Source organism: Camelus bactrianus, chromosome 3 (genome assembly GCF_048773025.1).
Source record: "Camelus bactrianus isolate YW-2024 breed Bactrian camel chromosome 3, ASM4877302v1, whole genome shotgun sequence".
Lineage (NCBI taxonomy): Eukaryota > Metazoa > Chordata > Mammalia > Artiodactyla > Camelidae > Camelus > Camelus bactrianus.
In genome coordinates, this window is record NC_133541.1 from 96507386 (window position 1) to 96740928 (window position 233543).

A 233543-nucleotide genomic window follows, 5' to 3' on the forward strand; every position below is an offset into this window, starting at 1 on the left:
GTTGCCCCTCTCCTCTTGTCTGCTTTTGCTGCAACCACATTGTGTTCTCTGGTTCCTCAGGCACGCCCTTTCTCACTCCTTCACTCTTAGAGCACTCCCTGCCCTGTAAGCCTGTCTTTAATATTCAGCTCATGTGCCACCTCTTCAGAGGGCTCTTCTGTGGCCATTCTGTCTAAAGAGCCATCTCCCTACTTTTCACACCACAGCCTCCACACACCCCCACCCCCACCGCCACCTTACATTCTGTCAAATCAGCTCTGTGTTTTCCTTCCATTGGTAGATTCACACCTAAATAAACCCAGACATTTCCAAGTGTGGCAGAGTACAGTGTCATGGAGAAAGGGACCATATCTGTGCATATAATCCTCCTCTCCCAGTGCCTGCGCAGCACTTGTCAGTAGCAAGCAGGCAACATTTGCTAAATGGATGGATGAATGAATAACTAAATAATACTAATAAGCAGGAATAGAATTGACACTGAGAGCTAACACAGGGTAAGGCGGAACATACTTCCCAGGGTTTTGGCTCCCTTTTCCCTTCCAGATGCCCTTCCATGATCAATAAATTTTTTTCTGGGGTAAGTTTTAGCCAGAAGTATTACCCTGAGTGCTGTGGGTTAGAGTGAAAGGGACAGAAAGCAGGGGTGGTTTTGACACCTTTGTCTTAATACTCCTTACCTTAGTCTGCAAGGTAGATCTTATTTTCTGGATGAGAAAACTGAGGCTCAGAGAGACAAAATAGAATGCACAGCTAGCATCAGCTCAGAGAATGAGATTGTCTGGTAATAGGGTTAGCAAACAGTTTTTTCTCTAGTCCAAGAGGACACATAGTCTAAAGGAAGTACAGCCCCACACTTATGGCATGGCAGCCCTTCTCAATGGAGAGACCTTTGCTGGCTGGGATTGGGTGGTGGGCTCATACATTCAGCACACCCTTAAAATCATCTACTGTGTGCCAGGCCCTTCAAACATGAATTCAGCCCTTAAAACCTTACAGCCAAGAGATGTAGTAGACCACTGTTCTGTGGGATGTCAAGTAGTATGTTTGGAGTGTGGACAAGCAGGGCAACCACATATGGCCAGGTTGCGCATAGCTCAGTTCTGGGCACTGCCCTTCAGAATGACCACCGTGTGAACAGCGCTCTCTGGAACTGAGCAGCGCACTCCCTGAGTAAACACGTGCAGCTCCTGGTGGAGATGGGGTAAGTCATCTGGAGTTAGGTGATCAGTCTGATGGGGAGAAGAGAGAATAGATCTCAGGGGAGCCTGCGTATGTAGGAGTCTGTGGACGAAGCAAAAGCCAGAGAGGCAGGAGAAGGACCAGGCTTTTGAAGACATCAACAGAAGAGGAATCAAGATGGGGTGTAGCCGAAGGGCTCCCAAGTGACTGGCAACTAGGAGTTTGTCGGTGACCTGGGCAGGAGTGGTGAGGATGAGAGTCAGATTCATGTTTGTTAGAGGTGAATGGGATGTGGGGACAGAGTGAGGGCATTCAGCTCTTTCTGGAAGTTGGGCTATGAAAGGAGAGAGGGAGCAGGGGTGGTAAGGAACTCCAGCACTGAGGAGAGCTTTGTTTCATTGTTGGTCTTTTAGATGAGAGCCTTGGGCACGTCTTAATGCTGTTGGGAAGGAGGCAGTAGGAAGAAGTTGAAAACTCGCTAGAGAGTATCTTCACCAGGGTAATTCACACAGGAAGGTTCATAGGAGGGAGAGGGGTTAGATTTAGAGTGGACAAAGATTCTAGATGATGGCTAGTCAGAATTCCAGAAGGCTGCGTGGAGGTGGTGTGCCTTAGACCTTGGAAAAAGGTGTCCCTACCCTATGCCTAGTGCTTTCAAGAGCCCTACCTGCAATGCTTTCCACAGGAACCAAAGGGGAATGCATACCCAGAACTTTTCTAGGTCATACTCCAGATAACTGGAATACACAAATCACCTGCCAGAATGGCCCTGAGGGTCTTGCAGGGTCTATGTGCACCTTTTTCTCAGGATATCATCCCATAGCCTACACCCGAGGGGAAGCCAACTCATTTTAATGTCATTAACATTACTCTAATACCACACTAGAAAAACTCATAACAAGAAAACAACAGATTGACATCCCCTATGATCATAGATGTAAAAATCCTAAACAAAATCTTAGAAAATAGAATCCAGTAGTCTGTAAATGGGTTGGTACATCATGACTAAATGGGGTTTATCCCAGAAATGGAAGGTTTATTTAACCTTCATATAGTTGGTTAACTAACGTGTAGTTCACTATATTAATAAATTTTTAAAAATATGTACATATATACACACAGACACACATACACACACACACACATGAAACTACAGCAGTAGATGCAGAAAAGGCATTTAAAAATCCAGAATCCATTCCTGATTTTAGAAATATTCAACAACCTAGAAACAGCAGAGAACTTCCTCAACCTGATATTGAGCGTCTGCAAAATGCCTGCATCCAACATCATACCTAAGTGTGGAAGACTAAATGGCTTTTATCCTCTAAGATGACGAATCAAACAGCGATGTCCACTCTTACCACTTTTACATAATATTAATAAGTCAAGAAAAATAAGTTATCCAGTTCAGAAAGAAAGAAGGGAACCTGTTTTTATTGGCCAGTGACACAATTGGTGTATGTAGAAAATCTGATGGAATCTACAAAAAGCTGCTAAAACTAATAAGTCATTTTAGCAAGGTTGCAGGATACAAGATCAGCATACAAAAATCAATTGTATTTTCATTTATATCAATAAACAACTACAGTTGAAAATTTCAAAAATATCATTTACAATAGCAACAAAATTTATGAAATACTTAAGGCTGAATATAGTAAAATATGCGCACGACCCTAGACTGAAAGCTATAAAACAGTGCTGAGACAAATTAAAGAAAACCTAAATAAATGGAGAAACATATCTTGTTCATGGGTCAGAAGACTCAGTGTTGTTTTCAGTTCTGTCCACATGGTTCTATAGATTCCATACTCTTCCAGTCAGAATCTCAACTGACTTTTTGTTGTTGTTAAAAATTGACAATCTGATTCAATCAGATTTTAAAATTGATATTAAAAAAATTAAAGGAACTAGATTAGCCAAAACAACTTTGAAAAAGAAGAATAAAATCAGAGTGCTAACATTACCCAATTTTAAAACTACATTATCAAGATAGTGCAATACTGGCATGAAGACAGACAAATAAATCATGGAACGGAATAGAGACTCCAAAAATAGACCCAAACATATTTAGGCAACTGATTCTTGACAGAGTTGCAAAGGCAGTTCAGTGGAGAAGGTAGTCTTTTCAACAAATGGGGCTGAAATAATTGGTTTTATCCATATACCAAAAGAAAAATATTTAGTGATTACCCCCACCATATACACAATGGAATTATTATTTTTTAATTAACTAATGATGGATCATAGATCAAATGTAAAATCTAAAAACCATAAAATTTCTAGGAGAAAATATTTCTGACCTTGAGTTAGGCAAAAGTTTCTTAGATATGAGATCAAAAAGCATAATTCATAAAAGAAAAAAAATGATGACTTCCATCAAGATTTAATACTCTGCTCTTTGGAAGACCTAAACAAATATTTCTGCAGTGAAGGCATACAAATGGCTAATAGGCAAATGAAAAAATGCTCAATATTGCTAATTATCAGAGAAATGCAAATCAAAATTACAGTGTGTATCACCTCACACCAGTCAGAATGGCCATCACTAAAAAAGTCCACAAATGATAAATGCTGGAGAGGGTGTGGAGAAAAGGGAACCCTCTCACACTGTTGGTGAGAATGTAGTTTGGTGCAGCCATTATGGAAAACAGTATGGAGATTCCTTAAAAAATTAAAAATAGACTTACCCTATGATTCAGCAATCCCATCCCTGGGTATATATATCCAGAGGAAACTATAAAATGCATAAACAATGGACAAGGTCCTACTTTATAGCACAGGGAACTATATCCAATATCTTATAATAGCCTATAATGAAAAAGAATATGAAAAGGAATATATGTATAACTGAATCACTGTGCTGTACACTAGAAATTAACCCAACATTGTAAACTGACTATACTTCAATAAGCAAAACAAAACAAAAAACTGCTCTTTGAAAGATGCTGTTAAGAGAATAAAAAGACAAGCCATGGACTGAAAGAAAAATCTTTGCATATCATATACCTGATAAAGCACTTGTAAAAGAACCCTTAAAACTCAACAGTGAGAAAATAAGCAGCTCATTTTATTATAAATAGGCCAAAGATTTGGACAGCTCACCCAAGAAGATATATGGCTTGCAAATAAGTTCATGGTAAAATATTCTCAACATCATTAATTTTTAGGGAAATGCAAATTAAAACCACAGTAAGATATCACTACACATTTATTAGAATGGCTAGATGAGAAAGACTAACTATTCCAAGTGTTGGCAAGAATGTGAAGGAACTGCAACGCTCGTGCACTGCTGGTGGGGATATAGAATGGTACAACCACTCTGGCAGGAAAGCAGTGTGGGGGTTTCTGAAACACTAAACATACACATACATGATCCAGGCATTCCACTACTAGCTGTTTACTCAAGAGAAAAACATGTAGAAACAAAATTTTGTACATGAATATTCCAATTTCATAATAATTATGCTTCAGTAGAGAAACCAACGAAAATGGATACATACTATATGGATCCATTTATATAAAACTCTTTAAAAAAGGAAAAAAGCAAATTAATCTGTTTTGACAGAAAGCAGAACAGTAGTTGCCTGAGGATGGTGGGGGTGGCGTGGGAGGTATGGGAGGGTGGAACTATAAAGGGGGGAGATTTTTGGGAGGGTATTAGATGTGTCCACTTCATGATTCTGGTCCCATGGGTGTGTGCATATGTCAAAACCTATCATGTGGAGTTTATTGTGTCAGTAAAACTGTTTTACAGTACAGGCCTGTAGTATATGGACCTCCCTTCACACTCTGCCCTTTGCCTCAAAAGTGTTAGGAGCAAGCTCAATGATAAGTCGTCAGCAGATAAGAGTGAAACATTAAGAAAGGAGTATATGTATGTACATGTATGACTGGAACATTAAGCTGTACACCAGAAATTGGCACAGCATTGTAAACTGATTATGCTTCAATTTAAAAAAAAATTTAAAAAAGAAAAGAAAGGGAGGAGCAAATAGCCTTTTCTAAGTGTATATGCCTCAGTGTGCTATGTGGGTGAGTGACAGAAAGAGAAATGATATGTTTCTCAGTTGCCAAACGCCCAGAGGTTCAAAAAGTGACCAGGTAACATAATCAACAGTACATATTTATTTGGCAACCACCATTGACCCCAGCTCTGAATTAGATTCTTGGCAAATTTATACAGTAGTTCTCTTGCCTTTTGTCCCTCCTACCAAATTTACAGTATTTTGACGGTTTAGAAAACTGAGGCTCAGAGACCTCAAGTCAGCTCTCCAGAGTTGCACAGGAAAGCAGCAGAGCCAGGACCTGTGGGTCCCGCCCGAAATAGCTGGATGGGTTCCCTCTCTGTGAACCCCTCCCTGCAGGCGGTTCCCAGTTGGGCGGTTGCGGTTGTGGCTTCTGGCTGCACGTGGGCGGGTGTTAAGACAATAGGCCAAGCCTGTCCAAGTGTTCAGCCCTCCAAGGTTAACTATTGTGCATGGAGCTATATATAGCCAACTACAGGAAAAAAAGAGAAAATAAGATTTACTTTTTGGAGGCTCAGAGGATTTAGGCAACTTGAAAGATCCTGACAGCTTTTGCAGACCAGGACTGAAAGGTCGTTGGCTAAGCACACTTGGAGTGTGGTTTTTTGGCAAGGGAGGAGGTGTCCTGGGCCAGGGAGGTGTGACACGTCCCTCTGCTCAAAATAGAGGCCAGCCATTTCCCGAGCTAGAGTCAGCGGGGGTGGGAAGGCAGGCCCAGCCCTAAGGCCTCTGATGGTTGGAGGGTCTGGCAGCCCTGGTGGAGAGTGGGAAATGGGGTAAACGTTTACAGCCCCTGAGGGCCTCAGGGTGGGGCTGGGGCTGGGGCTGGGGATAGCCGAGGCTTAGGATGGGGATGATGGCCGAGGGCAGGGAGAGGGAGGCTGTGTTGCAGATGGGGGAGGGGCTGACTCCCACCTCTGCCTGGTATGGGGGGTAGGGAGAGAGGGCAACATGGAGTTATCCTTGGGGACTGGGAAGGGTTTCGGGGGTGGGGGGAGCCAGTCCCTGCACAGTGTGATGGTGGAGGTGTTGTTGAGGCTGCAAGTCACTGGGCGTGGAGGGAGATGATGGTTCCTGTGTGGGTAGTGAACAAAGAAGGGTCGAGAAAAGGAGCCGGAGGCGGGACGCTGGCCCTGGCTGTGGAAGTGAGCTGTGGAGGTGATTTTCTAACTGGGTAAGAATTAGCACTATCCTTGGTTTGGAATCCTCCACAAGATCTAAGTCAGTACCGGCTCCAGGCTGGTGGTGAACTGGCTTGCTACCCTGGGGGTCAAATGTAGAAATACTTCTGAATGGTTTGGTACCTGGCCACTGCCAGAATCCCCTAAAATGACCCCCCACCTTCACAGCCATCCCTGCCCTCCCCCATGCCCTCTGACCCACAGTAGCCTACTCCTTTACTCCCACAAATCCAACTACCAAAAGGTAAAAGTTTAGTGTCTCTCTGACTGGCTGGTACCAGGGTAGTTGAATATTTGAATATCACCTTTGTTGGAGTCAAAAAAAAAAAAAAAAACAGTAGTCAGTTGCTATTTACTATGTGCCAGATACCCAGCATTTTAGATGTTTTACCTGTGTTTACAAGAATAGGTATAACAATAGCTACTACTGTTGTCTATAACAATAGATATCACCTGACACATGTCCAAATGGCTAGCATCAAAAAGAACACAAATTACAGATGTTGGCGAGGAGGTGGAGAAAAGGGAACCCTTGTCACCATTGGTGGGAATGAAAATTGGTGCAGTCACTGTGAAAAACAGCTTGGTGGTTTCTCAAAAAACTGAAAATAGAACTACTATGTGACCCAGCAATTCCACTCCTGGGTATATATCTGAAAAAACAAAACCACTAATTTGAAAAGATAGATGCACCCCAATTTCATAGCAGCATTACTTACAATTGCCAATATTTGAAGGCAACCTAAGTGTACATCAACAGACAAATGTACACACACACACACAGTAGAATACTACTCAGTCATAAAAAGAATGAAATTTTGCCATTTGTAGTAATGTGGATATACTCGGAAAACTAATTGAAATAACTCAGAGAAAGACAAATACTGTATGATATCACTTATATGTGGAATCTAAAAAATATAACAAACTAGTGAATAAAACAGAAAAAAAAGCAGACTCACAGATATAGAGAACACACTAGTGGTTACCGGTGGGGAAAGGAAAGGGAGTAAGAGGAGAAAGGGGGATATTACAGGATTATATGAAATCATGTTGTGAAACTTTTGAAAATTGTAAAGCAGTATAGAATTTAAAGGATCTTTTATTCAATAAAAAAAGATAACAGTAACTCACAATGAGTATGGGGTGCTCATTAGGTGCGAGACATTGTGATAAGTGCTTTGCTTTGACTATGACATTATAATGCCCACTCATGCACCATCACCCTATATGGTAGGTTCTGATATTATCCTCCATTTCAGAAGGAAGAAAATGAAAAACTCCAAGGCCCAGAGGAGTTAAGTAACTTGCTTTGTGTCACATAGCTAGTAAGTAGCAGGACTTGATTCAAACCCAGGTCTCGCTTACTTCAAAGCCCTTGCTCTGACATTACTGTATAGTGTGAGAAGTAAATTTAAAAAAACTTATAAAATGGAAAGCTGTGGTTCTAATATTACAAACACCCCCTTTCCTTCTGATCTGAGAGTCTAATACCTTCATTAGGCATTTCCTCTAACTTTGCTGCATAAATGTTTCAAGTACACCTAAATTTGATAGGTACCTTCTCATTTTGTGAAAACAAATTTGTGCCAGGAGTTTCCCAGTTGATCTGGTTGAACAGTGATCCTGAAACATCCTGTATAGAGGATGCAACTGAGTCCTGGCCAATGTCTGTAAGAGACAAATGGGAATATGGAGCCTTACCCCGGTCCGTTTGCTCTCCAGACTCCAGGGTGTTCCTGGAAACTCTCCTTCCTGATTCTTTTTTTATTGTGCTAAAGTCAGTGCAAAGGCCATTAATCTATGCAGTGTTTCATTGGCAAGCCTTATAAGAGATGCCCTGTTCCTGAAAGCAGGCCTCCTTCTGACTGTGTTCCAGGAACTGTCCAATGTATTAATGGCTGGTCATAAGCTGCACTCATCCATTCAACAGCATCTAAGGAGAGCCAGCCATGGGTCAGGCACTGTTCTAGTTACTGGGGAGAGTGCCCTGAATAAAACAGACCCTGCCACTGCCCTCATGGGGCTTGTAGTCTCTAGAGGAAGAGGTACTAGACACGTGGTTACTGAAGTACAGGTAACTGTATACGTAGGGTTTATGATAAATGCTATGAAAGAAAAGAGTAAAATGAAAGTTGATGTTGATGTTGATGTCAGATCTTAGATTAGCTTGTCCAGGAAGTAGGATGTAGGAAGAAGGAATATCATAAGTAATATTCGAGCTGACACACGAAGAAGCGGCCAAGTGCAGGAAGAAAGTTCCAGGCAGGGGGAACAGCATGGATGAAGGCCTGGGGTCAGGTAAAAGTCTGGTATTTTTGAGGTCATGAGAGGAAAAGACCACCATATCTGGAGTGTAGTGAGCAGGGGGGGAACTGAGAGGCGATGAAGCTGAACAGTGGGAGTGGAGGCAGATTTTCTGTGAACAAATGTTTCTATTTAGGAAGTGCAGATGAGGACTCAGGGCCTGAGGAGGGCAGTGGAGCCGTCCCAAAACAACACCCTTTGGCAGAACAAAGATAATGTTACGAGGAGGAACTCCCCAGATTTTTTTTTTATTCATAAGGAGAGTGAGAATGGCAGTTGCTTTCATTAAAACACATGTGTGTGTATATATATATATCTTGGGCTAAAATCATATTATACTGGCAAAGGAAGGCATTCTTGATTAAAATAAACTCAGAGAGGTTATGTTAGTGAACATGTCCTGAAGTTTTAGGGGCTGGGACATTTCCTTAGTCAGGATTCTTTTAGTTAACAGTGACAGAAACTAACTCAGATTAGCTTAGCTTAAGTTAAAAAAAGAAACGTATCGGAGGGTGAGTATAGCTCAGTGGTAGAGTGCATGCTTAGCATGCACGAGGTCCTGGGTTCAGTCTCCAGTACCTCCATCAAAAAAAAGTCAAAAATAATAATTAATAAAAATTATTTTTTTAAAAAGAAATGTGTTGACTCAAATAACTGGGGAGTCTAAGGAGTAAACTGGCAGGGTAGACAGGTTCAGGATTGTCATCATGGTTTGTCTCTTTTGATCTTCTTAGCTCCCTCTGTTCTCTCATTCTCTCTCCTCACTGATTTACCCCTACCTGGTTTCGTTCTAAAACAGGCAATGATGACTTCATGCTACTTGAGATAAAAGAGGTAGATTGTTATATGCATTCTGAGTCATAAAACCGTATACTCATGGGTCAGATACCCATCCCTGGACCGACTGTCAGCAGGAGAGAGCCATCTGATTGTCCAGGATCAGTAGCACCCAGTCATCACGTGGACCAGGCAGTAGGCATGTGGAATTGGAAGCGTGTTGTCCCCCAAAGAGGAACTCAGACCCAACAGATCCCCAGTACTTAAGGGGTACAAAACTTTTCCTGCCTCCACATGTAGAATTTAATTGTTCCATAATTTTTATGAATTAAAAAAAGAAGTAATGTTACCCATAAACCTACCATCAGTAGTTAATATTTTGCTATAAATCTTAGCAATCATACACACACACTTACTGCACATAGACAGACACACATTTTATCAGCTTGGTTTTCCTCTTTTTTTTTTTTTTGATAGTCATTCTATAGGAGGATTTAACTTCAATGGTATTAACTTTTAATTTTTTCCAAAGAAACTTAAACCTCTATCTCTCTAATCAGTGGTGTCCCAGATGGAAACTTTTGCTGACACTCCTCTCTGTAACCTCTATCAAAAGCTTTTACTCCTTCCCATCTTTCTTAACATTTGACACTGGTATTAAAGGCCCCAGTCCCATTCTCATCATCTGATTTTAGATTCAACCATAAAGGCTACCATGTTCTTGTTCCCAAATGTTTTTTGTTCTTTTTGTCTTACCACAGCGTACAGTCTTTATTTTCCAATTTAAATTTAACCTAGTTAGAGCACTTTCCTTAGTCTTTTCTCGCAGAAACACTAGTGTCCTTTCTGAGTCCTTGTATACCCAGAAAAGTAGTCTTTACACATGAATGGTAAGTTGTCTAGATGTAGGATTCTTGGAATGTAGTCCTTTTCTTTCAAAATCTAGGAGCATTCTTTTACTGTCCTCTGGTTTCCCCTGTCGCAGATGAGAAGTTTTGTACCAATGGGGTTCATTTTCCTTTGTAAGTAAAGATTTCTCTGTGCCTGGAAATGTGTTGGATTTCCTCTTTAACCTCAGATCTGAGAAACTTCACCAGGATATGATTACCTTGGAGGTTTTTGTGTAACCTGAAAGTGGATGAGCCCTTTAGTCCTAAAAATGTAAATTTTTCTATAGCTGAGAGTTTTCCTTCATTATTTCTTTAATTATTATTTTTCTCCTTCTATGCCTTTTTGCCTCAAGAATCTCTTGTTTGCATACAGATCTCCCAGAGCTACCCTTTATGAATCTTACCTTGTACCCATGATTTGCATTTCTTTGGATGGTGGTGGTTTTGTTTGTTTTGCTTCTATGTGTGCTGCTTTCCTCATTGATTTTCTAGAACACAAATTCCATTCTCAGCAGTAATTGGTGTCCTTTTCCAGTTCCTTGGTTAATTTAAAAAATTTTTTAGCAGTTTTCAGGTCATATCTTTAAAGTTTTCAGTATTAGAGATTTATTGTCTTTCTTCCATTAGAACTGCGTCCCCAGGTGCATCAGTGCCTGCTGGGGACTTGGCTCCTCTCCTTTAAATGGCTGTGAATGTTCTTTCCTCAAAACACTGACAGTTTTGCTCCACTGTCTTCTACTGTATAGTATTGTTGAGGAAAATTCTGATACAAGCCTGATTTTTGTTCCTTTGTAAGACACCAATTTTCTTTCTCTTCAGTGGCTAGAAAGCTGCGCCTGTGCTGAGGTTGGTGATGGGGTAACGCCTCTCTCAGTTAGGGAAGGGTACATGAACCATGTGGTGGATCACAGTACGAGCAGTTAGAAGTCCCTCACTTTTTTTTTTTTTTTTTTGCTACCTGTGGCTCCAGCTGTAGGGCTTTATCCAGGTTGTCATTGATGGAGAGTTTTCCTTTGCCCACTAGTCTGGTGTCTAATATTCAAAATAGTTATTTGTCTGTTTGCATGGATAGTTCTGTACAAAGATGGTAGGAGAAATGATTCCAGATAGTAGTTAAGCTTCTTGATTGCTAACAGCGTATACTCCACTCCCTTGTGTTATTTGAAAGCTACTGGGGAGCTCCAAGAATTGATGGATGCATTGGAGAAGCAGGCTTGGAAAATGGGTAGAAACAGACAGAGGTAGCGTTGCTAGGAATGAGACCCAGAATATTCTGGTTTCAACACTGCCAGTTCTGCTCTCCTGGAGACTCATCATGCTGCTAGATTCTTAACCTAGCTACCGCCGCTGTGAATCATTGACTATCCCTGAATCTTTGTGCCACTCATTAGTCTCAAACACAGCAGGCAGGGTATAAACATTCCCCATTTGGGCTTTCACAGTGGAAAAGGGCCTCAGCCTCCCTCCAACAACTATAGAATAAAGAAGTCTCCCCCAAAAGAAATGGGTTTTAAATACTGGCAGCCAATCAGGGGCATGCATCCATCTTAGACATCAGTAGATTTCCAATTTCTTCCACTAAGTAGGAATTTTTAGTTCTGTTGGGGAACTATGACACTTTCTTAGCAGAGAAGAAGCAGATGCTGTCTTTTCCCTGCCTGTACCCTCTTGGCACTCTTCTTTACACAGCACCTGATTCCTCTTAACATCTGCAGCTGTCTGCCTGCTACAGGGATTTACTTAACCTCTACCCAGGACAGGCTGGAAGAGCCAGATACTTAATGCCCTTGGATTCACTTTCAAACAACAACAGGACATGGCCATGATGGATATGTAAACCAGCTTCCATGTTCCATGGTTGGGTATCTCTGAGGTGTATTCTACACTCTTTCCCAGTGTTTCCCAGCAGGATTGAACCCCAGCTGCCATATTCGGGGAGTGCTTGGTAACATACCCTCTGTTGCCTGTCTCACTTCCCCATTCCCCTACTTGTATTTTCTGAGATCACTGATCAAATAAACTACTTGCACTTGAATACTGGTCTTAGGGTCTACTCCCTACCTCAGACCCAAACCCAGACAGTTGGTGAAGCCCTGTTGGGAGTGGGGTCAAGAGAACCTGGAAAGAATGGACAGGGTTGAGGAGTCTTCATCCCTTCATACTTCTCCCTTAGAGTTACTGAAGAAGTATTAGTGCTTTATCCTGAAATCCCACCCTCTATGTTCCCTTTGACTCAGTGCTTTCACTCCTAGTTTTTTATGTGACAGAAGGACTCCCACTTGTGCGCAAAGATCACACGAAACGATGTTTGTCGCAGCTGTGATTGTGATAGAAAACAAAGTGGAAACACTGAAATGTCCATCAATGGGATCAAAAACATTACAGTGCATCCCTCCAATGTAACACCATGCAGTAATGCTACTAATTTCCAGGAGCTGATATGGAAAGATGCCCAAAATATACTGCTGAGAGGAAAAAAATCAAATTGCAGGGGGTGGGGCATAGCTCAGTGGCAAAGTGCATGCTTAGCATGCATGAGGTCCTGGGTTCAATCCCCAGTACTTCCATTAAATAAATAAACAAACAAGCAAATGAATAAACAAATAAACCTAATTACCTCTCTTTCACAAAAAAAAAGAATTAAAAAAAATCAAATTGCAAAAGGACATTGTAGTTTTATTTTGAAAATAGATATTTCAATGAATGTTTATTAAGTGTCTACTGTATTGCCAGGCTTTCATTTGTCCTGTTTTTAAAATTTTCATCTATTTTCTTACCTCAATTGTGTTTTACTTAAAAAAATGGTTTCTTTTCCAAAAGTATTCAAAGTAGATGAGAAAAGGAGGATTCAGGGTACATTTTGAAAACTGTTTAGTTAATAGTTTGAACACCTCGTAGAAGCATTTCCCACCCTTTTTTTTTTTCAGGAAAGACCTGATTTGAAGATAAATATTATATCTGAATATTTGTATATGTACCTGCGTTTCTGACTGTTGTGGAACCTAGATCACCTCTTCCCTTCTGTACTATTTGAATGTGTGACACGTACGCGCACGTGCATTTTTCTAAGTCTCCCTTGTTAGTGACTTCCTGCTCTTTGGAATCGTTGCCCCTTGTTCACTGCCAGATGCTTCTGTGATCGCCTCTGAACTATCTGCCCCACCAGGGCAAAGAGCCACTTTTAGCCGCCCTGACGTGCCTGTTTTCTTTTCCAGTGCCCTGACACTTGTGTCTTCTCTACAGATATTCAAAGAAGATGAGGAAGAGTACAGGGGAGTCTTTTAGAACTGTTTTGAGTTCATAGCTTGACTATTTTAAAGCTTTTTTTTCTGTAAGAGACTTGAGTTGAAGAAAAATATACTGTGTCATATTTTCCTTGACCCCACCCTGTGCATGACTGGCATAGAGCGTTGCTCATTGTAAAGCAATTGGTTATTATGACTCCTTCCGCAAATTAATTTACCTCAGGAAGCCATGTTCCTCCATAAAGCAGGGCAAACAATGGGGTCTTTTACGTTCTCAATAATATGGTGCTCATTAGCTAAATGCTGACTTTGTTGGGCTCTGGAACAGAACAAAATATTCTAAAGCTGGGTCATGGCTGTAGCAAACTGGGAAGAAAGGGGACCCTCACACCTGTGTCTGAGCTCTGGGTGGGGAAGGAGCCGGGTTAGGGAGTCTAGGATGGGAGGCTTGCCACCCTGGGTGGCCCTTCCCCTTGTCCCCCTTGTCCTGGGCCTCAAAGGGGTGATGTAAGAAGGAAAAGGGGGGCATTTAAACCTCAGAGCCAGACATGTCAGAGTATCTTACAGACAAGTGGCCTCCGTGCTATTTTTTCCCCCAATGCTGTTTTTTTGTTTGCTTGTTTTTGCTTTGTTTTGTTTTTTAATTGAAGTATAGTTGATTTTCAATGTTGTATTAGTTTCTGGTATACAGCATAGTGGTTCAGTTATACATATATGTGTATATATTTTGTTTCATATTCTTTTTCATTATAGGTTATTACAAGATATTGCATATGATACATCTCCCCGTGCTATACAGTTTTTATCATAACTACCTCTACTGGTAAAAATGTCTGAGCATATCCTCCCAATATAAATTATAATGATAAATTATTGAATATCTTATAAACTAAGTCAACATTTTAAAGATGAAATTTTAAAGTAAAGAGAAATTTAAATATAATTATAAGACCATTTCTAGAGATGAGTCAGGAGGAGTCAGTTCTATGGTGAATCATGAAACTTGCAACTTTAAATACAAGCAACCAGCCTCATACCAAACCCATCCTCCAAATCCCACCCCAGTATTTGTGAAGGTACAGAAAAGGCCCAAGGCCTACATTGCCTGAATTTGGGAAGGATTTTCACCAAATATAGGGCTAATAGAGAAGGACAAAAGAAAAAAGCGGTGACAAATCTTGCCTCATCCATGAAACAGAGCATCGCTGTTTCCTAGAAAGAAGGCAGAAAGAATCTTCAGCAACCTCTGTTTTCTACCCTTTGGGAGTTCTGCAACAGCCGTGAAATCAGGTGGCATTTTGAACACCAGGAGGCTGCCTGTGAGGAGCTCTGAGGACCATCATTTCCCACACTCACAACACTACATGCTCTGTATCCATCCAAAGACTGCAGATCACAGAAAGGAGGACAGAGAGTTTGGGGGTGGGCAAGAGAGAAAGAGATGGGGGATTTTAAAGGGCTGAGGTCCCAAGGTCAGTGCTTTGACAACAAGGAACAGAGAAGAAATCTTCATAGCAGCTCCTGATAAGGGTTTGCATTTCTCATTTATTCTATCAGTTCAACCTATCGGAGAGCCAGGAACTGAGAAGCAGGAGAAAATCCGCCTTAGGACAAGAAAGCACAAGGCAGAAGTGATATGCTGAGCCTTTATCCCTCACTTAAATCAAGCTTTTATGATTTATAGATTTTTAGATTGGAGTTCCAAGTAAAATCTTTCTGGAAAAAAAAGTACTGCTGAAAATTATAAGTTACTCCTCCTGGGTCATATTGGGTCGTGAGCTATTACAGCCACCTACTCTACTGCCGAACTCGTGACAAGGGGAGCTGGGCAACCTACCCGCTCATGTGCTCCAGTAGTTAAGTTTTCTCTTTGTGCAGAACCACGTGGGGAAGGGGGAGTCTAACAAGGGACAACCAAAACCCTAGTGAAGAGTCACAGGAACAGAAATAACATCTTAAAAATTCAGAGGAAGAATGTAACAATAAATAGGATTTATGGCAAAATCCAGAAGAAAATTTCAGAAAACTGGCACCTTCAATAAACAAAGCTTCTATGAAATAGAGGTAGAAAACCATAAGAAGAAAATGAGATGAAAAGGGATAGACGGAAGGCAAGGAAACTGCTGTATTAATGGTAAGATTAAAATCATCTGAATGGGAGGCAATAAAAAAACAAAATGGCCAGAAAATTAAATCACTGACAGGGAGGATAAACCTTAGCAGTCTTTACAAAATGCAGAGGAAGTGGGAAAAGCAGTAAAGATTATGAGAAAGGAAATGATCTACTTGGAGGATAAATAATAGAGACTAATTCCAAGAAGTGTAGGTTATCCTAAGTAAGAATCAAAAGAAGTGGGTGTAGAACCAATAAAACATAATTGAAGCATTGCAGAGATTTTTTTAAGTATAAGGATGTGACTCAAAAACAAAACCGTAAAATAAGAAAATATAGGTGAATGTTCCTCTGAAGTTAGGAGGGGCAAGAACTATCTAAACGGACAACCAACATCAACAATAGCAAATAAATTTATCAAGATATCAACGAATTTGGACTTTTTTTAATGTTTAAAGAACATCACAAAATAGAGGTGAAATACAAATTTTGAAATATGTCAATGATAGCTATGACAGAAGGTTAATATATTTAATATATAAGGAGATTTTAAAAATAAGTAAAAATACAGACACCCCCCCCCTTAAGAAACTTGGGCAAGGATTATGAATAAAATAATTGAAGACTCAAATATCTGATAAATACTTGAATTTCATGGTTAAAGATACATAAATACAAAACAGTACTGACATGTTAATGTTTGCTTTTTACATTTGTAGATTTTTTTTTTAACGCTATAATACTCAAGCACTCAAGGCGATTCTAATGTAGTTGATTTTTGAAGAGCACAGTTGGATTAGTACTGACCTCCTGTTTAAAGGGTTCTTCTTATTCTTCAGGTCTGAGTTTTATACTCGCTTCCTCCAGCAAGTTTATCCAACCTCCCAGGCACGGTTATGTACTCCTATTATAAAGTTGCATTGCACTTTATACTTCGTGCATTTCTCTCAACCATATTGCGACGATTTGTGTGATTTATTTATTCAGTATCTGGCATCTCATGGAGACTATAATAATAAAGTTGATATTGAGAATTTACTTTGTGCCAGGCAATATCTAAGTGCTATTACATGTTTTATCTCATGTAATCCTCCCGATAACCTTCTTATGCAGAATCTTTAATTGTACTTGTTTTATAGAGGAGGAAGGTAGTGAAGTTCAGAGGGGTTCAGCACGAGGTCCTAGGTGTTGGGGTTGGCACCTGCCTCCACAGACTAGAAGATACAGCTCCTGGTGTGAGAACTGCAGGCACCTTTCTAAACCTTTGTCCATCCATCCTGGTCAAACAGAAGCAAAGCTTCTCTCCCTCTTCCTCCAGGAAGGAACTGGATCTTTCTTTCCTTTTCTGAGGCTGAGGCAGCACCAAAACACCTTCTGAGGCTCCACAAGCAGATCAAGGTTACCTCTCAAAGATATAAAGCAAGTTAGTTTAATTTGAAAAGATTCAAAAGTTGCCCTTATTTTTTTGTTCATTTATAGTGAGCAAACCTTTTCCCCACGACAGTCATCTCAGTATTTCAAGATGTCACATTCCACCATAAAGATACAGAGAAAAGCTGGAGCCACTGAGAAATTCATGATTCAAATGTCCAAATCATCTCTTGGATCCAAAGGAAAATATCTTGCCACTTTCACAGGCTGTTTTGTAAATGCCAAATAGTGAGATAAGCAACATTTTTTTTTGAGTATGCAGGACACATAAAATCATTCAAAGTAGATCAAATGAAGATAGGATTATCTCCCTTTGTTCACAGGGAGTCTCTGGGAGTTTTCAGGAGAGGGTGTGCTGGTGCTAGGGGCTTCAGATGGCGGGGAGGGAGAGGACTGGGCAGCTGGAAGAGACAGAGTTTTCTAATTAACATCTGTAACCAGCAGGGAGCAAGCAGGGAAAGAATTGTTGAAGGCCTGCTGTTTTGTACAATAGTGACACTACTATGAACTTCTAATCTGTCACCACCCCCTTAATACAGGGTTCATGCCAAAAAACAGTGCAGCTCAGGACACTAAGGACCTGAGCTTTGGCGTTAGACAGGTCTGGGTTTGAGTCTGAGCTCCATGGCTTGCCCGTATGTCCATGTGCCCATTTCTTAACCTGTTGAGCCCTACTCTCCTGCACACTTGGGATAATAAAAGGCACTGCTCCATAGGGTTGTAATGAGGGAGGCAGAGGAGATAAGGAAGCGAAGTGCTTAGCAGAGAGCCTGGCATGTCGTAGGCTTTCAGTACATGTTAAGCATTATTATTTCAGAGCGGCAACTTGACCTGCCAGTGAAAATGATCCTTTCTTTATAGTTTCATTATTTTTCTTTCTACCTTAATTATATTTTATGGAAACATGCTAAACTGAAGTACATAATTTTCCAGGCTTATAAAATAGAAAATACTAAGTATAGTGAATGCTTTTGATTGTGCTGGGCTTTTGTTGTGCTTAATATACTTCCCTGTACAAATACAAACAATGCTGGAGTCTATAAAGTTAAAATTGGAAGTCCGCTGGGTCTGCTCCTATTCTCCAGATAAACACTCCTACAGTTTATGATATGTCCTTCCTGACTTTGAGTTTTCTTGAAAGTTCCATCAAATGCCGTGATGCAGGGCTGCTCACATCTACAGCCGTGACAGTATATGGTACAGTTTGTGGTCACACTAACTCATTCCAGCCAGGCAAGCCTTCCAAGCTCCAGGCCTAATTCTCAGTCTCTCTGCTTCTTTTTTTTTTTTTAATTTTTAGTTGAAGTATAGTTGATTTACAATGTTGTGTTAATTTCTGGTGTACAGCATAGTGATTCAGTTTTTTTTAATATGTATAAATATATATATATATATATATATTCCTTTTCATAGTCCCTTTCAATATAGGCTATTATGAGGTACTGAATATAGTTCCCTGTGCTACAGAGTAGGACCTTGCTGTTTATCTATTTTATATAGAGTAGTTAGTATTTGTGAATCCTGAAGTCCCACTTTATCCCAGTACCCTGCGCACCCTGGTAACCGCAAGTTTCTTTTCTAAGTTTCTCTGCCTCTCTCTTGATATGAGCCTCTAGCCTTCTCTCTGTGCTCCTTCTCACACCAGTTTTAGTTTCCAGTTCCCTTTGTTTAGAAGACAAAAAATCAAACTGATGATAAGAGTAGCCTACTAGGATGGCCATCTCAGCTACATCAGATATATGATGTATCTATTGGGCCCGGAGGCCTAATCAAGGCTTCATGAGGGCTCTGAGATGTGGGTTGAATTAGTTCTCTTTTCTGAGCCTGTTTCTTCTTCTGTGAAATGAGGATTCATAGCCCAGCCCTGACCCCCTCTTCCTTCTCCAGGATGGGATGATGGGAATCACATGGAGGACATGGTCCTTTGTAAAATGTGAGGGATTACTGCAGTCGGGGGCACACACCAAGCATCCGGTTATCTGTTTATTTTCCTTCTTTCTCATTTGCACCGTTAATGAAGAATCCAGGGTTGACTCCCAGCATTTGTTATCTGGCAGGACTTTGGATCAGAGCTGTGCAGCTCCTCCTGCGAACATGGAGATGGGCCAAGGGCAAACCTGTAAGGGCCTTGAAGATACTGCTCCCTCCCCGGAAGCCAGGGTGCTTTGAAATGTTTTGTCAAATCTCCATCCCACTCTTGGAAGATTTGAGCCCAAAGAATATAGGGCTGTTGTTTTCACCCACCCCTTCCTCCTGCCCCAGCTGCAGGATTTCTGTCTCATATCCACCCTCCTACTCCCTTTCCTCTCCTCTCGCCCAGACCCACACTTGTAGGGGACCTTTTGCCCCGAGTTTCAGCAGGAAACACAATCAGCAACCAGATGTCTGACTTTTTCACCCCGTTGGCAAACATCAGCCATCTTCCCTGTAAACTTCCGGCCTTTCCTCTCTGTTAGATCTTTCAGCTTCTTCACGCCCCATCTCCTGTAGCTCATACACATGAACACCCTCCGGAGGAGAAACAAAAGGTAGCCTGCAAAGTCCTGCAAACGTGCCGACTATTTATATACCCTCTTCAGGAAGTGAGTGCTGCTGGATGTCGGAGGAGGTGGGGGTGGGGACGGTAGCTGTTCAACTCTTGGAGTCATTTGGTCTATCTCTAAATTCGGATCCAATGAAGACTAGGTGGCCTGGATCAAAGACAGAGATAATTAAATGAATTTTCAACTTAAAATCACATACAGAAGAAAATCAATTACCATCAAAGAGTTTGGGTGTGAAAGAATAATAGGTAAGGCAGCTTTCACAGCTTGCAGGAAAATGAGAGACCCAGATCTTCTTTGATGCAAAGCAGAGGGCTTTGCAACTGGGAGACCTTAGGGAGCTGCTCAGCCAATTCATTCCCTTTACAGGTGGAGAAACTGAGGCTCTGCCCAGTTAGGAAGGACTGGCTCCAGGTCCCTTGGTTGATGGCAGCTCAAAAGGCCCACTTTTGGCTCTTCTGACACCTCTTTTGAGGTGTTTCTGGTAAAGCAGTGGCAGTCAAAGGTCTAGACTTGGTCTGCCTACTCTGTCTGCCTCCTGTCCTCCTGCTCTTGGAATGGTCATATATGTCTCCCACTCTGACCTCCAGCCCCCTGCCATGTTGCAGCAGCAGTCGTAGGGATGGGGCTTTTCTCATCTGTGTCCACCAGCCATCCAATAAACACCTTGAGGGGAAGGAGAAGCAGAAGCCTTTTTTGTTCGTTTATTTACACCCCAAGAAGACTGGTTTTCAAGTCAGCATCCTTGGACTATCTCTACACCATAAGGAGCAAGTGTTTCCCAAAGAAATCCATGAAAAGCAAGCAGGTTATCGCAGGAAGCAAGCCTTTCAAATGGGATTTCAAGGAATTTCCACCCAGTTGCACACAGTCCTGTGCCCCCACTCCACTTTCCCACAGACGTGTGTGTTCACTGGTGCCCATCCCCACCCTCCATCCCTGGGCGTGTGACTCTGGTCAGGTTTGTCCTCTCTATGCCTTAGTTTCTTTACCTGTAAGAGGGGGATAATAGTTCATGTTTTATAGAGTTGCATGGAGGTTATGTGAAATGAAGGCGGTCACACTCAGCATGGGGTAGATGTTTAATAAAATGTAGCTCTCTTCCAGACCGCTTCCTTCCGTAATAGACGTCATGGGTCCCCCCAGGACAGTGGGTGCTTCTTCCGCAAGCCCTATAGCTCTCCGTCTCTTCCCTCGCCTGCATCTTCGTTCCGCCGCTGCAGCTGCCTCCAGCGAGGAGGGCTGATGTGGGCCCTGAAGGATGTGTTCAACCTGTCTAGGTCGCCAGGGGTCCTCATCCCATCTCTCCTGGAGCCCCGACCAAGGGCTCTATTGCTGCTGTTTCTAATTGTTCATTTCACAAAAACTGAAACTTTCTTCTTAAAAAAAGAAAGAAAGAAAGAAACCAGGGCCCCAGCATTAATGTAAACGATCCCAAGGCATGCCTGTTAGCTTTGGGCCCAGAACAATACGTTAATTGAAAGTGGTAATGAGAAAAAGCAGCTGACACTCATAAGCCCATGGGCCAATAAGCAGTTCAATTGCTGGGCAGTGGGTGAGAGCCAGGCTTTCTAGCCAACCAAGATGTCAGTGGCTTCTGAAAATACTTGCCCAAGGAATACCAGGCTGCCAGCAGGGGCCAAGCTTATCTACAGATCCTGTCACCTGGCTGGGAGCCACCTGTGATGGCCAAGTGCCGAGGGCTTCAAGTCCTGAGGAAACTCTGTGCTTTGGCGAAATATCTGAGACCTAAAGATGAACACTCACCAGGGGTGTCAGGTGAGAAACCCCAAAGTCAAGGGACTTGCTTCATGGATTTCTTTGGGCGCATCTCTGGACCTCAGTTTCCCCATCTATCAGATAAGCACATTAATATCTGTCCTCCCAGACTCCCAGCCTTGCTTTGTTTGCACATCAAATGAGATGGTATACTTGGAACATTCTATAAAATGAGAGACGTGATGTGCAGCTAGGTGAGCATGGCAGAGTGAGCTAAGGGATCAGACTGCCTGCTTCACTCAGGTTGGACTCCGAAAATAATTCATACCTCATAAGATTGATAGGAGAATTAAGCTGTGTGTGTGTATGTATATGTGTATGTATATATATATATAATATATGTATTATATATAAGTATATGTAAAACATATATTAAATGTATTTGGAATGGTACTGAATCAATGTGAACTATTGTATGATGTGAATTATTATTTTCAGGGCTCCCTTGTCTTGTAAAGCTTATGGCCAGAGGCCCAGGATGGGCTTATACTTTGCTTCTTTTTCTAATCTTTTCTGGTTACATGGATCAAATACTCATTCTTCCCGCAGCAGCCCTGCATCATACAGAGATGGGTAGGCTGCGTAGACAGAGCAGTGGAGGATTTTAAAGACACAATGGTTCACAAAGCAGCTGATATCTAACCAATCAAGATGCCATTTCTTTCCAGAACCTGACAATCACACTGCACTGCAGGCTCATGGCAAGTTTGTACACTTGCAGAGCCAAACAACAATGTAATAGAATCTTCAGTGAGCCTTGGACCATTTATCTGGATAACTGATTGAGTCCAGGGCACAGGAAACTGGGAATAGTGATTGAGTGTGTGTGTGTTTTGAGCGGGGTGGTGGGGTGCAGAACATCCAGTAAGAAAAAATGGTAAGCATCTTGGATAAGAGAGAGGACACAGGGCTCTCCCTGCCTACCTGTGTGTCTGTCTGTCTTTCTCCATCCTGCCCATGTCTGTCTCTCAGGGTTTCTCAGAAGTTTCCTTGGACATTCTCGTTCCTCGTGTGCAGTCTCACCTGGGGCTTCATGACAGGTGCTGAATGATGTCGCTCATACTGTGCTGAGCACAAATCCCATGGCAAGTTCAGGAACCGGGTCCGTGTAGCTGTGTCTTAGCACATCCTTCAGTAAAGCCAAGGACAACATTAAAGCACAACTGAGTAATTCACACACTGCCAGGAGGAGTGAAAACTGGCACAGCCTTCTGAGAGCACAATTTGGCAGTACTTCAAGACTCAGGATGCACCTACCCTTTAACCGAGCTTTTACTTTGAGAAATCTGTCTTGTGGAGAAACAAGCAGATGCCTGCACAGAGGCAGAGGCACAAAACTGGTGATGCAGCAAGCCAGTTGAGGAAAGGAATCGGAAACAGCCCATGTGCCCATCTCAACTTGCAAAGCTGTGAGGATGCTCACTATACCATGTCTGGAATCACAGAAAAGGGAGAGAGAGAACATGCAAAATCCATTCACAGAAGCTGTTTAAAATATTGAGGTGATTTAGTGTATAGAATAGAGTGGCACAGGAAGGTTCCCACTGTGTATTTAGTAGAAAACTAGATTGTGAAATATTAAATGTAGTGGAGTCCCTTGTGTTAGCATATGCATAGAGACAAGATCTGGATGAATACACCAGGAACTATTAACGGCTGTCACCTTGATGGGGGAGGTGGGGAGAATACAGGAGATTTGCACTTTCTTCACTATTTCTTTCTATAATGTTTGACTCCTTCAAGATGAAGATATATGAATTTTGAATTTAAAAAAAAAAACAGTAAAGATGATTCAGGAAATGCACATCAAAAAACCTGAGGGTAGATAAATCTAAGGGGCCTTGGGGCATTCAGCTAGGTTGGAGGGTTGGTTTGCAGTTTCAAGGATCTGGAGAGGTGGTTTGATTTGGGCTCTTTGGTGAGATCTTTGGCAAGCAGTGATCCAGTTTTCCTAGACCTGGAGCACGGGCAGCTCAAGGATCTGTTCCCTGACTGAGGACAGCAAACGCCGATCATCTTCAGAGCAGAGGAGCAGCTAGTCAGGTCTGGATGCCAGGACAGCCCCCTCCCCTTCCCTCCCATGGGGCTGGCAGGGAGTCTAAGGTCAGAGCCGCCTCCCCCAGGGGGCAGATCTGGGTTGGAGCCAGCCAGGAGGGAAGGGCTTCCTGAGGACCTGATTCATCTCACAGGGTGGGAACTCGGCACAGCAGCTCTTCCCTTCTTCCCTTCTTCTCTTCTTCCCTTCTTCCCTTCTTCCCTTCCTCCCAGAGGCCCAGAAAAACTTTCGTGTTTCCCCTTATGACTCTCTAATTCTTAAAACTTTGGTTCTAGGTGAGCTAGACTAACTGTACAGTGGGGACCGTCAGTTCTGTGAACCAGATGACTGGGCAGGCTCTGCTCGTGGCTCCTCATGTTCTGGGGGTTCTCGCCGCCAAGGGGGCCTCCTCCCCAGCAAAGCATCATTGAAACTCTAGAACTACCACTGCCTGAGCTTGAGGAACAGAGCACATACTTCTCTTGATTCCGTAAGATAACTGGACATATAGAAAAGGTGGCATGTCCTTTGATCTCTGAGAGCTTTCATCATTTTACTATATATTTCTGAAGAAAAGTCAGAACTCTCACATGAGGCTTTTTGACATTAAGATTTATGGAGGTGAGATGGGGAAGTGTGGGTTGTCATGTGAACTACCCTCAAACGTTTAAAAAGTCATCCCACAGAAAAGGGCATTAGATCCTTCTTTGGATTTCCAGAGCATTTGTTTCCCTATCCTAATGGGTGTGAGTCATGGGGAAGGGGAACACATGCTGTGGACCAGTGGGAGCATCCAGGGGTGCTGGTGAACATCAACAGATGTGTCTAACTTCATGGGGCTTACAGACTAACAAGGGAGATGACTGTCAATCAGCACCCTGAGTATATAATAACATAGCAATCACCATCCTGAGTATATTATAGCAAAGGGATGGATGTGCTCTGAAAGAGGAAACAAGTTCTGTGGAAACCTAGAACGAAGGAACCGCTTTAGTCTGGGCTTCAGGAAGGGCTCTCTTAAGGAATTGATGCTGAGATCTGAGAGGTGAGTAAGAGTGGACAAGGGTGGAGGCATTTGGGGATGGAACACTCTGGTAGACCCTCTAGTGGGAGAGGATGGAGAGAATGGAGAGAAGTGGACAGGGCTGGGAAGGGGGCAGTGAGAGAGGGAAAAGAAATGATTTTTATGGAGATACACATGACTACCAGCACCACTACCCCCTACACACACACACACACACTCATGCACGCATACACTCAGGGCCTCTGAATATCTTACTTGGAAATAGATGGAGGATGAACTTTTCAAGACTGAAGTATCTCTCACAGAGCTGGACCCCTCCTTTTACTAACTATCCATTCCTTTACTGAGGGAGAGAGTTAAGAGTTGAATTGACTCAAGTGCCTGCTAATTAAGAAACAATGAGAAAATGGCCTTCATTAAAAAGTTCACAAATGGTAAATTCTGGAGAGAGTGTGGAGAAAAGGGAACCCTCCTACACTGTTGGTAGGAATGTAGTTTGGTTCAGCCACTACGGAAAACAGTATGGATCTAGCAGTCCCACTCCTGGGTATATATCCAAAGGGAATCTTAATTCAGAAATACACATACACCCCAATGTTCATAGCAGCACTATTTACAATAGCCAAGACGTGGAAACAACCTAAATGTCCATTGACAGATGACTGGATAAAGAAGCTGTGGTATATTTATACAATGGAATACTACTCAGCCATTAAAAGAATAAAATAATGCCATTTGCAGCAACATGGATGGGCCTGGAGATCGTCATTCTGCGTGAAGTCAGAAAGAGAAAGAAAAACACTATATGATATCACTCATATGTGGAATCTAAAAAAAAAAAGATACAAATGAACTCATTTATAAAACAGAAACAGACTCACAGATGTAGAAATCTTACAGTTACTAGAGGGTGAAATGGGTAGGAAGGGATAAATTGGGAGTTCAAGATTTGCAGATACTAAATACTGTATATATAATAGATAAACAGCAAGTGTCTTCTGTATAGCACAGGGAACTGTGTTCAATATCCTGTAGTAACCTAAAATGAAAAAGAATATGAAAGGAATATATGTATCTATATGTATGACTGAAACATTGCTGTACACCAGAAACTGACACAATATTAAAAACTGACCATAATTTTTTAAAAAGTGAGAAATCAAGATGAAGAGGCTCTGAAATGAATATGGTAAAAAATATACACTTGACAGTCTAGTTTTAATCTTTGTCCTTTTTACTGGACAGGAACCTGACATGCCAGACTGTCTGGTTCCGTCCTGTGCACTCCTTGTCTGGACTCCTGGGCCTTCTTCCTTCCTCAGGAAATGTGGGCTGTTGCCCATGGGCTCAGTCTCCCAGATCCTTTCCCTCTTGAACCCAAAGAGCTCCCAACTCAAAGCCTCACGGATTTTCTCTCTGCCAACATTCCTCTCACCCTTGCAGACCCTGGTTCCTTTCCTCCTGGTGGACTCTAAACACCCTCTTCCTGACACCACTTGTGCCTGACCTCCACCCTTCTCTGAGCCACAGTGTCCTCCTCACTCTCACCTCCTGAATTCCAAGTCTGCTCTCCCATCACACGGTTCTCCTTCCTGACCCAGTGCTTACTCCACCATTTTATTTTCTTTGTCCCAGATCAAACTCGAAGGCCCCTCTGACCAATTCCCCCCAGACTGTGAGTAACAGGAGGGGAATAGGAAGGACTCTCTCAAGCCCCCTGGGCCTCCACTACCCAGCCTGGCCCTGCCCTCTTTCTCTTCACATCTTCCTCAGTGGCCAACCTCCCATCAGATCCAAAGAGCCACCCAGGCAAGAAAAGGTGCCGTGAGTATCTGAAGACACCTTCATGGAACTGGAGTCTTGGAGCTGTTTGGCCTGAGGAGTGGTACAGCAGAAGGGGGTAGAAAGCGCTTCTCTGTGAGTTCTGCTTCAGAGGAGCCAGTATCTCCCACAGAGACCTTCCAACGCACAGGTAGCTTCCTGGTCTGCCACCTTCATTCATGGTTCATGGACCACCGTGGACCAGCTCTCCCTGTTGGGGTTGTGAGATGATCAGACTGGAATGAGACCATGGGCATGTGGGTTTCTGGAAGATGAAATAAAATACAAGATGTCCATGTGCAAAAGTGCCCAAAGCTCTGCACACAGCATGGGCCCCACCTTGTAGAGAGCCTGGAGAGAGCCCGCACCTCCAGGTGAGCTGCAAGCCAGTGGGCGGGCAGGCCCTTGGGTCCCCTTCCCCAGGCCAGAGAGGATGAGGAAAACTTGACCTCACCAACAGTCCAGTCCTACCCCGGCTGCAGGGAAAGGGCAAGTGAATGTAGTATTTCTTTTTTGGGGACAGCACCATCTCTTAGGGGCCCTTTCACTCTACTGTCATTTCAACTGTGGCAAGAATTCTCCTCCAGGTTCAGAGGTGAGTGAAGCGCCATTTCCAATGCTTTCATAAAGTGAAGGTCTACATAATTCACCCTACGATCTTGAACCAGTCTGTTTACTCCTAGGGCCTTTCTAGATCCCTCAAGAGGAGAGGAACCCCTACACACACATACACACACCAAGAAATCAATATCTACAGTAAAAACTTGTAGAAATGGAATTGTTTTCCCTATTAATTTGGGGTGTCCTGTCTAGATTTTTCCCTCAAGGTAATAAGAGCAAAAATTGCCTTTTGTATATTTTACATTAGGATTCAATTAACAAACATTTACCGTGGGTCGGCTATGCACCACTACATACCAGGCACCGCAGCAAAGAATTGGACAGATGTGTCGCTACCCTTCCCTGGGTAGCCCTGGGACCAGAGTGACTTTATGGCTTGCCATATCCCTTGCCACACTGCATGGCCTGATAGCCTTGCAATATGCTTCCTTTACCATGGGTAGCTCAAGTTCATCCTTCCCTTTCAGTTTTAAGGGGTAAGAACAATCCAAGGGTGTGGATGAGAAATGGGTTTCTCTCTGCGTGTTTGTCCTCATTGTGTGCTGTGTAGATAAAAAAAAAAGGACCTCTTTGGTTCCTCTTTAAGGCTGTTATGAGTCTCTAGAGGTGGCAGCTAGAAACCACTCAGCACGGAAACCTGCGTGTAGCGTCTGTTTGCCTGATACGCTCACGTAGCTGTGGCACATTAGCCTGCTGTTGAAATTGTTCATGCATCCTGGCAGTTTCAGAATCGTTGGGGTCCTTAAGGTGACCTATCCCAGCCAGGTAAAGGCATGGTCTGTTTGTGAGTCAATGGTAATTGCCAGCACCACTGAACCTTTCAGGAGTCAATGCAGGTGTGGGTGCTTGGGAGTCTGGGTGCCTCTGGTTACTCTAGTTTGTTTATGGCTATGTCAAAATTGCAAAAACGACAAAAGCAAGCGAGGAGTGAGTGTACCTATTTCCCTGAGGTTGGTTATAGACCTCAAAGATGAATTCCAGTCATGTGATGCTGAGTAGAGAGAGGAAAAAGATTTTGCAGTTGAAAAGTTTAGCTCAGGCAATGCTGATCAAAAGAATAAAGGGGGTGTTTGGGGTCCATCTTAGTTGGGCAGACTAGAGATGGAGCGATGTACGTCTGTCTTCCTGACTTGACTGCATTCCATGTGAGCAGGGGCCCTGCCTGCTTTTGTGCTCTAAGACATTCCCAGTGTCTAGCCCAAGTCCTGGCACATAGCCAGCCCTCCATAAATGTTAGTTGAGTGAATCAATGAATCAGAAAGGAGGTTTCCATCATGAAGGCAGAGATCAGGATAGACAACTGACTAAAGGAAGAGATAAGAAGGAAGGGTCAAGGAGAGAGGCAAGCGTTGATATATTTATCTCTGAATATCCTTATTTTTCACGAATAAATAGGGCAATGAATGGGATGATTTCCTTACCATTATGGTGCCTGGTGTATAATAGAAACTTATCCAGCAATCATAAGCAAGTAAAATAAATATTTTAACCTATATGACAAACAGACTTCTTTCCTGTGGTCCTAAACACCAGAAGCCCGCCCAGATGGTTTTTGACATCATAGCCAGGACCACATTGGAGCTCGGACATCTTGTTTTTATCAGGGGGCCCCCACTACTTGGTCCATGACACACTCAAGGCAGGCGACTTTGCTGACTTCATACCTCATTTTTAAAAGGTTTTTAGCACATAGTGAACTCTGGTTTTTAGCACATAATGTGACAGTGCTCTTACCAAAACAGGTTTGTGGAGGCAGCACAGATGAGATCAACCCTCTCCTGGGCTGCTTACCACAGCTCCTCTCTGCAGTGGAAACATTAAACGACATGACTTGGGTAGCCAGAGTTGACTTAGAGGAGCTTAACTGATTTGATTCATCAGTTCAGATCACCTTTAATGTGGCACATTAGTAATGCCACCATATTGTAAATGATACAGCCACAGAGGCATTAGTCATTATACAAATAGAATTAATAGGTTTCAGTACACTTCAAGATAAACATGTTGGAACAGTAACTCCATTCACCCAGGGCCTTTTGAGCTTGCTTAGGGCCCTTACCTGACTGTTAGAATAAACACAGAATTTTATGACCTACTTGCTCTGTGTGACTTCACCATCACCAAAGGACACATATTCAGTTTAAAAACTGCAGTTGTGTGCAGCGACATATTCATTTGTTCGTTCTTTCGTTCTTTCTTTCTTTCTTTCTTTCTTTCTTTCTTTCTTTCTTTCTTTCTTTCTTTCTTTCTTTCTTTCTTTCTTTTAGTAACCAGGTTTTTTTCCCAGCTCAGTTCATAGAATACTGTGGTTCCTTGACTATTATCATAGGATTCACAAGAACCGTTTTGTTGGGGTGATGAAAGACTTTAGACTCTTTCAATAAATCAAGTGAGCAGGCAGTATCGCACAGTGGTTAGGAATTTGGGCATCAGACTCGACGGATTTGAATTCTAGTTCCATTACTGACAATCTGTATAAACCCAGGAACTGCTGTCACATCTCTGAGTCTCCATTTCCTTATTGTAAAGTGGCTGTGAAACCCCTTACCTCCCACCATCTCTCCATTGCATATCTCTTCCTTCTTATGTACCTCTCATGGGGCCAAGAATTAAGTAGAGATCGGTGAGGACCAGGCAGGAGAGGCATTTAAGTTGGCCTGAGAGGGAAAGATGGGACAGGCTGCGGGAGGGTCCATTTCCTACAGAGGTTACTGTGACAGCAAAGGTGTGCTGATGGGAATGTGATGGTGAGTTGGGAGGAGCGGGGACAGCAAAGAGACCAGCTTGGTGACTGGGGACACGCGAGTGGCACAGGGGGATAGTAGGAGGAGTTAGAGGGACAGGGTTGTGGAAAGCAGAGAAAGCAAGATGTTACAAAGCATGCAGAATGAGGAATGGGGCCTAGGTACAAAATATTTCAACCAAATTCTGTTATTTCTCTCAACCAGCAGCAAAGCATTTTGCCAATGCCAGTTCTTTAAAAAAAGGCACCCTCCAAGATGGAATTAGAAATATTTCCAGGAGTTGTAACCCCAAGCAGGCTGTAGACACACGTGCCTTCACCACAGCGAGTTCCTTAATGGCTGTGCCTTAGATTCTTCATTTAGAAAAAGGAGGATGATAGTGTTAGTAATAGCAACTACATTGTAAGTTGACTGTGGTGTTTAATAAAATATATAAATCATACTGCTCTGTACTTAGCATAAAGTATGTGTTTGATCAATATTAGCTTTTATCATTATATGTATGAAGAGAGAGACGTCTGGCAAGATGGTCCATCACTTGTTAACCATGGTTATTTCTGTTTGTGTGATTTCAAGTAATTTTTACTCTTTTTGTGCCATGCACTGTTTTTATAAAAACTGTAAAGCTATTTTTTTAAATTCATACTTGGCAATAAAACATTTCAGGAGGTGTAGTTTAGGGGGATCTAACTCTGCCTGAAACTACCTTACAAATGATCAGACTGAATAGTTTAACCCTCTAACACTAAAAGCTCCATTTCAGAAAAGGGTCTTTGTTTCACATCTCCATGATTGAGTGGTCTATGATACGTGGAAGCTTTTTACAAAACAAGGGATCCTCAAAGGTATGAAAAGTCTTCTCCATTGCAAACAGTTGGGCTGACAGCTTTGAAATGACAGATTTTGATTTTCTGGTTTCTGATTCTTCCATCCAGTATGTAAGGATCTTGAAGACAGAAGACAAGCAAACATCTTCCTGGAGACTGTGAGCTTCACCATGGTAAAGAAAATGCCACTCACTTCTGTATTCCCAGTACTTGGCCCAGTGCCAGGGACACAGGAAGTACTACATAAGTATTTAGGTTGAATAAATAAGTGAATGAATGAATGCTAAACCTAGGGGCTGAGTTTTGCTTGCAAAGTGGGAGCAATGACACCCTACTACATATTAAAATTTGACTAGGAATTTTTTAAAAATTAAATGCAAACGAAGGGATTTTTCTAGGAGCAAATGTAAAACCAAAATTGAAGCAGAAAATCTAGTGACTGTTTATTGAAGGCCTACAGCACTCCAGGCCCTCATCTAAGTGTTGAGGATTCAACTATGAAGAAGAGCTTAATTCCAGTGGGGAATATAAACTTTGATCAAGTCATGACATGTGAGAAGAGAGTCCCACATGGGAAAGGGCTGGATGCTTTGGAAGTGTATACTGGGGGGACCCAATCTAGACAGAGTGGAGGGGCAGTTAGAGTGGAGGTAGCAGAGAAAGCTTTTGTAAGGAAGTGACCTTTAAGCTGAGACTTCGGTTGATAAGGAGTGAGACAGGTGAGGAGTGGTGGGCAAGGCCTTTCAGAAGTTACCAAGGTGGAGAGCAAGAACAAGCAGAGGGAACCACAGGCATAAAGCCCTAAGTTGGGGAGTAGCTTGTGGCATGTGAGGAACAGAAAGAAGGCTAGTGTTTGCAAGGTCCATGTGAGAGTGCTGGCCGTGGCAGGGACCGTGTCACCTAGGGCAGGGCCATGATAAAGGCCCAGATTTTATCCCAAATGCAATGGGAAGACCTTGAAGAGCTTTACTTTGAGAGTTACCATAACCTTATTTCCATTTTCAACATGTAATGTCTGTTGGGTGACAAAGAGATAGGAGCAGGGCTGAGTGGAAGCAGACGATAGTCCAGGTGAAAAGTGAACTTGGATGTGGACCTGATTATCCGTGGACAGTAGACGGGGAGAGAAGTGGAGAGAGTTAAGATACAGCTTGCCGGCAGGACTGATCAGACTTGATGCTGGACTGAAAGTGGAAGGACAACCTGATTTAACCCTGACTACTCCGTGCAAACAGCAGCCACTGCTGCTCCTCCTCCCAACACTCTTTCCCCCAAATCCCATTCATGGTGTCCTTTTTCTACCAAGTGCTCATTACCATGTGATGTACTAACTTTTACCCGATTTCATAATTTAACAAATGATCTGTTTACTCTCTCAGAGCTGGGGCTTTTGTCTCTTTTGTTTGTCTTTTTCCCAGTGCCCCAAACTATGTTTGATGCATAATCGGCCTTCAATAAATATCTGTCACATTATTGAGAGATGGAGTTAATAAGTGAATAAATAAATGAGGGTGAGAGATCAGGAGAACTGAAGGATGTTTTAGTTGGCTACTGTAGCATAATAAACAACCCCGGAATCTCAGTTCTCAGTTTGTTGTCCCCACAACAAACATTACTTTTTCTCACTTACGAGTCTGTGAATGCACTTAGGTAGCTGAGCTTCAGGCTGCAGGTCTGTTGAGCGAGGCTCCAGTCTGAGTTGGAATCAGTTCTGCCGTATGTGTGTTTTCATCCTCCTTGGACCAAGGGCTACCTGGGGTCTTTTCTTCTAATGGCAGATGGCTAAAGCACGTAAGACCAAGCCAAATCACTAAGTACATCTGAAGACTGATGCTCATGTCATGTCTGCTGTTCAAAACCAACATGGCCAAAGTCAGTATCAAAGGAGCAAAGATGTTTACTCCACCTTTTCTAAGGGAAGTTACTGCAGAGTCACGTGGCAAAGGGCATGGATGTATAGTGTGTACTCCTTCCACAAGAGGGAGGGAGTGAATATTTAGAACAATAATCCAATCTATCGTAGATGATTGTCAGGTGTGAGCAACTATGTGGACAGAGCTGCCATTCATCAGTATGGTGAAGACTGGAGCAAGACCAGAGTAGGCAGGAAGAATGACAAACAGCAGGGGTTCACAGTTGGACCTGCTAAATCCAGTCAGACTGCCAAGGGCAGATGTTACAAGTGGCAGACACATAACGAACTTAAACTGGAGCTGAATATATAGGCTGATGTAATTGGGAAGTCTAAGGAGAATCTTTAGATCTTCAGGTACAAACAGATCAAGAGATTTGGTCAGGGCACTGTCCTCTATACCTCAGCTCAGCGCCTCTCTTTTGGCTTCATTTTCAAGCAAACTCCCTCTACATGGTGGCAAGATGGCCCCTGGGAGCCTCAGAATCACCCTGAGCTTAGCAATGACAGTAAGAAGGAATACTTTTCTCTCTCAGCATCCATACATCAGTCTAAGAGATGACACACGTTACTTTGCTTGAGTCATATGCCCATCCATGAACCAATCACAGTGGCCTGGCTAGTGGGGAACTATGATAACTTCCTCAGTCATGTACCCGTCTCTGGGTGGGGTGTCTAGTCCTGTGGTTAAATAGAAAAGGAACGTTATCACAAGGAAAGCAGGAGAAAGGGGATTGGAAAGTAGGGCAGACAGACAGACAAAATCCACAACTACTGCAGTCCAGCAGAGACGTTAAGAAGCTAGTTCAAGGGCCTGGAGTTCATTAGCCAAGTCCAAGATGGAAATAGAAATTTGGGAATTGTCTGCATAGATAGTACCAGGGGCCTAAGAGTGGATGAGATGACCTATTAAAGTAAGAAGAGAAGGGAGTCTACTGTCTAGTAAAATGAATACATGTTTTACATAATAAGGGAATTTGCTAGGAATATTTTATGGATTGCTGGAGAAGATGCATGTTTTTAAAACAAACACTTAAATAATCATTTACTATGTGCCAGGCACTGTTCTAAGCGCCTAACAAGTCTCTATTCATTTAATCCTCATAATAATTCTATTAAGTTGATACTACTGTTATCTGCATTTTACAGATGACAAGACCGAGACATAGATTGGCTAAGAAATTTGTGCAAGGTCACATACATGGTAAGCAAGACAGTCTGTATTCAAACCAGGAAGTCTAGCTTCAGAGTTCTCATGACTAAGATTTTATCCAGTTAAAGGGCATCCTGGAGAAGGAGAAGTTTCTGTCTCCTTTCCCTCTCCCCAATTCCATAACACTTCCAGATTTTCACCTGCCGCTCTGGATTTGTGGCAGAGTGCACATGTGGTTTGGTTCATCTGAGACTACATGTCTGAGGATGAAAACTGAGAATGTAGAACTGGGGAGGTCAGCTGAGTTAACTTGGAGGGTGTTTGCCGGCAGGAGGAACAGATGCTGCTTAAGTCAGAAAGAAACGAGCGTTCACTCCAAACCTTGCTTTAGAAAGCCTCTTTGTTTTATGACTCTGGGTGCAAGCAACTCTTTTAATTTTGTGTTTTGGATCACAGCCATAGGAGGCTTTCTTTAATGTAGCAGATGGCTGGAGACAGGCAAGCCCGGTTCCTACGCTCTACATCAAGCAGCTTTCCCTAGAGAGGAATCTCCCAATTATGTTGCTCAGAAAAAAAGAAGAAACAGTCACTTAAAATGGACACATTAAATTTACACCCCGTGTAAAGTAACCATTGCTTTAGACATCCACAAACATTTGGAGGCGAGCAAATCTTTTGAGAGTCTGATGAAAGCTATAAGCTTTTTCTGCAGAAAATTTGTATGTAGGTTATATACAAAAAGATGCATATTAATTCCAGGGGGCTCATGGAGTCTCTGATATGCATCCCTGAAGCTTCAAGGAGTCTCTGGCAGCGAGATTCCTGTGCTTGCAGTGGGGTTAGATGTTATTCCTTTCCTTTCCTTTTCCCTTTTTCAATACATTAAGAGTCTCGAGCTCTGTGTTGTGAACGTAAAGGGCCTGTGGATTATTAAGGGATCAATTTCACACGAGAACACTCAAATTTTATTGGAAAAAAATCCTTTCATATATAGGATAAAGTCACTATAGTGTATTCTCTGGTTGGCACAGAACCTTGGCTCATTCTGTTAGAAACTAACATGAAGTTTCTTTTGAAAATTACGGCATGGTGATTTTTTTTTCTCTCTGGGATCGTGGGGTATGTCTTTGCACATTATTTCTTTGGGACTTTGCTCTTAGAACTTTTCCCTGTTTATCTCTGCCTCTTGCACTGTTTCCAATATTAAGGGTTGGAGGTGGGGCTAGTTTGTCAATTGAGGAACAGAATTTTCAGAACCTGAAACACAGCTTTCTTGTTTCCAGGATACTGTCCAGAGAAGTCACACAAACTTAGACATTTCTTCTTCTGATGTCCACTTGCCATGACTGTGTGAGGAAGGGAGAGGTCTCTGAAGTGGCTACCAGGGTCCCTTGTAGATCTCTGTGATGTCATTCACTAATGCTTTTACACTGGGTGACTCCTTCTAACATCACCACAATCTTCCAGTTAGAACTCCCCGTAGACGGGGAGTGCACTGATTACTTAGGGAAAAATATTCTGAGCTACAGCAAAGGGTGGAATTGAGATATATATTAAATATATTGAAATCAAAACCAATTTGCCTCAATTACCCTATATTTAAAAATATGGAAAGACTGAATTAATTACCCCAGTTCTTCTTGTTCTATATATGGTCCCACATTTCCTATAAATTGCTTCCTTAGTGGATCTGCAAAATTCAACATGGGAATAGGTAATAGATGAAACATTTAAGCTGGTTCTTTACGACAAATGAGTAATTGATCCGGTTATGGAAAACTTTAAAGAAAGGGCTCATTTTCTCCCTAAACATCAACTTAAATCAGATTTTCTGAACCTCAGCACTATTGATATTTTGATTTGGATAATTCTCAGTACAAGGAGGCTGTCCTGTGTATCGTAGAATGTTTAGCAGCATCCCTGGCCTCTACCCAGCAGATATCACTCACACCACCCTCCTAGATGTGACAACCAGGATTGCTCAAAAAGTTGTCAAATGTTCTCTGGGGAACATGGTCACCCCTACTTGAGAAGCACTGGCCTAAATTATCCAGATTAGGTCTGTTGATCAGTAAAATAGAGTATTGAAACTTCTTCTATTTGATCTTTCTGATCAGGTGAATGCTAAACTGAAAAAGCAGTTTGTCTTGTTTGATGCCCCACTGATTATATATACGTACCTGTTCAGATCATCTTGTTCTGCATTTGTTTTTCAATCCCATTTGATTGCCAAAACCAGGGACTTCCTTACTACATTCCTGTGTCTCTGACAGGCCTGTTCATTTGCTGTTTGAGAATCTTTCTGACTATATAGATCTTTCATGATCTGATTTTTGATACCGTTTAAGGTCTGGGTAATGTCTTAGTCCTTTAGGAGGAGTTTCCCTTCCTGTCCTCTATGTTATCATCTCTTCCAATTTAAGACCTAAGCTGAGCTTGCACAGCAACCTGGAGAGGTTGGAGTCTCTGGTTGATTTGATCAGTATTTGAACACATAGTTCAGGAAGCAAAACTGTTGGCTTTGGGATTACACGTGAGATTGTCAGAAGGAATCCTGTAATCACAAATTGTTCTTTACATATGTACAGTGACTGCAAGACAGCAAACAGTTTGTTTTGGGCAGGATTTTACTGGCTGTTTGAAGTGAGGAGTGGCTATAGTGTACAAAATATTTAAACCAAATTGTTATGTCTTATAATGTTCCACAGAGCACGCTGCAAACATCAGTTCTGGAAAAAAGGCATCCTCCAAGGCAGGGTTATGGGCACTTCTGGGAGCTGTAAACTCATGCAGGCTCCAGAAATATGTGCCTTCCAAGGCCTGGAAACTTCTGAATTAACAACAAATAATCAGTGAGTGTGACAAAGAATTAAAGTACACAGACTTTACTTTCACAAAGTTTATGTAGTAGTAAAGGGGTTTAAGACATAGACCTGACATTGCAAACTGATGGCCAGCAGGCTAAATCAGACCATGGATTGTTTTACTTGGCATGTGCAGGGTTGGCCTCCTGAATGTCTCAGAAAGAGAAAAAGAAAGAATGAAAAAAGTTGCTATACATGTAAAATTGAGGTTTTTACATTAAAATCCAGATTCCCAGCTGCATTTGAAAAATCATAAGATCTGCCAACACTAGGTCCTTATTCTCACTTTTCCTCACGGTTGACAGTTGCCTGGAGTGAACTAGTAGCTGCTCCCTTTGATCGGAGCAGGCCCTCTCTGGTTCCCCATCCTGGCTCTCTACACTCCCTCACTCTGTCCACACTTGAGATGACAATCCTTTGTGCAGAGACTTCTGCCACATTTATTATCTGTCTTCACTGTGGAAACACAGTGCTGAATGAAGCCTGGAACAAAATGGCTGCTTCCCATTTGTGTTTCAGGTGAGATGACCCTGGCTTAGGCCATGGTGGTAGCAATAGAAGCCATGAGAAATGGTCAGATTTGGGATATTCTTTGAAAGTAGAGTGATTAAGATTTCGTGATGTTCTGAATTAGGGAATGAGAGAGAGGATTTGAAAAGACTCAAATTTTGATTTTTAGTTGGATTAATTTATTATAAAAGTAAATCTGTAGTGGAATATTGGAAAACCAGTGTCGAACTTTTACAATAAAAACAAAATTATTTAAAAGTTTTTCTTCACTAGTACTCTCCAAAGTGGGTGCACCAGATGGTACCACTATCGTTTTCTGTGAAATGCTGACACTTTGGGGGATGGGGGGGGAAGGGGGAACATTGAGAAGAGCCCCAGTAACTAAGAGAAGAGAGATAGGCTCTTGCCCGGAGAGATGGAGTTAAGGGATCTGTCTGTGGGTGGCCCTTGTGCACCTCAGTGTCCCTACCCATCCAGGACGGTGTATCTTGAACTACTGGGGTTTCATTACATGGACAGTCCTACTTCGGGGAACTCAAAGGTCTGGCACCGCTAGAGGAGCTGGGGGACAGCAGAGGCTCCAAGATTTTCATGTGGGAGGGGTTTTAGGCCTGCACCCACTAAGAAGCTGTAAGATGTTCAGAAGCTTGTTCTGCAGCTACTTTTTTTCACAGAAAGGCTCTCTTCACTCGGATTTATATTTATATTACAAATCGTTAAACGTAGCAAAGTTGTATCTAAAGATGTTTTAATTTCCACTTTAAACAAAACTGAGAAAGTCCTCAACTGTCCATGTAGAGGATTCCTTATAAGATGGGTTGATTTGGTTACTGGAGACTACTAGTGGCTATCGTGTGGTGGGAGCTAGCCGACTGCAACTCCTGGGCCTGGCCATGGACGAGAGAAGCCTCCGGCAGATCGGAAGCTGGAGTTCGCGGGCGCCGAGCCAAGCGCGGAGGCTACCTTCAGCCGCCCCTTTCCTCGGTCCCGCAGCGGTCACTCGGTCGCTAGCGCGCATGCGCCGGCCCCGCGGCGTCCTCCCCGGCTTCGTCCCTCCTTCATCCGGGTCCTGGGCGAGCGGGCGCCGTGCGTGTGTCCCGCGGCCGCGCTGCTAATAAAGTTGCGCTGAGGGGAGCGCAGCAACGGCGCCGGGAGAGCGCGCGCCGCCGGCCCGTGAGTGAATGTGGGGCCCTGGGACGGGCGGGCGAGCAGGACTCGGGGCTGCAGGCTCTGCCCGGACGCGGTTCTGTCCTAGTGGCCGGACTCGGGCCGAGGCGGGGGCGTGCGGCCGCGGCCGGAGCGGAAACCACCCGGGCCTGCGGGGTGGGAGGTAGGCCGAGTCCCGGCCTGCCCGAGTCCAGGCGGGCGGCGGTGGTGCGGCCAGTCCAGCTAAGGAGGCCGGGGCGTCCGGAGGCGGGGCCGAGGCTGGCTCTTGTCCCGGCGCCGCTGTTACCGCCTGGACTGTGGAGGGAGGCGTTCGGGACGCCCTCGAGGGGGATCCCTGGCCCCGCTTCTGTCTGGAGGAGCGGTTTGTTCTCCCTCCTCTAAGCGCCACCGTCGATACACATTCCTGGTAGGATAACCGCGCTCGGCAGAGCAGCCTGGTCGGCTACGCTGCAAAGCCGTCCAGTGGCTTGATGAATCCTTGCCGCCGTCGCTTTGTGTTTCAAAGATAAGAATCCACCCTTATCGGTGGGAATTACACTCTGGGCAGTTGTGACCTGCTGCTGCACTCGGCTGGTAGTTAGACCTGATTTCTGCCACTTGCCATGCCAATTTTCATCATTGTAAAGATTTCGTCTGCTCCATGTAAACTTCTGCCGTAAGAACAACGATAATCAGTATATTTGCCTTCACCGTATTCAACCCCTGCCGGGGTCCTTCACGTCAGTGTCATTACTCAGATTCATATTCCGGTCTGTCCCCCTCCCCCTCTCTCTTTCCTCTCTTCCCCTTTCAGCTGCTGTTATTACGTGGAGTTTGGAGCCTAAGCTTTGAAAACTCCCATGTGGCGCCTGTCTTAAGTCGGAGCATGCTCAGTAGCCAAAACAGATTTTGGTTGGGGAAAAAAAAAAAAAGCTGGGGCCAGGATAGTCGGGTGTTTGGACGTTTGCCCGCTTCCTAACAAAATGTTCCAATTCTGGTTTGGATGGCATTGGAGAGTGGAGCTGTAGGCCAGCCTAGGGGTGAGGAATGCCTGAACACCCGAGGCCAGATCTCAATCTTGATTGCAGAGACATTGTTTCCTGACCAGCTGGAGGTCTAGAGAGAGGGGGGAAAAAAGCATTCCTGGCTGCCAGTGCGTTTACATGGGTGTGGTACTAAGTGTGTCTTGTTTACCTTATCTTTCTTTGGAAAAAGTTTTGAAGTCTGGTTGGGTTTGTCACATCATGCCTGTTGCCTAGCACCACCAAAAGTGTTCTTACCTAGCAACAGAGACTGGATAGGTGGAGGTTGTAGCTTGTCCTCACAGAAGTTGAGAGACGGGGGTACTTAAGTTGCTGTTTTTCAAATTATTTTTTTTAACTGGAGTAGTTAAATTTCCTTAAATTATAGCACCGGAACTGCCCAGCGAGAATCAGTCTTTAATTTTAATTTGAATGCTGAAAGTTTGAAAACCTTAGTCCCAGTAGATTAGTAACATTCCAAGTAGTTTAAAATTTCTGTTAGATACCAATGTTGTGGGGAAAACAATACCTTGACACAGTGTGGGAGTTTCACACTTACTAATCTGAATATTTTATGAAATTAGTGTGTTCCAAATTCTGTAAGTTATTTATAGATCTGACCAAATTATCTTACATTCTTTTTTTTTACTGCTTCTTTGGTAACTCCTCCAAAGTGAATCCTAGATTACAAGAATAAAAAACAAGTCATAAGAGACACATTAACAAAATGTAATCTGCTAAAGGTTGTACATAGTATGTTTCAACTTTTTAAATTTAATTTTTATAATTGATTGCATGATTGTCTCTCTAGCATCCTCCTTTCTTCCCTCCCTGCATTGCTGCTTCCTTAGTGTGACCTTCCTTTTCACATAGCCGCTTTTTTTGCATAAACTTTACCCGTTTATTTTTGTTAATAAAATCCACTCATCATTTATACTTCCATTTCTTTCAGATGATCGCTGAAGTAGGCAATAAAAGTTAGATGAGCCTTCCCAACTGACTTTCCTCTTAGATTTTAAATGCATCCATATGATATGGTCTAGTTAAAAGGAAGAGGGGAATGGTGAACTGGAAAAGAAAAGGCTAAAATATTTTTGTAGATTCTGTACAGACTTGGTGGAATTATCTACTTGTCTGCTTCACTGTGGTAGGCGCCAGAAAAATGGGTAGATTGATATGTGTTGCATTTCTTTCCCCTCTGGCAAAGTCAGTTATTAATTTCAGTGGGAGACCATGGCAGAATGTTGTTGCTAATGAGGTTTGAATCAGATTGTTGTTTACTGGTTATGTAACACGTTGCTGGGAGTATTATTAAAAGTTGCCTTCTGTAGCAAGGTAGAAGCAAGTAAATTCTGCTTACCCTCTTCACTGGGTTTTAATTCTTGGCTGAACCTGAAGGCACATTAGACTATAACCATAATTATACCTGGGCAGCCTGTCTGTTTCCTGTTTTCATCGTGAACCCAAACATTATGATTTGCAGTGATGATCTTTTTTGTCCTTTGCGTTAAACCGAGGCAGTATGTTTTCTCTGAACTCAGATTTGTAACTTGGTCAAATCAGAGATAACTGGCTTCTTAGTGTTTTGAAGACTAGGCAGTAAAACACTAAACAGTTTTTCATTTCTTAGTAACTTAAGTTGGAATACTATCTTAAAAAAATCTATTTCACACATATTGTTTGATTGTTTTATGTAAATTTTAATGTTACTGGTAGTTTTTAGAGTCTTTGAATTAAAAAAGCCCTTTTTGTTTATGACTTATCAGTATTTATTCTTACCAGATGTATATGTTGGTTTAGGCATTGAGCCACACATTTGGGTGCATTTCATAGCTGACTTGAGTACACTTTAGGATATAGCTGCCTTTATTCCCCTGGTTTATGTCTTCTCTGTTCTCTTTACTTCTAGAAGGGTCTATGTCACTTGTCTCTCTTTTTTGTTCTTTGTACTAAGCACAAAGAAGAAACCAAAATAGTTTATTTCTTCAAATATCCAGTGGGATTGCTAGTATACTAATAAGGTCAAAGACATTGGAAAAGATTACTTTTTATAAGGGACAGTCTTATAAAAGGAAATCTTATAAGCAGCCTGAGGGATGATTCTTATCTCCACCAGTCTGGATATTCTGGAGAAAAGATTGTCTAGGAGGATACCCAAGAAGGCTGCACAGAACATTCATAGGATGCTTTCTTCACCAAAGAAGATGATGAATGATCCCACAAAGCCTATCAGTGTCTTTTTACACCTTGTTTTTCCGCTTCCAAAGTTAATAGAATAATAGTAATTGAAATTCTTAGTATTGCATTATCCAGTTCATTGCCATTACCTAGAACTCTGGATCTGAGAAGTATGTTTACTAGTTGGAAGGTTAAGATGTAAAAATTTTTTTGAAGAAATGTTAAAAGCTTGATTATTGTTAGAACCAGCTAGTTTTTCAATCTCAAGGTCACTTATATACTCTAACAGCTTTTGTTGTTCACAACTTTGAACTGATGGGGTAATTACAGAGTTATTAGGTTTTTCATAAATAATCAGCAAGTTCTGGACTCTGTAGCTTTGATATTTTCTTTGCCTTGGGCAGCTAGGCGGGGACATTTTTGGCCCCATTCTAGTGGAGAGAGGGTTTCAGCAACTTTTCTTCCAGCTTTTACTGTATACGTAGCTTGGTTGTGATAATATTTTAGAAGAAAGAAATCCTTATTAGGCAATGCTGTGTGTGCAATACTATAATTGTAATTCACTCTTAAAAGCTAGTTGTTAAAAGTACATTTTGTAAACAAGGTTTGCTCTTGAATTATTTGGTATATCAGTCTCTAACATATATATATAGCTTACAGACTGGTATACTCTGGAATTCTGAAAATGGCGTCATTTGTTGTGAAATTTTAACTGGATTTTTCTTTTTGGTTTCTGTATATATTGTTTTGTTATTACTGAAAATAATAGTAAGAAAAAAAACTAACGTCACCTTCCCACCTTTCTCTGAGAATAGCAGCTGGAGGCCTATGAATAGTCTTAAACTTTTCAGATTTAACTGTGATCTAAGAACATGGCTGGTACTCAAGGCAAGTTTTGCTTTGTTTACTTTTGTTTTCATGATGTGTTAGGATCTGCCTACCATCCTATCTGGTAGGCTGTATAACTTGAGATCTAGTTATTCTGGTTTGTGTGTTCCCAAGAAAAGAGGGAGACTGCAGAAATATTTCAAAGCTAGTCTTTTGTTTTCTTTCCGTTTATTCACATCTTTCTGCCCACTGAGTGTCTACTTAACTCTCTGGCCATTTTCACTCTTTGGAGTTGAAAGTGTAAATTAAATGAATGATGACTAGAGCAAAAACGTACCCAAAGCCATATATATTCCCTTTTCTTCTAAGTAGGTTACTTGACCTCTGGGGTACACATGAGGTATCTGGAGAACATCTTCTTAAAGCATTGGACTATATATTGTGTACACAAGTGTGCTCCATAGACATATTTTGTAACATAGTGATTTCGTATTTGCCCCTGACGATTTTGTAATTTATAGGAAAGCGCTGTAAAGATTGACCGGCTCTGTGTCTATTCCTGTGCCTACAAGCCTATACAAGCATACTCAGACACATCTGGTAGCAATGTCGGAAATCTTGCTGGCTCTGTGGGGGTGAGTGCTACATCTAGATCAGGCTCTGCTTGATTAGAGGACTTAGAGGAGCAGGTGAGGTTTAAAGAGTGATTAAAAACTAGGAAACAAAAGTCTGGATGTGGGAGATAAAAAAGTAGAGACTTGTGTGGGCACAAAGAGACTAGGCAAGAGTATTATACTTGTAAGAAGTGTCAGGGATCATGAGTTCAGCTCTTGAATGGCTTTCAAATCCACTTTGAGAACTTTGGATGTCTTTGGAAATAGGGAGACACAATTGGGGAAAGTGGTGATATAAGTGTTTCTCTAGGAAGATGATTTTGGTATTCATGTGATTGGATTTCCTCTTTTTTTGTAGACGTTTCCATAAAGAATAGGATTTCTGAATCTAGGAGAGCTTTTGGGCAGATTTGCTCTTGGTTTCTTTCTCTTTTCTGCTTGCAATCATGGATGTGGCTTACACTTCGGTAGTAATTGTATACCTGGATCTGGGATTGATTTGACAGTGTCTGAGTGATGAGTGTCTGCTCTTGCTGATACTTGGTGACTATTAATGTTAGAAACATAAGGGTAAGCTATTTTTAAAGCTTTACCTCCACCCACCACAAGAAATTACTTTCTCCCATTGCAGATGGTCCTAAGGGGTTTGGTTCTTAAATCTGCTGTAGGACCTGAGACCTTTGTTAAAAATATGGGAGGTGGGGCCCTATTCTCAAACCTAATGAACTTGAATTTTGTGGGATGGTTATGAGAAATTTGTTTCTTTAAAACCCCCATCTTTTGTGATTCTTTTGTGTAGGATTGGCTGAGATGGTGGTGGGTTGTGACTTGTATGCACATTTATTTGTGTGGGTTGATGTGCTTAGATTTCATTTTGGCTGATAGTGTTGGGTGAAATTTTTGGATTGGTTTGCTTGCCTTTTGTATTGAAGCAATTAGAGATATTGGAGCAATTAGAGATATTGAATTTATTGTCTCCCCATTAGAGATGTTGGAGCAGAAAGTGAAGGAGCTATTTCTATGAATTTACCTCACCTCTGAAGTCTGGGCATGAGCAGTGTGTTGTCTATGTGTCTGTCTCTCTGATTAGGGAAGACTCTTGAGGGAGGCCTGTGTATGTGTTTATGGGAATTGGTCAGGAGGCCCTACTCATGTAGCTTGAAGTAAGAACAGGACTTTTGGTTTGTTGATATTAATATAAGTTCATTTGAATGGAAGCTTGGTGAAGTTTAACAGTATTTTATTCATACATTTAATATATGTAAAATGTAACTCCTGACCTTCCTTTAGCTTCTCTGTCAACCTTCCCCAAATCAGTTGATGACAGGTCCCATTCTTTTCTTTCGATAGCCCAGGCTGACATCTTGGAATCATTATTGCCTCCTCTGTTCTCACATTCCCCATGTCTCTTCCATCAGGAAATTTATTGTCTCCTGAAACATGTGAAATTGTCTTCTTCTTACCATCCCACTGCTGTCACCCTCGTTGAAGCTGTCTTCATCTCTTTCCTAAATTACTGCAACTTTGGACTGGTCTCCTTGCTTTTACCTTTGCTGTGCACCCTACCCCTCCTCCCTGTTTATCCTCAACAAATCAACCAGAGAAATTCTTTAATAATATAAATCAGAAAATGAAATATCTCCACTGAGAACTCTCAAATGTCTGCATTTCACTTATAGTGAAAAACCAAAGCCCTTATCATACCCAGCATACCCAATCTGGAGCTCTTACCTGTTTTCCCCTTCTTCACTTATTCTCAAGCTTCATGGTCTTGCAGTTCCTTAAGTACTCCAGGCATGCTCCCACCTTGGGACATTCACATTTCCTGTTGCCTTTGTCTGTGATAGTTTCCTGCTAGATATCTGTCTGGTTGACTCTTTATTTCCTTGAAGTACTGACTCAGTTGGTGCCTTCTCAGTGGGTCTCAGCCCAACCACCCGATTTAAAATTACACGTCTCCTATAGCACTCCCCATCCAACTTCCTCTGCTTTGCTTTTCTCCATAGCATTTTTCACCTAACAAACTATACTTATCACTTATTTTGTATTTTGTCTGTCCCCTTCCTCTGAAATGTAAGCTACATGAGGACAGAGATTTTGGTCCCTTTTATTCACTTCTTTATTCCCAGCTCCTAGAACACTACCTCAATAAATAGACTTTTGAATGAATAACCTGAATGAATTTAGTAAGTTCTCGGAATATGCTTAGTACTATTTTTCAAAGATTACACTTCTAGTGGGAGAGACAAAAATCAAATAAACCAACAAAGAGTTACAAATTGGTAGTACAGTGAAGGACATGAATATAATGTTGGATTAGAAGTTGGGAAAAACCTATTTTATATAGAGTTATGGGGTGACCAGGTAAGATCTCTGGGACGATAGGTAAAGCCAAAGCCTCAGTAATGAGAGACCTAGAAATTAGTGGTTTGAACTTGAAGAGAGTGGCCCAGGCAGAAAATGGCATTTGTAAAATCTCTGAAGTACAAGAGATATTCCAGTACAGGAAGATAAGTGCTTTTGAAAAATGAATTCTTACTACTATTTATTGGGAGCAGAAAATATTTACCCCTAGTTTTCTTTTGATTTTTCTTAAATTTCAGTCTCCAAATTTGTATTGCCCTAAATATATTGGAGAGAATTCTTTTGGAAAATGAGTGACTCTTATAATACAAATCCTCTATTTAGTAAGAATTTTAGTATGGTTGAGGGACATCTGCACTTTGGTTTTAAAATTGGTTTTTTTCCCTAACTACAAGAAATTCAAATTTAAGAAGTGCAGAACTGTATGAAGCAAAATAGAATAGATTCTAATTGGGTCCTTTTAAAAGAGAAGTTCATTTTCCTTTGGTAGTTTATACATCATTAGGTAGTAGCCAAGCTTCTCCAAAATCAGCACTGAGGAATGTGTAAGAAGCTATGAGGAATGGAGAAAGGGGAAGCAAGAAAGGAGAAGAGTCAAAGGAATGAGAACAAAAGAGAAGAGAGAGCAGTAGATACTGTCGGGAAGTGATGGGAACATCAGAAAAGACTTTGTGAGGAGGAGGAAAGAAAAAGCTGCCTTATTGCTTCTGAGATCTATGTTTTTTTCATCTCATAACATCTCTGAAATTGGAATGTGTCTTACAGCCGATGGCATCTGAATATTGGTTTTGACCAGGTGGCAGTTTTGATGTTGTTTTCGTTCCATGCGCACAAACTCTGCCTTTGCTGTCATTTCTTTCATTTACACCCTCTGGGAAGATCAAGCAAGCACCAGTATCAAAACTTTCAAGGATGGGTTTCAGTGGCTTGAATGACAATCCTAGGGTAATATTGGAACACTCTTCAGACCTACAGTGTTGATGGCAGAAAGATGATATTATGAAGAAAAAATTTAAGTGATAAGAAAGCATGGTATGATAGTTTAATTTGCACCTTTTGCTTCCTTCATGGTTTATAAAATAATGATACCTCTTCAGTAGATGGCTTTGTATATTTGTTGAAATAAAGTTTCAAAAAAATTTCTATTATAACTTATGATGTTGAGCCCATTTTACCATCTAATGACTATTTTGATATCTTTTGTGAAGTGCTTGATCAGATCTTTTGCTTACTCACTAGTGAATTTTTATGATGAACTTTTTTAACTTTGTAAGTTGAGACTTAGGTAACAAGTACTTAGATTACTTGCACATACCATGCAGTTTGGATAGTTATAAATCATTTTTGGAAAGAATCTGTTAAACATGTTTAAAATTTTTGATCATTCCATATTTTAAAAGATGAGTGCAACGTTTGTCCCTGCCCCTTTTCCAGTGCTAGTTTTAAGTCTTGACTCTTCCTTTGAATACTAATGATCATAATTCATGTGTGAATAAAATGTTTCAGTTTATAAAGCATCTATTACATACATGTGTATGTGTGTTTTTAGTACTTCAGATACATTATTTTATTACTTTAACATTTTAATTACTTAGGAACATCATCCCTATTTTACAGAAAAGTAAATAGGCTTAGAAAGAGTGATACTTGGTCATGTCATACACCTAGTAAAGGACAGAATCTGATCTTCTGTTATCATTATAATGCTTGAAAAAATTAAAAATAGTGAATTCTTTCAGCTATGAAATATTTGAACACAGAAAAGTAGAGAAAATAATATATTTGATGATTTGTCAAATTTTCTTCAAATCTAGTTTTAAAAGAAACACTGCTGAGGCTTTTTGATTCTTTCTTCCTTCTTTCATCAGAGGTCATCAGAATCATTATCCTAAGGTTGGTATGTATCATTTCCGTGCACACTTTTATTCTCTCACTGTATATATACATATTCATAAATAACATTTTTTTGTTTTAAATTTTATATACTTGCTCTTACAAAGGTATGTATGTTTTTACAAATTTTTTTTTCTTTTTAATTACTCCCTACTCACTCACTCATTTATTTAACAGATAGGCACTGTTCTAGATCCAAGGGAATATGATGTTGGATAAGGAAGACAGGGCTATCTGCCGTATTACATTTTGGTGGGGAAGACATGTAGTTAATAAATAAAATCGATATAATATCAGATAACTATAAATGCCATGAAAGAAAATTGAGCAGGATCAGGGGATAGAGAATAATGTGGGAGTGGGATGTATGCTATGTAGACTTAAGTGGGCAGGAAAGTCCTTTTTCAGGAGGTGACATTTGAGCAGCTAAATTAATTGAGAGAGTAAGCCATGCATGTTAAGATCTGGGAGGAGAGAATTCCAGGGGAGAGAACATTAAGTGCAAAGGCCTTGAGGTAGAAATGACCTTGGAGCATTTGAGAAATGGGAGACTTCAAGTGTGGTTAAATGCAAAGTTAGCTAGGAGAATGCTAGAGGTGAGTTTGGAGGAGACGCCAAAGGCCAGATCATGTAGGTCCCATAAAGTAATGTTAAAGAATTTGGATATTGAGTGTAATGGGCAGCCACTGTATGATTTTAGAGCAGAGGTATGACATGGTTTGGTGTACTTTTAAGATTACTTTTATACTGGAATTCAGTGTAGTAGAAAAGAATGTGGAAGCTCTTTCTATATAGATATGTAAAGATCTTGGAGATAAATATTGTTTATGCATTTTTCTGTACATAACAGGGATTACCTGTGAGGAGGGGAACTGAAGATGGGAAGAAAAATAGGAAGGAAGTTGACCATTCCACACTTTTTTATGTCAGGAAGATATTTTTAAATTGTAACAGAAAAGCGTACACATGTTAAGTATTTAGCCAGCTCAATTTTCACATACTGAGCTCTGTCATGTAATCACTCAGAGCGAGATGCAGAACTTTACCAGGATGGCAGAAGCTTTCAGGTTCCCTTTTAGTCAGTACCCCAACCCTTCCCTTCAGAGGGTAACCACCATCCTGACTTCTAATAGCATGCATTGGTTTCACCTGCTCTTTGTACCAGCCTTCTTAACTCCGTTCTATTTGTCATAATTTGTCTTAGATTATCTACTATTTTTATTTTAGCATTACACCTTTGTTAAAAGGCTAAAACAATAAAGAAACATATAGAACAAATCACATGGGACCCTTTTCTGTTGTCTGTCCCCTATTCCATGCCTCTCTCCAGAAGTAACTGCAGTGAATAGTTTCGTATGTAGCCTTCTAGTCCTTGTTCTGGGTTTGTATACACAAATAACTTTAATTTTTTTTTCTTATTAGTACATAATATGGTTAGTACTTAATAATAATAGTGATACTAGATTAGTAATTAACATTTATTAAGCACTTTCTAGTGGTTAACCCCTAATCTAGTGTCTGGTTTTCAAGCTCCTCTTCTTTTGTCTCCTTCAAAATATCATTGCTCATTCATGCTCTCTCTCATACGTATGCGCTACCCTGTCTAGCCACTGTTATATTCCAGTGTTACTGAATAAGATCTCAGTCAGCCAGGACTATCTCCTCTATATCCTAGGAAATATTCTTCATATAGTCTGCCTACATGTTTTTTTGTTTGTGCTCCTTTTCTTTTGAAATTTCCCTTCTTGTCTCAACAGCCAAACCATGCCTTTACTTTCTGATACAGATGGCTTTTATCCTACATCCTTAACGTAGCTACAACTGAGGTCAGCCCTTTTTACAGTTTGTTAATTCACAGCACTTTACACTTTCTGGGAATGTGCAGCAAATTCTAGCATTAAGCCTGTTCTGGATTGGGGTGCACCTTCCCAGAAAAGAATACACGTGCTCAGTTAAAACCCCAGTAAACATGAAGTAAAATAAAATAGAGTCCAATTCAACAAATAATTGCTGATTGCTTGTTATGCAGCATGTACTGTGAATAGCCACGATGGTACTTTAAAAAAGTCATACCATAGGTTTCATCTTAAGAGCCAACTGATTCATTCATTCAATATATGCTTACTGAGAGCCTACTAAATGTCAGGCACTGTTTTGGATGCTGATCAACTAGTAGTGACTGTCCTCTTGTCACCATCAACAAGAACTTCTTCAGGCTGCAGAGTGGTGGTCTGCCTGGAGCCGGCTTATTAACTTAACATGCTTAAAATATCAGAGAAGGCAATAGGAATTATAAAATTACAAGCTATCCATTTTGGGGTTAAACTTCGAATTTATACTCTTTAATTGTAGCATTCTTCAGTTTAAAAGTAGATACTTCCCATTTTTTTGGCAAATAAGTATGTTATGATTTATTAGAGGATTTGGTACAGCTTTTGACAACTTTTAATAAAATTTGCTTCTAATAATGTGACTTGAGTAGTACATGACTTTGTGTAAACCTTACAAGTCTGTGAAATGTTTTAAAGAGAGTAATGACCCTAGGGAAGAGCTGGTTTTCTAAGACTTTTGTTCAAATCAGGACAATACCATGTTCAAAACTGACATAGCACCTAACATGGACTTCAGTGAAGAAAAGTACCTCAGAATCAAGCCTTTGATCCGGGGGCTTCTTACCAAAGGAAATAAAGATCTAGAGGTGGTTTTTGTTTCTGCTTTTTTGATAATACATAAAAAGTAGAGCACTCTGTTTTTGCTTTTGGTTATCATTTGGCGTTGCAGGTGAATTATTTGTTCATATTATGAAGAAGAAAGTGACTTCAGAGAAAATTTCTCTTTGTAGACTTAGATTTTTTTGTTTTACTTTGTAATGGTTTTCTGCTCTTATTTAAAAATAATATACTTTTAAATTATGTTGATTTAAGTGTATGTTAATTGCATTAATTTAAATTAGAGATCTCATCCTTTTTCCCTTTCTCTTCCAGGGCTTGAACCAATGAAGGAAGCTTATGGCACTTAAAAAGATAAATGTTACTCTTCCTTTTTAAATTGGAACTTCTGCTTAGTACCTGTATATGACTTTTCACCTGTGATCTGTTCTTTTAGTAGCCGCTGACTTTGAGTTGCAGGAAGGTCTCTGAAGATTTATATCAAATGACGTCAATGGCCAGCTTGTTTTCTTTTACTAGTCCAGCAGTAAAGCGATTATTGGGCTGGAAGCAAGGTGATGAAGAGGAGAAATGGGCAGAAAAGGCAGTCGATGCTTTGGTGAAAAAGCTAAAAAAGAAGAAGGGTGCCATGGAGGAACTGGAGAAAGCCTTGAGCAGTCCAGGACAGCCGAGCAAATGTGTCACTATTCCCAGATCTTTAGACGGACGCCTGCAGGTTTCTCACAGAAAAGGCTTACCCCACGTTATATATTGTCGTGTTTGGCGCTGGCCTGATCTGCAGAGTCATCATGAGCTAAAGCCCTTGGATATTTGTGAATTTCCTTTTGGATCCAAGCAAAAAGAAGTTTGTATTAACCCATACCACTATAAGAGAGTGGAAAGTCCAGGTAGGTTTTAACTCCTCTGGGAAGAATTACAAAAACTTCTCTCTGATTTGCATCTGACTTAATTTAGTAATTAAAAAGTTATTTTAGCCCTGTGTTTCCATCTTAAGGCTTCTAATCTTGGAAGGAATGTTGAATTTTGATTTAGCTTTTTATATATAGTTGCTATAGCTCCCAAGTGGCTTATTCTAATTCATTGTTCACTGTAAGCAGTCAGTCATATGTACTCTCTGTTATTCTTCGTACTAAGGCCTAAGTTCCGTATGTGTACTATATCTCACCCCTTTTTTTATTCAAAGACTTTGTTTCTATAATTATTACTCCTCTTCCCAGTATTATATTTTCCCTCTCTTAGATTTTTTTCTGACAGCGTACAAACATGTCATGATACTGCCCAACCTAAAATACAAGTTAACAAAGAATTCCTACCTCGATCTCATTCTCATGCCCCCACCCCCAATCTACTGTCCTATTTCCTCTAGTCCTTTTATAGGAGTCTCCATCTTTATTATCTCTACATTACTTTCTATTTTTTGACACCCCTCTAGTTAGTCTTTCTTCTCTACCATTTGACTTGTCAAATTCACTGTTGATTGCCTTCTTACAGATAGAGAGGTCATTCATTCTCAGTCCTCATCTTACTTGCCCTGTCAGCATCATTTGGTACAGTTGCTCTCCTTCCCTCCAACTCAAAACTTTTCCATATTGCATTCTGAAAACTACACTCCCCTGGTTCTCTTACCTCACAGGCTGTTTTTGCTTAGACTCTTTGTTGACTTATTTTTCTGTTTTCACAGGACTCAGTCTCTGGACCTTTTCTTCATCTTCATTTTTCCTTTATGTACTTTCATGCTGTCATATGTCTTAAAACCTCTGTAAGCTCATGCTCACATTTTGAAATCCCAAGTCAGCTTCTGCTTTGAGTTTTAGTCTTCCGTATCAACTTGCATACTTAACAGCTTCACTTGAATGTCCAATAAACATCAAATTTAGTATGTCTATAAAAGGACTTTGATTTTTTTTCCCACCAAGTCATTTTTTTCCTCCAGTTTTCCCTATTGAGGTAAATGGCACTAGCATTCTTGTAGCTGTGACCTAGAAGTCATCTTTTATTTCTCTCTCTGAAGTCTTATACTTGAACTATGAGCAAATGCTGTTTGCTGTACCTTCAGAATATATCTTGACAACATCGTCTCTCATCCTCTCTAATACCACTACTCTAGTACAGACCATCATCATCTTTCCCCTTACGTTGTCTCCTGATTGGCATCTCTACCTCTTTGCTTTCCTCCCAACCCATTCTGTTTTCTATGTAGCAGCCAGAGTGATCTTTACAAATATATATAAAATTGTGTCAGTCTCTGCCCAAAAATACTTAAAGGCTTTCTGTCACACTTAGAATAGATTTCTTCCCTACATGACCTATCCTCAAACTTCCTCAGAGGGAGAGGATTACTCAAGGGTGAATACCCAGAGGCAGGAATCATGGTAGCCACCTTGATTCTACTGACCACATTAGATTTCACCTGTAGATAATATAAGCCCAGTATGATAAAAATACCTGTGAAAATAACATTGGATGTGGAGACTAGGGAAAAAATAGCAGTGATGGTGCTGTCAGGGAAAGTTAAGTTTAAGAGATTAAGAGTTGCCAGCTAGTATTTGAGGTGATTTTTAATTTCTTATTGAGTCCAAGGAAGCTGGAGCCTGAGGAGTTGATGAGGAATGGAAGATGTGAGGATTTTAATAGAGAAATGTAGTCTGAAAAATTCCCATGCTTGATTTGCTAGGAGTTGCTGGAAAGAAAGTCTAGGAATTTAGTATATTCTGCCATAGCCAGGGTGTGTCTGACAATCAGCCAGTGGAAATAAAATCTATTTTTCTCAGCTATGATTCATTCTATAGAAAAGACTGAGTTTAGCTCTGATATGCTTAAGTAAGTTAAGCAGCTGTGGCACAGGATGAATCACTATACTATACCAGTAGTATTAATAAGGTAGTAGTAACAGTAACAGTAAGTAATAGTAATGAACATTTATTGAGCACTTATGGACTAGGCACTTTCCTATCCCTGTGAGGTTATTCCTTCATAGGGTTAGAAAGTGAGGCTAACATTTTACAACACTGTAAGTTTACTAATGAGTTTATAGATAAAGAAACCAAAACTTAACAGGGAAGTAACTTACACAAGATCATATAGCTAATATATAATGGAGCCAGAAAGTGTTACAGAATAGTAAAAAAGATGGAAAGTAGTTGGGAAGTGAGAAAGAAAAGAAAAGTTGAGGACCAACCCAGGTGGTCCAATGTTTAATAGGTGGTATTTTGTACTGGTTAAGCCTAAGTTCTGGAGCCAGACTTCCTAGATTTGAATCCTGATTTTACCAGTACTATCAGTGTGATAATTACTTAACCACAGGCAAGTTACTTAACCTTTCTGTGACCGGTAGAATGGGAATAATACCTACCTCAGGTTTGTTATGAGGATTAGATGAATTAGTGCATGAGAAGTGCTTAGATAAAATATTAACTTGTTCAGAATAAGTTTCAAATTAAATATCATTCTAATAAAATAGAGCATTCTAGAAATTGAGCATTGGAGAATATGGCAAAGAGAAAATTATCAAAGAAATACTACTAAAACAATTCCTAGAACTGAACATTGAAAGGGCCCAGTGACTGAGTAACCAAAACAAGGGATAGAAAAAGACCCACGCGTGAAATTTTAATTTATTATGGATAAAAGGAAGATTCTGAAATCTCCCAGAGAGAAGACAAAGGACACATACAGAAGACTGGAAATGAAAATATTAGATTTCTCAATATAGTTTTGGATTCTAGAAGAAAATGAAGTAGTGCCCCCAAAATTCACAGGGAAAAAGTTATCTATTCTGGAATCTGTCTGCAGACCAACATTAGATAAGATATTGTATTATAGGCAGGGACTCAAAATTTATCTTCCTTACATCCTTTCTTAGGAAAGTAATAGAGGATGAGGTCCAGGAAATGGGATCCAACAGGAGAGAAGAGAAGAGGAAGTTCAAGGACTTCGTGTTCATATTTATGGGAGACTTAAGTAGCTGCCAGTCTAGATTGTAGCTAAAGGGTAGAGGGTCCAGGGGAGAAAATGGAATCGACATATTATTGGTTTATTTGTGGCATCTGGAAAATGGTATTGAAAGGAATTTGGTAGACCTGTTAGACTTTTGGAAACTTAGTGGTACATACTTGAGATTAAACAACTGAAGGAACAGGCAGTAATTAACTTTAGTTGAAACACCGTTCAAGAAAAAATAATCATAGTACATACTTTGCTCAGCAATGCATTATATATATATACATATATATATATGTGTATATATATATGTGTATATATATGTATGTATATATATGTATAATATGTAAAATATAATATAGACACTGGATATTGATGTAACCAAAAATTTTTAAGTAACTTTATTATGGGGAAAGGGAATGAGAATAGGATAAAATGATGTAGGAAAGCTACTTAATCTGCCATAGCAGCAAATCTACAAATAATGTCTTAATAAATAGTTAACAGCAATATAAACATATCATTTAGCAAAGCACAAAGTCAATGTTAGAAGAAATGGCTAAGACTTTACATTTGTTGTCTCTAGAAGCAGTTTGGGAAGATACTCAGAAATTGCTCTTGTTTATGATCTTTTGTAGCATGTATCTTTTTAAACTATCCATGTGCTATTTTGAATGAAAATTAATTTTTTAAAAAAATGAAGTGTGTAGATAATATACAAGTAAGAGAGAAGTCAATGATTTTAGTTCTGCTTCAAAAAAAAAAATGAAAGAAATCCTTACTGGATTGAATTCCTAAGTAGTGATTTCACTAAGTCTTTCAGATTGCTAGCCAGCTAAACATAGAAATTCTTACTGTCTCAGGCCCTGCTGTCCAATGGCAGCTGTCCCATCATTCTGTAAGGGAAACAGCAGTTAGTAATACACAGTTGAACAAGAGTTGTAATCAGATATTAACCACATAATTACAACACTAATTCAGTAAAATGAAAAGGTAAAAAACAGTACACATACTTAGTGAGCCTCTGATTCCTCAGGTTTATCCCTACTTCAGTGAGGGGAAGTATGACCTAATTAACTTAAAAGATTGATTTTGTTGCTGCTGACTGATGTCAGATTCAAAGTGAGATTTTAGGGAGTGAAATTACACTGACAGATGAGGAAAGTTGTAAAAGAACTGAATTGGTGTATAGTAAGAGATTAAAGGAATCAGGTATGTTTCAGTTTCCTACAGGGAAAGATAATCATATTTGTATTGTGATTGATCACCTGAGTCTTTAGAGAAGTTGAATATTTGAATAAACTGAATCTTTTAAAAAGTATACTGATTCGAATGTTTGGCTTTCTTGTATATATTTTCATTCTGTCATTTTTAGAAAAATGATTTTGACTAGAAGATTTCTACCTAGGAAATGTTACTGTTTTCAGTAGGGAAAACTTTACTGAAGAACATAAAATGCAAAATCTCTCAAAGAAAGAAAGATGAAATGTTCAAAATTGGAAACATGGTGGCTTTCAGGGCATCTACACAGCTGATCTCAACTTTACTCACTGCATAGGCTCCTTCCTTGAGTCTCTCCATCTCCTTTACATTCTCCACCCCTAACACTTCCGTGTGAAATCCTCAGGTCTAATCAGATGTTATCTTTTCGACAATATTTTGTTTGACTCCTTGTTAGCTGGAAATACCTCTGTTGAACTCTCATTGGATTAAATTCTCTGTATTATGGTTTTTATCTATTTTTTAATTTAAAAAATTTAGTTATATTAATCGACTATTTTATTTCAAATTCATGTGAACATCTTATTTCATTAAAAGCTTAGACAGACTTGAATGGCAAAGCACAAACATGCAAAGAAGCAGTAATGTCATGGAAATGGCTACCCTGGCTGCAAACTAAAGGATGATATTTTTGTGCACACAGTTTAGAATGTGTTCTCAGTTGCATGTAGATTAAAGCAAGACCACCAGCAGTAACATCTATGGAGATGATGAATAATTTACCTCTTTTTTTTGCTGGGGGTGATATAATTGATATATAATATTATATAAGTTTCAGGTGTACAACATATTGATCCACAATTTTTAAAGGTTGTACTCCATTTACAGTTTTTATAAAGTATTGGCTATTTTCCCTATGTTGTAATTATGATTTTTTTTTCTATGTGTTTGATCTATAGAACAGGAGTGATGTTTTTCTCTGAATGTTCTGTCTTCTAGAGTATTTTGTATAGGCTGAATGCTTAGAGAATTTTTAGTTTAGTTATTACTTAGATACAGATTCAAGGTCCTACAAAGCAGTCCTTCCTAAAAGATTGTTTTAATAGATTTATAGTCTTCCCTGCGTCCTTTCTATCTATCTCTTCATGTATATGAGATATTTTGCTTTAGTCATTGCTGACAGATGACTTTTGATTTTTGTCTTTCAGTCTTACCTCCAGTATTAGTGCCTCGTCATAATGAATTCAATCCGCAGCACAGCCTTCTGGTTCAGTTTAGAAACTTGAGTCACAATGAACCACACATGCCACAAAATGCAACGTTTCCAGATTCTTTCCATCAGCCCAACAACACTCCTTTCCCTTTATCTCCAAATAGTCCCTACCCTCCTTCCCCTGCTAGCAGCACATATCCCAACTCCCCAGCAAGTTCTGGACCAGGAAGTCCATTTCAGCTCCCAGGTAAGAATTTATTCTATTGATACAAAAATACAGTATCTGAGAATTATCAATTGTTCTTATACTGGTCATTCTCTAGGTGAACTGTTACATGCCAAGAGCTTACTATTTTTGACTTTTATTCTTTGGTAATTGTTTGATTTCCAGGAGAGTTTTGGATTTTATTTTGCCAAATATTGTATTTTTAAGAAAATGTAAGTAGACATATTTTTCACAGAAATAAAATGAACAGTACTAAAATTTGCATGAAATCATAAAAGACCCTAGATAGCCAAAGCAACTTTGAGGAAGAAGAACAAAGCTGGAGGCATCATGTTCCTGATTTCAGACTATATTACAAAGCTATAATAATCAAAATAATACAGTATTGGCATAAAAACAGTCACATAGGTCAGTGAAACAGAAATAAACTCATGCAAAAATAGTCAACTAATTTATGACAAAGGAGCCAAGAATATACAACGGGGAAAGAATCTTTTCAATAAATGGTGTTGGAAAAACTGGACAGTCACATGCAAAAGAATGAAATTGGATCATTATCTTACACTGTAGACAAAAAATAAAATGGATTAAAGACTTGAATGTGAGACCTGAAATTGTAAAACTCCTAGAAGAAAAAGTAAGTGATAGGCCCCTTAACATAGGTATTGATGATGACTTTTTGAATCTGACACCAAAAACAACAACAAATAAAACTACAGCAAACTAAAAAGTTTCTGCAGAGGGATAAATTGGGAGTTTGGAATTGGCAGATACAAACTACTGTGTACCAAATAGATAAACAACAAGGTCCTACTACATAGCGCAGGGAACTATATTCAGTGGCTTCTAGTAACCAGTAATAAAAAAGAATATGAAATGAATGTGTGTGTGTGTGTGTGTGTGTATGTATATATACATGTACATATATATACACATATACACACACACATACGTATATACATATATATAAAAAACTGAGTCACTATGCTGTATACCAGAAACTAATACAACACTGTAAATCAACTATGCTTCAATTTAAAAATGGAAAAATAATTTCTGCACAGCAAAGGAAATAATCATCAAAATGAAAAGGCAGCCTACCGAATAGAAGAAAATTTTTGTGAATGATATATCTGGTAAGGAACTAATATCCAAAATATTTGAAGAACTCATACAACTCGATAGCAAAAAATCAAACAATTCTATTAAAAAATGAATGGAAGATCTAAATAGATTCTTTTCCAAAGAAGACATATAGTTGACCAACATATACATGAAAGGATGCTCTACATCCTTAATCATCAGGGGAACACAGATCAAAACCACCATAAGACATCACCTCACACCAGTTAGAATGGCTGTTATCAAGAGGACAACAGATAACAAGTGTTAACAAGGATGTGGCGAAAAGGGAACCCTTGTGCACTGTTGATGGGAATGTAAAATTGGTACAGCCACTATGGAAAACAATATGGAGACTACTCAAAAAATTAAAAATAAAAACTACCGTATGATTCTGCAATTCGACTTCTGGATATTTATTCAAAGAAAACAAAAACACTAGCTCAAAAACATCATCTGCACCCTCATGTTCATTGCAGCATTATTTATAGTAGCCAAGAGTTGGAAGCAACCTAAGTGTCCATCGAGGAATGAATGGATAAAGAAGATATCTCACATACACACACGAATATTATCCAGCCATAAAAAAGAATGAAATCTTGCCACTTGTGACAATATGGTTGGACCTTGAGGGCATTATGCTAAGTGAAGTAAGACAAGAGAAAGGCAAATGCCATATGATCTCTTATATGTGGAGTCTAAAAAAATAAATAAACGAAAAATCAAGCTCACAGATTCAGAGAACAGATTGGTGGTTGCCAGAAGTAGGGGGTGGGGGAAATGGGTGAACTTCTTTTTTTTTTTAGTTTAAATAAATTGAATTTTTTTTAAAAAAGTAAACAGTTTTGGGGAGGTTGGAGATGACTCTTTAATGACAATAAAAATAAGATAAAAATGCACTCCTTCCTGCCATCCCACCTTTTTTCTCTCACTGCTTGATTTTTCTTTATAGTATATATTACAATCCAATATAGTATATATTGTCTTCACTTATTTTGCCTCTTTCCCCTCCCCATCTTGACTATAAACTCTATGAAAACAGATTTTATAGCATCTTTTGTTTACTGCCACATCCCTAGTACCTAGATCAGAGTCTGATATACAGTAGATCCTCAATAAATATTTGTTAAATGAATGGAGGAAATTATAGAAACACATAAATACAGTTACTGCTGACTATAGATATACCCACCTGTTAAGTGGTTGCCAGTGTAACTTGAGAGATTGAAGCCAAATGGTGTTAACTAACAGTTTCATAGAGAGGAGTCCTATAAACGTTAAAGGCAGAGTGTACTAACAGCTTATCAAAAACATAAAGATAAAACATCTCTGATGAATATGAAGTAAAGTAGATAATCTGGAAACAAAGTGTTGTTATCAGTTGACCATTTATTGGACCAAATGGCTAAATCCATACATACCGCCAGGCATTAAAATTAAGTACTACAAAAAAAAAAAAAAGAGTAGTTACATTTCACTTAAAGCTAAATATTTTTAAATACTTTTGTATAGTTTATAATACCAAGTGTTATCTATCAAGTGCCTTTTATATAACTGATAGCGTGATGAAAGAGACTGCATTAAATTTAATCTTCAGAACAACCATGTGAGATAGATACTATTCTTGGTTTAAGATGGAAAATGAAACTAGTATTAACCCCAAGAGTTTAAGTACCTTGGTTGAGGTTGCACAGCTAATAACTGGCCAAGGTTCTCTGACTCTATAAAGTCTGTGCTTTTTCATTTGACTGTCCTTTATGATTGGATTACCGCATTCTGTTGATTCTTATTTTGTAGTTGGCTTTATTCCTTTGATAACTAATACAAGTTTAAAAAGCTAAAGCTCTAATCTGTTCTTAGAAACAATAATCAGTACATACATGTAAACAAAAAATGTGCAGTAGTCTGTATATATGTATTTCCATGCGATATAATGTGTATGTGCAGTCAAACTGTAAGAATTCTACCTAATAAAACAAACAAACAAAATAATTCTGTGCTTTTAAAACTTTGCTGCATTGCTTGTCAAATCATTTTATACTTTGGTAGGTTGAAATGAACCCCATTAACTTTACTTAGATAACTGATACACTGATTTGCCTGGAGAAAGATCAGAGTAGATTTTTAAAGTTCCTAAATTTTGTTAATGGCATGCATGTTTTGTATGGATACCTCATTATATCACTGTCAAGAAATACTAGAATGCCTGCTCTTGCAGGCAGAGTCATATGTAAGTATACACTTTGTGATTCCTCTACTGTAGCAAAATATCAATTGATGAAATTTTTTTTCAAAGAAGAATTAAGTATCAACTGTTTAACTTGGTATTAGGTGTTCAAAAACTAATTTTTATACTTTGTCCTAGATTCAGTGCTGATTGTAGCTCTTTCTCAAAATACATCTTATACAGACCTTGAGGTAAAAGACAGATTTATTTAGTATTTATAGTTAATTGAGACAAAGTATATTTTTGTATACTTGTGTATACAGGTAAACAACATGCAAAGTAAAATATCCAAAGAAATACATTTTGCAAAGGTTTTCAAGCACAAGTGTTGAAACTCAAAAGGTTTTCTGGTTCATATTCAGTTTTCTAAGAGAGTTACTTAGCCATTTAATAGGACACAACAGCCATTTTAAGACATTGCAAAAGAATTGCTGTTTGTGTTGTTGGCAAATTTTCAAAGAGAAGATAGTTTTATTTTCCAGTTTTAAATAACATTATTATACAGTATGTGATGATGTTGATAATTCTAAAATGCCTCTGTAGATATATATCTAAACTAGGATAATCAATGGCCTAAGATAAAATTCTTGACCTTGAATTCTATTTTACTGAATTTTAGCTCTGATCTCACATTTCTGGATTGGATCAAATACACGTGGACTTGTAGTAGGTTTTCAGTAGCTAATGAGTGTGTTGTTTTTTCTCCTTTTCCTTTGCGCCAAGATAGCATCCTGTGTTTTTGTGTGTCTATGATATTCAGTAATGAATCCTGCTGGTAATCTTAGGAATTTTCTAATGCTTTTAGATTAACTTTGGGCAGGATGAAGATTTTAACTATTCTTTTGGGATTTTAACTTATCTCATTTTCTTCCTCTTAGCTGATACTCCTCCTCCTGCCTATATGCCACCAGATGATCAGATGGGTCAAGATAATTCCCAGCCCATGGATACAAGCAATAATATGATTCCTCAGATTATGCCCAGTATATCCAGCAGAGGTAAGAAATATAATATTTACTTGGTTGTTTTTTTTTTTTTTTAACTTCTCAGCCACCTTTAGAAAACAACTTTATTGGAGTGTAATTTATATACCATAAAATGGATCCATTTTAAGTGTATGACTCAGTGATTTTTAGTAAATATATAAAGGTTTACACTACCACCACAGTCTAGTTTTGGAACATTTCTATAACCTCTAAATACATCCCTTGTGTCACCCCCACTTCTATCCCTGCCCCAGAAATTTTGTAAGCTGTTTTCTGTGCCTGTAGATTTGCCTTTTCTCAACATTTCATATAAATGGAATCACAGAATGTGTAGTCTTTTGCATCTGGCTTCTTTCACTTAGCATAGTGTTTTCAAGATTCATCCATGTTGCAGCACGTCTCAATAGTTTGTTCTTTTTTATTGCTGAACAAGTATTTCATTGTATGGATGTACCACATTTTGTTTATCCCTCTATCAGCTGATGGGCATTTGAACTGTTTCTAGTTTTGAGCTAGTATGAACAGTGCTGTTAAGAACAGTTGCATGTAAGTCTTTGTGTGGACATTGTTTTTATTTTTCTGGGTTGTATGGTAAATTGGATTATTTAGGAAAAACTGCCAAAGTTCTGTAAAGTGGCAATACTGTTTTTTTTTTTTACCAGTAACATGAGGGTTCCAGTTTTTCCACATCTTTCTAATACTTGTTATCATTTGTCTTTTTGATTATAGACATTTTAGAGGGTGTGAAGTGGCATCTGATTTGTTTTAATTTGCGTTTCCCTAATGAGTAATGATGTTGAACACTTTTTATGTACTAATTAGCCATTCATGTATCTTCTTTGGTGAAATGTTATTTAAATATTTTGCCTGTTTTTTAATTGGGTTGTTTGTCTTATTACTGAGTTGTTAAGAGTTCTTTATATATTCTGAATAGGAGTCCTTTATCGAATATATGATTTACAAATCTTTTCTATCAGTCTGAATTGTCTTTTCATTTTCTTAATCATGTCTTTTGACACACAAAAGTGTTTAGTTTTGATAAAGCCCAGTTTATCAGTTTTTTCTTTCCTGGATTATGATTTTGGTGTTGCATCTAAAAAATCTTTGTCCCAATATCATAAAAATTATTCGCCTCTGTTTACTTCTGAAAGTTGTTTAACTCTTACATTTAGGTGTATGTTTCTTTTTGAGTTTATCTTTTTATACAGTAAAGTTCTAAATTCATCTTTGTGCAAGTAGATACCCAGTTGGTTCTAGCATTGTTTGTTGAAAAGTTAACAGTTTTCCATTGAATTGCCTTAGTATCTTTCAGAAATTATGGTGGTAATCACTAAATGTAAGTTTCAGAACTCTCAATTTTGTTCACTGACTTGTATATGAATACCTCATAGTCTTGATTACTAAAGCTTTTTAGTAAGTTTTAAAAATGAGAAGTATTAGTCTTCCAACTTTGTTCTTTTTCAAAAGTATTTGATAAGTCTGCATTCTTTGCATATTTCCATGCTATTTTAGTATCAGTTTATCAATTTTTGTCCCCTACAAACCCTTCCTTGGATTTTGATAGAGGTCACATTGAATCACTAAATCAATTTGGGGAGATTTGCAATCATCTTCTAGTACATGAACATGAAGTGTCTCTCCATTTATTTAGATCTTCTCAATTTTCAGTGTATAAGTCTTTTACTTTTGCTTTTGTTTTTAAATTTATTCCTAACTGAATAGAATTTTTTAATTTCATGTTTAGATTCTTCATTATTAGTAGGTAGAAATATAGTGGATTGGATTAAGGCAGTCAAAAGGTACAAACTTCTAGTTACAAGATAAGTAAGTTTGAGGAATGTAATGTACAACATGATAAATACAGTTAACACTGCTGTATGTTGTATATGAAAGTAGTTAAGAGAATAAATCCTGAGAGTTGTCATCACAAGGAAAAAATTTTTTTCTATTTCTTTAACTTCGTTTCTATATGAGATGATGGATGTTCACTAAATTGTGATAATCATTTTATGATATGTGTAAGTGAAATCATCATGCTGTACACCTTAAACGTATACAGTTTTGTATGTCAATTATATCTCAATATATATTTATATTTATTTATAGATTTATATATTTATCTCAATATATATTTATTCCAACTTTTAACTGGAAGAAAAAAGGCTATTTTTTTAATTATGAAAAAATACAATTGATTTTTGTATATTAATCTTGTATCCTGAAACTTTGCTAAACTCGCTTATTAGTAGGTTTTTTGCACATGCTTATGTGGATTCCTTAAGGTGTTCTAAATACAGGAGCATGTCATCTATGAATAAATGATGGTATTACTTTTTTCCTATCCAGTATCTGATGCCTTTAACCCCTCTCATTATTATTATTAAAGGGCATCTATGAAAAACCTACAGCTATCATCATAATTAATGGTAAGATACTGAATTACTCTATATCTATAGCTGGAAATGACAAGGATGTCTGCTTTCATTACTTCTATTCAGTATTGTTCTGGAGAGTCTAGCCGATAAATTATGAGTCTCCTCTTCCTAGATTGTTGAGAATTATTACATGAATGGATGTTGGATTTTGTCAAAGGCTTTTTCTACATCTACTGAGATGATTATGTGGGTATTTTGTTCTTTTTTCTAGTGATAAGGTGTTATTATGTGAACTGATTTTCTGATGTTAAACCAGCCTTATATTCCTGGGATAGATCCCATGTGGTTGTGGTATATAATGCTTCTTTATATATTGCTGGGTCAGATTTACTAATGTTTTGTTGAGTATTTTTGCTTGTATATTCGTAAGGGCTATTGATTAACTTTTATATTCATGAGGGATATTGATAGTTTTCTTGTGATGCCTTTGTTTGGTATTGCTGTCAGGTATTAGTGATCTCAGGGAATGAGGTGAGAAGTGTTCCCTCCTATTTTTGGGAGAATTTGTGAAGCATTGGTATTATTTTTTATTTAGATATATGATAGAATTTACCACTGAAGCCATTTGGGCTTGGACTTTTATTTGTAGGAAGATTTTTAATTACTGATTCAGTTTCTTTACTTGTTACGTTAGTCTATTCAGAGTTTGTTTTTTTCTTGAGTCATTTTTATAAATTTGTGACTTTCTAGGAGCTTTTCTGTTTCATCTAAATTGTCTAATTTGTTGGCATAAAGTTTTTCATTGTATCCTTTGTGATCTTTCTAATTTCTGTAAGAGTTGGTAGTGATGTCTTCATTCCTCATTTTGGTAATTTGTGTCTTTTTTTTTTTTTTTTTTCTGGTTTGGTTTAGCTAAAGGATTGCCAGTTTTGCTGATCTTTTTAAAGAACCAGCTGTTTTTCATTGACTTCCACTCTAATCTTTATTTACCTTACTCTTCTTGCTTTGGGTTTGGTTTGCTTTTCTTTTTGTAATTTCTTAAGCTGGAATCCTAGGTTATTAACTCGAGTTGTTTCTTTTTTAACACAGGTGTTCAAAACTATTCACTTCCCTCTAAACATGCCTTTGTGTCCCATAAATTTTGATATGTTTGTTTTCATTTTTATTCAGTTCAGAATATTTTTAAATTTCCCTTATGATTTCTTCTTTGACACATGGATTAATTTAGTAGCATGTTAGTCAGTTTCCAAATATTGCAAGATTTCTCAAATTTCCTTCTGCTGTTGAGTCCTAATTTAATTCTTCTGTGAGCATTGAACACATTTTATGATTTCATTTCTTTTAAATTTATTGAGGATTGTTTTATGCATGTTTTTGTACAGCCTGTGACCTGAGAATGGTTTTTACATTATTAAAGGATTGTTAAAGAAGAAGAAGAATGTATGACAGGAATTGTACATGGTGTGCAAACCTGAAGTATTTGCGTCGCACTTGGTCATGATACATAATCCTTTTCGTATGTTGCTGGATTTGGTGAGCAGAAAAGGTTTGCCAGTCCCTGGCAGACCAGATAGTCTCTTTTAGAGAATATTCCATGTGCTTTTGAAAAAATTGTATATTCTGATGTTGTAGGATGTCATAGGATCTATGGATTTCAGTTAGATGAAATTTGTGTTGCTCAAATCTTCTGTCTTTGCTTATTTTCTTTCTAATTGTTCTGTCAGTTAGTGAGAGTGGAGAGTGAAGTCCCCAGCGATTATTGTTGAATCATTTGTTTCTACTTTCAGTTCTGTTAGTTTTTGCTTTGGGTCCTTCAGTGTACAATTCATTAGCATTAAGTACATCCACAGTATTGTGCAACCTTTGCCACTGTCCATTTCCAGAACTTTTTCATCATCTCAAACAGAACTCTGTACCTATTAAATAATAACTCCCTATTCCCCCTTCCCTTGCCCCCTTGTTAACTACCATTCGGCTGCTCTGCATCTGTGAATTTGCCTGTTCTAGTTACAGCATCTAAGTGGAATCATGTACTATTTGTCCTTTTGTGTCTGGCTTATTTCACTTAGCATTATGTTTTCAAGGTTTATCCATATCATAGCATGTATTAGAATTTCATTCCTTTTTAAGGCTGAAAAAATTCTTTTGTATGTATATATCAGATTTTGTTTATCTGTTTATCAGTTGATGGACATTTGGGTTGTTTACCCCTTTTGGCTATTCTGAACAATGCTGCTATGAACATTGGTGTTTAGGTATCTGAGTCTCTGCTGTTTAATTCATTTGGTATTATAAACCTGGGAGTAGAATTGCTGGATTTTGTGATATTTCTGTTCAACTCTTTGAGGAACTGCCAGATTTTTCCTTAGTGACTGCACCATTGCATTGTCACCAGTAGTGCAGTACGATTCCTATTTCTCCAACTCTTGCCAACACTTGTTAATAACATCCTTATGGGTCTGAAGTGGTGTCTCATTGTGGTTTAAAAGCCACTTTGCTTTGAAACCTTAAACTTCCTAGTTTGTTACAAGTTTAGGGTAAGTAAGACACTGCCATTTTATGTATTTCAACAAAGAATGGTGTCTCAGTGTGTTTTGTTTTTGTTTGTGTTTGTGATGGTATGGAGTAACTGTATGTCCTACTGTGTTTTCCCAGGAGCCCTTATTCCTAAGAATAGTTAAATTTCAGGCCCCTCCCTAATAATCTTGTTAATGTTTAAATAATATCTTTATTTTTTCAGGGTCTAGAATTTATGTAGGAATTTTGTCATACTAAATTGTTGACAATTCAGACTCTACCTTCATTTAGAGCAAAATGTCTCAGAACATGAATTTCTGCATCTCTACTTATTTGCTTTGCAACTTAGGGTAGCCTTAAAAAAATCTCTGAGTCTAAGAATCTCCAATTGTAAAATAAATAGAGAAAATATATACACAGAAATTATTAGTATGTTGATTGAATTAGATGATATCTGTAATGATCTTAACATACAGCATCAGGTAATACCCAATAAATGATGTTATCATCCTCCTTGTGAAAATATGGACTGTATTTACCCCACCTAGCATTTTCCTTTCTTCTTTCGCCTTATCTTCCAGTGATCAGAGAGTACAGTTTAATAGTGTTGTATATTAGGTAGTCCTTGGAATATAATTTATTAGCCAAACAACTGAGTCGCTGTAGAAGAACCTGGCAATCAAGTCTTCTCACCCTTGTAAATGTCTTTTTTCACCAAAATTGTTTCTCATTTCAGTTGTATTTTGGTTTTTTTTTCTGTTTTTAATTTGACAAGTAACAAAAGGGAAATCAAAGTTAAACTGCAATGCCTTGAATGACCAGTTAACAATATTTCCTTTGCCTTGAGCAGAGGCAAAACTTTTCTTTTCCTTCCTAACCAAAATTGTCTTTTTTGTTTAGCTTTTTTTCCCTACAAGCTTCTGCTCATTCTTGGCTTTATTCTTTGCTGAACACTATTCTTATAACTTCCTGCTACTCATCTGTCTGTGTCTTTGCTTATGGGTTTCTCCTTGTTCCATCTTATATATAAATTTTGTTAAAATCTGAACTGTTAGAACTTCTCTCTCTGAGTCCTCACTGGTTTATTTTTTTCTCTTCTTCCCATCTGAAGTCTTTGTGATTGAATAATCAGAATTGAGCTTTAAAAGTTAACTAATTCTTTTGCGGTGCCAACATAGACCATGTCACCACTCTTAAATTTTTCTTAGACTTTAAATTTCTGCCTTTCTTGAAAGAAAATTTGAGAGTCCATGACTTTCTGCCTGATTTCCTCTCCAAGAAAGACACCCTACTAGTGCTGGATGAAGATCTCCATGTGTCCCTCCTATCCATTGTGTCCATTGTGAGTTGTTGACTTTTACACTAATAGAATTTGGCCAATATTTTATATTGTGTACAAACCTTTTTCCTTGGGCAGTTCTGTCACTTAACGTTTAAAATGTATACTACCTTTTACCGAAAGATAATGCTCACTTAGTTGTGTTTTTTTTTTCTTTTCCTTCCTTCTTTCTTTCCTCTCTCTCTTTCTCTCTTTCTTTCAGCAGACTTTATTTTTTAGATCAGTTTCAGGTTACAGCATATTTAAGCAGAAAGTACAGAACTCCCACATACCCCCACTCCCCTAATACGTGTACAAGCCCCCCACCCCAGCATCCTGCACCATAGTGGTACCTTTATTACAGTCGATGAACCTACACTGACACATCATTGTCACCCAAAATCCATATTTATGTTAGGGTTCATTCTTTTTTTTTTTTCAAAGGATTCATTTTTGATGTTGTACATTCTGAGGATTGGCACGAATAATGACATGTATCCATAATTATAGTATCATACAGAATAATTTCACTGCTCTACAAATGCTGTGTGCTCACCTCTTCATCCTTCCCTCTCTCCTAACCTGTGGCAACCACTGATATTTTTACTGTCTCCATAGTTTTGCCTTTTCTAGCATGTCATGTAATTGGAATCTTACAATTGTAGCGTTTTCAGATTGGCTTCTTCTCTTAGTAATGTTCATCTAAATTCTCCCCACCATGTCTTCTCATGGCTTGATAACACATTTCTTTTTAGTGCTGAATAATATTCTGGTTTACAGTGTACCACAGTTTATCTATTCACGTATTTAAGGACATCTTGGTTGCTTCAAATTTTAGCAGTTGCAAATAAATACTGCTGTAAACAAACATCTGTGTGCAATTTTTATATTGACAAAATTTTTTGACTCCATTGGGTAAATACCAAGGAACACATTTGCTGGATTGTATGGTAAGAGTATGTTTAATTTTGTAAGGAACAAGTAAACTGGTCACTGTACCATTTTACATTCCCACCAGCAGTGAATGAAAGTTCTTATTGCTCCACATTCTCACGAGCATTTGGTGTTGTCATTGTTTTGGATTTTGGCCATTCTAATGGGTGTGTTGTAGTATCTCTTTGCTATTTTAATTTGCATTTTCCTGATAACATATGATTTGGAGCATCTTTTCATATGCTTATTTGCCATATGTGTATCTTCTTCATTAAGGTGTCTGTTCATGTCTTTTACTAACTTTTTAAATTTGGTTGTTCGTTCTTGTTGAGTTTTAAGAGTTCTTGGTATATTTTAGATAACAGTCTTTTATCAGATATGTCTTCTGCAAATATTTTCTCCCTTCTGTGGCTTGTGTTCTCATTTTCTTGACAGTGTCTTCTGCAGAGCAGAAATTTTTAATTTTTAATGAAGTCTATCTTATCAGTTATTTCTTTCATGGATTGTGCCTTGGTGTTGTATCTAAAAAGTCAGCACCAGATTCAGGGTCATTTAGGTTTTCTCTTGTGTTATCTCCTAGAGTTCTTTAGTTTTGTATTTTATATTTAGGTCTGTGATCCATTTTGAGGTAATTTTTGTGAAGAGTGTAAGATACTGTGTTTAGGTTCATTTTTTTTTTTTTGCATGTGAATGTCACTTCTTGTATCATTTGTTGAGAAGACTGTCTTTTTCCTATTACTGGAGAAATAATGGAGGTCCTTCAAGGATCAGTTAAGTATTTTTATGTGGATCTATTTCTGGGCTCTCTATTCTGTTACTTTGATCTATCTGTCTATTCTTTTGCCAGTGCTACACTATCTTGATTACTTAATAGCAAGTCTTTAGGTTGGATAGTATTAACCTTCCAGTTTTGTTCTTCAATATTGTGTTGGCTATTCTGGGTCTTTTGCCTCCTCGTGTAAACTTTAGGATCAGTTTTTTGATTTCAACAAGATGATTTGTTGGGATTTTGATTGGAATTTTATTGACTATAGGTCACGTTGGGAAGAACTGGCATGTTGAGAGTTTAGAGGCTTCCTGCTCATGAACATGGTCTAAATTATATCTCCATGTTTATTTAGCTATTTAACTTTTTACTTTCAAGTTTCATAGTTTCCTCATAGATCTTATACCTATTTTGTTTAGTTTTGACCTAAGTATTTCATTTTTTGGGTGCTAATATAAATGATAATGAGTTTTTAATGTTAAATTCCATTTGTTTATTGCTGATATATAGGAAGGTGATTGACTTTTGTATATTAACCTTACATCCTTGCTATAATTGCTTATTAGTTCAGGAATTTTTTTGTCAGTCCTTTCAGATTTTCTACATAGACACTCATATCATTTGTGAACAAAGACAGTTTTATTTTTTCCTTCTCAATCTGTATACCTTTTATTTCCTTTCCTTGTCTTACTGCTTTAGCTAGGACTTCCAGTATGGTGTTGAAAGAGTGGTGAAAACATTCTTGCCTTGTTGTTGATCTCAGCAGAAAAGCTTCTAGTTTTTCACCATTAAGTATGATGTCAGCTGTAGGTTTTTTGTAAATGTTCTTCATATTAAGTTGAAGAAGTTCCCTTCTATTCCTAGTTTGTTGAGAGTCTCACTTAGTTTTTTTTAGTTCAAATTTTTGTTTAAAATAATTTTACAGATACATGTATAGTTAAATCTTTCAGTTTGTTTAAACAGGTTTATCATCTCAAATTTAAACCTGGATTAGAGTCTACTAGAAAAACATTTTAAAATGTGATGTTGCCTATCCTTGTATTTGTATAATTTAAAAAGTTTTTTTTGATACAGACTAAAAGCCAGGAAGGACAGTGAGACTTCAGTGAAATATCTGAAAACTTTCTTTTCCATATAGTTCTTGGGCTGGTTTAAAGGGGAAACACATGCAGAACCTGGAGTTTCTGAGACTCATTAAATGTTTTTTTCTGTCTGGTTTGTTCACAGATGTTCAGCCTGTTGCCTATGAAGAGCCCAAACATTGGTGTTCAATTGTCTACTATGAATTAAATAATCGTGTTGGGGAAGCTTTTCACGCATCTTCTACTAGTGTATTAGTAGATGGATTCACAGACCCTTCAAATAACAAAAGTAGATTCTGTTTGGGGTTGTTGTCAAATGTTAATCGTAATTCGACAATTGAAAATACTAGGCGACATATTGGAAAAGGTAATTTTGTCATTTCCCTACGTTCATTTGAATTCATGCATTTGTTGTGCTTATCCTGTAGTCTGCATTGTGTAAGGTGCTAGGGCACACAAAGAAGCTCAAAGCCTTTCTGCCTTCAAGTTGCAGATTTAAATAGAGACATAATCAGTCATCTTCTCTTTATCCTGCCTGTTTTTTCTTCTTTGTTCTGAAATCACACCACTTAGGTTCTGAAATCATACCATTTCTATGGTTTTTTGTTGTTCTTTTTTTTGAGTGTCTTCTTGACTGGAATATAATATATTTACAGGAATTTATGTTGTTCATAACAGTATCTTCAGCAGCTAGAACCATGCCTGTCTCATAGTACATATATAACAAATATTTGTGGAATATACGAGAGCTGGTGAAGATTAGAATTTTTAAATTACAGTATTTGTGGAAAATTTTGAGTTGAAATGAGTTGTAAGCATTTCCATAATGTGGAGGAATAGGGTAACTGGTAGGAAATCCATTTGGAATGATGTCAGTCTTCAGTGGCTTTACTGCCATTCCTCCCACCTTTTAAATTCAGGTAACAAGGTTTTATTTATAATTCATCCTGCTAGACAGTTGCTGCAGCAAACAAGGAACTTTCCAAAAACATTACAATGCAATGTCTGTGTCTCATGCATCAGATGGTTGGGAAGTAAACCTATCCTAGGTAGAGTCGTTTGCCTGTCTTTTAAGAAGTTTTGTTTCTGCCACTTGCTACTTTTTGCTTCTTTTACTTGAGAAAAATCTTGGTCCAGATTAGGAACAAAAGGTGAAAAACTGTAATTGTGATGTGATTTCTTAATGGAAAATATTCAGAAAAATACCATGATCAAAAATAGGTTGGAAAGAAGGTTTCCATTCTTTTTTGACTTAACTGTCAACTTGCCATGTATTTTAGGTAAAATGCCTCACTTCTATGCATTGATTTTTCATACTGAAGTAGAGTAATTTGAGAGAAACCTACTTGGTGAATTCTTAAATTCTAGAATCAATTTCCCCTTTATTCCCAGTATACAGTTCTAGGACCCTTTTTTCCACAGATTTTTTTTATTTGCTCAGAAACAAAACATAGTTTTTAATATCACAGCCTGGTGCCAGTCTGTGACACACGTGTGTGCAGAAGTGTGTATGTACAACGGTCTTTTTTATCTCTGTTTGCAGTAGTGAAAAGTTGGAAACAACTTCAGTTTTAGCTATGTAGCTTGAATTTTAAAATATTAAACCTAAATTTGTATAATGTTGATATATTTTTTAAATCCCAAAAACTTTTTTGAAGTACAGTAAAATAAATCTGCCCTTTGAAATCTCTTCCTCTGACTTGAAATTACATATGTAATTTAGTGTTTTTTTTGTTTTTTTGTTTTTTAATGCTGCTGTCCTTTCCATTGGCAAAAAGAATGCAAAACTCTTTGCCAAGTAAGTATTCTTGATAGTTGATAGCACCAGGCATTCTTTTGAAAGGACTTCTAATAAGGTGCTTTTTGGGGGACTTTTTGCCGTTGCTTCTCCTCATAGAAATCACAAATGATTGTTAGAGAAGGGGAAAAAAAACTTGAAAACTGATAACCTGATAACCTAATATGCTGCCAACTTGAGGCTTAAGTCTTAGTTATTTGAGGATCATTTTAGATGTAGGCAAACATTTACCTCTTGATTATCTTTGGCAGCATAAGGCCATCTAGTGGTAGCTTCTATCTAAGGACCGTTGCTATAGTGGTTGTTCTTTGTCTCGCCTCATACAACAACCTTTTTTCATTATACTACTTTGTTCCGTTGACGCTTGTACTGCCTGTCTTTTTAAGGTGTTCATCTGTACTATGTTGGCGGAGAGGTGTATGCAGAATGCCTCAGTGACAGCAGCATATTTGTACAGAGTAGGAACTGCAACTTTCATCATGGCTTTCATCCTACCACTGTCTGTAAGATTCCCAGCAGCTGCAGCCTCAAAATTTTTAACAATCAAGAGTTTGCTCAGCTTCTGGCTCAGTCTGTCAACCATGGGTTTGAGGCAGTATATGAGCTCACCAAAATGTGTACCATTCGAATGAGTTTTGTTAAGGTAAGTGGATTGTGACCTGTAGCTTAATTTGAGTCACTGTAAATGTGTATATTATAAGTTTGTAGGTTAAAATTTTTAGAATTCTTTGTTAGGTGAAAGGTGGTAATTACTTTTGACCTGATTTAATAAGTTTTTAAATAAAATTCTTTAATTTATAATTCAAATGACATGATTGGTCTAAGATTATTTTATAATCCAGACATTACAAAGTGCCTGATATAGATATTAATTTTGATATTGAATAGAGGCTGAGTTTATAACGATCTCAGTTAAAGACTAAATAACAGAAAGCATTTAATATTAGAATTGCTGAAGTTCCTTAGCTTCAGTAGTTTCAGATATTATTAGATCCATTAGATTGTGACTGAAAGAATTCTTTACAATACTAAAATTGTTTTCCTTGTGTCTAAGCTCTGTTACTAAGAATTTATTTTTAAGGAAGTTTGGTTCAAAGAACTTTTCAAGTTTATCATTTGCTCTTGGCCTAATTTTATTGGCATTCCAAAGATGATGGTTCATGAGCAAAATTTGGAAAGAATTTTAGTGATATATTTAAACAACTTAGGCTGTGTCGACTTGATCCTTAGGATTTAGCAAAAGAAGAGTTAGTGTCAAATGCTGTGTGTAGTTTTTTTCTTTTTGGCCCACAGTCCCACAACCCAGTGTTTTCCTTGCTGCTTTGTTATAGGTCCGTTTTTGCAGCAGTTTATCATAGTCCTGAAGGCATTTCCCTTCCCCTCTATAGAGACATGACTTTTGCATATTTAATCTACTACCCCCATTTCACCCCTGCCACACCTGCCTAATTTTCCTAGGCCAGAACTACTATAAGCAGTAAAGCAGGGAGCTTGATAAATCCAGGCAAATAAAAGTGAAAAAACTCTGTTTTACTCTTTGTAGTTTTAGGCTAAAGTGTTCCAGCTCAGTTCATCCCAGTATTTTCCCATCTTAAAAGATAATGTTATGTGATTGCCACTTTAATTACATTTATATGCATTGATCACATCTACAATGCCTTATCTGATACTCAAAAAAAAAAAAAAAAAACCTGAAAATCAAATACTTTTTGTTAACAAAATCTACTGTGAACTTACATATCTTGCTCCAAGGGGCTTATATGTTATTATAATGATGCAACTATTGTGTTGCTTTTAATTCCATAGTGAATGCTAAGATTGGTTTTTATGGTAGTTTTTCCTTTAAGTATATTCTACGTATCTCTACTGTTAAAGTGTATTTTTGTTACTGTGTTAAAATTGATTTAGACTGATTGACAGTTTAAAGAGCAATTTGCTGTGCTGTTCATTTCCATAGGGCTGGGGAGCAGAATATCACCGGCAGGATGTTACCAGCACCCCATGTTGGATTGAGATTCATCTTCATGGGCCTCTTCAGTGGCTGGATAAAGTCCTCACTCAAATGGGCTCCCCTCTGAACCCCATTTCTTCTGTTTCATAGTGCAGAAGTATATTTTTCAACTACATTATTAGTGGACTTGTTTTAATTTTAGGGAAACTTTCAGTACAGATACTGTGAGCTTACATGGAAAACAGATATTACAACCTGTTTTTTTTCTACATAATTGTGACCAATACATTTGTATTTTGTGGTAAATCTACATTTGTTTGTATTCATGTTCATGTGATTAACTCTCAAAAGTGTTGTGAAAGATGCAGAGTAAGTATTGTGCCCCAGTTCAGAAGTTCGGCATTGATCTTAACCTGGAACATACTTTTTGCCTTATTGTTCCAACAATTTTTTTGTTAATTTTTTTTGAAAAGTAATACATCACATGATAAATTATAACAATGTAAGAGGGTGTTCAGTGAAAAGTCTTCCCTTCTATTCTTGATTCTTTAGAAGCTATACTTTTGCCAGTTTCTTTGTCCTACCGACTTTAAAAAAGTGTAATTCTATTGTTTTATAAAAGCATATGGTAGGGGCTTAAAAGAAACTATAAAAAAATCTTTTTTGAAGGAACACCATGCACTGCTCTAACAAGTAGTGTTCAGTGAAAGCGAAGTGAAAGTTTTCTAAATGACATAAAATTTACATTTAATACAGCTAAATGTTTGTCAATGTATTGTGACTTGATTCAGTATATCTTTGTAAAACATTTCCTTTTTAGAAAAGAATTATTGCAAACAACAGATCTCCAGTATGTCATTTATTCAGAATCTGTCATAAGAACTACTTTATAGCTAGTGACAGTGCGTGCACGGCCTTGTTCAGCTATATTTGCTGCTTTTGGCCAATGTTGTAAGAACTCTAATCTTGGCATGCATTAATCTTTTATTTTGCACTTTGATGGGTGACAGTTTTTAATGTAACCTTTTGTGAAACACACTCAAGTGACTTGGACTTAGATGCTCATCCTTACTTTTTTGGTACCCCTTTTGTATTAACAAACACTGCAATTTATAGATTAAAGTTGTAGGAAGTTATGCTTTTTCTATCTTTTGTTGTATTTTCAACCTACATTATAAGACTGTTATTTTATAGCTCCAACTTAAGGTGCCTTTTAAATTCCCTGCAGTTTTATAGATAGTATTAATGTTGGAAAATCATGTACTTAATCCCATTGTTCTTACTTGCATCAATCTCCCTGTGCAAGGATCTGTGTCCTGCGGCCATAGGAGCATCTTCATTCTGGCCCATAGGGTGAGGTCACAGATCTGATGCTTACATGAGTTAGCAGTGATTGTTGAGCTAGCTGATATGAAAATGTTCACAAATCAAAGAATACTCATGTATCAAAGAATACAGACTGTTTTCTCAGTTACCATGCATCCTCTGTCTTTTTCCTTTTTTTTTATTTTAGCACCTATGTGGATGCTTGTCTTTACAATCCTCAGAGAGAAAAGACGTGAAAACTCCAAAATAACTGTTTAATCAATCATGTTTAAGGGCTTTGAGTAAAGGACTCTTAACCTCCTTTTCTAGGAAGCAGTCACATGGACACTTAATTACGGTATGAGAACAAAGACATTATTTTGGGGAAAAAAATGACCTAATTTACCTTTCAGAAGAACCTTATTTTCTGATGCCTTTAGAAAGTACGTGGAGCCATGTCAATCTTCTGTTTAAAATGTTAGTTTGGCTTGACTTTCTGCTTTGCCCTTTCTGCTTTCATGAATTAAAAAAATGCATTTTTTGAGGAAAGGAGAATATGATTCCTCTTGTTCCTGTAACATTATTTATTGCTTTTATAAAGTGCAGCCAGTGGATGGTTTTAGTTCTCTCAGATGAAGTGCCATATGTGTTTTCAGCTTACAGTCCTTTGCTAGGTAAGAGAAAACTTTCTGTCACCAGAGCCTTAAACATCAGTTTTACATGATATGAATTCTCAATCTTCCAGAATTGTGTCAGCCACATGAAAGAGAATTATTTGCTTAGTGGTAGAATTTAGCTATTTACATCATTCTTTTACGTATTAGGCTCAAGGCACAATCTTTGGAACAAATTTGTAGAAAAACCACCCAGGTTGAATTACAGATACATGTAATCAACTTCAGTGGGCTTGAACTGGTGGAAACTATTGAATTGTTTTATTAATGCTTTCAATTGGGTTCATTAACAGTTGTTTTTATTCATGTAACAACCTTTAGGGTTAGCAGGATTTTCTGTGATTGGCTTTCTCTGTGTTTTTTCCTAAGGGATTGTGTCTCATGAATGACAGCAATAAAGCCATTAACTGTTAAGAATTTCATGGAGAAGTATAAACCTGTTGTATTTCCTAAAAGTTAACTCCACACCCCTTCATTTTACATACAAACTTCATTCAATCTAGCTGCCTCTATAATTCCTGAGGATACTCAGTGTAGGAATGGGTGGGAAATAAAAATTGCCTGAGATTTTAAAAACTAAGTAAAATTCTACCAATGAAAAAGCACCTTTGAAAGAAACCATTTCAGAAAATTACAATTTAAAGTTTTTATTTAATCTCCAGAATGGTTCATAGTCAAATTATAAAAACATCAACATACCAGAATAATCACAATTTATGGCATGTACAGTATATATGCCAGCTGAAAAGATGGAATTTGGAAATAATAAAATTACAACCAGTTTGGTAAATGCAAAAAGAGGAATAGAGTCAAAATTAATCTCAGTAATGAATTAAATCAACAAAAAGATGTTTGGGAAAAAAACAATTTAGGAGGTGCATTTGACTAACATTGCTACATAATTACCTGGCTTAAGTTAGAGAATGTAAACTAGATCAATATTATTGATCTACCGAAGTGAATTTTTAGAGACAGTTTAAGGAAGACATCAATCTAAATGTCAAATATATACATCAGAATATAGATCATTTTTTACATTTTCTTGTTATATAAAGAAACTATGATAATAGAATTGGCTGAGGTGAAATCCACAGTAAGATTACTGGATAGTTAAACCTATACCTATAATAGTACAGAAAGTAGTAGTACAAATGTAGCTATGTTATACTTTTCATAACATTTAGGAGTAAGACATTATTTTAGGATATAAAATGATCTGTAAGTATTCAGATCTGAAATCTATTGTCAAGGTAAGGACTGGGGCTCTCATTGTAAGATCTTCAGTATTATCTTAGGGTACTGGAGGGAAACAGTTCCCCTGTAATAGTGTTCTGTTGAAGGAGAAAGTTTATACAAAAATGATATCCTGCCAGTAGCAGAGAAACTTTGAAGTTTGAAAGTACCTGTTTAAGTGTTATACTTCTATTACAGAGAGCATCTAATACACCAGTTTAGATCCATTTCTGTATACCTTTTCTAGTTACTTGCTTAATACTACTTTGGATCATTATCACTTACCCACTTAAAATATATTAGTATCTTTTATACTTTCTAAAGAAGGAAGAATCTTTTGATAATTATTAAATTCACCTTCCAGTGATGATTTAAATTTTGGACCTGTTAACTTTTAAGAGGGTCAGAGCCCTTTTTTGTCTTAGTAGTTAAATCCTCAGTCTCTTGGGTAGGAATATAGATGTGTGTCCTCATATCCACCAGCTAGATAAGCAAGAACCTTTTAAGGTAGTAGATAGTCTGGTGGTTTTAGAAGTGTTCGGTGATTTTTATGGGTGGAAGTTTTCTGAAGTAGTGGTTTATGGGCATCTCCTCAGATGTTAAGGAGGCCAGCTTTTGGGGTGGTGATCTCAGGTTTGATGCCTGAGAACAGCAGCTTTTTTCCTCATTGATACAGGTGGGAATCTGGAGAGATTTTCTTCTCACAGAAGATGCATGTATGGAGAGTGAGAATTTGAGGCATTTCTTCTGCATAAATAATTCTACCTGCTGGACAGAAACTTGGACAGTTCTTTGTAATTCACTGGATTGCAGGTTAGCATGTCCTAATTACAAGAGGTAACAGTATTTGTCAAGCCCTTTTTGCCTTGGGTTTTCATAATAGAAACTTGTCTTCTAAAATGCAGTTATTGTAATCAAAATGTTATCCTAAAATTGGATGATTTAAAAAAACGAGTGAGAGGGATTTAATGTATCAGGTTTTGTTTTTTTTCCTAAAAGTTTATGCTGTAATATTTGCTGGTAGCAATCGCTGTCAAACAACTGATGAGTTGTTTTGTTGAAAAGATCCAGTCTCAGAGCAGGATTCATCTGTCATTCATGGCAGAGTAAAAAGGTTAGTGTGGTTCTCATTTAAATAATTCAGTTCTTAAAATTCTTAAAATTATCTTAAACCATTGTCCTTTAAGAATTTATTTGAAGATACTATTTTTTGAAAGTTCAAAATTTTGTGTAGAGGTAGATTTTTGGGTTTGGTTTTTTTTTTTTACCCCATTGATAGGTAGTGCCTTATTAATACCAGCTGGTGTTTAGCTGTAACAAAACTCCAGTAAGACCAAACAATCCCAAGTAAAGAAGAAATCTTTTAGAGTCAGATTTTCCCTTCTAATACCATTGGAGATAATGTTGCTTTGATTTATTCATAAAGTATTGTAACTATAGGGACTGCTGAAGATAATAGTTGGGCAAGTGCTTTTCTTCTTAAACTGGTTGGTTAAAGTTGCATTTTGAAAATCATTTATGTTAAATTGGGTAGGATGGTAATCATGGAAACTGAGTATTTGTATGGACCTGCCCATGTTCTCTTAAAAAGATATTTCATATGCAGATGATAAAGACCAAACCAATGGCTGCACTATAGGTCTGCTTCTTACTTATTCTGCTTCTGTTTATGTTGTAGAAAATGAAATTCTAGCAACTTCAATTCTGTTATCTTTTGATACTTATGAAATATATTAGATTTTACTATATTGTGCTTTTCAAAGCCATAACTCTTAAGAACTTTGTTTTTGCATATTGTTTGCTAATACTTTATTTTAATAAATCTCAAATCTGTTTAATGTGTGTTTTTTGTTTGTTTGGGGGGGTATTCTGTTTCAGCTTAACATGTTTCATTGTGTGGAGTTGTAAAAAGAATGAAATTATCAGTTACTGTGGCTGCATTATCTGTGTTCGTGCACTAGCAATAGAGAATGGATATACTGTGCCTTTTCCCTCAGCATGAGGTTTGCTCAGAATGATGTGTTTTTCTGTTCTGTTTGTAAGAGAGTTGATGTGTTTTTCTTTGTTAGTTTAGTTTTGTTTTGAAAAAGGATTTGAATCTAGAGCCTGGGGTTTTTTAGTTTAATCGCTAGTTCCTCTTCTTTAGATCTATCTAAAATTAGAGTTCTTGACTGGACAATTAGGACATAGAATAGCTCTTAGCAGAGCTGGTTTTGGAGTCTGCCTGGCTGCGTTTAAGTCCTGGGCCTCAAGCCTCCTTAGTGCCCTTAGGCAAGTTGCTTAACTACTCTGTGCCTCAGTTTCCTGATCTGTAAAGCAAAAATCTTCTTCATAGGATTTGGGGGAAAATTAAAGTACTTAGAATAGTGCCTGCCACATAAGAATTCTTCTTATTATTACTATTACTATTATTATTATTATTACTGTTATATTTCTTCTACTTCTTTGATTTGGAGGAATTCCTTCTGATGCTACTTGACCTTAGTAGATTAACCCTTGATTACCCACATTGTGAATTAGCCTTGTTTTTCTTAATTTTCTCCTTTTTCAAAAAATTAAAAGTCAAATATTTCTGTCATCCCCACCAAGTGCCTACTTTTACCGCCTTCTGTGTTTTATATACAAGAAACACAAACTCATTCTAATTAGAAAGAGATAGTGAAAATCCATGTCCCCCCACTAGGAGAAACACAAACTAAATAACCCAAAAGAATAAATATAAAAGCTCTTATTCTCTATGGCTTCATCAAAATAATCCATTTCTGCAAATCAGTTTCTTCTTTTGCCTTTTTAATTTCCAGTGTAAGGCATTTAGTAAGGTATTTAGTAGCAACTTCGCTGTCTTTTTTAGAAGCATATTTTTAAAACATTTGTTCTGGCAAAAGAGTTCAGTGAACAGTGAGAGGTGTTGGCTTCTCTCCAATTTAAGATAAATAGTTTTCAAATTGCTATAACCAAAACAGTTCGGGTGACAGAGAGATCAGCTGTGACAGCTGCTTCGGTTTTCTTGTAGATGTGAGACTCAGTGGCTGTTGCTACTCCATATTACAGCTGTTTTGATTCAGTTCATATTTTATAAGAAGGCTCTCAGTGGGCCATAAGAAAGTGCTTTCCCCCTATTTAACATTTTAAATATTACAGTATTTTTTGTTGTTGAATTTGTAAGCCTATGTTTAATAAACTGGTAAAAAAAAATCTTGTGTTCTTTTTATCTAAACCACTTCTTGTGGTTGTATTTTAAAGGGGAAAAGGGCTACAGGGAAAATACAAAGGAGAGTTTTTTTAAACATCTCCATCTTAAAGTATGTTGAGTGGGAGGTGGAAGGGGGATTTTGGTTGGTGGTTAAGATTGTATTATCCATATTGTTTCAAATTGATGTGTGTGTAGTTCCTGTGAGAGACCTTTCCTGAAGCAATTTTTTGATGTTTGGGATGGATTTTGAAAGCTTCCTTATACTTTGTCTTAATCTCTTACCCCTTTCCCCTCACCTGCTACTTCATATTAAATAATACTTTTATGTGAGGTAAATGCTGAGAACTTTTAACAGTACAGAAAAGTATAAACTAAAAATCCCAAACCAATAGCTAACCATTAACATTTATGCGTATTATCCTTCTAACCTGCTCATGTCATCACTCTCCATCAGTCCTTTCCTCTCTTTGACACAAATTTAGCTGATGATGGGTGAAACTGTAGCTCCTTTTCTGAAAGGGTTCTCAGAGGAATTGCTTTGGTTCCAAAGTGTTTCTTGAATTCTGTATACCTTAGAGAGCGTTGTCATCTCTTAGCTAGCTCTCTCTTATTTTGTTTAATGGCAGACTTTTCCAAAATGTATTACATCAAATAGAAGGAAAATAAGATCTTGGAAGATAAGGAGAACAAAAAAAAAGTTTTTCATCTTTTATAGCATTTATCACCATCCAAAATACTACATATTTTCTTTACTCTGTTTATAGACTGTCTCATCTCATGGGAATGTAAGCTGCGGCCAGACCTGTGTTCCCACTGCTAGAGCAGTTCTTCATATACTGTAAGCACTCGAGTATTTGTTGAATGAATGAGAGTACTGAAGTCAGATGTGATTTTTTTATGCTAGAATTTAGCTTTAAATTATATAATAAGACTATTCTTAATTGGTTGGATTGAAGCTCAGCACTTTATTAGATCTCTTTATTGCATGCCTCAAAGGAGAGGAAAGGGGGAAACTCAACTAAGAAATTAGAAATTAGAGTATCTGTTCTTTCTCTTTGAACTTTTGGACCTTTGCCCCAAAATTGTCAAGTGCCTGGATTGTTGCTTAGAGAACCTACAAAATTAACAGTCAAGTTGGAGCTTTAACATGTTGACATTTAATATTTTCCCAGAGAAAGTTGAAAGGGCATAGTTTTCTAGATGTATTTGACAAGAGAAAATACCCACCCCCTCCCGCCAAAGAGTATACTTTTTATTCCATAGCTTACAGAGGTGGCAGTGTTAAGAACCCTGTAGTTTGATTTAGTGCCCTGGTTTAGATCTTATAATATCACCCCCAACTGTTGTGCCCAAGGAACAGACTTTTAATTGCATTCAGGTGGGACACCCAAGTAATGCTTTTGAGAGACAGAATATAGCGACCTGTATTTGTACTTCAAAATAAAAGATTAATTTTGCTGAAGAGTGCATGTGTGATTGTTGGGGTGGGGGAAAGCACAGGGAGTTTGAAGGGCTCTGTCACCATAAGTTGAGATTAATAGTAAACATTACTTTTCTTTATATAAAATCCTATGAATTTTACAGAATTTTAGACTAGGTTCATGATGGCAGTGAAGGTGAAGATGATGAATGCAGCACAAACTAGTTATATATAAACAATAAGCCTGCAAATACAATCTTTGTATGAAAAGAAAGGTGCTTTTCTTTTACTGTCTGTTTAATCAACTACTGTAAGTTTACTAATATCAATTCTCTCCTTCTTCACTCATCAAAGACCTTTGTCCAGCCCAGACCACGTTTCCCAGCCTCCCTTTCAGCTAGGGATGGTCATGCAACTTAGTTCTGACCAATGGACATGAGCAGAAAGGTATCAGCCATTGTGGCATAATGCTCCAAAGAGGATTCCTCTTGCTCTTTCCCCTTCCCTGTGGTTGGAATGCAGAGATGAGTGACAGTGGACATGGATGCCAAAGGATGAGGGTGATAGAGCTGTGCTACCCTTGGAAGGTTATGTGGAAAAGAAACTTGGAGGTGGGGAATGTTCTTTGTTAGAACAGTTCAGGCCTTAGCCTAGTTTATCCTTACTTGCTCATTCACTTAGTCTCACCCTTACTGAATGCTGACTGCAAGTCACACTTTATGCCAGGCAGCAGAGCTCTCACAGCGAGTCATTCCTGTTCTCGTGGAAAGTGAAGCTATAATATAACATAGTTTAATGATTTCAGTCCCTATCTGGTTAGGGTTATTTGATCTGTTTTGGAGGGTGGAGGAGGGGCAGAAATGAAGAATCAGGGAGACTCAAGCAAAAAAAAATCTGTTCCTGTTTTTCTAAATATCTGGATTTTTTTCTGGTCCTGAAAAAAAGTATCAAGTTGTTTGTTCATTCGTCCAGTTAATATTAGAGAGCCTAATAGATGTCAGGCTGAGCATAAAGTGAATAAAACAAAATTCTTTCTCTAAAGCATCTTCATTCTGGTTGATGGAGACACAAAACAAGATAAATGAAATATATAGAGTAGTGGTAAGTTCTAAGGAGAAAAAGTAGGAAAGGAAGATATGAAATGTCAGGAGTGGAGGGAGGAAGATGGCTGAAGTTTGAAATCAAGAAATCAGGGAAGGTCTCATTGAGAAGGAAAGCTTTGATCAAAGTCCAGGAAGGGATGAGAGAGTCAGTCAGTATGTGAAGTAGTGATTTAATTGATTCGCAGTCAAGGCAATTCAGAAGACTATGAATGATATGGTAAAAATCTCAGCTTCCCTGCAGGAAAAGGAGTAATTCAAGCAGAAACGGCCAAAGGTACAAACTTGTAAATTGCATGCTCTTTAGTCTCTGCCGGGGATACAGGAATTACTGACGTGTTACATAGATGGAGAAAAGAAATGGCAGTGCTAACAACTTTGTGGGTTACCGCCTCCAGGACACTGACCACTTGGAGGGTTGATCAGTGAGAGTTCAACTCAGTACCTCATCTGATACCAGTTTAGTTTAAGGCAGAAAATCACAGGTGAAGTGTTTAGATGAAGAACCCACAGGCAAATTTGCCTTAACCTCTAGCTCTGTCTTTCCACTGTATTGCATTCAACAAATACTTATTCCATGTCTACTTTACACCTGACACTGTTCTGGGCATTGGGAAAGTAGCAGTGAGCAGGCGAATGTTGTCCCTGACTTCATACAGCTTACATGTTAGTAGAGGGAGAGACATTGGAGTGTGAATTAAAGTTACCTAATAGTTGTGATAAGGGAGCTGATCGGGGTCTGTGAAAGAATATAACTGCTCTTCTCTGAGAACTCAGGCAAACTCATTTCAAGGAAGAGCTATTAAGTTGAGACCTGAAGGATGAGAAGGCATTAGTCAGGTGGAGAGGAGACAAGCAGCTGAGGCAGAGAGGCCTCAGGGATCAAAAGGCCATGGTGTCTAGAGCCTGGAGTTCAAGAGGAGTGTGAGGAGATAAGGCTTGAGAGGTTGGTGGGGGCTGCATCTTGTAGGCAGAGGTTAGGGTTTTGTTTTAAATCCTGAGAGCAAGAACTGGAATGTAAGGTGGGGCAGGAGGCAGATACTGGGGTCGGACATGTGCTTTTTAGAGAGGTGAAAGTAGATGCTAGGCTTTGAATTTAGGTGACAGTGGTGGAGATGGAAGGGAGTGGATGGAGTGGAGGGAAGTGGATGGAGTAGAGTGGTGATGAATTGCATACGGGAGGATGAAGAAGAGTTTGGGGTCAGAGTGACCACCATGTGCTTTTTACTTTGGGCAACCAGATAATGGTGCACTTTGCTGAGATGAAGAGGACTGGAGGAAGATCTAATTTATATGGAAAGGTGGTGAGTTTTAGTCATTCTGTAAATGAAGCAGGTACTGTTATTATCTTCTATCATTTTACAGGTGAAGAAACAGGCTCTCAGAAATCCAGAAGCATGATCAAGGCTTAGAATGGATGGCCAAGGTGAGGTTACCTGGCTCCAGGATTCAGGCCCTTGGTCAGTACATTATGCTGCTTCTCCCTAGTTCCTGGCATCTGCAACTACCTTTCCCAATTTCCACCCTGCCACCCCTCACCCCCAGCAGAAATGTGTTCTTAGTCCTCTTGCCCAATCCCAGTGGCTGGTTATGGCAGAGGGGCCCAAACACCTGTGTCATGAACCTATTCCTATTTTTAGCCTGCCATGCCCAGCTCTCCAAAGGTAGTTCTGAGGCATCGTGGGATTGGTGGAAGAACAAAGGGCAGGAGGATGTGTGTGCATAGACTGGCCTCCCTGATATCCATGTCAATGTCCAGTTACCACATTGTGGCCCACTTACCCTGCATATCAGCATAAGACAGGCATGAACTCAGCCACATCCCTGCTTTTCAGGGGAGAATCTGGGGCTAGGTCCCACATGCAGAAGGACCCATTACCGCTCAACTAGTCTAACACTAGCCTAGAGAAGGAAATGAAATTATTCAGCATCACAGTGTTGGCAAAAAGCAGAACTGTAATCTGGTTCCTCTCACTGACCCTGCTTAGTTTCTAGATTCCAGCTCTGCATAGATCTAACCACCTAGGACTTTCTTCCAGAAGTGCCTGTCCTTTGAAGCGTTTGGCTTAGGTGGCTAAGACCATTGCAACCTGTAGAGACATCAGAAAGAAGCTTTCCAAGTTGTCTCCATCTTAGCACTTTTTAGCTTTAACCTCTTAATGCCTTGGGCCAGTATTTCATTAAGGGATCTCAAGAGCCTCCTGGATCACTCTGGCTTCAGCTGAATCTGGCCCAGGAACTTCAGGTGACCTCTACACCAGTCATCCACTCATATTCTCCCCTTGAATTTATTTGTGATCACAGTAGAGAGGGAGCCGTGGTAAAAGCACATCCTATTGGAGGGTCCCTTCAGCAATGCTGCCTCAAGCCTAAGGCTCAGTGACAATAACAGCTAACATTTGGGTGCTAGCATGTTACACTGGTTATGTCGTTCGACATTCAACCCTGTGGAGCTAGGTGATATACCCATTTCACAGATGAAGAGACAGGTTAAGATAGAGTAAGGAATTTGCATGGGGTCACACAGCCACTGAGCAGTGGAGCTGAGATTTAAAGCCAGATAGACTCCAGAACTTGTGCTTCTTACCACTCTGCATACTGCCTTGAGATGTATCCCTCAGGAGATGTGGAGGAGGGATACACTGCCTCTACATTAGTCCCCTACCTCTCACAGCCCCCAGATTAAGGCCTAAGGGTCCCCCATATCAGCAATGTGTGATTTCATTATGCTGGCCAGGGGCTCTCATATCTCTTTAACACTTAACGCCATTTAATCTTCTCTGCAACCAAGGATCACACAGATTAGCTGGGTTACCATTACTATAGGCTAGAAAGGTTTGGTTACATTTCCCAAAACCAAACTAAAGTGTTCTGTGATGGTATCACAGAATTAGCTCCATTAGGCTTGGCTGGTGTTAGCTGTCCAAGACATGAGTAATCAAGCCCAAGATGAAACATTGTCAGCTGCTCATTTCTGCTGCTTCATGGGAGAGAAGCAGGAGGGAATTTTAGGTACTGGCTGAGAAGTGGCAGGAGGGAGCCCTGGCCTGAGACTGGAGCCCTAGCAAGTCTTTTTCCATCCTCAGCTTGGGTCCTTAAACTAATTTCAGTGCCTGGCAGCCCTTACAAAAGGTTTGCAGAGTTGTGTGCCTGTATGCATTTTGCCAGACAGGTGTCTTTAGCATTCTTCAGAGTCTCAAAACCTGAGTGACCCCTATATTATTTAAACCTAGTGGATTAGATGATCTACCAAATTTCCATTTAGTCAAATATTCTCTATGCTCTAGTGCCCTACTGAACCAAGTGACTCATGAAACTTTTAAACTGCCATAAAGAAGACTCCCTAGAATTAGATTAACTTTGAAAATGGTCAAGGTTATCATAATTCTTTCTGTTCCCTCTCAGGTTCTTTGAAATCAGCTCCTCCTAGCTGGGCTTATTCATCCATTGCTTTCTTGCTGGCCTCCTGCCTACTTGGGGAAGAAATGCTGAGCAGCTACCCCCATCACCTCACCCTCAGGCCCTTCCTTCACCGCACGGTTCTGGTTTAGAAATACTTGGAAGGGTTCAGGCCCAGGAGAAGCCCCAAGAGCAATGGAGTGGAGGATGCCAGGTGGGAGGAACGGCCCTGCAGGGAAGGTCTCCACAGAGCCCGATACAGAAATTTTTTTTCAGCAAATGAGGCAGCAATTCCTCTTTCAGACTGGCTCCGAAAACATTTCCCAGAGCAAGTTAACTGCCTGACCCTGGGGAAGGTTTGAGCGGAGTTAAGTCTCATTAAAAGTGACCTGGGTCACAGTAGGTGGGAGGCATGCTGCTCTTGGGTCTCAGCCTGCTCAGGATCAATCTGCCCTTTATCCCCTTCCAAAGTGGCGCAACCAGTGACCAGAGCATTCTCAGCACTGGGTCTAATTCAGTGAGATTTTATTGTAGAAATGCGGCCCCAGAATATGTGGGACGCGGATCCCCCAGCACAGGGTGCTGCAGGTGGGACCCTGCCTCTCTAGACCAGCTTCCCCTTCGCGCACGTGGGCAAAGAAAAGGTCCTTGAACCCGGTTGGAACGCACTGAATCTCCACATCCCCTCACTTCCCAGGGGGGACGCAGCCCCCAAAGGCCATTATTCCCAAGTCTGGCTGAGTTCAAGCTCCGATCCTAGTGGGACCCTCGGTGCCGAAGAGTGGGAGAGGCAGTAGCATCTGCGGGAAAACAGCCATAGGGCTGGGGCTCCGGACGGGCAGCTCCTGTCTGGTTGCGCGCTCGCCTCGCCTGCCCGTTGGATGCGCAAAGTAGGTAAATCAGCAAGCGGCGAGGAAGGCTCCCGCGTCCCGGCGGGCGCGCAGTCTTCCAGGAAGGCACCCGGGCTAGACCCGCTGCCCGGAAAAGAGAGGCTCAGCCAGTGGAGTAGAACCTTGGTTCGCGGCTGCCACGAGGCTCGGGACCCTCCGCAGTCTTCTAACCTCGGATTCCCTTTATGCCCAGGGTGCCGCTCGAGGTCGGGAAGGGTGATCGGTCAGAGCGCTATGTCCTCCAGGGGCGTCAGGCGCGCCCTGACACTCTCATACCGGCTTGCTGGTAGCGAGATCGAGACGCGGCGCCCGCCACCCTGGCTCGCTCCTCCACTACACCGGCCGCATCTTCCAGGGTGCGCGGGCGTCCCGCAACGAGCGGTCGTGGGGCAGCGCGGCGAAGGCCGAGTGGCGCAGCTGGCAGCCAATGAAGAGGATGACGAGCGCCACGGAGAGCAGCAGAAGGAAGAAAAGCAGCAGGTAGGTGGGCAGGTCGGGCTTGGCGGCCGCGCCGTCCCGCATCCCGCGCGCGGTAGCCAGCTCCAGCGGCAAAGCGCCCTCTGCCTTGACCGTGGCTGCCAAGGCCAGCGCGCCGCCTACCGCCGCCTCCGGGCCGCCCGTGGCGTTGAACACGTCGCCGTACATGGCCCGCGGGCCCGCCGACCCCGGCCCAGCCACCTCACTTCGCCTCACGCTGCCCGGCGCCGCCCGGCGCCTCCATGGCGCGCCCCGCTGCGCGCTGCTGACCGCGAGCCAGTGCCCGCGGGGCCAATGGGGCTGCGGAGTTCCCGGGCCACCGCGCTTCGCTGCCCTCTTCGCCAGGCGGCGGACCCCAAGGCTCGGAGCTGGACGGCTCGGCTTCCGTGATCCCCGGGCTTTCCCTGTTTCTCGCCGTCGCCACCCGCGGCGAGAATCAAGCTACCCGGGTTTACGGCCGCCCTCTCAGTTCGGACCCCAGCTCCGGGGAGCTCCGGGCTCCGGGGCGCCCCTGGGCTGCAGCGGCGTTGAGAGGTGCCTGGTGAGTGCGGCCGCAGCTCGAGGTCCCTGCCGGGCGCCGCTGAGATGCTTAGTACACTGGGAGTGTACTGAGGGCCAAAGCTGGGAGTCCTCCGCGTCCTCCCGCACCGCCGCCGCGTTTCGGAGCAGTTCTGCAGCCTCGAGTCCCTGTCGAGATGCCTGATGTGCTGCAAGCCTGTCCCCGCTGGCTTTGGCTGCTGCGCTCCTGTCTTGAGCAGAAGACTGAGCTCTGAGGTGGCCCCGCGCGCTCTGGTCCCGGGCGGGGGGCGGGACTGGCGGCGGCTGCCCCTAGGGAGCGGCTGCGAACCAATGAGAGCGAGAGAGGACAGGGCTGCGCCTGCCCCCGGCCCGGCCTCTTGTCGCTCACGGACAGAGGGACACACCAAGACAGGGAGGGAGGAAAAACACAGGGTCATGGAAAGACAGATGGACAAAGAGATGATTACAGACTGACGGACAGACGCAAAACAGAGACAGTAGGGACAGCAAACCAATTCAGAGACCAGGCTCAGCCGGTCATGGATACCTGCTTTCGTTCTTCTCGTGGACATTCTCTCTCCAGACACAGTGAGGTTGGCTCCGAGCCCTAAGGCTGGGTAGCTCAGGGAGGGCACCTGCTTCCAGGAGAGGCTGAGGGCAAGGGCAGAGGATAAGAGCCCCCCACAAGCTTGGACTGGTTCCATGGGCCCAGGCTCCACTCTACCTGCGCCCTGAGAACACATGTGCTCCCCTACCATGAGCTTATTTGCTTGGTGCCCCTGGGCTGTTCTGCTGGGGCACAGGGGACAAGAGGAAGATATGCTGGCCTGCCTGCCCTTGGCAGCCCTGGCAAAGACTTGGTGGCCAGGACAGAGGCGAGCAGTCAGCTGGATTGAGATAGGGGTTCTCCTTTTCCAGGAGTCCAGTCTCTTCACTTCCTTTGAGAAGTCTTCCAAGCCCCCCAGGCTGGAATGAGAACCAGTGCCCCAGCCACCACAGCCCCTGAACTTCTCAAGAAGCACTGACTGCCCTGGACTGTCATCATCTGGCACGAAATTAAAGGAGGCACTTGCCCTCAAAGTTCTGCAAGTACAGAGTCAAGAGTGAGTGTGCCTCTTTCCATTTTGCACCCTGGGCATCTCACTCCTCACCCTAGTCCCAGCTCTGAGACCCCTACAGGGTCAGCCAAGGTCACAGCACTGTCTCTCTTCCCCAGCCCTCCTTCCCACATCAAGGGGTACAGGGTGTGCGAGAGCTTGGTGAGCACTGGCTGAGGGAACTAGTGGGAAGATAAGTTCATAACTTCCCTCTCCCCCCGCCGCACCTCATACCTGGCCACAAGCTTCACAAGAACAAGGAAGATGGGCAAGGCTGCCCTCAGCCAAAGCTCATCCCCACAAAGCCCAGCTCAGTCCAGGAGAAATGCTTCTGTCAGCTCTTTGTCTAACATTGAAACTGCGGTTCCAAGTCCTGACCCTTTAGATAGTTTGGCTGCTCTCTAAGTGTGGTGAAGAAGTGCTCTGAAAGAGAGACCCTCCTCAGTGTTTCCCTGTAGTCCCGTAGACAGGCCTGTGGGGACCTGCCCTGAGTGCAGAGAGGGCTGTGTATGGGTATGGGGTGGAGAGCAGGACCTGGCAGATCTCACTATGATCCCATCTACCTACCTTGGTCCTGAGGTGCTACCCAGTGTGCTCCAAGGGTATAGGACTCTGAGCCCCTGGGCCTGGCTGCTGCTTAGGCCAACTCCTCATTGTCTAGATGGGGAAGCTGGCTCTGAGAGGCTCTTAGCACAGGACAGCCTCCACGTAACAGTGATGCAGCAGCCGTGGATGTGGGCTACTCAGGCAAGGGGCAGAAGTTGCCCCTTTCTCTGAAGGCCTAACCTACTTGGAACAGCATTTTACTCAGCCAGCAGGATCCCAGGGGCATTATGTGAAACCAGAACAAGCTTCCTCATGGACACTTTTAGCCAAGGGGAGAGGCAGCATGTGGATTGAATGGACAGGATTTTATCCAGGTGAAGCCCCTGCTGTCCTTAACTCCCTGGGTCCCAGGGTTTTTATTTTTTACGGTATAGCAAAGTTATTTTTAACTGAATATTAAAGATTTATTTTTCATTAAATATTGAGGCCATCTAAAACATACAGAATAAAGAAAAACATCAAAATATTCTTGGTATGTAGCTCTGGTTGCAGTTTGGCCTGAAATTTCCTCCATGTGTTTATATGGGGAGTCACGGTGGCCCTGCTGACCTGCTTGTTCTCCACTCCACCCATGAAATCAGGTATGACACAGGGCAGTGGCAGAAACTCTGAGCGACTCAGTTCAGAGGTCCTAAGTGGAGTCTGGGGCAAGTGTCAGCCTTTTGGGCTATATAGTAATGGTTTATGATAAGTAACTTCTGATTTTGAAATTGTGCTGTGGTCATCCAGGAAGTGGACCCAGAACAGGTGGAGTCTACAGAAGGTTTGGTGTAGATAGTGGGTCTCTACAGCTCTGTTGCTCATGGTTGAGTAGGGAAATCTCTGCACCTGGGATCCCTGGCAATGCTCATTCCTTAGAGCTTCTGCTTTTCATCATCAGGTTGCATTTTGCAGAAGTAATACATGCAAGGCCTTGCAGCCTGTGAGTGGTGGAGCTGGGTCTTGAACCTGGGCAGTGGGTTCCAGAGTACACACACTGAACCACTGCAGTGAGCCACCTCCAATGGAGAGCAGTTTTAGTAGCCACCATTCACATACCTCTTTCTATAGGCCAAGCACTTGCTTTTTCTCAACCTATGAGACAGACACTGCTATCACCTCTGTTTTCCCCAGGAGGAAACTGGAACCCTGAAAGTGGTGTCCCTTGCCAAGCTCACACAGCTTGGTCATGGTGCCAGGCAGCCTAGACTTGGCAGCCTGTGCTCATCCACTCAGTCTTAAGCTGCTTTTTCCAGTGAGAAACTCAGCCCAGAGCATGCTGTCAAACTGCCTTTCCTTTTGGTAAAGTTGGAGGAAGTATCTTGCCCTTTTTTGGGGGTCCTTTGGTTCCAAAGTGGGAGGGCACTGTTTCTTTCCGAAGGATGTTCAGAGCCCTGGGAGGGCAGTCACGTTCCCTGAATATCCCCCAGCAGGAAATTAAACAAGGCTGGTGCTGAGTAAATGCAGAGATGAAGTTTACACAGCTTTTTACACAAGCCAGAGTGACCTTCCATTAGGGAGCTTTGTGTACCCATACATTTAAGTCTCAGGAAAGATTATAAAGGGGCTCGGAAGTTGGCTTTGACAGGCAGAGGTCAGAGGGCTGGGACCCTCGCTTGACCTCTTCCCCATTACATGGTTGCTGAGTGACACTTGCTCCCTCCCAGCTGGCTTGTCTGCAGAGAGACCAAGAGAAGAGAGGCAGCGGTGCCTTTCCGGCCACGATGGGGCCATTTGTTAAGCTGTTTAATGGAAACTTGGGAGACTGAGAGCATTACAGCCCCAGGATTTCATAAACTGTGCCGCGCCGGCCCCGGTGCCTGGGGAAGCTATTTTTGTTTCTTCTGCTCACTAGGGGAATTATTATTAAACCACGCAGCGTCACTGAGAGTCTGGGGTAAAGATCAAGGGTGGAAAGGTGCTGTCTGAGGCTGGAGTTTGCTACTGCTGCTGCTGTGGGTTTTCCGTGTGCTTTGTATGCGTTAAATTGCTATGGAGTGGCCTCTGCGCCCTCCGTGAATGCTGGTGGTGCCCTTGCTCCCGGATTTTTTAATTTTAACCATCACCCCTGGCAATGTGTTTTTGTGTTTGTTTTTGTTTTTTTGGTAACAGATGGCTTTGGTGGCCATAGTGATTGGTGACTGAAGGTTGCATTTTAGAATGTCCATTTTAAGAACTAAATAGCAAGTAGGCCAAGCCCAGGCTTGGAAATGAAGCGATTTTCCAAATGGAAATAGGCAGCAGTAGGCTTGGAGAGTGGTCAGGCCAGGGCTTTCGAGGGATTGCAGTCTGGTTTGTGGAGCAGGAAAACTGGAGAAAGGATGGGGTGTGAGGCAGAGATGGTTCTGCAAGGAGAGAGCTCACAAAGGGCTCCCATCCCAGAGAGGGCATCTTCCTGTATGGCCTCTGCTCCCACAGGCCTGTAGGATGGAGAGTCAGTGACAAGACTCCCAGTGCTGCCTGGGACCTGGATCTGCAGGCTGTGGGTGCTGACTCTGACGCTGGTGGTGGGATAACTCTGGGCATTTTTGCAAGTCTCACTGGTTAGTGCCTCAACATCCTTCTCTTTGCTCTCAGTGACATGTGATGTCACCCATCTCTCTGGGTCTCTTTAGCTGTGTGGCCTCTAGCCCAGTGTGTCCCATTGACTCAAGGCTGCTGGGACTGATAGCAGACTGATTGCCAGCTCCTGGGCCCGATCACCTGGCCTTCTCTGGGAGGTGCAGGGGTTTGCACGAAGGTGAAGCTGTATTCCTCCTGCTGCCTGGGCCTGACCGGGTGTTGGGTTAGAGTCGTGAGTGGGGTCACCGCATGCTAAGGAACAGGCCACTGCTCTGGCGAGAAGTAGGCTGAAGCTGGGATGGAGCCAGCATGTGCCAAAAATAACAGGACTGTTGTTTATAACCAGGCTTAGGGGCATGTGGCCATCTGGCTGGGGCCATCTGATACCTGTCCCTGCACTTCAAGGGAGGGGGTGCCTCTCCTGGAGGTTGCACTTGGAGGGACACCAAGAGCCTGGGGTCCAGAAGTGGAGACATGCAGCAAGGCAGGGAGAGGCATGTTCAGTCAATTAAGAGGCTCCCCCACCCCATCCCGTCTGTGACACTAATGGAGACCTACTTCCTGGAAAGCTCTGGGACTGGATGGTGAGGCCAGGCCAAAAGAACTCACACAGGAAGAGCTGGCTCTTTTTGGATAGCATTTTCGAAGGTTTGGTATGCATACTCCAAGTGAGACGCAGGGTTATTTTAGATAGTACACAGGTATGGCTCTAAACATCCTTGAATCATACAATGCAAAAGTTACTTGTAATTGCCTTTAATTATTCTGATTATGGCCAGAAGACAAATCCAGGATGGTCCTGTATTGGTTAGGGTCCTCTGAGAAGCATGTACAAGAGATTTATTGGTGGGAATACCTGTGGAGCATGAGGTGGAGCCGGTGGAGGCCGGGAGAGCCTTCGGATCACAGCAGCTTCAGATCTCATGGACTCAGATTTCTGAGCTGAGGGTCCCCAAGAACAGACAAGCTGAAGGCTGGTCCTGCTTCCAACTCTGTCCACGATGCCTGACACAGGGTGTAGGGAACAGCAGGGGCAGGGGACCTACCACAAAGGAAGGACCGGGAAGGGCCATTGAGCTCAACCTTCTTAAGATTCAGGTATGGCTGAACCTATACCTGGGAGGTAGAAGGGATGGCTCAGGCAACCCCCATAACCCTCATGGCTGAGTGCAGCACTAGCTAGAAAGACCTGGTCTGAGTCAGCAGGAAACTGGGGACCTGCAGGAAGGTGTGTCCCCAGCTCCTGTCATCAGTACATCCTTCTCTTGACTGTCCCCAGAGTGAGTACCTGGGGCAGCCTGTGGAGGCTGGGCCAGGATGGGGAGGTGCAGCAGGACAGGCTTTAGCTCTGGCTCCAGATTCTGCTCCAGAGCTGGGGTCCTGGGTGAGCAGTTAGAGGCCTGACTTCCCTCTCAGGGGTTGGGGCCCAGCCCTGCGTGGACAGGCATCCGCTCCCTCCTCACCCTCTGATACCAGGGACCAGGCCAAGCCTGCAAACCTGGTCCTGTAGAGAAGACTCTTCCTTCTTAATGGGGCCCATGGCAGCTGGTCTGGGCTTCCTGCAGACCCCGTCTTCATGGGCCTAAATCCTGAGGCCACTTCCCAAGTTCATGGGAGGGTAGGTAGGAGAGAAATGACATCCTTTGACCACGTTCATGCCCCTCCCCCCACCTAGACTTATAATACTAGGAAGGATTTTCATCCTTGACAAGAAAGAGTCCAAGCTTACAAAATCTGGGAGCATATTCTTTATGCTAATTATTTTCTAGTTATTCCTGAAAGATTATTCCTAATTTCCATAAAAGAGAATTATGTTTTCTTTTTCTTCCAAAGTTGAAACAAAACCAAACAAAAACCAACTTGGTTTCTGTCCCATAAAACTCCTAGGGATACCAAGTATCTCAGTTTTGGATCAGTCCCTCCCTACAACCAATCAGCCCTGCTCCAACCTTCTCCTCGGGCAGGATCTGGGGCACACGGGGGACAGCTCTCATTTCTTCCCTGTTCTTCCTGCGCCTCTGCCGCTGGGCGATGCCATCTTCTCCCACCAGGAGAGGTGGGGTCAGGATGCTTGTCAGAGGCTGCAGGCAGAAGGGACAGTGGATGTGGGGTAGGGCCAGAGAGAGGGTCCCTGACGGAAGGAGCAGCAGCACACTGGTCGTGAAGAAATTCTAGAGAATGTCCTTTATGCTCTGTCAGTTCTTTTCAGGGAAGCAGGGACAAATACATCCATGGCCTGATTCATGAGGAAATGTGATTTTTAAAAAAAAGTTTTAAGTGAGAGAACTGAAGCTGTCCTTTAAATGGCATTTTAAAATCTAAATTAGAAACTATGTTAGCATTGCCATTTTATGCTGAGGCAATAGAAATTTGACCTGTTCCTCCCCTAGAGCTCAGGCTCCCAGAAGTTAGGGCGTATCCATCCAGGAAGGGTTCCTCTGGAGAGGCTTGCGTGGTCCCTGCGCCCCAGTCCTGCTGGGGAAGGGGCATCTCCCACTGCTCCCTACGGAGGCTGCCTGGGAGCTCTCTCTGCCGGGTGGGAGAAGTGGGCAGGATGGCTGGGAATCATCTTGCCCTTCTTTGAGAAAGCCTTTAAGATGACACTCCCCCAGATACGGTGTTGAGTGGATTTTCTCAACATCCTAGCTGGAACCAAAAGAGTAAAACAGGAAGACGCGTGGGGGTGTTAAGGGCATTTTGAGATACGACAGTCCCCCATCCAGCCCAGCCCGATCCCGAGTTCACCTGCCCAGGCAGGATAGGCAGCATCCTGCATTGTTTCCCTCCCCTGCCGTGAGGTGTTGAGCTATGGGGCAGCGTTCTCCAGGGACTGGATCTATTTCTCCTCAAAATACCTATTCTCCTCTGACTCCTTCAGAATCAACTCGGAGCTTTTAGAATTCAGGTTCTGGCCTCAGCCCCAAAGATTCGAATCTCTAGCATTTGGAGCTAGGATTGTGTACGTGTATGTGAGTATGTGTGTGTGTGTGATATCCTCAAGTACTGAGCAAGGCGTCTCCCTGCATTTCCTGACACCTGTGATCCTTCTTTGCAGGCAGATGGCAATCAGATGGCCCAACATTAAGTGCCTCAGGGAAAGGATGACAGATTTAACAAAGGAGTCAAATTATTGGCTTTGGGTTCCAGAAGTCTAGGCCTGGGTATGAGGTTTGGGACAAGATGCGATGAGTAAGGGCAGGGCTGTGGCTAGCACATGTGACACCTTTGCATTAATTCTACAAAGGCGCCTTTCTCTTTGGCAGGGCAAGGGCAGACTTTAGCCTCCTATTGTGCCCTCACCCCACAGTTGGCCACGTTTGTGCAGTGCACATGCTGCTCAACCTTATGTGGTAGCCCTCTGTAAGGGCAAATTTCCCCATTCCTGAAATTAGAAGACATCTCTGTGATCTTGGGGCAGGGAGGGGTGGGAGGTGAGGAAAGGAGAGTTGATGGGGAGACGAGGAGACTTTAGATGTTGGTGGATCCCTGAAAGGGGGCATAGGGAGGACAGACCCCAGAGTTTTGGGGAACAGGGTGCAGAGAGAGATAATAAATACTTTCTTTGGGTAGAGCCCTAGGGAGGCAGGAGCCCTCAGAGTATGGATGGTTCCCCTAGCCCCGCTGGGTGTGAGGCTGTAGAACAATTCCTGTAAGCTCACCAAAGCCTGGACGCGCAGAGGGAGAGGGGCCACAGCTAGTTGTCTCCAAAGTGGTTTGGAGACAGACAGAGGGCTTCAATGCCAGAGCTTAAGACCATGAGTGTGGTGAGGAGGCATCTGAGGACATCCTTTGGTTGGGAATGAGGGTCCACGTAGCAGGGACCTGCAGGACTGACCTTTCAGAAGCAGCGAGAACAGCAGTGGTGGTGGACGCCTGCTTGGTGGACACCAGTGCAGAGAGGGCTGTGGGTGGGATGACCGCCCACCCACCTTCCTCCGGCAGAATTTAGCTCAGTGCCAGGGGAGTGGGTGGGGGGAACTCAGAACTGAGATTTCTGCCACTTCGGGGGAGGGATCCTTGCAGAGATGGAAAAATAACGTGACATTTCTTACCCACTTGACTTTGTAGATTAAGACTGATATAATATGCAAAGAAAACCACAAGTAAATACCCCCTAATAATGATCTCTGCATGGTAGGGTTAAGGGCAATTTTCATTTTCTGCTTTTTGAAAATTTCTCCAGTGACCATGTTTGCTTTTTTAATGAGAATAATAATTTTTTAAAAGTAATTTGCTTTTTTATTTCTTTCCCCTCTCTGGGGTCCTTGTTCCTTAAGTGCCTCATCCATCACCCTTCCTTCAGCCCTTCCGAGCCCCTCCCTGCCCCAGCCTGGAAAGCATGGGCTGAAGGTGGGGCTGGAGCCCAGAGAAGTAGCGGCCCTGGTTGGGAATCCTAGAGTCACAAGGACACTGATAGTACCATCACTGAGGACACTTTTCTGTACTCCCTGCATCCACTTGAGAAGACAGCCCGGATGGAAGAGATGTTCTCATCATTCCTGGCTTCAGGGAGAAATTCTCTCCTCCGCCAGGCAGGAGGGTCCGCCAGGCAGAAGGGTCTGCCAGGCTGGGCTCTGCTGAGCCAGAGGATGAGTGGGCCAGGACTTTTCACTGTCCAAGCTCCCTTCCCAGAATCTCCTCCCCTGGCCCCAAAGAACCCTTCCTTGCTCAGAGCCTCACTCAATTTCAAGTCAGAAAAGGCCCACCAGGGCCAATCAGGCCATTTGAAAGAAAGAGACAAGAAAGTTGACAAGCCAGCGGGGCCCTTTAAGGCATCCCTGCCTGAGCAGGGCCAGTGGGGAGGGGGGCAGGATGAAAACAGAGCAGAGGCAAGAGGGGGCTCAGTGAGCTGGAGGGAGAAACATGCTGACTATTAAAAAGCTAATTACCTGAGTCTAATTACGAGAGCACTTAAACCACACATTTCCTCCTGATACACAACGGAAGTGTCTCAGATTCCATCACAGTCGGAAAGAGTGATAAAAATAAAAAGTGAATCTCTGCCCTGTGTCCTTCCCCTTTCTCCCTGCATCTCCCCCATTAGCTGTGGTGGGAAGAGGCGTGCCCCACCCCCCTCCCCCGCCACCAGCCCACAACTTACTTAGCCTGGTGGGAGCTTGGAGTTTCTCTGTTGTTTTGCCATCTCTGTTGGCAGAACCTGCCCACATGGGGGATGGGGGATTGAGAGGATGAGAGTCCCTACCAGGTGGTCCAATACCAGGACATCCAGTAAGCTTGCTGTCCTCTCTGGGGCAGGTAGTCTTCTCAGTGCTCTGCTCTCTGACCCCAGGTGAGCCCTGAGATCCAGGACCGAGGCAGAAGGGACCCTGTTCCCCCGTGCAGAAATGACATTTCCTCACCTCCAAGAAACAGGAGACCAGATCCAAACCAGGCCACCCCTGGAGAATCTGATTACCCCAACCTGTTAGTACTTTCTGATCCTTTACTGAATTTTTGCTTCATAGTGATGCTGTTTGATGATGGTTACACAGTATAGGGTAGAGTGGGATTGAATGTCTCCCCAACTTTTTCTTTCTTGGTGCCTCCAATGCTTTATCCCCCATCTTTTCTACATGTCCAGATCTTACACATTTTTCCAAAACTGGATCAGTCCTACCTCCTTGGTGAAGACCAGAGAGTTAGCGAGAGCAGTGGTCCATGGGCCTGCAGTCCTGTTTCCACTGCCCACGGTCAGGTGACTTGATAACCAGCTAAAAGAACTTCTGTGGCAATAGTGTCCAAATACAGTCGACTATCAAAGTCACCCAGGAGCATTTTAAAATATAGATTCCTAGGCTTCATTCGCAGTCTGTAGTTCCAAATTATCAGCAGGTGCCCCAGGGGATTGATTGTGAGGCAGGCAGTCCAAGGAAATGCCCTGCAAAGTGAGTCTCTCCTGGCCAAACTGCTTCCCAGGACAGAGCTTCTACACATGTTGTCCAGCAGGTGGGCACCCTTCCCATTCACCTGTGTCCTTTGGCACCCATTCTGTATCCAGTCCTGGTCACAGGACTCAGGGGCCTTGGGTGTTGAACTTCTACACAGTTGGACCGTTGCATTAAGCTCTTTCTATGCAAAGAGGATAACAAATCCTGCCCTGCCCACCTGGCTGGGTTGCTGTTTTAATTAAATGAGGTAAGGGACGTGAAAGTGCCCTGGCAGCTAAAAGGATGGGAATGGAGACAGGGTTATCATTGCCCGTGGGCAGTGATTCATTGACTGCTCCTCTGTAACTGTCCACCACTCTGATTAAAAAATCTCACAAATCTACTTAACTGCTCCCAGATGGGGGCTTGACTGGCTCCAATCAGCATCTTCAACAAAGTCTGCCTCTTTCCACAAGATGGCCAGAGCTGTTATTTTGGGTATATATTGGTGGACAGAAACAGGATTTCTTTCCAGGTAGAGCACAGCTGATCTGGTTCGTGGGGAACACTCACTGTGGCTTCATTACCACTGGCTGACTTGCATTCTTGGGCTATTGATTGAGGCACAAGGAGTACATCATTCTCTCTGGGTGAATGGGTGAGATCCCTTTCCTATGGTTAGAGGTTCCTGGACCACCCTTCAGTTCCTCTGTGTGACTTATTTATTGCTGGGGTGTTAAAACAGCACATTGTTGTTTTCCATGATTCTGATACAGGAAAAAATGGGAGGTGCAAGAGGATGGCCATGTTTCAGGTCCCAGGTGAGTCCCTGGGATGCGCCCCATCTAGTGAGGGTCCTTTGCTTTGTGCAGGGAAGAGTTCAAGAGTGAGCCATAGCTGAGTAAGTGATTTATTCAGAGATGCACACTCCATAGGCCGAGTGTAGGCCATCTCAGAAGGCCAGAGCGGCCACAAGGCATGGAGGGGGGAGAGTTAAAGGAAAAGTAGATACACACTCCATAGAGTGCAGGCCATCTCAGAAGGCAAGAGAGTTGGTGACAAGGTGTTGGCTTTTATGGGCTTGGTAATTTCATATGCTAATGAGTAGGAAGAATATTCCAGCTACTTTGGGGAAGGGGCAGGGATTCCCAGGAATTGGGTTAGCTTTTATGGGCTTGGTAATTTCATACGCTAATGTGTAGGAAGAGTATTCCAGGTACTTTGAAGAAGGGGCAGGGATTCCCAGGAATTGGGCCACTGCCAACTTTTTGACCTTTTATGGTCAGTCTCAGAACTGCCATGGCACCTGTGGGTGTGTCATTCACCAGGCTGTTGTATTACAGTGAGCGTGTAATGAAGCTCAAGGTCCACTGGAGGTCGAATCTCCCACCATCTTGGGCCTCAAAGTCTACCGGGAGTTTAATCTTCCGCCATCTTTGTGACAATTGCCGTGTCATTCCTTGAGTGGCTGTGCCCTGCCCTTTTCCCTCCTGTCTCAATTCTGTGGTTGACAGGCTTCAGCTGGGCAGTTCTGCTCCATGTGGCCCACCCACTCCCGCGGCTGCACTCAGCCGGGAGCTTGGCTCAACTGGAAAGACCAGATGCCCCTCGTCCTCTGAGGTTCCTCTCCACACGGGTCTCAGCATAGAGTAGTGCAGACGGCTTCCACGAGGACAAGGCACCGTGGGCACATGCCTAAGGAGCCATGGCTCATACTGAACTGGGTCCTCAGAGCCGCACGACAAGCCTGGCATCCATGGGGAAGGGGAGGAAGCAGAGGCAGGGGTCCCCGCAGGCGTGTTTTCTGGGGGCGCCTGATGTAGTCGTTCCCCACAACCTCACCCTCCCTTCATAGAACAGGGCAGAGGCCAGGCCTGTGTTCCCTGCTGTCTTCCCGCCAGCAGCAGTGCTGCGGAGCCTGGAGGCCTGGGCTGTGGCGGGGTAGGGGAGGTCACACAGCCCCCCGTTCAGCTGCTCTGTCCCAGTGCTGGCTTCTGCCCCTGAGTGACCACAGCCTGCAGGGAGGGGACACGGAGGCCTGGCAGGTAGGCAGCTTCTCTGTCATTTTCCCTCTGCAGTAGTGTGGCTTCACACAGACACTGCCCTGCATGTTGGTTCTGGCCTTCTCTCTCTCTCAGGGGTAGGGGTCGGGGAGGGCTGGGGTAGAGGAAGGGGTGGGGAGGGGTTGGCCTCTGGAGAGGCCTGCAGAGTCCCTGCACACATCCCCAGGTTCCACGAAGACGGAGCCACGGATGTCACCACCCTTCACACCTACTTGGGTTGCCTCACGTCTCTGCCGCCAGGGGTACCCATGTGGCCGTGTGTTCCACTCTGCCTCCTCTTCCTCTGGCTGGAGTGCTGGAAGGCTTAGCCCAGATCCCATTTTCACCTCTGAATCGTTCCCCTCATCTCCAATCACGTGGTGGGCACCAGGGATGACCAGCAGGAGCTGGGCACACCTTGGGTCTCTTCAGAGTTGCTGGCACCTGCCTCGGGACCCTGTGGGTGGACACACACCTGGGCTGGGTGGGAAGTCATAGTTCCCTTGGTTTCCTGCCTCTGTGCTTTTGTCTCAAACCATGAGCTCCGTTCTCCAGAAGAGGCCCCTTATGTCTCACCTCAGGCTGAATCTTTCAGGTATCTTAAGTATGCAGGGGGAGGACAGGCTGGAAGGTCTTTTAAGAATCAGCAGAATGGTATTTCTACCCTTTGGGAGAAAAATTGAGAATCTGTCCAGAGTGACTAGAATACTGATTTGTACCGTCCTCTGGCTGCAGCCTCAGCTCAGAGAGGATCGTTCACCTCTGAGCTGCGGCCTGGGGACAGAGAGGCCTGGAAGTCCCAGGGCGCAGCAGCACATCTGCGTGTCTTTGGAGGGGAATATCATGAGACACCTGGCTCTCCAGCCCCAGGGCCTTTGCTGGAGCACAGAATACACATTCTGTTCACGCTGCTGGTGACAGACAGTGATGCTGCTGTGAGCGTCTTTATGTGAAGATGTGTTGAAAAAAGCAGCTAGGCTCTCAGAACGTTCACCTTCTGCAGGGCCCGCAGGCTTCGGGGGCTTCTATTTCAGTTGCACAGGCTGGGGAGCCACCAGAGGCTGTTTTGCTGGAGTGCCTGTCCTGTGATTGATTGGAGCTGAGAGTGAACCCCTGGGGCTCTGTTCTGTTCTGTCATTGAAATGATTTGGAGTTACTTCCTCCCTCATGGAGACAGACCCAGCTCGGGTCTGGGGCGGTAACCGCTCCCCCGGTGAACACCAGTCTGAAAACCCTGTGAGTCAGTGGTACAGCTGCTGGGATTTGTGCTACTCTCCAAGATCTGTGTGCCCCCAAAGGAGCAGAAGTCCCCCACATACCATGTTGAGTTGTATTTATGTAACTTGAAGTCTACTTCACCTGTAAAATAAGGCTGTATTTCCTGTTTATAGCAGGAAACTCACCAGCCAGAAATTGGTCATTCTCAAAGTGGTTGCTGGTTATTTCTGGGGTCTCTGAGTGGCAAAGCTCCCAAACAGGAGCAATAATTGTAGCCCCCCTACCCCACTGCCTTGTCTCCCTCTCTGCTTTGCTCCCCACCTAGCACTCCATAATTTGCCTACACAGTGGTTGAAAAGTGCCTCACTGGGGCCACTGTCCATCACAGAAGTGCCCAGGGTGCCACTTCTGGATCCTTCTAGGCCGGAGCCTGGGCAGAGCAGGGAGAAGACTCCTCCCCTAGTCCTAAGGTGCACCCATCACTTAGAGTATCCCTTATTTTGTGGATTCAGCCTTGAACAGTTTCACCAGCTTGAGGATGTTACCTGCTGTCCGGAACCTTATGGAATCTCGGGAAAAATAGTCCAGGCAGTTTCTGGCTCTCTCTCCTCTAACCACTTAAATGCAAAACAGCCCCAGGGGGAGGGTGGTGCAGAGAAGTCCTAGAGATGTTTCTGTGTTCAGCAGGATTCTGAGGATGTAAATGAAATCCAGAAACCCAGTGCAAACCAGCATCAACAAAAATGGCACTTATTTGGCAGCAAAACTGAGAAGGCTTCTGGAACAGTTCCCAGGTGTAGACAGAGCTGAAGGAAGAAGGGCATCAGGGGTAAGAATGTGATGCAGCTCCCTGCTCCCCCCTCCCCATTTTTCCTCTCTTCCTGCTCCTTCTCTTTCCTCCTCTCCTCCATCCCCTCCTACCTTTGCTTTTTCCCTACCCTTAATTTCTCATCTCTGTTTAACCTCATTTGCAGACAGCCTGTCTGTGTGGCAGGGAGGGGTCTACTGGGGTCCCAGATTCACGTTCTCCTATTCAGTAACCCCACTGGAAAGTAGGATTTCTTTCCCAGTGTCCACATAGGTACAGATATCAAGGCAGGAATGTGACTGCCCTGCTTCAGACTGTGTTGGTGTCTGATCAGTTGGTTTGGGGTTGGGGTGAGATCTGTTTCCTGCCCAAGGTGGGGGGAATCCCAGCCAGTACAAAGCCTGCACACCATGCCTCCTCTCCCCTCCTGTGTGCCTTGCCTTCCCTCTGCTTTATTGTGGGCACACTGGGCTCTGGAGGTGGTTGGGGGGGTGGGGTAGGGTGGGAAGTGGCACAGTGGAAGTGTTGTGTACCCTGTGAGTGTGGAATCCGCACTCAGACACCTGAACGGGCCCTGGTATACTTCTGTTTGGGTAGATGTTGCCTTCTTTTGCCTCCTAATTCCCCCTCCACCGCACTGCTGAGGTGGGCGGGCGTGCCATTGGCCTGGGCGTGCGTGGGGTCAGCGCCACAGGACCCGTGGCCTCATCTGTCATCCTGTCAGCCGGCACAGCTGATGGACCCTGTTTGACCCAGTTACTTCTGCCGCAGACACTCTGAGGACGTGGAGTCTGCACTTTATAAGCGTATTGTCATGAGAGTACCCTTTGTTCCTGCCCTGCTTGCTTGGGGAGCCCCTCCCCCTCCACCTGCCTCCCTGGATGCCCAGGAGGGGAGGGTGGCTGTGCGTGGACCTGGCCTTCCAGCTGTGGTCCTGTCTCTCGGGCACCAGAGCACTTTTCCTCCACAGGCAGAGTCTCTCAGCGATCAGGACCTCGCCTCCATCCCTCTCCCGCCCTGCCTGCGGAAAGCGGGAAGTGGGCCGGGTAGGGCAGAGCCTTGTGCTCCTCAAACACCACTTCTCTCAAGCTTTTTGATTCTTACCACGATCCTCTCCCTTCTATAAAGACTCTGACCTTTGGGAACCCAAGCCCTGGACACCTTTATTTTTTGCCCCCTGCATCTGTGTCATTTTTTTCCCTGAAGTAAAGGACATAGAACACCCCTGCAACTTAACCATGGTGGGGAAGTAACAGGAGAAACCCCTGTCAAAGAATCGGCTGGGATTTCTCTAGGCAGAGCCAGCCAGCCTCCACTCCCGAGGCTGGGATGAGGCTAGGATGAGGCTGGGGAACGCGGGACCTTGCTGTGTCTGCAGAGAGGGTGGAAGGGGTTTGCTGCCTGGTTTACAAGCCTGAGTTGATTGACATTCATATGCTTCTCCTGGAGTCCCTTCCCACTAGCAGTTCACCCTTCAAGGGATGAGGGGAAGTGATGGGGCAAACACAGCATAGGGCATGGCCTCCCTGCCTCAGCGGATCAAAACTCTAATTCCTGCCAGCCTCCTGGAGCCTCAAGCTCTACCCTTTACATAAGTGTTAATGAGCACTTTCCGGAGTGACGGGCAAGGCAGCTTATTTTTAACCAGATGCCGAGGCTGAGCCTCCTTAGCAGGATGAGGTGTCTCAGCCTCCCTGGGGCGAGCAGACCTGAAGGTGTCTTGTCACCAGCTTCCTGGGGCTGTGGCCATTGGGAGGAACTTTCGCGGAGTAGCACCTGTGTCAGGGAATCCACCCCCCCCCCCCCCCCCCCCCGGCTAGGCTGCTTTGGAAAATTTTTTTGTCTTCTGGGCTTTGCTGGGATGGAGGGAGATACTCTGTGATGGGCAGAGGAGGCTGGCTGTGCTTTCTCAAGTGTGTGAGCTCTCGCCCTTCAGGAATAGCTCTGGGGACTAATTGGGGGTTTTTGCCCAGGAAGTGTTACCAGGATTTGTCAAGTCCTATTAGGAACCATCAGAAGGTGACATTTGCTGTAGAATTGGCTGCTTAACCACTGGTTACCCGGAGACCCGGCCAGGGCTGCCTCCCGACCCCCCCAGGATCCCCCCACCAGGCCTGCGCTGCGATTGTCTGGCCCCGGCACAGAGTCTGAAGGTACTCAGATGTAACAGAGCAGGCTGAGTGGGGCCTCCTTCCACACCGTGACTAGAAGGTTTCCTCTGAACCTTCTCTGAGCTGCAGCAGGGGAGGCTTGTGCTTCCTGCAAACTCACCCGGTGTTCAGGGCCTGATGGCACCGTTTGAAGGAACCTGCAAAAACAGGCCCAGCAGTGGCTTATTGAGTTGCTCCTTTGGTCCTGGCTAGTGCACAGTGGGAATAAAGTAGACCCCGAGCTCCTCCTGGAGCTTCCCCACAAGCCAAGAAGGCAGATGTGCTCTGCATATGCTACTCACTAAGTAATGACAGGTGTGCAGGGTGCGCAAGGGGATGGATAGGGAGCTGTGGGAAGCTGTTCTTGGGGGTGGTGTCTGTGGACTTTGCCAGGAGGGCCTGGGCACTTTCTCCTCCCCGTGTCTGTCCTGATGCCCCTCCCACACTCCACTGCTCATTCTCTCCTTTCCTTTCTCCAAGAACTGCTCCTCCTACCTGGCTTATTCCACAGGAGGCCAGGAAATGGGGGAATGCGAGGGAGGTTGTTAGTGCCTGGAAAACCACCAAGTGCTCCAGCTGATGGCTCTGCCAGCCCTCAGTTTCCAGGCCTCTCCCACAGCTTTCCAAGAAAGAGGGGTCCCTCTCCTCCCCCACATCTCTCTGGCAGCCATGAATCCATTCCTGGACAACCATCACCTCCCAGATGTGACATCCAAAGCCTGACGGGTGGTGCTAGTTTTGCTTCCCAGTTTTCAATTACTTAGTGGGACTTGTTTTCCTTTATCACCTTCAGGGGCAAATTTGAGACTCAGATTTGACAGACAAATGGGGTTGCCAGCTGCCTCTGGTAGAAAGGAGATAGGGAAATTGAATAATGCATCTTAAAAGTGTTTATTAGCATTCTGATGATGCTAAGTGAGGGATCCGAAAGGAAATCTTCCACAAGTGTTGGTAAATTTGTCCCCTGGATAGGGAGGCTGATGAGCTTTGTGGGAAGAGTGATTTATTCCCCACTGGACACATAGGTGTCTCATCCCTGGTACTTGGCAGGAGACTCAGGAACTTCTGCTGAAGGAATTCAGTCATCAGCTGCAGGCTTGGGGTGGGGGTGGGGGGCACAGATGAGTGTTTGAGAAAAGCTTCAGGTGTTCTCTCTGTGACAACTTACCATCACAAAGACACGCACACAATTTGATGGGCGCTTCAGGGTTTGCAGGCTCTTTGAAACCTATCCATGGACCCTCACATGGACCCCAGGGGAAGAACTCCTGGACCACAGTTTAAAGGCTTCTGTAAAGCTCCCTGCACATCCAGATGTCCCCCTTCCCTGTTGGACACCTCTGTTTTCTCCCTGTTTGAGTACTGAGTGGTGGTGCCGGGAAGTCCCAAGTTGGGGTCACATTTCAGGGCATCTTCTCCAGTCACCTGTCTTGGCTGCCAAGGCCTAACAGATGAGGGCTTTTTCTCCCTAGAAAGGGGGAAGATTTGGCAAAACTGGGCTTTACAGCAGCGATTAGCGGGGCTGGATGTCTACACCCGTTTTAGGTAGGGCACGACTGTCTGGATTGTCATGGTCCCTCCCCACCCCTCCATTCTGGGACTCATTCAGTTCTGCTTATCATCACATTTGATCTGTACTCTTTTTAGATCAAGGTTAAATGAACACCTTTTATCTCTAAAGATACACTGTATATCACAAAACACAACCCCCCCCACAGATACATGTAGAAAACACACACAGTCATACACACACATGCACACACGTGTATTTTGCCCCTCCAGGGTGTCTGAATTTGTGACCTTGTTCCTCCCCCTCCTCACAGGGTGGCTGTGAAGGTTCACTGGACTGATGGATCCAGAGCCCTCAGCACAGAGCCTAGTATGCAGCAAGTGCTCACTCACTACATCCAGCTCGTGTTCCTAGTAAGTGATCTTTAGGGGCCACGTGGGCTCTCCTGGAATCCAACCTCATCTTCTCTAACCTGCTCAGAATGGGCGTTGCTCGGGACTGGGGCGCCCTCTGGTGGCTGCTCTCCTTACTCACATCTAGGCCCCTCCAGAAAGGGCTAGGCTCCTTTCACCAGGCACCCCGTGCCCTCCCACTCAGGGGAAGAGGGTGAGGCGGGGAGAGAATGTTTCGCTTCTTTCACTATTTCCTTTGCTTCCTTCCTGACCTTGGCGAGGTTGGGGTCACTCGGCCTGGGGACAGGAGGAGGCACTTGGTGGGAGTCAGCCTGCATGACTCCCAGGGAGTTGGAACCTGTCCCCCCCACACCTGCCCTTTCTCCGTGGATGCCCAAGACCACCTCCAGAGAGAGAGTGCAGGACAACATGAAGGCAGTGCATCCACAGAGGCTCCCCAGGCTATTATGAGGTAATTTTATTTCTTTCCATTTCAGGTAAAAATAGTAAATACAAGATAATTTTAATAAAGGTAAAAATACATCATTTGGATTTGGTTGTTCTCTGAACAGTGCTACCTACAGTATAACTTTTGATTTAGGATTTTTAAACTTTTTTTTTATAAACAAATAGAACTATTTTGCTATTAGGCTATCTGTGTTCTCATCTGGCACTTAAGAGTAGATCACAGGTCACCTCCCGGTTCTGTTTGATGTGTGCAGGTGGCAGGGAGGGAGTGAGCAGGGGCGTGTGGGGTGAGGTGGTTTGTCTTCGGGGATACAGACCCAGCTGTGGTCTGTGTGCAGCGGGAGGGCACAAGTGTGCATCCAAGATGGCCTTTTCCTGCGCTGGCCACAGGGGCGAATGCCACTGTGACTGGACTGAAGGTGTCGCATGTGTCGGGGGCGCTTCATCACCTCCTCCTATGGATTAGTTTCTCACCCAACAGCCTAGATTTACAACAGTTCTTGGTCCAAGCAGGCCCCTGGGCTGCAGGTATCAGCACGGCTGGTCAGGGTGGAGCCAGTGGGTCCCTTTAGAGTCCTAGAGGAGTGGGCCCGGGACCCCTCCCCACCAGGGCTGGTGGCCAGGGCATCCCATCTGGCCTGGGAATGCTGGTAGAAGTCACAGGTGCCGACACAGGCTGCTAAATGTCTTTGCCCTTGTTCACCCTCAGGTGGTCTTTGTTTAAGTTCTTCCCAAATTTCTCGCTGAGCTGTTGGATCAGGTCTGCCAGCTCTCCAGTAGCTTGAGATTTCTCTTCGAGAAGCTCATAGCGCAGGCTGGAGATATCTTGCTTGATTTCCTTCAGTTCACCTGCAAAAACAGATAAGATTTGGGTGAGTATGAGCCTGCAGAAGGGGCTCATCCCATAGGCATTTGGGGAGTGCATCATCCCAGCAGAACACACTGCTGGTCCAGCCTTCCAGGGGCGGGGTGAGGGGACAGGAGTTCTGTGTTGAACTACATCCCACTCAGCTCCTGCCAATGCAGGACAGAGTCACCCGCTTAAGAACCTTCTCCCATTTCTGTCCCAGCTCTCCATTAAAGGTTGGAGGTAGATGGAGGAACCACGATCAGGGTTGTAAGTTGCTAGCACCAATTTCATATTACAATTGTTAGAATGTGGGTCTTAGAGCCATTAAAGGCAGATTTCAAGGCACAGAGCAACACTTTCATTGACTGAAACATTTTTTCCTCGTGCTGCTCCATGTTTTGTTCTGTTGTTGTTATTTGCAGGGTGGAGAAACTCCCAAGAGTCTGAGGGGATGGGTCAGCACAGTGGATGCGGCTGCAGAGCCGGCAGCCTCACAGGAGCAGGGTCTGTCCTGACCACGCAAGCTGCGTGCCTCACCGGAGCACCGCCTGCCTCCTCCCTCCCTGGCAAGGGACCACCAGGTGGGGTCTTCCACTTATTTCCACAGTGCACCACGTGGTTAGACATCCACACGGGCCTGGGCTGTGGGAATCTTCTTATTAACCATAAAGAGGAGTCCTGGTAAGATAGATGCTGGACTTGGCTCCAGTGGGCGTCCAGTGCCCGGGGACACATTAGTCATGTCTATTTTCTAAGCGTGCCTCACACACAGAAGATGCAAAGGCCTTACAGGTACAGTTCACCAGGTTTGACAAAGGCATCCATCCCCTGTTTTCCTTTCGTGCGAGCTTCACAGAGCCCCAGTTTCATGCTGTAATTCTAGCGGCACAAAACCTGGGCCGCCCCACCTTCTCTCATCAGGTACATTCCTGTCAGTCACATCACACACCGCAGGAGGCTGGCTGCCATGACAGCCGGCAGTTTTATATTTGAGACCCAGTTGTAGGGGTGGGTAGATGGGCGGCTGCTGGGCTCCTAGATGGTGTCGGCCCAGGCTCATGTGCTCACTGCTGGGTCTTCAGGCTGCGTGGTGGATGCCCCAGGGGGAAGCAGACGGTCACTAAATGACTAGGCTCCTTGGGGAGGCTGTTGGGGCCCCAGCAAAGGGGGGACTTAGTATCTTCACTCTTGGAGGAGGCTGTTTCTAGGTAGCAAATATTTGTCCCAGGTGTCTCATGAAGATTAATTATCTGGCTTATAGTAATTTGCTTTTCACTTAAGAGTAACTGCTTAAAATAGACTGGAAAATAACCCAGACAGTGAAAATAATGCAGCCGGCGAAGTTGAGTGTGCGTCAGAACGACCTGATGCTTTTATCACAATGCAGACCCCCAGGCCCTGCTGATTTTTTAGGGCTGGGTGGGCTCTGGGACCTGGATTTTCTTCTTCTGGGGCAGGGGATTCTTTGAGAAACACTGCTGGTTGTTAAATTCTGAGCTCCTGGAAGTAAGGTGGGATGGAGCTAGCTGGAACCAAGGCTGTAATGGAGTCTGAAAGAAATGTATGGTCTGCTGCTGTCTGTGTTGTGCCCATGGGGTGAGGAAATCTGGGCCCTCCCGAGCTCAAGGGACAGCAGGCCAGCTCTCGGCAGCCATGACTGCAGTAGGCAGGACAACTGTGTGAGCAGGGCCCCACGTCCTGTTGCTGGCTCTGAGATGGAGGGGCTGTATTCAAAGACTGGGGGGTCAAAGGTAAAAGCAGCCCCAGTGGAAGGTCAGCCAGGGAACAGAGACCTCTGTCCTACAACTGCATGGACCCACTTTCTGCCAACACCCGAGTGAATGAGGAAGCCAAGTCTCCCTGGGGCCTCCAGACAGGAACGCAGCCCTGCCACTAACACGGTGACCTTAGCCTGGTGAGACCACGTCCGACATCTGCCCTACAGGAAACAAACCCATTCGCTCACCTTCATTGACTTCATCATTTTCTCTGTCCACCTGAGCCTTCAGGACATACCTCTTTATGAGCCGTTTCATGATTTTCTGAAATGGGAACACAAGGAAGGGATCAAATAAGCTCAGAGGAGCACTGAGGCAGCTCCCACAGAGTCCTCCCTTGCTGGGCGTCCTCCCTCATATGGTGCCTCACTTTTGAGGTATGCCCTGCCTCGGGGGGAGATTCCAGTCTCCTGGTTTAACCTCCCCCCAAAGGTTCAGTACCACCTGACCCCGGGATGTGAGAACAGGCTACTATCGATGGCTGAGGCCCAGCCACAGAGACAGCATCATCTAAGACCCGCGGGCACTGCATGAGGGTCCTAGGCCTGACTCTGCCCTGGGCCTTGTGACCTTAGTCATCTTCTCAGGGCCTTAGCCCCGAAACATTCTTGTATTTCAACAACTGGTGCGACCAGAGGGAGGATGGAAGTCTTAGCAGGCCAGCCAGGTGGACTGCATCCCGTTGAGGTGCTGTGCAAGAGAGGAGGTTCACTCAGCACACAGTTGGGACCAGACGTGGAGGACATGTCCACTGGACTTTGGAAAATTCCTACCACAGGCAGAGACAGATACAGCCCGGCCTCGGGAGGTTTTGCCAAGCTACCGCTTCCCTGAAATCTCACCACCCAACACGGTTGGAGTCATGCTGGAGGTTCCACTTATTATGCAGAGTAGATTCTTGAAGCAAAGGAGGCATGAACAGACACTTCAGAGACACCAAGAATAGAGTCGAGTGTAAGAAAGGCTGCAGGAGTGAACTTTGGATTTCGCCAGCTAGTCATTCCAGGGTTACTGTGAAATCACAGGATTTAAAAATAGTCTGGTGGTCGAGCCTTCTGAATCCTGTAGGTGCTGAGCGGCAGCACGAAGAGGAGGGATTCCCTGCTCCTCGCCATCCCTTCTGTGACCGACTCACCTGCTCACCCTGAGGATGGAGGGGACCGAGGTGGCATTTGCCACATTGAAGGGCCCTGAATTCTGTTCCTAGCTCCACTGTGTGAGGTCCAGCGGGTGGCGAAATTCTCTCTGACTACAGTGGGCTCAGGAAAAGCTTCTTGAAAGTAAAAGAGAAGTGAGCAGCTGGGATGCAGAGAACTGGAGGATTTAACTCATTATTATCACCAACCAGTAGTTCCCTCAGGGACTTTACTGGAGGCGACCTTGCCCAGGAGGCGCCTCCAGCCTTGTGATTCCATGAGTCAGCTGGCCCGGGGAAAGGCGCTCTATCTACATTGAACTGTGAGGCAGCTCACTGGTGCCAGTGCCGCCCCTCCTCAGCCCCCGGCTGGTGGTCGGCTTGGCTTAGTGGTTTGAGTCATGCTCTAATCTCAGGCTGAACAGTTAATGAACGAGTTGCCTTCATGCTGCCCCTTCCCAAGGAAGCCTGGGTCTTGTCCTGCAGTGCTAGGTTGCTCACTGATGTTCTTCTAGCCAATAAGGCAGGCGCCTGAGTTTTAAGAATCTTTGCCTTTCCATGGGACTCAGGAACGCTCCTTTCACTTTGAATTGGAAAGACAAAACAAAGCAAAATAAACTTTGTCCTGAACCAGTTCTCATGGGGGAAAATGCCAACAAACCAGATACCCATGTATCTAACATTCTTGCTGAATGAGGAATTCAGAAGTAATCTACTGCAGATTTCCAAGTTGACACAAGACAAGGTGATCTAGTTAAAGGTTGTTGCCTTTTTAGAGGAAAATCTCAAGAATTAGGGGTTCTTCCATTTCTGGATCTGTCAACCCCAAATTGTATGCTGTAAAGTGGTAAGCCAGAGAATGGAAATGAAGGGTTCCCTTCCCCATGATGGTGCTGAGCAGAGTCCTTTCGTAGCCACAGCAGCAATCGTCATCCTGGCTTCACATACATGCTGTGTTTTAGTGCAACATGATTAAATTGATCATCTAAAAAGATTTCATGATTACTAACATAAATATACTGAGTACTTCTTGCAGCCCAGGAGTTGTGTGAGCCTCCTTGACAAAATGACCTCATGGAATCCTCCCTGAAACCAGGTGAGATGGGAGTTGTCTCCATTTACAGATGGTCCCTGAGGCTCAGAGAGTAAGGTAACTTCTCCAGTGTCACACAGCTATGAAGTGGCAGATCTGGGATTTAACCAAAATGGAAATCAAAGTTGGGGCTTCGTCCAACCTTCAGAAACCTTCAGGAAAAGGCTAAGTGCAGGATGCTTTAGGAGATGAGATGCAGGAAACTGGCTCCCACTGATCACAGGGGGTGTGGGCCACTTCTGAGTACCAATTTGACCTTTAAAAAAGCACAAAGTCTTTTACGCAAGGAAAAGCCTCAGCTAGATTTCAGAGGACAGAGTGTTACCCTGCAGAAGAGGGTTGCTGGTATGTAATTGTCAGAAACCCCGTGGCCCACTCTTGAACCCTGGATTGCCTGACCTGAGCTGGGGTTTCCACAGACTTACAGCTCCAAGGGGAGAGTAGCAAAGGTTTGTTTTTAAGCCTCTCACCACACATTAGGATTTTAGAGGTTTAATATGGAAGCAGAATTGCATGAGCACGGCAGGCATGCAGGGACCCTTAACCTCCTCCGTACCCTGCTTCACTCCCAGGAGTGACAGTCACCTTGAGGGATAACACTGTGACCACCTGTCAGTTGCTTTGCGACTTCATGCCCTTAAGGACCTAGCCTCCGCTCTGGCATGTACATGTTAGACAACTTGGGATCTGCAGGAGCGAGACGCCAGTCTTGTCCCCAGAAAGTCTGAAATGGTTAGAAAATGTCCAAAGTTCTATTGAACATGGGTGCTACGGTGGATCTCTGTTTCCAGAAAGGATGGACGTCAGAAGCCCCCCCCCCCCCTCGCTGTGTGGAGGAAGAGCACGTTACTTTGCGATAGGTTTGAGACCCCTCCTGGCTGCCTTCCATAGCACTTTCACTTCATGGAGATAATAAACGCTCCCCAAGTTCACTGTCCCTGCTGGTGCCGGCTTGGCCCACTTCGCCCAGACTCACTTAGCAAGTACTGAAGATGAGTATATTCAGTGATCTTAGGCAAAAGACCTAAGACTGGGGTGCTCAACGGGTAAGAATGGTTGTGACCCTGAGTCCTCTGGCTGCTGCTGGTGAAGCGGAAATGGGAGGGATTTCTCTGTGCAGCCAGGGCAGCTGAGGACATAGAAGAGCAAGAGGACACACCGCTCAAGGTGGCAGACCAAGCAGCAGGCAGAGGGAAGTGCTGCTGCCACCTGCGAACGGAGAAACGGAGGAACACTGGGGAGAGGTGGGGTGAAATGAGTCGCGAGACAAGTCATTCGTTAAGCTGGGGTTTATCAGACCCCAGAATAGAAGAAATCAGCCTTAGCAAACTGTCCACTCCATTGGCTTTGATCTCTACAGAAAAGGCCATCTAGGAGGCAAAAGGAGGACTCTCCAGTGGGTTTAGGGGAAGGGATTGTATCATAAAACCTGGGGCTTATTTCAAGGGTGGACTGGGCCTGGATTCTACGGCTCATTTGGGATGCAGCTTGTTTGCTTGGCCCATGAAGGAAAAAACTCCTCAGAGAGTGAGTATCTGAGGCCTGCACACACCCCGACAAGTGGACACAGTGGATCTTGGAGCAGGTCAAGGGTAGCTTTGCTAGGATGCACACTTTGGCCATTTTGCCGGCATCAGGGTTTTGCTCCATTGTTTGGTCTTATGTCCACAGAGCCCAGGTTGGAAAACACATTTACAAAAGCAAAGAACCAATTTTGTGAAAAATTAGAATTCCAACCCCTGGAAGCCTCAGAAAAGAAAAGCACAGAGAGCCTCTGAAGTCTGAAGGAACTGCCTTCCCTTCCAACAGGGAGCCCTACAAAGCTGAAGGAATGGCAAGCTTAAAATAAACACCTAATAGGCTAAGTTTGAACAGTCAAGCAGATAGATCTACTAGAAACACAGAAAAACAAGCTTAACAGCTACACGTGTATCAACAACCAGGGTCTTGTCTTACTGGGAAGCTACAGGATGTCTCAGAACCTGACAGTGTGAGGCTGACGGCATATGAGCTTGGTGAGATGGAGGCTCTGGGTGCAGCCTGGATGGTAAGAACAGGGAGTGAATTGGTCTCCTCACATTCTTGGCACATTTGGGAGGTGCTTTGGGAAGAAAGTAATGCAGCTTGGAAGGCCACCCATGGGCCCAAGAAAACGGATGAGCCATGTTTGGATCCTTGCCCAAATCCTTCATTCTGCACGGGTTGCTGCCCCATGATAGCAAAAGCACCTTCCGTTTGGGTTTGGATAGATGTCTTCCTGGTGGCTGTCAGACACAGGCAGGGCAGGTTGGAGGAAGGCTCTGGTGTGACATGGTGGAGAGGAATCAGGGGCCAGTGCCCGGGCAGTGTGATTCAGTGGAGGAGGGGTGTTGTTCTGAGTCAGACAGATCTTACTTCAGCCAGCTGTGTGACCTTTGCCACAGAGCCTGGGTTCCCTCATCTGTTTAGTGGGGTTACAGATCCTGCCTCTCTCACAGGCATCTGTGAGATTATGCCTGCCCTAGTGTCTGTCTAGTCTGCTGCCAGCTGTTTGTCTGTGTCAGCCCAAGGTTTACTCCTATTTGTGCAGATGATGGCCTTGGAAGATGCCCAGACTTGACCTTGAAGGGCTGAGCAAAGGGCAAACGTACAAATGTAAGATGCTCTCTGCTCCATCCGCTGTCCTCCCAGCCCTCTCCCTCTGATGCCTGCTGGCCCCATTTTTCAGTCTTCTTTTTGGTGACAACTATTTGAGTAAGTTGCCCCAGGCTTTTCTTGGTGGATTCACAAACTATAGAGTGAGCATGCTTTCCCAGGCCATCTGTAGCCTGAAGTTGAAAACCGGCTAATCTGTGTAATCATAGCAGGAAGGGCTCAGGGAGATCGAAGGCTGCAGGGACCCAGCCAGGGATGATGGAAATCAGAAATGGGATCACTCTGAGACTGCTTTGGAACACGGGCTTGTTCACAAAGGATTCATCCTTGGTGTAGGACATTCACCACATCCTCTGTCTTCCTTTATCTCAGCTGCTGATTCTGCCCGAAACCCAGGAGAGATCTGGCTCTAATCCATAGGGTTTTCCATCTTTTCTGTGGCACAGATAATCTGTACTACTCTCTGAGAAGCAAAGCAATAAAAATTCTTCCCCTGACCAAAGAATTTGTCCTCTAAAATAAACTCCAAGCAGATCAAATTGGTCAGGTCCAATTTTGTGCACAATTAAATATAAGACTTGCCTTTTGCCAATTTTTAGCCCATGTCATCTGATAAAACTATAAGCACTATGAGAGATGAGCCATTTCTTAATTGTACACTTAACTCCTCCTAAATGCACTGCTGTGTTCTGAAATACACAGGGAGATTCGATTAGAGACCTGTGTCTGGAAGATGCTAAGTCTGTAATGGCTCCCTTGGGGGTGGTGGCACCAGGGACAGATCACCTCTGCCTGCAGGAACAGTCAGGACAGCTTCAGATGTACATCTGATAGGAAGGGGTCAGTGGATAAAACTGCTGGTCATTGGGAGGGGAAGCAGGGAGAGAATCGTCCGCACTTTTATAATCAATAACCAGCAGTAACCCTTTATCACTGGCTCATGGGCAGATTCAAATTGATACAGAGATTTGGCATAATTTCTGAAAGCAAAGCAAGAACTGCAAGCATGACAGGTCTTCTAATTTTTATACCAACAAACTTGGCAGGCTGGCAGTCTAAGATCAGTTGCTCACTGAGGACAACAGTATCCACCTGGTTGCTTGAGACAGAGCCCTGGGAGCCACGCTGCGTGCCTGCCCTCCCTACCCCATGCCCGTTGGTCCTTTTGGCTATACATCCAGAATGTGTATCTTGAGTCAGTTGGCTTTCCTCCATCACCCTCTTCACACCCCAATTCAAGTCACCGTCCCTTGCACTTGGATGACTGTTACATCCTCCTCACTGGCCTTCCTGTTTCCACTCTTGTCCCCACTAGTCTCTTCTCATTATAGCAGTTAGCTAGTCTTCTTAAAGCATATATAAAGTTTTATCATCTTCTCCCTCCATCAAATTAAGCTCCTCCCACTGCCTTCCTAGGTAACACAGAGTGAAACGCACATCCTGACCTGCTCTGCTCGCCCGATTTTGACTCTGACCTCATTGCGCTCCCCTCTCTCCTGCTCGCTGAGCTCCAGCTTCTCTGGACCTGCCAGGCTTCTCCCCTCTGGCTTTTGCTGATGCTTTTCCTCTGCCTGGAAGGTCCCACGTGGCTGCCTCCTCCTCATCTGTGGGGTCTTAGCCAACTGTCGTCTCCTTGAAGAGGAATCTTCTGATAGCCACATCTAAGCAGGGGCTCCCTCTTTTTCCCTTTTTTTGCACCTGATTGTTTTCTTCTTGGCATTTTTATTGATTTGAAGTTCCATATTTATTGGTGTGTTGCTTGTTCATTGTGCCTCTCCCTCTTTGGACCACAAGTGCTGCTAAGGTAGGAACCACGTCCGTATTCCCAGGAAGCAACACAGTGCCTTGGCATATAGTAGGCACGATAAATATTTGTTGAATGAAGAGAGGAATGGAGTTGTGTTCTAGGGGGATGACACAGCCGTGTGACTAAATCCGTGCCTTAACAGAGCGCATCTCTGCCTGTCCCTGGGAAAGAGGGAGTTACCTGGTATCTGGTGGGCTTGCTGTAAGTGTTATTTGCTGTCAGGATTTCAGAATTCCTCATGCCAGCATGGTAGTGAGTCTTCTGGGGAAAAATACAAAACACATAATATATAATACATCATACATGACACATAATACATACCTACATGGTAGGACTTGAACAGCAGCTGCGTACTGGGCTGTCTCTAAAAAGAGGACTCTCGGGAGGTCACTGTAGCCACCCCTGCGTGGCTGCCTAGAACATATTTCTGGGGAGTCATTCTGTAGGAGGCCAATGGGTTGCAGAATATTGTTTGGTCAACTTTGGGAAGCACTGAATTAAAGGGATGTGGGTGTCTTTCCTCTGGGACTCCCCAGAGATTTTAATATGCTAATAAACATTGAGAATCTCCAGAGGGGGAAATAACAGGTCAGGAAGCTTTCTTCCCAGACATCCTTCTCCGCATACTTTCTGGGAAGAGCTTTTCTGCTTCCGAATCCCCTCAGGAGTCCCTCAGGAGGGTCACGGCTCAGCCCTCAGCCCGGCAGCTTCACCGAGTCCCAGCAATGCCCCTCTGCACAGAACCGCAGGAGGAGGGGGGCTCCGGCAGTGCTGCCGCTTTGCTGATTCTGAAAAGCACGGGGGCTCTCTGGCTCCTGACTTCCCTTGTGTGAGGGTGGGGAGGGGACCATCTGAATCAAACACACACAGCTCCCCCTCCCCCACTGCTGCCTCTCCAGCGCCATAAACCCCATACTACCTACCCTGAATTTAGAATTCAGCATGCCCATTTCAAGGTCATTTTCACAGCTTTTGGCCTTAGATTTGCAGAGTTTTATGAGGCACATCTTGATTCTCATTATGAGATAATAAAATGATTTAGGACTTGGCACTAGATTAAAAGGAGCAGGTAGAGTTCTTCCTTCATCAAAATAAGACAGCCAGAGCTTTGCTCGGGCAAACTTCCACTCCACATCTGCATCCTCCTGTGGGACAAGGGAGGCAACAGCACACCATCAGAGGCAGCGCCATCCAGCAGAAATACGACGTGAGCCGCGAGGGCCAACCGTGCAAGCAGATTTAGATTTTCTAGGAGCCACATTATAAAAAGTAACATGAAGCAAGTGAAATTCATTTCAGTGATGTATTTTGTTTAATCCAACAGAATCATCATTTCAATATGTCATCATTATAAAAAAATTATTAATGAGATCATTTACCTTTTCTTTGCATACTGAGTCTTGGAAATTGGCATGTATTCTGTATTTACAGCACATCTCCATTTGGACTGGCCGCATCTCAGGTGCTCAGTAGGTACATGTGGTTCATGGCTACCATATCAGACATTACAGTGTATTTCTTCTTAGACAGTGTATTTCTCATTGGTTGGAGTGCTGCTAATTGGTGCTAAGAGGTCCAGCATATGTAATTCAAGGGGAATAAATGTGACTGTAGCTGGCAGGACATAGTCTGGCCGTGCCCTCTTCCCTGGTGGTGGTGGTAGATTTAAAGCCCAGATCTGTTACTTCTGACTTGGTGTCAATGCCAGAATGCTGAGCGCCCCCCCAGAGAGGCAGCAAGTCGATAAGCAGGCTCCCTGGCCTCTGTCATAGGAGGGCGGTGTAAGGCCAGGGAAGAGCTGGGATTCAGCGTGACCCTCGCTAGCTGTGCGACACTTGGCAGTGGTCTTGGGCTTGCCCCGTGCACGTGGAGACAGCGCTGCCTCCTTCCCCCAGCCCTGAAGCTGGCATTGAGTGTGTGATCTGGGAGCAATGGGTTTCTCTCGCCACAGGCACTAGATGCACTTCAAGGGGCTATGAGCCCAGCAAGGGCCTACGTGAGGCTGCTGGGGTGTGTCACAAGAGTATGAGTATGGTCAGCGGGCGTGACCAGTTTGCTTGTTTTGCTGAGACCCCACAGGACCTGGCCTGGTCTGTGGGGATGTGCACTCCTGGCCATTTGGACCAGAAGCTTTGTGAGGGCAGGGGTCATCCCCGAGTCTCTGCTGGGTTGGTGCGGGGGGAGTTGATCCTGACCTGGCAGGAGGGGTGTGTAGTGCTGAGAGCACAGCCTCTGGAGCCTGCCTGGATCCAAATCCTGCCTCTGTTTCTGACTGGCTGTGTGACCATGGTGGGTGACTTAGCTTCTCCGGGCCTCAGTTTCCTCATCAGTAAAATGAAGATAATAGTACCTACCTCATGGGCTGTTGTAAGAATTAAAGGGGCTAATGCATGGAAACCAATGTCAGATGTTTAGTAAACTCTCAGCAAGTACTATTTTTATCTCCATAATTTAACACAGTGCCTGGTATTCAACCCTTAGTCACTCAGCAAACCTACTACTATGTGCCCACTTACAGCATACCTACTGTGTGCCTGGCCTGTGCCAGGTAGGCACCGGGGATGACACTCAGGCCCTCCTGGAATAGTCTGGCCAGTGACATGTGTGTGTTAAACAAGTCATCACCTCTTTGTACCTAGCGCTGTGCAGAGAGCTGGGGAGGTGCAGGTGCCAGCCCTGACCTGGCCCCGTCAGGGAAGGCTGCCCGAGGCCTCATGTTTGAGCTCAGATCCAACGGGTGAGTAGTTCTCAGTCAAGTCAAGTGTGGGTGGGCAGGGGTGGAGAAGAGTAGGAGTTAATTAGTGGAGAGGCAGTGAGAAGCGTAAACAACTCTTTCGAGAAAGTAGAGAGTTGGCAGCAAAGAGCAGGAGAGAAAGGCTGAGAGCTGAAAAGTGAGATGGAGGGAAGACTGTTAGCTGTTAATTTTTTTTTTTTTAAGATCAGGGGATGCATGGGAATGCTGCCAGGAAGGATTAGGTAGAGAGGGAGAGGGTGAGGCTGCAGGCAGGGAGGAGTGATGCTCAGGGCGGCTCCTGAGGAGGGGAGAGGGCAGGGAGCCAGGGCACACGGGTTGGGCTGCTCAGGTGGAGAAGCCTGTCTGCCGCCTGCAGGAGGCGCAGAGCCAGGCGGGTCCATGGATTCGGACACAGGTGCTCAAGATCTACTGAGTAAATAAGTGTTCTGTGTGGATTTACAAATTCATACTTCATCCAAATTCAGTGTGACTGTGAACCCCAGGCACTTCCTGGCAGCAGCTCTCAGGGTCCTTGCACACCCGTAACCGAGACAGGTGGGACATGTCTCTCACCTGACAAGACGAAGCTGGCGCCTGGGGGGAGGTGTGAACTGCAGGAGGCTCGCTCTGTCTCCTGGCACCACGCTGTGCTGGGATCACTTGGCATCACAACCGTGGGCTTGCTCACTCCTGCCCCAAACTAGTGGGCATCTCTCAGGCCAGTCACGTGGCTTCCTATGCCACGTTCATTGGGACCAACGCACGATGTGCTCATCAGGATGGGGCAGAACACCTGGGTGAGTGCTCGAGACACACACGTTCCAGGCACCATCTGGTTTCTCTTACAGGACGGGAAGCTGAGGCCCAGAAGGGGGGGGGGGGTTGTTAGCAACAGCTCATCATATGCGTGGGTGACCAAGTATGTGAAACACTTGAAAAAATTTGTCTGCTGTTTGTCTGTTGACACAGTGCTGCATTTCCCTGTAGGTGGTGGGGGTGGCGGGGGGCTCAGGCCAAGGCTTGGCGCTGGCTCCCCTCTGCCTCTCTCCTTCTCCCCTAGCACAGCCTGCACTCTCGCAGCACTGACTAGACCGCGTTGTTTTACCTCTCCCTGCCTGGGCATGTGCTCTTCCTGCTGTTTAGAATACTCTTCTTTTGGTGGGGAGTGTTATGGACCAAGTGTTTCCCCCTAAAATTCGTATGTTGAACCCCTAACCACCAGTGTCTTAGAATGTGGTCATATTTGACGAGATCGGGCGCGTTCAGGGTGGTATGGCCGTAGACTAGAATGTGGCTATATTTGGAGGAGGGCCTTTAAGGAGGTAATTAAGGTTAAATGAGGCCATAAGGGTGGGGCCCTAATCCTATGACTGGTGTCATCATAAAGAGAAGACGAGACACAGAGAGGAGAGACCACGGGAAGACATAGCAAGAAGGTGGCCATCCACAAGCCAAGGAGAGAGGCTCAAAAGAAACCCACCTGCCAGCACCTTGATCTCGGACTTCCAGCCTCCAAAACTGTGAGAAAAAAGCTTTCTGTTGTCTAAGCCGCCCCGTCTGTGGGATTTTGTTGTGGGAGCTCTAGCAAACTAATACTTTAATAAGTCTTTATTTTTTTTCTACATGAGAAAAACACAGATAACTTTTTCTTGTTTGTTTGTTTGCTTTTGGGGGGAGGTAATTAGGTTTATTTATTTACTTTTTAGAGGAGGTGCTGGGGATTGAACCCAGCATCTTTTATAAGAAACTTTTCCTTAGAAAAAGATTTAGGTACAGAGGTATACCAAGCACATGTGAAAGTCCCTTTTCGAATCTCCTGTCTTGTTTCAGTCCCTTTCCCAGAGAATACCCTTTTCCTGCCTTTTCTTTCTGTATATGCACATTTGTATTATTATGCAAATAAGATTTCCCTGTAGGTATTTTTCTTCGGTTTTTTTCACTTAACAGTATCAAAGGGATTTGCTATGTCAGCACGGAAAAGTCTCGTTGTTAATGTACAGTGTTCTAAAGTCTGTGATGTAGTAGTTTAAGCCGATATTGATGGGCTATTTCCAAGTTTTTCTTTTGATAAAAATCTACGTAGCATCGTATTTCTGCATGGAATTGTTGAGTCAAAGGGTCAGCGCGTTTTATTTTGTTTTAATTTTCAGTTTATTTATTTAACTTTTAATATGTAAAACAATGATATAATTTTGAAGCATAAAAGGTTATGAAGAGAAAGCCTTTACACTGACCGTACCCCTAAGTGCCCCCTTCTCAACAGGCACCCACGCTGTGCTTTTCCTGTGTACTCTTTCAGGTTCCTTTTCTTTTCTTTTTAAAAAATTTTTTAAAAAACTCAAATATAGTCAATTTACAATGTGTTAGTTTCTGGTGTACAGCATAGTGACTCAGCTCTGTATATGTATGTGTGTGTATATACATATATACACATATATAATCCTTTTCCTATTCTTTTTCATTATAGGCTATTGTAAGATATTGAATATAATTCCCTGTGCTATACAGTAGGACCTTGTTGTTTATCTATTACATATATATTTTTAACTTTCAGGTTATTTTTCTTTTTCAAATGGTTATACAGTCAAAAATGAATATGTGTTCTATTTTCTTCCTCTTTATGTAAGAGAGAGCACAATACATACATTGTTCTGCAGCTTGATTTTTTTTTCTACTTAACATTATAATTGGAGGTCTTTCCACATCAGTATAGAGAGAACATCCTCACCCTCTTCCAAAGCTGCATAGACTCTCACGGTTCAGGTGCATCATAATCTATTTAACTAGCTTCCTATTAATGTTCATTTAGTTTGTTTTTTATTTCTTGCTGTTCCAAACAAGACTGCAATCAATAGCTCATGGCTTGTGAATTTCAGATTTTGATAAATTGCCTCCTGATGCATTCTCTTCACTCCCATGTCTGTCTAGCAAAACCGTTTCAGTCTTTGGCGTTCAAGCATCACCTTTGCGAGCTTCCTTCCCCCACAGTCACTTACTCTCTCTGCTTTGTGCCTCCTACACCTGGGAGGACTTCTCTGGGTGCACTTGGCCCACCTCACTGTAATTTGTTGACTGATGTACCTGTTTTCCTCACTGGGCTGAGTGAGAATCTCTTCAAGGGCAGAGATCACATCTTAGTCGTCTCTGTATTGCCAGTGTCTAACACAGGCTCGGCATACAGTAAGCACTTAATAAATAACATGGGCAAAGCAGAAGTGAGGCTGAAAGAAACAGTCATTCCAATTTGCCATGTGTCACCTGCATGCTGTCCTGTGCGGACACATGGAAAAGAGGGAGGACTCAGGACCCCAGTACTTTCTGTCCTCGTTGGGCCATTGCATGTGCCTGTCATGGCTTCAGGTTGACTGGAAGTGCTTCTTGGAGCAATCCAGGAAGAATGCCCACCATTGGCTGTTCTGGCTTCACATTTCATAACACATGGGCTTCTAACATCATTACCCTCATGCTGAAAACAGCGGTGTGAATGAAACCAAGGGGGAGAGAGCATTTTCGCTGGTCTTACCTCAATTTCCTGATACGAGTTGTTGATCATGGCTATTAGCATATTAAGCAGGACGACCACCATGGTGACGTTATAAACGCCGTAGAGAACATAGCCGATGTTCTCGATGAATTTGTGGTCATATTTCAGCACCACCGAGATCACTTCAGACAAGCCAAAGATGGACCAAAATAAGGTTTTGAAACTTTCTTCAACCCTACAAGGAAACAGACAGGACTCTCAGGTGGTTTGCACCTATTGACTCTTCTCCCAGGAACGTGGTCAGTGGTTACCCTGGATTGGGGCTGTGGCTGGGTGCTGGTGCCTGTATACTGAAATAATGAGATGCTCAGATCTCTCGGAAGATTTTGAAAGAATATTATAAAGAGCAGGCTCTTTCTTTTCCATTCAGTCCTTTTACTGGGACTCCTGGCTGCAGTATAATTTTTATCTTGTAATTAGTTAAACATTTGGAATTAAACACCAGGGCAGGTGTTTGCCCTTTTAGGTTATTAGCCTCAGAAAGTACACTCTTCCTTCAGCTGTCTCTTGACTGACTCTTCTTAGACCACCTAGCCCCATGGGAAGGGGGAAAGGGTGATGTTTGGAGATGGAGCCAGTGTAATTGGCAACTGCGACTTGTTGGGCACATGACACAGGGTGGCTCACTTAAGCCTATGACCACCCGTGCTGTGGGCTGGTTTATTACTCGCATTGTGCAGATGGAAGTACTGATGCTCCAAGCCTTCAGTGCCTTCCCCAGGTTCACTAAGCTGGCAAGTGGTTGCAAACCCAGATGTGTCTGAGGTTTTCAAAAGCAGGTACTTCTAACCACTGTGCTTTACCACTGCTCTGGCTCTGGGTAGTATGCCAGCCACAAGTATCAAATCCTCTAAACTGGGGATGAATTCTCAGGAATGAAGGTGGTGAATCTGCTGTGTCTGTATTGATCCAGTCTACCAGGTAACTGCCCAAGCTTCACCCTGCAGCTCACTCAAGGTAGACGCTGCATGGGCTGTGAGGGCAGTCCAGGGGAGAGCTGGCTTCTAGGACACTGCTCTTGGACATTTTTGAGATGATCAAGTTACTAAAATACGTTCGTTTTCAGAGTAAGGTTCAAGTACATTTCATAGTCAGTACTTTGTGACTCTGACCTTCTCTCAGGTTTGTGACACAGAACGTAATCAGAAAGCTGGATTTTGGTTGGGTGGCTTAACATGTATGTGTGATAACATCTGAATGGTTAAGTGCTGGTCTTTTAGTTTGCATCCAGATTTGGGGTACTATTATGAGAAAACATTTTCTCTTTTTCTCTTTAACATTTCAGATTTTTATCACTCACCCACAAATGGCCAAGATTAGCTAAGTCTCAAAAAAAAAAAAAAGCATTTTTCAAGGATTGGTATTTATTTGATAAGATGTACAAAAATACTAGTACTCATCACTTTGGCTAAAAATCCCACAGTGACGCTCATGAATTTTCAGCTCTCCCATATGTGATTGTGTGTGGGTGTATGTGTGTGTATGTGTGTGTTTCTAGCTATCTTTTTGCTCATTCCCTGTGTATCCCAGAGTCTGAAAACTAAACACTGAACCGAGTTTTTGTTGCCATGAATTTGTTTTTGGTTTCTTTTAAATCTGTGAGTTTGGAATATTTGTCTTAGTTTTAGCAAGAAGGAATTTAGTTGGGGGTTTGGAAGTAACACTGGGTATCAAGCTATGATTTTAGCGCTCTAGCTCCTGATGCTGTTCTGAGAAAGGGGGAAAACTCTTTCCTTATATGAGATGCAGCATCCATTTTGTGTGAACAAATGCCGTTCAATATGTGGGCATGGTTCACTGCAGGTATCACCTTCCATTAAGAAGCAATCTTTCGATTATCACGCTAGTGGAAGGCAACAGTGGCAGAGAGAATCCAAAACCACTGAATGAGCCTCAGATCCAAAACTGGAAGGAGATGCGGGAGTGATCTCTCTGACAGTTGTTCCCTTCCTAGCAGGATCAGGTGAAAATCATAGGACACGCTGTCTGAGGGAGGGGCTGGGCAGACAAGTACTGGTCCAGGATAATGCACTTACCATGAACAACCTAAGAAATGGTTAGTAGAACCACCTGAGAGACATTTTACAGAAATTCATTTTCCCTTTCTTACCTTGGAAAATCCCACAAACCTTTGGCTGACATAAATGAAGCAAGCAAATCTAAGCAATTCTAGAACACATCCAGGGAAAACCTCTCGCATTTTGATTAGGGAAAATGGCCTAGATTCAGCCTGTATTTTCTTCTCATTTGCTTCTTGCTATGAATTTTGTTACTAAGCTGATTTATCCTTGGTGCCTTCACTTAAGCATTCTCCGGTAATAATCTGGAGGAGGCAGAGCTGGCCCACTAAGCAGTATGTATTCCAGTAAAGGAATATTTACAGATCCCTAGACCTGTGCCTTTGCCCCTTCTCTAACAGCCGCCCCCATAAGGCTTGGAATGCTGATGTGTTCCATTTGTTGTCTGGCTGCCAGACAATCTTCATACCTGTTCCATTTCTATTCTCTAGCTTCAGGATGTGCCTCTAGACTTGTTTTGGCCACGACCTCTGGGAGACCGTAATCACAAGTGGCCTGGACTCCCTGTGGTTGCCAGAGTGAAACTGCCCCCCTTCGGAGCAATAACCCCCAGTATCAGACTGGGCAGGAAACTACACATTTTTAAACAAACCCTTCCAAGTCCTTTAGGGAGTGTCTATAGCCCTTGCTTCCTCTTACTCTAGGGCTAAGTGAGTTGCAGTAACAAAGACTTCCTTTAAGGAAAAGATGGGTCCATTGGCTTGAATCATTCAAAATGGCTGGGGTGGTGGTATAGCTCAAGTGGTAGAGCACATGCTTAGCATGCACAAGGTTCTAGGTCCAATCCCCAGTACCTCCTCTAAGAGTAAATAAATAAGTAAGCCTAATTACCTCACCCCCCAAAAAACCCCAAAGAAAACAAGAAAAACAAAATGGCTAGACTCATTATTAAGATCTCTTGGGTCTTTCATTTGTACCCATGAACATTCAGTGGACTAACTGAATAGACTGTTTTTTGTTGTTGTTTCTCAGACGGGACCTTATGGGCTGAGTAATGTCAAAGTAGTTGGGCTACGTGGTAAGCAATATGATATTTTATCTAAAGCTCAAACCATGCAACAAAATAAATTCTGAATGGAACTGAAGCATTTAATGCTTAAAAATTACATGATCAAAAAGCCAGAATGAAGTATTGATATTTATGTAATCTTGGTCTGGGAGAGTCTTCAGAAACTAAAAAGGGAAAGATGAAAAGATATGCCCACATAAAACTTTACTTGTATATATTGAAAGCATATTAAATAAAAATATAAGGCAAAAGACTCAGTGAGGAAAGGATTTGTATTTCCAACACATAGGACAATGGGTTGTCTTTCTTACATAAATAACTTTTATAAATCAAAATGAAAATGACAGACATCCTTGTTGAGAAATAAAAGGGGGAAAAAACTCCTATGAAAACTTGCTGTTTTTTTGTGGTGACAAGAGCTCCACAATTAACTTGATAGGCCAGGCTAGTGGTGTCTTCTGGTTTAATATATAGCAGGAGATAAATGAAGCTTCTCCTCTTTGCTCTGTGTGGGAAAAGACTTATATTACCTTGACCCTGGAAACCTTTAATAATATATTCTCAGAAAGAAGGCTGGCCTTGGGAAGGAGTCAGTAGTACATTTCTAACCCCAAGAGCTTGGGCATGGGAGCTATCCCAGTGTCCTGTGAGGCTATGATGCTCTCTGAGTCATGTACTGATCATCGCCTGTCATTCTCAGGAGCTATGGGATACAGGGCATGGGGCAGAAGTCCAGTCACTGCAGAGGTCTGGGGCTGTCTTTCAAGAAGAAGGTATCTTGCACTTGGCTTAGTTGATATTCACCACGAAGCCACTTGTCTAACAAAAAGTCCCCACTGTCAGCCTGCTGGTCTCCAGGCTAAATTTGAGGTTCTTTCTGATAGGGATGGTGGCCACGGCTTCCACATCCTCCTCCCACCCACTCCTGCTAACTACTGAGTTTGCTACTGATTCCTTCGATTGTGTCAGTCACAGGAGTCTTCACAGAGATAGCTGGAGGATTAAGAAGAGCCAAGGTGCAGGCCTGGGTTCAAATCCCAGTCCTGCCACATACTGGCTGTGTGAACTGGGTGTGTTACAAAACCTGCTTGAGTCGTGATTTACTTATGTATGCAAAAGGATAATGACTCCTTATTATTAAGTTGCTGTGAAGATTAAATGAGCAACTCACGTAAGGTATATAGTAAGAATCAATGAATGGTAGCTGTTATTTTTATTCGTTTGTAGTATTTGCCAGATATTACTGAACTCTGGGAGCCTGGTTGCTCCTTGAGGGCAGAGCTGTGCTTTCTTCAGTGGCGAAACCCCAAACCTGGGCCAGGCACTGTAGCAGGTGAAAAGGATGCAGGACGCGCAGAACATGTTCATCCTCTTGGAGGTCCTAGTATAATGCAAGCTTGCTGGGGCGAGCCAGTGTGACAGGGCTGTGGGCAAGGATGCTCTGGTTGCCTTGCCTTCCCCAGGGACACACACAACCCTGTCAGCCCTTAGGTGCTGACAGGAGTTCATAATTCAGTGGCTTATTGACTTTTCTGAACATGCCTCATTTTCCTTCCTATCTGCAGAGATCATCACAAACCCTTGATTTCATGCAAATCCTCTTTCTGACTTCTCTGACCTGTGCTGTCTTTGACTCTTGGCTGGCAGTGGAAGGGACTGAAGTTTCATTAATAGGCCTCCCTAGCATAAGAAGTGCTCCTAATGAAGTCAAAGGGGCAAGTGCCTGAGAGTGACGCTGAACAGACCGATTCACCCTCCTCTTACTGGGCGGGGGTGGGTGGGTGGGAAGGGTGGGGCTGATTTGTCATGCACTAGGCGGGATGAAATAATCAGTTCTCTCCCAGGTCTGTCTCGCCTGGATAATGGGACTGTAATAACAGGTTGTCTGAAGAGGCAGTTGTGTATGGGCCTCAGTGAACAAACTGATCAACAAGGCTGCTGTGAGGGTTTGGGTAATTGTTATGGAAATTGCTGCTTCTTTAGAATGCCATGAGGCCCTCCCCCAGTGTTATGGAACTCTGTCCTCACCCTGAACAGTTACTTTCAGTTACCTTCTCAAATCTGCACATAGCAGGCTCAAATTAAGCAGGAGGATCAGCTCCTGAAAGGCTGTTTCTCAAGTTCAAAAGACAGTAGCTGGCCTTGTGCTAAAGTTCTGCTGAAGCAGGAACAACGCACATCTGCCATCCCGGCTGGGAGCTGCAGGAAGGTGCCTGGAACCTAGAAAGACCTTCCACGAGGACTGTGCTTCTCTGATTTTCAGACCTGGTGACCAGAGCGGTTGGACCGGGTTTGAGGGCAGTCAGGGACAGAGTGTCCAGTGCCTGGGGAGGTCTGGGCCTCACCCCCACTGTGATCCTCTGAACCAGCTCTTGGTTTATCTAGGGTCTTAAATGAGGAGTGATTTACACAGCCCAGGAATCTGGCCCCAGAAGAACTGGGATGCACAGAGCCCGTGCAGCCCAGATTTATTCATACTGAGAGTCACACTCTCCTCCTGGGAGCCTGGTTGCTCCTTGAGGGCAGAGCTGTGCTTTCTTCAGTGGCGAAACCCCAAACCTAGCACAGAACCTGACAATACTGAAGGTGCTCAACAAATTCACTGTCCTTTGAATGAAGGAATGAGTCCCCGTTGCATATCTGGACTCCCTGTTCCTGACACCGGTGTGGAGGTGGGGCTGTGGTGAAGCAGAGTGCACATGCTGGGTTTGATTGTGAGCTTTTGGCCAAATAACTTAGCCTCTCTGTGCCTCTTTTTTCACCCTGCTGCAAAATGGGAAAATAATAATTCCTACTTCCTAGGATTGTCGTGAGGATTATATGAATTAATAGAATGTTTGTCAAGTGCATAAAATACTCCCTGGCAGATGGCAAATAAGCAGTGTTACTGATGGTGGCATGAGTTTGTTTTTTTCCCTTAGCTGCAATGGACTTCTGCATCAGGCTGAAAGACTCTCAGACCCTACAATCAGCTCTCAGAATAAGCCTTTAAAAGTATAAATCAGATCCTGCCTTTCTCCTTAGTGGCTTTCCATAGGCTAACAACCAAATCTAGTCACCCAGCTGAGGCTCCCCTGACCTCATGTAGCCCTGCTGGCTTGCCCCTCCCTCAGGGCGCCATGTCCCTGCCCATCTGCCTGAACTGCCCTGCCCCTACCTCCCCACCTGCCTGCCTCATCTCACTCTTCTCATCCATTAGGCTTCAGACTTAATTGTCACCTGCTCAGGTTGGCCTTCTCTGGACCATGTCTGCAGGAGATCCTTTCCTCATTATTCTTTTGTACAGCGTTTTTATTTCCTTCCTGGCTCTCAGCACTTAATCTAAAATGATCTTATTTATCTTCTTGTTTATTTTCATCATCATCATTAGCATATTGTCTCTTTTCTCTGTCTTTCCTTTCACAGAGGAACGTGACCTTCGTGAGGGCAGGGCCTGCTGACTTGCTCACTGCCCTGCCATCAGTGCCCAGAGCAGTCACCGCTCTCAGTGGGGTCTCAGGAAACATTTTTCGTCAGTGAATGACTGAAGCTGGGCGCTGAGGCACGGGGTGATTTGGTCTGAGCCAGCATGCCATCTCACAGCTGCTTTTGTGATGATATTCTAGAGCTAACCCTGGACAGTCCAGTTTCCTCTCACTCTGCCACTTTGAAGAGTCACAATTTAAACCTTATTTCCATCCTAGAATTGAATTTTAGTGAATAAAGGTCAGGATTTTCACCTTTAAGAGGCTACAGTCAGTCTGAGAACAAGATGCGGGGCTTCGGGGTAGGGCCTTCCAACGTGCTCTGAAGGCCTCATCCAAAAGGGCTCATTTTCTGTGCATCATCAAGTCTTTCTCCTTAGAACCTTGGGGGTTCTCAGCCTGTTCCTGAAGCTCAAAGGTACCAGGCTTTTAAAATTCATTTCATGAATAAACATGAGGAGAGGATATAAATAAACATTATCTGATATTAGAAGGTCTGCTGTAGTAGGCGTAAGCATTCTTCTAAAGTAGCTCCGGAAAAGATCTATGTTTTTGTCACTTTTTGGAGAGTGATGCAAAGATAAGAACTTATATTAGATGCAGACTATTTTTGTGATGCATAACGGTCATTTCCAGATGCCCAGCCTCTCTGAGCCTGACCTGGGCGCTGACATTGACCACAGCTGTCTCCTCCATCAAGTCTTAGACCTCTGTGTGCTAGTTTCTCCATGTGAAAATGGGCATAGTAAGTTCTCTCATTCCCCCAAAGCCCTTATTCCTAACTTGAATTTATAAGATAAAGGTGAGATTATAACTTTCAAAATATAATAAAGTGTATGATAACATTCTGTACCAGGGATGCCCATATTTCATCAGAGACCCAGGGTTCTGGGAAAATCTGTCGTCTGTGAAGCCCAGGAGGCTGACTGCACTCCACGTCCCCACCTGCAAACCCATGTAGCATGCTTGACACAAAGAGCACGGTCCCGTGATGCCACACTGATTCCTCTTAACCGGCCACTGGTTACATGAGTCTTACGAGGGCAGACAGTATTACCCAGCCTTGGCCGTCCCAGCAGGACCTTCTCTGAGGCCACATCCTTCTTGGGGGTGTGACCCTTTGCTGTCAGGAGGCCACTCTGTCTCATCACTCCTTTCGGGATGTTTCTGGGCCTATATGGCTCACCTGACCATCTCCCTTTGGTCCTTTCCTTGACCCAGGGAAGTCTCAGGTTCTCGTCTTCTGTTTGCAAAGCACCCATCCATCCCTTCAGCAAGTCTCTGCTTGTCCCTTGGTGCTGAGCATGGGGTCCTCCTTCCCAAGGCCCCGCTACTCCTCTAGTCCCTTAGGATATAGACTTCACCCATGCTTCTGGGAGGTGGAGCTGAGTGTTGGCCGTTAGCTCTGCTGGGAATGGGTCTGGTCCTGGAGAAGGACAAAGCCCCTACCCCTTTCCTGGGTCACCAGGACCTTGCCCTCTTCCCCATCATACTCTCCTTGACTCCCTCCCCAAATCCTTCTAGGGCATTCCCAATGTCAAAACCCTGAAAACATCCTCCTTCCCTGACCCCACGCCCCCAGGTGTGGGCAGTCTCCCCGACTCGTCCACTCTCACCCTCTCTCCCTCCTTCTCATCCCCTGTTCTCCATCCCTACTGCCACCCCTTGTTTCAGGATCGGTCCTCTCTCACGTGCTTCCTGCCACAGCCTCTTGGGGATCTGTCAGCTCCCTTTGGAGCTGCCTTTCTCTGAGAACATCTGCTCAATTGTAAACATGCCTTCATTCCTGTGACTATTTAATATCTTCTCAACCAGTCTGCAATTCCCACGAGGGGAGGAGTCAAGACTGTTCCTGCTCAATATAAATCCCGAGCACCAAGCTCAGGCCACATCCGGGTGTCCCCTCCCACCCCTTCTAATCCGCCATTTGCACCGTTGCCACTGCGCTCCTCCTGAAGGCAGATCTGACCACGAGTCCTCCTTTTAAAAAGGCCTGGGGGAGACTCTTACCCTACTGGGACATATAAAGTCCTTCATAATCTGGCTCCTGCTTTATTATCTGATTGAGTCTTCTGCCATTTTCCCAAACTCTCGCTTACTTGCCTACTCGCACTCGCTTCTTTTTACAAAGGTTTATTCTTAAATGTACTGCAAGCTCCAGGACAACACTTGATTCCAGCTATAGGTGGCGACAGACGTTATGGCCGAGAATCCAGATGCTTCAACAGGGAAGGAATCCAAGATTGTCCTTGCCTCCGGCACAAGGCACAGCTTTCTTTGGGGCAGATTTCTTAATTGCACGCGTGCCCCAGGGGCCTTCGCTTTTAGCTCCTCTTTTCTGCTCCCCTTTCGGTTTCTGCACGAATGTCTCATCTTATCCATCTCCTTGGCCTGCTTCTTGGGCTGGTTCATGGGTTTCTTCTCTCCACATCTGTGGCCAGCTGGACATGATGTTTATTGTCCCTTCCCCAGACCCTGCCGCTGGAAGTGGCTTTTCTCATTAAGAAAATTTTTGTGTATCATTAGGCATTGAAACATCTGAACAAATCAGTATCTGGGCAATGAGGCAGCTGCTTCCTCCTTCACTTAAAAAAAAATGGCCTGCACCTTTACCTTACACAGGCTGGAATGCCCTCCTAGTCATCCTCTAAGACCCTTGGGTTAGGGTCACCCCCTCCATGAAGCCTTCCCTGACCTTGCCAGGCAGAGTTCATTTCTTCCTCCTCACTGTGCTGCCCAAGTACCCTTTGATAATGATCACATGGTGTAATGACTGGTACCTTTTTTCCCCAGAATTTCCTACTTGTGAGTTCCTCAGGGATAGAAATATTGTCTTATTAATCTCTACAACCCCAGGACCAAACACAGCACTTGGCATGGAGTCACTGCTCCATAATGTTTGTCAAGTCAATGAGCACCCTTTGGAAGATCATCCTGCTTTTTCCAGAGACGGTCACAGGCTGCATGTTTAGAGCTAAGATATGTAGAATTATCAGACTTCCAGTGATAATCAAAGTCTGAATTGGGTATGCTGTTCTTTAGAATTTAGTGTCATAGGAAAGTGTCCCACCTTTTAAAGGCACTCAGCTTCTACCTCAGAGCATAGGCCCTGGTGTGGCAGGGACGGATTTCAGGTCAGAGGGTGGAGGATGGGCTTGGAGCCATGCAGATTCGGGTTCAAACCCTCTTCTTGGCTCTGTGGTCTTGGGCAAGTCCAGTATCTCTCTGAGCCTCAGTTTCGTGATAGTAGTGTCTGTGCCAATCCATTGTTGCGTGGATTAAGCGAGAGAGGAGATCGTGTATTTGCCATGAGCTGTTCAGCAGCAGGGTGGTGTGGTGGTCCCATGGTAGGGTATGTGTGGGTGGAGTCTCAAGGAGCCTCTCCTTCAGCCTCAGTGCCCATCTCTTGGTTCATTGGAAGGAGAAGCTGGGTTTCCTTTGGCTCCACTGCTGAATCAGTGCCTTCTGCCCCTGGTATGCAAATAAATCTCTCTGTATCTAGAGTGTGGAAATTTCCCCTGACTGTCATGGAAGACAGAAGCTGCTAATTTTGCTAAGCACTGCTAAAGCTCCTTCCATTAAAATGATTCCTGGGGAGACAGAATAACCTTAAGATAAGTATTTTTTGATTAGAAACATCTCAACCCAGCTATGCTATGAAGCTCACTCCACAACAGCCTGTAGAAGAGGTTGGCTGGGATCATCTTTTCAGAGTCAGGGGTTACGTTTAATCTCCAATCAGAATTAAGTCGGGGAGGTCAAGTTCAACCAGTGGGGAGACCAGGAGCCCATCCTGGGTTGTGTTAGCAAGCCCTTCTCTTCCCTGTTCTGGGTCATCTTGCTGCCCCTCTCCCATTCTTCTCTGAGTGCCTGTCCTACCATGGTCACCAATCTGAGTATACGGAAGGCCACCCTTTTCTTACACATTCTCATCTAGCTGTGTTACATCAGTGAGCCAAGGACTTTGTCTCTTTTTCTAACACTGTCACTAGAGTGCTGGACCCCAAGCTTTCCCTGTGATCTCTAAGCAGAAAGTCTTTGCCTTACGGAACGTGTGCATTCTTGCAAAGTTGGCTACAAAACAGAACGCCAAAAAGCAAATCCTTTTTGTCTATTGACTTCCATGATGGAATCAAAGATATGTTCCCAATAAGAACAAAATTTATAATGGTTGGAATTGAGAACTTGAAGACTTTTTAAAAGGAAATGCATTCTCAGGCGATTTTCCCTCCGCTTCCTCACCCCCGTCTTGGGACACTTAGATCTTATGCTCTGAGAGAGTAAAACTGGTCTGCACACTTTCTCTTCCTCCCTCTGGTCATTTGCAGTTTCTAAGAGAAGTGGCTTGGGGATAGTGAGCCACCAGCAGGTGCAAAGTCTGTCACATGCAGACAGGCCCAGCTGATAGCCCAGTGACGGCGCACACGCGTCCCTGTCCCGGCACCTTCCTTCACACCAGCCCCCAATGGAGAAGCAATCGTGAAAAATAACCCTGACCTTTGAGAGAACCCTTGGTTCCCAGCATGTGGGACAGTCTGATTGCTCTGCCTCTTCCTCCTGCTTCCACCTTTTCCCATGACTTTTCCTGATCCCAAAGGCTCCCTCTGTAGATTGGCTGAGCTGTACATCCAGCTGAGACTTGTGGCTGGGTCAGCCCTGCTCTTGAGTCATGACCTTTCACATTTCCCACTTTCTGTGGCACTGACTTTTGGAGGAACTGTGGGCTGGTATTGTAGCTTCTCCTTGTAAGGGGAGCAAAGCAGGATTGCACGTAACCCCCACAGCAGGAGAAATGGGACAGAAGTCCTCATGGTCATGCTCCCAATCTACTGCTTTCCCTACTGCCTTGAAGCTGGCTTCCTAGCCCCTGTTCATTCCCACACTCTTGTTTAGGAAGCATTTAGTGGGCAATACTGAGTATAAGGAGACCGGAAGCACAGGAGGGACATCAGTCAACAAGGCATCTCCCACTGAGTGCATACAGTTAGGTTTGCCTCGAGATGATCCAGAGCAAATTTGCTTTTGGGTGATTCAAGCTTATTTCGTTCCTTCATCAGTTAATTGCAGAGTATTGGAGTGATATAAAGTGGTGCAGCTGATTCACTAGTGCACTTGGCCCAATCTGGTGGGCAGGCAGTAGGCGAGGCCCCTGTCCAGAGAGGGTCCTATAGACTACCCAGTTGCCTTTTCTTGCAGTTCTTCCGGCCCCTCCTCCTTATTCACCATCTCCATTGTGATCACTCCCATTCATTAAAGGCTTATTATATGCCAAGCACTGTATTCAGTCCTCTTTCTTCTTTTTGGATCCTTGCGACAACCCTGTGCAGCTGGCCATCTTAGTTTTCTCATTTCAGAGCCGGGGACATTCCTGCCTGGGGCGTTGAAGCACTTGCCCGAGGCCACACCGCCACTGAGGGGAGAGCTCAGACTGCTGAGGGAGCCTACTGTGAGGTGGGACTTGCTCAGGGAGCCAGCACGGTGCAGCACTGCCATTTTCACTGGCTCGAAACAAATTCCAGGCCACTCAGAGCCTCCTGAGGACCAGTGTCAGAGCCTGTCGGTCCCAGCTGCGCTGGGGACCTGACTGTTCTTCCCTCAAAACTCTGCATGGGAGCTTGATGAAGGCAGGGAGAAGATCTGGGACTAGGGGAGTCTGGGCAGGGCCTGGACTGGAAACACTTCTGAGCTTCAGGCACTTTACAGAACCCCTTCCTTTATTTGCAAATGTCTTTATGAGCAGGGTGAGAAGTCTTGTTTCCATGTTGCCAGTGAGGATACAGAAGCTCAGAAAACTCAAGTGACTTGGCGTAACGTCATTAGCCACTTACTGCCTCTGCCAGAATGTAAACCCAGATGTGCCAGGTTCTTGTGCTATACCACTGCTCAGTGCTACTGATGGCCCTCCAGGAGACCTGCCTGGCATCCCCCCAACCCCCAGAGGGGAGGATCTCTGGGTCCTCAGGGACACAGGCCCAGTGATCTCCGGCACCACCTCCACGGGGGAGGCTGTGGCATTGCTTGGTCTGCCTGCAGTAGCTACTTCTGGACCCCGTGTCAGTGCCTTGTGTCATGTTCACACCACATGCCTCTTGCATCCCTTGCTTGGGCTTTTCTTGCTGCCGCTGAGGCCCATGATTCCGCTGAGGACTTGTTCAGTGCCCTTGCACAGCACTGGCTGCCCAGTCAGGCACAGAGAGCTGCTGATCTGTGGCTGCTTGCAGACCTCCCTCCCATGCTGTGCAGACATGGTCCCCCAGGGGCTGCCCCGGAAGTGTAGGTGTGTTAATGTCCTAGAGTGAATTTGACTAATGAAGGACAGCAGATGGGAAAGATATGGCTGGTGGGTTCTCTGGCTATTCTAAAATGTGGTGTTTCTGTGTAGTCTCCTGGGAGAAGTCTGCCGTGACAGGTGTGTCCTGGTAGATGGTGGCCATTACAAGCAACCTGTGTGTGCTTTCTTTCCTCTCACATGCCTTTTCCCTTTTCCTTCAGTCTTATCTCATTTGAATTGCAACTCCCTCTCTCCAATGAAATGCTCGCATGCAAGACTTGCCCAGGGTTTTGTTTTCTAGGTAGCATAGGCTAAGCCAATAATAATAATAGCGATAATTCCTTCCACTTATTAAGTTTACTGAGTAAATCAGCTGATTGAATCCTCACACTATCCCTATGAAGCAGGTCTTATTATTTGCCTCATTTTTCAAGATGAGCAAGCTAAGGCTTAGAGAAATTGAGGAACGTGATCCCGGCCACACAGCACATAAGTGGCAAAGTAAGGACGGAATCCAGCTCTTCTGTTCCTCCAACTCCAGAACCCGAACTCGAAACCATCCTTGAAAAGAGTTGCCTTTCATCTTTAACAATGCCAAGAGGACCTGAATCTCTTTGAGGAACCGCCTGAAGGAGGCTCCCAACGATTCCCAGGAAGCCCGGGGAGCCCCTCCAGGGAGAGCCCTGGGATACTCACGTTGTAAACGCTGGGTTGTACTTTGCACCTCGGTAGTAGGAGTACAGATTGAACATCCCAATCATGAAGGCCACAAATACCATGATGAAAATGACCATGAACTTGAAGATATCCTTCACGGTTCTCCCCAGGGAGATCTGCAAGGGCCCGAAACTCTCGTTGGCTGGCAGGATGTACGCGATTCGAGAGAAGCTCAGCACGACAGCTATTGCATACAGCCCTTCTGATATGATCTGGGGGTCTGAAGGCCACCACTTGTCCCTGGCTAAAAGAAAATAATCCTGGTTACTCCCTGGGTGACAGGATCTGCTCTGGAAGAGAAATCAGTTAGGTTGTAGAGCCTCTGAACTCATCACCTGCCATTCCTGCCCTGGTCTTTAATTCAAATACATTGTAGGTGCCACTCTCCCTCTTGGAACATGCCGGCCCCGCTGCTGGGAACAACCTTCCCTCACTTCAGTCTCAGCAGTCCTCAAGACTCTGTTCAGGTGTCATCTCTTTCAGGAAGCCCTCTGGGACCCCCACAGGCTGGGGCAGCCTCCCTAGTCCTGTTTGCTCCCATGGTCCCCTGTGTACCCTCCTGTCATGGCCCTTCCCATGCTGCTCTATCCTGTCTTCCTTCCCCGTGTTTGAGCACCACAAGCAGAAGCTGTGCCATTCCCCGGAGGTGGCGGGGAGGAGCACAGATTCAGAGCCAGATAGACCCAAGGTTGAAAGTGGCCTTTCTACACAGTGGCAGTGTGACTCTGAGCAAGTCAATTAACTTTTTAAAGCCTCATTTCCTCATCTGTCAATGGGGATCATATCATCAACTGTACAGAGCTGCGGTGGGATGAAATGAAATCAATTATGTAAAGGGCTTAGCTGGAAAACAAACTCCAGGCCACTTGGGGGTTCCTGGGGACAAAGGTCTAGCACATAGCAGGTGCTGAAACATGTTTGTTAAATGGCCATACAAAATCTTAACCTCAAGTGTAGACTAGCCACAAATCAGAACAAATGAGCTCACATGGGGGCCAGGAATCTGCAGGCTTTTGCCTAAGAAAATGCTCTTGGGTTTTGTTCCTCAGGTAGTGTGTGTCTGGAAGCTGAGCTAAGGTCCCCAACAGGTGACCAGTCACCCAGGTTTTCTGTGACAGCCCTGTTCCAGGTGGCAAGAGTCCTGGGACCTGTCCCTGGTTGGGGAGATTCTCCTTGTGGTCACTGGTGAGGGTCTGAGCCACCCTGGGTGGATTCCTACAGCAGAGCAAACCTGCAGAATGTTCCTATTGCAGTTCTAATGGTGCAAGGAGTAGCATCTTTCTCTAATAAGCTGCCTGCTATGTGTTAAGACATAGTGAATTTCCAGTGAGGGGAGCATCTTCATCCTGGGGCAATGTGTGTGGGGGCCTCTATGGTGATCACAATGACTGGGTAGGAGTATTATTGGGATGCTAATATCTTGCAACGCACCAGACAGACCCGCTCCATAGGAACTGCCCTGCTAAACAAACCAATTGCGTCCCTGTTGAGAAGTACTAAGTGAAACTTAAATTGAGAAACTTAGAGAAACCCAAATTAGCCCTTACACTTAACATTTGCTGTAATTTTCACAACAGCCCTGTAGTGGAGGTATTATTGCCATTTTAAAGATTGGATTTGGGGTATGGGGTCCTTTTCAGAGCTGGGTAAATGCAGATAGCTAGGATATTACATAGCAATTCTTGGCATCTCAAGGGAGATGGAAGAGGAAGAATTTTGTTGTTTATTTTTAAAGTGAGACTCTGCTAAACAATTATAATAATAAAGAGCAGTAAGACATCTCTAGTAAGGGAAGCCAGGCCTTTATTTGCCCCAAAGTTTCATGTAGTGCATTCGAAATTATATTTGGAAATATATAAAGTCACAGACTCTATGTTCTCATCAAGGTTATAACTCTGAAGTCTGTGAAAGACAAGTAGGGGAACAAATTATATTTTTCCAGTGTATCTGTTGCCCTCTATGGATAAATAACACATCTGGATAACATGAAATAGGACACAGCATCATCAAACAGACGTCGAAAAGAACTTCTTTTCTGCCTCTGTAATTTGTCATCTTAAACCTAGCTGTAATAGTAAAAGCCACTCCTATTATCTATTAAAATAGATTTAGCTGTCTTCAGACCCTGGTGACCAGGTCAGGACTTTTAGTGAAAAGTATTCTACTGGGACTGGCTTGGAAGAGTTGTGATAGATGTAAAAGCAAACAGCACTCTGATGATTCAGACAAAGGGATTTTCTTTCTCTTCGAACTGTTTCCATGAGAAAAATTGCCCTTTCGCACACTGAAAGATACCTGCCTACTTGGTGCTGTACAGGTTAGAAGAGCCCATTGCCTGACAGACCACGAGAGGGCGCTCCTGCTCCATTCATGGAGCAAAAGTGACTGCTCTGAGAGTCAGATTTCAAGGGCACAGGGTGTACCATAATGCAACACATAATGCATAATGTGTAATGCTTTGTGTTGGGTGAGACTTTAATACAATCCGTAAAAGGAACAGAAGTCACAAGTGAACAATAATGTGGCCTGAAGCACGGCATTAAGAAAATTACCCAATGCAGTTATCAAGCTTCTCCCATCTTTCCTTGATGAACCCTGAGCAGCACAGAGGGGAAAATATTTAAGCCCATTTTGCTTTTAAAACATCTGAATTTGCTAAACCAACAAATGAAGAGTGGATGATTTGTAATACAAGACTCTCCATTTCTCAATAGGGGTTTCCCTACCACATTTACATGTTACATAAGCTGCATAACAATCTACATTGAACATGGGCAGTAACTCAGCTTTTGTGTTAAGTGGCCAACCCTCTGCAGATCATTGCTGTAACTGACTGTGAAGATTCTGTGGTCACAAGCACCATGTGGCCTACATCTAAACAGGGACATTTGACACTGAGACCTTTTATGATGTAGCAGCTGCCACTAGTGACTGCCTATTAAATGTCCAGTTAATTTACTGATAACAAATATCCACTGTTTCTTCTCCCCACCCACCTTTCTCTTTTAGTATAGAAGGTAGTGTTTGAGCAAGAAAATTACCCCAGAGGTAGTAGTGATAATGGTAACTGTTACTACTTAGTTAGCATTTCAGAATAGAGTGCAAAATTCTTCATATGCACTCTCTTATTTAATCCTCAAAACAAACTTTCTGACATATGTATTATCCTTATTTTACATATGGGAAAATAGAGGGTCAGAAAAATTAAGTAAACAAGTCCTCATAGTAAGCTATAGAAGTAGGATTTGCAATGAGGTTTAACTCCAAAGCCTGGAAACATAACCACTATGCCATTCTGTATTGTTTTCATTTCACTATGGATCCCTTAGTATCCAAGGCAGTCCTGTATTTCTGGGAACATTGTAAAGCCTGCCATGAAAACCTGTTTCTTCATCTATAAAACAGGGACAGAAAAAGAACTTTTTTATGTGGGGCTATTGAAAGGATTGGAGTTTATGGTGTAAAATGTCTATATAGTTCTTGGCACGTAGTGGGTCCTTGATAAATGGATGCTATCACCTTTATTATTATTACTAAAAAATCAGTCTTGTGCCTCACACTGTATGGCCTTGTGGTTTCAAAGAATTGAGGCATCTTCCATGAGCCTATCTTACCATGAGAAAATAACTTTTTAAGTGGGAAAGCAGGACTTATTTTTGAACAAAATTCAGGGATCCAATATGGAAGGAAAAGCTCCTGGATCTATGTGAGAAACGAAATTTTTTTAGAAAAGGGGGGAAAAAAAAGAAAAAAGAAAAAAAAAGGAAAGAAAAAAAAAAGAAAAAAAAGAATGCCACAGAAACGCTCCAAGAGCCTTTCCAAAACAAATCCATCCTTCCCAAGAAAAATGATTCATTTCTCGTAGTCCCCAATTCCATGTTCTATACAGCTGGTTGTATTGCAGGGACTAGGACCTTTGGGAGTGTCGGGGTGGGGGGTGGGGTGGGGGGTGGGGTGGGGGGGAGGGGACATCTGCTTTGATGACCAAAGTCAGCCACAGCCCCGATACAAACCGCCAGCTGCCGAACCAGCCAAGCGAAAGGCTCCTGGCCACGCCCCGGAAGCGCTCGGGGCGGAATGCGGCACAGTACGGCCGACTCACCGTAGGTGAAGTAGGCCACTTCCGGCGGAAGCGAGACGTTGTGCAGCGTGTCGTCCTGCACGTGCTGGTCCACGTAGAGCTGGGCCTCGCTGGCTTTCAGGAAGGCCATGAACCTTGCGGTGAAGGAGGCCACGAAGATGGACAGCATCCCGAAATCCAGCAGGTTCCACAGGTGCAGCACGTACTCCCGCGGCCCCTCCTCCCAGATTTCCTTGCATTCGGACCAAATCATTCCTGCGGGAGAGTGAGAAGGTCAGGCGCATTTTTCATTTTCCGGGGCATTTGTGACCACAGGGTGGGGCACGGGGGGAACCAGGGGACGGATGTAAATGTAAGCTTTTTGGAGCTGGGAAAGTTGATATTCAGCAGCGAACGGAACCGTGGCAGATTTAAGGTCAGGAAATGCTCCGACTGCAAGAATTTGTACCACCTGTCCCTCTTCAGATAAACCACCTCCACATGTGAGGAAAGTTTTCTTCAGTCAATTGGTAGATTTTTGGACGCAATATAAGAGAAATACAGTGGCTGACATTTATACATTTTAAGAACTGGGAGGTCATGAGGAATTAATCCAGTTCCAAACTAAATATAACGAAACTGAGGTCTAGGAATGGGAAAGGGCTTTCTGAAGGGCTCGCATGTAATGTAGAACCCAGTTCTTCTAACTTTTCGTTTAGAATGCTTTCCTCTGTATTTCTGTGACTGTTTCAGTGAATATTGGTTTGGATCATTAGTTTTTTTTCTTACTCTTTTACTGGATATTGGAGATACAGACCTTATTGTTACATATTGAACAATGTAGCTGTATATAAACAAGATGTTGCCAGTTCCCCCGCCCCACCGCTAAGCCAGCCTTGTGAGATAGCTTATATTAACAATTTGGTGTGTGTACCTATTCCTGCATTATCCAGTATGGTAACCAGTAATCACATGTGGATACTGAGCACTTGAAATGTGGCCAGTTTAATTGAGAGGTGCTGTGTAAGTGTAGAATACACGTCAGATTTCAAAGATTTTATACAAAAAAAGATAAAATACCTCAGTAATTAAAAAATATCAATCACGTGTTGAAATGATATTTAGATATGTTGGGTTAAATAAAAAATATTATTAATTTCACCTTTTTTTTAAGATAATATAGCTATTAGAAAACTAAATATGTGCCTTGTGGAATGGCTTGCTCTGTATTTCTGTTGAATAGTGCTGTTCTCTACCTTTGTCTTCACTGATTATTTAAACTAAATTAGATTGTTAAAAATTAACTATTCAGTAACATTTTGAGCACCATGTGTACATATTATATATTATAAAGTATACATATTATAAACATATGTATGTAAGAATTAACTCCCTCAAATTTTTGCAGCAGCTCTATGAAGTACATTCTATTATTATCCTAGTTTTCCAGTGAGTTGTAATGTGCCCAGATAGGAGGCAGGAGATGTGGAATTTGAATCCAGAAGGTCTACCCTTAAAGTTCATGCTTTTGACCACTATACTCTTCTGTTTCTCCAGGAAGTAAAATTGGGTTCCAAGCAGGTGATGAATAAAAATGACTCTTGAATGTTTTCTGATTAACATCAGAGCATTGACAGCTACTCAAACCTAGAAAAGATTTGATTCAGAACTAGTCTATTCTATGTTATACCATGCTCCACTTAACCTGCATACTTAGGACATTAAAGTTGTGACAGAATCACTAACTGGTTGATTACTGAAACAGTTGCAGCTCATTGACCACATGATCTGTAAAGGTTAACACTGTCAGCCTCTCTTGGCACTACCCTTTCTCTGGTGCATCAGACATGACAGCCTGCCTTCCCAGGTTCCTTCTGTCCCACCCACTACTCCTCCTCAGCTTCCTTTGTCACTCTTCATTCTCCTTTTATCCTTTAAAGGCAGCTGCTTTCCAGGGTTTGAGCCATTCTTGTTTTTTCCTCTGTCCTTGAGAAAGTGCATTCATCCCTGAAGCTTTGTCCTTCATTTTCTTGCACTTGTCCCACAGGTGAAGATATTTCTTTCTTAAGAGCTTCAAAGATGAATTCCTACCATGCAGAGAGACCGCTCTAAGCAGATGTCCTGCCAGTGCCATAAATCCCATATACCTCAAGCTGGCCTCTCTGTCCCCCTTCACATCACAGTCCCACCATTGCCCAGTGCTCTGTCTCTTGCACCCAAACTCCCCACGCTGTCATTGTGGAATCGCCACAGTTCTGCAGCTCCTCCTCTGGTGGATTCTCAGATCCATCCCGCCTTCTCAGTTTTCACCTCCATCTTCTTACTGACAGATGCTCACATTATAATACAGTGGCCTTTGAGGACCTAGCTGCTTAAAAAGCTTGGTGTTAGGAATGATACTAAGAGCAGACAAGTGGTCATGGGGATGGAAGCATGGCTGACTTTGTTCCAGGCCCACATCTGGCTGCATCTGAGTGAGGAGCTGATCATCTCACTCCTCTGGGACTCCATCCAAGGACTTTTTTCATCAGAATTTTTCTTTTTCTGGTGAAAATGGCCTATCAAATAAAAAGAATTGAAACAATGTTTTCCTAAGGAGAAAAGTAATTTGAGGGCAGCTGTTCAGAGAAGTCTTGGCTTTGTTTGATGAAACAGATTCTAAAACCTGCATGTCTGTATCAAATTGAAGTCTCCACTATAGGAAATATCCCCAAACATTGCAAGTCTGTTTACAAGACACCCTACCCTAACACACACACCCCTTGCCTTTTTTTTCCCTTAACAAAGGGACGCTTCTCAAGCTTACACTTTCAGAATTTGTGTGGTGATTCACTGAAGTAAAATTTCCTTAACACTGAAATGTGCTTTCTTCTTTGCCTGTTCAAATAGCTATTTAAAATATGTTATTGGAAAAAGCCACTATAGGCTGGAAAAAATAATATCTGTTGCTTTCCTCTGTGGCCCTCTAGCCCCCGCAGTTAAAATTTCCCCTGTCTTAGTGGAAATACTTTTACCTGGGCCCTAGGAGAATCACTGGCTATCACTTATGGCTATTATTGGCTTTAATTCAGGAAGCCCTGGGCTAAGTTCTACTGTGGCCACTTATTGGGTGTGTGACCTTGGATAAGTCCCCTGATTTTCTTGGGGTTTTGGGATAATTTTAAGCACTGAAAGCTCTGTGAATCTGAAATGCAGATTATTTACAGGAAGCTGACTTTTCTGACCAATATAGTAGCTCCTCATTGGGCATTGCAAATCACTTCCTCCATGGTCCATTGCCCATGTCAGTCTTCCTAGATTTACACAATAACTTACCCAGACTAATCTAAATTATTCCAAGGCCGTGAGTAAAAGTAGCAGGGACCCAAGGGTTTGAGCATCAGGAATGCTTAATGAAAAAAGAAATGTGTGAAATTAAGTACTTGAGTGAGTGAAATTGGGCCCCCTGCTTCCAAGGTGCTGAGGGTAGTTCAACATTTTATATCCAAGCTGAGCTCCGTGGTCTCTTGCCTCTAGCATGTTAATCAGATGAGTATATAGAGCCCAGGAGCTTGGAGGGTAAGGGTGTTGGGCACTGGAGCCTCCTTCAGGTAAAGTCCCCTTCCCTCAGGGATGCCTGGAGTCCAGAGAACAAGGTCGCTGATAATTAACAAGGATGACTGGCAGAGGAACAGGTTGGGAAATGCTGGGAAGCCTTGGGGGAAATGAGTACCTTCATTTGGGCAGGTTCTGAGTAACCTGTGGGCTGCTGAGGTGAAGTTTGGCAGTTCAGAAGGCGGTTCACTCCCATCCCTGCCTCATATGCCCCTTTGAAGTCCTGAGAGACTTCAACAGTCAGAGCCCCTTCCTCTGTATAGACCTTCATCTGCACTGTCCCAGGGCCGCCAACAGAGCAAGCTTCTTCCCACAGCACCTGCTGGGAGGCCTGTCTGTTCTTTCGGCTCAACTTCTCATCATTGGGTCAGGATATGGTTGTTCTGTTAACTCACAGGAGGCAGAATATACCTAGAAGCTCTTAACCCCTCAGGTCCTAACATCCAAACACTTTCTTAACGGCAGGTTCTTTGCAACAAATCTGGGCGTCAGACACATTCAGAGTCCATTTGTTTTCCAGATAAGTTGATACTAATAGATTCAAAAATTTTCTAACAGCACTCACCTTCTTCTCTAATTTTAGTGGCTAACTATTATTGAGCACCTGCTAGGTGCCAGGCCCTGTGCTAAGCACTTTTCCAACCCTAAAGCTTCCTTACAGCCTGATATGTAGCTACTATAATTATCTCCACTTTACATATGAAAAAATTTGTGTACGAAGATGGCAAGCAAGTTATCCAAAGTCACACAAGCAGTTCAAGTTTTTTTCACTGTGCTGTCGCCCACCGTGCCGTCTGCTAGGCCCAGACTTACTCTCACTGGTCAGAAACTCATTCACCTACTTTTTAACCAACAGTGTTGAGCCCTGACTTTGTGCCAGGTGCCATTCCAGGGATACAACAACCAAGAAGATAATAGCCCTTCCCCAGCAAGCTCAGTCTAGTGCTGGAGACAGATGTTCACAAACAGTGGTGCTTCAGGGTGACAGATGCTGTAATCAAAATGTCCAGGGGGCTGTTTGTGGAGGCACAGGGATAAAAGCAGGCAGCACTAGAATCATGGGACCCAGCAGGGTGCTGGGCACAGCATGTACCTGTTGACTGATTGAAGGAGTGAACTCATGGAGGAGGTGGCATGTGGCATGAGGAATCAGGAGTCAGCTAGGTGAGGGAGCAGGGGCTGCAGGGTGTTCCAGATAGTGGCCGTGGGAGTGAGGGAGAGCAGGCTCCTCCAAGGAACTGCAAGAGGCTCAGTATGGCTTCAGGGTCTGAGGTGGGGCTGGAGATTGGCAGTAGGGAAGGTTAGTAAAGGCCCAGTAGACTATGAAAGGCCCTCCTTCAGGCCGTGAGGAGGAGATGGGGCTTCACCCTGAGCAGCTGGTTAGCTCCTAAAGGTGGTAAGTGGAGCAGCAACATAGTCTGACTTGCTGGGAGAAATTTTGGCAGGTTGGCTGGAGTAGTCTGCTTGAAAGACTTACTTCAATAAATGAAGAAACCATCAAAAGAATGAATTCAGCTCATTTGATTTTGCAGTTTTATTATTGGCCAAACCTAGATGTGTGATTCTGGAGCTAGGATGTAGAATTGCCCTTGAAGAGTTTATAATCCCTGGTGGGTGCAGTGAGGGAGCAGCTCAATCCTCACATTTTACCCATGTGAAAACTGAAATTCAGAGAGGCAGAGCCACCAAGGAGACAGGGACACAGTCAGGACTGGGTTTCCTGACGGTTGGTCCCAATCTGTTTCCTCCTCTCCAGCTTACTGTAAATGTACTTCCTACTATGCTAGGCATTTACATCCCACTCCATCAGTTGAGCTTTCAATACTCCATCAATTGAGCTTTCACACTGCCAGGCTCTCTGTAAAAGTGATGTAGAAAGAGTCTTCGCGGTGTGATTCTGTTCTTAGAAATGGTATGCATTGTGGATAGGCTTCCTGCCCTCCAAGCCCAGTGGCTTTCTGGGAACCACTGCTGTTGCTACAGTCCTCTGATGAGTGTCTCTGTAGCCACACTCTCCAATTGAAAAGCTGTATTATTGGCTCTTTCAACTATCCAGAGTGGATGTTCATGATGCAGGCAAGAAAAATAGTTTCCTGTGGCATGAAGTGATGTTGGAGATTCTCCAGGCAGAAGGATCAATGATGTCTGGTTCCTTTGGTCCTCCCCAAAGCAGCTCATCTTCCAGCTCTACAGAACACATGTGTCTGCTAGCAAATTCACCCCTATTTCCCCAGTCACACTCTTCTCTTGGCTTCCTTTATACTATGTCCTGGTTTTTCTTCTACTTTTGTGTGTGGTCTTGGTCCTTGAGGCCCCCACCTTCTCTGCCCTGCTTTAAATCTCCTGGACTTACCATCTAGAAGTTTCTCAGAATTCCGCTGGTAATCAGGCAAAGCATTGGGAGTTAAGGAAGATTGGATTTCTGATTGGGTTTGACCCTTCCACAGAATTGTACGGCAGAAGAGGAACAGCCTACATGCCCAATGAAGGCTTGGGGAAGTAAGTTAGAGTATTGTCACACTATGCGGCCATTGGGAGAACCAGATGCCCACATGGGCGAGGGCTCACAGAAGATGGAAAGAGTCAACTGCTCATTTGTATGATTACAGAAATATTAATATTAATTGAGACAGACAGGAAATGAAGGAAAGCATGTAGTATTGTCGGAGGTGTTAACTGTTAGGAAGAAAAAGAGAAGAGGAGATAGGAGTGCATTGAGGCTGGGTAAACTTACAGGTTTAAATAGGTTGGTTCAAAAAGACTTCTCTTTGAGAAGGAGACTTTTGAACAAAGACCTGAGGAGGTGAGGGAGTGAGCCCTGCAGCTCCCTGTGGGCAGAACTCTGAGGCAGAAGGGACAGCCTGCACAAAGTTCCTGAGACAGAAACTGTTTGAAGCAAGGAAGCCAGTGGGGCTGAAAGAGAGTGAGTGAGATGGAAAGTGGTGGGAGATGAGGGCATGGAGGTGGGGCGGAGAGGTGGAGGGCTCTGTAGTCCTTCATAATGACGCTGGCTGTCACTGAAGAGTTTTGAGGCAAAGCATGACGACACAACCTGATTACATTTTAAAGGGATCCCTCTACCACCTTTGCTTAGCATATGCTGAGGCACGGGGGTGGGAAGGGCAGAGGCAGGGACACCTGGCCGAGGCCCTTCACCTCTCTGTGGTCCACCTCTCCCTCCCTGAGGGGAGCAGTTTGAACTTGCTTGGGTCCTAAGGTTCTCTTCAGCCCTAGGGCTACTACGGGTAGAGAGGGAGTAATGGTTTGGGGATCTGTATCACCAGTCTGTCCAGAGTACTGCATTCATGAGTCTTGAGGGAGAAGAACTGTGCTGCTGTGTTTCTAGCTGATCCAGGGCCTTCCTGGCAGGGCCTGAGAGTGGGGTTTGAAGACTCCCTCAGTGAGGGCCTGTTGCCATTTCGAGCCTTTCCGTGTCTGAGCAGAGTGGATCGGACTGTGGACCTTGGGGTGTGCCAGCACAAGGAGCATAGTCAGCATGGAGCTCAGTAGCTTTCCCTCCAAGATTGTTGCTATTGGTAGTAGGGTTTAATTATAAAGAGCTCCAGAGACTATTTAGAGATAAGATAATGTGAGCCTTATTTTATAGTTGCTTCCCCAGTATCTGGCACAGTACAGTGTTCGGTACATAATATAATGCTTAATAACTAGAAAATATTTATGGAGAAAAAATTGAGAAAATAGGAGGAACACTACCAGAAAACTTCCATGTTGCTCTTACTGCTGCACCTGCATGGTTACCTGCTCTGTGCTCTCAACTCCCCCTTCCTCCTGTTTCAGTGGGTGGAGTGCCCACACTCCTTCTGAGGCCAAGTCCTCCACATGTGTGCTGGATCCCCATCCCATCTTGCTACTCAGGAACTTTGCTTCCAAAGTCAGTGGTCAAGTCTCAGACCTCACGGTACAGCAGCATTCAACCCAAGTGATCACTCTTTGGTTCTTGAGACAGTTACTCTGATTGGCTTCTGGGACTGTACCCTCTTACCCCAGTCTCCTTTGCTGGATAGGACACTTTCCATCTTCTCATCCTTTGTATACTGCTGTGCCCTAGGGCTTGGTCTCAGTTCATCTGTCCACATTCACAGCTGAGGTGATTGCATATAATTTACTTTAAATAGACTGACCTGCCCAAATTTATGTTTTTAGCCCCAGCCTATCTGAACTTCAGCGTGTATATCCGGTTGCTACTTGACATTTCCAGTGGGGTGTCTAATAGATGATCTCAAACCAAATTCTTGATTTCCATGACTACTCCTCCACACTGCTCCTCGCCTGGTCTTTCCTGTCTTAGAGAGTGGCTGTCTACTGCACCGTTACTTGAGAAAACACTTGGAATTTTCCTTGACAGCTCCCTTTCTGTCATACCCCACCGACAATCCAATCGTAAATATTATTGATTTTACCTTGAAAATATAATCACTATCCACTATCTCTTCACAACCAACCATTTCCTGTCTGAATGACTGCAGTGGCCTCCTAACTGGTCTCCCTGCTTCTGCTCTTGTCTCAGAATCATCTGTTCTCTACACAGCAGCCAGCAATCCATTAGAAAATGAAGTCATGGGATGTCACGTTTGTGCTTAGCACTCTCCAGTGGTTTCCTGTCATACTCAGAATAAAATCCAGACTCATGCCATGGCCTCCAAGGCCTTGCGTGACTGACTCTGCCTATCCTTCTGACCTCATCTCAAGGCTCTCTTCTTCATTCACTCTGCTGCAACAACACAGTTTCTTTGCTGTTCCTTGAACTTATCCAACTTGCTTCTGAGTGTAGGCCTGTAGCGCATATTGACCCTTCTTTCTGGAATGTTTTTCACCCAGATATCTGCAGAGTTTGCTTTTTCTCTTCAGGTCTCTGTTAACATTTCACCTTATCAGAGGAGGACCTCTATAGCTAGGGATGCATCCATTCCTGGGCTCATGCTCTAACACTGAGGAAGAGAAGTGTGAGGACTCCGGAGGAAGTCACGACTCAGTAGGAATACAGTGGTTGACGTATGGATGCAATCCCACTTATGGGGATGTATGCTTGCACTCACCAAAGTCTTCTACCTGCTGTCCAGGTGGGGAAATGGGGTGGGTCAGTGATGAGTGCTGTAAATACTTTGTTTTATCCATAAACCCAACATGTGAGTTTTTTTTTTTAAACTATGTCTTATTTTGGGTTACTGTGACAAAGTACTACAGACTGAGCAGCTTATAAACAAGAGAAATTTATTTCTCACAGTTTTGGAGACTGAAAGTCCAAGATCACGGTGCCAGCATGTTTGAGTTCTTGTGAGAGCCCTCTTTCAGGTTGTCGACTGCTTGTTGTATCCTCACATGGCAGAGAGAGGGTGAGAGAGCTTTCTGGGATATCTTTTATGAGGGCTCTAATCCCATTCGTGAGAGCTCCACCCTCAAGACCTAAGCATCTCTCAAAGGCCCCACCTCTCACACCATCACATGGGGATTAGGGTTTTAACATGTGAATTTTGGAGAACATAAACATTCAGTCCGTTGCAAAGTGTCTAGGGTTAAAAGTGTTTAATTTAGTTAAATTGGAGAGATGAGTGATATACTAGGGAGAACTGGAATAGACTCAAACTGGGAAAGTGAGGCCACAGAACTTACTCTGCAACAGGCTTTAAACTCCCTTTGCAGCTTGGGTGCCAGTGACTCCACTAAATGAGCCTTTGGTTAACAGACTTGCTGGTTGGTTGATTAAAAGCTCCTGAGTAGCATAGTGTGCTTCTCTGCCTCTGCCCTTTGGGTCAAATCATTCTACTGCTCATCATGTTCTTCCTATTGAGGTCCAGCTTGGAGACCAGACTCCCAGTTGGTCTCAGTTGGGAGATCTGTAGGATATTCTCCAGTGGTTCAGAGTGGTTCACTTCTTGTGGCTCTCCCAGGCAATATCATTTAATTAGCACAGGGCATGTGTTGGGCTGTCCTTTCAAGTGTTTGTTCTCCTGTGAGTTTGTTGATTGATGGTACAGACACTTGGACCCTGAATACATTTTGACTTAGTGTTTCTGAATGTTAACATGAAGAAAATTAAAACGGTATTGAATTTTTGTTAAGAAAGGCAATTTGCGGTGAATACCATTAGGTCAATTTAATTAATTGATCAAATCTTGATACTGCAGAATTTAATTTTTTTGTCTTTTTAATTTTCAGTTTCATTTTATTCAAAACATTCTCATCAAATTCACATCTTTTTGATGTAAATTGTGTAATTTATTGGTCACACTTTGTTTATATACAGTACCACTGATTATAGCTTTTACAGTTTTTCATTTTTCCTACCAAGTCTGATTTTCCACCAATCAGTTTTGGAGTTTTCAGTGTTAGAAAAATCTGTAACACATTTGGCCATGTACAGTTTTAGCCATTGCCAGTTTTATTTTGTGTTGCTTATTTCTACTAGTAGTAGTTCTTGAGAGTTAGGCAGAAGAGAGGTAGCCTTTCTTGGCTAGTTAGTGAGGCAACTGGGAACAATTTCCTTGGCAGTTCCAGTGGGAGACAAAATATCATCACAAACAGGAATTTCATGGCTTTGTTATGTTCATTAACACAAAATAATGAGAAGATGTTATCTTCCTAACTTTTTAGATTTATATTTTTTATCACTGTTCTACTATATAACAGTATTCAGTGATAATGAAAAATCTTTTAAGCTATACAGTTCTATACTTTTTTTTTAAGAAGCAGAACTTGATTTCCTAAGGCTTTTAGTAGACTATATTTAAATGAGCAAAATCATGTTTTCCCACACACAGATACTTCAATACATGTATAAGGAAGAATACATAATGAATTTCCCCCAGACATCTCCCTTCAGAAGTGGGATTTATATTGCAGGTCTGTGCATCTTATACACCAGCACATACAGAAGTTGACTCTGACTTCCTTGCTGGTCATCCCCTCCCGATGTTGTCTGCCTAGAGTACATTCAAGAGGAGAGAAAGAGCTTCTGAAGTCAGAGTTTAATAATGCCTTATTAGAAGTAGAGGAGGAGGGAGTAGAAGACAGAGCGACTTGCTTACCCAAGACCCACTTCATGATGAGCATTTCTGTCCAGGAGAACTTTGTCGTTTTCACTCTGAAGATCTGTTTCGGGTAGTCTGTGAAGGTTTCGTTGGGCAGGGTTTTAACGCCTTCAAAGCGGTCTGATGCGTTCACAACTAATAATCCCAAGAAGATTGTAAAAGAAACTGCATGGGCTACAAATTTCATGAAAGGGCTCCTCAGGGTTCGTCCTAGCTGGAAACAAAATACGTACAAGACATGTTAATCTGGCAGCTCCAAGTGGGTGCAGGGCTCTCTGTAAAATGGTTTTGCCAAAAGTTGAACCAGAGAATCCTCCATCTTGGACAGAAACTGCTAACTGAACCCAGACGTTTTCTCTGGCGCTTTTATGTGAGAGGCCACTTGACCTTTTCTACTGACTTTAATTTTTCCTGTTTAGAAGACTTAATGGGAGTCATAAGAGAAAAGTGTAAAACACACTGATAAAGCATCTGTGTTACAGTCTGACTGCACAGCTACCCCCAACCACGTGGATATGAATTTTGTGCTCTGCCAATCTAGAAAACAAAATTAGTTTCAGTAGAGTTCAGAATTTTAAAAAAATGCATCTTGGATATGATCTGTTGCTCTTTTGTCTATTTTCTTGAATTTTGTGCTTAGATGATTTATTTTCAGCGTTTCTTATATCTTGGTAAATTTATTTAAAGCTATACATTTCCCACTAGGTACTGCTTTAGCTGTGTTCCCATTTTGACATGTAGCATTTTCATTGATACTCAGTTATAAATATTTTATAATTTCCCTTTTGATTTTGTTTTTAACTCAGAGGTTATTTGGTTTTCAGACATACAGGAATTTTCTCCCTCTCCTTTTAAAAATCCTAATTTTTTTGTAGTGTGTGTTCTGATCATAGCCTCTATGATACTATTCTCAAACTTGTTGAGATTTTCATTGTGGCCTAGTACATGATTAACTTGTTCAGTTGTTCCACATGAGCCAATGATCCAAAAGATGCCCTGATAGGCAGCATGTGTTGGTCACATCTTCTTTATCCCTGGCATGCCATCTAAAGGCCACTAAGATCTTTGAGAACTAAATTGTGGGCTGCACAGTGAGTCTTTGCTGACCCCTGTAAATGAATTCTCTTGGGTCTCTTAGGGTCTCTGCTGTCACTCTCACCTTAGCACCAGATCTTACCCCTCACTCAGGTATACTTATATGACAAGAGCAAAGAGGGAAACCTCTTCTGGAGCTTAGCACCTACTCTAGGGCACATGTTCAGTTATAGCCAGTGACTAGTTAATTGATGTCCATGTTCTGCTTCATTCAAGAGTCCTACAGTGAAATGTTGCCCAGCATACAGAATATTGGTTCAGTAGAAGATCATTTATTGGGGTTTCTTCAGGTAAAATTTCCCTAATTATGACTGTGGTTAGCATAACATTTATAAATCAGATGGCTTGATAATGTTCTTTTAATATGCTTAACTGGTATGGGAATCATCCACTTTAATTGTGCTAGTTGTTATTATAACATTGTAATATTGTGGGGAAAGGGAAGGTTGAGGAGAGGGCAAAGGATACCAGATCTTGTGTGTCCCAGCAAGGTCCCAGAATGTCTCAAAAAGATGGGGAACACAGAGGTAGACATAGCTCTCAAAGGATTGATGGCCATGTTTTCCCAATCCTTTATCAGTGGACTTTACATAGCATTCTTTGGTGACAGCCTGGATAAGAATATGGGGACACCTCTCCACCTTCTCATCTAGGTGAGGCACCGGATTTCAGGAGTCTGTGTGCACACACACACATGCTGGCCCTGGGATTCCCCAGAAGACCTGCTTTGAGAAGTTGAATGTTGTTTGTTTCCTCCTTCGAGTTGTTATCTTCTGGAAGAAGATATGTCTGTAAAAGTTACTGTATTTATTGCAGACTGTAAGAAAAAACCCTAATAAGGCCCCGTAGTAATTTGGAAGGTTGCCCTGGGCTCAGTCCCACTTGATCTAGGCCATAGGGAGTAAGAGCAAGGTTAGAAATTGATGCTTCTTTCCTGTTTTTTCTTTTTTTTTTTTTTTTCCTGGGCTTGAATGCATCTTTTAACTGGTAAAACTTTGATAAAGGTCAGATGAGATCAAATCATTTCAGTGATTTCCTTTTTCTTTTTTTTGGTGATACTCCCTATTTGTCTCAGTTTTTGAAGCAAACTATGCTTAGGGAAAACTTCCTCCTTTTGCAAGGCCACCAGGTGAGCTAAAAGAAAGGAGAAAAGTCAACCAGTGTATAGCAGCAGCGGGGGAATCATTAAAGCTGAATCAGGTAACCGCGTTAGGTATGAAAAGAGATGGTAGAGCTTCGGGACACGTAGGCTTTGGCCTGTTCTGCCGGAAGAGCAAAACTGGTAAGTCTGAAATGTGGGCTAAAGCAGCTCTGCATTACTTGGCTCTTAGGAGCTGAAATCAGGCGTACAGCACTCTGTTTCTGGCTCACCCCAAACTTCCTGGCTACTAACTATTCTTTTACTCTGGGAATTATATGAACGTGAGAATAACTGAGTAATGCTCCTGAATTAGCTCCAAGTGAACTGCATTCTCGAGCCATCAGGGTGAGCACCTGCTTTTGCTTGTTGGCACGCCTGTGTTCCAGGCCACTGGGCTCTTAGCCCTCCCTAACCACAAGTGTCAGCACCTAACTGGGGCCTGGTGGCCACATGCCTACAAGGTAGGCCGTGACTGCAGTAGAGCACACAGAGAGTGTTTCCAGCGTCTCTCTCTCCAGTCTGAAACACCAGAGTCTTCCTCATCAAGTGGCACCCTCACTTGCCGCCAGCTTCCAGTGGCCACAGCAGGGGCTCAGTACAAGCTGTACGAAGCTGAATGGAGGCAAACTTTGGATCAGGAATTTCAGAAAGAAACGTGTTATCTTCAAGGCTGTAGTGGTTCTCAAATTTTTGACAGATCCAGGTTTAATTAATGGCAGATTCCTCAATGCTCCCTCCAAAATTCTTTTTCAAACTGTTTAGCCAAGGACTCCGGAATCTTCTTTCTTTAGTGTGGAGGGAGTGTTCACTAGTTGTCTCTGGTCAGGGTGTTCTCACGTTACAGTATGATTCCACCCTTTGTGCTGAGGGCTGAGGAGGGGCTGAGTAATGGGATTTTAAAGGTAGGGCTTCCAAAGAAAGAAAAGGAAGGAGTAGAGTTAATCATATGGTGATTTTTGACTCTTCCCTTCTAGAGAATCTCTGCTAACGCTAAAGATGTGAATCAAATTCATTTCAAGGTCAAGTAGTCAGCAGCTAAGAGGTCTCCATTCAGCACTGAAGGTTGTAATGCTGCTATTGTAACAGGGGGATGGCTGGTGTGCGCATGTGCACGTGTGCAGTGGCTAAGGTTAGGTCTCTGGAGTCAGAGACCCTAGGTTTAAATCACAGTTTTGTAGTTTTTGGCAGTTTACTTAATCCCTTTGTGTCTCAATTTCTTCATCTGTAAAATGGGGATAATAGTTCTTATTGCATAGGGTTGACATAAGGAATGAATTATTTAATATGTGCAAAACAATAGTACCTCACACACAGGAAGCACTCAGTTTGTGGCACTGGAGAGCCTCAGGCAATTGTCCTAAGGGTTAACTTAAAATAAGTCAAGTGTAAATCAGTTATATTTCAATTAAAAAAATGAACTGACTCTTGAAAAGCTTACATGCAAGAGTTCACAAAAGGAGATCTATACAAAGTTCTTATGTATTTATGTTATGAGCCCTTTTGGGGTGCTATCTATGTACAAATGGATGCTGGGCACTGGAGATGATGGAGACAGAATAAGCTGTAAGAGTTGGTTCTTTCAAATTTGTTGATTTCCTAGGGGGACTAGAAATAGGCAAAGCACTATGGTAGGAAGTGGAGATATGGGGAGAGAATTTTGCAGGGCTCAGACTCGCCTAAGTATGAAAGTGATCAGCCTTCTGATCTTAAGTTCTATCCCAGCAGGCTGACAGGTGATGGGCTCTCCTTTTGGTTTTGAGGGCAGAAGCTTTGTAACAAAAGAGCAAAGAATGCTCTATTTGCTGGTGCAGATTTCCCCTCCATCACAATGCTTTAAAAATTGTATCATGGTTTTCTTTAATTTAGCGTAGCTCTCTGGCAGAGACAAATGAGGAGGACAAAGAGGCCTTTGGAGGCACCATTCTCACTCTATTGGCCCTGGACCTCATGGTTTGAAAACCTTTGTTTCAAAGTGTTTCAGCTTTGACAAGGCAAAGCAGGGACCTCCAAAAGCTGCAGTCACTCATGCCACCCTCACTTGCTTGGGATGAGGCTGAGGGAGTTGGGGGCAACAACTAACACTTCCTGGTATTTTTTGCAAGCAAGAGTTATGTGGCAGTAAGGACTGATAAATTGCACACTACAGAGACATCAGGTGGGAGTCTAAAGTTGTTTACAGCTCTCCCAGCCTGAGTCCTGGGACTAATTTATAAGGGCAGTTGAACAGCAAAGGTTAACAGGTAATGGGGGTAGTCAGCTTCCTCTCTTGCACCTTTATAATTAGAACTTGCTCGGTTCCTCAACACTTTCATGATGCCAACTTCTGCTCCATTCTACCTGCTGTAGCAATACCATTTCAGCCCTTGAGGATGACTTGTTTTTTCAGCTCTTGGATTTTAACAAACAACTCAAATTATGAATCAGGATGGATTAGCAAAGGATGGAAAACAGCCTAATTAGTCATAAAAGCCCTTTGGCATTGGAGCCCTTGTTTAGAGGGGAAAGAGCTCTGTAGGAAACGATTTAACCTGACAACATCCATGTGGATAAGAACTCACTGGCCTCTCAGTGGGCTGCCTGACCTCACCCACGTTGGGGGTTACAATGAGAAGTGATTAAAACAACAACAACAAAAGCACTGTTCTCTTTATTGACCCTGGAAAACCCGTCCTATGCTCCAGACCTTCAGTTATCACCGTATGTACACATCTGTGACTTGGTTACCCTCTTCAGCCACCGTATTAGTAAGCTGAATTTGTCTTGACACTCTTCACGTATCATCTCCTTATTTAACTGTCTTTTTAGGGATCATCAGAAACATGTAAAAGTAGAATTGACATCCTTGGGAATTCAATAGGAAAGAAGAGATGAGGTCATTCTGGCAGGCTAATCAAGTAATTTTGGTGTCCCTAATAGCCCCTAAATTAGGACAGCAACTATTAGGAAGTAAATGCACCATTAAGTTGGAAACAGAAATTTCAACATTTGCTAGACATTCATGGACATTAGCTGGTTGATGAAGTTTAGCAGTGACATTTTATGAATACATTTATGAAAGGATATCAAGGTCTGATTTCTTTGAGGGAGGAGTGATAAGGCTATTAGAACATGAAATTGCTGGAATGACACTGGCTTTTTCATAGAATTACTGGACAGATGCAAAGGCAGGGACCCCTTGGGTGGAGGGATACTAGCACATTAAGAGAGTTCCCCACTATGCCACTCCTCTTGGACGTTGTATTCCAGGGATCGGGAGCCTTTAGAGAGGGCCAGTTCTTCACAAGGAAGATGTAACTTCTCTGTGATCCCTAGTAATGTAATATCTCTGCCAAACTTGAAAAGATTTCTTTCTAAGTGGTGAAAGAAAAGACTAAAAATATCGTGACTGTTTTATCTGTCCTTTGGCTGCCTCAGAGCAAGTTTGACAAGCTCTGTAATGAGGGAATCTTTCCTCAGAATGAGGGTTGCTACCAAAAATTACCTCATGCCATAGAATAATACTTGTCACTGAGCTGTGGACACAGCCTCCACTGCATTGAGCTCAGACTTGGAGCCCAGAAAGTGCAAAGAAATCCACAAGTGGCCTAATGACAAGCTCATGTTTATCTTGAGTGCTCTGCTTTTTTGTCTTTCTGAAAGTTCCAGGAACACAAAATGTGAGTCAGACAAGTATTTGAACAGAGGAGAGGAAGCCACAGCCAAACTTTTCTGCAGTTATTTCTTCTAGAATATTCCAAAAGACTACAGTAAGTCTGACTCCTATCTTCATGGTGGCATCATTCTCCTGAGCTTCTGTGGACTTCTGCCCTCCCCTACACACATACTTTTTTTTTTTTTTTGCATCACATCTGCATGATACTGGCCAAGATTCTTCTCAGATCTACTGAAAATCTAAAAAATTAGTCAGCAGCTGGCATATTCTCTCTTTCTGAACACTTCTCCATGCAGGCAGAGGCAAACCAATTTGCTGGTATTGGCTAGTCTGAGTTCCCTGAGAGCTGTCACATTTAGTTTTATAACAAAAGTGAGGGTTGGCAGTGTTTGGCTGTTACTTGAATGACTAACATGCTAGAGTTAGTCCGGGGCTCGGAGGGTGCGGATGGCAAGCCTCATTATCCATCTAGGCTCCAGGTGAAGGCAGTGATCTAACTTGCAGTACAGACTAGATAATTCTAGTATGAAAACGTGTGCCTAAAACCAATCACCTGCTTTACTCCAGCTTTACGTTTGCTTAGACTTTTTTCATTCACTGTGCCTTTTTCAGCTCATGATATTATGGAGAGAAAAAATTGCCTTCATCTACATGTGTGTCATTTGGGGAATGGTGATTTAGAAATCCATGTCGTGGTAGACTGCCATCGAAATAAAATACTTAGTAGATAGAAGGTTGAACACCACAAATATTCAGTGTGAGGACTTTTATTTTTAATACTATTCTACAGAAGAAGGAGTGTGAGTCCTAGTCTCTCTCTGACACCCCTTCTACTCTAAGGCAGTCAGTTCAGTGCCTGCCTGGCTAGGTGGCCTCATCAGCCCTGGAGTCTTGGGCCCATCGTCCAGGCGTGAGTTTTCTCTTGGTGGAGTTGACAAGAGGATCCACTCACTGATGACACTTCTATTAACTGCATTAGCTGATCACATTCCCTGTGGAACCAATCTCCCTGTAGTAGTATCTCTTCTACTAAATGTTTATTACTTAAGCTTAGTTCCCTTTTTAATATATCACAAAGTAAATGCAGCTTTGGAACCTTTGATTACCACTTAACCCATGAAACATGTTTCAAAATTTCTGCATGGTTTGGTTTTATAGGTGCTAACTTTTGCCTGAAGCTGGAGGGACTGTGCTTTCGTGGCTTTGGATGAGATGGCTGAGCTATGGGGATGGTGGGACAGCTTGGCACCTGCAAGTTCCACTCCTTCCGTTATGTATGGGCACCAGACACTCCCCCTTCCTCGGGGGAAAAGAACCCAGCTTTGCGCCTTTCAAGCTCTCCTTCTCTTTCCTTTCTCATTTTTCCTTCTAGTGACCTCATTAGCTGCCCATGTGGGCCACAAGCCAGACAACGAAGCCAGGAAACCAGAGGATGCTGAGAGGGGTCTGCAGTACCTCAGTATGAGAAGCCTTTGACTCTCAGCTACTAGCTATTTCTCTTTGCTGAACCTGCTTCATAAATTATTGCCTTCATAGTGTAACTGAAAAGTGAAGTGAGATACTCCATGACAAGGGCTTAGTGAAAAGAAAGTTCTCAGTAAATGCTGGCTCTTCATATTGTCGTTATCATGATTATTATTACCATGAGTTTGGAGGACCTGTTTAGGGCATTGCATAATTGGAAAAGGAGAAATGCTTTTATTTCCCCTCTGTTCTGTTATTGCTCAGATTATGCCTCGTGTGTATAAAATTTCCCATTTTATCTCTCCATTGTCTTGAAAAAAAGAAAAGATGATTTAAAAAAAAGCACATCTTAGCATTTTCCCTCTTATGTGGTTTTCTAGTTTTGCTGGGTATCTCAGGGCTGTTTTCTTTAAATGTGAGAAATGATCAGCTGCTTATTTGGACAAAGTGGACTTTAGGTCATGCTAAGTAGAAAGAAATAACCGCAAAGACATGCACCTTAAGCAGTCTGTACCTTGCTGCACGGAGCAATCCAATAGGCTATGGCGAGAAAAGGGAGGCCTAGGGAGACTCCAAAGACAGCCAGGAATTTCACAGCGATAGACTGTTGACGTAAGCCTGAGAGATTTTCATACCACATGGTAAGCAATTGCTGTTGACAGTTAGGATGAGCAACGAACTGTAAAAACAAAACAAAAACAAAAACGAAACGCAAACAGGAAAATGGCATTGGTAGCACTTGAACAGTATATGACCTATGAGTAGCTTGGGGCGTATATGTTCCCCCCCAGGGGTGGCCTGGGTGTTCGAGCGGGAGCAGCTAAGTCACATACCTGCTGGGCCCTTCTGGCTTGGAGGTGCTAGGGGTCTTTGTGCTGTGGCCAGGGTCCTTATAGGACTGGCTGAGTTAGGGCTTGGCAAACTGAGGGCCTGGAGAAGTCTTGGGCATGGAAAAGGACAGCCAGCTTCTGAGTAAATGCTTGTCTCCAAGCCAAGGAGACTCATCTCTGGGCAGAGTTAATATGGGAGTCAACGTATAGGAATGGATGGAGCATGAATGGGGTTTTGGAGTGTGACATGGGTTTGAATTTTGCTCTATTTACTAGCCAGGTGGCCTTGGGCCAGCTACTTAACCTCTGAACCTCAGTATTGTATCTGCAAAACAGCCTGTCACATTGTCCTGTAGGATTAAATGAGATGTTGTAGAGAGGTTCCTCTCTCTTTTCGTGTGTTGTCTAAGAGAAAGTGCTTGCAGTGTCTCCAGAGCACATATTAACATTCCTTAGTATTTCCCCACTGGATTTCTGTAGTATTTGGCTTGGGCCCATGTTTTTGGCGTGCTGAAGCACTGAGACATTGCATCCCCCATGTAGTGGCTCCTTGCTCTACCACCTCCCTCTCTTGGAACTGCCATGCCCTAATGCCCAGTTACAAGATGGGCCTTTTGTGGACATTTTGTATTGTTGACCTCACCCCTCTTGGTATATGTTGGAGTAGGGGTGGAATCCAAATTTAAATTGGGTCCATTAGGTTTTCTCAGCTGACTGAGACTGTGATGGAGAGAGGCAGTCTATTTACTGAGGAGTTAACATGTACCTTGAGATACCTGGGCAGCTATCTTCCATTCTGTGGAGTAAGTAGCAAAGCATGCCAGTTAAGAAGAGAGAAAGAAGGAAGTTTGTATAGAAAGAGGCTCAAATAGTGTCTGACTCTCTCTAAGGCCCAGCTCCACTCTGCCCACGTGGTCCATAGATTCATACACAGCATCTTCCTTTTTCTGCTTGATCCAGCAAGTTGACTTGAGTTGCTGCAACCAAACATCCTTTTCTGCATTTAATAGGTGCTGCTTGTTTAGTTGATTCTGAGTCCTGGCCAGTGGAAACTGGTAATAGGCAATATTTAAGTAAAATTTATGGGAATAAAATGTACACTTGAGAAAATTATACTTATTAGCTTATTTCCTCCCTTGAGGGAAGGAAGCCACTATCTGCTTTTGGCAACCCTGTTCTTTGGCCCTACTCAGGGTAGCCATGTGCCATAGGAGCTGGGACCCATGGATTAGAGCAGATAGACTGGCATTCTTTAGAGGGACTGACTTTTCAGCTGATTACCCTGGAGCATAATGTCCCAGTTTTCATCACATTTGCCTCACTGGGTCTTAAGAGGACATATACAACAATTTCTGGGAAATGCAAAACATTCCCTTTTCATTATATGAACAATATAAATAGAGCTATTAAAAAAAATTCCCAACACAGATGGCAACATTGTCTTGTTTCCAGTTTCTGAGAACTCACAGTAGCAGCCAAGTGATTTTCAAGGATGCCATCAAAGCTTTTTTGGCCCTGCAGTGGCCCCTGGTGATGCTATTACTCAAACATCAGCTGCAAATGAGGCTTTTGGGGGAGTAGTGTTATTGGATTCATGACAACCATTGTGGTTTTTTTCCTTCAAGAACAAGAGCAACAGATTCTCCTCAACCCAGGTAGGAACCTCCAGGCCATTAGGTGATACGCTTTCCTGTACCCTTTCTGGCTCACAACAAAGTAGAGCAAACAGCAGTGTCATGTAGGTGTTTTACTAATTCTCAGTGCCTCGTCACAACAAGGTGAGTTGACCTGCAGGCATGGAGGGCAGTCAGTTTTGTTTTTCAATGATTAGCCTTCTCTGGATGCTGAAATGGCCCTGCTCTGGAGAAATTCACAGTCTGATTAGAAGGTGAAATGTAGACCCGTGAAGTAGCCGAAGACCACTTGGCACACCCTGCTCTGGAAGGACTCCCATCCTGCCCCATCATTGGCTTCTGTCTTTGGGGGAAAGCCCATCCATGCTGCTTCTGCTGCCTCCTGCAGGCAAATCAGCACAACACACTGGGCAGCAGAGCAGGTAAGAAATTCTGAGAGAGAACACAGTGGGAACCATTCCTGCTTGCCCTTATGTGCCTCAGAGGAGGGCAGTGGCCCAGCTAAAACAAGGGCGTCTCTCTTGAGACTGTGTTCTCTCATTAGACCTTTATTAATTTCCACACTGGCATTTCTTCCTCTGTAATAAAGTCACCTAGCTCCAAATATGCTATTTATTTGTAGACAGACTTTAGAATATAATGCTTCCAGAAAGCTGACAGCAGCTGATAGCTGAAGCCCAAATTTTTATTTATCTTTATGTGGGCACTTTTTTGTATTTGTAGCAGGACTTCAAAGACAACGTCATGACACACAGTTCAATGTGTAACAAAGATTTTTTTCCCACTGTGCTTTTGAAGCACAGAGAAACATCATTCCTGACCCTAGGAAGAGGAGAGTAACATGAGGCACGCCATCAAGACACAAAGAACACCCTAACCAGTAGGACACTCAGTCAGGGAACAGAGGCAGCAATAACTCCTGGGGGACAGGTGCGGGGGAGATTTTCAAGAGCAGGGTCAGAGAGGAACAGAGGAAGAAAAGCCCACAGCTAGACAGAATAGAGTGGGAACTCAGAAAACTGACATGGTTGTGGGCCTGCTTTCTTTGGCATCTAGCTCACAAAAGGATAGAATGATCAAAAGATGGATCACACCAGGAGGTTTTCCCAGGCCATTCCTGCCCCTAAACCATTCCTGTCACAGAGCATGGAAGAATTTTTATGAAAGCTCTTCAAGGGAAGACCTGGTCTGACATGCCAGTTATACTGGTGGCATGTTGAGCAGCCTTCGTGTTCAGTATAACAGCATTTGTACCCAAAGCTAGTTTTCTGTTACTATCTCACCTAAACTTCCTTGTCCTCCCAGTGCCCGGTGACTTAGAGAGACTGTAATACTGGCATATGGAAACTCTTGGGCATGTTGGCCAAATCTTGGCTCTTACTTTGCTTTTAACTGATCCATGGGCTACTAATTTTCTTTTATAGCCTGAAGGAAAATTATTCCCTTCACTCTTTTCCCTGCTTTATATTCATTCACATGGAAATATCTAATATTTTAAGAATAAATAGAAGAGCTGTCAACATTCCTTAACTGTTTTATGGGATGTTAACACCTTTGGGCCATATATTCACATTATAACAGGGCTAAGATTTTCCTGATGGAGGGTGTTTAGGTGTGTGGACTGGTGCAAGGCTGTTTGGGTTCAAGTCGTGGTCCTGCCACATGCTGGCTGTGTGCTCTTGGATCATTGACTCTTTCCATGCTTAGCTTCCTTTTCCTGTAATATGTGCCTCGTAATGAGAATTAAGTGAGTTAGTATTTATAAAGTGCTTAGGACAGTACCTGGTGAATAATAAGCACTGTATTAGTATTTGATAAATAAAAATAAGGCCATGACTCTCCTTTCCTTTCCCTTTTTTTCCTCTCCCTTTGCCTTTTATTTCTCTGCCCTCCATCCCACCCCCTGCAGTTCTGCTCCACACTCCTATCTTTATTCTGACCTCCACGTTGCTTCAGCGGAGTTTCTTGAAGTGTTGGTGCCTTTGGAAAGGTTCATGTAGCCTAACAGGTTGGTGAGGTCATTCCCTCTCTATCCAGCTCCTCCCTCCTCATCCTCCAATGAAAATGCCACTTGGTTTATCCAGACAGTTAGCTGAAAGTGAGCTGGCCTGTGCAAGGGCAGTCAGGGTCCCCATCACATCTGTTCATCCATTGCTGATGCTCCCCTCCACTCTGGAGCCCTCCTTCAAGGAGGCGCCATGCAGCTCACTGAACCTGCACAAATACTCCTCCTCCCTCCTAATGCCCTTCCCCTCCTCCACCTTAAAAGCGGTTAAATCCGGGATTTAGCCCTCTTTTGAGGGAGGGGAAGAGGGCTACATCTGATCTCAGGCTTTGAGGCTATGTGATTTCCATATCCTATAGGCACAGATTTTTCTCTCTGACGCTAGGCCTCATTTACAGAATAAAGAGATGTGGCTGTGCATGATTTGATAAGCTGAAGACTAATGTAGCTGAAAAAAATTTATGAAATCCAATGCTTATAGAGAAAGTGACTTTATTTTATACAGGTAAACTACCAAAGGCTGATGTCTAATGTGACTGTGGTCAAGATTTCCCGCTTAGCTCATCACTGGCCTTTCCTTATTGGATTTCTTTTTTTCCCTGCCCTGGAAACTGTCTACGTAGACCAAGAGAGCCAGCTGCTGTACCAGTTATCAAGTGGGTTTTCTTAATATGGACAGTCAATCTGAACTAGAATAATTCTGTGGTGCCATTTCCTATTTGGAGCATCTTGTAGAATTGGGTTCGGTGGTGCTAATGTTCTTCCCTCCCATTTTGTCTTGGCAAAGCTCTCAAGCCATGGAGGTTGAGGAGGAAAGAAGAGAAATGGAAATGTCAGTCAATGACTAGTTTAGTTTGTTGGTCTGTTCATTCATCCATTCATTCATTCAACAAACTTTTCTTCAGTGCCACCTCTCACCAGACACTGTACCCAGCACTGGAAATACAGAGAAGTTGCTGTCCTTATCCACACAGAGCACTCAGCTCTGTTGGCCCTCCTGGAGGAGAATGCTGACTGTGTGATTGCCCAGTGCTCATCAGGAGTCCTGCCACAGCACTGAGCTGAGAGGGTGCTGATGAGGCCACCTGCTTTCCAGTCTGGCAGTGGTGTGTGGTGCCAGAGTCCCACCATGGGCTTAGAGTGAGCTTCTAGCTGACTCCAAGTGACTGCCTCTGCTCTTTCACAGTGTCACAGAGAGGCCACTCTCCATACCTGGGCAGTGACTCTCTCCACCCCACTTAGGGCTATGTCTTAGCCTGAAACCAAAGGAGAAATGGAAGCAGCTTCTAGCAAACCTTCTTGAATTATGTTGAGCTACTCTCATTCCTGAGCCTTCCCTTCCAGCCAGGCTGCTCTCCATACTGTTCCCAGATATGGTCTTTGTAGCCCCCTGCTGTGTTCAAGGAAGGTCCATCCTGATCCTCTGTGGTTCAGTTGCTGGTCAGCCTTCAGCACCCAACTTTCTCTTTACATTCAAGTCCTACCAAGTCCCTCAGCCCCCTGAGATGTCCTGGACTCTTCTGGGTCTTGTTGTGTGGCCCCCTGGCTTGGCCATCATGGTGGTGGGTCAAGTTCTGAAGAGCTGTGCTGGTATGTGTACATCTGCTCTCTTTTGCTATTTTTAAGCTCTTTGAGGGAACCAACTATCTTTGTGTCACCAAGAGTGGGCAGCCTTATGTTTTGCATGTAGTAGGTGCTCAGTGAACATGTTTAGTGATAAATTGTGCTCTTCCCAAACCTCTGAGATTTGCTACATGATTTTCCCTGTGAGTCATCATTCCAAAATGATTTCTAAATATGACAGATCCCCTCTTACTCAGAGTCTGATGAACACTTAACTGTCTTCACATGTTTGCTAGAGGGCAGACAGGGAAAGGTGATGAAAGCTAAAGCAGGCTCTTGTCTTCTTGTGGAGAAGATTGAAATGCAAGGCTAAAGCAGGGTTTGAGGAATGTCTTTTGGACTGGATGAGGATCATGTAATTTCTATGTATGTCACTACCACTGCAAACTGAGATCAATCCAGAAAATATATAATAGTAATTATTTTTATCATTATATGGGATACCTGATGTTTATTGATTATTCTGTGTCAGGCTCTGTGCTTAACAATCACTATATTTGTTAACCCTCATATCAGATCCTTGAGATACACATTATTATATCCCTGTTTTAAATATGGGAGCGTGAGACACAGAGAAACTTGGTAACTTGCCTATAAAACACAAAGGTGATTATAACAGGGTCTGGCCTTAAACTAGTTTTGTGCTTTGAACTAGTATCTTTTATTTCCACAAGGTAAATTTTTAATCAGGCAGACATGCCAAAGTATAAGGGGCCAACAATGATTTCTCCAAGCCCACAGAGGCCAGGGGACCTCATGATTCAAGTTGCTGTTAGAACTCCCACATCTCTGCTTCTGCCTGTGGGCCAGTCAAATCCCAGTGGATATAAAAACCAGGAATACACAAGGGGGAGGGCTTGAAACTAGTTTCCTCGACAACTTCGTCATCCTAAAAGAAGTGAGTCATCATGCTGAAGATGAAGTCTTTGGCTCTCTCTCCTGCACACAGGCAAGAGCAGCAATAACTGATTCAGCAGTAACTCAGCCTGGTCACCACTTTGTCAGGAACCAGGTTAATGTGGAGGTCACTTTAGCCCAGATTTACATCCTTGAGAAGTGCAGACCCCAGCCAAAAACCCGCTTTGCTGAGAGATCTATTTAGGAGCTCCAGCCTCTTGCTAAATCCCATCTGACACTGAATCTTACTAGGAAGAGTTGTAGTTTCACAAAATTCTTTGAGCCTGAGGTCTGACTGAATAATGTTCCCCAACTGGATCCATAACTCTGCAGACCTTCCCTGGTGGCTGTGCTAGAACATGCACAGCCTCTGGGGTCAGCCTGCCTGGGTACCGTTTTTGGCTTTACCACTCACTGACTAATGAGGGACAGGGTAGCTTAACTTTTCAGGCCTCAGTTTCTCCATCTATAAAATGACTATAAGCATGACCATCTCAAAGGACGTTTAAAGGGTTCAGAAAATGCAGTTCCAGTTTTTGGTTTATGGTTCAATTTTCAAATGCCACAATACTGCTTTGTTGTTGTTGTTATTGGTAGAGTATTTTATTTCTGCAGTAAAAGTCAGAACACATTTTTATCTTAAGCCCTGTCCAAAGAGTTATGTCATGCATTAAAATTTTTAATCAGTCAAGAATATGCTCACTTAGAGTATTCCTCTACATATTTTTTATGGTTTTTAAGTAGAGAAAGAAATTTGATTGTCAATAAAAGCAAAGTTTTTCTTGCAAGAATAATTCTGTCATTCAAAGAGTTTATCAACTAGGAGAACATACATCCAAAGATACTGATATTGATATAGGAAATCAACATTTATACTTAATTAAACAACAGAAGACAAAGACAGACTAAAAATGCTTTCTTGAAATATAAAACACAGCCTCCAGCCAATACAAAAATTGTAGTCCTAGGTTGATAGAGCTAGTGGTAAGTGGTAAGCTGGAGTAATCATACTTTTCTCCAGAAGATTTTCTTAAATTATCAAATAAAATATTAGGTCAGTTGTAGATGAAAAAATAAACTATCTGGAGTTTACCTATAACTTTCTTTTATGATTCCAAATTTTCCAAGTTTCTCTCTCAGAGAAATGTGCATATAGCTCAGTAATGATATCCTTGACATGCTTTACTTTTTAAAATCACTTTACATTTTACTTTTATGTAATTATTTTAAAAATAATGCTTAAATTTAATTTCCCTCCTATGGATATAATGCTGATATATGCATAACATATATTTTGCCCATATTTCATCTTTACTTGATGCTTTTATTTGTATGTACAGTTTTATATTTGAAACATGCTTAGGATTTTGTGTCTCTTTTTTAAATTAAAAATTTTAAATTCTTGTCACTTGAAGAATATCAATATTACCAGTATTTTGATGATATGAGAAATAAGTGCTGAAATAATGGTATAACCGTTGGTTCAAGAATTGCTTGTGACCTAGATATTCCAGGTCCTGGCAGCTGGTAAATACAAACCTGGCCCCATTGGTAGACATGCTTCCATCCATCCACCAGATAGATAGTAAATGCCGATTGATACTGTGCACCAAGTGCATTCAGACATGGAGTAAACAGCAGCGAGCAAGACAGTCAAGGCTTCTGCCTTTGGGAAGCTTATTAATTCCCAAATCTTGATGGTTTGGAGCCCTTTCAGGCTATATAGCAGGGTTTGGTTTTGTTTTTAATCATTCATTGCCTCCTCTTAAGCTTGATTGAAGTATCCTACGTATGAAATGTTTTCTGAAATACCCCTTTGTAGCTAGTCCAGTGCATGGGCACGACGGCTGCTGGGCGTCGGTAGCTCTGCTCTGGCTGCGCCCCCCCCCCCCCCCCACTCCCCATTAACCCTCTGATCTCTTGTTCTGCTTGCATAAAGCCTCCTGGCTGGTCCGTGCCTCTGCAGAGTATGTCTAGCCCTCTGCCCTCTGCTTTGCTCTCAGACTTTCTCTGAGTTCTCTGCTACTGACTTTCTTCTCCAGTTCTGTTGCTGGGCTGGTGGACCCCCATGTGGTGGTGGGCACTGAATTCCTCAGGTCCTTGAATGCCTCCTTGGCATGTGAGGCTTCTACTTTCTTGGCAGGGATGACCACTGGTTCTCCATCATGCCTATTTCCAGATTTCCATCTGTTTACCCCAGAAATGGCTGTCTCTTCTCATGCTTTTCTAGAGGGCAGCAACCCAACAGGGTCTCTGGAAGTGATGCCTCGGGTGAAGTAATGCCTTCCATTGTTCCATAGTTTCTTTATTTCAGGATTCAGGCCTGCATGATTCTGCTTCTGATGCTCCTAAGTGGAGGAGTACTTGTCTTATTTCATTTTATTTGACTACATGAGTTAGCCTCCCGAAAGCTGGATGGAGAGGGATTTTAAAACTGAACCAGTACTCTTAGCTCCCTACACACAGCTCATCTTGACTCGTGGGGAGGCCGAGGAGGATCTGAGGGCCACTGTCTGCTGAGCTCAGATCCCCTGCTTGTCCCTCACACACAGATCTTGGCCAGACTTCTCCTCACTTCTAGGAATTTTTCTCTCAGACTTCCCTTAAAAATTAACCTTATTTCCTATTCTGCCACCTCCTACCACTGACCTGACCAACAAAGTTAACCCCTTTGTAGACAGTGTTGAAGTTCTTTTTCATGTGGTTCTGGGCCACATAACAATAAAGTGTGTCAATTATGAACACCCCACTCCTCCCAAATCACCATAATTTTTCACTTCTAGAGCACAGAGAGAACTTTTAAAGGGTGTCTCCTATTCCCCTCTGTCACAATGCTCATTTCTACCCTCTGATATTTTTAAGGACATTGTTATGTAGACAAAGAGCCCGACACATACCTTAGCTAGGTACTTAGTAATGTGGGTTTCTTTTCTATATCTATGCCTGCTGTTACCCAAGGCTTCCAGCCTGGACATCCTCAGTGGCTCCTTTCACTTCTCTGATAAGTGTGGAAATTCATCACACCCCAACACTGGGAAGCATGCAGCATTTATTTCTGGTGAAGGCACATTTTGGTCATGGAGGCGACTGCTAGCTCTCTGTTCTTAGATGTCAAATGAGGGGTATGAATATTCAGCAACCAATGCAAAAGTCCCCTTGACACCTCTGTTTAGTATTTGAAGATGCAGTAGTCTCCTTTGTTATTCAGGGGGCCAACCCCCAAGCTATGAGATCTATAGAAAATTTCTTGATAGGTTGAGTTGATTTTGGTCAGACTTTGAATGCTGGGTTTTTTTTTTTTATCAGTCTATGGCAAATAAAATCTCTCTTTCAGCATGTTCATGTTCTTTAGAAGTGGAAACTGAGTCTTATAAATTACTGTGATGTATTTAAAGTTATATCTGTGTATACATAAATTTATGTCTATCCATCCATCCGGAGAATACCTACTGAACCAGATACCAGGAATACAAAGGTTGCGTGTAATATCTCTCAGTATTGCTCTCATGACCTTCAAAGTCTAGTCAGGGAGACAAACAGGCAAATTCAGTGTAGCTCAGTCAGTGCCATAACAGAGGTTAGCAGAGAAGAGGCACCCAGCCCAAGAGGGGATGTGGAGGGACAGTAAGCAGAGGCTTCCTGGAGGAGGCATTCTTAAGCTGAACTGTGAAGGCTATAACCAGGCCACCAAGAGAATCAGGAAGGGTCTACTGAGGAGAAGGAGCTGCTAAGAGTTTGGGCTTCAGAGGCAGATCTTGATTTAAATCTTGACTCTGACTCTGAGCTGCATCTGTTTCATCTGAGGATGAAAATGAGGATGACAGTATTGATGGTGCAGTGAATGAGCACATTCAGAACACTTGAAGTGGTGGGGGGCAGTTTAAGCACTTAATAAATTGTTGTTATTGTTGTTGTTATTATTAGTGATGCCTTAGAGCCTAATGTGTCAGGTGAGGTGCAGGTATCTCAGGGTGAGTGGACCATCAGGGAGTGATGGGAAATGGGAGCCACTCAAGGGGTCTTGCATCATGCTAAGATGGAAACTAAACATGACTTGGAAAAGCAGGTACCTTGGGAGTGAGAGAGAGTTGTAATATACTTTTATTCTACATGTGGGCGAGATGCCCATCGTGTAGGTTGTATGTGCACACACACTTGTCCCCAGCTCTGCCCACGCTGTCCTCCCACTTAACAAAGAGCAAAACGACATCACTTAAATTACATCATCGGATAGTCTCAAAAGGCTCCAGGGGCACCTGATCCATGGAACCTGCCTAGTAGACAATGATAATTTATTGCAATGTCCGGAATTCATTTTACAACGTCTTTAAATGTTAATGATCAATAATATAATTATGACGGGGAAAGTTCCTGGGCTAGTTGTGGGTTTAATTTAATTTACAAAGCCATCTGGAGCTATGCAGAATACTTTTTACATTTTTTCCAGACCAAATTTGGATAGCATCTAGTCACTGTAATGTAAAAAACATGTAGCAAAGACACTACCCCTAAGCTCTTAGAATCTAGAAGGGAAGCCCAGGGACCTGGGTAAAAGGACAGGAAGGGACTGAGTGGTAAGCAGAGAGGAGATCTGTTTTGGTTAGGATGGTCAAGGAAGGCCTTGGTGTGTTTCAGGAAGAATGAGGAAGCCAGTGGGCTGGATCATAATGAACAAAGAGGAGAGTGGCAGGATGTGAAACAGGCAAAAACCAGATTATCAGAAGTCTGATAGACATAGGGAAAAAATGTGGTATTTTTCTAACCATAGTGAGTGCCATTGGTCTGGCCTCTTGTCTGGCTGAAGGAGGCTTGATTCTTAGTAGAGACCCATCCTTACTAGCCAGATAATGCCCCTTCCCTGCTCTTGGGGAGATGATAGAGGGGAGATTACAGAATCCACCATCATTCTTGCACCCTCTCTATCTCATCCTCAGTTCACTGAGCTCTTGGGCAAGACGTCCCTCCTCGGTCCTCATCTCTTATCTGCCTTGGTCCTCTTCCTGTGCTCTTCTTTCTGAGAGGAAGAAGCATCCTTTGTAATCATAGCTGGCTGCCACCTGTGCTGTTGATTTTCCCTATGGCCTCCTGACCGTCTGAAGCCTGTTTCCTGAACTCTGCTGCAATGTTTCTCTCAAAATTTCTTCTGGTTGTCAGATCCACCAGTCTGTTCTAGGTCTTCCTTCTCTGTGACAGCTCTGTAACCCAGGTGCCACCTACCACTCGCTAAGGAATGCCTTCTCCCTTGACCCCTTCTGTATTGCTGGGTGTATGAGTAACCTGCCTGGGAGGTGAGCCTGTCTCATTTTCTTAGCCGAAGGCTCTTCACGGGAGGATGAGTGGCGTTTTGCCTTCTGCCTCCTGAGGAGGTGGCCAGGAGGGCTCTGGTGAGCCAGGTGGTCCTGGCTCAGGAGGAAATTCACAGTTTCTGGAGGCTTTAGGGATGGTTTTCAAAACCATATGCTGCCCTTTTTTTTGGGATCAAGGTCCAATGAAGGGGAGGGCCTTGGGGGAAGAGGGCACCTGGTGGTGGAGAGACACTCCCTGAAACCTCGTTGGCTTTGGGAATTTTCTTTGAGGTGTAGACATCAGATTCCACTTGAACTCTCTTCTCTGGAGATAGAATGACCCCAAAATGGGGTTAATTTCAGATTGCTGGGGGGATTGACCAATGCCAAGGGGTCTTTTGTGGAAGTTCAGCATCAGTAGGCCTAGAGATCTTGATTCATTGGAAACTCCATAGAGGAAGGGGTTTTTGTCTGTTTTGTTTTTATTATTCTCAGCACCTGCTGTAGTATCTGGGATATAGTGCTCAACAAACAAACTGTTGAATAAATAAAATGGAGCCACAACTTGGACAGATGGTAGTGATCCGTGTGTGTTAGGGGTATAATGTGTCCACAAGGAGAAGGGCATAGGCCAAGAGCCCTCTTTGGATACACAGATGAGTCTTCAGGCCTGTGGTGTGACGCAGAAGACAACACCCTAGACTGACTGAATTCTGACAGGCAGAATTTCCTGGCAGCCTGGGTAGGAGACATTGGGCCAGATTTCACATGATTTAGAAAAATTAAAAAATAAGGGTCAGCATTTATTGAGCATTTATGATGCACCAGACATTTTTCTAAGTGATTTTCACATATTAATTTAATCCTCACAATATTTCTGTGTCATAGGTAAAATTATTAGGTTTTTTTTTTTAAAGGGAGGAAACTGAGGCATGGAGAGGCTGAGTAACTTGTCTCCAGTCACACAGCCAAGATGTGAACCACCCAGGTATTCTCTCTCATTCCAGAGTTTCATCTCTACCAAGTAGCAGATAAGATGTGAGATTTCTTACTCTTGAGATTCGTGAAGCAAATTCATACTGGTTGTACCTGTTGCTTCACAATTACATACTTAAAACTGTATATACATTCATGTATTGTTTATATGTAACATTCTAATAGTATAATATAATAATCCAAACAGAACAGATTATGTTTAGAAATAGAGAATTTTTTTTTCTAGCAATGTTGTATAACAACCTGGAGTGAGTTGTGCCTTGCCTGCCAACCAGATAATATGTAACCGGTTCCCTAACTAGTACCTGCTGCGGATCAGAATAATTCCTGAAAGATAACATTTGTAATGTGCTAGAGGCCCATATTTATCCAGTACTTACTATATACTGGAACTTTGTAAGGCAAGTATTACTACCCCTACTTGAGAGATGAAGGAAAAGCAAGGTTAAGTGATTTGCCCAAGGTGACCCCAGGCTGTCTCATTCCAGAGCTCATGATTCTAAGCACGAATCTACACAGAATCTTTTTTCCACATCATGTGGAAAGGTCTGTTTTTCAGTAGAAATACTGATTCTCTGATTATCTGGAAGGGAGTCAGTTATTTCAGGTAGAAGTCTTTAACAATCATGTAAATAACCTTTAGGATATGCGTGCACTGTTTATGAATATGCAATTATAATAGAACACTATGTATTATGTATATGGAATGTGTATGCCCCCTGCCCTCATAGTACATTGTCACTTTTCTCTGGACAGTGGTCTGTTATAAGGTAAGGATCTGTAACTAGTGCTAATGGATTTGGTTGTCTGAGCTTTGTTTTTATAAATCTTTTCTAATGAGTCTTACTTTTACTGAATTTCAGCCTGATGGTCATCTCTGTTAGGGCAACTTAAGATCAGAGTAAAGCAATTTATCCTGTGGTTGCTAGGCCAGACTTTCACAGGAATTTCCAGGCTGAACTTGTGCCCTCGATTGAAAAGTCCTTTTTTTTTTTTTTTTTTTAAGCTCCAAATGACGGTTACGCAGATTCCTCCCTTTAGTGATCACAACCACTGTCTTACTTTGTTTAGGCCCTCATCACCTCCCACTGGCCTTCTCCAGTAGCGTCTTAGCCAGTCCCCATTCTCAAGTACACCATCAAACCGTGCTACTAGAACTGTCTTAAGGAAGCAAGGCTACCTTCAGTCACAACATGTTATTGACTTGGCCACAAATGTGTAAAAAGTCCTGTATTGCACTAGAGTCATACACATCAACATGGAAAAGATCAAGGGTCCAGTATGGAAATGCTAAAGGATATTCACCAGTATCTTTTGGTGAATGTAGTAGAGTGGCTGTGGGCAGAGAGAACTCAGATAGAAAATGCTCATCTTCCTAGGCACCAGAGGAATGAATTTTAAAATAAGCATAAGATATTATTTTATATCTATTAAATTAGAGGAGAATATCCTAATAATACCTAATGCTTGCAGAGTAGTGAAACCAGTTCAGCTGTATAACACTGTTGACATTGAAAATTAGTATAGCCTTTTGGGAAAATAATTTTGCAGTGTATTCCACAAATATTTGTATTCTTTGACCCAGGAGCCTCATTCTCAGAAATTCAGTTTTAGGAAATAATAGAAAAGAAGGAAAGTAAGTGATATGTATGGAGATAATAGAAAAATATAACTACATATAAAAAGTGAATATGCGCCAACAGAGGAGATACAAATGAAAGTATATCAATCTTATGCTGACATAAACATAGTAATCATAGAAAAATATATACTTTCTAATGTAGGTAAATCAAATCACAAAATTATTTACCCTATAGCTGTAAGTATGTCTAATGGGGGAAAGAATGGGACGAATGTAAACCAATGAAAACAGTTGACAAAGAGGCACATGACTGTAGACTGTCCTTTTCCTTTTAAATATTTTTCTTATTGTTAAAATGCTATTTGTACAATAAGTAAAATGATAAATGCACACTGCAGAGACAACTCGAGGATTCCCCTTCCGTTATGGAATGAAGACCATATACTTCAGCATGTCTTTTTCCCAGTCCACCACAGCCGGCCTGCTTCCCCAGCAGGTTGTATCTCCTTCAACCCCAGTCCCCTATCCCCCACCCCATTATGTCCGCTCCACCCCAGTCTCTCTTTGCTTGTGTTCTCACCCTCACCGTCTATAATTCTCCAAACTTTATCACATCTTTGTGCTTTCCCCACTGTTTCCTCCATTTGGAATGTTCTTTTCTTTTGAGCTCTGACCCACCTTTCAGGGTTTGACTCAGAAACTTCCTTCCTTTCCTCCACAAAGATTTCCCACATCATTTTTTCCCCTGAATTAATCTTTCTTTTTTATATAAAAGGCTGGATTCACAAATATGTAGCCCTTTAAGATGTATGTTTCTGATGGCAGGGGACTAGGTCTTATCTTTTCAATGTCCATAAATTTTCTTGGTAATAGGTGTCACATGATTATTCCCTTCTTCTTCAAGCTTACAGGTCTGCCTGTTCAAAAACAGCTAATACCTATCAGAAGGGGGAGTGAATAAGCAAAGCAGTCAGAAGATGATGCATCAGATGGATTTATTATGGAATAATAAGTATGAAAAGATAAATTGATTGTAATTCCTTCAGGATGCAATTTGCTGGCCAAATTGTTACTAATTTTGTTAATCAAACAATGATATTTTGTTTTTAAATAAAATAAGGCCATTAAGTTATGATCTGAGTTTCCATGAACTTGGTGCCAGTAGTTGTAGGAGTTCAAGAATGAGAAAGTAATGTCTAGTAGCTCATGGTCTCCTATCCTACTCATCTCATTTTGATTCTCAAGAGAACCCTGAGAGTTTCCTCAGCAGCTTTTGGGAATGCATCTTACCTTGAACATAGGCTTTTGTTGTATTTGAGAAAAATAAAAAGATACAGTGCATTCATTCATTCAACCATTCACTTATTCAGTAAGTATTTCTGAGACTCTTTAGCTTGCCTGGGCCTGTTCTAGGCTAGAAATACAGTGGTGAGCTGCTGCCACAGAGTTTACTGTGTTGGGGGAAATAGTAAATAAGTAGACAAATGGAACAGATGATATTGACTACCAAAGAGGAGACTGCAATTGAGAGTAACTGACGACAGAGAGAGCAACGTGGCAGCACGTCTGCAGTGCTGCTTATGTTCCAGAGCTCCCAGTGAGTCAGGCTGAAGTCAGGCTTCACTGAAACCCCGTCTTTGCTGCTGCTTCTGCCCACTGCTGTGGTGAGGAGGAGGGGAGGGAGAGGGCAGAGGTAGGTAGACCAGTTAGAGGCTACTGCAATAAACCAGGCAAGATAGGACGATGGCTTTGATTACGATAAGTTAAAGCATCTCTATTAAGCAAAGATTTCATTCACAATTGTACTTAGAAAACTCCCCTTCCATCAAGAAATTTCCAAGTGACCTTAGGCAGATGAATGTTAATAAAAGAGTAAAGCATTATAGTAAGTAATGGGAGGAATATATAAAGGAGCAAATGCTCATTAAGACTCTGAATCCATATATGAGCATTTAGTATAGAAATAATGAGACAGAAATATGTAGTTGGTCTTTAGCTTAATTACTGGAGTGAGTTGGGGTCCTTGAGGGTACTGTAATTTCTAAGATCTGTTTGACTCTGGGATAAAAGTGACAGTTTGAAAAGGGCTCTTATTCTTTCCACTTTGGGCTAGTAAATGCATCTAATTTGCATCTATTTCTTGGAGGCAGTGGGGATTTGTGTTCCTTCCTTGAATGCTCCTCAGATTCCTCTCTTCTTGTTGACCCCTAAATCAGGATGTAATAATAATCAGCCTCTGAATACCTGAACAAGTGCAGCACATGATCGATACAATGATAGCTACACAAGCTAAGGCTACAAAGCTTAGGAAACATGAGAACCAAGAAGAAAAAATCCTTCAAAGGATTATCCTTTCATGCAAATATTTATATATTCAAAGAACTGAACAAAAGGCAGCAAAATAACCAAAAAGGCAATAGTTTTCTGCCTGGTTGTGACACCTTTGAGGAACTGAAATCTCTTTTGCAAATGTGCAGTAGTATTTGCTCTTTAGAGAAAGTTGTGTCAGATGATTCTCAGCAAGCCTGAGAAAGGGCGGAGAGGAGGCATCAGGCACTCTGCTTTTCCCTCTTCACGCTGAGCCAGGCAGGGTGTGGGGCCGGCCAGCAACTCGGCCAGTGGGTGGAGCAGCACTCCTGAGACCCACTGTGGAACGCTCAGTGGCCTGAGCTCCCTGCTGGAGTTCAAAGGCCCTATTGCCTCTCCCTGCTGTGTGGGGCTGCCTTGGGAGCTACCAGCTGCTCTTTTCCATCCTTAAAACTCCTAGGCCAGAACCAGTGTTAAGGCTTCTCTGCATAATGAGAACCCTTTTTCAGGGCTACAAACTTGAAAGGGATACAGGTCAGCAATGAAGGGAATGGAGATGGATGGCCCTTTTCTCTCAGGCCAGCCTGGAACGTCGTTTGAATTCTGTTATATGGATTTTTAACTGTCAGGAGAACTACAGATGTTCAGGGTGCTTGAAGGCCCATGGCTTCATGCCTTACACCCATCTAGCTATTCATTTGCTCATCACGGAGCCTGCACATCTATGTAGTGTGAGTACTGTTCTCTGTCTTCAGAGACCAAGGTGAATGAAGAGAGGTCCTACTTGCCGGGAGCTGAGTCTTTACAAAATTTAGACTCATTAGAGAGCCTTTCAAAAACACAGTCCCTGGGCTCCCACCCAGAATTGGATTAGAAACTGGGTGGGGCACAGAAGCTGGCTGTTTTTTTTTTTTTTTTTTTCAGAGCTCCCAGGCGGTTCCTTTATGCAGTTAAGTATGAGAATTTAGTTTGTTCTAGAGAGATACATGGAGTTTAATTTTGTTCTAACATTGGGTCTGGTCTAGATAGATGCAGTGCATCCTTGCAGAACTACAATCCCTGCCCTCAGTGGCTTACAGTTAAGGGCTTATAGCCTATATCCTGAAAAGTATTCCAAGATTCTCAACAGGGGATGATTTTGTCTCCACATCTTCCCCCAGGGACAGTACAGACCATATCTGGAGACATTTTTGGTTGATACAACTTACGGGGAGGATACTGCTGGCATCTAGTGAGTAGAGGCCAGAAATGTTGCTAAATATCCTATAATGCACAGGACAGTGCCCACAGCAAAGACTTATCTGGCTCAAAATGTCAGTAGTGCTGAGGTTGAGAAACCCTGGTTTCATTTTAGGGGTAGTTCTGCTTGTAAAATCAACATGGCATACAGGTTCCATTAGCTAATATTTATTTGCACTTACTGTTTTCTAGCTACTTTGTGTTTCAATAGACATTGATTTTTGTTTATTAGTTACCATTGTTTGTTCCCCTTATGCAGATGAGAAAACTAAGCCCCAGAGATGAAATAACTTATCTAAAGCCACCTATCTAGCAAAGGGAGGACTTGGGATTTGCTCACGTGCAGTCAGGTTTCCAGCTACAACAGTACACTGCTGCCCAATAGGTTCTCTGTTTCTTCTCCTGTGAGTTTTTCCAGGCAGCAAAGGGGTACATACCTACTTGCATTGGTCCTTCTTAAGATTGCTGCTTGAGAAAAACAAAGCTACTTTTCCTAGGCAAAAGATAGCCCCTCTGAGCTGAGAGATGAATGGACATGGATCATTTTTGTGCCTTGTGGCCAGGCTAGGGCCTTGGAAGTGCCGAGAGGAATCCCCAAAGAGGATGCTGATTGATGCTTTTGATACGGTTGGATTCCCACAGCGTGTGGCAGCTCCTGGGCATCCTGCTGTGCAGTTTGGGGGTAGTGCCGGACCAGCCAGACTGTGTTTGTGACAGCTTTGGTCTTCTTAACTCTGAGCATCTGTTAAAGCGATGCCTCAGCAGGAAAGCACAGTGGGAGAATGTCTGCTCAGAGCATGTGAGCATCTGATTGGCCTCTCAGATGTCCACTAGAAAGCTCTGGCATCCCCGTGTCCCCTTTTCTCACTGGCCCTATGCTCTGTGCAGACAAAGGAAGTGAAACAACCCCTGTAGAGGTCAGCTGCCCTCTCTAGTGTCCCTACATGTAGTCACTGTACTAGGGTGAGGGGTTTCAACCAGTTTTGCATCTACTGCTGGGCCTCGTTGTCTCTCTTAGTACAGAGTTAGGCCAGGCGGCTCTTGAGGGTTGGAATAGCAGGCCAGCAGATATGTAACTTCAGACATGTTACTAAAGCTGTGTATTTAGTAAGTGGAGAACGTGAGCTGGCAGGCTCCTGGCCACACAGCTGTATATTGCTGCACTCAGGTTCCATTTTCTTTTCCTGGGAGTTTTTCCAGGTAGAAAAATGGGCCAACTTATGGCATGACTGTGAAATGTGTACAAGATGGTGATTTTTAGAAGAAAGAAGCAAAGGGACATCTGTTGTTAGAGGCCCTGGCCCAGCTTTAGACAGGATGGTGATGTGGGTGGAATGGCCCCCCACACCCCTCTCCTCTAAGCTTGCCCTTCCCTCTGTAGCATTCTTCTGTGAGGGAGCCTTCTTTGTGCTGTGGGCATGTGTGGTGCACTTCTGGGCTCCATGTCTATGAAGGAATCTTGAAATGAAGTTCACAGCAGGAACTGAGATTGATGGAGGACACTGACTTGGTGTGTTACCATTTTTCATAGAGATTTTTGTATTTTTATTGAGAACACAGGCTATTGCCAAATAATTTACACTCTTTAGTCTAAGCTGGGCTGTTGGATCTACTATTCAGCTTTGTCTCCCATCTCCCACAGGGTCCTTCCCAGACTTTCTGATTAAAAAAATTTTTTTTGCAGGCTGCCTTTTACCTCACAGAGTGTTTCTGCTACCTATTTACAGAGAAGCTGATGCTCTTAATATGAATTCCCTCAACTTTTCTCCTATTGGTAGTCATTAGTGCTATTTGCCAAGTAGCCCCATTTTTTTCCCCTCCTTTCAAACATATGGCAGGATTATATACTACATGCTGGCCCCTCTTGTTGTGGGGTGGGCGATGTGACTAACTGTTGACAGTGATTTGTAAGTAGAAACGGTGTGTGTTTGACCTCCAGGTAGAAGCATTTAGTTGCTGGTGTGAGACTCCAGAGCTGGATTTCCCTTTGGTGGGGTGGAAACATTTGAGGTGGTGGCTGTTCTCTCAGCCTGAATTTCTGAGTGAATTCTGTTCCAAGATGGAAATAGGATGAGCAGTAAATAAACTTCTTTTGTTAAAAGCCACTACAACTTTGATTTTGCTTGTCAGCACAGCATAGCTTCACCTTGATTAACAGCCTATTCTTTTCCCCCAGCAATTACATGGCATCTGTACTCATCCTTTTGGCCTTCCAGCCCTTCTCCGAGGAAAAGCTGTCTCTCCATCTATCCTAATATATGCAACCACTCTGATTAAAGTCCTCCAGTGGCTTTCTATTCTTACAAACAACAACATTCCCCCCACCCCTCTTTAGCATGATCTACAAGCCTCTGTGCGGGCTGGCTCCTGTCTCTTCTTTAGACTCATCCCACACCCTGCTGTTCCTCAGGCCATCTAACTCGGCCACATTCACCCTCTTTCAGTTCTTCTTGTATGCTGTGTTTATTCTCACTGCAGGGTCTTTGAACATGCCTTGAACAGCTCTGGACATGTTCTTTCTGCCAGAAATGTCCTCCCCACTTCTGGTTAACTTCTCTCAGAGCCAGCATGAATTCCTCTGAAAGGCCTTTATTGACCTCCCTGATTAGATCACATCTACCTTTAGAGGTTATAATATATTTTTCTCTTCCATGACACTTATTTCAACTGGACCATTACAACAATTGGTGTGCTGTTTTGATTAATATCTATCTTCTCCATGATGGTAGACATCATGTCATTTTTATTCACTACCACATCCCCCAGGATTAGCACAGCATACTTTGTAGGCACTCGGTGAAAGCTTGTTGAATGCATGACTGTGGATACGGTCATACTGTCTAGTTTGATAACCACTAGCCACGTGTGCCTGTTGAAATTTTAATTAATTAATTAAAAATATTAATAATTCAGTTTCATAATTATATTATACCTATTTCACGTTCTAATTAGCTGTATGAGGCTAGTGACTGCCAGATTAGACAGTAGAAAGTAGAACGTTTCCTTTGTCATAGAAAACCTTTGGGTAGTGCTGGCAGGATTAAGTCCCAGTGCTTGTGCATGGCATACAATGCCCTCCAGGATCTGGTTCTGACAGGCTTTCCAGTTTGTTTCTTTCCCACAGTAGTGCAGCCACAGGGAAACACTCATCCCCCTCTAAACGTTTTCCTTTCCTAAATAAGCTCCGTCTCAAGAATTTCCACTTCTGGGAAACATTTCCTGAAGTCCATACTGAGCTGGTCAGTGCTGCTGCTGACCTCCATGCTGCCCCCCGCCCATTCATGTTTGCCTTGCTCAGGCAAGATTATAACCATTGGTTTACACATCTTTCTCCATTGCTACATGAATCCCTCTAGGGTAAGGCCTGGTCTATGTCTTTTCAGTCTTTCCAGTGCTCAGCACAGAGCTGGTGCTGTAGTAGACATCATTGAATGTTAAATGATGAGTGAGTGAATGAATGAAAATCACAGGGGATATTTCCTTAGTACGACAGTGCGAAGAGAAAAGAAACTGTGTTACTGAATAGGACTAGTGAGGGTCCCACCTGCCTCCTTCCTACCTCCCACGGTCCAGTCCCAGGTCTTTATTTCATAGAATAACCCAAGAGTGTGGAAGAGTCAGGAAAGAGCATCTCTAAAATCCTGGGGCTTAGAAGGCTTGACTGAATAGAGCTGCTTCTTGAGGAGGTCAGGGGGTCTCATCAGTTGGAAGGAAAGATGGTTGGCACCATGATTATATCCTCCCCATGCCAGGATGCTACAGATAGGGGCCACCTGGAAGTCTGAAAGAGGTAACTGCTGTGAACTCCACTTTGCTCATCTAGGACAGTGCAGACACTCTTGCTGCTATAGTCATAGCAAACCTGTCTGCACCTCACCTGCTGCACTGATGGCTCTTTGAGGGCAAGACTGTGTCTTACTGTCCTTGGGATCAGTGTCTGTAGAGCTAAAACAACTCGTCAGCTAAAACTAACCTCCCTTATTGGTGATACTGCCTGATAATAGACATGCTTTCTGCAATGAGAGTAATATAATTTTGGACAAACTATTCACGTGTTTTCTTTTTTAGTAGCAGACCTTTGCTTAATAATGTCCAAAGGGGCCTCCATCTTTTCTACAGGTGTAGTTAAGGCCTCTGTTGTGCAAATAGGATCTCGTGGGTCTCTTTGTCTCACTTTCCTTTGGCAGTTAAGCCTGGAGGACCCATGCCCAAAAAGTTCTTCCAGTGAATAGGAGAGTCACCTGATCCTCAGTAAGGCAGACCTGGAGTCACGAAGAAGGAAGAGATGATGTAGGGATAAGGAAGGAAAATAGCATCCCTGTAAGCCTAGAGATGAAGAAGTGATAAAGAGGAGAAAGGGAGGGATGAGAGTGAAGGCCCCAGATGTGAGTCTTCAGTTATACAAGTTGAACAGAGCACTAAGGATTGTGTGTTGGTCTTTGTGACCAGTCACTCAGTCCCCTTTCTGGGTGCACACCGGGCCCAGCTGAGACTGAATGGATTCAGAGACTGGTTGTGTGTTCCCAGTTCGTGGGACTGGACTAGCAATGAGGAAAGATGTGTGAACCAAGGGTTATTTAGAGTTGACACGTGGGGAGAAGGGAAAGCCTTTAAGAAAGATATTTAGGTGTGGTTTCCTGGAGACAAAGATACAAATCGAGAAGGTAGCAAGATGTCCGTTACTCACATTGGCCCCAGAGGAGGAGACTAAGGCCTGTATATATATTGGGGCCAAAGGCCAAAGCTGGAGGGATTGTTTTCTTTATCTTTACCAGTGAAGCACTGGTAGAGTTGCTTCTGAGTTTACCTGTGACTCAGTCTGGGGAAGAAGCATCCTTGCGTCTTCACAAGGAATGCTTGCCTTCTGAAGGGACGGGGCCTATAAAGGCTCAGGTGGACAGAAATGGTTAACAGAAATGTCTTCTGTAATGTGAGCAATGACTCTAAGCCAGTGCAGTGTGTATATTAATATGGTCTCACTTATACCCACAGGCTGGTGAGGCCTGGGCTGTTTGTGGCACACATACTTTATTCCACTTGATTTTCATCACAATTTAATGAAGTAGGCATTATTAACCAAACTTCATAACTGAGGAAAGTGAGACACAGAGAAGCTAGGTGACTTGCTTATTAAGTGATCCCCTTAATAAGTGGTCGGACCATGATTAACCTCAGAGAGTACTCTCTTAGCCACTTTTCCAACACTGCCTTCCAAACACAATGGTTAACGGTTCAGGTGACACATCCACCTAGGCCACTGGGGAGGTTGTCTCCTGATTAAGTCAGAAGACATGGAGAACAACCATATCCTTACAAGGCCTTTGGTCTCTGGGGGAGGAACTTTAAGCTATAGGGCTGATGTCCTTACAAGGGAACATTTCTGACATTCTCTGGGGAGAAAACAAAGGACAAAGGAATGTCTCTGGGACAGGAGGACCTCTGTATCTCAAGGAAGGTGGCATCACTGAATGACAGTGATGATGCTTCCCTGTGGAGCTGCAGAGACCTTTTCAGTTTCCAGAGCAGTTCCTCTCATAGTAATTCGTATGCAAGTTCACAGAAAACTTTGTGAAGCAAAAGCTTTATGTCCATTTTTTAGATGGGGATTGAGGCCCAGAGAGCTCCAAAGACTTATCCAAGCCCACATGGCTAGTGAAAGTAAGACTCATGCCAGAAATCTGGTCTCCTGACACCCTATTCGTGATTCTTTCCTCTTCACCAGGTGGCCCCTTGTGCCATGGTGGGCTCATTCTCTTTATCTGGTAGAGGCTGACATTATGATTGAGGCAGCCAGAGGACCAGACACTGGGGTGGTCCCTGAAGAGAGGTGAGCATTCAGATGAAGGACATGGTCTAAGGCACAGTACCAGCCACAGAGTGGCACCCGTTTCATTCAGATCTGTGTACTTCATGGATACACAGATTAGTTTCCCAAATACTGTTACATGGAAAACTAGTTGTACTAGGTGTTCCATGAGAAAAGGAGTTCTGTGATCAGGTAACACATATTGTACTCCCCCCTCCCCTTCTAGAGTTGCAATGCCTGTTAGAGGCTGTATAATGTGTTTAAGCACAGAAATCTTTCTGACTTTGCTTAACTCAAGCTCTCCACATTTATTTGAACAGAAAACATTTTTTTAAGGTCACACCTATTAGCAGTTCATGGAACTGCCAAGAGCAACTAGTTTGTTTTAATCACTGAATTAATGGTTTTATTTGCTATGTGGGCAGAGCCATAGGAATTTTTTATGATTTTGTATTTCAGTCTTAAGGCTCATATATGTGTCAGGTGTAAAAGGCAGTGTATTTATAAATAGGCCTTGGTGCTAGTTGTTTCATAATTCAAAGACCTGGAGTTAGATTTTGCCCAAGCAAGCATGCTGAAGTTCATAAATTAAAAATGAAATCTCATTATAATATTAATAAGGTTTTAAAATATTAGGTATTCTCACTGGTAATTCACGGTAGAATAAATGTCAAGGAAAACTGTGAGTCTGTCTGCTGTTGCATGATGGCATACATGGCTTGAAAGAATTTACCCATTGAGGGTTTTGAAATGAGCAAGGCTGACATTTCATGCAGGTCATTTATCATCTTCCTACCTATGGATTTGAGCAGACACTTGACATTCATGATGGATATTTCTTGAGACCTTTATGATTCCCTTAATTGGCAAATATCACTAGAGTAAATAATTTCCCTCAGAAAACCTTTTTATTCTGACCCAAACTGTCATGTCCATGGAGTGTTTCTCTTTTTCTTCTCATTCATCACCAGGACGGTTTTGTACTTGGTAACTGACAATGAGAAGGAACATATAGGCTATAAGGTAGTGGCCACACTCTGGACTAGCTGAATAATTTACCCTCAGTGACAGTTTTGCTAAGAGATTTGGATTTATGTTTCAGAAAAATGGTGAATGCTTGCATTTCATGGGCTCTTGGAATTACTCATGCACAGCCAAAACTGTGAATGTATATCTGCAAATGCCAAGCATCTCCTGTTCTTTAAGGGGTCAAATACATCTTCACCTCTCACCCTGTGCTGGGAGGCAGGGGGATGCTGTAGCTTGGGAATGGAAGGAAATGCTTGTGGTTCTAGAAACTCAAGCTCATCGTTACCATTCATTGCCAAGCAGTCTCCGCAGCAGAGTTTCTTTGAACTCCAAAGCTGTGAATATCTCAGCAGCTTCAGGAAGGGATTGCTGTACTTAGATGAAGAGCCTCCGTGAGCTCCTGAGGTAAGCTAAAAGATGAGTTTTCCTGAGCTAGGAAAATAGGATTGGACATACTTGAAACTGCAGCCTGACTCCTCTCTTCCCATAACTCTCTGCTTTTTATTATTAATCTAAGGCCACCTTCCCCATGATTTATCAGTTTTATCTTTGGAATTCATAGTCTTTGAAAAAAAAAAGCAATTGTTCTTAGAATTTTTGATTATTTAAAATTAAAAGGGCAGAAAGATTTTATCAAACTTGGAAGCTCTCTCTAGATGAATTCCATATATGTATGTGGTTTGTTGAAGGATGGCTCACACACAAATTAAGATAATCAGGCAAGAGGAGAAATACCAAGAGGCTACTTTGGGGGCATTAAAAATACCCTCTGGTAGTCACCCTGTAAAATAGCTGGGAAGAAACCCCCTTAGAGACCGATCAGCTATCTTGCTTATGGGAAAGGACATTAATATTTAAGCACATGGATTTTTGGAACTCTGAAGTTTTTATCAGAATGAATGATGTTGTCTGACATAAAAGCACATTCTGAAGAATCGGGAGTACCTCCAAAGTGGAAATGTAATTGAATTTTACTCCTTAGAACCTCAAGCTGACCAGCCACTGGAGGTCTGAGGGCTACTGAGTGCTAATGGCCACTAAAGACACTTGGGGCCAGTTGAGGAGATGGGGTGAGCTTACTCTTTTGAAAGTCTACTCAAGCTTCCTACTAAGGACTTATGTAAGCCTTGAGAGTGAAACTGCTGTAAGCCTTCCAGAACCATGTTTCCTGCAAAGCCTCTGACTTCGACCTTTTCTACACAAGTTCCCAGGCACTCAGAGAAAGCTCAATAAATGCTGTTGAAAGAGCTGAGTGATAAATGTTTCTCATGAAAACTTAGGAATTGGCCTGCTAGCTGATGGAAACACTCTCTGTGACCTTGTTCCTGCCAGTGGTTTGGAGGCTGAAACTTTCCTCTTTTGTTCTCCAGGCTCGAAGCCTGTCCATGTAATGACATATCTCTCTCTCTCCTGGTGGGCTGGGGGTGAAGGGTGGGGCCCTGAGCAGCCCTGCAAAGCTGCCAGTTCCCTGTCTAGAGACAAGTTAGATAATTGGCGCTGTCACTGTCCCCTTGCCTGAGCAGAAAATATGCATGAGCACAGAGGTAGGCCAGCAGTCCTGGAGGCAGGAAGGCAGGAGCGGTAGGGGAGCTTACCTTCTTGACTTCATATTTAATGGCGAGTTTGATCCGGCTCAGACTCGGACGGTGGTGGTCGGACCAGACTTGGAAGTTCACATCACCATTTAAAATCGCTTCCACCTCTTCTGTGTCTCGGCATAGGTCCAGCACGCCCACCACAAAATCCTTGCATTGCATAGATAACTTCCTGTAATCGTTCTAACAGAATAAAGAGAAATCAGGGGTGTGATCGGCTTGCCCAGCACAGCATTGTCGATCAGCAGCTGTCCACCAAGTGTGAGCTTACGGAGTACATTGGAACCAGGGAATGTGCTGAATCTGGAAGACAGAGTAATTTCTTTTGACATAAGAACCTAGGGGACATCTTCCCTAAGACAGGATTTGTCAAGGTGTGCTCCATGGCCACCTGCATCAGAGTTACTTTGGGTGCTTCCTGTATCTGCAATTCCCAGGCTCTACTGCAGACTTCCTGACTCAGAATTCCTGGAGATGAGGCCCAGGAATCTGTCTTTTAACCTTGTTCTCTGAGTGATTCTGATGCCTGCCAAAGCCCATCCTGGGCTCTTTGAAAGCAGCAGTTCTCTGTGCCCAATTCTGAGCCAACTCTGAGAGAGGAGTGATAAGGAAATGCACTTTTAAGACTGATGGAAATATACTTCACTCATTTACCACCAATCTATAGTGGTGACTGCTCTACACAGAAAGTTAACTGGAAAGATACAGCTGATATGCTAAAATTGGGGGAAAAGTGTACACAGGTGTGCTTTCTTTTTATGTGCTAGAAAATCTGCTTGTCAATTATAAATGTAAAAATCAAATGTAATTTAAGAGAATCTTTTCTTACCACAAATCCTTTTGTAAAGCAAATCATGGCTCCTTAAATTACTTGCCTGTTGAATGAACATTTTCAGACCTTGACCTATTTTTTGTTTTGTTTTGCTTTTTGATAAATTGCCTCTGGGTTTCTCTCTTCTCTTCTCTAGGCGTACCTTTCTGAATTATCTTTGAGAAGCTGACTGCCTTTCCTAGTGACATGCCAACTTCTCTCTCCCCTAAAACAGATTGCTTTAATTCAGATAATGATCCAAAATGTTGGACAAAAGAATGTTTCATGTCACCCTCAAACCTCTATTCCACCAAAATATTTTCCCCTAAAGGATTCCTTATTGGTTTCTTAGTTGAAACAAGTCTCTTCAGAAGTGACAGAAGAGCCAAATGTCACTTCCAATGTTAATCAATGTCAGAGTAGTAAACAGTAGTTGGTAGATTGGAGTGCAGTTTTGCTTTTCCAAATCCAGACCTGGATTCCTTAGCAAATAGGTGGAAGCCTGGCAAGCTGCAGAAGCTCGGCCATTTTTCTCAATTAATGATTCTTTTCTCCTTCCAGCAGCACAGCATCAAAATGTCCCTTTGCATTAGAGAAAGGGGTAAGTAAATGTTTGCTAAGGAAAAGGAAAAGGATCAGGAAAATGTTTTCAGATAAGAGTGACTGCCCTTCACTTTCATATATATATTAGGAATAAGAAGGGTGTTTTGGAAGTGCTGGGTAGAAAAATGACTTCTTAGCTCAGGCAGGTTGTCACGGAGCAAGTCAGACTGTACCATCCCAGAGCCTCTGCACATTTCTGGGTTCTGTGCAGTTCAGAACAGAAGGTATCACTTCATTAGAGATTTTCACTTCCCTGGGCTCTTTCAACTAGCCTGGCCGTAAAAAGAGGAGACACACCAGAGCAGCCAAAGCAGGTTGTTTGCTTTCTACCTTCTGTATTAGGCATTCAGTCTGGCAGACACCATGCCTGCTGTCTGCAGATGGCTGCAAGAGGCAGAGGGAACCGGGCCTGCCAGTAAGATGGAGATGACATGGATAAGGAGAGCTTTGGGTTGGGGGGGGGGTCATGGCCAGGCCTGGGCGTTCCCAGGGAGAGCCAGAGGTGAACATCTCTGGGGAGTTATGATGATTATGATTTAGAGAGTCAACCCTGAGCTCAGTGAACCTTCCAACCACACTCCTCAATTTCAGTTGGAGATAGATGAGACACACACCCGAGACTCCACAGATGCCCTTTTACAGATAAATTAATATTCTTGCTCACTGAAGTCTGCCAGTTCCGATGGGTGACAGATGTTCTACCTCCATCATCTCACTCAGTCCTTATAACTACCTCATGTTAAAAGGACTATCAGCATTTCCAACTCACAAAGGAGGAAGCAGACTCAGAGAGAGAAACTAACAGGCTAAATCCACTTTCCTTACATTAGTCACTGACTCATCTCTGGGTCACTCTCCCACCTTCCTTGAAGATTTTAGCTCCTATCTCACTGTCACTCCCAACATTAACTGCTGCTATTATTGGTGGCTTCACTATCCAAGAAGATGACCCTCCCAATACCCTGCCTCTCATTTCTTTGACAACGTCTCTTCCAGTGACCTTCTACCCCAACTCAACCACTCATTCTCTGAGTTATTCCCAGTAACTGCCATTTATCCACAACCCCAACTTTAAGTTTCCCTCTCTCTGACTGCCTCCTCCTATGTGTCCAGCTCTCTCCATCTGGAACCCCAGCTCTAACAATCCTTTGGTTCCACCAGACCTATAAACCATTGACTGTACCACCTCTTCACCAGTTTTCATCCCTCTCAGGTCCCTGTCTCCCTCCTTGTAGAGCTTCTATTTCATAAGCAATCATTATAATCCTTCCTGAACGTATTATGAACTCTCTTGTCCTCTTCTTATTTGGTCCTCCTCGTTAGATACAAACCTGACTTGGTTGAGTGTAACTCTCCACTGCTCTACTCCTGCCTCTGCACAGTGAATGTGGCTGGAGGACACACACCTGCACTGAGCAGGCATGCTGTCAACTCACCACCTCCAACTTCAGGTAGTCCTTAGTGCTGCTGGGCAGTTTACTCTCCCTGTCTCTCAAACAAGCGTTTCGCTTCTCCTCTCCTCAGTCATCTGACACCTTCTCCCCCTCTTAGTTTCCTATTTTACTTGGAAAATAGAAGACATCCTGAGAGAAGCTCCATGTGCTCATACCATCACGTATCCTACTTTCATGCGTCTGTGCTCATGGACACTTTTCCTTCTTCTCACTGTGGATGAACTGCCCCTGCTCCTATCTAATGTCAACTCCCCATCTTGGATCTCAGACCCTTATGCCTACTTAAGGACATGGCTTCTGCATTCTTCCTTTCTCTCTTCTGCATTGTTAATTTCTCCCTTTATCTGTTGGCTCAGTATACAAACATTTTGCTATTTTCTTGTCTCATGAAGTAATACCTCTTGACTGTACTTCTCTCTTTAATCACTACTCCAGTTTTCTGTGCCGTTTTACGGCAAAACTCTTCCATGGAGTTGTTTATACTCATTGTTTCCAGCTTCTCTCCTTGTGCTCGTTCTTACCCCATTCAGTAAGGCTTTCACACCCTACCCACTGCCTCCACTGAGACCATTCTTATCAAGGTCACAAGAGACTTTCATGTTGCTCCATCCAGTGGTTGGTTCTCAGTCCTCATTTTCCATGACCTGTTAAATGCTTTGACTTAGCTGGTCACTTCCTCCCCCTTGATACACATTCTTCACTTGGCTTCCAACATAACATACTCTTCTGTGGTTTTTCTCCCTGAATGACTCCTTTTTGTATTCTACTTGATTCATTCTCCTGTCCCTGATGTCTCAATTTTGGAATGCCCCAAAGATGTCCCCAGTCCTTTGAATTCTCCTATCTGTTTACACTCATTGCCTTAGTGATCCTACCTAAGATCCTTAGATACCATCCATATGCTGATGACTTCAAATTTTATATCTGTAGCCCAGCCTTCTCTCCTGAACTTGACTCATATATCCAATTGCTGTCTTGATATTTCCACTTGGATGCCAAATAGGCATTTCAAACTTAACAAAACTACCTCTGGGTCTGGTCTTCTCTACTTAGTCCTCCTCATCCTTTCAGTTGTCTAAGACAAACAATCTTGGATTTATCCTTGATTCCTCTCTTCCTTTCAAACCTGGCATTTAATTCAATAGCAGATCCTACCAGCTCCACCTTCCAAATATGTATATATAATCTAACCTCTTTTCACCAATTCTGCTATTTCTACCTTGGTCCAAACCATCATCATCTCTTGCTTAGACTAACCAGGAGATTCCAAACTGGCCTCCCTGATTCTGTTCTGGTCTTCTATAGTGTTTTCTCCATACATCAGTCAGAATATTTACAAAAAGTAGTCAGGTCACGGCAGTGCTCTCCTCAAACCCTCCAGTGGCTCCCCATCCACCCAAAGTAAAAGTGGAATCATTATACTGTCCTATAAGGACATACATTATCTAGCCTCTCCATTCTCTCACTGATTTCATTTCCTATGGTTCTCTCCTTCCCTCATCCTACTCCCACCACTCTGACCCCACCTCATTCTTTAAACACATTTGGCATGGTTGAAACCTTTGTACTGGGGATTCTCTTTGCTTGGAATGCTCTTTCCCCAGGTATTTACATAAACAACTTTCTCAACGCCTTTAAGTCTCTACTTGAATGTCACTTTCTCAGAAGCCTTTCTTAACTATCTTTTAAAAAATTGTAATCCTTCTCCATTTGCCATCATCTTTTCCTGCTTTTTTTTTGTTTGTTTTCTTCATAGTACTTATGACCATATGACATACTATATATTTTACTTATTTGTTATATTTATTGTCCATGTCTTTCACCAAAATGTAAGCTTCTTGAGAGCAAGAATATTTGCTATTTTTTCCACTAATATATCATGAGAGCCTAGAACATTTCCTGGAACACGATAAGCACTCAGTAAATGCTTGTTGACGCCATTGGAGCAGTGTACTTGTCTAAGATGACATAGTGACTAAGTGGTAGAGCCAAGATTCAAGACAGGTCAGTCTGACCCAAATCCTGTTTTCCTCTCTCTCGTCTCTTAGTGAGGCAGCACGTTCCCTTCTGCTTAGCACGCTTAAAAGCTAGAGGCTTAATTGGGGCTCACTTTCACCTAACTTGAGGAAATAAAGGGTGCACTGGGACATGGATATATGAATACCTGACAGATTCGATAGTATAGTAGGTAAGTGCACAGGTTTTGAAGTCAGAAGGACCTTGAAATTGAACTTCTTTTTTGCTACTTGTCAGTTATGAGAAATTGAGCAAGCCGTGTAACTCTTCTGCATCTCAATTTTTGATCTGTAATACTGTATACACCATATAATCACTGGGAGAGTCAATACCAAACAGTGTAAAATGCTTAGTACAGTTAACAGTAGATAACACAAATAACAAAACTTGCTCCAGCTTCTGTAATTAAAAACCAGTTTAGTTTGTTTGACTTTGGTTAAAAACCCCAACTCTCAAACTTTTTCAAAGCTACTGACAAACTTAAATCAAACGAGAGAAGCTCATTATTCTGTCGGTCAAAAGATAGATTTCTCAGACTGATGCTGTGGAGACACCCACACAGTACAGTGTAATTAACACTCATTCCTCCATGGAGACCTTAGAAATTAGATTAAAAAAAGAGTGTGAGCCTCACATTCACTCCCCCCCTCCTCCCTTCAGAGATCCACTTATGGGGAAGGAATGTTTATTGAAAGCTCCAACTGAAATACAAATGGTGATAAATCAACATATGTGTGCATTCTTTAAACCTGGGAAGTTTCTGCTTTTCACATTTAGGCTGAGTTTTTAACATTGTAAATCAACTATACTTCAACTAAAAAAAGAAGTTTAAAGGATGATACAAAACTTTGTTTCATAAGTACTATAGTTTGGGAAATACGGGAATATAAAAAATAAATTGAGAAGAGAAGGGCCATGGATGTTAAAACTGAGATGCTGAATTCACAAAAATATAGGTCTTGCTATTCTAATTCCAATAAATTAAAAAGTGATTAAATTATTAAGAAAGAAATCAGTACAATAAAAGGTTTCTAGACATTTTAGTATTTAATTAAATGGTCATAGTTACCTTATAAAGCTGATAATATAATTATTCCCAAATAAGAGGAGGGCTGAGATTTGATCATGGATGTAACAAGTTGGAGGTCATTGGTCACCTTGATGGGAGCAGTTTTGAGAGGGTAGAGGGTATGACTGGTAAGGATAAAGAAAGGGAAGAGAGAAAAGAATTGTGATATCGATGACCCTTTTGAGGAGTTTCATTGCAAAGGTGAACAGAGAAATGGATAAATAGCTGGTGTGAGAAGTAGAGTCAAGAGAAGCTTTCTTTTTACTCCTCACTCACTCTTCCTCTTCTCCCCCCTCTTCGCCTACCTGCCTTCCTTCCCTCCTTCTCCTGATGGAAGAAACCATAATATTTTGTATGTTGATGGGAATTTTCCAGTAGGTAATTATGCTGATCATTGTCTGTGATATCAGTATATCATTATATGAAGCCAGTAATTCAACAGCATATATGAATGGAAGATCGGGTGCAGTGTTTAAATGGAGGAATGAATTTGGATAGAATCATATATGGTTTATCTGTAGTAGGAGGGAAGGTCAAGTATGTGGGTAAGGATGCTAGTAGCTGAATGCATTGATGGTGGGACTCTGCAGAGACTTTTTTCTACTGCTTCGATTTTTTTCCAGTAAAATAGGAAGAAACGTTATCAGCTGTGGGTAGGAATTGGGGAGGAGGTGATGGAAGTGTGAGGAAAGGAGGTCTGAAATAGATTTTAGAGAGATTTAAGAGTAAATAGACGGGGGAGGCAGGATATGATTGCTGAAGAACAGTGAGAACCCATTTGAGGTTCATTGTCAGAAATTTAAAATGAGACCAGCTAGCGTGGTTGATTTTTGTCACCACATTCACCTCTCTGAGTGCCAGCATGGAGTAGGTAGAGAATTAGATTTTACCAGGATTGTATTTTTGCCAGCGAATACAAGAAATCAACATAGGGGCTGAGGAACAGAGGCTATAGTCCACAGAATTAAGGCTGGTATGGAGACAGGACTTCCACGGGAGAAAGAAAGTAGAAAAACCTAACTGTATGTTGTCTACAAGAAACCCACTTAAAATATAAAGTTGGTGGCTTATTACAAAACTAAACATATTTTTACCATATGATCCAGCAGTCATGCTCCTTGGTATTCACCCAAAGGAGTTGAAGACTATGTCCACACAAAAACCTGTGTACGGATGTTTATAGCAGCTCTGGAAGCAACCAGGAATCCTTCAGTAAGTGAATAAATAACTGTGGCACATCCAGACAATGGAATATTATTCAGTGCTAAAAACAAATGAGCTATCAAACCATGAAAAGACATGGGAGAGCCTTAAATACACATAACTACGTGAAAGAAGCCAATCTGAAAAGGCTTCATACTGTATGATTCCAGCTGTATGACATTCTGGGAAAGATAAAACTATGAAGACAGTAAAAAGATCATGGTTGCCAAGGGCTGGGGGGAGAGAAGGGTAAACAGAGGATTTTTAGGGCAGTGAAACTACTCTGCATGATACTATAATGGTAGATACGTCATTATACATTTGTCCAGACTCTTAGAATGTACAAAACCAGGAGTGAACCCTAATATAAACTGTGGACTTTGGGTGATAATGATGTGTCAGTGTAGGTTCATCAGTTGTAACTAATGTTCCACCCTGTTAGGGGATGCTGACAATGGGAGAGGCTGTGTATCTGTGGGGGCAGGGGGAATATGGTAACACTCTGTACCTTCTGCTCAATGTTGCTGTGAACCTATAAGTGCTCTAAAAATAAAGTTTGTTTAAAGAAGATGGTCAGATTAATGAGTTGGAAGTCCTGGGGGTAGGCAAAAGATTGACAGAGTTGGGGTATTAGAGGGAGATGGAAACATTCAAGCCGGAAGTCATAGAGTATAATATGTGATGATGCTTGGATTACGGAGAGTTTTCATTGAATGATCATGACAGGTGTAGGCTCAGGGTGGCTCATGGTGACTAAAGTAAGACCACAGAAGGAGATGAGTTCATAAAACTGAGCTAAGGTGTTAAAAGGATGATCTGTGTATATATCAAAGTGTCAAGAGTTTAAATAGCAGAAATTAAAACCATGGAGAAATGACAGAGCATGACCCATTGTTGCAGACTGCATTGATGTGGAGTAATGGGTAGCATAATCTGATGAATGTGGTTCAGAGCTCAGTGTTTTTAGGGAGGAGAGGAGAAAGGTCTGGAAGAGGTAAGGCACAGAAAGAGGGGTACACCCTCCTTCCCCTTCTCCATGCCCAATGGCATGAGGACTGTGGGAGCAAAACGAACCCCAATGGGAGGAATGCTGGGGAAGTGTGTCCTTAGGGGAGCCAGTCTTCAGAAAGAGCAACAAGATGATGCAGCTCTAAGAGAAGGGGGCAGCGAGACAGGGGATTTTGCCGAAGAAAGACTATGACTTTGAGAGAGTGTAGTGGGAGGGTATCTAGAGATGAAGAAGGTGGATGTGAGGACAGAGCAGGGTATACGAGGAACCTGGTGGGGAATTGAGTGCAGGTTCTGAGGGGTGACCCAGGAGGCAGCCATGACATAAAGAGGGACTAAAACACTTACTGAAATTGTATCACTAGGATTCAGTGAGGTAAGACGGGAAGCACGTAACATGGGACTGCGCACATGGGTCTGGATCAGTGCCTTTTAGCTGAGAAAGGACTTAAGTGCCTCATCCTGCCCTCCAGTACTCCTTTCTGCACATCCCCTCACTCAGGTGATGGATGGGAAAACTGAATGTTAAGATTTAACACACATGGCTGAATCCTTATTAATTGTAACTGAAATCACTGAAATAATTAATGGATGTGAAATGCAGGGTAAGAACCTGAGCCTGTCGCTCATTACTGCAGATGCAAATTGAAAAATTTCAATCCATGTCTTAGCTTTCATGCACACACTTAATTATTTCATTAACCGTCGCCATATCAATAAGCCCGTGCTCCGTAGGATCATTAAAGGCAAATATCCTTCAGCATTTACTTCCACTTAGAGACACAGATCCAAAGAAGGTGGTTCAAGTCCAGTATGATGTATAATGACGTATGAGTCAGATAGCCAGCATTTCTCGCCTTGGCTTTCCCAGTGGGGTTTAGACATCCCCTGGGTCCTCAGAATCCATGGTTGTGACCCAGGAGTGTGGATGGTAGTGCTGGCCACCTGCTCCAGTGACCCTCTCAAAGACCCGGCTCTCAAACTCTGCCACTGGTCACCCCCTGCCTCCTTGACAGTTTTATTTGCTATCTGTGGGAGACCTGCCTTTATTCATCCTGAACTTACTCCCTGCATTTCCCAACAGGTTCTCAGGATTTGGGGAAGATGATTGTATGTGAGCCATTGGTGATCTTAGATTTTCTCAGGACAGGCCTGATCAGTCTTTGCATGAGAAGGATGGCTGAGTGGGTAGTGCTTGGGCTCTATACTCAGTGTGTGGATTCATAATCCCAGCTCTGCTGCATGCTGTCTGTGTGATTTTGAGTGTATAATTTAATTTCTCTGTGTGTTCTAGCTTAACCTGTATAATGGGGATGATACTGTTATTAACTGTATAGGATTGTTGCAAGGAGTAAATAAGCTAACCCATATAGGTTGCTTAACAGTATTTGTGGCAAGGGTGAGCCAGTATTATGATACATGTGGCTTGTAGGTTAGCAGAGTGTATGGAAAATTTGTCTCTTTTGTGGTGTTGACCTTCAAGTGCCTTTTCTAACAAAGCTGACACATCCATTGTTGGATTTAATTGGCAGCTTCACCTTGTGTCCGCCCTTTGGGGAAGGTGCAGGCAGCGCCTTGGAGCATGGGGTTGGAGCAGAGTGCTTGATAGCCCACAGCGGAGGTGCAGGCCCTGTGTGCTGAGCCTGGACCTACAGGTGACTGCACTGCCCTTCTTAGCCAGGCAGTGTTGACAATGCCTCTGATACTTTGGTTTTCAAGCTGGTTTTTGGTTTACTTAATTGGTAGCTACTGACATTGTAAGGGGCTCCTTAACCCGTCACCATGACATTATGCTGTCCCAGAAGTAATGGTTTGCTCTGCTTGTTGACTTTGTAGCAAGTCCTCTCTGACAGATTTAGTGGCTTGCCTAAGGAGGATAGAGGCTGTCTTTCAAGGAAACAAATGAGCAATTCAAGTAATTTACTCAAATTCAGCAAGTATATTTGAGCACTCACTGTGTACCAGGTACTGGAGACACAACCTAAATGAAATGCAGTCCTTGCCTTTGAGGAACTCAGGGTCTTGCTAGAGAGAATGACAAGTGTCTAGGTAACGACCACAAGGTGACGTAAGTGTCTTGTGACATGCCATCCAACTACAGGTATGGGGAACTTCCAAGAGGGGGCAGAGTATAAAATGAGCCCTGAGCATGAATAGAAGCTAGCAGGGGCGAGGCAGGTGTGGGGAGGAGAGGTCATGGGGACCCAATCCAGGAAGAGGGCCTGGCAAGTGCACTGGCCCAGAGGGTGGAGAACATTCACCAAAGGGTAGACTGTGATGGGTATGAGCTCCTTTAAGCACAGATGGTTATGTGCATAAATTATGCACATTATCCAGTGTTTTACATAACTTCTCACAATTAAACACGAACGCGCTCGTGTATGGAGAGAGGAATTCATGTACACTCTCTGCACATCCTTATCCAGATTAAAGATGCTGCTTAGTTCTCTCTTGCTGAGCTCCCAGAAGAGCCTCTCCTCAGCTTTCTGCTTTTTCTTCGGGAACCAAGATGGAAAGGCAAGATGGTCTGCCTTTGTGAGCCTTGCCCCGATCCCACCCCTCACAGCTCCAGGCCTCCCTGGAATCTCCAAGGCCCTGTCTTTATCTCCTTTTCCTCACCGCCTCCCCACCTCCCCTGCCTTCTTTCATCTTTCTATCAACCATAGGTCACTGCTCCATGGTAGAGTGATTGCTCCAAGCTGTGGCTCAGGAAATCAGTCAGATGTGTGAGTTGAAGGAGAAAGAGGGACCCATAGGAAGCCCCATGGTTCACTTACATAGAAGCAGCCCCACCTCTCCCCTGCCTTCCTGGGGTTGGCCTCAGTGTGACTGGTTGGTCTCTGTGCTAACTAGAATGGGAGACAATATTAAAGTGTATGCCTGTTACAGTTATTACTACTGTTAGTTATCATTTACTGAATGCTTACTATAGGTCAGGCCCTGGGCTGAAGGCTTTACATATTTACCTCATTGAATTCTTATGACAAACCTGGGAAGTAGATAGTGTCATCATTCCTCTTTATAGGCAGGGTAACTGAGGCCCAGAGACCTCAGTGGCAGCTGACATTTGAACTTGGGTATGCTGACTCCAATTTCCATAATACTAACACTGGAGAGTACTCATCTGATAAAAATACCAACTGCCTTGTCATGTTCTCTGAAACCCTGAGTATCACCCTAAAGGGGCCTGTTGGTAAGAGACAAGGTGATGAAATGGAGTGAGGCAGTACCCATGCATCTGCACTGAGGGGCAGGCCAGGAGGTAAGCCTGGCTGAGCTCAGGAAGCCAAGTTTGCCCTGCACTCTTAAGTTACCAGCAGGTGCGTTGGCATCAGAATGTCAAGGCGGAAGTTATCCCTAACAGGATGTGCCATCCCTGTTGCTCCCCAGGCCCTAAGCCTCTCCTTCAGGTGCCAGTATGTTCACTCCCCCACATCCTTTTTGGTCTTACAGCTCCTACCAGAGGACCATCCACCTCCATTCTATAACAGATCCCCCTACCCTCTGTAGGATCACTGTCTTTACGTTGAGAAGTTATGGGAAAGGGTGAGACAGAGGACTGGCAGGTTTGCCCCCTTACAGTGGCTGGAGCACTTTGCAGCTCACTCACTCCTCAGATACACAGAGAAACTGAATGTGGCAGGGTGAGGCGACATTGCTTTTGCCAGCCGAATTCCGAAGGGGGCAGCACTGTGGCTGCTGTTCACGGTGCACCGGGCATGACTTTTGGGTCTGTTTGCCATGTAGGAGCGGAGGCATACAGTATAGCTGCAGAATGATGCTGAATTAACTTTCTGTTCCTGGATCCTTCCAAAGCTTTCATCCACAAGCACACGTAAACCACTTTGGTCTGTGGATTGGCTCGTAGAAGAACTCATGTATTCCTTTATTTATTTATTTAATCAATAAAAATGAATAGAGCTTCCATCTTGTGCAGAGCACTGTGCTCAGGCCCTGGAGATACAGTGAGAAGCAAGGCAGGCATGGTTTCTGCCCTCAGGAAGCTGACAGGCCAGAGGGAAGAACAGTGAAGGTCCTACAGCCAAGTGGGATAAGGAGCTCCTTTTTTGTGCCTTTTAATTAATTAAACCTGAGTTTCTTTATGCTCAGTCTCATAGTATTTCCTGGGAAAACATTTCCTTCCAAATAAACTCAATTGGTAAGTAGTAGAAACAGTCTGAATCTGTTAGAGTGAGAGCTTGAGTGCTTTCCAGTAATCCATCCTTACAAAGTGTTCCACCCAGTTCAGCCTGTGCTTACTGAGTCTTCTGTGTTCTAGAAGCAGTGACAATACAGGAGATGTAAGGAAGAGTGAGATACGGTCACTGCCCACCCACAGGGGAGACTTCACATAATGAGTTGTTCTCATGTTATATGGCAGTGCTGTATATGAATGAGTCACTCATTCAACAAATAGTCGTTGAGTTCCCACTCTGTTCCAGGCACTGTTCTCAGTCTTGGAATATGGCCAAAAGCAAAATGGAGCACCTGCCTTCTTGGAGCTTATCTTTTACTGAGGGCCTGGGGGCTGCAGATTTCTGTTTTGTACATATAGATGCTTAGGCAGGAACTCCCTGAGGAGGTGATGTTGGATAGAGAGTCAAAGATGGTGAAGGAGGGAGTTACCTATGTAGACTTATGAAGAGGGAGAAGAGTGCAAAGCCAGAAGAGGGCGAGTGTCTGGTCTTTTTGAAGAATAGCAAGGAGGCCAGTTGCTGGGACGGAGTGTGTAAGGAGAACAGAGCAGCAGCAGGAGACAGAAGGCCAAAGCCCTGATAGGCACATGTAGCACTCTGGCTTTTACTCTGGTGAGGCAGGGAGTTGTTGGAGGGTTTTAAGAAGTGGAGTTAGGATGATCTGGTATATGCTTGAAGTGAATCATTCTGGCTGCTAGGATGGGATACAGTGTAAGGTGCAAGAGCAGAGGCCGGAGGACCAATTAAGAGGCATTTGCAGTTAATTAGGGGAGCGATGAAGGTGGCCTGGACCAGAAAGGTAAACGATCAAGCTTGCAAGTAGAGACAGAGGGTGGCAGAGGATGAGTCTAGGGAAGTAGACAGGAGCCAGAGGGAGAGAATGTAGAATTCTGAATGTCTTTGAAAGATAGAGCCAAGCAGATTTATTGATGGATTGGATATCAAGAAAGAAAAAATAAAAGAAAGAAGGGATAAGGATGAGTGATGCTGAGGTTTTTGGCGTGAGCAACTGGAAACATATTCACTATTTATGAGGTGAGCACTGTGTTAAATTAGCTCCACGTTTAGCAAATGTTTCCTTCCTCCTTCCCCATCTCCATGAGACAAGCATGCTTCCTTTCCCATTGATGTTGGGTTTGGTATGGGACTTATTTAGCCCATGATACTACAGTGTGTGACCTTTATATAAGCCTAGGTCTTAAGAGGCATCATGCATTTCCCCTTATCTCTCTGGGGGTTCTGAGCCTCCGCCAAGAGTGCCCTTGGTTTCCACTGTTCATCCAACCTGGATCCCAGAATGAGATAAGTAGAGCCTCCTCCCTTGACCCGCAGACTTGTGAACATGACAATAAATGTTGAAGTGTAGACTACTGTGTTTTGGGTTGGTTTGTAATACAACATTATTGTGGCAGTAACTAGTTGATAAGGGACAGATGTAGGCTCAGTGCTTTGGGACATCAGCATCAAAGATGGGCTCTTAGCCCTGCCTGTGTATTTAGGGAAGTTGCCCAGAGGAACTAAGTTGTGGTTGGGTCTTAAAGGGTCAATCATAGTTCCCAAAGTTCAAGAGGCAGAGGAAGGGCATCCCAAGTCAAGGACACAGCATGAGCAAAGGCATAGAGGCACAAAAACATGCTACATGAATATACAGGGAACTGCAAGCAGAGGCAGAGGGCAGCAGAAGGTGAGTCTGGGGACATAGACAGGAGCCGGGACATGGAGGGTTTTGTCTTCCATGATAAGGACCTTGAACTTCATTCCATAGGCAGTGGGGAGCCACCAGAGCTTTGTAAGTGAGAGAATGGCATGGTCTGATTTGTACTTCAGTGGGATCCTCTAGCCCTGTGTGCAAGACCTGCCTCAGCGTTGGGGAGTGTTGTGGCCTGGAGGTAGGATTATGGTAGAAGCAGTTGTGATCACCTGGTCAGATGCAGCGGTGGTAAGGGTGCAGGAATGGCAATGGATTGGGGATACATCTAAGTTTTCGTACGAGCAGGATTTAAGGTGCAGAGGGATAGCAGGAGCTCATATGTGGCATGCTTTGGGCATCAAACACTGTGAGGAAATTCCTTAACATGTTAGTATCTGATGGGATTATAGATGAATTTTCTTTTTCTTACAACAATTTAATTTTCTACATGAATTGCACATTTGCCAATATAAACAGAAAAAATTTTGAGTTATGGTGTTCAAACCTGCCTGTTTTTCCTTTGGATAAAGTTTGCTGAAACTTTAAATCTTAGTGTTGAAGAGCAATATCCACCCTTGTTGCTGTCTTGGCCAGGGATGCAGTCTTTCCTATTTGATATCTAATAACTTTGTTTTCCTAAGATCAAATTAAAAGAAGATCCAAAATGAGATTCAGAGCAAATGTGACCTGTGCATCTTGTTTGTACTTACTGTATATTGTGAAAACATTTCAGAGAAACACTCATTTAGAATTGGCATCATCAGATAACATACCCTTCCAGAGGATTATGTCATAACTCACCTGATTATGAATTCAGAATAGTAAATGTTCATGAGACTTGTTTCAAAGAGTAATTATAGCACAGTGTATGTATCGAAGGCATTTTTAAAAATTTGCTTGTGATTGCTGAAAATGCTATTAAGAGGGACTAATGACTGGATGGCAAAGCAGCAATTAAAAAAGTGTTGAGTTCTACTAATTACGAAACAAAACCCCAAAACCAAATTAGGCAAATCAGTACTTATGATTTTTCTGATCCAAGGAGCACACACCATTCTTTTTACCTTGTGTTTTCATGCCTGGACTGAAGTCCTCTTTACTTCTTCTAAAAACCTCTGTCCTTTTTCAAGACCAGCTTGAAGGTAACTCCAGGATGGCTCTCCTGGTATCCCTGGGGAAATAGCCCTGTTTCATGCTTGGGCACCCAGTGCTTTTTATTCTTAGGGTCCAGGAGCCCTGTCCAAATTCTCTCTGTATTTTTGACATTTTCAGGCTTAGCTAATCAACTTCATTCGTTTGTATATCTCAGCCCATGGCATGCCACATTACAGGACTTAATAAATGTTGCATAAAATGACCATTTATATACTCTGATTCGAATTTTATTTATTGGAAGCTGAGGAGCAACTGCTGGTGTGTGGCTACCAGGGACCTGATCTAGGAGTAGTGGGAGGGGTATACTTGTCTCTAAGAGATGGTCTTGGAGCCAGAGCTGCCTGTTAAGGGCTCATTGTCTTGTGCATAGAAAACTGCGCTGATTTTCTAGAAGTCCAGGAAGACATGGAAAAGATGAGTAAGTGATTGCATTTAAGTAAGTTCAAATCTAATCAGGAAAATCGGATGCCAATTTTTTTGCCTATTTATCCAGTGAATGACTGAATAACACTTGGAAGTAGGACTTAGAGCTTTTTTGTGAATGTAAAAAAAGGAAACTGAGACTTTGATATGCTTTCATTTATCTCTACAGCTTCCACTGTTACCTGTGAGCTGATGATTCCTGGGTTTTTACCTCCTGTGCCAACCTGTACTCTAAGGAGCTGATTTAAAGATTCAGTTGCCATATGGTCACCTACATTGGTAAGTCCTGCAGACACTTTAAACTCTGCATGCCCCAAACTGAGCATATGGGTCTTCCGTCTGACAATCAAACCTGATCTGCTTTCTGCTTCAGTAAATAGAGTCTCCATCTACTCAGCTTCCTGAGCTAGAAATCCTGGGTTTGTCGTTGTCTTTACTAATTAGTTACCAAGAACTATGGATTCTGATCCAAAGATCTCTACTGTCTGACCCCTACTGCCCACACTCACAGTCTTGATCTTAATTCAAGTCCTTATAATTTAGTATCAAGATTTTTGAATTACCCTCGTGAGTGATCTGTTTAACAGCAACAGTTCCCTCTACCTGGAAGCCAAACCATTGGTTATCCCCTTGGTTAAAAATCTACAGGAAAAAAAATCCATGCATCTTTATTATCATATTTTAATATACCTCACGAAGATTAGCCCTCTTCCCATAAGTTCACCTCCCCTCCAGCTACACCTGTCCACCAAGCACACTGGGCTTTTCATGCCTCTGCACGTGCTTATTCGTCTGCCTTTATGCCTTTAGTTCTCTTCTCTATTTGCCAAACTTAACCTTCAAGAACCACTTCAAAATATCATCTCTTCCAAGAATCCTTCCCCCGCATCACCAGGCGGTTCGTTGCTCTCTTTGTGTTATCATAGCATTTTGCTCCTACTCTCCTACATTGTAATTATCCCTCAGCTCTCCACTCTTTTCTGTTGCTTTGAGGGCAGAGTTCAGGTCTCATCCATGCTTGTAGACCTAGTACCTAGTGCAGTATCTGGTACGCAGAAAGAAGACCACCCTTTGCTGAAGATCATTTAACCACTCTCAGTCCATTTCCTCGTCTGTACAATGGAAATAATAATCTCTTCTTAAATCTAAACTTAGATGTTGTTTATGAAAATGCTCTGCAGAAATGAGAAGCAGAAAGGGCTAGAGAAGTAGGGACTCAACAAGGGATTACTAGTCAAAGTACCTGGCTTTTTGAATGAGGAGGATGACTGCAGAGCAGTAGAATGACTGAGCCAAATTCACATATCAGTTCATGCTAGAGCCTGGGTCTCCTCACTCGGTGCCCCTCATCTAGGCCCAAGAGGATCTTCCTTTATGATGCCATATTACCTCTGTGACATATGCCATGTCTTCTGCAGAACGTGACCAAGCTACTTGGTTCCCTCAAGTAATCTACAAAATCTTACCACCATGACCACCCTCCTTACATATGTGCCTTGGGTAAAGAAAAAATCCAACTCTTTGTGTAAAATCTGGTTTCTACACTTAAAATCTTTGAGGGAAAACCATTTGGGGAAATAAACTCTTGCTCCTAGTTTTTTCAGTCAAATTAAAACATTTTTGCCACATTTCCTGGGGTTCATCTTCATGTTTATGATAAAACATCAAGTTTAAGCACATTAAACATCAAGTGTCTGATGTGCTATGGGAGGATACTGGTCAAATTCTTTGGAGTATAAACTTTAAGCAAAATTAGTAATCACCAGGGAAGATAAATTTTCATCAGAAAGTTTCTTGGGCTCTGTTTTCAAAGAATATGTAGGAGAAGCAGGAGAGAGCTATTAACCCTCAACAGAAAAAGCCCTGGTCTTCATCATGCAAAAAGCATGGTACTCTTCCCGAAAATGCAAACATGAGTTCTGAGCCCCCATGTCCAAGCAATTATATTGTTGATAAACAGAAAGTGTGTTGTATTTCCAGGATGTGTGCATGTGCATGTGTGCGTGCGTGTGTGTGTGACAGAGAGAGGAACTTAGCATCTCAGTATGGCCCCTCTTAATTTTCAAAGCACTTATCTATCAGTAATTAGCAAACTTGCTCTGGAGCCCAGAAACACAGGTCATTATTATTAATTTCACACTGTAGGTATGGGAGATGGAGAGATCATAATGATATGAAAGATAATTATGCTACCGAGCATCTGGGGAGCCCTCTTCTGTTTGAGAATTGATAGTATTTAGAAAATTTGAGCCTCAGTTATTCCTACATCACTGTAATTTTAGGACTAGGTTTACAGCTTTAGTTTTCTTAGTTTTCTTGGATCTTACACCATTCTGCCTCTATGGTGACCAGAATCTGTACTTCAGCTCCTCCAGTGCAGATGGTACTGTACAACCTGATCTATCTTATTGAGAGCTGATGGAAAAGTACGTAGCCTCCTATTGCTAGGGCAGTACATGTTTTGAAAGGAAGCCCATGCCAGGATATTCAGTGTTTATTGCAGAACGTCTTATCCCTACACTGTGTTTGAGTGTATAACACTTCTGGTAGGTACTGATCACACAGTTTATAAATGAGAAAGAAAGAGAGGGACACTTAGTTCACCAATGCCAAGTGAGAGTTCTCAATGATAGAAATTTTTTTCCTTTTGCAATCAAATGCATTTCTCTTAGTTTTCTTGATTGGTATTAAGTGCAACTCCACCTGGAATCCAGGAGCTGCAGTAGTATTTGCCAGCTTAGAATCTGCTGCCCTAAAATATGCCACTTTGGCATAAGGATTCTTTTGAGATAAAAAGGCAATTGAGAAGAAGCAGATACAAAAAAACTCTCTGTCCTCCTGCTATTTGGCTAAAAGCAGAACATAAATTTGTGAAGGGTGTCGCCCCTTCCCTCTCTACCAAGGAAAACCAGTTAGTCACCAGAGACAACTCTAGATCCTTATCAGCCTAGAGACAGCACTAGAGGAATCTACAGAACAACCTTGTTAAAACTGCTTCTCATCTACCATAGTTTCCTCCTATATTTACCTTCCCACAGTTGATGCCGCTAGAAGCTCACAGTTGTTTTCTTTTGTCTTGTCATGACTCTAAAAATTTATTCTTTTGTTAAGATGATTTATAAGCCCAAGTCCTAACCACCCCTTTGAATTACTCATCTCTGAGTTCTTTCCTCTTTTTGCACAATGCGCATTTTAATAAACTCCTATTTGTTTTTTTCTTGTTTACCTGTCTTTTGCTCAGTCTAGTTTACAGGGCTTTATCTAGCCAGGGAACCTAGGAGGGTAGAGGGAAAAAGATTTTTTTTCCTCTCCTGCAGCCTAATGGAGGAAGAAAAGAACCATAACTTTTTAGCATTATTCAGCCTAAAAACCAAACACTAAAATAATCCAAAGCCTGTAAAAAAGCCTTTAAAATAAAAAAAAATTAACTGAGCATGGCTTTGGGCTATTTCTTTTGAAAACTTATGGTTTAAATGTATGTATCTGGGATTTGATGGGTAGCTGGGGTAGTCACGGCCACTGACAGCCACCTTCATTCTCCTGAATTACAGTAAGTTCCCTTGGTTGATATTTTCCAGCTAGAAGTTTTCGACTATACAAATGGAATCAAATCTTGGTAACTTGTTGGAAGGGGCAGAGGAGTGTTACTGTTAAGAAGGTTAAGAGAGTTTCTTCTTCATACCAAAATAAATTCCAGATGGATTAAAGAGTTGAATACACAAAAATGAAACTGTAGCGATACTAGAGGAAAAGACAAATGCATTTAAAAAATAATCTTTGAATAGGAATACCTTTCCAAGTATGACATGAAACCTAGAGACCACCACTAAAAGACCGACAGATAAAACAGTATAAAATTTACACAACATTTCTGTTCAGAAAAGAATATTGTAAGAGATAAAAAAAGACAACAAGCTGAAAAATATTTGCCACATACTGTGTAGATAAAGGTCTGATTTCTTTTTCATAAAAATAATTCTTACAAACCAAAAATTAAAAGAGGAATGAACCAAGTAGAAGTGGACAAAAGATAGGAACAAATGATTCACAGAAAAAGGAATACAAATGAACCATAAACAAAAAGTTGTGTAATCTTATAAAAAATTCAAATTAAAGTAGCACAAAGTGACCATTTCTTACCTACGAAACCACCAGCAATTAATAAGTTTGGTAGCACTCACTGTGGGCAAGGAAGTGTGTAAAAGAAGCTTTCATACCCTGCTAGTGATACTTATAATTTTGGACTGCTTTTTGGGAGGGCAGTTGTCAAGTTGTAACACAATTTTAAATATCTGTGCTCTTTGACCATTTTGAGCAGTCAGCCTACAGATATGCTCACAGAAGTGCACAAAGCTATATGTACAAGGATATTCAGTGCAGAGCTGTTCATTAAAACAAAAGCTGCAACTAACCTGAAGATCCATCAATAAGGAAATGTTACATAAATTGCAGTGCATTTATGGAACACTCTGTTCCTGTTGGGGAGAGAGGAGAGGACTCCTGGGTGCTGACATGGAAAGACATCTCTGCAGATTTTATTATTGAGTGAAAAAAAAAAAAAGAAGTTGGGAACTGAATGTGGAGTATGTTTTAATACATTTAAGACAATAAATAAATAAATACATATGTGTATTTACATGGGCATGTGAATATATGCCTATGTACGAATAAAAGATTTATGCCCAGGTATAAAATAAATGATTAATGAGGCTGAGTCTGAGAACTGAGATTAGGGCAAGGGAAAGTATTAAGAAAGGGGGAGCTTATTTCTTACTGTATGTTGTTTGGTTCTATCTGAATTATTTTTTTCATCATACATTCCTTTGATAAAAATTTGAGAAGATGGGTAATTTCCTCATTTGTTCCTTACTCCTGTATGCACTCACTGTAAAGGGAATCTCAAGGAGAAACCAAACCCTTGACTGCTCAGGCTGAGCTCCTCAATCTCACAGGGAACCCTTCAGCCAGTTCCAGATCCAGCAGCAAGGCAGGACCACAGACTACTATCATGCTTTAGTTCTGGTCCTCACTGTGGTTTAATTCAATGGAAGTAAATTAAGCTGATCTGGGTCATGTTGCTGAAGTCATTTTGAAAACAAATTCTGATTTTAGCCCGTCTTATCATTGATTTTTAATTCCAGCTACCTCTTGCTGATCCTTGGAAGTACAGAAAACAGCCCTCACCTTTCTTTCCTAATAGCCCTTTGGGTAATTTATTCACATTTTCTTGGCTCCCCCACCCCCTACTCTTCTACTTTAGTTCTTTAACCCTTATGTACAATTTCCAGGGGTCTTCTAAGTGTCTTTCATATATAACCCCAACAAAAAAAATGGTGAAAAGTCCACTGGGGCAGCCGGCCCTGAGGCTGCCTTGGTCCTGCCCGGTCTGCCCACTGTCTGGGCTGGCCCAGGGTTAATGGGTAGGTGTGAACTCACAGGCCTCCCTCTGTTCACCAAGCCAGTCCTGCAAGGGGATTAGAATATCAAGGATGCCAGGGATCTGTCTTGTAGTTCTGCTCAGGGCTCCAGCTGGTGGGCATGTAAGAGAAGGAGCCTCTCAAAATATGAGAATGCCCTTCTTCCTTCTAGATGCATTGTCACCAGCCCCTGGGAACAGTGACTTCTGTTTTGGAGAGAAAGGCTGAAAGTGATGCTGTGGAAAACAAATCTAAGTCCACACATCATCTAGTATCAACCCCTTGAAGGACAGGATAATATGCTAGCCCAGAATATGACTGTAGGAGTTCAGGACATGCTACCCCAAAATATGCTACTTTGGTATATTGATCATGTTGAGTTGTAGACACTTGAGAAACAGCACATACAGAAAGAGGCTTTCTTTGAATCTGCTTATCTGCCCAGAGACAGATCCTCCAAAAGGATCTTGATTGCCATAAATCCTCTCTCTGGGAGCCTCTTCCACCAGAGAAGATGGGCTCTTATCACAGGAGAGGAGATACCATACCCAGACAGGCTTTGTCCCAAACTATCATACTTTCCATTTGTTCTTCTTCTTTTTTTTTTTTTTTTAAACATTTTTTATTGAGTTATAGTCATTTTACAATGTTGTGTCAAATTCCAGTGTAGAGCACAATTTTTCAATTACACATGAACACCATTTGTTCTTTTAAGTGCCCATTCATATTTCCTAAAAATCATATACTCTCCCCTAAAAGGCCTATGCCCCTCAAACCCTGCTTTCCCTATTAAAATGGTATTTAATCTGAATTCTAAGCCACCTCAGAGACTTCCTTATTTTTCCCTGAGTATTTCTCTTGTGTACATGATTCTATACTTCTGTTCAATTTTCTCTTGATAATCTGTCTTTTTATTACAGGGGTTGCAGCTATGAACTCAGGAAGGCAGAGGAAAATTCCTCCCCTATACAGGCCTATCTCTCTCCCTGGACAGGGCTAGGACACCCTTCTTCAGAGGGTCCTTCCTTAGTCCCTGGGGCCCACCCTCATGCTATACTGTTCGACAGGAGTTGTTCTGTGGTGGGGCTCAGAGATTGAGTTGTAATGATTATGCGTAGGGACTCTCAAAATCATCAGAAAGGCATGAAGATTATTTTAGGTTAAAAACATCTGAACAAAGAGCAGCTGAACTTCTTTCGCTAACTTAAGTGCCAAAAGTACACTTGTCATAAATCCCCTCTATGGCGGAGGTTGGGAGAGTGGTTTACAGCTAGAAAAGAGACTGACCACTAGCACCTGGGCGAGAACAAACATCACAAGCTCTTACGCCTTGCATTTGTCTCCCTAAAAGCCCATGTGTTTCCTGAATGTCCTCTTTTTCCTTAGAAGCTCCTTTCTCCCCTCCCTTTCCTTGCTATGTTGGTATATAAACCCGTCTTTAACGGTTCAGGGAGGCACTTCTTTTCTGCACTTCTGTATGCATATGGGTAATCTCTGTCTTTTCTCTTATTAACCTGTCTTTTGTTAGTTAATTCACAGGGCCTAACCGTCACAGCCTAAGGTGGTAGTGGGGGAGTTTTCCTCTCAACACATGACACTAACATTTTCTATGAATTGTTACTTATGAAGTGTTGGCATCACATGAGAGAATGCCATGATATTCAGTGTAATTACATTAAATACACTGAAGTGGGTGCTTTTTTGGGGGTTAGAGGAGAATAGGAATGAGGATAAAGTATGAAGGGAAACAAAAATATGATGATAATGTTCCATCAGCTAAGTCACAGTATTAATTCAGGTTGTGCACCGGGTGGTAGGGGAGCACTCGGAGGAAACATACAAAAATATAAAGTCCTCTTATGGTGGGATTAATGCTGACCTTTTTGTTCCTTCTACTTTTCTGTATTTTCTAAAAGTTTTATAATCAATGTGTTTCATTTTCATTATACTCAAACCCAGCCCTTGAAAATGTTTTCCTCATATTTGAGAGGGATAGTGCCCCAGTACTAAATTTCCTCCATTCCCTTTGTCAGCTACCTCCCACTTTTTACCCACCTGGCTTCCCCCAAACATCTCTTTCTCTCTCTCTCTCTCTCTCTCTCACACAGACACACACATACAGACACACACTCACACTTTTACAGAATTCCAATAGCTCTATCTAGGCTTGTGTCTTGGTCAGTAGAAAGCACTAACAGTCTCTCCCTTTTCTTCCAGAATGACTTCCTAGTTTTAGGACTGTCTTTGACTTCCCAGGATAACTGACCTTTGCCTTTTTATCTTGCCCTGCTCTGTGGATCTGCCTAGATTCCTGGTCTCAGCCTTCCCCAGTTCATCTAGCCCAGTGCTACCCGATTGTATTGGGTTGAATAGTGTCCTTGCCAAATTCACACCCTTCCTGGAACTTCAGAATGGTACCTTTTTTGAAATTGCGTTTGCAGATGTGATTAGGTAAAATGAAGTCCTACTGGAATAGAGTGGGCCCTCAATTCAAAATGACGGTTCCTTAAAAGAATGGTCTTATAAGAAGAGGACAAGAGACACAGAAACACACACTAGATCACTGTGTGACAACAGAGGCAGAGGTTGGAGTGATGTGTCTATGGGCAAAGGCTTGCCAAGGAAGCATCGATTGTACCCTGAAGCCTTCAGAGCAAGCATGGCTTTGCTGATTCCTTTGATTTTGGACTTCTGGCCTCCAGCACTGAGAGAATAAATTTCTGTTGTTTTGTCACCACATTTGTGGTACTTTGTTACAGCAGCTGTAGGAAACTAATTTGTCCATCTAGAGGTTCTGGGTGCCCAGAAAAGCCTCACCTGCCTCCATGGTCTTCCCGGCCTGGCATTCTCAACATACAGAGTCTTGGAGGAAGTAGAGGGAGAGGTCTCTTTTATGCCTTTATTTATGTTAAAACCAGCCCCAGTTAGCAAAATCAGAGATGAGATTTTAGGCGTTTTACTCTACTTTAATGGAAACTTCACTTGGTTCATGCAGGAGACAGAGGGAGAAAGATGTCCTCAGAATCTGGAAAATACAGTGGAAAGATTAAAATCCAGTGGAAACCTTTCTATTCTGGAGTTATCACTTCTGAACCCACTTTCCAGTACTTCTGTGTTGACAGTGCTATGCAGTAAATAGTTTGGCCAAGCCTAGGGCACACCCTTTTTTCCTCCAAAGTTCAGGGTGGAATATCAGAATCCTCCTTAGTCTCCTGTCCTTCTGCTACTCCACTGGGCTTCTACCTTGGAGAAGCAGCAAGAGAGCTGGCTCTGTTTTCCTTCCCTCCCTGTGTCTCTCCACTGCTGGAGCACTGAGTGGTCCAGGGAAGGAAGAAGTTCCTGGGAGCTCACAGACAAGAAAGCTGTCCTGGAAACAGCCAGGAGCCGTCACCTTCTCTGATTGTGCTCTCACTCCAGCTGCAACGAGTCACTTGCTGGTTGAGATGTGCTGGTCCTGCTGCCACTCTCCTCTTTCCTGGGAGGCCCCTTCCAACAGCGCTTGTACAGCTCCTTCCAGTCTTGTCCCCTCCAGTCCATTTTGTACAGCAGTCAGACTGGATCTTTCCAAGCTGCGGATACGAGTCACTCACTCACCTGCTGAAACCTTCCGATAGCTTCCCATTCACCCTACAGTGAAGTTTGATTTCTTACCATGGCTTCCAAGAGGCTGAGGTGTTCTTTTTCAGCATCTGTATTGCCTGCCGCCTCTCCTATTTACTCCCTATAATAGGGAGCTACTCACAGTTCTCTACATGGGCCTCTCTGTTCCCTCTCTGCAGTGGGCTAATTCTTGAGCAGTTTCTGTGCCTGAAACCATCTTTCCCATTCCCTGCTGTCTGTTTATCTCTCCCATACCATCCATTTTCATTTAAATATTGTCAACTCTGAGAAATCTTTAAACACATGCACATACACACACAGTCATCTATCCCACTAAGTCAACTCTTTTAAATTGCTCATTTACTGCTTAGCATACAACATGATTTGTAAAGCTGTTTTTGTGATTACGTGAAGAATGCCCATCTCCTCCACTAGACTATAAGGTCCTGAGGGCAGGAACTTTATCATTTTCATCATTTCATCCCAGCAGCCAACCCAGAACCTGGCCCATACTAGAGGCTTAATTAAGCATTTGTGGTATGAATGCTGAATTTTCAGATAGCTTGTAACTAGGGTCCCTCCACTTCTGATATTCTGGCCGTCTATAGACCATATTCCCATCCACACTCTTGACATATATTTTCCACATTTAATCTGCATGTGAATTTACTCCTAGTAAACCACATGCTTCCCTGTTGATGGTGTGTGCAGCATACTTGATTAGTTTTACCCTATTGTGATTGATTTATATATAGAATTGTAACTTTTTTCAGAGAAAAACCCTACATTTCCATCATTTACTTTTGATGTAACTTGCACTACTACTCATTGACTGATCCCCTCTAAGAACTGCCTCCATTTTCTCCATATCTCTGATATTTCAGACTGATAGTTGCACTTGTATAGGAAATGATTTTTTCCCAGTTTTTTTGTGTGTAGTGATGAATCTTTTTCATAGAGATATTTTTCAAAAAATAATCTCTGTACTTGGCAGGAGCTCTGCGTGCCCATTTCCTCCCTCTCCCCCCATCGCAGCCTCTGTCTCTCCTACCCGGGTAGCTGCTTTTCACAGCAGTATTTTAGCAGCATGCTAGGCTTCTCTAGTTTCAGTGGTCTGCATTTTCCCAATTGGAAAATACTCCCTTGACCTGTTTTTAATCATGGAGCTCACATGTACAGCCTATACTTTTTCTGGTTCTGGAAGGATCTTTGGGGTTGGGGAGGAAAGCTTAGCAGACATCAGGAAGGCCCTCTGAATAGAGGAGGTGTTGAAACTTAAGTTGTGTTTATTGGGAGGAAAACTTGTGGTGCTGAAAATCCTGTGGGCTTTAGGGACCAAAAAGGGATCCCCAGTGAGATCTCTGGGGTAAATTGTGTACTTCTTATGGGTCGGGTCCTCTGCAAGGAGTTTTACATTCTTCATCTTATTTAACCCTCACTAACATCCTTGGATGTCATAATTCATTAATTCACTTATTTATTTATTTACTGAACACCTAACATGTGCAGGACATTGTGGAGGTTAAATGGAATGAGGCAGTGAAAGCTCTTAACAATGGGGTGAATCAGAGATTGCGGTAAAGGCAAGTGTTTGGTGGGGAAAACAAGCCTTCATTTTGGACATGTTACACTTCTAACACCTGTTCCCCTCACCCCACCCCCCATTTTTCATGTAAGAAAACTAACTTCCAGTAGATGCCCCAGATTGTATGGTTGCTAGGAGATGGCTGTGAACTGGAACCCAGGTCAGTCTGATTCCAGAGCCAAGCTCTGTGCTCCCTATTTCATAGCCTTGAGAAAATGAAGCATGGCTGCACTGAGTGCTCACCCAAAGCCTGTCCCCTGTCCATGTCCTCATCTAGTGCAGTGGCCTCCTTTATCCCACTGGAATATCTGTCACCCAGCTTACAATGTCTCCCTGTATTTTAGAGGCTAAATACTCTTGGCATAAAGAGAAGAGAAAAATCATTTAACTTTAGGCATTAGTTCTGACCCAATGAAAAACTGTCATTAAAGGACACATTAATTAGCTCATTTTCCTGTGATGACTCATCAGTGAAAGCTCAGGTGAAAGTGCTCCTCCAGACACTTAGGTAGAAAAATAGAAAAAGACAAAGTTAACATGGGGAGAATCACTTCTGTCCTTCTCCTGAGATAAGCCAATGCCTGGATCTTGCTCTCAGATCTGGAGACCGGCACATGTACTCTGACTGCCCTTTACCTGCACATGCTCAGTGGGGGGGCGTTCTGTCGTAGCTCATCAACTGACATTTGTGAACTGTCTCTTCTCTGCTTACATTCTGCATCCTCAGATGCTCAAGTACAGGGCTTGGGTGACACAGTTAGATCTTTGGGGGTCTTTCAGATGGTATATAAGTGAGTGCTTTGAGGATTTTCTGCCTGATTCTCTTAAAAAGCAACAACAACTTGCTTTTAAGACCTGTAGCCTTCATGGTTTAAAAATATTTTCCCATTAGAAAAGGGAACAGTTTTCAAGTCATTTCCTGTATATTAAACAGGCATTTGTTTGTGCTACTTACTAGCTAAGCTTTCAGACTTCAAGGAAATGTGTTTTCCCAGGACTTTGGCCTATAAAATTTAAAAATACTAAAAATGTTCAAAGGATTTGAGAAGCAGGTGCAAAAACAGATTCCACTAAAGGCTGGGGGCAACAGGCTTATTCAGCTTTTGGTACTGCCCCAGGCCCAGAGTGGGCCTTTTCTCAGTCTTCCTGGCTCCAGACTCCAGGGCTCACATGTGCTCTGGGTTCTCCCTACCAAATACAGAGTCCCTTCCCACCCTACTCTCCTCCTCTTCCCTCTTCCATTTTGATAAGTTTGCAAGCAGATTGCAAACTGTCATCTCAACATCTTTACCTTCCACAATGGGATCTTACTAGAGATGATAGCAGGTGGCAAAGTGGTCTAATTTATCATTATTTGCATTTTTAATCTGTGGTATTTTAAGTTTTTTATGGGTCTTAAAATGGCAACACAAACACTGATACATAATTCATTATCTATTTTTCATAATACACATGGTTAACGACCCATTTACAAACAGAACAATCATCAACACTTTAAGCAAGATGAACTTACAGCTTTAGCTTTTTTGCCCCCTGCTCTTCCCCTCTGTAGTCTATAAGAATAAATTCCTTGTGACTGAAGCAGTCTGTAGCTTTCATGCTGATGTTTTGTCAACTAGAGCCTTCTCAGTTGTAGCTTTGTTATTATTCAGAATGACTGAATCTTAAATAACTAAGATAAAGTGTTTGTTGGACTTCCACAGTTCCTTGACTTGGGAACATTGGGTGTCAATTTAAGCAAAAGGTGAGAGAGCAAGAGGAATACTTTCAATCCCCATCCTGCTTTCTCTATCTTTCCAAAGCCCTGAACCTCATTCTACAATATTCTCTTGTGATATTTTCCTTCCTTCTCCTCTCCACACCCCTGTTGTACATTGCTGTTAGCATAACTCTAGGTTGGAGCAAGATGAACACCTGTAATCCTTTTGAAATGGCAGTTCCACAGATAAACAACATACACAGACAGAATGCCCAGGACTTTCACAGGAAGGGCACCAGCAAAATAAAGGGGGCCCCAAGCAGTTTTATCATGAGAATGATCAGTGAAGAAAACCAAGCAGACTAACTCAAGAGAAATGTAAAGACCTTGTTGTGTTCTTGGTGGCTGAAGCTGTTACTCAACTGAGACAAATTCCTTGTTTTTCCATACTACTCCAGGTGCCTCTGTAGAGACGCTGTTCCATCAGGATGAAACACCTCTGAATAGTTCATCCCATACAGATCTTCCCCTTCTTTGTCTCCTACTGTGTAGATAAATCAGTTAACCAAAATATCATTTGTGGGCAGTACTCCCAGATCCCACATGTTATATACAGTGGGCAAGACCAAGAAGACACTCTCTGCTCCCTGGGAGTTTAGTGGTCATTGACACCAGACAGTGCAGCCTATGATTGGTCTTCAGTTATTTAACATGAGATGGTTTTATCCCTTCAACCACCATGTAACCTGTAGAGCTTTCCCATTTCACCAGGTCTATCTAATACCTTTGTTAAACCCATTGGTGTTAGAAGAGTTTAAATCATAGGTAAAAGTAATCACTTACTTCATCAGTCGAAATGATTATCCTTTTTTAGGATTTCCTTTATTCAGGTATTTATGGAATGCTTACTTGATTACTGGGCACCATTCATGGCATTAGGAAAGCCTCACTGGCCACATCAAGTTTTAATGTCTTTCTACAGCCCATAAGATTAGAGAGACATAAGAAAATCCTTGACCAGTTGCATAATTTCCACACTAAAAATAATGGCTTGCTAGCAGACATCTGACTCCAGCAACAATTTACTGGAGACCTTGACATTGGCTGTACTTCTTGCTAATGACTAAACTTTCTTCTGGTGATAAATTAAAAGGACTCCAAAAACAATAGCTTGGGCAACTGAATCCAGGTTTTCATGTATAATATGTTCCAGTCAGGAAGAGTCACTCCCAGAATGAGTGTTTTAGAGAATGTGGAAGATGACATATGACATCTGCAGTGGGAACCTGATAGCTTTTTTACACAGGTGGTAGCATCGGACCACCTCCATAACACATGGCTACAGTCATCAATGTGTAGTCCCTTTAAAGCAGAACAGATGCCTGAAGAGTGCATTTTAGAACACATCACTTGCTCTTTATTATTTTATTATAGTTTGACTTCCTTCTTGCTAATAAGCTGCTCTCTTGTCTGAGATTTATAATGTGAAGAATGCACATACAAGGATAGTTGAATAAGTAATAAAGTTCTAAAGGAATGCTTTATGTTAATTTATAATGCACCATTTGTCGACAATCTGAAAGACACTTATTTCAAACAAAGGTAGCTAGGGGGATGTTAATAGCCAGCAAATGTATTTATGCTAGCTCTTATTCTTTGCATTGTAGAAAAGATTTGTCATCATGTTAGTCATGTTCTTAATTGTACATAATTTTCATAATTTACTTTTTAAATCAAAATATCATAGTAGATGTTTTCAACAAACTCCCAGTTTTAGATATTATATATACTAAAATATGTCAGACTTTAGGTTTTATAAAGAAAACAAATGGTGTAGATATACTTCCGAATGTCAGTCTAGCTTCATTTTATTTGATAAGGCTGGCATGCTCGCAGATTCCACATAAATACAGAATTGCGCAATTATCCAGATAATCTGGTCCAAAAACATTTTTTGCTTGAATTATTTTTTTCTTAGACAGAAATATCTAAGTTAATTGGTTTAGCCATTTCTTTTATATGGCTTATGCAGTTATAGTCTGAAGCCCAGGGAACAAGCAAAATTCCGCTGAGCTTCCTTGGGACATGACTGACTTCATTGCTGGTAGGTGGAGTTTATTGTACAGAAACAAGGAAATAAGAGGCAATAGCTACATTCCTTGGAAGCTTCTTTGGTTAATCTCTGTGTCTGCATCCACCAATTTTTCTAGATGAGGCTATGAACATTACAGGATTTATGGAAGAGGCTCCAATTCAGTAGATGGGTCCAAGACGAGGGGACAGATGGAGTAAAATTAGTTTAATTATAGGATTTTTCATCTGTTCATAGTTTGTGGTGCCCTGCAGCTTTCTGTAGGCCTGGCTCCTCTGTGCCTGACTGTGGGTGATTCCATTCCTGCAGAGAGGCTTCAGTGGCCTCAAGCATGTTCAACTAAATTATCCCTCTGTAGTCCCAGTGCTTCACACTTCATATCTTCTAAATCATCTTACCTACCAGTCAAGTAAATTTCCAAAACCGTAGTTTTCATTTTAGTCTCCTAATCACGAATTTTCATTGGCCTCCATTTCCTACAGGGTAACATCCAAATTGCTCAGTTTGACATGCAGGGCCTTCTGAGACCTGCCCACTCATCTCTTCAGCTCTCCTCCTGTGTGCCCCTGCAGGAAATGTCTGTTGTAGTCACATAGAGCTTCTCATCAGTGGCTTGCCTGCTGTGGGCCGTTCTGGACCTTACCTTCACTTGCCTTCCCTGAATGCCTACCTCTCTCTTCCCACTAATTCAATTCCTCCTGCTTAATAAAGCCCAGCTCAATTCTGTTTCCTACTTTGAGATCTCCCGGAACAGGGTGGTCCTTTGATGTGAGTTGGTACCCATCCTTGTCCACCTGATTGTGTCCCATGCAGGGGCAACTCTTGCACATGACAATGAACTTTTCTCCTGCAGGTGACATCTCTTCCCAGCTCCATTGTGAGCCCCACATGTGATACCTTTTTGCTTGCTCCCTGACATCACAGACTCTGATTGAATGGCAGGATGAAAAATTATGAGCCCAGCTGTAGTTTCTAGTCTTTAAGCCACACCTTCTGCAGTGGAAGGTGTCTTTCAGATAGAGACAAATGAAACTTTGAGAAGCCCAATGCATGAACAAGTCCTCTGACTTACAATTTCCCAGGATGGCTAAAAGCTGGCTCTGGGGTCTGAGTGCCTGGATTAGAACAGTGGTTTTACTACTTACTGGCTATAGGGTACCTCTCTACCTCTGTGCTCTAATATACTATGGGGATAATAATGGTACCCATACCAATGGTTGTTGAGGGGATTAAACAGTATCCTGTAGGTAAGGAAGCTACTACTTGGCACAAAATAAATATTGGTCTCAATTTATTAAACTGTCAAAAGAATTAGGTTCCAGTCTTCTCTATCAGGGTGAGAGTCAGTTGATAGTAAAAGCACAGAACCACTATTGAATAATGGACTTTAGAGATGGGTCTTCATCCTCTGAGTTGGCCTGGAAATTCCGGGTATTTTCAGGGGGGGTTGCTCTGGGCCCATCTACTGGGATGACAAACCTAACTACAGAGACAGTTTTATTTTCATTTTCATGTACCTCCTCCTCAGCCCTTTGATAGAACCGCAAGCCTTTCTCAATTTAGCAAGCACTTACTATTGTATCTACAGTCCACACAGTCCAGGATGCATTAGAGATATGAACAAGACAAATGAAAACTCTACAGGTGAGACAGTCAAGAAGTCCAAAACTGGAACTCGGAAACAACCGCATGTATCCCAGACATACCTGGGCTGCCCAGGGCAGAGGGGAGGCAATTACACCAGAACCACAGAATAATCTTGCCTGTGTGACAAACACATGGATTTGTTTTTGTCATCTCTTGACCACATTTATGTGGTTTCAAATATTTCATCTAATGGGCTGCTTTTCCTTCAGGCCTACTTCTGACACAGGTTGGAGGTTCCCTTCCTCCCTGTAAGCCTGAACAGGCAAGACCGTGAGTCCTGCACCCTCCATTAGACGGGAAGACAACCCATTTGGCTATTGGACACACCCGGAAGAGCCCATCGGGCAATCTGCCTGCTGGTGGTAAGTGGGAGAGTTACCTTGAATTCAGTCTCAATGTTGGCTAGTCTGGCTAACTCGTTGCTTAGCTCCAGCGCCGTGAGGACAGGGTCTTCACTGGACAGGGACAAGTAGGCAGCGCTTGCCAGTCCCTTGTAGGCGTTCATGCGGGAGCGGGAGTGGCTGAAGGAGTCCTTCCGCTGCTTCTCAGTGCACTCGTTGCACTTGCAGAAGTAGTCGTGGGGCCGCTCGATGCGGGCGCCCTTGAGCAGGAGGATGTGCACGATCTCGTACTCTTGGCAGTGGGCTGCCAGGATGATGGGCGTGATGTCGTGGGAGAAGCGCGTGCCGTCCTCGTCGTAGGCATAGAAGTCGTCGTCGCGCAGCTCCTGCTCCAGCGGGCTGAGTGTCAGGCGCTGGCCCTGCGCGAAGGCTGGGTGGTTGAGGATGGCTTCCACGATGCGCACGTAGCCCTTACTTATGGCCAACAACAGCGCGTCCCCCACCCGCGCCAGGTTCTCCTTCTTGAGCAGCAGCTCTGTGACCTCCAGGTGCTCGTTGCCCACAGCCAGCTGCAGTGCATTCTGCCCCATGTAGTCTACGCAGTTGAAGTTGAGGGTCTTGGACTCCTCCAGCATTTTCCTGACCACTGGGATGTTGCCATACTCGGCCGAGTCCAGGAAGCGCTCCTCCTCCGGCGTCAGACTCGTTCCCTTCTCGTTAAACATGTAGGCGGGACCGCGGATGGCCTGCCTGCGGCCCTTTTCCCTCAGTGTTGTGTGCCGGCGCTGCATGTTTTTGAAGGTGCTGTTCCCCAACCTGTGGGACAACAAGGCAGAGATGCTGAATAGTCTCCCAGGGGCTTGCAGGTGCCCCAGGGGCAGAGCAAACAACAAGGTTGAGATGAAAAAGAATGTCATGACTGGAATCTTACAAGAAATTATGAAATCTTATTAGAAATCATTGTTTTAGCACTGAGATTAAGACAGGTTGGATAACCTGCACTATTCTTTTACAAACGGAAAGGTGTCGATTTAGTTACTTAGCATCTATACCCCTGGGGTGGAGGATTGGCTGCAGAGCTGAAATGTGGATTTAAGCAGAGGGAGGTCGAGAGTGTGGGGGTCATGATGTAGCTGAAAACAGGCCAAGGCCTGTTTTATTGCCATTTGTGCCAAGTTGAGCATGTCCCTTAACTTCTCTGCGCATTAGTAATGTTTCTCTGTGTGTCTGCCAGTGCGACGGGGATAACTTTTTGTGTGCCATAGAGTCCATGGGAGGATTAAATGAGGTAACATGCATGTAGAACACACTCAGTCGATGTTGGTTTTATTCTGTCCTCTCCTGCCTGTTGGTGTACCCAGTTCTTCAAGGACTCTGCCATAGAGGTGGCCACCTTGGATACTGCTGCCTTTGCTTCAGGTATGTTGCCCCCATTGAACCTCCTTCACTGTGACAGACCTGGAGCAACGTGCAAGCGTGGCCACACACCTCTTGTTTCTACATTCAGTGCTATTCTGCACTGGGATTGTGCTTTCTTTCTTGCCCCCATGGAGCCTGAGCAACTACTAAGGGCACATTGTGGCAGGGAGCTGCCCTAGACTCACTGCCACTTACTGATGGCCACTGAAACAGCCTTCCTGAGGAAATTCAGCCTTTGTTTCTTAAGATCAAACCTGAATTTTTATATGGACAGAAGAACAGTGTAATTTATATGTATGTTCATTTCTAATGTGTTGTTCTTTCCCATTGTGTCATAATGTAGACATTAATACTAATACTATTAGTAGCAGTTGGCGACACTTACTAAGCACCTCTGATATGCCAGGAACTATACTAAGAAGTTAGTGTACTTCACATAGATAATCTGTGTAATTCTTACTTAAACTCTATGAGGTGGATACTATAATTGTCTTTACTCAGATGAAGATCCCTAGACAAGTGGGGCTAAGAGACAGGCTTTGAAGTAGGAAGGTCCAGAGTAGGAATCCTGGCTCTATCTTTTGCCAGCGTTGTGACTTTGGACAAGTTTGTCAGGGTTTTAAGATGGCAGGCTAGAGAGAATAATAGCTGCCGTGTAATTTGAGGTTGAGCTGGAAACCCCATCTCTAACTCACCTTGACTTCTGGAGTGGGTCCCCAGTTCAAGATGCTTCCACTGTAGAATAGAGAGCCCCTAATTCTCTACACACTTGAGCATCTCAAACTTTTTTGATTCTCCAATTGTCCCTACTCATATTTTCTAATCTCTTTTTCTAGTCTACCCCAACTCAAGGTATTCAAATAATATTAGAATGGTATGCATTTCAGTAAGAAACCATCTATTCTAAAGAGTAAGTACTTGGGGATTTGTTTTGAACTATTTTCCATGTTCCCAACTGTCTTTTTTGTTATTGGTCATGTCTCCATGCATCAAGAATACTCACTATTTCACTTAAGTCGTTTGTAAAAATTAAGCAAAGTAATCACAGAGGAAGGCTTTTAAATTATACACAGTGTTTTGAGATTTTTTTTTTTTAAAGTAGTGTCATTTAGTCTTGTGATTTCTAAAAATTTGGGCTCTATTTAGTTTTCTGCTTATTTTTTCTTTTGACATCCTCGAACCCTTTTGCTTTTAGCTCCTTTTGGGGCCCTGATCTGGTATAAAGAAGAGACTTGGAGGTCTCATACTCTAATCCTGCCTAGGCCTGAGTCACACTTCTTGGGAGAATCTGCTGAACTATTCAGTGGAGCAGCTTCTTCATCTTCAGAAAAGTAAAAGGAATAATGATGGGCAACTCCCTGAAAAGGCAGTTGTGGGTGATAAATCCTAATATAGAGCTCTGTGCTCTTTTAGGAAGAGTGTCTGAACTACTATCCACTTTTCTGAAGTGCAGGTTGATAAAAGATTGCTGGAGAAAAGATTCTCAAGATTCAAGTTTATGAGTTCCTTCTGAACCCATTTCTGTCAACAATGCCATCATTCCAGGGAGAGAGGCTGCTTGTTGATGCCAGTGCAGACTGTAGATTGGGAGTCCAGGAGAGATCTTTACAGGAGAGAGAAGGAGTCACAAAGTGGGCACAGGTATTTATTATTATGTTTTTCAGAAGACAAGGAGGTGACTGAGTTGAAAGCTAAGCAGTCACTTCCTTTGTGTCCCCAAAGGGCCTTGTTTCAGAAGACATGAACTCAGTTTCAAGATCTGTCATCTGAGTACACACTCTCAGGTGGGAATTATTCCCACAGAAGACTTTAACTCTTTCTCATGAAATTACTCAGCCTGTCCTATGCTGAGGCTTCTCCCCTCGCAGGGCTACCTCTCTGAACTTGCCGTCACATCTCAACCTGAGAAAAGTCCCTTTCCACTCAAGAGCATCTGAGCAATGTGTCAGAGATGAAACAGTAACTGTCCTAGAAGGAGACAGACCTTGAGATTGATTCCATATCACTTTTCCATTAGAGATCTGTTCAAGAGGGAGATAAGTCAGACTCCAAGGTCAAGAGTACACAACTATTATATAGCAATAAACCATGGAGAGACTAATTCAAAGGAAATATAAAAAATACAGAACCAAGTCAGAGCAGAGAAACATTTCACAGGGAACACATAAGTACCCAATCTAAACTGAGTCCATATGAATGTCATAGACGCTGTAGCCTAAAAACTTAAAGGATGTTAAAGAATCATTTGTTAATTCCCCTCATTAAACGAACAAAAAAAGCAAGATGTTAACATTCTCATTTTTAGGTAGAGAAACTGAAGGTGATGAAGCATAAAGACTAAACCTTAGGGCAAACAATTTCTGCACAAGAATAGAGCATCATATAAATCTTGATGTTTCTATAACAATTATGTTTTATCAAAGAAAAAAAATGTATGTGTATGGCTAGTATTTGTCTTCACCGCTTGACATGCATTTTTCTGAATGACCTTGAAAGCAGACACCCAGAAGTTTTAGGAAATAAACAAGTCTCTCTTTCCCATCCTTTAATACCTTGACTTTGAGATAGATTTGGATGCTCACAGAATTGTCAGTTCTGTTCCTTTCCTTACAGAATCTGGCACTGATGAAACGTTATGGGACTCAAGTCACCTTTGTATGCAAGCATATAGTGGGACATGCTACTCAGTGAGGTTGCTCCCAACATAAGGGATTTCACAGCAGCCACATGAATTGATCCAGATACTGATGGAGGCCTTTCTACCTCACTGGGGCTTCTTATTAGTTCTGTCTTCTATTCTAATAGTGCTTTTAAACATTGGTTTTACTTTTTTGGCTTTGTTAAGGTATAAACTGACAAATTGTAAAATATTTAAAGTGTATCCTGTAGTGATTTGATATGTGTATACACCATGAAAAGAATCCCATCATCTTGTTAATTAACACATCCATAACCATATATATATGGGTGTTTTGGTTAGAACATTTAAGTTCTACTGTCTTAGCAGATTTCAATCGTATAATGCAGTGTTATCAACTATAGTTACCATATTTTACATTAGATCTTCAGGACCTTATTCATCTTATAGCTGGAAGTTTGTACCTCTTTACCACTCTCTCCCTATTTCCCCCATTTAAACATTTATACACCTTTGACAATATTTAACCATTGTATCCTTGCCATTTAATCTTGACATTATAAGTAGTCAGACTTTAGCGATGCATTTCACATGGATTGGGAAGAATCCACAGAGCATGCTATGTCAGAAAGATAAAGTCATTTGGTCCACAGTAGCTGTGGCCAAAGCTTACACTCATGAGTCAGATATGTTGCTCTGCTGGACTCTGGGATCTTGACATAGTTTTACTGCCAATAATGAGCTAAGTGATTCTCTCTAAAATACAGTTAGCATTTGATTGCCCTTACTTTAATATTTTTCTTAAAAATGAACTTTGAATGCAAATGCTTTTTTATTTGCCTATATTATTAAGATAACAAGTGATCAAACTCATCTAATACCTCAATTAATATACTGTGTTTTTCATTTTCCATAAATGCATGCATTGACATTTGATGTCATTGAAAAAGGGGTTCCAGGGGAAACAAAACTGTATTTGAGAGGAGGACTAATTATTAAACTCCCTCTTGATCCCTTGGTTGCTATTTTTATCAGGCTTCTCTTACAGATGCATCAGCCAGTCTGAAGGAAGCCAGATGTCATTGATCCACAAAAAGTATGAATTCTACACCCTAAGTCCAGCTGCAAAAGAGCATGACCACAGAGCTTTTTGGAGACAGGGATTGTGGTTGATTACTGGTGAAGAAAAGGCCACACTTAATCAAAATGTCTTTTTGGAGATATTTGTTGTCTTTTTTGTGTGAAATAGCTACATGCACCATAGGTCTTTGTAGAAATTATCCTAGTCTGAAACAAATTCAGTCTGTAACCTTCCACAGCTAAACATAGAACCAAACAAATCCAAGAGTCAGATCAGTCATCCAGGAAAAACCCAGCTCTGGTCTGTGTATCATCTCCCAGGTGTACATATTCTTGAATTTTAGTCCAGAGCAACAGAGATCAAATGGTCGGGTGATTGGGAGTTTTCTCCTAAACCTCATTTCTCTTACCAATAGAAAGGAAATAATAAAATCCATCCTCCATGTGCCTCACGACTCCAGTGAAGATGAAATAATGTGTATCAAATGCCCTGGATACTGTAAAGCCTTACACAAATGTCCATGACAATAATGATGAAAACCTTACATATTAGTACACTTAAGTAAATGATTGTAAATTGGCTTCCATTTTGCTCTACACTAATATATTAAACTTAGCTATTTTTCTAAATGACTGTGTAATAGTAAGAGTTAATATATATTACACATTTGCCATGTGACAGACACTGTGCTAAATGATTTACATGAATTGTTTTAAATTCACACAAATTGTATGATAAATTTAGCTATTTTCCTTAATGACTATAATGATTAACATTTATTATACATTAACCACATTGCAGGCACCATGTACTGAATACTTTACATGCATTATCATTTTAAATTCTCATCAACTACTATAGGATATAGGTGCTATTGTCATTCCCATTTAATAGATGATAAAGTGAGGCTCAGATAAATTAACCACTTTTAACTACACAACTTGTGAGGCTACACAGTCTATGAATGGTAGACCCACTGTAAGAAGTTCTCATCTGCCTGATTTCGAAGCCCATGCTTTTAGCTGGTATTCTGCTGCCATCCATCTTCTTCCTGCATTTTTTCTAAGTTTCTTTAGACTGCAGATTTTCCAACTGGAGTGCAGGATCCTTAAGAGCAGGAGAATTACTTGTTTATATGGTATATGTATATGGTAAATGATATATGGATGCCTGGCATTTGGTGCATGGTCACATAAGTTAATTCTTAAATACTTGAATTTGGGTTGGTTATTAAAGAAGATCAGTAAAACAGAGGTGTTAATGTTTACCAGTGTCCTCCTTAGAAATGCAGGAACCATATAATCCTATGACTACTATTTCCTATTTGTAACTGACAACTTTTAAAATAAGGTGTGAGCTCCAAAGGAAAATTAGTTTCCAGTTAGCTTCACTGTAAATGATGGTCCGTAAGTTGCTAGGTGAGACTGCTAGTATCAGAGGATGTACTAAGTACTATGGGTGACTGGGGCAGATAACTGAGGCATTCTTACTACTTCAGAATACTCCTAAATTTTAAAATATATTTCCAGAGGGATCCAACTTATTTCTATGTATCATCTTCTTTATTCTGTTGGAGTTGAGGTGGGATAGTACATATAAATTACAGTGCTTACTAAGTGCTCTAGTAATAATTGGATAATATTAACTATTTTAGTTTAATACAGTTATAATCATTGTGGATCCAAAGCAATAATAATTGTGAATCCAAAGCATTCAAGTTCCTACCCAAGCTAATGAAAATAATTTGCTTGTATAGCACATATACTTTGAATTAAAAAAGATATTCAGTTATTTACTCCATGAATGTGCATGAGTTCATACACCTTTTGCCAGTCAGGTCCTACAGGAAACAAGCAAAGTACCTTTCTGCTACTTATTACAATATATTATATTGAGGTATACTTTCCAAACACTTCTACTAATGTGGGATTTTTTCCCATTGCATCTTAGATTGAAAAATATTATCCAGTGTTCCTGAATGTTAAAAATGGTTTTATCAGTAATTTATTTTTCACCAAATGACATCTTCTCTGGATGAGAGTGTTCTCAGGATTTTCAAACTACCTTATGAATTAGCCATCCAAGTATAACAGTGCTTTGTGTGTGCTTCTTTTATTTCTGTTTTCTTTTTAAATCCTTATTTATCTATTTGGAATTGGTAGGTTATGGAACTGGATGTCTGTATCTCATTGTGTATAGCTTGAGATAGAGCTGGAACAACAAGTTCTAAGAGTTACATTTCCCCCCCAAAGATTCATCTTGGAATTAAATAGATATGTGTAACCTTTTCATTGTTTATTGACTTCTGTGACAAGAGTCTGAAATGAACGTGTACTAGCAAAAAAGTGAGAGACCCTTAAATCATGAAATGACAATACTGAGAAAAGTAACATGCTGAATATTTGTTGGCGGGTGGCGTGATTGGGGAGGATAATGATTGCTTTTCTTAAGCAAGAGATCCTCTCACGCAGGATACCATATGCATCTGTAATTAGCCTCAGTGAGGCTCCATGTAGTTTTGATTTTTTTCTGGGTTAATTACTGCCTAAAGGAGTTAGCTAGTCTCCATGCCCCTAAGCTTAGGAGCAAGTGTTTTTAGAAGTAAATTTTTGTGAACTTATACTTGTGACATAGAACCCTTGGTAAATTGTTAGATAACTGAACTAATGTCATTGTTTAGAAGATCTTAGAGAGTGAGTTTGAATCATATCCATACTGAATATTCTGGATTTAATGTGAATTCATTCATAAATCTGGTGTGTGCCCAGTGTTCAGAAATAGGACCCACCAGCAGGTGGCATTCTGAGGCAAAAATTCACTGAGTACCACCAGACAGGGTCAATCATTGCTTCTTTCAGATCTACCCTAAATCCATTAAGCCTTTAAATCACAATTAATGGCAATAGCATCCTGGTTATGTCTACTCAACTATACTTAAGCGAATTTACAACCTCAAACTTAAAGAGGGAGATTCTGTATTGCAGTTTCAAAGCTTGTGTCAAAGCCCTGCCAGATTTCATCTCTTTTATTAAAAGCATGTTCATCTTACAAAGAAATGGTTGTCTAAAGGACATGTTTTCAACAAAGAAAAGGAAAGAAAAATAATAGTCTCCTTCTTCCTACCTATAGTTCTTTAGTAGTGGCTACTTATTAAAATACAGCCTTCTTCTTCCTCCTACTCCCATATTTATATTAAAATAAATACAACAACACACACAAAATCAAATAAAAAAGCTGCCAGTAGTGAAGTAGAAGAAACAACACACATACTTTCTTCTAGGAATAAAACTACACTCTAGTACAAAAGGACTGGGCTACCAGGATGAGTTGTCTGTTTCTGAAAGGCTTTGTAAACTTAAACTTTCAATTAAAAGTTAAAAAAAAAATTCTTACCAACCCAGCAGATAAGACTTCAGATCCAGATTTACATCTAAAAATCCAAGCAGAGCACAAGAGGGATAGGGCTAATAAATAGAAGTTTAATTCCATATTCAGCTAGAAAACAGCCTCTACTGGAAAAATAATATGAGAGAACCATCATAGCTGCTTACATTGAGGATGAAATACGCAGACTTGTTCCTTCTTTAAATGACCGGAATCCGGTGTTGAGTCGCAGAAATCTGGCTCCCCATGAGTGATAGCCGGATAGATACCGCTCTCCGTGGTGCTGAAGTATGGAGCTGGTCGAGTGAGTAGAGTTGCGAGAATGTGAAAGCGCACTCCACTGTCCTTTGTGTTGCAATAGTAAAAACTCGTCTTCCGAGGCAGACCCGCTTTACTGTTCTTTTCCCAATCTGGGGAAAATTTCTCAGGGAACATGAAGGAGAAAGATCCGTGTGTGAGAGACTGGCAGGCAGCGTGGTGATGGGTTGTTATAGTCCCCACCCCCTCTCCCAGTAGCTTTGAGAGGGAGGTAGCAACTCTGCCTTCCTACCGCAGCTCCTCAGGATTTCTACCTGCCCCCACCTCATGCCCCAGAACAGCGCATATAACACACACACACACACACACACACACGCACACACACACACACACACCCCTCAATTATATAACGTAGCAGGTTCTGGCTCCTGAAACAGACTGTTCATCTGTTGAAACGAATGAAAAATGAGGAATGAACTAGTTTCCTACCTGTTGTGTCTGTGTGTTTACCAAGGAAAAGAGTTGAGAAGAAAACTGAAATCGGAGGAACTCAAAGAATAACAGTAGTTTACTTTAATATGCTTTATGGTCACACCCGACTTTGTCTTCTGTGACTGATGCATTTTCTAACTGTAACCTTCTGTTTGATGATCTTTTAGCATTGTCTAGGATCAGGTAGAGGTCAGTGATGTAGATCAAGTCTGATACTAGTAACAAGACTTTAAAAGTGTTAGCTCTCATTTATAGCTTTCCATTTTTTGAAAGGAAATTCCTAGTGCAAAAACCCATTTCCCCACAGTCCCCAATCTCACCAATTGCTATGTTAACAAATGACCTACAGTTCTTAAACACTTAAGTATTTTGATGGCCTGATTGGAGAGAAACCTCCTTAATTGAAATATTACCTGTGTGAAAGAAACTTACCTGGGTCACTGAACTAATAAACAGAGTGTTTATTCTTTGAAACCAATTCATGGGTAACAACTGACAGTATTAAAGACTGTCTCTGTGTGCACATACAGTACTCAGGATTAAAGAGGTGGCTTTAATACATTTTGCACAATGCCATTCTAGGTTTATAGACAAATCAGATTACACTGGTAGCTAATAGATACCTATGCTATTAGCATTTTCTTTGCTTACAACATGGTGTGTGGGGAAAGACCCTGGAGTTTTTATTCACATGTTAACTGTGTGACCTTGGGCATAATGCTTAACCTCACTGAATCTCAGTCTTTTCATATGTAAATAGTTAGTGAAAATGGGTAATAATGCTTTTTTCCCCAAATGCATGATAATAATTGATAGACATAGCATATACGAAACACCCAGAAGAGTTCACATTTAAGAGATGCATAGTAAGTTTGAGTGTTCTTCTTCCACTCCTTGTTTAAGAGAAGTTAAAGTAGTTATCTGGTTAAAACTCCAAAAAGCTTGATAACAAACTAATTTTTATTTCTATAAGCCTCCACACAAGCTCTCCAGCATTAATGATTGTGCTTTATTAGACGAAATACTATTTTAAAAAGAAATTTCCTTAACATTAAGACTTTTCCTTTAAATTTTTTATAGACTTGAAGGACAAGGGAATTTTATTTTTAGTTAGAATCAGCAATAAATACGTTTAACTCATTTTAAATAAAATGTTAATGAATTAAGAGCTATTTAGTATTACACTGAAGTGTAGAACAAAATATATAAAGCCAACAAAAGTGTCTTACACAACCCCAAAGTTAGAAGATTAGCTATGACACTGATAATATCCCTTTAATTGGGATTCGCATCATTGTGATTAGTGAAGCAATATAGAATAAGATACTCTTAATTATGAAATACTTTCTGAAGAATACTAGGTTGTGGCTTTTAGTTGATAATGATGGAAATGAAGTCTTATTATATTTTGTTTTTAATAAATAACCAAGAGAAATTCTGACATGAACTATGTTCTTTTTTCTACTCATGATGAGCTCATAAAAATACCCCATATTTTTAAAAGTGTGCCAGTGACATTACTACAGTCATGTATATGGAGGAAATGAGCTAATTATTTTATAGATACATATAAACAGAGGATAGGTCAGAATCAGCTCTCCAGAGTGATAGGATAAGATGATGTTTTATGAAGGATCCAACCTTCAGTGTCCTCATTATTAGAAAGATTTATCACTTCTGGAGGATATTATACACAACATTTGGTTCAATGAATAAATACTTGTAATCTGAAAAAGTTACATACATGTCAAAATATTTTCAATATGTAAGACACAGAAGTAACTAGGTCCTCACTATCAACAGTGAAAGTTCAGAAGACGATAGATATCCAAGGTTCCTGTGTAAGGTCTTGAGTTTTGTTTTTTCATAGGCTCACAGTACATAACCACTTCTGGTCAAACTTCTTGTGTTATAATCCAAATATTCCATTCCCCAAGTATATCCCTTAGTTTTATCACCTATAAAAAGGTAGGTAATAGTTTCTCACTTGTAGAGTTACAGTGAAGATAAAATGAGACAAGTCACATAAAGCACTTACAGCAGTGCCTGGCACAAAATCAAAACTCAGCATATGCCAGCTTTCATTCTTTTTTTAAAAACAAAAAAAATTGAGTTATAATTACCATGCAACATTATATTAGTTTCAGCTGTATAACATAGTGATTCAGTTTTTTGTACATTATGAAACAGTCACCACAGTAAGTCCAGTTACCATCCATTACCATACAAGGTTGATACACTGTTACTGACTATATTACCTATGCTGTACATTACATCACTGTGATTTATTTATTTTATAACTGGAAGTTTGTACCTTTTCATCCACTTCACCCATTTCACCCATTCCTCCATCCCCATCCCCTCTGATGACCACCAGTTTGTTCTCCATATCCATGAGTCTGTTTCTGTTTCGTTTGTTTGTTTTGTTTTTTAAATTCTGCATAAGTGAAATCATATGGTATTTGTTTTTCTCTATCTGACTTATTTCACCTAGCATAGTACACTGTAGGTCTATCCATGTTGTTGCAAATGGCAAGATTTCATTCTTTTTTATGGCTGAGTAATATTCACTTCTGTATATATAGCATATCTTTATCCTTTCATTTATTGATGGACACTTAGATTATTTCCATATATTGGCTGTTGTAAATAGTTCTGCAGTGAACATAGGGGTACATATATTTTTCCAAATTAATATTTTCATTTTCTTTGGATAAATGCCTAGAACTGGAGTGGCTGGGTCATATGGTAGTTCAATTTTTATTTTTTTAAGGAAACTCCATGCTATTTTCCAAAGTGGCTGCACCAATTTACATTCTGACCTATAGTGCATAACATCCTCATCAACACTTGCTGTTTCTTGTCTTTTTGATAATAGCCATTTAAACAGGTATGAAGTGGTTTTGATTTGCATCTCCCTGATGATTAGTCATGTTGAACACCTTTTCATATACCTATGTCTGTCTCTTTGTCTGCTTTGTAAAAATGTCTATTCAGGTCCTCTGCCCATTTTTTAATCAGGTTGTTTGCTTTTTTGATGGTTGAGTTGTATTTTGGATATCAACCCTGTATCAGATATGTGATTTGCAAATGTCTTTTCCCAGTTAGTAGGTTGCCTTTTCATTTGGTTGGTGGTTTCTCTCACTGTACAAAAGCTTTTTTGTTTGATGTACTTCTATTTGTTTATTTTTGCTTTCATTGCCCTTGCCTGAGGAGACATTCCAAAAAATATTGCTAATAGTGATATCAAAGGGGTTACTGCCTGTGTTTTATTGTAGGAATTTTATGGCTTTAAGTCTTATATTTAAGCCTCTAATCCATTTTGAGTTCACTTTTGTATATGGTATAATAAAATGGTACCGTTTCATTCCTTTGCAAGTTGCTGTCCAGTTTTCCAATACCATTTATTAAAGAGACTGTCTTTTCCCCATTGTATATTTTTGCCTCTGTTGTTGTAAATTAATTGACCAGATGAACATGGGTTTATTTCTGGGCTCTCTATTCTATTCCATTGATCTTTTTGTCTGTTTTTGTGCCAGTACCATACTGTTTTGGTTACTGTAGCTTTGTAGTATAATTTCAACTCTGGGAGTGTGATGCTTAAGCTTTGTTCTTCTTTCTCAGGATTGCTTTGGCTATTTGGGGGTCTTTTGTGGTTCCATTTAAATTTTAGGATTATTTATTCTAGTTATGTAAAAAAAATACCAGTAGTATTTTGATATTTTTTGATACAGGTTGTATTGTATTTGTAGACTGCTTTGAGTAGTGGGGGCATTTTAATGATGCTGATTCTTCCAGTCCATGAATTTGGACTATTTTTCAGTGTATTTATGTCATCTTCAATTTTTTTTTCCTCAATGTCATGTAGTTTTCAGAGTACAGATCTTTCACCTTGGTTAAATTTATTCTAGGTATTTTATTCTTTTTGGTGCAATTGTAAATGGGATTGTTTCCTTCATTTCTCTTTCTGGTAGTTCATTATTAGTGTATAGAAAAGCAACAGATTACTGTTTATTAATTTTCTATCCTGAAACTTTACTGAATTAATTTATTAGTTCTAATAGTTTTTTGGTGGAGACTTTGGGAGTTTCTAAATACAGTATCATGTTATCTGCAGATGACAGTTTTACTTCTACCTTTCCAGTTTGGATGTCTTTCATTTCTTTTTCTTGCCTAATTACTGTAGCTAAGACTTCTAATACTATGTTGAATAAAAGTAGTGAGACTGGGCATCCTTGTCTTATTTCTGATTTTAGAAAAAAAGCTTTCAGCTTTTCACCTTTCAGTATGTTGTTAGTTATGGGTTTGTCATATATGGCCTTTATTATGTTGAGGTACATTCCTTCTATGCCCACTTTCTGGAGAGTTTTGTTCATAAATAGATGTTGAATTTTATCAAAAGCTTTTTCTGCATCTATTGAGATGATCATAGTTTTGTTAATGTGGTGTGTTACATTGATTTGTGGGTCTTAAACCATCCTTGTAACCCTGGGATGAATCCCACTTGATCATGGTTTATAATATATTGTTGAATTTGGTTTGCTGATTTTTTTTTTTTTTTTTGCATTTATACTCATCAGAGATATTGGCCTGTAATTTTCTTTTTTTGTGGTGTCTTTGTCTGCTTTTGGTATCAGGGTAGTGGTAGCCTCTTAAAATGAGTTTGGAAGTCTTCCTTTCTCTTTAATTTTTTGGAATAATTTGAGAGGGATAGGTATTAACTCTTCTATAAGTGTTTGGAAAATTCACCTGTGAAGTCAGCTGGACCTGGATTTTTGGTTTTTGAGAGTTTTTTTTTTTTTTTATTACTCATTCAATTTTGTTACTAGTAGTTGGTCTATTAAGAATTTCTATTTCTTCATGATTCAGTCTTGGAAAATTATATGTTTCTAGGAATTTATATATATATGTATTTCTAGGTTGTATAATTTGTTAGCATATAATTATTGTATTTTCTTGTGATTTTTTTTTCTGTATTTCCTGAGTGTCAGTTGTAAATTTCTCCTCTTTCATTTCTGATATCATTTATTTAGGCTTTTTCTTGTTTCTTGATAAGTCTGGTTGAAGGTTTGTTGATTTTGTTTATCTCTTCAAAAAACCAACTCTTACTTTCATTGATCTTTTGTAATGTTTTTCTTTTAGTCTCTCTGTCATTTATTCCTCTTCTGCTCTTTACTCTTTCTTTCCTTCTACTAACTTTGATTTTTGCTTATTCTTCTTTTCTTGTATTTTAAAATGTACAGTTAGATTGTTTATTTGAGTTTTCTTATTTCTTGAGGTAGGCCTTTAGCACTGTGAACTTAGCTCTTAGAATTGCTTTTCCTACATCCCACAGATTTTGAAAAGTTGTGTTTTTGTTTTCATTTGTCTCAAGGGGTTTTTTCATTTCTTCATTGATCCATTGATTGTTTAATAGCATGTTGTTTAGTCTTCACTAAAGCATGGTTGTGCTTTTGTCAGTTTTCTTCTTGTAGTTGATTTCTAGTTTCGTACTGTTGTGGTCGGAAAATATGCTTGATGTGATTTCAGTCTTCTTAAATTTATTGAGACTCATTTTGTGTTTTAATATGTGATACTTCCTGGTGACTGTTCCAAGTGCACTTTGAAAAGATGTGTATTCACTGCTTTAGGATGGAATGTTCTCTCTAAAGTCCATTTGGTATAATATGCTGTTTGTCATTTAATGCCAGTGATTTCCTTGTTGATTTTCTGTCTGAATGATCTGTCCAATGATATAAGTGACGTGTTAAAGTTCCTTACTATTATTGTATTGCTGTCTCTTTCTCTCTGTATTTCTGTTAATATTTGCTTTATACATTTAGATGTCCCTCCATTAGGCTTATAAATGTTCACAAATGTTAACATCCTTTTGTTGGATTTTCTTCTTTGTCATTATGTAATGCCCTTCTTTGTCTTTTGTTACAGTCTTTGTTTTAAAGTCTGTTTTGTCTGATTATGAGTAGTGCTATCCTGGCTGTCTTTTCTTTTCCATTTGCATAGAATATTTTTTTCATCCCTTCACTTTTGGTCTATGTGTATTTTAGATATGAGGTGTTTCTTGTAGGCAGCATGTAGATGGGTCTTTTTAAAATATTCATTCATCTACTCTGTCTTTTGATTGGAGGAATCAGTCCATTTACATTTAAAGTACTTATTGACAGGTATGTACTTACTGCCATGTTGTTAACTGTTTTCTGGTTGTTTTTGTCATTCTTTGTTCCTGTCTTCTCTTGGTCTCTTTGGTTGTGGATGGATTTCCTTAATGCTGTGTTTGGATCTCTTTCTCTTTATTTTTTGTATATCCATTGTATGTTTTTGGTTTGTGTTTCATATGTATTGACTTAGATTTGTAGCTGTGTATTTTAAGCTGATAGTTACTTAGGTTTGAAAGCATCTAAAAGCACTGCATTTGTACTCCCTCCCTTTTATGTTTTTGATGTAATATTGTACATCTTTTAATCTTATGTATCCTTTAACTACTTATTGCAGTTAGAGTTGATCATTCTATTTTTGTCTTTTTACCTTCAACTTAGCTTTTTAAGTGGTGGATCTGCTGCCTTTACTATGTATTTGCTTTTACCAGTGAGATTATTTCTTTTATGTGTTTTCTTATTTCTAGTTGTGGTCTTTCTTTTCCACTCATAGTACACCCTCTAACATTTCTTGTAAGGCTGGTTTAGTGGTGACGAAATACTGTAGTTTTGGGTTGTCAGGGAAGCTCCTTATCTCTCCTTTAATTCTGAATGATAATCTTAAATAGAGTATTCTAGGTTGTAAGTTTTTTCCTTTCAGCACTTTAAATATATTTTGCCACTCCATTCTTTCCTGTAAAGTTTCTTTTGAAAAATCAACTGATAGTCTTATGGGGTTTCCCTTGTATGTGATTAGTTGTTTTTCTCTTGCTGCCTTTAAAATTCTCTCTTTATCTTTAACTTTTGCATTTTCATTATAATATGTCTTGGTATAGATCTCTTTGGGTTCATCTTGTTTGGACTCTGTGCTTCTTGTATGTGGATGTCTGTTTCCTTCCCCTAAGGTTAAGGAAGTTTTTAGCCATTATTTCTTCAAGTAGGTGTTCTGTCCCTTTCTCTCTCTCTTCTCCTTCTGAGACCCCTATCAGGTGAATGTTAGTATGCTTGATGTTGTCTCAGAGGTCCCTTAAGTTCTCATTATTTAAACTTCTTTCTTCTTTATGCTGTTTTGATTGTGTGATTCCAGTATTCTGTCTTTCAGATCACTTTTCTTTTCTTTTGTATTATATAATCTGCCGTTGATTCTCTTTAGCTTATTTTTATTTTACGTATTGTATTTTTCATTTCTGATGATTCTTTCTTACATTTTTCTAAGTTTTTGTTGAATTTCTCACTGAGTTCCTCTGTTCTTTTCTAGAGTTCAGTGAGCATCATTATGACAGTTTCTTTGAATTCTTTATGAGGTAAGTTAGTTACTCTGTTTCATTAGGTTTTTCACCCTGGGCTTTTATTTTATTCTTTCATTTGGAACATATTCCTCTGTCTCTTCATTCTGTTTGACTTTGGGCTTTGTTTCCATGAATTATGCAAAACAGCTCTCTCCTGGTCTTGAAGGAGTATCCTTGAATGGGAATATCACCTGTGTAGTCTGCTTGTACTTGGAGGCTTTGGAAAGCCAGCTGGAGCTGGAGTTGGCATGGGCCTCATGAAGTCCCTGGGGAGTGCTGTGTCCGAGGCCATCTTGGTGAAGCTGGAGTGGGCCTGGACTGGGGGGAACCCCAGCGGGACTCTAACAGTGGCACTCACTGGTGCATCTGGCCCTGGAGAAGGTTTTAGCAGTTTCCTCCTTGTTTGGCAGAAGCTCTAGGGTTAGTGAATGGATTACCTTACAGTATAGTGTAGGTGCCTTTTAAACTACTGTTTTTTTCTCACTGTGTTCCAGGGTGAATGAGTCTGTGCTCAGTCCCCTCGGCAGTATCCCTCCCTACTGCAGGCTATGTCCATTAGGGGCGGGA

At 42.5% G+C, this 233543-nt stretch overlaps 3 protein-coding genes across 5 annotated transcripts; 1 reads left to right on the forward strand and 2 right to left on the reverse strand.

Annotated features, from left to right (window-relative positions):
- Window positions 1–37996: 37996 nt before the first annotated feature.
- SMAD5 (SMAD family member 5) lies at window positions 37997–78419 on the forward strand. Of its 3 annotated transcripts, none has more exons than XR_006720578.2 (8): window positions 37997–38154; window positions 50011–50582; window positions 56064–56315; window positions 60522–60641; window positions 69766–69987; window positions 71805–72061; window positions 73376–75348; window positions 77258–78419. XR_006720578.2 is itself a non-coding variant. In XM_010971652.3 (7 exons), exons 2-7 carry the CDS (start codon window positions 50180–50182, stop codon window positions 73517–73519), a joined length of 1398 nt encoding a protein of 465 aa, XP_010969954.1. In that variant the 5' UTR covers window positions 37997–38154; window positions 50011–50179; the 3' UTR covers window positions 73520–78419. The 3 variants fall into 3 exon arrangements, 1 of the variants encoding a protein (XP_010969954.1); XR_006720579.2 differs by having other exon boundaries at window positions 73376–75032; XM_010971652.3 differs by having other exon boundaries at window positions 73376–78419.
- Window positions 78420–86201: 7782 nt separating this feature from the next.
- SMIM32 (small integral membrane protein 32) lies at window positions 86202–87235 on the reverse strand. Its single transcript, XM_074360730.1, has one exon. The coding sequence runs from the start codon at window positions 87226–87228 to the stop codon at window positions 86917–86919; it is 312 nt and encodes a 103-aa protein (XP_074216831.1). The 5' UTR covers window positions 87229–87235; the 3' UTR covers window positions 86202–86916.
- Window positions 87236–106297: 19062 nt separating this feature from the next.
- Window positions 106298–225321, reverse strand: TRPC7 (transient receptor potential cation channel subfamily C member 7). Its single transcript, XM_010971653.3, has 12 exons — window positions 224974–225321; window positions 216323–217100; window positions 184276–184458; window positions 157962–158126; window positions 150093–150309; window positions 139495–139728; window positions 135372–135636; window positions 121833–122028; window positions 116499–116720; window positions 115756–115836; window positions 109095–109170; window positions 106298–107127 (listed from the first exon to the last, which is right to left on the reverse strand). Coding segments are annotated over exons 1-12 (2589 nt in total). The 5' UTR covers window positions 224976–225321; the 3' UTR covers window positions 106298–106957.
- Window positions 225322–233543: the final 8222 nt, after the last annotated feature.

Coding starts and splice junctions, on each gene's coding strand:
- SMAD5 (XM_010971652.3), top strand. CDS start 50,180: ATGACGTCAATGGCCAGCTTGTTTTCTTTTACTAGTCCAGCAGTAAAG. Junction 50,583..56,063: donor TAAGAGAGTGGAAAGTCCAG/GTAGGTTTTAAC, acceptor TTTGTCTTTCAG/TCTTACCTCCAGTATTAGTG. Junction 69,988..71,804: donor TAGGCGACATATTGGAAAAG/GTAATTTTGTCA, acceptor TGTCTTTTTAAG/GTGTTCATCTGTACTATGTT.
- SMIM32 (XM_074360730.1), bottom strand. CDS start 87,228: ATGTACGGCGACGTGTTCAACGCCACGGGCGGCCCGGAGGCGGCGGTA.
- TRPC7 (XM_010971653.3), bottom strand. Junction 150,310..157,961: donor GGATTGCTCCGTGCAGCAAG/GTACAGACTGCT, acceptor TTTTGTTTCCAG/CTAGGACGAACCCTGAGGAG. Junction 135,637..139,494: donor AGTGGCCTACTTCACCTACG/GTGAGTCGGCCG, acceptor ATTTTCTTTTAG/CCAGGGACAAGTGGTGGCCT.